Genomic DNA, 288358 nt, shown 5'->3' with positions numbered 1-288358 from the left:
ATTTGTGTATTGGTGATGGTGTGAATACATATGCACTCACACGAAACACTCATTGAACTTTTAAATGTCAACATCGAAGAATTCCAAAGGGAGCAAAGGACAAAATTAATTTTCAGGACAGATTTGAAGTCCAAGGTCTGATCTACAGTTGCTTCTGTTTGGGGGTCTGTATTATGTCATTTAAAACAAGAAGAGTTAAGGAAGCAGGGATGGGTGAAGTGGAAAAGGATGGGGGTGGGTGGTCAGGGAGTGAGCAGCAGATTAGTTGTTGGCTCACTGAAGTTGTAGTCAGCAGCAGAATCGTGGCAGGTAAGAGACTGCAGCCAGAGTAGGTGCTTGGCATTTGCTGAATGCTTTTATGAATGCCGTCCCTCAGTTTCTTCTGAAGGGGCTACTGTCATAATTTCAGAGCTTAGAGAGGGCAGGCGGACCTACAATCCTGCCCCTGGGGCCCACAGTTTGGTCTCTCCTTTGGTTCCAGCTACTCACAGCCACCGGGAACCACTTTCACTTATGCAGAACAGAGAGTGAATGGAGTCCCCCGCATTGGGCCCCTAGCAGCTCTGACTGTGCCCTGGGTGCCTTCTGGGAGGATGCTGTGGCTGCTATGGGCACAGCCCTCTGGGGTTGGCAGATTTTATTTGTGTGTTGGCAGTCCCTCCTATTATTCACTCACTCACCAGTGCTACTTGTCTACTGTTTGGTGTTGCTTTCTCAGGGAATCCTAGGGACAAGTTCCCTTTAGGAAAGTGACTGCCCTCTTTCCCCACAATACTTTTTATCCTCAGCATTCCAACCCTGTTCTATAAGTATCATAAACGCTGCGAGTATCCGGGACTCTTAAAGCTGAAGACATTCACTTTATTGAGGTTCTAACAGAAGGCCTTAGAGTTATGGCTCTTGGAGAAATGAAGGATAAATATGATATTTTGGGCACACACTTTTTCAATTATGGGCAGCTCAAACCCAGTATTGCTCCTCATCCATCTCAATCTGAAGGCTGTGGGGAGGCTGCTCCTAAACATCTTTGCACACTTAATCTCAAACCCCACTCATGCAGCTTCTAAATTTTTTAAGATTAATCAAATCTAAGTCTTGCAAAGCGTGCACCCTGATTTATATGAGTTTTGGCAAACAGGCACACCGAATAAAATCTTTCCTAGTTGGAAATGACAGCATTAGGGGGAACAAGGGCTGGAGAACCATACCAGGGCACCCTGTTTTGATGAGCCGGTGGCAGCTCCTGGAACTCCCTTAAAGGACTCAGCTTGGTGTGGTGCTAAGGCTGGGGCCTCCAGGTAACATATAAGGATTGGTGTGTTCTCTCACCCTTAGATTTATTTTTTATCTCTAGTTCCCATGAAGGAAAACCTTAGAAAGACTCATGTCAGAGGAATTGCTGTGTAGGAATATTACACAGACTCAGTTGTGTCTACCTCTTTGAGACCCCATGGACTGTAGGTCCACCAGATTTCTATGTCCATGGGATTTTCAGGCAAGATACTGGAGTGGGTTGTCATTTCCTTCTCCAAGGGATATTCCTGACCCAGGGATAGAACCCATGTCTCTGGCATCTCTTGCATTGGCAGGTGGATTTTTTTTCTTTTTTTTTTTACCGCTGAGCAACCTTAGAAGCCCTCTATTGTAGGGGCTGGAGACAATGATGAGAAGCTGGAATCAGCTCTGGCTCAGGGGCTTATCAGAAAGATGCCCAACTACCCCCTGTAGGAGTCAGTGAATTCACTCTTGACTCAAGCCATAGGTTTCTGAGAAAGTCCAGTAGAATGAATCAATATGGCAGCAAGCAGTAGAGCGTAGTGACATACAGTTAAGCTTGGTTCTGGGTTCCTGGTCCTGGGTTACTATTCCATCATTAAGCATTTCCTGGCAGTGAATTAACCTTGCTCTTGGCCTTCATCTTTGGCAAACTTAGCTCGTTCCATAAGAGCACTGAACGTTGAAGCCGTTTGGCTGGCAGTGCCTTGCTCCCCTGCCACGGGAGGGTTGTGAACAGAGTCAGACTGGCTGACTAAGTGGAGCTGGAGGTCTAGGCAGGCTGCCAGCCCACAAGGAAAGTATTCAGCAGGAAAGAGAGGGAGAAGCCCAGTCACTTGAGTTGGGCCTTCTGATGGGAGAAAGGCATAGCTATGGCTTGTCAGCCTCAACATCAGGCATCAACATCCTGTACAAGATAGGATGCAGATGAGTAGCAATAAGACCAGTTCCAGACCTACTGGGTGATGGTCTGAGCCCCCTGGAGAAGCATGGGGTTTTGTCAGACTGACTTCAAAACTGGGTGGGACTGGACTTGGCACCTACTTGGACAGGAAGAACTCTTCCTTTCTAGACAAATGTCAAAGGAGCAGCACCCTCCATGAAAATAGAAGAGGGTTTAAAATGAACACCTAGGAAAAACATTTAAAATAAACATCTGGACAATACCTGGTATGTGTTACTCTGCATTTTCTTTTAAGATCTTTTGCAATACATGACTAGATTCTCTCAACCTATTTTTGTTGTTCAGTCACTCAGTCATGTTCGAGTCTTTTTGACCCAGTGGACTGCAGCATGCCAGGCTTCCCTGTCCTTCACCATCTCCCAGAGCTTGCTCAAACTCACGTCCATTGAGTCAATGATTCCCTCCAACCATCTCATCCTCTGTCGTCCCCTTCTCCTCATGCCCTCAATCTTTCCCAGCATCTGGGTTTTCTCCAATGAGTCAGCTCAGGTGGCCAAAGTATTGGAGCTTCAGCATCAGTCCTTCCAATGAATGTTCAGGGTTGATTTCCTTTAGGATTGACTGGTTTGATCTCCTTGCTGTCTATCACAAGCACTAAAAAAAAAATTTTTCTGTAGAGGCAACAAACTACAAGGGTAAAGTCACACACCGCCTTACAGAGCAGGCAGCAGGAATTCAGACCACGACTAATCTGAGGCACCAGGTGCTGCCCTGCCTTTGACGAGTTCTCTGCTGTCTGAGAAGTAAGATTTAACCCGTTGGAAAGTACAGGGACCCACATCAGCCAGATGATGAGTGCCATACAAACGCAGACAAATGGCCACAGGAAAAGGGCTACAGGACAAAAGGACACGGTGAACAGTTGACAGGGGAAGAATGAGGCACAGAGTGAACGGGTCTAGCAGAAGGAGGGCAGCATGGGGATGGGCAGGGAAGAGAGGGCAGATGGCTTAATTTTTAATCTTTCATTTTATCCAGCCCAGGGGACCTACTAGAGATTTGGAAAGATCACCAACCACTACTCAGGCTTCACAAGCACTCAAGGGCAAAGTCAAGGATGCCTAATGATTTCCTTTAGCGTTCAGGTCTAGTCATGAAATCTAGGTCAGTAAAGCAAAGTGACTTGGGCCTAGAATTTGGTGCTTGTATGCATGTGTGCTAAGTCACTCAGTCATGTCCAACTCTTTGTGATCCCATGGACTGTAGCCCACCAGGCTCCTATGTCCATGGGATTTCCCAGGCAAGAATACTGGAGTAGGTTGTCACGCCCTCCTCCAGGGGATTTTCCCGACCTAGGGATTGAACCTGCATCTCTTATGTCTCCTGCATTGGCAGGTAGGTTGTTTACCACTAGCACCACCAGGGAAGCTTTGGTGAAGGTTGGCAGACTTCTTGCATTTTCCCTCTGAAATCGCCCTGTTGTTCTGTCATTAATAACAGTGGTAGCAGTAGCAGCAACGATAATCATGAAAAGCAAACTCGTGCTCCATGTGGCAAACACTGTTTTAAACTCTGTGTATTAACTCATTTAATTTTCACATCCCCCTGATGAAGTCATTACAAATATTATTCTCCTTTTTTAGGTGAGGAACCTGGAGCAGAGATGGTTCCTGCTTTAACCACTGATTTCCCTGAGTCTTATAAATTACAAGTAGGATGACCACAGTGTAATATGATGACAGGGCCCAGCTCACAGGCGTTTTGTTTTGCTTTTAAATATTATTATCACTTGTTCTTAGGTACCTTGAGCCATCTTGGAGGAAATATTTGAAACCGGTGCCTGATCCGAGCATGGCTTCTTTCCTGGCATTGTGAGCAGTTTGAGATGGTGTAGTCCACTGAATTTTGCATTCCACAATGGAATTGGCTCAAGCCAGGTGCCATTTACCTGGCACACTCTACGAGGTAAAACTTCAGAGTACCTATGCCCTTTGAGTAGAAGACGTGAAATTTAACTCGCATATTTCACAATTCTCTTCAGGTAGTCATGTCAGATCTTTAAGGAATTCCCATTTCTTGAATATTATTGTGTAATTATTAAGAACAAAGCGTGGTTGCACCTCTCTGGTGGTCCAGTGTTTAAGAATCTGCCTTGCAATGCAGGGAACCTGGGTTCAACCCCTGGTGAGGAAACTAAGATCCTACATGCCACAGGGCAACTAGAGAGCCCGTGTGTTGCAGCCGCTGAGTGCACGTGCTGGAAAATCCGACATGATGCAAGGAAGATCCCACGTGCCACAACTAAGACCTGACGCAGCCAAATAAATAAAAATTTTTAAGTAAATATTTTAGAAAAAGAATAAAGCATGGGGAGTGTTGTCAGGGATACAGTGATGAATCAGAAAAGGGCTCTGATCTCATTTGCAGTGCTCTGGGGTAGGCTGAGTATATGCAGATCATTGTAATGAGCAAAAGACATTCTTCCAGAACCAGTTCTGTTGTGGTTATACAACTTTTGGTACTTTTCAATCGATTCAACTCAGACTTTTATTGAGTATCTACTGTGTGAGGTGCTGTGGTAGATTCTGAGAACACAAAGGTGAAGAATCTTCTGTTCCTGTCACTGTCTGTAGCTGCTGTAATTCTAGGCTGTGTGAAAACACTGCAGGGAAGCCAGAGGAGGGAAGAAATAATGCTGCCTGGTATCGGGCTGTGAGGAAGGCTTTCCAGGGGGGCAACAGTTGAACTGGACCTTGAAAGTTTTATGGGACATCACTAGACTAGAAGAGAGGGAGAAGATACTTTTAGGACAGGAAGAAGTAAGCAGACCCACAGAGGCACAGAAGAGTATGGTGTATTTGGTCAATGTACTCTATGAGGCTGGAAAGAGAGTCTGGAACCCAACCGTGGAAGGCTTTTAATAGTCACAATACAGTGTTTAGACTTTACCCAGTGCAGTGGTAGAAAGGAGGTGGGGAACCAGATAATAAATTGGGCAGTCTGTTACTGAAATGTGCCAAGTCACTTCAGCCCTGTCCAACTCTGTAGCCCACCAGACTCCTCTGTCCAAGGGATTCTCCAGGCAAGAATACTGGAGTGGGTTGCCATGCCCTCCTCCAGAGGATCTTCCAGACCCAGGGATCGAAACTGCCTCTCCTGCATCTCCTGCATTGCAGGCAGATTCTTTACCCAGAGTCACCTGGGAGCCTGTTCCTGAAATAGTCAACACTGAGCTTAATTCGATTCTGGTGAATGAACTGAAAAGCATAACAGATTTTAGAGTCAAAGGATCAGGCTTAAATCCCAATCTGTCGATTATAAGCCATGTGACCTTGACTAGCTTATTTAACCTCAGCTGTAGAAGGAGGCTAATAAGTTTATCAGCCTTACAAGGTCATTATAACAAGAGGAGACAGGAGAGAAAAATGGTTTTTATACTGTCAAGCACTGTGTAAACTTTAATTGTTAATGTTATTTGGCACCAAAAAAAGAGATGCTGGGGAAGTGTCTGTTTAATATTTTCTCTATATATTGTAGAGAATTCTTGGTTTTTCAGCAGTGTAAATACTAGTGGTTTGCTTTCCACTTGCCATGAGAACACTTATGAGAGGTGATGCTTCTAAACTTGGCGTACAGCCTAGCATAAACAAGGGCAAAAGGAAACTAAGATTTTCTGAGTACTGTCCTGTGCCAAACACTTGGCAAACATCCTCTCATTTCACCTCCACTTTAACACTTAGAGGTAGTTATTGTCCCCATTCTACAGACAAGGAAATCAACGTTGAGAGTTATTTAACTTGTCCAGACGAATTAGGACGTGGCAGAAGGTGGATTTGTCTATGCTGCCATGTTTGTTCTGCCTCACTGGGCTGTATAGAGCATAGAGTTAGTGTTTAAAATCAATCAGCCCACATCTCTTTTCTCTGGTAAGTCCCCCAACCTCTCACCCCTGATGAGGGGTCTCCTGAGATGGCCATGCTTATAAGACATGATTCTGTGGTCACGGCTGATTGGACCACTTCTGATGCAAGCTGGACCCATTACATTCCTCTTTCTGAAATTTGGAGTTATAATATTTGGCACCAGAGACAATCACTGTGGGAACCAGGTGGGAAAGACAAGCCAAGCCAAGGCTTGAGTCTCTCCACAGTCTGGAGAGAGAAACTGAGAGGCAGGCTTGAGAAAGAGGAGTGGTCTCCACGAATCAGAAGAATATGATGTCCTGGGAGGAAGACGGAACTGCACAAACAGGCTCAGAGCCTGCACACCCTTTGTCCACAGAGAGCAAGGTGGGCGGAGGGCTAACTTAACAGCTCTCAGTGGCTTTCAGTTTTCAGGTCCAATTCGTTTGATATCTTGATATTCTTACAATCTCCTTGTCTATTTAAACTAGATGGTCCTGCAGTCAGACAGCACCAATCAAGCAAGCACACAATAAATTCTTGCAGAACGACTGGCTAATTGGTGTATCTTCTATCACTTGTCTAGATGTTTTCACCCTGAGCATCACCTACTCTATTTTTATTGATTTCACTGTATTTCTTTGGTCCGCCATTTGGCCCTGGGGCCATTGTTCTGGAAGAATGAATAAATGATGCCTTAGAAATTATTCACCAAATGAAGGCGGCAAGATATTGGAGCAGAGGTACTGATAAGACCTTCATGGGAGTGTTAGGTTATTTTAGATGGTCTGAATACCTGTGAATAAATTATACAATGTCTCTAAAATCCATATGGTGCTCTATTTCAATGCATTACAAAATTTAATTTTTGTTATAGGCTAGGGGTTTTGGTTCCACTTTTAATAATAACAGCAAAAAATTTAAATGGATGACCAACAAGGACCTACTATAGAGCAGAGGGAACTCTACTCAGCATTCTATAACTACCTAATTGGGAGAAGAATTTGAGAAAGAATAGATACATGTACATGTAAAACTGAATCATTTTGTTGTACACCTGAAACAAACATGGCATTGTCAATCAACAATAAAAAAGACAACTCCAATAAATTGGAGTTAAAATTAAATAAAAAAAGACAACTCCAATAAAAACAACAACTCCAGCAAGAAAGTTAAAAGGAAAAAAATAAAACACTAAAAGCCCTTTACATAAAGTAGAAAGGGCACACACAAAAGCAAAGAGCAGCCTTTCTTGAGACCAACAAAAAAGCAGTGATATTTGCTTAGAGGAAAAGTCCTGTAACAGATTTTGAGTGTCAGGAAGAGGAATACCTTATGACCTTAAATACTATAGCTGAAAAGAACTGTTAATCCCATTCCGTTTTGAAGCAGAGCATTTGGAAATTCAAATTCCATTTGCAGCATTCTTTGGAAAGAGGGAAAGGCTTAAGCTTATGAGATTAATTTGTCTCTGTTTTCAACTTTTATTTTTAATCTTGCTCCAAATTTTATTAGCCTTTTAAATGTGAACTTATGCTAATATAAGTAAATGTGTGGTTTTGCTGCTTAATGAGCATTCTATTTTGTGAAGGGAAGGCCTATCATTATGAAAGTGGGCTAAGGGGTTCCAGAGGGTTTGCATATCGAAGCTGCAACCCGGGCAGCAGCTTTCATAGTCAGTACCTTGCCTGAAAAGAAGCGTCTCCTTTGGAATTGTTGGCTTTTAGTAATAAAATGACAGTGTGTCTGCGTGCTAAGTCAATTCAGTCATGTCTGACTCTTTATGACCCTATGAACTATAGCTCTCCAGGCTCCTCTGTCCATGGGATTCTCCAGGTAAGAATACTGGAGTGGGTTGTGATGCCCTCCTCCAGGGGATCTTCCCCACCCAGGGATTGAACCAGTATCTCTTATGTCCCCAGCATTGGCAGGTGGGTTGCTTACCTCTAGCACCACCTGGGAAGCCCAAAATAACAGCAGATGTCACAATACCAAATGGACAATCCAAAACACTTACTTTATTCCCAGTGTGAATTTTGAGTATGTGGAATCCTTGCTGGTGGTGGAGAAATGGAAGGTGCACTGAACCGGGAGGCAGAGCACCAAGTTGCCTCCGTCACTGCCACTATTTAACTTCTCTGAGTTCAGTTTATTTCATTGATAAATTAGTGATGATAGGAGAAAGGCCCTTGGAAAGTCTTCATTTTCTAGGAACATGGGGTTGAATCTTCTAGAAAGGTTGTGGACAGGATTGATAAAATCCCTTATTTGACAGTGACTAGCATATTTCCTGGAGCAAAGTGAGTGCTCCAACTCTGCTTGCTATTGTCTCCATCCCTTCACTCACTGATGAGGCTGCAGTAGGGCCCTGTTAACCAAGAATAACATCAGCAGCAGCCTCTGCTGCTCTGCCTTAGCCTCACCACTGGTTTTCTGTTGCTTGGTGGGTAGCAGAGGGGATGAGCCATTCATGCTACCTGAGCAGGAGAAATCTGTTTCTCCTGGAACTTAAACACTTGGGAAGCAATTGATTCCTTTCCATATTTGAGTTTCAAAATAAAGTCTCTAATCTAGCATGCATGTGTGCTCAGTAACTTCTGTCATGTCCAGCTCTTTCTGACGCTATGGACTGTCGGCTGTCAGGTTCCTCTGTGCATGGGATTCTCAAGGCAAGAATACTGGAGTGGGTTGCCATTCCTATTTCCCAGGGCTCAAACCTGCATCTCCTGCATTGCAGATGGATTCTTTACCACTGAGCCACCATGGAAGCTCCTCTAATCTAGCTAGAGATCTAATTTAAAACTGGAATGATCAAGTGGTTCAAATGACCAATGTCTTCTATTTACAACAGCCAAGACATAGAAACAACTCAAGTGCCCATCAACGGACAATTGGCTTAAGAAGATATGGTATCCACCCACACCACATACACAAACTATGAAGTATTACTCACCCATAAAAAGAATGAAATATTGCAACTTACAGCAACATAGGTGGACCTAGAGAATATTAATGAAGTCAGAGAAAGATAAAGCCTGTATGAGATCACTTATATGCAGAACCTAAAAATAGTACAAATGACTCTGATACAAGACAGGGCAGATTCACAGACACAGAGAACAAACCTGTGGTTACAAAAGGGGGAGAGAGGGACAAATTAGGAGGATGTAATTAATGCATACAGACTATCATACATAATATAGATAATCAACAAGGACTTTCTGTATAGCACAGGGGATTAAGTCAATATCTCGTAATAGCCTATGTGCTGTCTTTAGTCACTCAGTCATATCCGACTCTTTGTGACCCATGAACTGTAGCCTGCCATGCCCTCCTCCGAGGGATCTTCCCAACCTAGGTATCGAACCCAGGTCTTCCATATTGCAGGTGGATTCTTTACCATCTGAGCCACCAGGTAAGCCCAATAACCTATAGTGGAATGTAATCAGAAAATAACTGAATGACTTTGCTACACAACTAAAACTAACACAACATTTTAAATCAACTATACTTTGATCAGGAAAAAAGTCAGCATCTGAGAAACAGAAAAGTCAGCTTCCCTAGGAATATTAATACTTAGAAAAGGAGGCACTAGCAAGGGTGTGCTCTGGTTTGGAGGGTATCAACCTGCAGATGGGATGTGGGAGTGGGGGCAGGAAGCAGAAAGGACGCCTCCACATTCCTTCATCAACTGCAAATTGCTTTGTCAGGGAGGATTCCCCACTCGGGATCAATAAGCAGTTCTCAGCTGATACTCTTTAAAGCCTAGAAAAGTGTGGAAGCAATCATACGGTGGGGGAGTTTCCATGTGGCCCCAGGCGTGCCGAGGTGGAAGAATGAAAGCTGCCCTAGAGAGCTTGAGAGGGAGGAAGGGAAACAGCTGTGAGCGTCTCTGGACGGAAGAAACTGGTAATAGATGCAGACGGGGTGAGAAAGAGAAAAGGAGCAGGAGACAGGGCAGCAGGAAACAGCGTATTTCTAATTTCATCTGAAAACACAATGGTCTTCTTTAAAAAAAATTCAGGAACAAGTTCGCACTATGAAAACTTGTTTTTAGCAAGTGAGTAAACAGGTTGGGTTTTAATTTTACAAATATAATTCTCCACCTTTACTGCCCACTGTTTCATCAGTGTAGGCTTGATAGTACATAGTAAAGCTACAGAGTTGAATACTGTAGTAGATAGAGTTTAACACTGCACAGTGGTGGCAAAGAATCTGCTTGCCAATGCAGGAGATGTAAGAGATCTGGGTTCAATCCCTGGGTCAAGAAGATCCCCTGGAGGAGGAAATGGCAACCCACTCCAGTATTCTTGCCTGGAAAATCCCATGGACAGAGGAGCCTGGCAGGCTGCAAAGACCATGGGGCCACAAAGAGTCAGACACGACTGAGCATGTACACAAACCACTGAAGTTAACTGGTGACTAGTTTAGGATGAAGCAAGCATTGGATGAAACTGAACAAAGATGGAAATATGGTCTTTATTGCTTCCTCTCTATAGTGGGCTAGAAGACACTGTGCTTCTCCAAAGCAACCAAGATGATAGGAGTACATGTTGGGAGACTAAAGAAATGTGAAAAGAGGGAAGTAGCTACCTCTTGCTGCTGCTGCTGCTGCTGCTAAGTCGCTTCAGTCGTGTCCGACTCTGTGTGACCCCATAGACGGCAGCCCACCAAGCTCCCCCGTCCCTGGGATTCTCCAGGCAAGAACACTGGAGTGGGTTGCCATTTCCTTCTCCAATGCATGAAAGTGAAAACTGAAAGTGAAGCTGCTCAGTCATGTCCGACTCTTAGCGACCCCATGGACTGCAGCCTACCAGGCTCCTCCATCCATGGGATTTTCTTGGCAAGAGTACTGGAGTGGGGTGCCACTGCTTTCTCCAAGCTACCTCTTACTGTGTTGTATACCTCCTTAAGCTTTCTGAGTCTTTGTCTCCTCATCTGATAAATCAGGATAATAATACCCATGGGCTCATGAAAATAAGATTATACCAGGTATGTAAGAGGGCTTGACTCAAAGTAGTGAAAGGGTTAGTTGCTCAGTCATATCTGAATCTTTATGATCACCCCCCACCCCCACCCCATGGACTGCAGCCCGCCAGGCTCCTCTGGACTATGGAGTTCTCAAGGCAAGAATACTGAAGTGGGTTGCCATTCTCTTTTCCAGAGATCTTCTTGAGTCAGGGATCAAACCCAGGTCTCCTGCATTGCAGGCAGGTTCATTACCATATGAACCACTAGGGAAGCCCTTATAGTAGTAGATATTGGACAAATCAATCTTGGTTCACTTTATCTGGCAGATCACCCTGTTCTCTGGTGAAGCATCTGTTAACTACAGAAGTGCAATTCGTGTTACCTAAGGCAAACGGGGTGTTGGTGATAGAGTTGAAGTTTTCTTTTCCTGACTTTCCTCAAGTTATAAGATTCAATTTGGTGCTTTTCAGTCACTCAGTTGTGTCCAACTCTTTGTGACCCCTTGGACTGCAGCACACCAGGCTTCCCTGTCCTTTACCACCTCCAAGAGCTTGCTCAAACTCAAGTCCACTGAGTCAGGGATGCCATCCAACCATCTTATCCTTTGTCGTCCCCCTCTCCTCCCGCCTTCAACCTTTCGCAGCATCGGGGTCTTTTTCTAATGAGTCAGCTCTTCGCAGCAAGTGATCAAAGTATTGGAGTTTCAGCTTCAGCATCAGTCCTTCCAATGAATATTCAGGATTGATTTTCTTTAGGATTGACTGGTTTCGTCTCCTTGCTGTCCAAGGGACTCTCAAGAGTCTTCTCCAACCACACAGTTCAAAAGCATCAATTCTTCAGCACTCAGCTTTCTTTATAGTCTGATTCTCACATCCATACATGACTACTGGAAAAACCATAGCTTTGACTAGATGGACCTTTGTTGGCAAAGTAATGTCTCTGCTTTTTAATATGCTGTCTAGGTTGATCATAGCTTTTCTTCCATGGAGCAAAGAACTTGTTCATGGCTGCAGTCACCACCTGCAGTGATTTTGGAGCCCAAGAAAATAAAGTCTGTCACTGTTTCTGCTGTTTCCCTATCTATTTGCTATGAAGTAATGAGATCCGATGCCATGATCTTAGTTTTCTGAATGTTGAGTTTTAAACCAGATTTTTCACTTGCCTCTTTCACCTTCATCAAGAGGTTCTTTAGTTCTTCTTCGCTTTATGCCATAAGGGTGGTATCATCTGCATATCTGAGGTTATTGATATTTCTCCCGGCAATCTTGATCCCAGGTTGTACTTAATCCAGCCCAGCGTTTCGCATGATATACTCCGCATATAAGTTAAATAAGCAGGGTGACAATATACAGCCTTGATGTACTCCTTTCCCAACTTGGAACCAGTCAGTTGTTCCATGTTCAGCTCTAACTGTTGCTTCTTGACCTGCACAATTCAGGCTAAAGTTGAAGAAAGTAGAGAAAACCACTAGATCATTCATGTATGACCTAAATCAAATCCCTTACAGTTATACAGTGGAATTGACAAATAGATTCAAGGCATTAGATCTGATAGACAGAATGCTTGAAGAAGTACAGACAGAGGTTGATGACATTGTACAGGAGGCAGTGATCAAGACCATCCCCAAGAAAAAGAAATGCAAAAAGGCAAAATGGCTGTCTGAAGAGGCCTTACAAATAGCTGAGAAAAGAAGAGATGTGAAAAGCAAAGGAGAAAAGGAAAGATATACCCATCTGAATGCAGAGTTCCAAAGAATAGCAAGCAGAGTAAGACAGCCTTCCTCAGCAATCAATGCAAAGAAATAGAGGAAAACAATAGAATGGGAAAGACTAGAGATCTCTTTCATGCAAAGATGGGCACAATGCAGAACAGAAATGGTATGGACCTAACAGAAGCAGAAAATATTAAGAAGAAGTGGCAAGAATACACAGAAGAACTATACAGAGAAGATCTTCATGACCCAGATAACCACAATGGTGTGATCACCCTTATAGAGCTAGACATCCTGGAGTGTGAAGACAAGTGGCCCTTAGGAAGCATCAATACGAACAAAGCTAGTGGAGGTGATGGAATTTCAGCTGAGCTATTTAAAATCCTAAAAGATGATGCTGTGAAAGTGCTGCACTCAATATGCCAGCAAATTTGGAAAACTCACCAGTGGCCACAGGACTGGAAAAGGCGTTTTCATTCCAATCCCAAAGAAAGGCAATGCTAAAGAATGTTCAAACTACTGCACAATTGTACTCATTTCATATGCTAGCAAAGTAATGTTCAGTGTTCTCCAAGCTAGGCTTCAATGGTACATGAACTGAGAACTTCCAGATGTTCAAGCTGGATTTAGAAAAGGCAGAGGAGCCAGAGACCAAATTGTCAACATCTGTTGGATCATAGAAAAAGCAAGGAAATTCCTGAAAAACACCTACTTCTGCTTCATTGACTATACTAAAGCCTTTGATTGTGTGGATCACAAGAAACTGTGGAAAATTCTTAAAGAGGTGGCAATAGCAGACCACCTTACCTGTTTCCTTAGATTTAAATTAAGAGGGTAGATATTTTGTGTTTCTTGCTATGTCAGAGAGTTATTGGTTGTTGGGGGCTGACTGGAATAGGGCGAAAGCTATTCTGATGTCTCTTTTAATCATACACTAGATGGTTGCCAGGCAGTTGAAACAACTACCTTTTCTGGCATGGTTTAATTCTGCTGGCCTATAGACAGCCTTAGAGAGATTCTCAAAAGAACTCAACAGTGTTGAGTGTCCACTCCTCTTGGATACATTCTAGGCACTTTCAAATGCAGTACCCCCTTTGCTCCTCAGACTAACTCTAGGAAGTAACATTTCCACTTTAAGAAAGGAAGACTGCAACTGAGAGACATTGATTTGCCTCCAGATATATTAAAATCAGCACCTGTACCCTGAAATTAGCTAAATACCAAGCCTGAGTTCCTTCTGCACTGGTGGAAGGGAAAGGAAAGAAAAAAGAGTAAGAACCAGTTCTGCGGTGTTGATTTCAACTGCTCATTGCTTCCACTGTGCACATCTCTTCAGTGTTCTCAGGAAACCTCTGGAGGAATCCTGCACACATGGAATGATTCCAGCCACCACCCGCACATCCCTGGAGCTTCAGCTCAGGAAGTAAGTCACATCCCACTCTGCATGCCACGGCAGAGGGCCACTCACAAAAAGGACTGTTTCCGAATTAACTTTATTTCATTGGTGAGTTTCATTTCATGGTCGAACAGATATGCCTTAAGTTATATGACCACTCCTTTAAGGAGGAGCAAAGTTGTGTGGTGTATTATAGGGATGCTATTACTTTATATTATTGCTATTCTTAGAGTGATTAAAAAAACCCACCACTTCTTAAATAATTGCTGGCTGTTGACCAGCATTTTACACACATTGTCTCATTTAATGTCACAACAACTCTATGAGATAAATATCATCATTCTCATTTTATAGACAAAAAAAGTCAAGGAAGTTCAGAACCTTGACAAACGTCACAATAAGTGACAAAGCAGCATGCACACTGCTATCTTTTTAATATGCAAGCTTGCAGTCTTTCCACCTTATCGTGTATGCTTGCACGCGTGCTAAGTTGCGTCAGTCATGTCTGACTCTTTGCAACCCCATGGACTGTAACCCACCAGGCTCCTCTGTCCATGGGATTCTCCCAGCAAGAATACTGGAGTGGGTTGCCATGGCTGTCTCCAGAGGATTTTCCCACCCAGGAATCGAACCCAGGTCTCTTGCATCTCTTGCTTTGGCAGGTGGGCTCTTTACCACTAAAACCACTTGGGAAGCCTTTCCACTTCATCATGGTCTCTCAGATAATTAATCTCTACATTGAAATGAGGCATGAAGCCTGGGCTTTGGAATTTCAAGACTGCTATGCTTCTAAATGAAGCCCTTCCTCTTTAAAGTTCACTTCCAAACCCTAAACATCTTTGTTATTGTTGTTGTTTACTCACTAAGTCATGTCCAACTCTTTTGTGACTCCATGGACTGTAGCCAGCCAGAGTCCTCTGTCAATGGGATTTCCCAGGCAAGAATACTGGAGTGGGTTGCCATTTTCTTCTCTAAAAGATCTTCCTGACCCTGGGATTGAACCCATGTCTCATGCCTTGGCAGGAAGTTTCTTAACCACTGAGCCACTAAGATAGAAAAGATGACCTCTGTCCCTTTTCAAGGCATCTCCCAAATTTATGATCCCCAAACCAGGGCACTCCTGCTGGATTTTGCTTAGAATTTTTCCTCACCCTCCATCATGGATGCTAACAAGATCATTGATTCTTTCTTCCTAATGTTTTCTGTATTCACGCCTTGTCATCTAATTCCACTGTCACCACTCTTCTGTATTATTTCAGTAGTTTCCTGACTTCTTGCTTCCAGGCTTTTCCTATCCTAAATCTTGCTCCTAAATCAGTTCTCTGAAAAAGTCATCTTGTAAATGTCAATGCTCATTCAGAAACATTCCATTGATATGATGCAGCCATTTAAGCTGATGTTGGAGAACAGTTAATGACATGATATGGAAAAAATGTTCACAGTATGTTACTAAGTGAAAAAAAGTTATGAAATACTCCCAATGTTAGTTTGGGTGATCTTATGGTGGAATCATGGATGATTTTACTTAGTTTTTGCTTCTCTAGAGCTCTTAAATTTTGCAATGAACATTATTCTTAAGATGAAAAAAACTAGGATTTAGAGTAAAAATAATGAAAAGGTACTCAGGGTAGTGTAAAAGAGAATAATAATGAGATTCTATTCCATTTTTTAATTGGATATATTTGACATAACCATGTACAACATGTTACTTTGATATGTGTATGTACATGTTACATGTTACTTTGTACACGTACGGATGTACAACATGTTACTTTGATATGTGTATGTATTGTGATATGATTGCCTTTGTAGATTTAGTTATCACATTACATAATTATAGTACAGTATTATTGTCTATATTCATTTTACCTATATTTGATCACTGTGGCTTATTTGTTATTCATTACAAGTTTCTACCCTAAAATAACATCAGCTTTATCTCCTGATTCCTTTTTTTTTTACATAATTCAATTAGCAAAAAATGTATAAGAGTTAAAATAGCATGTGTTTCAGGGAAGGGGCATCTTCACGCACTGCAGTTGGGGGTACAAACTAATACAACTTTTGTGGAAGATACTGTGCAGGATTCATCAAAGTGAAAAATTTGCATAAACTTTTACCCAGCAAGTTTAATTTTAGCAATCCAGTGTTGGGAGAGAGCAAATTAGCCAAGATGGCGTGTTCAGACTCTCTCGCCCCAGGTTTGTAAATAATGCCTATGTCACAGCTAAGATCATTTATAGCACTCTTTATGTGCATCACAAGGTACTTGCTTGGTCATGGGCTACTTTGCGTGATCCGGATGTATGAGCTCCACCTAAAAAGCAGTGGGATTACTGCTGCATCATGGCTGTGTCCATTGGGTCAGCCAGGAGAGATCTGATGTGGCATCCAGGATCTGTGGTTTAACAGTCACTGGAAAGGCCATTCTGATGCACGCTGAAGTTTTAGAGCCGCGACAAGAAACAGCCTTCCTAAGTAAGTACCTTTGTGAACAAATGCACAAGTGTTACTGTAGAATGATTTACATTACAATCTTACTTATAATGTTGTAAAATTAAAAACAACCTATGGGGCTTCCCCGATGGCGCAGAGGGTCAAGAATCCACCTACAATGCAGGAGATGCAGGAGACTCGGGTTCGATCCCTGGGTTGGGAAGACCCCCTGAAGGAGGGTATGGCAATCCACTCCAGTATTCTTGCCTGGAGAATCCCATGGACAGAGAAGCCTGACGGGCTGCAGTCCAAAGAGTCAAAAAGAGTCAGACATGACTGAATGAATAAGCACACATGTACTCAGTAGGAAAATTGCTAAATAAGTTCTATTAATTTATCCCGTGAAATACTATGCATTGGTTAAAGAGAAAAGCTATTAGCATAGAAAGCCCATTAGTACATATGGCTTAGCAAGGAAAGTAATTTGCATACATAAATATGTCACATTCTTTTTTAAAATTAATTGTTTTTTTGTGGCACTGGGTCTTTGCTGCTGCACGCAGGCTTTCTCTAGTTGAGGTAAGCGGGGGCTACCCTCTAGTTGCGCACACGGTTTCTCACTGCGTTGGCTTCTCTTGTTGCGGAGCATGCGCTCTAGGGCTTGTCTGCTTCATAGCTGTGGTCCACAGGCCTACTTACTTGCTCCACTGCATGTGGGATCTTCCTGGGCGAGGGATCAAATCCATGTCCCTTGCATTGCAGATAGATTCTCAACCGCTGGACCACCAGGGTAATCCTATATATCACATTATTAACCACAATTTATATTGTTTAAAAACAATAAAATCATGTATTATTTATGCAAAATAAAACCTCTCCTTGGCTCCTATAAGATAGGTTTCAAACTTCTTAGCCAGGTAATGAAGGTCCCTCATTATTTGCTTCAGACTGATTCTTTGAACCTAAGCCCCTGGCATATTCATTAAAAAAAAAATCCAAATATCCATTCCAGGTCTGTTACTATCAAATTATTCTATAAATGGCTTAATATTTATTTCCTTAGACTTATTTTCATTTTTAGTCAAGGAAATTGAGAAGTGTAAAAGTTGAGTGATGACTTGCGTGTGGTCACAAGACAGCATTTGAACCTGGGTCTGTTTTACTGAGTTCCATCTCAAGTGTTTGTTCCACTCCTCCAAGCTGGTTGACTACTTGTTCTCCAGTCTGAAATACACCTCCTCTGTGACTTTGCTCGTATCATTTTCCTTTCTTAAAGTGCTCTGAATCGTCTTGTATCCTTCCTGAAGTCTTTCTCCAGAACCCTAAGCAACGGCCTTAAACCATGTATTAACAGTTAAATCTTTCATCAAGTACTGAGCCTCCCTCCTCATCTGTTCTGTTCTGTAGCATTCCAAGTCTATTTCTCCAAGGATTCTGTTGTACCTTGGGACAGGGGCTGTTCTGTTCTTTTTTCTTCTTAGTAATTGATCTGCAATAAATGGTTGTAGTTTATGAAAATGATGATGGATATGTGCTAACACGTATTTGCTCTAAATATGTCAAAGATCTGACTTACACAGAAGCAGTGACAGAAATCAGAGCAGGTTCTTGGCACACCAGTCCTTGGAATTTAGAAGTTGGATTAAGAATGCAAATAAGACTTCTCTAGGTATATCTTTTCATATAGTTTTGACTTGTAAGTTGTATCAGGGCTTCCCCGGTGGCTCAGTTGGTGAAGAATCACATGCAGTGCAGGAGACCCAAGTTTGATCCTGACTCAGGAAGATTCCCTGGAGAAGGGAATAGCTACCCGCTCCAGTATTCTTGCCTGGAGAATCCCATGGCCAGAGGAACCTGGCAGGCTACAGTCCATGAAGTTGCAAAGAGTCAGACATAAGTGTTTTACTTATTCACAAAATAAAGTGTGAAAAGATGAAAAATAAATAAACCTTCACATTTAATATAAACAGAAACAAACAAATCAAGTTGTTAGGAAACTGATCATCTAACCACACAGTGTAAAGAATTTAAGTATAATTCTGAACATAGTACTCTATGTGCAATTTCTCAGTGTAGGGACAGAAAGAACTTTAAGAAATTTTAATTTTACTTAGTTGGTCATTTTTAAATAATTATAATGTTATTGGGGTCCTGAAACTATCCTGTACATATTTGTTTGACAAAACAAATAACTGAATATATTGATGTCATCATGTAGTCAGAAAAATAACGCTCCCCTTCCCAAGATATCTACATCCGGACCTGTGTTTGCATAGCAAAAGAAACTGCAGATAGAATTAAGGTTAATTCTTTAATTCAGAGAGATTAGTCCAAATTATCTGAGTGGGCTCGGTAAAACCATATGGGCCCTTAAAAATGAGAGAGGAAGACAGAAGAGAAGGTAAGGGAAGGCGAAACAGGAGAGAGTCAGTCATGAGAAGGACTCAGCTTGCCATTGCTGGTCTTGAAAGTGGAGTAAGGCAGTCATGAGTGAAAGCACGCAGGTGAACCTCAAAGGCTGGGAACAGCCCTCAACTGACAATAAGGAAATGGGGACCTTAGCCCTGCAGCCACAAGGAACTGAATACTGCCAACAACCCGAATGAGTAAGAGAACAGATTCTTCCCCAGAGACTCCAGAAAGAAGTTCAATGCAGTTCAGTTGCTCAGTTGTGTCCGACTCTTTGTGACCCATGGATTGAAGCACACCAGGCTTCCCTGTCCATCACCAGCTCCCAGAGTTTGCTCAAGCTCATGGCCATCGAGTTGGTGATACCATCCAGCCATCTTATCCTCTGTCATCCCCTTCTTCTCCTGCCCTCAATCTTTCCCAGCATTAGGGTCTTTTCTAATGAGTTGGCTCTTCACATCAGGTGACCAAAGTATTGGAGCTTCAGCTTCAGCATCAGTGCTTCCAATAAATATTCAGGATTGTTTTCCTTTAGGATTGACTAGTTGGATCTCCTTGCAGTCCAAGGGACTCTCAAAAGTGTTCTCCAACACCACAGTTCAAAAGCATCAATTCTTCACCTCTCAGCCTTCTTTATGGTCTGACTCTCACATCCATACACGACTACTGGAAAAACCATAGCTTTGACTATTTGGACCTTTGTCAGCAAAGTAATGTCTCTGCTTTTTAGTTTGCTGTCTAGCTTTTCTTCCAAGGAGCAAGCGTCTTTTAATTTCAATGCTGCAGTCACTATTTGCAGTGATTTTGGAACCCAAGAAAATAAATTCAGCCACTGTTTCCACTGTTTCCCTATCTATTTGCCATGAAATGATGGGACTGGATGCCATGATCTTAGTTTTTTGAATGTTGAGTTTCAAGCCAGCTTTTTCACTCTCCTCTTTCACTTTCATCAAGAGGCTCTGCAGTTCCTCTTTGCTTTCTGCCATAAGGATGGTTGAAACCTCATATCTGAGGTTACTAATATTTCTCCTGGCAATCTTTATTCCAGCTTGTGCTCCATCCAGCTCAGCATTTTACATGATATACTCTGGATATAAGTTAAATAAGCAGGGTGACAATATACAGCCTTGATGTACTCCGTTCGCAATTTGGAACCAATCTGTTGTTCCATGTCCAATTCTAACTGTTACTTCTTGACCTGCATACAAATTTCTCAGGAGGCGGGTCAGGTGGTCTGGTATTCCCATATCTTTAAGAATTTTGCACAGTTTGTTGAGATCCACAGTCAAAGGCTTTGGCATAATCAATAAAGCAGAAGTAGATGTTTTTCTGGAACTCTCCTGCTTTTTCAGTGATCCAATGGATATTGGCAATTTGATCTCTGGTTCCTCTGCCTTTTCTAAATCCAGTTTGAACATCTGGAAGTTCACAGTTCACGTACTGTTTAAGTCTGACTTGGAGAATTTTGAGCATTACTTTGCTAGCGTTTGAGATGAGTTGCAATTGTGCAGTAGTTTGAACATTCTTTGTTACTGCCTTTCTTTGGGATCAGAATGAAAACTGACCTTTCCCAGTCCTGTGGCCACAGTTGAGTTTTCCAAATTTGCTGGCATATTGAGTGCAGCACTTTCACAACATCATCTTTTAGGATTTGAAATAGCTCAACTGAAATTCCATCACCTCCACTAGCTTTGTTTGTAGTGATGCTTCCTAAGGCCCACCTGACTTCAGACTCCAGGATGTCGGGCTCTAGGTGAGTAATCACACCATCATGGTTATCTGGGTCATGAAGATCTTTTGTGTACAGTTCTGTGTATTCTTGTCACCTCTTCTTAATATCTTCTGCTTCTATTAGGTCTATAATGTTTCTGTCCTTTATTGTTCCCATCTTTGCATGAAATATTCCCTTGGTATCTCTAATTTTCTTGAAGAGATCTCTAGTCTTTCCCATTCTATTGTTTTCCTCTATTTCTTTGCATTGATCACTGAAAACTTTCTTATCTCTCCTTGCTATTCTTTGGAACTCTGCATTCAGATGGGTATATCTTTACTTTTCTCCTTTGCCTTTAGCTTCTTTTCTTTTCTCAACTATTTGTAAGGCCTCTTCAGACAGCCATTTTGCCTTTTTGCATTTCTTTTTCTTGGGGATGGTCTTGATCACTGTCTCCTGTACAATGTCATGTACCTCTGCCCATAGTTCTTCAGGCACTCTGTCTATCAGATCTAATCCCTTGAATCTATTTGTCACTTCCACTGTGTAATCGTAAGGGATTTGATTTAGGTCATACCCAAAGGGTCTAGTGGTTTTCCCTACTTTCTTCAAATTAAGTCTGAATTTGACAATAAGGAGTTCATGATCCTTTTATTGCAAAGTTCAGAAAGCAGTGCAGCCCTGCCCATAGCTTGATTTCACCCTGGTAAGATTGACAACTAGCCTTCAACAGAAATGTGAGAGAACCAACGTGCTGTTTTAGGTTGCTCAGTTTGCGGTAGTTTGCTGTGGTAGTGTATTTATCTCTTGGGCTGCCATCACAAAGTACCGCAGACTGGGCGACTTGAATAACAGAAATGTGTTATCTCGCAGCCTCACCCAAAGTCAAGGTGTTGCAGCCTTGATGCCTTCCTTAGTGCTGGGAGAGAAAGACCTGCTCCAGGTCTCTCTGTTTGGCCTGAAGGTGACCGTCTTCTCCCTGTGTTTCCACATTGTTTTCCCTCTGTGTACGCCTTTCTATCCAAGTTTCATCTTTTCATAAGTATGCCAGTCATATTGCATTAGAGCTTACCCTCTAATGACTTCATTTCAGTTTCATTACCTCTGTAAAGACCCTATCCCCAAATAAGATCACATTCTGAGATACTAGAGGTTGGGGAACTCAATATATGTGTGTGTGTGTATATATATGTATATATATATATATATATATATATATATGTATGTATATATTTATAAATTGTGTGTGTGCGTTCAGTTGTGTCCAACTCTTTGCAACCCCAAGGACTATAACCTACCAGGCTCCTCTGTCAGTGGAATTTTCCAGACAAGAAATACTGGAGTGAGTTGCCATTTCCTTCTCCAGGGGATTTATAAATTATGTACATATAAATTATATTCTGTTTATGAATTACACATACACACACACATTTCCCTCTAACCATGTCAAACAAAAGGGCCTTTGGCAACAACATCAACACCACTGTAGCAATGAGCACACCTTGCACCCAGATCTTAATTTCTAAATATCACTTCTCACTAAAGAAATGAAGAAATAAGTGCTTCTGATCTGGTACAGGGCAAACACAAGTGAACCTGGAGAAATCTTGGTGTGCCAGAAAGAAAGGAAATACTTAAAGATTAATGAGGTCATGTCAAAAGGACACAGGATCTTGCTTGAAGGAGTTCCCACTGGCCAACTTTGGAATAATTTGAACATCAAAAAGAAAATGACAGTAATGGATTAAAATCCACTGAAGTTTTCTGGGAAGAAAAAAAAAGCCCATGAGTCCACAGTCATTCTGAAAAAAGAAAGAACTAAAAAAAGGGGGGGGGGGGAGGGGTTCTATCTTCCACCTAATAAATGCAGAAAAAGTGATAGAATTAGGGAATCATTGTGTTTCAGTCCCTACTGTAATAACAGATTCAGGCAAGGATCATCACCAGATGTTAACCACTCAGTAAAAGTAACAAGATGTTTACACAACATCAGTATATTTCCTCATAAATTGTTAATTCCAAAAAGGAAAATGTTTGGTTTGGAGAGATTTGATGGTTATTACTTTAAGTGATCAAACTGAGTATCACCAATAGTGAAACAATCTGATATTATTTAAGCCTTTTGATATGAAGCTCACTTCTGGATTATTTTTGCCAAAAAACATTTAAGTTATTAATGACTCTAACCATACGAAATAATGTCATAAACCCAGAATGTGGCACATTCTATAGATGGTTGGTCTGCATTCCTGAAAAAAGTCAGTGTCATAAAAAAAACCTATAAAAAAGCAGTTGGGGGGTGACCATCCTAGATTCAAACAAACAAACACCATATGCAATATGCAGACTTCATTGGATTCTTAATTTTTTAAAAAATGTTATGAAAGACATTTGGGGGACAATTTGGAAATTTTTAGTGGGAACTGTCTATTAGATAATACAATGAAGCATGCTGCTAATGTTTCCCTTAAGTGTGATAATGATGTTGTGAATATGTTTGAGAATGTCCTTATTCTTAGGAGACACATAGTGAAGTTATTTGTTTCAGGGCCATTGTATCTGCAAGTTATTTAAAATAGTTCAGGAAAAATATGGTATACTGGAACTGGCTCTTACCAGCTCCTGAGAGCAAATAAATATCAGGAATTTTGCAAACCATTGTTAAACTAATGGTTTAAAATTAGTCTGAAATCAGTCGTGGTGGGAGTCCTTGCACCACAGAAATTGACACATGCTACACCTAGGGCTTCCTCCCCTGCCCCCAGAGACTGGGCTTATCAGCACACCATGAACATAGAATTAAATTTTAATAATCGGTGAAATGATTCAAGTGCCCCTTGTGTTCAGTATGGTATTCTTTCAAGCTTTGTGAAGATTTTAGATTTTTCATAAAAAGTTGGGAAAAACAGAACAGAAAAAGAGCTTTCTTCCTGGAAATGTGAAAACCACAGAGTGAAGGATATGGCGTAGAGAGGGGACACTTGGGAATCTGCCAGGTGAGAGTCTAAGATGAGTCTGTGGCCTCAGGTGGGATGACTGGGAACCTCTGAAGCCACCCAGGTGCCTGCAGGATGAAAGAGTTACTGCTTTAGCCCAGGGTACATGAGACACTTCCCTTCCCTCCCCCAGGCCTGGAGCTGAGCTGCTGGGCTTGCGGCTTACCTGAGATTACTGAGTCCTCTAGGACTTTTCTAATTTCTTTGAATAAAAGGGGTAAGGTATTATAGTTGTGGCTTGTGTGCTAACTAAGGCAACTGTCAGTGGCAGGCTTCAACTTTTCGTCTTTCCTTTACTCCTGTTCCCTTCCTCCTCTCTCTACTACCAGGAATGCCCACCCCACACCTCTGCCCACCTAGCTCACCAACCTTCTAAAAGATTCTCAAGACCCACCTCCTCTACCAAGTCTTCCTACGATCACCTCTGCCCTTCTTTCGCATGTTCCATGGCACTGACATCTGCTTTATAGTCTGTCATCTTTTGTTCTAGGATGAGCTGTGTGGCTGAGTATTTTAACTAATCTGTAAGCTCTTGGAGGCAGGAAGCAGATTTGATGGATACTTATTACATAAAAAAACTTCTTTCTCCCACAGAATATTTATTGGATTCAACTGAATTGCTTTCCTCTCCTTCTCTCCTCGATTCTCTTTTACTGTTGTCCTCCCCTTCCCTTCCTCCTGTTTTGTCCCCTGCCTGTCCGTGCTCTGTTTAGCTTATTTCTCTCCCCTTCTTTTATCCCTCTGCGTGGCCCACAAGGTTGCAGTTGTGGCTGCCTCCTGACTCTGGACCTCTTCTCAGGGCTTCCCCTGATGCATGAAAGTTTTGCACACCTAATTGCACTGCAAGAAGAAAAGCTGCCAGTTCAGTGATTAAGACTCCACACTCCCAGTGCAGGGAGCCCAGGTTTGATCCCTGGTCAGGGAACTAAGATCCCACATGCTACATAGAGCAGCCTTTTTAAAAGAAAAGAAAGAAAGAAAGAAAAGCTGCCTCTGAGAAATGCACACTGTCCTCATTCAGGATGTCCATCCCCCACGACTCTCAGCTTCACAAGGGAAGCGGCACTGAGGCAGCACATAACTCTCAGACATCTGCATCCCACATTTTTTCTCTCCCATCCCCTCTCCACCCACCTACCACCGCCCACCCCCCAGATTCTCTGGACCAGTTCTTGTGGTAAAATCTCACACATTTTCTCAATCTATATGCAAACCAGGTAGGATTGACAGCTGAAGAAAGCTGCACATTGCCTGGGCTTAAAGTTATCTCTTCTCCCTCTGAGGGAAAATCTTTGAGCTCCGTGACAGTGCCTCGAAGCCATGGCCCCTGTCCTAGACTCTGCCCCGGCCCAGGCGAGCGCCTGACCCCTGCTAATGTGTGGGATCTTTAGCAGCAGAGAGTGGGGGGAGGTAACCAGAGTCCCCCGCATGCCAGTGATTCATGTTCTCTGAAGGGATCAGAGTGTTATTAGAAACCTTGCCTGCCAAATGTGGGGCAAATGTAACCAATTTATTAATGCTGAAAAACCAATGTGTGAAATTGGACCAAGAGGGGCTGGCGCCCCACTCCCTGCTTCCTGCTCTCTGGCGGTGACGGAGGGAGGGTGGTGCACAAAGAGTTCTGTCTTCTTCAGGAGGATGTTGCTGTCCTAATCACACGTGATAGTGACAACAAATATTCCTGGCTGAAACTTCAAAGGGCTGGGAGATAATTGCATCCACCATCCTCGGCCTGGCTGGTGATGCCTCAGCCTGCAGCTCACGGGTTGTAAAGCGAGTTGGCTGGAAGGTGGGGAGCTTGGTCTTGGTTTCCCACGCCCAGCTCTGCTCCTCAGTAGTGGGACCAGGTGAGAAGGGGGAGGTAGGAATGCTCCGTCATTTGTGTTCACAATGTCTCTCCATTTCGAAATTGATGTTGTACACTGGTCACTTGTTGTTGTTAATGAGTCACTAAGTCGTGTCTGATTCTTCACAACTACCCCATGGACTGTAGCCTGCCAGGCTCCTCTGTCCATGGGATTGCCTAGGCAAGAGTACTGGAGTGGGTTGCCATTTCCTTCTCCAGGGGGTCTTTCTGACCTGGGAACTGAACCCGTGTCTCCTGCATTGGCCCACAGACTCTTTATCACTGAGCCACCAGGGAAGCCTATGCTGGTCACTTAGCCCTTTTCTATAAAAGGCCTTAAATTGATCTCTCAAGGTTTCCTGGGTGGTTGTAGTTTTGCTCCACCAGAGATGGTCACTTCAAGAGAAGGGTGCATTTTTGTATGACTTATTGTCATTTAGCCCCTAAACAGGTGGTTGAGTTGAGATGAAGACATTAGCAGCCTCCACTTATTAAAGAATTACTGTATGGTATGTTATTATTATAAATTATCTCATTCAATCCCCATGCAAATGTCCTTGTGATGTAAATACTACTATTCTTGATTTTCATTTGAGGAAACTGAGATGTGTTAATGAACTTGCCCAAGATTATATTAGGTTTAACTGGATGGGATTCAAGCCCATATCTGTTTTAACTATACTCTTCACCACCCAAATTTAAGAAGTGGCAATCCCACAAGATTCTTGTGTAATCTGGTGGGATAGTCAGAAAACAAATATGGGAGATCTTCTTGCTAAAGCTGTCTTAAAAGTTTCATATTTCACATTATCAATTTTCAAAGAATCACCTTACCATAAAAGTAATGAGCATACGTTTTACAAGAGAATAAATAAAATCTTTATGGTGAATTGGGAGAAACTTTAGAAACTTAGAAGATGTCAGGCTTTTTTGGGTTGGCATCATTATCATTGTGTGTGGGGGTGGGAGATGAAATCTGGTTATTTTAAATTTCTAGCCATTTAGATTCTGGCTGAATGTCATTATTTTGTAATGTGTCACCGCATGTCATGTCTCAACATAATATCTAGTGCGGAAGTCCGATAGTAAATCTTGAATTAGTGCCTTGCTTAATAGTCCTGTTATGAAGGAAAGATGCTGATAGAATCCCTGTGCCTGAGTGCCATTAAATTCACCCATTCCTTTCTGCTGAAAACATGCTTGACATATTGCCGTGTTGCTCTGACTGGCATGATGTGCCTAAAGGGCAGTGATGCCTTCCATTCCTGGGAGTTTTTTCTCCTCTTCCACTTTCCAGAAATAGTTCAACTGATCTTAAAGTTTCTGTATGTCATGAGGCAGGAGTAGTTGTTCCTTCCTCTGGAGGGCAGGAGGGTCAGTTCTAGAATCACTGAGATCTAGAAGCAAAGGTCAGTCTTCATTTTGGATTAAAATCTGGCTCAATTCCTCCTGCTTACTTTGGTGTCTAGAAGAGTGTCCCTCTGGGACTTCCAGTGGTTAAGACTCCATGCCACCAGTGCAATGGGCTGGGGTTCCATCCCTGGTCAGGGAACTAGATCCTCCATGCCGCCAAATAAATATTTTTTTAAATATAGAAGAGTGTCCCTATTTCTTCCTTTCTTTTCTAGAAGCTGCAACTCTCCCAAACCCTTCTTAGAAGAATAAATCACTCACTAAAAAAAAATTCTATAAGCCAATGAAGTTATATTTATGTACTTAAAAACAATTTTTAATATCTGAAAAAGGTGAAAAGGGCTTTTTCGTCCCTATAATTTGGTAACAGTAAAGGACTCTTTGAGGATTTGAAAACTGGGTTGTCCTCTAAGAGTTGAAAAACCCACACTCAAAGACAGTGATTGGCTGTGTGGCTTAAGAATAATGATAACTCCCCAAATAATAATGGCAATTACATAAGTGTCAATCCAACCAAAAGTTGAGCTAAGAATCCTCCCAAGGAGACGTGGCTGAAATGTAGATGTAATTTAGTAAGAGGAAAGGGAATAGACTATAATTCTATTCTGTCTGGAGATTGACTATAAGCAGAGATTGGCCCCAAAAGATAAAAAGGAAAATCTAAAGCGTGCCGATTTTAGTCTTTTAGAGGTGAAGAAGGCTTTCTAAAGGGCTCTGAGCTTTGTGATTTTCATGGTATATGTTTTCCTATCATAAAAACTCATACACTGGCACCTGATAAGCCAAGTCTGGCCCACAGACAAGTTTTGCTTGGTCTACACTGTATTGATTTAAAAGTATTTTTTAAAGTTGTCCACTAATTTCATATAGAAAACATCTAAGATTCTAGCTTTTGTTGAAAAATTGGAAAGACCTGGCTTGGCTGAACTGGCAACGATGGGCTGGAGCTATAAGGCAGCAGTGACTCCCTTTAGAAAGGGGTTCACTCTCCAGTTTGCCACAGTCTCTACTATTCCTTACACACCTGCTCCCTGATTCATCTATGATGCACTCTTCTGTACCTCTTGGTTTTTGACTATGTGACCCCCTAATGGTAAGGTGGCCTTCAGCTACTTGAGCTGAAATTAGCTTTTAAAGACCCTGAACTCTCCTTTTTCTTATTCTGTGCTCAGCATGCAACTTGGTGAGAATCTGGATTGCCGTGTAATTTGCCTATAAAGAAAGAATGCACTGATCTTCTGCCCTGAGCATCTTGCTTTATACGAGGAGGTACATAGAATAAAGTTTAAAAGATTCCGGCTTTGGAGTCAGACAGGTCTGGTTCCAATTCTGGCACTGACACTTACTAGATAAGGTCACCATGAGGCCTCTGGGCACCCCGCCAGTTACTTTCTCCTGGAGATATGGCCCTGGCTCACCTCGGACCACATACCAGAATATTCAAATTTTAAAAACACTTTGTGAGCAAAATACCCCTAAGTCACAAATTACAGCAAACCTAGCCAACCAACCAACTTTACAGCAGCCCTGAATCCAACCAACCAACCAACCAACAAATGTAACTTTCTCTAGAGATAGTAGACGTATCTCTATGTAGATATCTCTATGTAGAGAAAGCTATTGGTCAGAAACACAAAATCTGATGAACTCTGTTCTAGTGAGTCAGAGAGGGAAATGGTGGCTAGAATGTGGATTTTGAACTTAAGAGAATTGTATTCAAGTCCTAGGGCTTTCCTTTATGTGAACTTAAGAAAGTCATTAATTGCTCTGAGTCTCCAAAATAAAAGTTTCCTTCCCACATACCCAATGGAAACTTTGTGAAGATTAAATAAAATAAAGTGGGGAAGACATTAGGCAAACTCTAAAATGCATGGAATTATTAATATAAAAAAATTTTAAGGAATCTCTACTGTTCTCCATTGTGGCTGTATTAATTTGCATTCCCACCAACAGCATAAGAGGTTTCCCTTTTCTCCACACCCTCTCTAGCATTTATCATTTGTAGACTTTTTGATGATGGCCATTCTGATCTGTGTGAAGTGATGCCTCATTGTATTTTTGATTTGCATTGGAATGATTTGAGAGAATGGCATTGAAACATATACATTACCACGTGTAAAATAGATAGCCAATGGGAGTTTGCTGTATGAAGCAGGGAACCCAAAGCTTGGTGTTCTCCGTGACAACCTAGAGGGCTGGGATAGGGAGGAGTTGGGAGGGAGGTTTAAGAGGGAAGGGACATAGGTATACATATGGCTGATTTGTGCTGATGAATAGCGAAAACCACCTCAGTACTGAAAAGTAATTATCCTCTAATAAAACAAAAATTTTTAAAGTAGGAATAACAACAGAAAAGAATAAAGCAATGTACCCTGGTCAATGAAGGATATGAAAATGTAGATGACTGCTGTTGTTTGAATATGATATATGACAATTTATTACAATAAATGATTTCAACAATAAAGCAAACAAAAAAATGCATACACTTCAGTGATCATGAGAGTAGAAATAGTAGAAGAACCCAAGAGGCCCCAACCAAGAGTTTCTAGGCTGCCAGAGCAGTATTCACAACCTAATGATCAGTGCCAGGTTTGGAACACCCATAGCCTGGAATGTACATTGAAGCCTGCAGTGTACATCAGATTAGACTCTGATTTGTGAAATAAAGCAATACTATCCAGTGGTGATTAGGGTGGGGGAAAGGGCCTCACACACACTGCTGGTAAAAGTATAAACTAGAACAAAGAAGGAAAGTTGACAGTATCTATTAAAATGTTAAATATGCTCTCAGCAGTTCCCTCCTAGAAATTTATCCTACAGAAGCAATCTATAGTGGGCAAGAATATCTGTACAAGAATATTCAAGGCAACGTTGTTTATAATGTAAAATATAGGACTTCCCTGGTGGTCCAGTGGGTAAGACTTCATGCTCCAAATGCAGGAGGCCGGGGTTTGATCCCTGGTCAGGGCACTAGATCATACGTGCTGCAACTAAGAGCCTGCATGCAGCAACAAAGATACTGTGTGCTGTAACTAAGAACTAGCACAACCAAATATGTGTGTGTGTGTGTGTGTACTTATAATATAAAATTAATGCATATTTTTGCTATGACTACTATGTAGTCATTAACAAGAATGAAATAGAAACATATATACTGAAATGGAATGGGTGTCTGTACTGTATGACTGAGTTACAAAAAGCAAGCTGCAGGACAAGCTCTAAACATATATAAATCTAACTTTTAAAATTTCTAATGAGGTTATTTGTCTTTTATTGTTTAATTGTAAAAATTATGATCTGTGTACCACTTGTTGAAAGACTTTTCTTTTCCTTATTGAATGGTCTTGGTACCCTTTTCTAAATCAACTGATCATAGATGTATAGGTTTATTTTTGGATTTTCAATTCCATATGGTTGATCTACATGTCTGTCTTTATGCAAGCACTACAAAGTCTTAATTACTGTGGCTTTAAAATAAATTTGAATTTGGGAATCATTTAAAAAATAAATAAAAATAAATAAATAAAATGAATTAAATAAATAAAATAAAACTGATTTCCACTGGGGAGGGTGAGTAGAATGTAAGGAAGAGACACCATTTCTTACTTTATATGCTTTTATGTGGTTGATTTTGCTTTTAGTTGCTAAGTCAGGTCCGGCACTTTTTGCGACCCCATGGACTGTAACCTTCCAGGCTTCTCTGTCCATGGGATTTCCTAGGAAAGAATACTGGAGTGGGTCGCCATTCCCTTCTCCAGGGGATCATCCCAACCCAGGGACTGAGCCTGTATCTCCTGCATTGACAGGTGGATTCTTCACCACTGAACCACCGGAGAAGCCTATACTTTTATGTTACTTGACTATTTTATAATGATCATGCATTACTTTTGTAATTTTTTAAATACAACTAGAAGTCAAAAAAGAGAAGTTAAACCAATATTTAAGCTAGGGAAAATAAAACATAATTAAAGAGCCAAGGAATAGAAGCTGGAGCATCGAGCCCAGAAAACCATGTGCCGGGGGTCTCCCCAATAACTGTTCCCACACACCTGACCATTGATGGTTCAGGACCACACTTGTCCTCCTGGACCTGGGCCGCTCTTTCGTGGAGTCAGTGTCTGCATAGTTGCAGCTGCTACTACAGCACTGCTGACTGCTGTCCTGTCTCTGGAGTTGAGGGCTGCAACACATGCCTTCAAGATTAAGAGTCGTGCCCATGCCGCGAAGCACTGGGGCTGCTAAGAGGGACGGTTCTACTGCTCCTGAGGATTTAACTGGACTGACTATCCCGCCCCCTTGACTTCTGCATTTTGCTCTGTATTAACTCCTCTGGCTTTGGCCTTGGATTTGACCAGAGATTCTAATTCTGCCTCTGTTCCAGCCATGTGTCTTCTCTTATGGTAACCTACTGTCTGACTCTGGCCAGTTCCATGACTTGGGTTTTCTTCAGGGGCTGGATTTGGGCATTTTCTTCACATTTCCTTCTAGCACCTAATCCTCTTCCAAACTTACTTTTAACTCTGTTGTCCTATTTCAACACTGATATTGCCAGCAAAGAGGCCAGCATGGGCCCAGACATAACTACGGCCATGATGTCTAAAAGACATGATGACTCATGATAACTACACACATGGGGCAACTGGGAAGCTTGCTGTCTGGGAAGAAGCTGTCCTTAACTTCACATGTAGTTCTTAATGAGATGACAGGAAGCCAGTGCGCAGGGTCATGCTGGAATCACAGTGCCATTGTTCCTAACAGCTCCCAACACTTTGGGAGCAGCGTGCCTAAGTTAGTGTGTGTTTTGTGAGTTATGACTGTATGGAGGGAGATGGGATGCCAGAGCTTCAGCCAGTCTGTCCCTCTTATCTTGCCTGAACACTGTCCTCTCCAAATGACGATTTTTTTCTTTTTCATCTCATGACACAGAAAGAACTTGTGGGAAGATTCCAGGAGTGAGTCTAACTTTCTTTTGAACCATTGAGTATGAGTCAGAATTGTGGCTCCCTCTAGTTAGGGATCTTTCTTCTTAAACTTTTCACCAAGCAGCCTGGGTGAGGTTTGTTCATTGACAAGGAGATGGTTAGAGAGATACAGCTTCTCCCAAGGCTGGAGTTGAAACCCAACCTCAATTAGGTTAAGAAATCCTCAATTGAGAATGTCTGGCCCTCTTCACCTTGTCAGGTTTTAGGAGTTGAGACAGGATCTCCCTAGGACCCAAAACAGAAGCATTTTGTAATAAAATTCCTTATACATTTTCACTTCTCCATGGCTATTAAAATAATCCTTTAGCATGAAGGCTGATTTTCCCTTTCGAATCCCAGATCTGGATTTCCTGCCAAAAAATAGGCATTCAACACACAGTGTACCCAGAAGTCATAAAGGAAACTAGTATATTACATTTGAGAACTTTAAAACATTTATATAAAATCTATAACCAAAGTCTAAGGACAAATAGTACTTTGGTAAAAAAATGTTCAAAACAAACATGACAGATAAAAGGTTAATTTTCTTACTTTAAAGAGACAAAAAGTAAATAAATTTATAAACAAGGAGTTATCAGAAAAAGATAAATACATGTATGTATGTATATATGTGTGTGTATATATATATAATATTTTTGTGAGAACTCCCTGTATATGTATGTATGGCCCTGGTGGCTCAGTGGGTAAAGAATCTGCCTGCCAAGCAGGAGATGCAGGTTTGATCCCTGGATCTTGAAGATCCCCTGGAGGAGGTCATGGCAACCCATTTCAGTATTGTTGCCTGGGAAATCTATGGACAGAGAAGCCTGGTCATCTACGGTCCATGAGATCACAAAAGAGTCAGATGAAGCTGAGTGACTAAACAACAACAGCAATGTGTTGTTTATATATATATATATATATACACACACACATATACACACACACACTATATATATGTGTGTACATATGTACACACATATATACATATAAGGGAATTCTCAGAAAAAGATAAAATACAAATGAGATCTAAGAAACGATGCCCAGCCTCACTGAGGATTTTAAAAGTGCCAATCAAAACAACAATAAAAAAATAATTTCATCAGATAAATAGGCACATATTAGAAGTTTTACAAATTTGATATTGGAAAGAAAATATTGAAATAAGAAAACTTATATATTGTTGGTCAAAATTTAAATTAGTGTACACTTTTGGAATGCAATTTGGCAATGTTTCAACATGTTCAAATGTCCTTTGAACCAGTCCTAAAATTTATCTTAGAAATATACTTATAAAAGCAACCTGATATAGATAAATAATATGAAAACCTGAACATAACCCAATATTCATCAATATGAGATTCATTAAATAAATATTTTTTTGTCACTAAAATGGAATACTATTTAGCCACTACACATATTAAATGTCTATGTGTTGGAATGAAAATATTTTCTCATAGAAGTGAAGAAAGCAAGAGACAGAATAGCATGCTTGGCATCACCTCATTTATAAATAAATAGGGTATTATATGTACATGTAGAATGATACATGCATAAACAACTTTTCTAAAAGTTTAACAAGGAAGTGTTAACAGTTTGGCAGAAAGATCTGTTAGGAGGTGGGAGCAGATGTTTCTCTTTTCACACCTCTGTAGATCACTTTTTTCTAGGTGGCTACCTTCTCCTTATTAAAAAAAATAGTTAAAAGTGCTATTGCATGCAATCTGTTGTATATGATAAATGGAGGTGGTGGTGCCATGGAGCATAGGATGGGCAGTATGAGGAAGGCAAGAAGAAGGTCAAGCCTTTCTGCATCAAAGGAGGACTGGGCTTCATTTTTAAGGGTAAGAAGTCCTGAGATAAAGATCAGGGTCAGGGAACTCCAGATAAATGAGAAGCAAAGTCAAGCTTAGGGAATTAAAGCGGAGGGGAAGGTGTGTAGAGTGATTAGAAGCAAAAAAAATGGTCAAGTAGAGGCTAAGACTAACTGTCTTAAGGACTCTGGATTTTCTCTTAAAGCAAGGAGAAGCCACTAAAGAATTCAAAGTGAAGGAGTGACCTAGTTAAGACCTATAAACCCTAACTTTGGTCATCATGAGTTGGATTAATAGCAGGGACAGTCAAGTAACTTCAAAGAGAATAACAGGAATTGAGACTCCAAGAAGTAGAAGTTGAAGACAAAATTATTAGTCAGGAATCCAGCAGGACCGAGGGTCTCTGGAGAGTGACACTCATCAGATACTCGGCATGTGACCGGAGCCAACCAGATGACCCCTGAGCACAGCAGCAGTCTCAGACCTGAAAGGAAACTGAGGTAGATGGACTCTGCCGTGTGCAGTGGGCAGATTGATGTGTCAGTTTGGCTAGGCTACAGTCTGCAGGTGTTCAGCTAAACACTAATCTAGGCATTGTTTTGAATATACTTTGTAATATAATTTAAGTCCACAATTTAAGGCTGACTTTAAGTAAGGGATCACACCCTAGATAATCTATGTGAGCCTGACTCAATCAGCCGAAAGGCTTCAGAGCAAAGCTGAGGCTTCTCTCAAGAGGAAATTCTGCCAGTGGAAGCATCTTCTGCCTGTGTTCTTGATGGCCTGCACCATGGATTTCAGATTTGCCTAGCCAGTCTCCACAATCACAGATGCCAATAAGTCTCTTAACGGGGTTCCCGACCTCTGGGATCTAATGCCTAATGATCTGAAGTGGAGCTTAATAATAATAATAGAAATAAAGTGCACAATAAATGTACAGTGCTTGAATCATCCCCAAACCATCCTCTACCCCCAGTCCGTGGGAAAATTTTCTTCCACAAAACTGGTCTCTGGTGCCAAAAAGTTTGGGGACTGCTGCCTTAATATGTATTGCCTACTGATTCTGTTTCTCTGGTTGGACCCTGACTAATAAGATGTCAGAGGATGGGGTAAATAAAGTTACAGGGAAAAGGAAATAATGCATATGTGATCTTACCCAGTGAAATCTTCATTGAATATAGGTTTTTTTTTTGCCTCTCTTTTCTTGGGCAGCATGAATCTGCCTCAAACGTTCCTCACTCAAATACTCAGGAGTTTGACTGCTATGCACTCATATCCTATGCCAAGTAAACTCCACAGGTTACTTCCCTGGGCTCTCACAGTTGGATTTATTACAATAAAACATTTAGATCACTCAGGACTTTTAGTCTCAAGTGATAGGTGTGTGCATGTGTGTTAGTTGCCCAGTTGTGTCTGACTCTTTTGCACCCATGGACAGTAGCCCACCACATTCCTCTGTTCATGGAATTCTCCAGGCAAGAATACTGGAGTAGGTTGCCATTTCCTTCTCCAGGGGATCTTCCTGACCCAGGGATTGAACCCAGGTCTCCTATATCATAGGCAGATTCTTTGACCTCTGAGGCACCAGGAAGCCAAGTCAAACTACATCAACCCCCAAAAAGGGGATCAATAGAAGGCATGAACCACAGAAACTCCAAAAATCTCAAGGGCCAAAACTATGACACTTGAGGCTATCGGGACCCTGTCTTACTTCTTTGCTTCTTTCTGTGTGTTCCCCACCAATTTCTTTGAGATGGCAGATTTTATGGCTCCTGGAAATCCCATCACGTGTTTATTCATTTAACATATACTTGTCAAGATCTTCTGTATCTTGCACAGTTCTCAATGCTGGGGATACAGCTCTAAATAAACATAGAAACTCTACTTTATGGCAGAAGAATCAGATAATGAGCCATACATAATATGATGTCATCATTACAATATTATCATGGTTTTTGGAGGGGGCCACAATGCAGAGAAAGTTCTGACTGTATAGCTTTGAGTCTTTTTTTTTTTTTAATGATTTGATATTTTTATTTTTTTTTACATATAAATATTTGATCCACTTGAAATTTAACCTGGTGTGTAGTGGGAGCTTTTTTCTTTTTAATTTTTCATACTTTATTCCTAATACTGATTTAGTTTTCTTTTTTTTTTTTCCATTTATTTTTATTAGTTGGAGGCTAATTACTTTACATCATTGCAGTGGTTTTTGTCATACATTGAAATGAATTAGCCATGGATTTACATGTATTCCCCATCCCGGTCCCCCCTCCCACCTCCCTCTCCACCCGATCCCTCTGGGTCTTCCCAGTGCACCAGGCCCAAGCACTTGTCTCATGCACCCAACCTGGGCTGGTGATCTGTTTCACCCTAGATAATATACATGTTTCGATGCTGTTCTCTTGAAACATCCCACCCTCGCCTTCTCCCAGAATCCACAAGTCTGTTCTATACATCTGAGTCTCTTTTTCTGTTTTGCATATAGGGTTATCATTACCATCTTTCTAAATTCCATATATATGTGTTAGTATACTGTAATGGTCTTTATCTTTCTGGCTTACTTCACTCTGTATAATGGGCTCCAGTTTCATCCATCTCATTAGAACTGATTCAAATGAATTCTTTTTAATGGTTGAGTAATATTCCATGGTGTATATGTACCACAGCTTCCTCATCCATTCGTCTGCTGATGGGCATCTAGGTTGCTTCCATGTCCTGGCTATTATAAACAGTGCTGCGATGAACATTGGGGTGCACATGTCTCTTTCAGATCTGGTTTCCTCGGTGTGTATGCCCAGAAGTGGGATTGCTGGGTCATATGGCAGTTCTATTTCCAGCTTTTTAAGAAATCTCCACACTGTTTTCCATAGTGGCTGTACTAATTTGCATTCCCACCAACAGTGTAAGAGGGTTCCCTTTTCTGCACACCCTCTCCAGCATTTATTGCTTGTAGACTTTTGGATAGCAGCCATCCTGACTGGCGTATAATGGTACCTCATTGTGGTTTTGATTTGCATTTCTCTGATAATGAGTGATGTTGAGCATCTTTTCATGTGTTTGTTAGCCATCTGTATGTCTTCCTTGGAGAAATGTCTGTTTAGTTCTTTGGCCCATTTTTGGATTGGGTCATCTAATTTTCTGGAGTTGAGCTGGAGGAGTTGCTTGTATATTTTTGAGATTAATCCTTTGTCTGTTGCTTCGTTTGCTATTATTTTCTCCCCATCTGAGGGCTGTCTTTTCACCTTGCTTATAGTTTCCTTTGTTGTGCAAAAGCTTTTAAGTTCCATTAGGTCCCATTTGTTTATTTTTGCTTTTGTTTCTAAAATTCTGGGATGTGGGTCATAGAGGATCCTGCTGTGATTTATGTCGGAGAGTGTTTTGCCTATGTTCTCCTCTAGGAGTTTTATAGTTTCTGGTCTTACATTTAGATCTTTAATCCATTTTGAGTTTGTTTTTGAGTCTTGTCCCTTCTTCTCTGTGACAGGCAGTCCTTACTCAAATTCCATGGTCATAACTGATGTGAGGGGGCAGGGGAAGCAACTCCTAAGAGCAAGAATGTACATTTCCCAGAAAAGAGGGAGTTGGCCAGGTAGACAATAATATTTCATATCTTTTCCCAACCATTATATTGGAATTACTGACTTATTGGTTTGTTGGCACTCAAAACATATTTCCTGTGAATTTAAGGTTAACATTCTTTGGGGAACCAAAGTAAAAGAAGAATAGAACAAATGCTAAGTTGTTCAGTAATCTGATTATTTTAGAAGACTTAATGTGCGTGCAGCATCATAGAAAGCCCCTCCTGGGGACATTGAGCCTGGGATGTGAAAGGTAAAATTGAGTTCCATGACAATGACTTTAAAGATGTGGATTGTTCACACAATTTTTCATCCATTCATTCATTCATACTCATAAAAACAAATACTGAGTATATTTTATATTGAATATATATTATATGCAAAACAAATACTCTAAACTCTGAGAGCAAAGGTGCCAAATGCACTGTCTTTGTCATCAAAGATGGAGGGGGGAGGCAAATGTATTCAACAATCAAAATGTGCTCTGATTACAATCAAAATGTGCTCTGATTAAGTTCTGTAGTGTACTTAGCATGACAGAAACAGTGGAGGCAGTGCTAAATTCATAGAAGAATCAGAAAAGGCTTTGCAAAAGTGGCAACATTTGAACCGGACCTCAAAAGATAAAAAGGAGCTCTCTCGGTGTGCAAAGAGTCAGACATGACCGAGCAGGCATGCAACAACAGCAGGTGAAAGAGAGGGGGCTGGTATTCCACAGATGGAAAACAGAAACTAAGGCGCAATGGTACAAAATGAGTAAAAAGCATAATGAGGAGGGAAGTTAGGCTAGAGAGCTCTCATACAGAAGGGAGTGGAGATGAAATTGTGAAGAATGCACACAAGCCATTCCAATGACTTCAGACTTTGCAACCCATAGGCTACAGGGAGCTACTGAAGAATTGGCAGCAGGAGAGGTATCATGTTCTAGAAATTCTATCTTCTAGAAAAAACTTCTGGAGGGCTGTCGAGGAGGAGTGAAGTCTGTGATTAGCCCTTTGGGAGCTGTTGATACAATCCCTGTAAGAAATAATAAGAAACTAAACGCCGTCTAGTTCCCTGGTGGCTCAGATGCTATAGAATCTGCCTGCAATGCAGGAAACCTGGGTTCGACCCCTGGGTTGTGAAGATCCCCCGGAGAAGCGCATAACAACCCACTCTAGTATTCTTGCCTGGAGAATCCCTTGGACAGAGAAGCTGGGTGGGTTACAGTCCACATGGTCTCAAAGAGTCAGACACGACTGAGCGACCAACACTTTCCACACAATGCCACCTAGAACCACAGGATTAGAGAGGATAGGAGATATCTGAGAAATAATAACAAAGCAGATAGAAGAGGACATGATTCGTTGAATTTCTACCTTCTCCCAGGCCCCGAGATACTTTGCACACTTTATTTCATGTACTCTTTGCAGCAACCATGTGAAGGTGTAACATCCCCCTCAAGAAGCGGAACAGCAGAGAGGCTGACTCACACAGTGAAGATCACAGAAGCATGAAACTGCAGAGCCAGGACCAAGGTCTGCTGAATCCCAAAGTCCCTGCTCATCCTCCCTACTAACGAAGAATCAGAAGGACCTGGTGATAAGGGCTCCATCATCCCTCGCTTTCCAAAACTTTGTAGGAAGCAGCATGTGGTGTGCACACCAGCCTCTATCATAACTGGGGAAGAATGTATTCTGTTAGGTTACGTTGTGCTGAAGGGGGAAGGACTTTGCATATCAGGAAGAGTTTGGAGGTGAAGCCCATGTTCACCCCATCTGACTCTGTATTAGTTTCTATTATTGTTGCTGTAACAAATTGTCATAAACTTAATGGCTTAAAACAATATAAATGTATTATCTTACAGTTCTGTAGTTTAGAAGTTCAATAAGTGTCTTGCTGGGCTAAGATCAAGTTGTCAGCAGGGCTGAATATATTTTTTTCTAGAAGCTTTAGGATTAATTCTTTTCTTGCTTTTTCCAGCTTCTTAGAAGCCACCAGTTTTGGGGTTTTTTTTTTTTTTTTTTTGCTTTTTTTTCATGGCCTTCTTCCTCCAGCAGTGACCAGTCCAGTCCTTACATCACATGTCAAGATCTTTCCTGATCTTTCCTTCTGCATCTCTCTCCACTTTCAAGAAGCCTTCTGATTACACTGGACCCACCTGGATAATCTGGGATAGTCTCCCCATTTTAAGGTCAAGCAATTAGCAATCTTAATTCACTCTACAACTTTAATTCCCCTTGGCCACGGAACAGAACATATCCATAGGTTCTGGGGATTAGAACATAGACATCGTCAAAGGAGCATTATTCTGCCAACCACGAGTTTCTTTATACAATTTGAGATTTGACTCTTGCCACGCTGGTTCTGGAAATTTATAAGCAGAGGCTCAGAGAAGCAGCGGTAAGTGAAGAGTTAACCAGTCATTCAAGAAACACAATGACCTCTTGACTGCGTTGAGCGTGGTGGAGACCTATGGGCCAGGAGCTGGGCTGTTGGGGTAAGCAGCTCACATCTTCAAGAAAAGCTCATCAAGGCATGACCAGCAGAAACCAGGACACCAGTCACCTGGGAAGCCAAGTAAACACAAACATACAGCCATCCATCATTATCCTCTGGAAACAACTGGGCAGTGAGGCTCTTCCTGTTAGGCCCTGCTCCAGTGTTTATTTGTGTAGCTGGAGACCCCGGACCAGCCTTTCTGTCAGCAGTGCTTCAGTGAGGTATTCAGGGCTGAACCCTAGGCTGGAATTAAAACACATCACCTTTCTGTGTGAATGTGAACATAAATATTACCAGCAGGTCACTCGAGAGATAGTTGTCCTTATTTCCAAATATAAACAGTCTCTGTCAGTCAGACACGAAGACCCCATGCGCTCACTGGCAGCATCATCTTTAGAAAAAAATAAAAATCTGAATTCCCAGTGAAGGCTACATGTGTCCTGTCCAGGAGCTATGGTGTCCAGGAGCCTTGTCCTACCAGCTCCACCCTGGTCAGTGATTTCACATAGAGGGGTGCCAGGGGGAAATGGTTTTAATTGGGTCCACTGTGCAAAGGAATACATTAAGTTACACAGGCCTTCCCAGGAGTCCTCACTTTTGGTCAAGAATGTTTTCAGTTGTCGCCCCAACCGTGGTGAGAGATTTGCCCTGCTCCCCTCACACGCTCTCACCCTGTCGCCCAAGTATTCAAAGATATTTACAAGGCAGCTGGCTGGAGTTTGCAGGGGCAAGTCTGAGGCATGGATCAGAGCAAAGTGAAATGACCCATACAGGGAACAAACCTATGACCTTGGCCTCTTAGGCACTTACAGACTTAGCTGACAGAGCTTTCTGAAAACCCACCCTTCACTGAGGTCCATATGCAACATTGAAACAGGCTGTGGGCCGCAGCAAGAAGAAGAACGTTCAGACCAAGATGGATTTCCTAGAGTCACGTGTCCTCTGACCTTGAGGATATATCAGGGTGATATGGAGTCAGAACCAAGCCCATTTTTAAAAAATTTTTAATTTTTATACAAATTTTAAAGGCTACTTTCCATTTATAATTATTACAAAATACTGGCTACATTCCCCATGTTATACAGTACATCCTTGAGCCTACCTTCCACCCAGTAGTTTGTACCTCTAACTCCTACAACCCTATTTCCTCTCCCCATGGATAACAACTAGTTTGTTCTCCATATCTATTGTCAGCTTCTTTTTGCTTTATTTACTGCATGCGTGCTAAGTCTCTTCAGCTGTGTCCAACTCTTTGCGACCCCATCTGTAGCCCACCAGGCTCCTCTGTCCATGGGATTCTCCAGGCAAGAATACTGGAGTGGGTTGCCATGCCCTTTCTCCAGGGGGTCTTCCCCCGACCCAGAGATGGAGCCCAGGTCTCCTGCATTGCAGGCAGATTCTCTACTGTCTGAGCCACCTAGTTTGTTGTATTTTTTTAGATTCCATGTATAAGTGACATCATACAGTGCTTGTCTCTGACATATTTCACTTAGCATAATGTCCTCCAAGTCCATCCATATTGCTGCAAATAGCAAAATTTCATTCTTCTAAAAATAGTACTGTTCCTTGCTGAGTACTATTCCACTGTGTGTGTGTGTGTGTGTGTGTGTGTGTGTGTGTGTGTACATATACCCCACATTTTCTTTATCCATTCATCTGTTGATAGACACAGATTGTTTCCATATCTTGGCTATTATAAATAATGCTGTTGTGAAACTTCAGGTGTTTATATCTTTTCAAATTAATGTTTTTGGTTTTTTAGATATATATACACTGTAATGGAATTGCTGGGTTATATTGTAGCTCTATGTTTAGTTTTTTGAGAAACCTCCATACTGTTTTCCACAGTGGCTACACTAATTTGTAGTCCCGCCAATAGTGTAGGAGGGGAGCCAAACACATTCCTGATGACTGTGAACTGCTGTAGGTTGTCTAGGAATTCCCCATCCTCATTCATGATCTTGTGTGAGCTCCCACAGGGCACAACAGTGCTGTATCCAGTCCTTGGCATAAGGTGGATGCTCAAAGCTTGTCAGTGAAATGAATTGTAAAAGTGGATGAATTTGTGAAATGGATAAATTTGTCATATATATGTATCCTGGCTTTACTTTGAAAAGTGGTTCTCAAAATCCTCATATTCCATATCACTTGTTTCACAAACAGAAAACACCCTAGTTCAATACTACCTATTGGAAATAGAATGCAAATCCCCAGTGCAAGTCACACTCATATTTTAAAATTTTCTAGTAGCTACATTAAAATAAATAAAGACAAGGAAATTAGTTTTAATTATATTTTATGTAACCCTATATATCTAAAATATTATGATTTTGTGTGCAAGTTATGTAAAAATTATTGAGATGTTTTTCTTTTTTTTGGTGCCAACTCTAGCAAGATATCTCAATTCAGACAAACCACATTTCAAATAGCTACATATGGTCTGTGACCACTGTATTCAATAGTTTAGCTCTAGATACTATCAGCGTTCACTGGTCAATATTATTGTTAATTAATATCTGAGTAACCCTTAACAAGAGAATTCTTACTTTTATTAACTCATTAGTAATGACCATGTTGATAAGTTCCATTATTTCCACTTTATAGTTGAATAAGCAGGCTTAATTTCAAGCTAGTAAGTAGTTGAGCTAAGACTTGAAGCCAGGTGCTTAAGTCTACGTTTTCTAGTGCATCAGGTACTACCATTCCTGCAGGGAACCTCAGTACAATGCGGAGCAGTGAGGTTTCTTTGGAAGACTCCAGGGAGCTGCCTTTTAATTTTAATTCACTATCATGTTATAGGTGGCTTCCCAGGTGGCGCAGTGGTAAAGAATCCACCTGCTAATGCAGGCGACACGGGTTCCATCCCTGGGTCAGGAAGATGCCCTGGAGAAGGAAATGGCAACTCATTCCAGTGTTCTTGCCTGGGAAATCCCATGGACAGAGGAGCCTGGTGGGCTACAGTCCATGGGGTCGTAAGAGTCAGAGATGACTGAGCAGGCATGTTATAGTTAATGTAGGTCAGATGGTTTAGACAGACACTGCCACATTATAAATGTCATGCCGTGTGCACCTGTGGCTGATTCATGTGGATGTATGGCAAAAACCACCACAATATTGTAAAGTAATTAGCCTCCAATTAAAATAAATAATTTTTTTAAAAAAGAAAAAATAAATAAATGTCATGTCAGCTGCCCCAGCTCTGACTGCACACCTTCTGATTCTGGGAAGAAAAGCAAAGCTTGTGGAGAGACACATATTTCCTGTGCCATTACATGCAGCTCCCTAGTTTTCATTATTTTGTTCATTTAAGAGCTCCAAAGAACTTGCCTGAACCTCTTAGTCCTGCTTTCAGAGAGAAAAATGAACTCAATTTTCATTCTTTTCTTTCTAATTTCCCAACAGTAATAGTATCTGATAACAATTTCCGATTTTATTCCCAGTGACCAGTGGCCTCAACTTCCTTCCCAGTTATACTGTCAGAAAGACTTAATTATGATTCTTTTGCAGCATTAATTTTTGTGCAGTCTGACTGGCCTATAATACCCCTTTGCTTGGGCCTCTGATGCTGTGATTTTCCTCTTAAAGTCCAAATTGTCTTTGGAAAAGCCAACCAGTTTCTCACCCAAGCCACGTCCAAACAGGTCTGGTCTCCAGACCATATCTGGCATGAAAAGAGGCTCAGTGCAGTGCACAATAGATGACTGTAGTCTAATTTTAGCCCAGATGGTTCTCAAGACCATGTTTCTTCTCTGCTGACCGCGCTTCTTATCCCCTTCGGACCCCTTCCTCAGGGAGGGACCCTGACAGGCATCAAGAGCACACAGGAATGAACATAGGATTTTCCTAAAACACACATGTGATCCTGTTATCCTCCTAATGAAGACACTTCAATGGCTTAGCACACTCTACGAGATGAAGTACAAACTCTTTCATCATGCAACAGGGCCCTCCTTGTTGGGGGTCTTTCCTACCTCCCCAGCCTCCTTCCCTATCATATCTCATATTCATGCTTCAGTGGCACCAACATCTCTAATTTTTTTCCAAAAATACCAGGTGGCTTCAGGCCTATGATCTCCGCACCTGAATGGCCAGTTCTCGCTTGCTTGTCTCTGTACACTTGGCCAACACTCACTCAAACTGATTTTCACCTGAACCCCTCAGATGGAATTGTCCACTCTTTCCTTTGTGACTCCCAACACTGCCCACCCCTCCAGGACAAAGCTTGTAACATGCGGCTGTACTTTTTGCTTACATGGCTAAACAAAATGTAACCTGGGGGCAAGGACTATGTCTTGGTTATCATTGACCCTCCTTTGCCTATCAAGATGTCTGGTGCGTGGATAAGTATTTTATTTATTGATGAAGTTAGGAAGAATAGATGGGTATTACAGAGGTAGGGTGAAGTCCCAGTCTTAATCATTTTGCCCTTCTCTTATCTTATTTGGAGATATTTAGAAATCTAAACATGAGGGACATTCTGGGACTTTTTGGTGGCTGGAAAGGCAGAACAAACCAGATGGACCTGGAGTGAAAAAACAAGTTGTTGATTGTGCAGCATTTCTTCTTGGCTTAAGGAAAAGTGAACAAAGGGATTTTCAGGTATTCCTTTAGGTTTCCCAGCAGGGAGGCACAGGAAAGGAGACAGGATTCAGGGCAAAAGATTTTCTCTTAAATAAGTTTCCATGTGACTGAAAAATTTATCATACTATATCTTGTGAAAGAAATTAAGTGAGAACTCAAATTGTATTCCCTTTAAATCTAGGAAGGGAGGTTCCTAGATCATTACTTGATGCTTGCAATTTTTTAATGACTCAAGAAAATGCTGCAGGATCTGAAATTACTGGGATGATTTATCTTTGATTTATAGAGTCTAAGGAAGACTTCTCTCACAGTCTTGATCCTTTAGAAAGGGATTATACATCATATGGTACAGACTTAATAATTGGAGTTATAGTACCAGTGACTTAAAAAAAGAGTAGATTCCACCTCCAATAATACCTGAGTATTTATTATCAGACCACATATGTGCCCATGTGTGCACACACACTTGTCAAAATATGTTTTTTTAAAAAGTATTGTTATAGAAGAGAGTTAATACATGAAGAAGAAAATACCATAGAGTTTTCAGATTTTAATCTGTACCAGGCAGATGGCTAAAGCTCCGGTATGAAACCCAGTCTTACTGGAGAAGAACCAGAATATGGTCCAGCTGCAGCAGTAGAAAGTTAAGTGGGAATCCCCAAAAGGACAGATACCAAGAGAGGAAACACATCTGCCTACAACCCTGACTGAACTTTGAAATACACTTATATAGGGCAAGCACCAGACACCTAGTAAAGCTAGAAGAGCTGAACTGAGATTTGAGCTGTTACTCTCAATATGGGAAACATTAAAAGGATAAGGGAATATAATACATACTAAATTTGACAAATTAAATAAATGAACAAATTCCTTGAAAGATGCAAACCAGCAAAACTTACTCAAGATAAACTGCACAACCCTATATTAAAACTTTTGGATCCATAGTTTAAAACATTCCCAAAATACAACTCCTGGTCCAGATGCCTCACTGGTGAATTCTGCATTTTATCAAGATGTCAATATCAGTTCTATAAGAGAAAAAAAAAACATAACAAGAAGAAAAACTTTCCAACTCACTTCATGAATAACTAACTTTAATTACTGTGATATAAAAATCAGACAAAAACATTGTAAGAAAACAAAATTACAAACGAATATTCCTTGTGACTACAGATATAAAAAACTTCTACAAAATATTAGAAAATAAAATCCAGCAATCTAGGGACTTCCTTGGTGGTGCAGTGGATAGAAATCCACCTGCCAATGCAGGGGACATGGGTTCAATCCCTGGTCCAGGAAGATTCCACATGCTGTGGAGCAGCTAAGCCCGGGCACCACAACCAGTAAGCCCATGCTCTGGAGCCTGCAAGCCACAACTACTGAGCCTGTGTGCCACAACTGCTGACATCGTGTGCCCACGAGCCTAGAGCCTTTGCTCCCACAAGAAGAGAAGCCACTGCAATGAGGACCCTGAGCACCACAACAAAGAGTAGCCTCGGGGCACTGCTACTGGAGAAAGTCCGCGTGTGCGCATGCACGCGAGTGCGCGTGCACACACACACACACACACACACACACACACACACACAAGCAATGAAGACCTAGCACAGGCAAAAAAAAAAAAAAAAAAAGCTCCATATTAAAATGATAATACACCAGGGCCAAGTGGAGTTTGTCACCAAAATGCAAAATTGTTCAATATTTGAAAATCACACAATATAAGTTACCATATCAGCAGATTGAAGGGAGAAACCATGTGATCATTCACTAGTTGAAGAAATAGCATTTGACAAAACCACCATTCATGATGAAGACTCTAAGCAAAGCAGGAATTAGAGGTAATTTACTTTCAAGTTGCTTCAGTCACGCCCAACTCTAGGGGACCCTGTGGACTGTAGCCTGCCAGGCTCCTCTGTCCATAGGTTTCTCCGGGCATGAATACTGGAGTGGGTTGCCATGGTCTTATCCAGGGGATCTTCCTGACCCAGGGATGAACCTGAGTCTCTTGTGTCTCCTGCATTGGCAGTTGGGTTCTTTACTACGAGGGCCACCTGGAAAGCCTGATAAAGGGCATCCATGGAAAAACTACAGCTAAAATCATACTTAATGGTGAAAGACTGAATGCTGATACTAATATCAGAAACACAATAAACATGCTCCCTCTCATCACTTTGATGCAACATCATACCGAAAGTCCTTATCAATACATTAATTCAAGAAAAAGAAATAAAAGGTATACGAGTTAGAAAAAAAGTAAAAGGGTCCCTAACCACAGATGATATGATTGCCTATATAGAGTCTGTGTAGAAACTTGAAATACTAAGGGAAAAATCTAATAAAATATGTGTAGGATTTGTGTGCTGAAGGCCTAAAACTATTATGAGAGAAACAAAATACTTAAAATAATGGAAAGATATAGTGCGTTCACTAACTGGAAGACTCAGCCTTGTTAAGAGGTCAGTTTTTCTCCAAATTCATCTCTAGAGTTAATGTAATTCCAATCAAAACCAATCAAAATAAGCAGGTTTTTCTTTCTTTTTACTTTTTTTTAGAACTCTATAAACTGACTCTAAAATTTATGAGAAAAATAAAAGGAACTAAATCATCAAAGCAACTTTGGAAAATTAAAAGGGGACTCACATTACGTGTTTTCAAGACTTACTAGGAAACGACATTAATCAAGACAGTGAGATATTGGTGAAATGAAATACTTAAAAATCAGTGAAGAATTCAGAAATCAGCCAATGCAATTCAGTGGTGAAAGAACTGTCTTTTCAGCAAAGGATGCTGAAACAGTGATATATCCATATGAAACAAAATGTATCTTGACCCATACACTAAACTATGTATAAAACATATCTGGAAAATGGATCACAGTCCATTTTCAAACCAGCAAACCAGAAATTAGAGGTAATTCACTTTCAAGTCATGCCCAACTCTCTGGGACCTGTAGCCTGCCAGGCTCCTCTGTCCATGGGTTTCAGTCAAAATGTAAAGCCTAAAAGTTTAAAAACTCGAGAAGAAAATATAGGAGAAAATCTCTATGACCCTGGGTCAGGTAATACTGATTAGATAGAATACAAAAAGCACAACCCATAAATGAAAAAATTGATGAAATGACTATCAAAAATTTAACATGTTTGATACTTTAAGAATATGTAAACACAAGATATAGACTCGGAGAAAATACTTTCAAACACATATTTAAAATATACTGAGGACTCTTACAACTCAATAAGAAGAAAACCAACAACTCAGTTTAAAACTGAGTCAAACAGTTGAACAAACACTCCACTAAAGATAATACATGGATGGCAAAGTGAAGTGAAGTGAAGTCACTCAGTCATGTCGGACTCTTTGCAACCCCATGGACTGTAGCCCACCAGGCTCCTCCATCCATGGGATTTTCCAGGCAAGAATACTGGAGTGGGTTGCCATTTCCTTCTCCAGGAGATCTTCCCAACCCAGGGATTGAACCCAGGTCTCCCGCATTGTAGGCAGACGCTTTACCATCTGAGCCATCAGGGAAGTCATGGATGGCAAAAGGGGACTCAAAAAGATACTCAGCCACATTAGTAATTGTGGAAATGCAAACTTAAACAGCAGTCAGATACCACCTATAGAAAAGGGGTGCCAACAAGAATGCAGAACAATGAAACTCTAATACATTGCTAATGGGGATGCAAATTATACAGCTACTTTGGAAGACAACCTGGCAGTTTTCATAAAACAAAATATGCAATTGCCATATGACTCAGAAATCCCAATCATAGATAGTTACCCTAGAGAAATGAAGCTATGTCTACACACAAACATATACACAGGTGTTTATAGTGACTTTATCCAGCATTGCCAAACAGTGGAAATTATTCAAATGTTCATTAACTCAGTGAGTCAGTTCAGTCACTCAGTCATGCAACCCCATGGACTGTGGCGTGCCAGGCTTCCCTGTCCATCACCAACTCCCGGAGCTTACCCAAACTCATGTCCATTGAATCGAAGATGCCATCCAACCATCTCATCTTCTGTTGTCCCCTTCTCCTCCTGCCTTCAATCTTTCCCAGCATCAAGGTCTTTTCAATGAGTCAGTTCTTCCCAACAGGGAGCCAAAGTATTGGTGTTTCACCTTCAGCATCAGTCCTTCTAATGAATATTCAGGACTGATTTCCTTTAGGATGGACTGGGTGGATCTCTTTGCAGTCCAAGGGACTCTCGAGAATCTTCTCCAACACCACAGTTCAAAAGCATCAATTCTTTACCTCTCAGCTTTCTTTGTAGTCCAATTCTTAATCCATACATGACTACTGGAAAAACCATAGCCTTGACTAGGCTGATCTTTGTTAGCAAAGTAATGTCTCTGCTTTTTAATATGTGGCCTAGGTTGGTCATAGCTTTTCTTCCAAGGAGCAAGAATCTTTTAATTTCATGGCTGCAGTCACCATCTGCAGTGATTTTGGAGTCCAAGAAAATAAAGCCTGTCACTGTTTCCGTTGTTTCCCCATCTATTTGCCACAAAGTGATGGGGCCAGATGCCATGATCTTAGTTTTCTGAATGTTGAGCTTTAAGCTTACTTTTTCACTCTCCTCTTTCACCTTCATCAAGAGTCTCTTTAGTTCTTCTTTGCTTTCTGCCATAAGGGTGGTGTCATCTGCGTATCTGAGGTTATTGATATTTCTCCCAGAAATATTGATTCCAGTTTGTGCTTCATCCAGTCTAGCATTTTGCATGATGTACTCTGCATATAAGTTAAATTGGCCTTGGTATTTCCTGATTCAGACCAGTCTATTGTTCCATGTCCAGTTCTAACTGTTGCTTCTTGACCTGCATGCAGATTTCTCAGGAGATGGGTCAGGTGGTCTGGTATTCCCCTATCTTTAAGAATTTTCCACAGTTTGTTGAAATGCACACAGTCAAAGGCTTTGGCATAATCAACAAAGCAGAAATAAATGTTTTTCTGAAACTCTCTTGCTTTTTCAATAATCCAACAGATGTTGGCACTTTGATCTCTAGTTCCTCTGCCTTTTCTAAATCCAACTTGAACATCTGAAAGTTCACGGTTCATGTACTGTTGAAGCATGGCTTGGAGAATTTTGAGCATTACTTTGCTAGCATGTGAGATGAGTGTAATTGTGCAATGGTTTGAACATTCTTTGGCATTGCCTTTCTTTGGGATTGGAATGAAAACTGACCTTTTCCAGTCCTGTGGCCACTGGTGAGTTTTCCAAATTTGCTAGAATATTGAGTGCAGCACTTTCATGGCATCATCTTTTAGGATTTGAAATACCTCAACTGGAATTCCATCACCTCCACTAGCTTTGCTCGTAGTGATGCTTACTAAGGCCCACTTGACTTCAGACTCCAGGATGTCTGGCTCTAGGTGAGTGATCACACCATCGTGGTTTTCTGGGTCATGAAGATTTTTTTTGTATAGTTCTCTGTGTATTCTATCCACCTTTTCTCAATATCTGCTTCTGTTAGGTCCATACCATTTATGTTTTTTATTGTGCCCATCTTTGCATGAAATGTTTCCTTGGTATCACTAATTTTCTTGAAGAGATTTCTAGTCTTTCCCATTCTTTTGTTTTCCTCTATTTCTTTGCATTGATCACTGAAGAAGACTTCCTTATCTCTCCTTGCTATTCTTTGGAACTCTGCATTCAGATGGGTATATCTTTCCTTTTCTCCTTTGCCTTTCACTTCTCTTCTTTTCTCAGCTATTTGTAAGGCCCCTCAGACAATCATTTTGCCTGTTTGCATTTCTTTTTCTTGGGGATGGTCTTGATCACTGCCTCCTATACAATGTCACAAACCACTGTCCATAGTTCTTCAGGCACTCTATCAGATCTAACCCCTTGAATCTATTTGTCACATCCACTGTATAATCATAAGGGATTTTATTTAGGTCATATCTGAATGGCCTAGTGGTTTTCCCTACTTTCTTCAATTTAAGTCTGAATTTAGCAATACAAAGTTTGTGATCTGAGCAACAGTCAGCTCCCAGTCTTATTTTTGCTGACTGTATAGAGCTTCTCCATCTTTGGCTGCAAAGGATATAATCAATCTGATTTTGGACTGAGCATCTGGTGATGTCCATTTGTAGAGTCTTCTCTTGTGTTGTTGGAAGAGGGTGTTTGCTATGGCCAGCGCATTCTTTTGGCATAACTGTTAGCCTTTGACCTTTGACAAGACTATAAGATGGCAAAGTAGAAGGATGTGTGCTCATCTTCTCCTGCAAGAACTCCAAAATTACAACTTGCTGCTGAACAACTGTTGACAAGAGAATGTTTATTAACTAGTGAATGAATAAACAAAATGTGGTACATCTACACAGTGGAATATTACTCAGTAATGAAACAGAATGAACTACTGATACATGTAACAACATGAATCAATCTCAAATGCATTATGACAAGTAAAAGCATCTGGGCTCAGAATGCTAAGTACTGCATGATTGTATTTACATGACATTCTGAAAGAGGCAAACTTATAGGGATAAAAAAACAGATTAGTGGTTATTTGTGGACTGGAAATGTAGGGAGGGATTTGACAACAAAGAAGCATAAGAGAATTTTTAGGTTGAGAAAAATGTTTTGTATCTTAATTGTGGTAGTGGCTACTGTACTGTATGAGTTTCTTAAAATTTATTGCACCCAAAAAGGGTGGATTTTACTATGCACAAATTACTCTTCAATAATCCTGACTTATGAAAAAGAAAATAGAGTAATGTCCTTTGCGACAGAGTGAAGCAGTCTTTTCATTAGACTGAAGAAGACACAGATCTAACCTCATTCTTCCTATTTGACCTCACCCCTTGATAGAAAACAGGAATGGTGAAATTGATATTTGCTGAATGGAAAAGAAAACATGAGGTTATTCTAAGTGTAGAAAACCAAGTATAAGTTTCAAATAATGAATTAAGGATCCATTGTGATAACTGAATTATGGGTAATGACAAGGGAATGAACAAAAAGATACTTGAGAAGTATATGAAAACTTTCTCTTATTGAGTATCAAGTGAAGTTTACTTCCCAGATGAGGTTACCCTGGGTTGTAACTTGAGAATTAAAATTCACAGAGCTAGCCTTTTAAATTTGTATTTGATTTTAAATCAACATCTTTTTGCTATTTTTCCTTTTGGCTGGAAAAACTGGAATCTAGATTTTACAAGAAAACCACTTTTCAGGTAATATATTCTAGTTCATATGTAATTGAACTACAGTACCATTTTCAAAGGACTTTTTTACTACTAAAGAGAAAAGTATAAGGTTTAGGTAATTTTCAGGATATATAATTTTGAAGGGGGAAGTTCAACCATATTTTAACTTATAGATAATAATATTTTGAAACATTAGAAATTTTATATAGCTAAAACCTTTATAGTTTGAAAAAAATAATTAAAAATTTTGTCATTTGAATTTTATAAAGTTGAAGTGAAATGGATAGAGTAAAAATCTAAATAAATGTCACAGATACTATTTTTAAAAGAACTTTTAGATTTAGATTTGGGCAGTATTCTGAAATTTTATCTAGTTTCCTACTCAGTTATATATAAATTCAAAATATTTACTGTAAAAGAGTATATAATAAGAAATATTTCAAACAACTTTATGCCAGTAAATTTGAAATTTTCAATTTAAATTCCTTGAGTACACAATTTATCAGATGTGGGACAAGAGAAAATAAGAAATCTAAATAGATCTGTTATTGTTGTTTAGTCAATAAGTCACGTCTCACTCTTTTGTGACCCCATGGACTATATCCTGCCAGGCTCCTCAGTCCATGGGACTTTCCAGGCAAGAATACTGGAGTGGGTTGCCGTTTTTTTCTCCAGGAGGTCTTCCTGAGGGATTGAACCCAAGTCTCCTGCATCTCGGATTTCACTGCTGACCAGCAATCTTACCAGTTTGAAGAGTCACTAAATGGAGCTCAGGACTACCAGTATTCTTGCCTGGGGAATCCCATGGGTGGAGGAGCCTGGTGGGCTGCAGTCCATGGGGTCATGGAGAGTTGGACACGACTGAGCGACTTCACGTTCACTTTTCACTTTCATGCATTGGAGAAGGAAATGGCACCCCACTCCAGTGTTCTTGCCTGGAGAATCCCAGGGACGGCGGAGCCTGGTGGGCTGCCGTCTATGGGGTCGCACAGAGTCGGACACGACTGAAGAGACTTAGCAGCAGCAGCAGCAGCAATGCTTCCCTGCTGGCTCAGACAGTAAAGAATCTGCCTGCAATGCAGGAGACCTGGATTCAATTCCTAGGTTGGGAAGATCCCCTGGGGAAGGGAATGGCAACCCTCTCCTGTAGTCTTGCCTGGAGAATCCCACTGACAGAGGAGCCTGGTAGGCTTCAGCCTGGGGTTGCACCAAGTCAGACACGACTGAGCAACTAACACACTTTCAAAGCAGCTGGAGAGAAAAGACATATCATAAAAGTGTGAGCAAAGAGAGGAGCCCCAAAATGTGCATATAAACTCTGCTCAACCCCTGAATAACCCCTGAATTATACATGTGTGGGGTAGACCCCAAACAGTCCAGTGATAAGCAACAACAGAAGTCTGAAAGAAAAAAAAAAAAGAAATCTGAAGGAATTTAGCAGAGACACTACTGCACATCATAAGGGAGAGATCCTTCAGTGTGAATTCAGCCAAGCTAATTCCTTGATAGGAAGGGGAAAAAAAAACTCTTCAGAGGAAGATCATGATATCCAGCCTCTACAGTGTGATGAAAGATTTTTAGACACACAAAAAAACAGGAAACTATGATTAACAGGAATAGTAATCAATAGAAACTTACTTTAAGGTGATCCAGATATTGGCATTTTTATACTTTAAAGTAGCCATATAAATATTTTCAAAGACTTTCAAAGGAAAGCATGATTATAATTAATGAAGCTATGTGGAATTTCAGCAGAGATGTGGTAACTATTCTTGCATGCATGGAAAGTCACTTCAGTCATGTCCAACTCTTTGTGATCCCATGGATTATAGCCTACCAGGCTCCTCTACCCAACTCAGGGATTGAACTTGCATTTTCTGCACCTCCTGCATCGTAGGCAGGTTCTTTACAGCTGTGCCATCAGGAAAGCCCTATTAAAAACAGCCAAATGGAAATTCTAGACCTGAAAGGAAAAACATCAGAAATGAATATAACTGACTGGGGTTAACAGCAGATGTGAAAAGGCCAAAGAAAGTATCAATTTAAAAAAATCAATAGAAAGTGTTCAATCTAAAGAACCAAGAAAAAAAGATTAGGAAAAAAGAATCACCAGAACTTCAGTGTCATGGAGGACGATGTCAAGTGGTTTAATTTAAGGGTGATTGGAGTCTCAGAAAGAAAAGAGATAAAATGGGGCAGAAAAAAGATATTAGAAAAATTGGCAGAAAAATTCCTGAATTTCATGAGAAAATAGATCCAAGAAGTTGAATAAATGTCAGCCATGATAAATACAATGAGAATCACAACTAGGTATATTATAGCTAAACTACTGAAAAGCAAGCATAAGGACAAAATCCAGAAGGAACCAGAGAAAAGTAAAACATTGTGTATATTGTTGTTCAGTCACTCAGCCATGTCTGTTTGTGACTCCATGGCCTCAGCATACCAGGCTTTCCTGCCCTTCACCATCTCCCTGAACTTGCTCAAACTCATGTCCACGGAGTCGATGAGGCCATCCAACCATCCCATTCTCTGTTGCCCCCTTCTCCTCATGCCCTGAATCTTTCCCAGCATCAGGGTCTTTTCCAATAAGTTACATTAGGTGGCCAAAGTATTGGAGCTACAGCTTCAGCCTCACTCCTTCCAATGAGCAGTCAGGGTTGATTTCCTTTCGGATTGACTGGTTTGATCTCTTTGCTGCTCAAGGGACTCCAAGAGTCTTCTCTAGCACCAGAGTTCAAAAGCATCAAGTCTTCAGTGTTCAGCCTTCTCTGTTGTCCAACTCACATCTGTACCTGACTACTGGAAAAGCCATAGCTTTTTCTCTTGGTTCTTTATATTGAATACTTTCTATTGGCCTTTTGCCTTTTTTTTTTTAGTTTATTGACACTTTCTTTGGCCTTTTCATATCTGCTCTTAACCCCAGTCAGTTATATTAATTTCTGATGTTTTTGCGAAGTAACGTCTGTGCTTTTTAATGTTGTCTAGCTTCGTCATAGCTTTCTTCCCAAGGAGCAAGTGCCTTTCAATTTCATGGCTGCAGTCACCATCTGCAGTGATTTTGGAGCCTCAGAAAATAAAGCCTTTCACTGTTCCACTTTTGCCCGTTCTATTTGCCATGAGGTGATGGGACTGAATGCCATGGTCTTAGTTTTTTGAATGTTGAGTTTTAAGCCAGCTTTTTCACTCTCCTCTTTCATCTTTATCAAGAGGCTCTTTAGTTCCTCTTGATCATGTATGAGAGCAATTCAAATGATGCCTGGGATTTTATCAGAAACAATGAAGCAAAAAGACAATAGGACAGTATCTTTAAAAGTGCTGAAAGGTAGCAAAGAAAACTATAGACACAGAATCTATATCCAATGAAAAAACCCTTCCTATGAGGACAAAATTAAAACATTTAAATAGACAAAGCTAAGAAAACTCATTACCACCTATGTTCTTACACCAATTCCCTGACATGATCTGGGTGTTCTGCAATTAAATTCAGTTCTACACTACCTGGAGTTTGTGCAGAACCCACAAGTTAAAGGCAAAGTTATTCATGAGACTACCTCAACTTCAGACTCCGGTCAAAAGTCTTGGAGGCTATCCACACTTCTAACCTACCAGCTATAAATTTAGGAGTTCCCATCACCCTTTTGGGCTTCCCAGGTGGCACTAGTGATAAAGAACCTACCCGCCAATGTAGGATATGTAAGAGATATGGGTTCAACTCCTGGATGGGGAAGATCTCCTGAAGCATGTAGTGTCAACCTGCTCTATTATTCTTGTCTGGAAAGTTCATGGATAGAGGAGCCTGGCAGGCTAAAGTCCATGGGGTTGCACAGAGTAGGACACTACTGAGTGACCAAGCACCCAGTACATCAATATGTTCATCAACAAGGAAGTTCCACTGAGCCAGAGATTTAGGGAAAGGAGTAAGGGATAGCTGCATAGACAGGATTGATGAAATCATTGGTCACCTGACTGAGCTCAGTGTCCCCTCCCTTGTCCAGAGATTGGGCTGGCCCAAAGTTCCTCTAATTATGTGGTTGGTTTTTCTAGTGACCAGTCCTCATTCTGATGCTATCTAGAGATCTACCAAGAATCACCTCCTTAGCATAACAAAGACACTCCTATCACTACAGAAATTCCAAAGGGAGAGAGATCAGACATAATTTTTTTTAATACAACACCAGCAGAACTAAACTATAAGACATGCTAAAGAAGCTTCATCAGGCTGAAATGAAATGACATTAGATGAAAACATGAGGCAATAGGAAGGAATGAAGGTGACTAGAAATGGTAAACATATAGATAAATAGAAGCATTCTTTTTATCCTTTTGATTTCTTTATAAGAAATGACTATTTCATATGAAACTATAAAATTGTAGTATGTAGTTTATAATACAGGTGAATGTAATATATGTGCAAAATGGTGTAAAAGATGCAGCTGTAAATGGAAACGCACTGTTGCAAAATTCTTACATTGTGCATGAAACTACACACTATTAGCTTCAGAAAATCTATGGTAAGTCAAAAAGGAATACAGTAATTTCTAAAGCAGGCAATAGAAACAATGTAGACAACAAAGGAAACCACAAACAAAAGACAGCCTATGAACGGGGAAAAATGTTTGCAAATGATGCAACTGACAAGGGCTTACTTTCCAAACATACAAACAGCTCATACAACTCACTATCAAGAAAACAAACAACCCAATCAAAACATGGGTAGAATACCTAAATAGACATTTCTTCAAAGATGGCATGCAAATGATCAATAGGCACATGAAAAGATGTTCAACATTGCTTATTATTAGAAAAATACAAATCAAAACTACAATGAAGTATCACCTCACACTGGTCAGAATGGCCATCATCAAAAAGTCTACAAATAATAAATGCTGGAAGGGGTGTGGAGAAAAGGGACCCCTCCTACACTCTTATAGTAATGTAAATTCGCATAGCCATTATGGAAAAAAGTATGGTGGTGCCTTAAAAAACTAAAAATAGAGTTACCATATGATCCAGCAACCCCACTCCTGGGCATGTATCTGGAAAAAATGAAAATTCTCATTCAAAAAAATACATGCACCCCAACATTCATAGCAGCACTATTTACAATAGCCAAGACGTGGAAGCAACCTAAGTGTCCATCAATAAATGAATGGATAAAGAAGATGTGATATACATTTGAATGATAATAAAATGGAAAAAAATACAATGTCAAAATTGAAGAGATGTAAATGAACTTAGCAGAATGTAGAGGGAAATCTATGGGCTTCCCAGGTGGTTTAGTGGTAAAGAATTCACCTGCCAATACAGGAGACACCAGAGACATGGGTTTGATCCCTGGGTTGAGAAGATCCTCTGAAGTAGGAAGTGGCAATTCGCTCCAGTCTTCTTGCTGGGAAAATTCCATGAACAGAAGATCTGGCAGGCTACAGTCCATAGGGAAGATTAGGACACAACTTAGTGACTAAACAACCTCAAAGAGGTTTAGGGTTTGGAAGTTAAAATGACAATGAAATATATGGTATATCAACACATTGGCTGACTATTTAAAAGACTGATAGGTAATACCAGTTAGTGAGATTGTAGAGAAATGGAACACATGTTGTTGATATTGGAAGTACAAATTGGTGCATCCACATTGAGAAACTGTTAATATGTACTGACATTGAGCATATGCATATCCTAAAGCCTAGTCATCTCATTACTAGTTATACTCCAAACAAATGCATGCAAATGTCTACAAAAAGCCAAATATTAGAAATGAAAATTCACAGCAGCATTTTTTCAAATAGCCAAATTAGGAAGCAACTCAAATGTCCTCAAATAGTATAATAAAGAAATAAATTATAGTTATATCCATGTAATGAGAAATATACGTCAATGAAAATGTCAAAACCACTGCCCCATACAACAGCAGGGATAATTATCAAAACATAACACTGAGCAAAAGAAGCCAGACATCAAAGAACACATACTAAATAGAAAATTCAAAAATAGGTGAAACTAAGCTATGGCATTAGAAGTCAGGAGAATGTTTATGTTCTGGGAGAAGAACAGGGGAAGTGTCTACAAGGCTGCCCAAAGCAGACGTCCGCTGAGGTTCTATTTATGAGTCTTTGTTATGGTTTAGTATTCTTGCCTGGAGAATCCCAGGGACAGAGGCGCCTGGTGGGCTGCTGTCTGTGGGGTCGCACAGAGTTGGACACGACTGACGTGACCTAGCAGCAGCAGCAGCAGCATGAGTGATTTGGGTGATGGTTGTATGGATTACTTTGTGCTACATGGGCACTTTTCTGTATGTATGCTTTATATCTATAAAAATGGGTTTTTTAGAAAATAGTTTTAAATTGAGTTAAAAGACAGGATGGAAAGACATGAAAGAATAGGAGGCAAGTCAAATTATCTGAATCGATATCTTCCTTGGTATTAATGACAAGTGCTAGAGAAACATAGAAAAGAGAGAAATCACTGACAGATTGAAAGTGTTTTCTTGGACTAGGTAGAAATTGATTTGGGTGCTGAATAATGGTAGAATTTGGACAGGAAGACAGGAGGGGCAAGGCATGCAGGCAGAAGGGTAGTCTGAGTAAGGTGGGGATGAGCATGCTCTGTTGACAAAGAGGGGTCCTGCTTGGGGTGAATTTTCTTCTTGGAGAGTGAGGAACAGTTCTCATAATACTGCCTCACCTTATACTTTACAAAGCTCTTTCTCATACTCTGTCTTATTTGATGATCAAGGTTGATTAACGAATGTTCAGAAAGAGTAAGTCACTTGCTCAGAGCCATTTAACAGGTCGGATTGTATTCCCAGTTTAAGGAACCACTGAACTGGATTCAGTCCTAGGTCCAATGAACTCAAGATTCTAAGGGTCACAAAAGTCTGAAGGAATGTGTCAGGATGTGGTATATCAATTAATGTAGGTTGTAATTTAAGGGCACAGAAATGTTTGGTAGATAGGTTTGTCAATACAAGATTTTCTTCCACTGAATGAAACTCTGTGTTTCCACATACTATAACATTCCTAAACCTTAAACTTGAACATTTCATGAAAAAAGCCCTTAATGAAATTCTCAGGAAGTTTCTAAGAACAGGACAACTTGCATTCATCTTCTTGGCTCATCTCAGCATGGCTTGCTGCTGTGGCCAAGACCCATGTTCTTATTGAAATTGTGGAAAGCTATCTTGTCATGCCAGGGTGCAAAAACCCTGATTCCTTTCTCTATAAAGAATATAAAGTTCACCTGTGGTGGATTTAGTTTTTTGAGACAAAAAAATACAGGTCTAAAGCAACAGATGAGGCCATAATCACTACTTTTTAGGCCTAATTTTTAAACAAAAAATGTGCAGCAAATTAGTGACCATCATCTTAGTACCAAACAATGTGACTATTCTACTGTTCCTTTCCTTCTATGAATCAATGTGTTCTAAGATGTCTGTCTATTCACCAAATTTTAGCTCTGTTTTGTTACTTTAAGGAACAGTTTTCATCCCGGGTGCAGTGATGGAGAGGCCTGCTCTGAGTATGCAGCATTCTTCTAGCACAATAAGTAATTAATAACTAAAAGAAGACACAGTCATGCATGGCGCAGAGATAAAGCAAGGGTTGGAAAATAGAAGTGAATATATTTAGTAGAGACAGTCTAGTATACATCATTTAGTAGAGACATCTACTTCCTTTCTCCCCGAGCTATTCCATCTCTTTTCTTTAATTTGCCTGTATTTTAGTAACAGGGTGATTGGTTTATATTCTTTTTTTTAATAGAACTCTTTTTTTTCTGATTATAAGGTAATAATGATCCTTTTAGTAAATAAGTAATATGGACAAATACAAAAACACAGAGTTTATTCATAATCTAACTTTGGTGAATTTCATTATCTTTTTCATATATTTATATATAAATTTTGTCTTAGATAGCTAAATTCTTATTATGTTTATAATTTCAGTCTCCTGGAAGTAGCTTTGGGAAATGGCAGTGTGGCTGAAAAGAATGGATTCTGGGGTGAGGAGGGTGGACAAACATGTAGGACATAAACTCTTCCATGTCTTTCTCTTACACCTTTAGGTAGGTGGTTTTCAGCCTTGAATATACATGAACATTAACTGGGGAACTTTGAAACAAAAGCCTGTGCCTCAACCCAGAAGTTTTAATGTGCAGCCAGAGAAACTCTGGTCTGGGTCGTGGCCCTCACCCCGGTCACCATGAGGTCCCTTGAAAAAAGCCTCAGCACTGGGGACAGTGAGCAGCTCCTGCAGCTCTCCCAGTGTGGGTCCTTTGGCCTCTTAAAGGGCCCCCAAAGCTCTTATTACTTAGTGATCAATATGGACCTTACCATAAATGCTTCAACACTCAGAGCAAGCAGGTATTTCCAGTGTTTGTGAAATCATGACAAAAGTTCCCCTTCCCATGAACTGTCACAGGAATGCAGTTGAACAACACTTCAAGAGTCCAGATTTTTCAGTAATGTGTACATATCACAGGACTACACAGTCCATGGTTAGCTGACTTCATGGATGCAGAACCGAAGATATGGAGGGCTCACTGTGAAGTTACACATGAGTTTTTGACGGCAAGGGAAGTGGTCAGCACCCCTAATCCTGCATTGTTGAAGGGTCAGCTACAATGTTTATAAGAACAAAGCCAATAATCATATGGTTTTTATCTTTCAATTTATTAATGTGGTGTGTCACATTGATAGATTTGCAAATATTGAAGAATCCTTGCATCCCTGGGATAAAGCCCACTTGGTCATGATGTATGATCTTTTTAATATGTTGTTGGATTCTGTTTGCTAGAATTTTGTTAAGGATTTTGCATCTATGTTCATCAGTGATATTGGCCTATAGTTTTCTTTTTTTGTGGCATCTTTGTCTAGTTTTGGTATTAGGGTGATGGTGGCCTTGTAGGATGAGTTTGGAAGTTTACCTCTGCAATTTTCTGGAAGAGTTTGAGTAGGATAGGTGTTAGCTTTTCTCTAAATTTTGGGTAGAATTCAGCTGTGAAGACATCAGGTCCTGGGCTTTTGTTTGTTGGAAGATTCCTGATTTCAGTTTCTATTTCTGTGTTTGTGATGGATCTGTTAACATTTTCTATTTCTTCCTGGTTCAGTTTTGGAAAGTTTTACTTTTCTAAGAATTTGTCCATTTCTTCCAAGTTGTCCATTTTATTGGCATATAGTTGCTGATAGTAGTCTCTTATGATCCTTTGTATTTCTGTGTTGTCTGTTGTGGTCTCTCCGTTTTCACTTCTAATTTTGTTGATTTGATTCTTCTCCATTTTTTTCTTGATGAGTCTGGCTAATGGTTTGTCTATTTGATTTATCTTCTCAAAGAACCAACTTTTAGCTTTGTTGATTTTTGCTATGGTCTCCTTTGTTTCTTTTTCATTTATTTCTGCCCTAATTTTTATGATTTCTTTCCTTCTACTAACCCTGGGGTTCTTCATTTCTTCTTTTCCTAGTTGCTTTAGGTGTAGAGTTAGGTTATTTATTTGACTGTTCTCCTGTTTCTTGAGGTAAGCCTGTATTGTTATGAACTTCCCCTTAGCACTGCTTTTACTGAATCCCATAGGTTTTGGGTTGTTGTGTTTTCATTTTCATTCATTTCTATGCATATTTTGATTTCTTTTTTTATTTCTTCTGTGGTTTATTGGTTATTCAGAAGTGTGTTGTTTAGCCTCCATATGTTTGTATTTTTAACAGTTTTTTTTTTCCTGTAGTTGACATCCAATCTTACCCCATTGTGATCAGAAAAGATATTTGAGATGATTTCAATTTTTTTGAATTTACCAAAGCTAGATCTATCCTGGAGAAGATTCCGTGTGCATTTGAGAAAAAGGTGAAATTCATTGTTTTGGGGTGAAATGTCCTATAGGTATCAATTAGGTCTAACTGGTCCATTATATAATTTAAAGTTTGTGTTTCCTTGCTAATTTTCTGTTCAGTTGATCTACCCATAGGTGTGAGTGGAGTATTAAAGTCTCCCAATATTATTGTGTTATTGTTAATTTCCCCTTTCATACTTGTTAGCATTTGCCTTACATATTGCAGTGCTCCTATGTTGGGTGCATATATATGTATAATTGTTATATCTTTTTCTTGGATTGATCCTTTGATCATTATGTAGTGTCCTTCTTGTCTCTTTTCATGGCCTTTATTTCAAAGTCTATTTTATCTGATATGAGTATTGCTACTCCTGCTTTCTTTTGGTCTCCATTTGCATGAAATATATTTTTCCAGCCCTTTACTTTCAGTCTGTATGTGTCCCTTGTTTTGAGGTGGGTGTCTTGAGACAGCATATATAGGGGTCTTGTTTTTGTATCCATTCAGCCAGTCTTTGTCTTTTGGTTGGTGCATTCAATCCATTTACATTTAAGGTAATTATTGATAAGTATGATCCCATTGCTATTTACTTTGTTGTTTTGGGTTCGAGTTAATAAACCTTTTCTGTGTTTCCTGTCTAAAGAAAGCCTTTGACAAAATTCAACATCCATTTATGATAAAAAAAAAAACCCTCCAGAAAGCAGTCATAGAAGGAACATACCTCAACATAATAAAAACCATATATGATAAACCCACAGCAAACATTATCCTCAATGGTGAAAAATTGAAAGCATTTCCCCTAAAGTCAGGAACAAGACAAGGGTGCCCACTCTCACCACTACTATTCAATATAGTTTTGGAAGTTTTAGCCACAGTGATCAGAGAAGAAAAAGAAATAAAAGGAATACATATTGTAAAAGAAGAAATAAAACTCTCACTGTTTGCAGATGACATGATCCTCTACATAGAAAATCTTAAAGACTCCACCAGAAAATTACTAGAGCTAATCAAAGAATATAGTAAAGTTGCAGAAAATTAACACACAGAAATCCCTTGCATGCCTATACACTAACAATGAGAAAACAGAAAGAGAAATTAAGGAAACAATTCCATTCACCATGTAATGAAAAGAATAAAATACTCAGGAATAAATTTACCTAAAGAAACAAAAGACCTATATATAGAAAACTATAAAACACTGATGAAAGAAATCAAAGATGACACATATAGATGGAGAAATATACCATGTTCATGATTGGGAGAATCAATATAGTGAAAATGAGTATACTACCCAAAGCAATCTATAGATCCAATGCAATCCCTATCAAGCTACCAACAGTATTTTTCAGAGAACTAGAATAAATAATTTCATAATTTGTATGGAAATACAAAAAAAAAAAACCTCAAATAGCCAAAGCAATCTTGAGAAAGAAGATTGGAACTGGAGGAATCAACTTGCCTGACTTCAGGCTATACTATGAAGCTACAGTCATCAAGACAGTATGGTACTGGCACAAAGACAGAAATATAGATCAATGGAACAAAATAGCAAGCCCAGAGATAGATCCACGCACCTATGGACACCTTATCTTTGACAAATGAGGCAAGAATATGCAATGGAGAAAAGACAATCTCTTTAACAAGTGGTGCTGGGAAAACTGGTCAACCACTTGTAAAAGAATGAAACTAGAGTACTTTCTAACACTATACACAAAAATAAACTCAAAATGGATTAAAGATCTAAATGTAAGACCAGAAACTATAAAACTCCTAGAGGAAAACATAGGCAAAACACTCTCTGACATAAAACATAGCAGGATCCTCTATGACACCTTCCCAAAGTAATGGAAATAAAAGCAAAAATAAACAAAAGGGACCTAATTAAACTTAAAAGCTTTTGCACAATGAAAGAAACTATAAGCAAGGTGAAAAGACAGCCCTCAGAATGGGAGAAAATAATAGCAAATGAAGCAATGGACAAAGAATTAATCTCAAAAATATACAAGCAGCTCCTGCAGCTCAATGCCAGGAAAGTAAATGAAGCAATTAAAAAATGGGCCAAAGAACTAAACAGACGTTTCTCCAAAGAAGACATACAGGTGGCTAACAAACACATGAAAAGATGCTCAACATCATTCATTATCAGAGAAATGCAAATCAAAACCACAATGAAGTACCATCTCACACCAATCAGAATGGCTTCTATCAAAAAGTCTACAAATAATAAATGCTGGAGAGGGTGTGGAGAAAAAGGAACCCTCTTACACTGTTGGTGGAATGCAAACTAGTACAGTCACTATGGAGAACAGTGTGGAAATTCCTTAAAAAACTGGAAATAGAATTGCCATACGACCCAGAAATCCCACTGCTGGGCATACACACTGAGGAAACCAGAATTGAAAGAGACACATGTACCCCAATGTTCATCACAGCACTGTTTATAATAGCTAGGACATGGAAGCAGCCTAGATGTCCATCAGCAGACAAATGGATAAGGAAGTTGTGGTGCATATGCACAATGGAATATTACTCAGCTATTTAAAAGAATGCATTTGAATCAGTCCTAATAAGGTGGATGAAACTGAAGCCTATTATACAGAGTGAAGTCAGAAAGAAAAACACCAATGTAGTATATTAACACATATATATGGAATTTAGAAAGATGGTAATGATGACCCTATATGCAAGACAGCAAAAGAGACACAGATGTAACGAATAGACTTTTGGACTCGGTGGGAGAAGGCGAGGGTGGGATGATTTGAGAGAATAGCATTGAAACATATATATCATCGTATGTGAAACAGATCGCCAGTCCAGGTTCGATGCATGAGACAGAGCGCTCAGGGATGATGCACTGGGGTGACCCTGAGGGATGGGATGGGGAGGGAGGTGGGAGTGGGGTTCAGAATGGGGAGCACATGTACACCCATGGCTGATTCATGTGAATGTATGGCAAAAACCACCACAATGTTGTAAAGTAATTAGCCTTCAATTAAAAAAAAAAAAAAAAGAACTAAGCCAAACAGAAGCCAACTCTACCCAGGACCAAGAGATGGCGCTATTGGCCAATACCCTACCTTTTAGGTCTCTGCCAAACATTTATTCTTTAATCCTTAGTAGAGTTGCTGCATTTTGGCATAATTTTGAGATGTTTTATAAACATTTTTGACTCCATATACCTTAGAAGTGCTAAAATAGTGAGAATATTAAAACGTCTACTGAGAAAAGAAGTATAAATATCACAAAAGGAAAGTAGATATAATTTTTAAAAATAGAAAGTGGTGAGAAAATAAATGGAAGGTTGTACATACATATGGAGTTAATTTTTAGATAGTAGAAACAATCCCAAAGGGCAGAGTGAATCATAAAGCTTGAGAAAGGAGTTATGCCTACACAATTGACAATAATAAGCAAGAGATGCTGGGACTGATGAAACGGATTACAGTACTCGGTGCATGCTTTATCTTTACCACCAACCATCCAAGTTCTTTATTTTCTTTCACTATTATCCAGCCGGCCAAAACCAAGCAGTCTCATTTAGGTTGTTTTTAATTCTGGGGAAGGCTGGGGGTTGTTTTTCCAGAACTTGGAACTAAGCATGACAAAAGTTCTGCTACTTAAGTTTCTGGAGTAAGTCGTTGTGATATTGTGATTTATAGGGAAAACAGATATTGGGTCATTCAGATGTTCCTGGCTTACAGCTCCTAAAACTCTTGCTATTTCCTGAGTGATAAGAACAATGGCATAATATTTGGTCTCTTGTCCTCAGTTTCTGAAAATGCCTTGGGATAGGGTATTTTGGGGTCTGACCCAAGGGGAGGGGCCAGTTGCCAAGAGAACCAGCCGTGTCATTAGAGGGTTAGAACTTTCAATCCCATCCCTCTGACCTCAGGAAGGGAAGAGGGGCTGTAGACGGAATCAGTTGCCAATGGCCAGTGGTTTAATCCGTCATGCCTATGTAGTGAAACCTTCGCTAAAAATCCAAAAGGACAGGGTTCAGGGAGCTTCTGGGTCAGTGAACACATGGTGTTTTGGGGACAGTAGCCCTTGGAGGTGGCATGGAAATTCCACACCTTTTCTCTTTGCCTTGACTATCTAGTCTTCTATATGGATGTTTATCTGTATCTATTATCATATCCTTTTATATTAAACCAGTACTCCAGTAAATTAAATGTGTCTCCGAGTTCTGTGAGCCGCTCTAGCAAATTAACCAAACCTGAGGAGGAGATCGTGAGAACTTCTGATTTATAGCTAGTTGGTCAGAAGTACAGGTAAAAACCTGGGCTTGTGACTGGTGTCTGAAAAGGAGGGTGGTCTTGTGGGATTAAGCGCACACCTGTGGATTTTGATTCTATCTCTGGATAGATGGTGTCGGGATTGAGTTGAATTCTTGAACACTCTGCTGCTTTCCCAGAATTGCATGTTGGCACAGGGAACCCTCTGCATACGGACGTTGGAATTGGGTCTGAAAACTCAAGAGTCATGGACAGTTCTGTAGTCTTAAAGCCAGTTCCAATCTGTACTAATTCAAGGTGGCAGAGCAGCCCAGTCTGATGTTAAGATCAGTTTCTTACCACCCCTGCAGAAATGATTGAGAAAGATGGGTTAGATCCATAGATTTAATATAAATCAAACAGATCCATGTTAGGAAAAGATACTTGATAGATAGGCGCGAAGGAGAGTGCCAATGAATTCTTGTATCAGCAAGAATGATTTAAAACTGTGAAAGCCTGACATCATCTTAGTTACTGGAAATGCCTGAGGGAACTCTGAGCTCAAACTCTTTCAGACCTTTTGAGTTTATAGTGTATCAGTCAGGACTCAATCAGAGAAGCAGAAGAAGTAGGACATGTGTATTATGAGATTTATTGCAAGGAATTGGCTTACTTGACTGAGGGGACTGGCTAGGGAGGTCCCACATCCATAGGGCAGGCTGTCAGAAAGGCAGCTGCCAAGCTGCTGTCCACAGAGGGAATTTTTTCTTCTTTGGAAAGGCCTCAGCTGTGCTTTTAAGGTCTTTTAACTGAATGGATCACTGAGATTATCTAAAACAATCTCCCCTATTTAAAAACCCACCCCTTATGAACATTAATTATATTTACAAAATACCTTCACAAAAACACCTATATTGTGGAAAAAAAAGAGTGAAAGTATTCATTGCTCAGTTATATCCAACTCTTTGCAGCCTCAGGGACTGTAGCCCACCAGGCTCCTCTGTCCATGGAATTCTCCAGGCAAAAATACTAGAGTGGGTAGCCATGCCCTTCTCCAGGGGATCTTTCTTACTGAGGGATTGAACCCTAGTCTCCTGCATTACAGATGGATTCTTTACCATCTAAGCCACCATTGCTTTGTTAAATCACTAGGTACTGTTGTGGGGCCAAGCTGACATACCCAAAAGACAAATTGTGTTTTAAAACCTAGCCTGTTTCTAAAGAGAAGAGCTTTTAGATTTTAAAAAAATAAATAAAAGATATTCTGTAGATTCCAGGAAGTAGATGATTTATGTAGAAGGCACATTGTCATTGTCTGGAGGATCTGGTGGTATTCTTCTTATGTACACTAACTCATTCATTCATTTAGTTATTCAACAGATGTCGAGTACCCCTCCTTTGCCAGTCAATGTAGAAAGTACTGGGACTATAGAAGCATGGTCCTTGCCCTCAGGAGGCCCACAGTCTAGAGGGAGAGACAGAGACACTGAGAGCCTCAGGACCCCCTGGTGACTGTCAGATGGGCCTCTGACCCAGCTGGGGAAATCATGGAAGGCTTGCCAGAGGAGGAGCATGAAGTAGGGTCTAGACTTAAACCTCGTGGGACTTGGCATGGAGGGGTGCAGAGAGGAGATGGCAGGAAAGTCACTGCAGTGATGTCCTGGCCCCTGGCCCATGCTGACCCCACTCCAAGCAGCTTCTAACCTTGTTAGTTGCTGTGTAAAGCGCAGGCTCAGGGTAGCCTCCCCACAGATCATTTCTATTTACAGTGCTTCCACCTCTGTGTCCCTCAACATGGCTATCAATGATGTGTCCCTGACCCCTTACCCAGGCCTCTAAGCCTTCACAGAGGTGGTGCCTCAGCCAGATGTGAGAGTTTACTCTGAGACTGATAGCTGCACATGGCCCAGGTGTTCAGAACGACTGCTTTCTTTTCCCACCTCAGCTTGGCCAGTTCATCTTCTTTCTCTGGAAACATTACTCTCCTGGCCCATTTCTCCATCACTTTATCCACATTTATCCTCCCTTTCTCTCTTCCTTCAAGTAATCAGTCTTATGCACTCATTGTCCACAGTATTCATTACCATAATAAGTCTCTTCAGTCTCTAAATGGAAGAAGTAATATTTTTCTTATCTCCCTCTCAAGAAAGTGAGGGTAGGAACTTTCCTGCCAGTCCAGTGGTCAAGACTCAACATCTCTAATGCAGGGGGCCCAGGTTTGATCCCTGGTCAGGGAACTAGATCCCACATGCTGCAAATAAGAGTTCTGATGCCACAACTAAAGATCCCATGTGCTGCAACAAAGACTCAGTGCAGCAAAAGTACAGACTAGGTATTGCCATCATCTGTCTCTATCCATCCGTCCGTCCATCCATGCATCACTCTCTAAGTTGTGTCACTTAGGAACAGAGGTCATCTTTGAATCTAGGGTACCTAGTATGGTGTTCTTCAAATACTAATTACTCATTAATTGTCTGGTAAAGACAAGGATAATGAAATGTTCTGTGACAGATCACTGCAAACAGCCACACCATTGGTACTAGAATGTTCCAATTCCCTGCCACAGGTGAATTGGTTCTTTAAGACTCAGCTTAAGCATCATCTTTGCTAAGAAGGACTTTCCTGCTCACACATGTCTGAGTTGAGCACCTTCTCCTGTTAACATAGAATCTTCTTAATATGTGTGTCATTAGGCTTTGTCTCACCACAGCCAGGGGATTCTCTGAGGTGAGGGACTATGTCCTAATTATCTTTGCCAGCATGGCATGCCATAAGCAATAAAAATAATAGCATGACATTCGTCCCTATTGATATTTGTTTCAGTATTAACCTCATGCCTGACAGACTCCTCTGTCGAGGGAATAATGCTTAAGCATGTGCTTGAAATTTCTTTTGTGACCTTGTCAAGTGAGTAGAAAATGAAATGGAATGAGGAGCTGTGGGCTGAGTTCCTGACCCTGTGTTTTCTTAGAGAAGACCTGGTTCTCAGAGTTACCTCTTTGAAGTTTCTCTTGAGCAGATGCTGTGTGTTACTCAGACTGTGTCCCTTGCAGGGCTGAGCACATAGGAGTCTCGGTGGCGTGAAGCAGTGACAGCAAAACACACCCAACACCTAAGGAACTTCTAAGGCAGCTGGTAGAGGAAATGTCATCCTCCCATTTTTAAAAAAAGAAAAAACAGAAAATGTTTATGTCTCTGTAATGTTTCTGTAATGCTGTGGACTCTTTAAGGGAGTTAAAATGTCTGAAATCAATTTTGTATGGCTCAGCTCTAACTCAGTTAGGCACTCAATAAATATTTATTGATTTAAGTGTCTGTTGAGCTTGTACCCTAAAGGTTGGGGCAGGGACCTAATTGTATTGCCCCTAGTTATGAATCTGTCTCTCAACTTGACCATTTCCCGTTGCAGTGAGGTGCCTGGCAACGTGACTTCACGGCACATACATACAAGAGCCCAGCCAAGGTATCTCTTTTAGACAGTGAGTCAGAAATACAAAGACAAAGGAATACTGAATTGCACATTCTAGGGAGGACATACACAGCAAGATAGTCTCGTTCTTGATAGTGGGCTCAGAATTATGCATTAAAGCATTAACTCTGCTGTGTTCTGGAATGTGTCTGCCCAAAAGCCATCACCGTGGGGTTGGTCTGGGTTGGTTCAGCAACTTGCAGATGCCGGCTGGACTACAGGAAGAGTTTGTTGCATTAAGTAATTTATGGGGTGTTAAGAAGTTCCTTAAGCTATTATTAAAAACATGCAAACCTCTCCCTGGTTAGACCTCTAGTAAGTCAGACTTCTAACTAAGCAGAACTGATAGACCATCTTTTGATGTTTAATGAGTTCTGCAGCAGATGGGCAATGTGATAGACAGGGCCATGGTGGTGATTTACTGGTCATGAAACAGAATGATGAGAGCTCTCTCCTGAAAAAAAGAAAATGTAGCCGAAAGGACAGGTTTTCCCCCTTCGCCTTCCTCTCCCACCAGCCCCTTCCCCTCTCTTTCTTGGTGCATGTGGTTTTGATTTCCTCACCCCCGTGCCTCTGAGTACTGGGATCGTTTCCATTCAGGCACACACAGAACACTGCAAACTAATTAGCCTTGGATACAGTCACAGGAAGTCAGGCTGCCAAATCCTCTTTCCCCCACAATTCCTCAACTTTCCCAGCCCGCCTCAGGCCCATGGCCTTGCACTGGGCCTCTCTATATAAGTTGCCAGTTCTAATTTTGCAATTTCCCTTCACCTTATCTAATATGCCCCAAGCCTGCCAGGGGCTGGAGAAGGAAAGGCTTTGGAGTCAGTCTTGTCCACTGGTCTCTTTCCTCTGGCCCCTTCTCTGATTTTCTCCCCACAATTAGGGAGACTTGTTTGGCTACAGTTTCAGTGTTGACTTGTTAATCTGACCTTGGTTAATGCTCTTTAAAGGAAAGCCTTGCCCATCATGTAAAACTCAAGAGACTTCCCTACTGGTCTCTTCCACTCCGCTTACATCCCCACCTCCTGGCCAGGGGCCCTGTACCTCTGACTTTTCTCAAAGGTTAATCCATTTTACCATGAGCTATAGGTGTCAACTCTTCCCCAAGAAGTTTTGATTGAAAGCCTTTGATGCTTACTGGACTAGGATGTGAAAAAGAAATGCAGAGAGGGGAGTGGGCTGAGAGAAGGAGAGATGGTGGCCTAGGCTCTGGGATTCAAGCACAGTACACAGGGCACACAGGGTCCTCCTACGAAGCATACTTTCCCCTGTTGTTGTTCAGTCACCAAGTCACATCTGACTCTTTGTGACCCCATGGACTGCAGCATGTCAGGCTTCCTTGTCCTTATCGATATCCCAGAGTTTGCTCAAACTCATGTCCACTGAGTCGATGATGCCATCCAACCATCTCATTCTCTGTTGCCTCCTTCTCCTCCTGCCCTCAATCTTTCCCAGCATCAGGGTCTTTTCCAATGAGTCACATTAGGTGGCCAAAGTATTGGAGCTACAGCTTCAGCATCAGTCCTTCCAGTGAATATCAACAGTTGATTTCCTTTGGGATTGGTTGGTTTGATCTCCTTGCTGTCCAAGGGACTCTCAAGAGTCTTCTCCAGCACCACAGTTCAAAAGCATTCTTCAGCACTCAGCCTTCTTTAGAGTTCAACTCTCACACCCGTGCATGACTACTAGAAAAACCATAGCTTTGACTAGACGGACCTATGTTGGCAAAGTAGTGTCTCTGCTTTTTAATATGCTGTCTAGGTTGGTCATAGCTTTTCTTCCAAGGAGTAAGTGTCTTTTAATTTCATGGATGAAGTCACCATCTGCAGTGATTTTGGAGGCCAAGAAAATAAAGTCTGTCACTGTTTCCATTGTTTCCCCATCTATTTGCAATAAAGTGAAGGGACCAAATACCATGATCTTAGTTTTTTGAATGTTGAGTTTTAAGTCAGCTTTTTCACTCTCCTCTTTCAACTTCATCAAGAGGCTCTTAATTTCCTCTTTGCTTTCTGCCATTAGGATGGTATCATCTGCATACCTGAGGTTGTTGATATTTCTCCCAGCAATATTGATTCCAGCTTTTGATATTGATTCCAATATTGATTCATCCAGCCAAGCATTTCACATGATGTGCTCTGTGCATGCCTTCAATGGAAGCCCCAAATCAGAGGTACAAACTGGTAGCTCTAAAGCTGGATCTGAGCCATCAAAATGGAAAATTAGTGATCAACATTTAAAAATCAGGAGATTTCACATAAAAATCCAACTGCTTGTTTCCTAGAAAAGAAATAGGTATGGTGACACTGGGCCAGTGTTCAGGTCTGTATGACTATGGTTGACTGGAGCTGAGTAGCTCTCAGGCTGGAGATCAAATGTTGACTCTTCAGGTCAATACACTCCATGCTCCCCTCTGTTGATTATTAATGTTACCCACCTGGCCCTGTTGACATTTGAATTTGTCATTCTTGCTTTAAATGGAGGAAGGGAAATTTCATACTGAATCCCAAGGGACTTGACAGGGCTTTGTGCATGACTTTTCTTCTGCTCCACAATCATTTCATCAGATCAGAGTGCATACCACGTTACAGCAGTTGCCTGCTGAGTTCTTGGGCTTCCTTCCCCATCAGACCGTGAGCTCCCTGAAGGCAGGATCTCAGATGCCTTGTTAATTGTTATACTCTCAGTGCTTTGCACAGTGCCTGGATGCTCAACACATTTTTCTGGGCAGATTATGATCTGTTTTCTCATTTGGCAGGCGTTGATTGACTGCTCCATGCATTGTGCTAGGTGCTCACTGTGATTCTGGGTTGTGAACATGACCCTTAATGAGCCTAACGAGCTCAGAGAGTAAGAAATATGGAAACAGTAAATAAGATATGCATGAAAGGCAGAGATGTCAGGGGGTTTAAAAAAATCTCGTTTTCACGGAGCAAGTTCTAAGGCAAGGTGGCTACACTGGCACCGGGCTTTGTAAGTTGGGTAGGATTTGGGCACAGTACTCATTTTTTAATCACACCCTTGGTATCACCTTTGCATTAGAGGACTCATCCTCTGGACACCAATTTTTATCTACCCAAATTTGCCAGTGACTGAACTATATTAATTTCTAATAGCTGACTAATGGCTTTGTTGCTGTGCGGTGGGAGGCCAGATAGTATGAAAAGTCATGAGCCCCAGCTCACTCTGTGGTAAGCCTGTGTGTGTGCTAAGTTGCTCAGTCATGTCCAACTCTTTGAGACCCCGTGGACTGTAGCCAGCCAGGCTCCTCTATCCATAGGCTTCTCCAGGCAAGAATACTGGAGTGGGTTGCCATGCCCTCCTCCACGGGATCTTCCCAACCCAGGGACTGAACCCAGGCAGGCAGATTCTTTGTCACTACCACCATCTGGGAAGCCCTGTAGTAAGCATAGCAGAAAAAAAATAGCAGGGGAAGGGGAGAGTGGGACAAACTGAGAGAGCAGCACTGAAACATATACAGTGCTACATATAAAATAGACAGCGACTGGGAAATTGCTGCATAACACACGGACCTCAACCCTGTGCTCTGTAACAATTTAGAGGGATGGCATGGGGTAGGTGTGGGAGGGGGCTTCAGGAGGGAGAGGATGTAAGTATACCTGTGTGTGATTCATATTGTCGTATGGGAGAAACCAACACAATATTTTAAAATTCAATTTAAAAAAATAGATGCATAATAGATACGATGATAAAGGGGGAAGGATTATCAAGTCTTAATAATGATGATAATGAAATAGTGTAGGCTAGAAAAATGGTATAGATGAACCTATTTGTAAAGCAGAAATAAAGACATATACATAGAGATTAAATGGATAGATATCCAGGAGGGATGGGGGAAAGTGGGTTGGATTGGGAGATTGGGATTGACACAAATATACTACTGATACTATGTATTTGTTGTTCGGTCACTCAGTCATGTTTGACTCTTTTCGACCCCATGCAGCATGCCAGTCTTTCCTGCCCTTCACCATCTCCCGGAGCCTGCTCAAACTCATGTCCATAGAGTCGGCGATGCCGTGCAACCATCTCATCCTCTGCCATCCCCTTCTCCTCCTGCTTTCAATCTTTCCCAGCATCAGGGTCTTTTCCAATGAATTGGCTAAAGTACTGGAGCTTCAACTTCAACATCAATCCTTCCAGTGAATATTCAGGACTGATTTCCTTTAGGATTAACTGGTTTGATTTCCTTGCAGTCCAAAGGACTCTCAAGGGTCTTCTCCAACACCACAGTTTGAAAGCATCAATTCTTCACCTCTCAGCCTTCTTAATGGTCCAATTCTCACATCCATACATGACTACTAGAAAAACCATAGCTTTGACTAGACAGACCTTTGGTGGTAAATTAATGTATAAAATAGCTAACTAATGAGAACTGACTGTAAAAAAAATAAATAAAATAAATAGCATGAGCAGAAGGCTGAAACATTAAATGTATAAAATGTGAAATGCAAAGCAGAAAAAATATCTTGTCTTCATGAGCAGCAATGAAAGGGATGTGCAGTGTAATTTAATAGTGGAATTTTTTCCTGACCCTGTTGCCACTGACGAGGGACTCTATGTTGGGTCGCATAACCCACCCAATCCTTATGAATCAAGGAAATTCCTCTCTCATGGGTGGTCTGTGTTCAGGGCTTGGAATTCCCTTTCTGAAAAGCCTTTTTGATGTAACCACCATTTGTCATTCTGATGGGAATAACGTGGGGAACCTTTTCTCACAAGACCTTGCCATAGAGAGGCAGAGAAATTGTGATTATGAGCATTGTTGAGAGGGGAAGGTAGTTGACCACAATTATTTCATAGGGCTAAAACATGAAAAGAAGTCAATCTATGCCTAAAAAATTTTCTTTCATAAACATTGGCTAGTATTTGAATTAAGTTAACAAGGAAAAGGAGATGACAGAGGATGAGGTGGCTAGATGGCATCACCAACTCGATGGACATGAGTTTGAGTAAACTCCAGGAGTTGGTGATGGACAGGGAGGCCTGGTGTGCTGCGATTCATGGGGTCGAAAAGAGTCGGACATGACTGAGCAACTGAACTGAGAACTGAGAACACTGAAATAGATTCATCAAAGATATCCCTGAACTATGATTAAATCATGGTAGGTATCATCAGAAAAAACACTGGAAGGAAGGGATTAGCAACTTATTACATACAATTTATATAGAAAGGCTTATTTTAGGAGCACTATAGAAAGATATCAGAAATAGTCTAAGATCTTGGATATGTTGGAAAAAAATTGAAATTGTATATGTGTATAATCAGGGCTTCTCAGGTGACACAAGTGGTTAAGAACCCACATGCCAATGCAGGAGATGTAAGAGAAGCAGGTTTGATCCCTGGGTTGGGAAGATTCCCTGGAGGAGGTCGTGGCAACCCATTTCAGTATTCCTGCCTGGAGAATCCCATGGACAGAGGAGCCTAGCATAGGGTCACAAAGAGTTGGACACAACTGAAGCAACTTAGCATGCATGCATGTATATAATTATACTAAATAGTTTATAGGGATCAATATCATCCCCATGGAAAAGAAATGCAAAAAGGCAAAATGGTTGTCTGAGGAGGCCTTACAAATAGCTGTGAAAAGAAGAGAAGCGAAAAGCGAAGGAGAAAAGGAAGGATATTCCCATTTGAATGCAGAGTTCGAAAGAATAGCCAGGAGAGATAAGAAAGCCTTCCTCAGCAATCAATGCAAGAAATAGAGGAAAACAACAAAATGGGAAAGACTAGAGATCTCTTCAAGAAAATTAGAGATACCAAGGGCACATTTCATGCAAAGATGGGTTCGATAAAGGACAGAAATGGTATGGACCTAACAGAAGCAGAAGATATTAAGAAGAAGTGGCAAGAATACACAGAAGAACTGTACAAAAAAGACCTTTGCGACCCAGATAATCATGATGGTGTGATCACTCACCTAGAGCCAGACATCCTGGAATGTGAAGTCAAGTGGGCCTTAGAAAGCATCACTATGAACAAAGCTAGTGGAGGTGATGGAATTCCCATTGACCTATTTCAAAGCCTAAAAGATGATGCTGTGAAAGTGCTGCACTCAATATGCCAGCAAATTTGGAAAGCTCAGCAGTGGCCACAGGACTGGAAAAGGTCAGTTTTCATTCCAATCCCAAAGAAAGGCAATTCCAAAGAATGCTCAAACTACCGCACAATTGCACTCATCTCACACGCTAGTAAAGTAATGCTCAAAATTCTCCAAGCCAGGCTTCACCAATACATGAACCGTGAAATTCCAGATGTTCAAGCTGGTTTTAGGAAAGGCAGAGGAATCAGAGATCAAAATGCCAACATCCGCTGGATCATCATAAAAGCAAAAGAGTTCCAGAAAAACATCTATTTCTGCTTTATTGACTATGCCAAAGCCTTCGACTGTGTGGATCACAATGAACTGTGGAAAATTCTGAAAGAGATGGGAATATCAGACCACCTGACCTGCCTCTTGAGAAACCCATATGCAGGTCAGGAAGCAACAGTTAGAAGTGGACATGGAACAACAGACTAGTTCCAAATAGGAACAGGAGTACATCAAGGCTGTATATTGTCACCCTGCTTATTTAACTTATATACAGAGTACATCATGAGAAACGCTGGGCTGGAAGAAGCACAAGCTGGAATCAAAATTGCCGGGAGAAATATCAATAACCTCAGATATCCAGATGACACCAACCTTATGGCAGAAAGTGAAGAAAACTAAAGAGCCTCTTGATGAAAGTGAAAGAGGAGAGTGAAAAAGTTGGCTTAAAACTCAACATTCAGAAAACTAAGATCATGGCATCTGGTCCCATCACCTCATGGCAAATAGATGGGGAGACAGTGGAAACAGTATCAGACTTTATTTTTTGGGGCTCCAAAATCACTGCAGATTGTGATTGCAGCCATGAAATTAAAAGACGCTTACTCCTTGGAAGGAAAGTTATGACCAACCTAGGCAGCATATTAAAAAGCAGAGACATTACTTTGTCAACACAGGTCCATCTGGTCAAGGCTATGGTTTTTCCAGTGGTCATGTATGGATGTAAGAGTTGGACTGTGAAGAAAGCTGAGTGCTGAAGCATTGATGCTTTTGAGCTGTGGTCGAAGAATTGATGCTTTTGAACTGTGGTGTTGGAGAAGACTCTTGAGAGTCCCTTGGACTGCAAGGAGATCTAACCGGTCTATCCTAGAGGAGATCAGTACTGGGTGTTCATTGGAAGGACTGATGCTGAAGCTGAAACTCCAAAACTTTGGCCACCTCATGCAAAGGGTTGACTCATTGGAAAAGACCCTGATGCTGGGAGGGATTGGGGGCAAGAGGAGAAGGGGATGACAGAGGATGAGATGGTTGGATGGCATCACCGACTCAATGGACATGAGTTTGAGTAGACTCCAGGAGTGCTGCGATTCATGGGGTCGCAAGAGTCGGACACGACTGAGCGACTGAACGGAACTGAACTGAATACAATTGAATATTATAATTAGGCTGTATAATTCATATATATTAGACATATTCACTATAAATTGAAATTTTTAATTCTAAATGCATTTGAATTTTCACGTTAGACATTTTGTCATCTATATGAAATACACATGTTGCCTCCCCTCCCATGATCATTGCATCATAATCTAGATCTTAACAAAACAGTACTTTTTTTATTTTATTATTATTTTTTTAAATTTTTTATTAGTTGGAGGCTAATTGCTTTACAATATTGTATTGGTTTTTGTCATACATTGACATGAATCAGCCATGGCTATACATGTATTCCCCATCCTGATCCCCCCTCCCACCTCCCTCTCCACCCGATCCCTCTGGGTCTTCCCAGTGCACCAGGCCCGAGCACTTGTCTCATGCACCCAGCCTGGGCTGGTGATCTGTTTCACCCTAGATAATATACATGTTTCGATGCTGTTCTCTTGAAACATCCCACCCTCACCTTCTCGGAGATTTCTTAAAAAACTGGAAATAGAACTGCCATATGACCCAGCAATCCCATTTCTGGGCATACACACCGAGGAAACCAGATCTGAAAGAGACACGTGCACCCCAATGTTCATCGCAGCACTGTTTATAATAGCCAGGACAAGGAAGCAACCTAGATGCCCATCAGCAGATGAATGGATAAGGAAGCTGTGGTACATATACACCATGGAATATTACTCAGCCATTAAAAAGAATTCATTTGAATCAGTTCTAATGAGATGGATGAAACTGGAGCCCATTATACAGAGTGAAGTAAGTCAGAAAGATAAAGACCATTACAGTATACTAACACATATATATGGAATTTAGAAAGATGGTAATGATAACCCTATATGCAATATTTTTGATGACAGGTTTTAGATCACATAATACTCACAAAGTAGCTATAGATTATTTCACAATTCACATGCATTATACAGTTCAATCCACCTAACATCCCAGCAAGGTAGATATTATAACTCTTAGAATAAGAATACTGAGATTTGGCTACTATGAATAATAATATTTAAAAAATAGATATTTTCAGTTCAGTTCAGTTCAGTTCAGTCACTCAATCATGTCCGACTCTTTGAGACTCCATGGATTGCAGCACACCAAGCTTCCCTGTCCATCCCCAACTCCTCGAGCTTGCTCAAACTCATGTCCACTGAATCAGTGATGCCATCCAACCATTTCATCCCCTGTCATCCCCTTTTCCTCCTGCCTTCAATCTTTTCCAGCATCAGAGTCTTTTCCAATAAGCTATTTGCATTAGGTGGCGAAAGTATTGGAGTTTCAGCTTCAGCATCAGTCCTTCCAATGAATATTCAGGACTGATTTCATTTAGGATTGACTGGTTGGATCTCCTTGCAGACCAAGGGACTCTCTAGAGTCTTCTCCAACACCACAGTTCAAAAGCAATGATTCTTTGGCAGTCAGCTTTCTTTATAGTCCAACTCTCACATCCATACATAACTACTGGAAAAACCATAGCTTTGAGTAGATGGACGTTTGTTGGAAAAGCAATGTCTCTGCTTTTTAATATGCTGTCTAGGTTAGTCATAGCCTTTCTTCCAAGAAGCAAGTATCTTTTGATTTCTTGGCTGAAGTCACCATCTACAGTGATTTTGGAGCCCCCCCCCCCCCAAGATAGTCTCTCACTGTTTTCTTTGTTTCCCCATCTATTTGCCATGAAGTGATGGGATCAGATGCAATGATCTTAGTTTTCTGAATGTTGAATTTTAAGCCTACTTTTTCACTCTCGTCTTTCACTTTCATCAATAGGCTCTTTAGTTCTTTGCTTTCTACCATAAGGGTTGGTGTCATCTACGTATCTGAGGTTATTGATATTTCTCCCAGTAATCTTGATTCCTGCCCTTTTGGCTCAGCTGCTAAAGAAACCACCTGCAATGAGGGGGACCTGAATTCAATCCCTGGGTTGGGAAGATCCCCTGAAGAAGGGAACAGCTACCCACTCCAGTATTCTGGCCTGGAGAATTCCATGGACTGTAATTCACGGGGTCGTAAAAAGTCAGGCACAACTGAGTGACTTTCACTTCACTTACTTCAGTCTTGATTCCAGCTTGTGCTTCATCCAGCCCAGCATTTCACATGGTGTACTCTGCTTATGTTAAATAAGCAGGGTGACAATATACAGCCTTGACGTACTCCTTTCTCTATCTGGAACCAGTCTGTTGTTCCATGTCTAGCTCTAACTGCTTCTTGACCTGCATACAGATTTCTCAGGAGGCAGGTAAGGTGGTCTGGTATTCCCATCTCTCTAAGAATGTTCCACAGTTTGTTGTGATCAGTTTGTTGTTTGCTAAGCTATACTAAGATTAACACAGCCTCGATAAAACTGACCTGTCACTCTCTTTCCAATCTCTCTGATTTTTGGAAACTAAGTCTCTCTTTTTCTTTCACTTAACCATTATGCCTCTTTTAAAATTCCTCTTCTTTCCATAAAACTCTATATCTGTACAGATTTAAAGGACAAGAATTTCCAACATGAGTGTAAAAGGAGAGCCCTTGCCCAGCCCAAACTACCAGCATTCAGCACCCTCTGGGGAGGACAGTTCATCCCTCCTTGGTTAAAGTTGTTCAAGCCAACAATCCTTATTCAGAGAGGTCTGATTTCATGGCTGAAGTCACCATCTGCAGCGATTGTGCCTTTGGAAAAGTGCCTTTGGAACTTTTAGTCAGAAGGATCCAGATTAACTGTAAGCAACTGGGTAAATTTGTCTTCTGGTTTCCAAGGAAGAATCAGATAGAATGACCAGCTTGAAATTAGCCACAAGGTTCATTTTCAATCGTGGGACCAACTTGACAGGTAGATATTTCCTAGCCATATGTGACCCTGCCTCTCTGTGCACTGCAGAATAAGATAAGATTTAAGTAGCCCAGAGTCCACAGTATCCACAAGAAAGTGCCTAAGACAAGTTGCTAAGAAGGTCACAAAATCTACACACATGTTACTTTGAAATATATCACTCTAAGAACTGACATTAGATGATATCTGTCTCTATCTCTCTCTCCATCTCTTCCCATCTCTCTCTTTTTCTCTCTCCAGTATAACTAATTTTGGAAAGGCATCAACCCTTAAAGAGACTATCCAGTTTTGCTTAGGTATTTGAGATGGGGTAAGTCCACAGCTTATCAGTACAGTTTTCCTGAGGTTTCAGTTATATTCCATCACCAGACCAAATAACAATCCAGGTGAATACAGTTATCAAGACTTCATAGTCCTTAGAAAAACACACATTAAAAGTACATAACTGAATAGAATTTGTGCCCTGCTTTTGTGTGAAAATTGTATAGATCTTAATTATGTTGAATTGGTTCATAGTGCTTTTCAGGTCAACTATATCCTTTTATTTTTACATCTACTCATTCTATTAATTTTTTGAGGATTTGATACTGGACTGCCAACTTAAAATATTAATTTATCTACTTGAAAAATAATTGTAATATATAGTGAAACTATGTGTAACTTTGTTCTGTATTTTCCAAGTCTCCTGTAAAAGTATTATCGTACTAATTTAAAAATAAAAAAAAAAGAACAGGATTTTTAAAAACAGTACATAACTGGACTTTTTCATCAGGAGCATGAACTTTGAAGTAGGCTAGCTCAACATGGATTGAGCTGAGTCACAGCCCAATGGTATTTGACCTATATGTAACCTATATATGAATGATTAAAGTTCTAAATTTTTATAGGTAATTTGGGGGTGGCATTTATCCAGTTATCATGGAAATGACTTGAGAATCTACTTGTCTGAAATCCTCCTTCAGACCCTAGGAATGGCTTTCTGAGGTGTATCTAATTCCTAACTTCATATGGTCATGGCACAGGAATAAAATATCTCCATTTAAGGAGCTTTGTTGATAACCAGAAGATGTTTCTGTGTGATGTCGTTAAACTGTGTTCTCCCAGTCTCCTCAGGGAACCATGAAATCTGCTGATTTCCTATGTCATCAGAGAATTATCACACATTAGGCAAGGACTTTGTGTTCTGTACCTTCTTGCAGTTACTAATTTACTACTGTTGTTGTTCAGCCGCCAAGTCATGTTGGACTCTTTTCAAGCCCATGGACTGCAGCACACCAGGCTTCCCTGCCCCTCACTATCTCCCAGAGTTTGCCTAAGTTCATGTCCATTGTATCAGTGATGCCAATTTACTACTAACTGTCAATAAATTAGGAACTGGAGCGCACATTTCCACTACACTGTTTTTTTCAGTAACTATTATCACCTTCTACACACTTGTTTTTCTGTTACAAATGGCAGATTGAGCTGCAGGTTTGGACACTAGTTCAGGAAATCTGGGTTACATTTGATGAAATATACTTAGGCGAGGAGCCTCCTGGGTAGCAGGTCAGAAGCTCAAAGAGAATTGTTAACAGCTTATTATTAAATAGAAAAAGTATTTCATTACTGGAGTTAACAATCATCAATGAAGCAATGTAGAGTGAGTACTGGCCTAGAACAATTCCTTCCTTTCTGCTGTTGTCTATTTTTATCTTTGTTATGAGCTTATGCATTGACAATAATAGTGCCCTCAGTTGTTAAGAAGGAAAACCTGACACAGTAGATGTGATACGCTTACTTCAAAATTTCCTAAATCCTTCACTCTAATACAAGTTTTTTAAATTAGATCAGTAATGTTTTAGCTCAATTTGTTTTGCAGTAGAGCCAGAAAACCATCTATATGCATGTTATATCATCCTTATCATCATCACCATCATTATCCTCGAAAGGTCATCTTTAAGCTTTTAAAACCTTGGCTATAGCTGGTCTAGTTGGCTGCTGAGAGTAACAGTGGTTATAAGTAATTAATTGATATAATTAGACACTTTTAGGAGTCAAGGCTCCTGGTAGAGAAATATATTTTTATTCTTCTAGCAATTAATACTTACTGAGTATGTGCTTTGTGCAAGCAATGAGCAAGGTGTTGGAATACAGTAATAAACAAATCAGACATAGTCACTGTCTTTGAAGCACTTACATTCTAGTAAAAAGACAAAAAGATTGTCATCTTTGAGCATCATACTGCAGACATCACTCAGTCGTCAAGGGTATACATCTCTTCAAGTGTCTACTTGTCATATATTCCTATAACATTCATGTCTTAAGCACAGAACCCTAAATTTAAGACGGGAAGAGAGTGACTGGTGCTTCTTTTTGCTGGTCACCAATGGACGAATCATGTACTTTTAACAAATCGTTTGCTTTCTCCAGGATTCAGTTGTCCTATTTATAAAACTATTAATAACTGTTTCATGAGAATGAAGCAACCATGCACAATATGATTTCTGGAATCACTGCAGTCCTCCTTTTTCATATGTAAAAATGAAATGGGGTGGGGAGCTCCGGCCTGACCACTAAAGTACACATGGGTGAAGACTACACTCCTTTGGGATGACAGAGCCGCAGTCTGGCCATCAGGAGGTATGGGTTGTGGTTCTAACAGAGTCTACTCTGTAAACTTGGACAGTTGATTAATTATCCAGTTTTGATTTGCTCTAAAATGAGGGGAAATTGAGGATATTTCATATTACTTTAAATAACATAAATTTTTGTTTTGTAAACTTTACACAAAATTTATAAAAAAGAAAAGGTAATACGAACACAGCATTGAAACATTTATAGGAAAGGGGGATAAGAGAGTGGCAGAAGGAGGCAGATTCTTGACAATTCAGCCTGTATTTTCTACTCCCTGTAGTGACTCCCAAATCTCCTCTGTGGAACCCCTTGGGTTCCATGGTGCACAGCTTGAGAAGCAGTAAGTCCTTTCCTTGCTAATAACATGTGGCTTGGTATAGGCAGACTTCTCTTAAAGGTGCAAAGTAGAATGATGCCATCACCAATTCAAGTCAACTAAATTCCAGTCGACAAAACAAGACTAGAAAGAGACATCAAGTCAGAGAGCAAGGAAACCCATTCAAGTGACGGGAGCCTCCCCATCAGTCACTATTTCAGCCCCAACCTTGCACCCATTGTGTACAAAACATCAAGTCATACCACTAGGTGGAGCCAGGATCTAAGCAGAAGGAAGAGTGTTGTGGGCTCCAGAAGGCAGTGCACACCTTGCATGAGAACTGGGTTCCTTCGAGATGAAAAAGGGAAAAGTGATGGAGTGGCATTGTGGGAGATTACATGTCTATATCGGTCTCTGCCTGCAGAGAGATCACTTGAATTGAATTGAGAAGCCATTTCTCCACGCCGCCTCAGCCCTTTGTCAAAATTTAAAATAAAAGGCTTAAGTATTTAAGTCACGGATTGGTATCCATTAAACCCATAGAGTTCTTGGAAGTCCCATTCAGAGACTGGTTTAATAGGAACATTACTCCACAGGAAGAGGAATAGCAGCCTTCAGTCAGTTCAGTTCAGTTCAGTCACTCAGTCGTGTCCGACTCTTTGCAACCATGAATTGCAACACGCCAGGCCTCCCTGTCCATCGCCAACTCCTGGAGTTTACTCAAACTCATGTCCATCAAGTCAGTGATGCCATCCAGCCATCTCATCCTCTATCGTCCCCTTCTCCTCCTGCCCCCAATCTCTCCCAGCATCAGGGTGTTTTCCAATGAGTCAACTCTTCGCATGAGGTGGCCAAAGTACTGGAGTTTCAGCTTCAGCGTCAGTCCAGTAGCAGCCTTGGAGGTCTTCAAATCCAACCATCTCAAAGTGGTCTTCTAACCTTGGCTCATACACTTCTAGTGATAAAGAACTCATGGACACTTGAACATGTTTCCTTTCTGCCACATATATTTATCATAAAATTCTTTCTTTACATTGAGCCAGAATTTGTTCCCCTATGGATTTCACCTTTCATTTCTGATTCTTGTCTCTAAAGTTGTGGGGGAATGAGCCTAAGTCATCATGAGAGTCTTTCATGTATTTGTAAAGAACTAACATGCTTTCTTGAGTGTCTTCACTTTTCCCAACCAAAACCTCTTCCTTACTGCTCATTATCTGAGACAGACTGTAGTCTTTTCATTATAATATTAGAATCCTCTTTCTAGCAACCAATTGATGCAACATAGAAAGGATTTTGATCTTAAACAGCTGTAGAGTTCATAAACACAGCATCATCTTATAATAATGAGTAGTTTTAAGTGACTGGAATGTAAAAGACGTGAGAAATGGAGGTGGGAAAGGTGAACCAGGCCAGGCTGGGAAAAGTCAAATATTCCTCCTCATAGGTCAGTCATCCATCTTTACTTTATTCAACCAACAAATATCTCCTGAGCAACTGGGAAGAATATAGTGAGCAAAACAGAAATAGTCCTTGCCCTGAAGCAACATGCATTCTAGACATTAATGAATAAAATCATATAAATGGCAGTGAGTTATATGCAGTAAGCATAGGCACCTATGCAGAAATGTAAGTAACTGGAGATCTGATCTGGAGACGGGATGGTCAGGGAAGACTTCCCTGGAGAAAGGACCATTTCAGATGATATCTTCAGGAAAAGAAGTTAAAGACTAGGTAAAGAGAAAATGGGTGGGGTCAAGTGGAGGAGAGCTCTACAGACAGAGGGAATAGCATGTACAAAGGTCCTGAAGTAGAGAAACTGAAAGAATGCTGAGGGGCCTGGAGGTCAGAGGTGAGGGTAAGAGTGAAGATTAGGGGAACTAGAAAGCCAAACTAGCAGTTTAATGTTTATTCTATGATCAGCTAGAAAATGTTGAAGGAATATTATCATAAGGTCTTTGCAGTAAGAGACATGATTAGATCTATGGTTAGAAGGATACAGTGGCAGCAGGTGGAGGAGGTTGGACCAGGGACATACTTGGTGCAGGGAGAGACTGGCGGTGGGAGAGTAGAATTAACTAAACATGAGGTGCGTGCATGCTCAGTTGCTTCAGTCATATCAGACTCTTTGTGATCCCATGGACCACAGCCCACCAGGCTTCTCCTCTCCCAGGGTATCTTCCCAACCCAGAGATCAAACCCACAAGTCTCCTGTGTCTCCTGCAATGCAGGTAGAAGTGTGAGATGATGAGGGCCAAATCCAAGACCATGATAGTGATGAATCATAGCCTCAGAATGGACCAGAGAGGGAGCTGGAGCAGCTACTGTATCTGTCTCATTGTATGACTGATAGCCTGAAGGGGAAGGAATCTGAACGACTTGCTCAAAATCATGATCAGTTGGTGGCAGAGGGAGTATGGAAAGCAGGATCAAAACTAAATTATAGTCTAGTAGTCATCCCATTTTCTTTCCTGAAAAAAACAACTTGGGCATGTCAAGAATGGGTAATGTCAACAGATGTGTTTCTTAGACAAGGATATGTAGCAAATGAACCCAACTGTTCACTGAAACATGAGACAGGAGACAGGGTTTCCACAAGATTAAGTCATGATAGGAGGCCTCTGGATTTAGGGTTGCTCTTCATGAGCTTCCTTAATCATACTCTCTGCTATTGCAATTGTAAAAATAGATGTTAGAAGATAGTTGGTCTCCTGTTTAGTCTGGTATTTTTTCAACCATGTGTCATAGTTCAACAAGGACATGCACACCCTTTGAAGAGGAGCTGTCAGTGTTCACTGAGGTGTGAATTCTATTTTCTGTATTTGAGTGGCTTTTATGGCAATGGTGTCCAACAGAATACTGAATTGAGCAGGGCATGTAGTCTAGTAAGAAGGGGTCATTGGACCAAGAGCTAAGACTATGACCTTCAGAAAACACAGAGTGTTGGTGGTAGATAGGAGAAGTCAAGACCAGGATACTAATTGCTTCTGTTAGCAGCCACCCAAGAATTAAAGGGGAACTGTGTGCTGAGAGCCCTCACAGGGCAGTGTTACAGGCATTCTGAGACACTTGTGATGACATGGTGATTATGGTGTCATTAGTGGGATTTGGAGGCTTTTCATCCCTTCAGGTGTGCTACCAGAACTCCTACTGTGCCTAAAATCCCCCCAAATTAAGAACGACTCTTCTAACCCAAGAGAAAGGCAAGGTGACATTGACCTTGACCCAAGCAGGATCAGGACCCAGTTCTCTGATAAAGCTTCTGCTAAAACCAACCACACAGAGGCTCTCTCAGTTAGATATACAGTAGCAAAAAATATGAAACTAAAAATACATAAGATAATTCTTAAAACTTAAAAAAATAATCTTAAAAAGAAACTGATCATAATAGTAGAGTTCCAATGAAGGATTTATTTCCAGAAATCTTTTACATGATACCACAAATAAACCATTAAGAGGATGGTAGGTAAGACTATGCTCAAGGTTGTTCATTTATCAGTGACAAAGAGGTTTTTTAACATCAAAATCTCCAGAAGCAAGAGAAATACATTCAGTGTTAATGAATGATTGCTTAGGATGAACCAACTCCCATCTTAAACAATTAACTTTCTGTATCGCCTCCCAAGCCTCTCTTAGCCTCATCTGTCTCCCAGGCCCTCATCTGCTTTCTCCGCTCTTAGAGTTGCCAGCTCTGTACTGGCCAGAGTCTCTAAACCCTCCCAGCTGTTCCAAATTCAGATGAAATACCACACCACAGCATTTGGAATACCCAAAGTATCAGGTCACACAACCCAAAAGTGCTGAGGAATCACTTTCACAGGCAAGACATTAACCAACTAGAGACAGGAGAGAGAGAGGCCAGCAGATAAATTTCCTCTCCATCTCCATCTCTGATGGTCTGTTCTGAGGCACAGTCTATGGTGTAGCCATGTGTAACCGACTCTGACTATTCAGAAAAGAGTGATTCATTGAATAATAAAGCACTTTGAATTTCCATGCCAACTTTTCCAGCCTGGCATCACTTTTCCCTCAGTCTTGTTGCCCTGGGACTTGGGGTTATGCCTTAGGCCCTATCTTCTAAAAAAAAATTCTTTCTCTGTCTCTCTCTTTTCTGCCGATGACCTAGCCCCCTTCCTAGAGATTTGACTTTAAAGAGCAAATAAATATGTATTTTATTTAACTAATTAATTAATCAATTTTGGCCAGACTCAGTCTTCCTTCCAGCACGTGGGCTTCTCTCTAGTTGCAGTGCAGTCTTATTTGCCCCAAGGCATGTGGAATCTTCGTTCCCTGACCAGGGATCAGACCCATGTCCCCTGCATTGGAAGGCAGATTCTCAACTGCTAGACCACCAGAAAAGTCCCACAGAAACATTTCAAATGGTATTACCACATTCTTGTCTCAGAAGGGAGAATGTTACCTCTGAAGGATTCTTACTATATAGACTTCAGGAGCATGATTAAGACTTCAACAAGATAAAAATCATAGTTCTGATCCTCTTTTTCATGGAAGCCGCAATGCCGAACTAAGAAAAGCCCAAAGACAGACAGATATATGGGATACTTTTATTTTTTCATAAACTTTTAGTAATTTTGAAATATTTCTCTGCACTTTTTTATGGTGAAAACAGGCATTCAGTCTTTATTACTATGGGCAAGCCAAAATCCAAGGTGTCCAAACAAAACTTCTCCACCTTCAACCAGAATCGAACCTTCCACCTCCTCTTGTTTCATAGTTTTAGCAAATCTGTTGTTGTCATTGTTTAGTCACTAAGTTGTGAGATCACTTTCTCCCATTTCATGTAGACTCTAATTACTGAAGGGAAACTCACTCAACAGCTTAGATTCTAGTAAGGTCACAGGCATCTGTCCTCTGCCTTTGGTACCACTGCAGGTAGGCAATGCCCTTCCACCCCTTCTCACCCATCCTCGGCCCAGGCTTCCTAAGCTGTGCTCCGCCTCCTAGGCCTTAACTCCCTCTTCTGGCCCCTGCGATCCCTTTCTCTCCTCCCCACCTCAACTAAATGTGCCAGTCTTGTCCCTCAGAATGTTAGGACATCAGCCCTGAGTCATCCCCACCACCTTGCAGAGCTGGTATCATCCTGAGTGAGCCCAGCACCAGCCAATGTGCCTGAAAAATACCATGACTCACCTCTTTCTGCTGCCTTTCCCCTCTGGGAGGCCCTCACCCCTCTCTTCTCTTTTCTTCACGTTCCCCCTTCACTGAAAATGCAGAACAAGAAGAAAGCAGATACATAATGATGTAAATTTTAAGAATTCATTCAGTTATACAGTTGACACTTGAACAACACAGATTTAAACTACAAAGGGTCTTCTTCCACCACCACCACCCCACCCCTTCACCTGCCCCTGAAGTTCAAAGACACATTGTTCAAGGGCCAACTGTATACTGTCCGTGACTGGTTGAACCCATGGGGATGTAGAATGGCCCATCCTAAGTCAGGGGCCAAAAGTCACACAGATGTGGGTGAAATGCCACAAGGCAGTTCGAGACTGCTGAAGATTAATGTGTTGGGCACAGAGAGGCAGACATCGAGACCAGGGGCTGGACAGGGGCCAGGTCAGGGAGGGAACATGTGCCCCGCCGTCAGGCATTCAGACTTCCCCCTGTGATCACCAGGAGTCAGAACAGTTGTAACTAGTACAGTGACCAGATCTGAAATGCCTTATAAAAATGACACTTTTTACAAGGATAACATGGCTCATATTATTGCCTTTCCCAGGAGAGGTTTATATTCTATTGGAAGTTAAGACTCAAGCTACATCAATGAAACTCATTAATATTAGAACTCAGGAGTCACAGTACAGGAAGGGGAGGGATTTGGAGAAGATAGATTGAGACCTCTGTTCATAGAAATCAGGGCTTCCCTGGTGGCTCAGTGGTAAAGAATTCACCTGCCAAATCAAGAGACTCGGGTTCGATCCCTGGGTTGGGAAGATCCTCTGGAGAAGGAAATGGCAACCCCCTCCAGCATTCTTGCCTGGGAAATCCCATAGACAGAGGAGACTGGCAGGGTACAATCCATGGGGTCGCAAAAGAGTCGGACATAACTTAGCAACTAAACAACAATAACCACAGAAATCACACTTGGAGAATCCTTCAAAGCTTGATTTCCACATTCTCTTCACCCTGCCTGCCCAGTTCTTCGTAAGTGGAAGAACTTTAACAGCAGAAAGAAAACACAGAGTCCCTGAGCCCCATTCCCACTCACAGACCCCTCCTCCTTTTGTTAGAAGGCTCTGTAGAGAGCACTGTGTGAGAAGATCAAAGCATTCATTTCCTCCCCTTTGATGTGCAGTCAGACAGGCTCTGATGTCAGAGGCGTGTTGCATTTCATTAGACCTGATATTAAGCTTCCTAGAGGTCAGGGTGATGGAGCCATTTTAACCTGGCTAAAAACAGCTTCATTTGTCTGGAAATAGCTGTGATCGTCAGCTCTCTTAAGGTCCCATTAGGAAATGATACAGGTAAAGAAGTTGCCATGTAAATATTTTGTCTTGTTCTAAACTGCTTTGCATTATGAGGCTCCTCTTCAAGCTCAATTTTCTGCCCAAACAGGCCTGATTCTGCATTCTAACTTCATATGCCTTCCTCATGTCAAGTTTTGGAGTTTCAAGCAGGTATGAAAAGGGGTATGTTTTGGTTTGAAACATACCGTTTTCAGCTGAAAGATTCCCCTTTCTCTCTAAAATGACTTCTGCAACCTCAGCTGATTGCAAGTCCTGGGTTTGGCTCAGGCCAAGTCAGGTGAGCTCTGACTAATGGCACTGGATTTGCTACTAGTATCAGAAGAACCAGAGTACAAATTCATTAACTTCTCTCCAGAGAAGAAAACTTAACCATGTTTTTTCCTATTTTTAAGACAAATGGTTTAAGCTGCACAAGCTGTACTTATAACCCCAAAGGAGCAGGTCTTTTAATGTTACCAGAAGGGGGACACCTTCCAGAGCCCAAAAGTGGGCTCTTGTTTAACACTCAGAAATGAATTGTCCTGATCCTCTACATAGAAAACCCTAAAGACTCTACCAGAAAATTACTAGAGCTAATCAACGAATATAGTAAAGTTGAGGATATAAAATTAACACACAGAAATCCCTTGCATTCCTATGCACTAACAATGAGAAAACAGAAAGAGAAATTAAGGAAACAATACCATTCACCATTGCAACAAAAAGAATAAAATACTTAGGAGTATATCTACCTAAAGAAACAAAAGACCTATACATAGAAAATTATAAAACACTGATAAAAGAAATAAAAGAGGACACAAACAGATGGAGAAACATACCGTGTTCATGGATTGGAAGAATCAATATTGTCAAAATGGCTATACTACCCAAAGCAATCTATAGATTCAATGCAATCCCTATTAAGCTACCAACGGTATTTTTCACAGAACTAGAACAAATAATTTCACAATTTGTATGGAAATACAAAGAACCTTGAATAGCCAAAGTAATCTTGAGAAAGAAGAATGGAACTGGAGGAATCAACCTGCCTGACCTCAGACTATATTACAAAGCCACAGTCATCAAAACAGTATGGTACTGGCACAAAGACAGAAATATAGATCAATGGAACACAATAGAAAGCCCAGAGATAAATCCACGAACCTATGGACACCTTATCTTCAACAAAGGAGGCAAGGATATACAATGGAAAAAAGACAACCTCTTTAACAAGTGGTGCTGGGAAAACTGGTCAACCACTTGTAAAAGAATGAAACTAGAACACTTTCTAACACCATACACAAAAATAAACTCAAAATGGATTAAAGATCTAAATGTAAGACCAGAAACTATAAAACTCCTAGAGGAGAACATAGGCAAAACACTCTCCGACATAAATCACAGCAGGATCCTCTATGACCCACATCCCAGAATATTGGAAATAAAAGCAAAAATAAACAAGTTGGACCTAATGAAACTTAAAAGCTTTTGCACAACAAAGGAAACTATAAGCAAGGTGAAAAGACAGCCCTCAGATGGGGAGAAAATAATAGCAAATGAAGCAACAGACAAAGGACTAATCTCAAAAATATACAAGCAACTCCTGCAGCTCAATTCCAGGAAAATAAATGAAGCAATTAAAAAATGGGCCAAAGAACTAAACAGACATTTCTCCAAAGAAGACATACAGGTGGCTAACAAACGCATGAAAAGATGCTCAACATCACTCATTATCAGAGAAATGCAAATCAAAACCACAATGAGGTACCATTACACGCCAGTGAGGGTGGCTGCTATCCAAAACTCTACAAGCAATAAATGCTGGACAGGGTGTGCAGAAAAGGGAACCCTCTTACACTGTTGGTGGGAATGCAAAGTAGTACAGCCACTATGGAGAACAGTGTGGAGATTTCTTTAAAAACTGGAAATAGAACTGCCATATGACCCAGCAATCCCACTTCTGGGCATACACACCGAGGAAACCAGATCTGAAAGAGACACGTGCACCCCAATGTTCATCACAGCACTGTTTATAATAGCCAGGACATGGAAGCAACCTAGATGCCCATCAGCAGACGAATGGATGAGGAAGCTGTGGTACATATACACCATGGAATATTACTCAGCCATTAAAAAGAATTCACTTGAATCAGTTCTAATGAGATGGATGAAACTGGAGCCCTTTATACAGAGTGAAGTAAGCCAGAAAGATAAAGAACATTACAGCATACTAACACACATATATGGAATTTAGAAAGATGGTAATGATAATCCTATATGCAAAACAGAAAAAGAGACACAGATGTACAGAACAGACTTTTGGACTCTGTCTGTGGGAGAAGGTGAGGGTGGGATGTTTCGAGAGAAAAGCATCGAAACATGTATATTATCTATGGTGAAACAGATCACCAGCCCAGGTTGGATGCATGAGACAAGTGCTCGGGCCTGGTGCACTGGGAAGACCCAGAGGGATTGGGTAGAGAGGGAGGTAGGAGGGAGGATCGGTATGGGGAATACATGTAAATCCATGGCTGATTCATGTCAGTGTATGACAAAAACAGCTACAATATTGTAAAGTAATTAGCCTCCAACTAATAAAAATAAATGAAAAAATTAATTAATTAATTAAGATTGATAATTTGGAAAAAAAAAGAAATGAATTGTCCAAGAAGACACACATGATGACAAAGCAAAAGATTTTTACTGGGACAGGTCACCTGGGTGGCTTCCCAGATGGCACTAAGTAGCAAAGAAAGACATAAGTTAAATCCCTGGGTCAGGAAGATACCCTGGAGAAGGAAATGGAAACACACTCCAATATTCTTGCCTGGAGAACCCCATCAACAGAGGAGCCTGGCGGGCTGCAGTCCATAGAATCTCAAAGAGTCAGACACAACCGAAGTGCCTTAGCACACAGCACGTATCTGGGCAGAGAGCAACAGGGTAAGGGAACCCAGGAGAACTGCTCTGCCACGTGGCTTGAAGTCTCAGGTTTTATGGTAAGAGGGTTAGTTTCCAGGTTGTCTTTGCCTTGCCATCTCCTGGGCTGGCATCTCTTCCGACCATCTGGCTCCTCCCAAATCCTCTCCACTTAGTTTTCAGCAGCAGCACCATGCTTCTTATCAGAACCTCCTGTTGTGAGACAACTCATGCAACCAGTTGTTATAGCACCTGGCCAGGGCGGGCAGTTTTGGTTGACGGTTTCTTAACATTAGCACACCTTGATTTCAGGCTGCATTCAGAATTTGCCACGGGCAAGCCCTTTTAATGGAAAAACCAAGAATTTTCATGAGTTAGATCTGTTCACTTCCCAGGTCAGATTGAGGACTTGGGCAAACCTGTATGTGGACTAAGAATGCAGACTGGCACATCAGGAAACGAAAGGTGCTGCACCATTAAGCCAGCACATTACAGCCACTCCGACGGTGAGCCCCGAGGGAACTCAGAAGGGAAACAGAACGCCTGCCATCAAGCAGCCACCGCCCCCACCCCCACCCCATGGTGCACCCTGAGGAGACTCAGGGTAAGAAAACATGGTATACTGGCCCCAGATAGCTGAAAAGTGAGTGTGAGTGGCTTAGTCATGTCTGACTTTTCGCAACCCCATGCACTGTAACCCTCCAGGCTCCTCTGTATATGGGATTCTCAAGACCAAAATACTGGAGTGGGTTGCCATTTCCCTCTCCAGGGGCTCTTCCTGACCCAATGATCAAACCCAGGTCTCTTGCATTGCAGGCACATTCTTTTACCATCTGAGCCACCAGGGGAAGCCCCCAGATAGCTGAGGTGCCTATCAAAGGAGTCATTTCAGTGAGCCTTGATTCTTACATCTTCCCATGGGGGCCTCGCAGGTGGCACTAGTGGTCAAGTACCTGCCTGCCAATGCAGGAGACATAAGAGATGCGGGTTCAATCCCTGGGTCAAGAAAATCCCCTAGAGGAGGGCATGGCAACCCACTTCAGTATTCTTGCCTGGAGAAGGTCACGGACAGAGGAGCCTGGTGGGTTAGCATCCATAGGATCGTAAAGAGTCAGACACAACTGAAGCAACTTAGCACACATGCAAGATATCTGGTTTTCTTTAACTAACAATAATCTTTTGATGTCCCAACTACCTGGTCTTTGTTGCAAAAACTCTTGTGTATCTTGGCTCCCTACTTTGCCTCTTTAGAGCAGTTTCTCAGCATTATTTGAGATATTGTCTCCTGGTCTAGAAGTTCTCAGTATGTCCACCAAATAAAACATAACTCAAGTTTTACATTGTGCTTTTTTTTTTTTCAGTCCACACCCAGATTTGTCTTCCCCATGACTAAACTCACCCTCTCTGCAAAATGAGGAAGTTGTCATTAACACCATTCAGTTGGGTGTTAGGCTCATCCCCTGGCTTTCACATGCAGGTGACTTCAGCAGCTCTCCAAACCATTTTTAGCCCAGACCTCTCACCTATAAAATCTACACAGAGCACTGTGTGGGGATTCTGAGAGCCAAAGCAGCCTCACTTCCCTTCTGAAGATAACCTCTCCCTCCTCTTCCTGTTTTTCCTCTCTCCCTCTAACCTCCTTTCTGCTCACAACAAACTGAAGATGATATACCCTATTCAGGCCTTGGATTAAGCTTTTCTCTTTGGCTGGAATACACTTTCCTCCCTCCCTCTCTATCCTATTCTATCCTCAAAACTCAGCTCTATTTTCTCTTGGAGGACTTTCCTGAGAGTTAGTGGCACTCTCTTCTGTGATGTTCTAGAATTTCAAGAATATATTATGATATCATACAAACTGCACGTGTATCTACCTGTTTCAACGAGGCTAAGCACTCCCCAAGGCAGAGGCCAAGTCGTTTGTGTCTTTCTTTCCTTATGTAGCACTGCTGTTAATAATAACAGCTACACTGAATTTATTGTGTGCTAGGCAATGTGCTCCTCATTCATTCATTCCATGACTTACTCGCAAATGTTTATTGAGTACCTGTATTAGTCTGTAGAGTCTGTTTTTAAAAAATGCTTATCATATGTATGTATTCTGAATAATTTAGCATTTGCAATTTTGAATACACAGGATATTATGATATTATGTCCATCTGCCCTCTGTACCAGTTAGTGAGTCTTTGTGAATTGGTAAATGCCTTGAACTCTGAACAGAATTAGCAAGGGGAAACACATCATAATATAAATTAACAATACCCAAACCACCTTCTAGGGAAAAAAGGAAGATTGTCAATGAAAGAACAAGTTTCTAGTTGGTATCAGACTTTTCAACACTGAAAACAAGAAACCAAAAGGGTAATTAACATCTTCAAAACGTGAAAGGATGAAAAGAACTTAGACCTGAAATGTTATGGTCTGTCCTGCCCTGAGGAGGGTGTCCTGAAGGTATATGTCCTGAGATATATGTTCACCTCATTTGTGTGTCTTTAGTTGGGTGAAAAGTGTAAGCCCGAGCCTGTAGGACAGTAGAAGGTATGAGGAAGAGTGAAGTCTTATCCCCCCAGACACTCTGTTCCTAGGATGACATAAGTGACCAATATGACACATGTGAACTGGCAGCAGTTCCTTGCTGCTCCTGCGCCAGCTGTGGGACCAGTTACGTTTGTGATGGTGGCAGCCAGCCCTATACTTAATGTGCTGCCTGTGGTTCCACCAATACCTGACTTCACTACTCACCACTACTCCTTTCTCGTGACTGGAGGAGTAACGGCATCGTGTCCTTTACAACCAATGAGAGGACAGGAGACATTTCTGATCACATGTACCGAGTTCTTAGAAACCATGAAGTTGGTCCAGAGAAACCAGCTGTGGCCAGGTTGCAGGTATATGTCACCTGGCTGCAGAACCTCAGTTTCTGGTTCCTCATTCTTGGCTATACTCTGGTAGTCAGATATAACAGGAAGAGAAATGGGTGGGGGAGGACTTCCCTGGTGGCCCAATAGTCAAGAATCTTCCTGACAATGCAGGGGACATGGGTTCGATTCCTGGTCCAAGAACATCCTACATGCTTTGGGGCAACTAAGCCCCCACACCACAACTACTGAGACTGTGCTCTGGAGCCCATGCTCTGCAACAAAAGAAGCCACTGCAATGAGAAACCTGGGCTCAGCAACTGGAGAGTAGCACCCATTCATCACAACTAGAGAAAGTCCATGCACAGCAATGAAGACCCAGCATAAGCAAAAATAAATAAATAAAAATTTTTAAAAAAAGAAATAGGGGTGATGGTGGAAGGAGATTTGTTCCTGGGGCCATAATAATCTGCTAAACAGAAATCAGAACCTTTTACTCTCAGTTAATGCATATGGTGTTCCTGTTGCATCAAGTGCCCTTTTGGTTATGAGTAATAAAATCTCTTATTTAACCAATAGATCATTGAGGTTGTTGCTTTGACTTTTGATAAACCATGAAGTGGAAAAGTCAACCCACATGGTCTGGAGAGTAGGGCGTATATCAAAAGCAAAGACTAAATGTAAGCATTAGCAAAGAAGAGAGGCTTAGACCAAATGGACAAAATGCTGCTTCTCAGTGGTTAGACTCTGGGCCAGGTGCTGGAGACCAAGAAAGACCTAGTCACTGCTCTCAGAGTGTAGCAGAGAATTCCCAAAAATGGCTCCTGCTGATTTTTCCTGCCTTCTATATATGCGTGCATGTGTGCTAAGTCGCTTCAGTCGTGTCCAACTCTTTGCAACCCTATGAACTATAGTCTGCCAGGCTTCTCTGTCCATGGGATTCTCCAAATAAGAATACTGGAATGGGTCACCCTGCCCTCTCCAGGGATCTTCCCAACTCAGGGATTGAACCCACATCTCTTATGTGTCCTGCATTGACAGATAGGTTCTTTACCACAAGCACCACCTGAGAAACCCTTCTATATGTGCGTACCACTCCTTTATTGATGAGCGCTTATTTTCACTCCTCTTGAATTTTTGTCTACATAGACCAATAAAATGTTGCAGAAGCAGTATTCTGGGGCTTTGGAGCTCAGACTTGGAGAAGGTTTGCCATTTTTCCTTTCTCATAGAATCCATAACTATGCTGGGAGAAGTCCAAGTCCCGTAGAGAGGCCATATGTGGGCACTCTCACCAACACCTCCAGCTGAGTTTCAGCCGATAGCCTGCACCAACTACTATAGCCATGTAGATAAGCTCCCTTAGACGCAACTGCCTAGTCCAGACCCCAGGTGACTGAAGCTCAGTTGACACCATCTAGAGCAAAAGCATCACCTAGCTGACATCAGTCATCCTGTGGCACCATGAGAGTTAATTAAAATCACTGCAGTTTTAAGCCACTGAATTTTGGGTGACTTGTTATACTGGAGAAGGTAGTGGAAACATAAAACTTCTAGTTGAGTGGAGAAGACAGGTATTATTAAATAGGAGATATTAGTAAAATGTGATGAGTACGCAGGGAACTATGGGAGTGTAGAGTGTGTCCCCAGGTTGAGAGCTTAGGATGAGTAAGAGTTAACTAATTGAAAAGGAGAGATGAATGTTCCAGAGAGAGACAACGTCATGTGTGAAGGTGAGAAAAGAAAGAGTTCAAGGCACATCTAAGAAACTGACATAATTTTCGTGCAACCTGATCTTGAGGCATGAGGAGGGATAAGACGAGAGGAAGGCAGTAGTGTTTAGAATTTGGAAATCTATCAGAAGGGAGGCCTTTGAAGGATTGTAAACCCGAAGCTCTTGTTCAGTCATGTCCAACTCTTTGTGACCCCACAGACTGCAGCATGCCAGGCTTCCCTGTCCTTCACCATCTCCCAGAGTTTGCTCAAACGCATGTCCATTGAGTCGATGATGCCATCCAGTCATCTCATCCTCTGTCGACCCCTTCTCTTCCTGCCCTCAATCTTTCCCAGCATCAAGGTCTTTTCCAATGAGTTGGGTCTTTGCATCAGGTGGCTAAATTATTGGAGCTTCAGCACCAGTCCTTCCAATGAATATTCAAGGAAACCTGAAGTAGTGTAAACTGATTTGTGATTAAATTCCATCTTGACTGCAGTGTCATGTGTGTGAGTGTTAACCAATGCAGCCACTTTTATTATACCCATTTTTGGCTAACTGGATGGGAGAATAGAGAATCTTTGGGGGTGTGAAACTCCCATCAGTACTCTCAGGGCATGGGGTAATTTTGTTCTTGGCCATGGCAGCTCTGGTCCTCTGGCTTGGCCACCTTTAAATTAGCTAATGGATGGGAACTGATGGCTTCCATATGAGCTGAAAGCTTCTTGGCATGGACTGGTACAGCTCCATCTCCAGTGTTCAACATTGTTGATCAGTCTGTCCCAGCAACCCACCAGAGACGCCTGCCGTCTTTCAGGAAATTCCATGCTCTGGGGCCAAGCTCATTGTTTGAATGCCCCTGAAAGTCTCCCAAGGAGCTGCTCTCAAGCCCAGCCAGAAGAAGAAATAGATACGAACCCAAGGAGACTGGAAAATTGGGGCAGGAAGCTATAAAATGAGATTCAGCTTGAAAAAATACAGATTGTTACATCAGGGAGAGAAAATAATACATCACCAACAATCCTGTACTGCCACCACCTCCCCACCCCGGTCCCAGAAAATATATAAATATATTCAAGCCTGGGAGCAGAGGTAGATTATTGTCAAACAAGCAAGGCTTAAACATCAGCCCCTCAATTACACAGACCCCTTCCAAAGCCTGGAGAGAGCCTATCAGTACACATCTTCATAAGTTTTTGTAAGGTTGCAAAGGTAAGCTGCTTTTGTATTCTGTTTCTTAATTTAAATAGGTCCCCTCTCCCCCAAATTGTACAAGCTTCATGCCACACAGAACCTGGGTCTACCCTAGGGCTGTCTGAAATGTTTGGTGGCAAATCAGTGACAGTGTTGGTGGTCACTCTGCTAAGTAAGAATCTCTCTCCCTACCTCGTACAGCTCTGTTGGAATAGTCTTTTCAAGCCTTATGTAAGGAAGCTAGGCTCAGACCCTTTCGGTGCACACCTCTAGGCAAATGCTGGGTTGAGCGTGTGCTGGCAGAACTAGTGCATCACACTACTCTAAGATGGGTCTTCAGCAAAGTCATGATATTAAGGAAGTACACTCTAACACCACCAACCTTTCTGACGATGAGCCTCTCATGTGGTATCTTCTCACCCCCTTCACTAAATCTTGCCTTTGGTTTTAGAGCATGGATTATGTTCACACCGAAATAGATCTGGCTGATTATTGACCCAAGGTATTTGGGGATGGAGGTCACTGTCCTCATGTTACTGCAATTCAAAGCCTTAAAGAATTCTCTTCTACCAGTAGAGTTCATTTCAGAAATGGCAAGTAGGGATTCCTAGGGATGGATTCCATATGAGCTGATGGCTTTCATGGGAAATCTGGGAAGCCCCCTAAATCCATGGAGGGCTTGAGGGTTAGGCTGTCTCTCTGTGCATGCTGACCCCTAGGAGTCTGAGAGGCACCACTTTAAACAGCAAGAAGAAACCTTGCAGTTACTTTTCTGAAATCTCATAGACAGTGTTGATTATATTCCACACAGAAGAATGTTTTCAACTATGTCCTATTGAGTAAAATTGTCCCCGTAGGAGGACACAGTTGATTATCTCATGGTTCCCACACCACTCAGCCATCTGTCACATAGGCCACATAACCCAGCTGAAAAAGCCCCCTTTCACTCATTTATCGTGGAGTTTGCAGGAGCACTTTTGGCTCAAAAGAAGGCCTCCTTGCAGCACAGGACAAAAAAGAGTCTTCAGTATCTGGACGGCCTCATGCTTTCTGGGTTTCCAGCTGCAGTCCTCCAGGGCTGGGCTTCTTAGCCAGCCCCCTTAACTGTGCACACACCTTTGGAAGAAGCAGCATCCTCGCTACAGGGTGGCTGTGTGCCTGGCTCCTTGGAAACCCTGGGAAGGGTGTTTGTTGACAGCAGAGGTGTCCCTGGCGTGCCTGAGCTGGGCTTGCTGTTTGGGGGCGCTGTAGGTGCTGTCTTAGCCAGGGGAGTGCTCCTCATTGCCAAAGCCTGGAATCTGTGCCTTTAACAGTCATCACAGAAGGAGCCTCCCATCTAGTCAAGTGTATCCTTCTCTGCTCCTTTGTCTGAAGCTTAATAATATCACATTTACCAAACAATAACAACTTCCGATTAATGAAGACAGACAATGGACTCCTGACACTGAGCAAAAAGGTACCTCAATGGGCTTGGCCTTTAACCCTTTCTTGACTCCTTCCCTGTGCCCTCTACCATTTATGTTCTTGTCTCCCATAGGAGTTTCCTCTCCTCTGACAGTCACCCCTCCAACCATAATGAATGTATACTGAGGGTCTCAGACGTGGTGGCTTAGTCCTCTCACAAGTACTCCAGGGCTTCCCCGGTGGCTCCGTGGTACAGAATCCACCTGCCAGTGCAGGAGCCGTGGGTTCCATCCCTCGTCCAGGAAGATCCCACATGCCGCAGAGCAACTAAGCCCCGAGCAGCACAACTACTGAGCCTGTGCCCTGGAGCTCAGGAACCGCAACTGCCGAGCCCGCATGCCACAAGTACCGAAGCCCTCGCACTCCAGAGCCCCTGCTCCACAACAAGCGAAGCCAACACAAGGAGAAGTCCACGCACCACAACCATAGAGGAGCCCCTGCTCGCCGCAACTAGAGAAAGACTGCAGAGCAACAAAGACCCAGCACAGCCAAAAATTGGTAAATAAATACGATTACTTAAAAAATAAAAAGAGAAATATTCTAGAAGAAGACTTCAGAAAGATGGCAAACTTAACACTAATAAAGAAGTCTTTAATGATGAACACTGAAGGACCTACAGAGGAGTTTTGTTTTGTTTTACAGTGGGCCTTCTCGGGGAAAAGGCAAGTCCTACCAGAAACCCCTTCAGTAGACTTTAGGACTTCCTGAGAGCAAAATGTGCTCAGGCATTCTGAACTAGCAGTGTTGCTCTATTGAATCAGGCTTAATAGTTCAGGAGATGGAGAACTGTGTTTCCAAATTGCAGAAGGAACCCCTTGGGCCAAGTTCTACTCCTTCCAGATACAATCTTTGCTGCAATGACAAGAGCTTGTGAAGATACCCATGAATTTTCATATGCTGCTGCCCGCGCATCCCAGTCTCAGTGCTGGGTGAGGTGATCCCCAGCCACGGGGGCCTCTGCTGCAGGACCTCTGGGGTCCTCGGTGATGGATGCACTTGGTCTCCTAGGAAACCAGCCCCAGACAGTGAGATGTGTGGAGTCCCACACACAAAACAAGACTGGGCCAATCTGAGATATTTGTTGGGTAAGGTGCCTCATACAAATGTTCCTTGACTTATTACTGGCCACCCACTTTTTGAGGCCACTTACTTCTCTAACTTCTTCCCACTTTTTTCTCTAATTCTGTTCTTGTCCCCTCTACATACACCATCCTCCACCTTGCCATCTTTCCTCCCATCTGAGTCATGTCTCAGACTTCCTGATTTATTTCCCAGGGGCTCCCTTCAGGCATAGCTCACACAGGAAATGCTCACCCTGCTTTTGTGCAGGATCCTATGCAGTCCTGCTCAGGAGTAGTCTTCAGTCAGCAGTGGGAAGCTGGATCTGGCATGTTCACGGTCCCTGGAGAGGATTAGGAAGATATTTTCAGTAATTGCAAATGAATTCAAATTACTTGGAATGTACCAGCTTGATTTCAGATCGGATAAATGGCAACGCCAAGTGGGAGAAAAGGAGGGTGACACTGAGGATATTTACCCGCTTCTGTAGTCATCTTGTGTGTGTGTGTGTGTGTGTGTGTGTGTGTGTGTGTGTTAGTTGCTATGTCATGTCTGACTCTTGCAACCCTCTGGACTATAGCCCACCAGGCTCCTCTGTCCATGGGATTTCCCAGGCAAGAAATGTGGAGCGGGTTGCCATGCTCTTCTCCAGGGGATCTTCCTGACCCAGGGATCAAACCTGGGTCTCCCACATTGCAGACAGATTTTTTACCGTCTGAGCCACCAGGGAAGTGCATTGATTACTATGAGGGACCAAGAAAAAGCAGTTAATTTCCATGCAAACTTCGCTCAATATGTATAGAGCCTCTTAGCACATCAGGGTCAGCCATGTTACAGGGTCACTGCTCCCAGTAACAACCTCTGGAAGGAAACAGAAAAAGCTGGCAGGCTGGCTGTATTCCTTTGCCCTGGACTCCATCCCGTTTGGGTGGGTCTCCCTTGCCTGTCATATGTGTGAAAGCATCTGTTTCCCCCATCCTAGTTTAGACTGAAACTGCTTTTTTCCAAAATCTGTTGTGTATTTAGGGTGTGACATGCACTGAATACTGGGTTTCAGTGCTATTCCAGGAACTTGTACAATTAATTGCACTTTCTATACAGGCAATTAGGGTTTGAGCTGGCATGAAGCGTATATATTGGGCAATAGCATGCAGATGCTACCTAATAATGAAACCAATAGCTAAAATTTGTGTCGTGTGCTGTCATTCACAAAGCACTTTCACATGCATTATCGCTTTTGGCCCTCACAGTGACCCCCATGAGGTAGGTAGCAGAATAAAAAACCTTATTACTCCACTTTACAAATGATGGATATGGGACTCAGAGGAGTTAAAAGTGGCACCATCAGCATTTGAGGTCACAGGTTCCAGTCAAGAACTTGCAGGCTGCAAAATATGCGACTTTAGCTCCAAGCGTTCTTTAGTTACTTTGTTTAAAATTCTCTGTCCTTAGACTGCACTGACTTTTTATTTAACGTCTTTATTGAGGTATAATCGACACACAATAAACTGCACATATTTAAAGTGTATGACTTGATAAGTTTTGACATGTGTGTATACCCATGAAATCAGCACTGTAATTAAGATAACGAACTTATCCATCACCCCCCTTACCCAGACAAAAGTTTCTTTGAGTTTCATCATAACTATTCCTCCTCACTCCTCCCTGCCACTCCCAAGCAACCACTGATCTGTTTTCTCTCACAATCTGTTAGTTTGCATTTGTTAGGAATTTTATATAAATAGAATTATACAGAATGAGCTCTTTTTAAATTTTACATAAGATTCATTCATGTTGTGGCATCTATCAGGTGTTTTTTTTTCTTCAATAGAAGTCTATTCTATGGTTACATCACAGTTTGTTTACCCATTCACTGTACTAAATGAATATTTGAGTTGTTTCAACAGTATTTGGCTACTACAAATAAAGCTCCTATGAATGTTCATGACAACTCTTTGTTTAGACAAATGTCTTCACTTCTTCCTAGCCAGTAGGTAAGAGTAGAATGTTTACGTTATATGCTAGGTGTGTCTTTAACAATCTATGAAACTCCTAAGTTTGTTTCCCCAGATGATGGGGTCATATTAACATCCCAGCAGCAGTGTAGGAGTGTTCCAGTTCCTCTTCATCCTTTCTAACACTGGTATGATCAGTCCTTTTATTTTCTCAATCTGAGAGGTAGGTAGTAATATCTCATTATGGGATTAATTTGCATTTCCTTAAGGACTAACAACATTGAATGTCTTTTCACTTGCTTATTTGCCATCTAATTGTCTTCTTTGGCAAAGTATCAGTTAACACCTTTTGCCTATGTTCTAATTGTATCGGTTGTTTTCTTATTGTTAAATTTGAGAATTCTTTCTAAGTACTTGTTGTTTTTCAGTCACTAAATCATGTCCGGCTCTTTGCAACCCCATGGACTGTAGCCCACCAGGCTCCTCTGTCCTCCACAATCTCCCAGTTTGCTCAAATTCACGGCCATTGAGTCAGTGATACTAACAATCTCCTCTTCTGCTTGCTTCTCATTTTGCTTTCAATCTTTCCCGGCATCAGTCTTTTTTTTCAATGAGTGGTGGTAATGGATTAGTCGCTAAGTCGTGTCTAACTCTTGTGACCCCATGGACTATCACCCACCAAGCTCCTCTGACCATGGGATTTCCCAGGCAAGAATCCTGGAGTGGTTTGCCATTCCCTTCTCCGGAGATCTTCCCAACCCAGGGATCAAACCCACGTTTCCTGCATTGCAGGCGGATTCTTACTGCTAAGCCACTAGGGAATCCCTGATGAGTACTAGACCCAAGTTACTTTCAGATTTGCACTCTACAAATAGTTACACTCTGTGACTTAGCTTTTCATTCTCCTAACAGGGTCTTTTAAATTTTTTTAATTAAATCTAATTTATCTATTTATTCTTTTATAGATTGCTCTTTTGGTATTATATCTGAGAAATCTTTACCTAACTCAAGGTAACAAAGGTTTTCTCTTACGGTTTTATAGTTTTAGAATTTACATTTAGGTCCATGATCTATTTTGAGTTAAATTTTTATATGGTAAAAGATAAGGATAAAGGCTCATTTTTTGCATATCAATATTCAGTTGGTCTACTGTGTAAAAAACTATTTTTCACCATTGTCTGCCATTGTACCTCAGTTGAAATCACTTATCCATTTGTGTATATGTCTATTTCAAGACTCTTTTTTATTCCATGAATTTGTTTGTCTTCATGTCAATACCACATTGTCTTGATTACTGTGATGGTTACTTTTACATGCCAATTTGGCTATATACCAAGTTATATAAGCAAGCCCTAATCTAGATGTTACTGTGAAGATTTTTTGTTTGTTTGTTTGTTTGTTTTTTATACTTCTGTGTGTGTGAAGGTATTTTGTAGATGTGGTTAACATCTACAATCAGTTGACTTTAAGTAAAGGAGATTACCCTTAATCATGTGGGTGGATCTCATCCAATCATTCGAAAGGCCTGAAGAGCAAAAACTGAGGTTTCCTGAGTAAGAAATTTGACCTCAAGACCTAATAGTAACTCTTGCCCGAATTGCCAGGCTGCCCTATAAAATTTCATACTTGCAGGCCCCTCAATTATGTGAGCCAATTGCTTAACACACACATACACACACAAGTCACTCAGTCGTGTTTGACTTTTTGCAGCCCCAGGGACTGTAGCCTACCATGCACCTCCATCCCTGGAATTCTCCAGGCAAAAATATTGGAGTGGGTTGCCATTCCAGGGGATCTTCCTGACCCAGGGATAGAACATGGATCTCCTGCATTGCAGACAGATTCTTTATTGTCTGAGCCACCAGTGAAGCCCCCTATAACATATATGTGTACACACACACACACACACACACACACACACATCAGTCAGGGTTCTGTCTTATATAAATCTATTCATTGATATCTATGTTTATCTCTCTATCTCTCCCTATGGGTTTTGTTTCCTTAGAGAACCCTGACACAATTACTATAGCTTTATAGTAAGTCTTCCAATCAAATGATTTAAATTCTCCAACTTTGACCTTCTTTTTCAAAATCTTAGTCTGTTCATATAGTAAAGCGAAGAAAGGAAAGTTTGACATTCTGCTGAGTGTTCAAGAAGGCTGTACAGAAAGATAGGGTCTAAGTTGGACCATGAAGTTTTTACACATAAACCTAGTAGGATGGATGTTATTCCATTTCAAGAGAAGGAAACTGTTTGAACAAGCCCTCAAAAGAATAATTTTCCCAAAATACTCTGGAAATTGGAGTTGTCCAGTATGGCTAGAGAATAAAGGACATAAAGAAAGAGCAGCATGTTAGAAAACATAACTGGGGTTAGTACCCTTTCATTTGCAAATGCAGAAATGAATTGAAACTGACTTCTGGTTTCTGTACAGAAAGGAATTTGTTAATACAAACTACTGAACAATTCAAAGGTTTACAGCTTCAGGCACGGCTGGTTCCAGAAAGCTCATTTGCTTTCTTCCCCACTCCCTGCCCATTGTCAGCCCTGCTTTTTACTATGTGGTTTCAGTCACAACCAGGGCTTCTCCATTAGGTATACCCTGACAGCTACAGGCTTATGTTGCTTGCCATCTTTGTAGAATGAAATCTTCTTATTTTCACTTTAGTTTCAGTGAAACAAAAATTATCCCAGAAATGAGTCTCATTGGACTAAGTGATGTTACGTATCTACACCAGAACCAGAAGCTATGTTCTAGGATACACTGACTTGCTAGACCTCAGTCATGTGAGCATCAGTGAAGTGGGGGAAGTGGAGGTGGAGGGCAGAGATGGAGATCAATGGAATCAGCGCAATCTTCTCAACTTCCTCTCTCAGTGACAAGTTTGGCAACTCTGTCTGCATTTGTTTCTTCATTTTATCCTTAACACCTTCTGTTGACTGCTGTTTTCTACATTGCTTCTTCCCGTTACAAAAGAAGTGCCTAAGCTCCCGTCTCTTTCACCTGAAGTGTCAGTATCACACGTGCTGATTTCCCCACACGTGCTGATTTCCCCACGCTGTGTTGTCCCTGGTTGTTGGTTCCCTCCAGTTTATTGCTGTCACCACTGGAGTTTGCAACAGCTTTCAATCTGGCTCCTTTGTGAATCTCATTAATATGCAGTTATCACCTCTCTCCAGATCATTAACAGACATTAACCAAAACCAAACCTAATAATGAAGTCTGAAGAGTCTGTGGCAATAACTCTTTGACAGGAAACTAGGGAACGGAATGTGACAGAGGAGGAATTTGGGTGAGAAAATGGAAAGGGCCTCCTTTCCCAGCACTCGGAGTTTTCATCAATCCCAAAAGGAGACCTTGAGAGGAGAATGAAAGAACCACCGTGTAAGGATAGAGAGATAGAGAAATATACCCAGCATCTGTCCCTGGAAATCCAGGGTAAAAATTATAGCCCTGAGTAGATGCAAGGTTCAGAGGTCTGAGGTTACAAACAATGGTTTAAATGGGAACTCAGTGAGCAAGGCTAAATGGAGAAGCAGTTGACAAAAAAAAATTGAGCTGTTCTTCTCCACATTCTGAAATATTCACTCTTTGGTTTTAGAGGTGTGTCAAACTGCTTTTTTCTGGGCTGGTGGTTCAGTTTTAACTTGAGTGTCAGAGTATGATATCTTTACCATTGCTGAAAAATATAAGCTTCTTCTGTTGACCTACAGTTGGAATTGTTTTATGACTTGGAGCTTATCCTGTTCTGTGCGCTGTTGATCTTGACTGATCTTCATAACCATCAAATCCATTGATCCACGTGTATAATCCTCGCTCAGATGGACTACTGCACCAGCTTCCTAGCTAACTGGCCTTCTTATATCCATCCTGTGCTCCACTTCCCAGTATGAAGACACCCAACCCCTTCTCCTTACTATAGTTAGCGGGCATCTCTCTAAAACACAAATAGATACCAGACAAATAGAAAGGCAGGCATTATCAGCAGTGCCCTGCTTTGTGTATATGGTAAGAAAGTAAAAACCACTGAATGGATTAACAACATGAGCCTTTGAATGGAGCTTGGCCATGTGCCTATTTCTGTCCAATGAGTTGCAGGAAGGGAGTCAGGTTAGTTAGTTCTAGACTGGAGCATTTATGACCCAGGGTTGGGGCTTCCCATGTTTAGGGTGTGGTGACAGAGCCTCCATCAGCTGGTTTTCTGTGGGATTGCAAAGAGCAGAGCTTTCCTGCCAATCTGCATTGAACGGATAGGAGTAACCACAACCTTGTTTCAAACCACTAAATTTCTAGGGTTATTGTTTACCAAACTTAGCCTAGCCTATTCTGACTGATACAGATGTCAGAGCTCGAAGAAAGATGATGTTGTAACAACAAAGAAACCCCAATGTGACCCCCAAAATAAATGACATTGGCTAATAGGCCAGGTGGTAGGTGGTAAGAAAACTGATATTGGAGGCTGGAAAGTTGACAATCCATGATATAGATAAAGCATTTGATAAAACTGTCACCACCAGTCATTTGGGGGGTATATCATGCAACTAATTAACAAATGGATCTATGAGAAGAGTTTGGGAAGCAGAATATCATAGTGTGCACTGGTTTGAGTTGGTCATATGTAGCAAGGTGTGATTAGGAGATGCAATCAGAAAAGAATGTGCTTCTTTACAAACAGGAATGAAAGAAAATAAGAAGATTTAAAAATTCAGGAACTAGAAGAGTTGCAAAGTCAACTGCTTCTCAATTCTAAACTATAAAAAAAAAACAGGAATAAGAAAGGCTGTGAGCAACAACGGCTAATTAAAATTCAGCCCTGGGGGGCAGATCAAATTGAGGGTATACCATTATACAGAGTGTTAAAACCTCTGAATGAAGTAACATGTCTTAAAGATCCAGTGAAGGGTGGGGTATCCAGTAAATAAAAATAAAGATGTGACACTTGAATTAAGAGAGAGAGAGAAAGCAGAGGAGGTGAGAAATAGCAAATATGGAAGTCACACTTCAGAAAGGACTGAGGGTACGATTAGCAGTATATTAGGCTAACTGAAATCCAATATACGAGGACTTTCATTTTTTTAATTGAAGTATAGCTGATTTACAAGGTTGTGTTAATTACTTCTGTATAGCAAAGTGATATGCCCCTGGTGGCTCAGACAGTAAACAATCTGCCTGCAATGCAGGAGACTCGGGTTTGACCCCTGGATTGGGAAGAAACCCTGGAGAAGGAAATGGCAACCCACTCCAGTATTCTTGCCTGGGTAACCCCATGGACAGAGGAGCCTGGCAGACTACAGTCCAAGGAGTCAGAAAGCATTAGACATGACTGAAGCAACTGTACAACAACAACAACAAAAAAATACACACACACACACACACACACACACACACACACACATATATATATTCTTTAAAATCTATTCTTCTCCATTATGGTTTATCACAGGATATTGAATACAGCTCTGTATGCACTATAGCAGGACCTTGTTGTTTATCTCTTCTGTAGGTAAAAGCTTACATCTGCTAACCCCCGCCTCCCACTCCATCCCTCCCACAACACCTTCCCTCTGGTTCCTGAGTGTTTGAGATTTATACACCAAGGAATCATGGGCTTTGACTAAAAAGATGGTGACTGTTATGACCTGAGCTTCTAATCATCTGGGGCAAGAAGTAGACTGGGATAAATTCTCAGTGCCCTGGGAAATCATATTCCCTAATGCCTATTTTAGAGGTAGCCAGAGGGATAAAGAACAGGAAAAACATCCCATAGGGTGGATAGAGCAGTGAAAGAGAAGAATGGATGGATGAGCTCTTTCAACCTGATGAATCAGAGATTAATTAAATTACGTTTCCACCCCAAGCAGGGGGCCTCAAGAAGTTAACCCAGTAGGGTTCAGAACTTTAGCAGGCCAGTATTTGCTCCATGTCTTCATTCTTCCTCTTTACTGAACAGGTGTGTTTATTGTGGTTACTATGTGGGGTTACCATCCCCACTGTGAATTGGGGAGTGGGAACAGACCAATTGGATTTTTGGTTCATAGCTCTTGAGATAAAAAGATGCTACATCCAGACCTGATATACAAATTACAACCTAAGTTATCATGAGGAAGGAATGTCTATGCTTCGTTTAGATATCCTAGACTTTGAATTTAATACCTGAGTTGGGATATTTAAGTTGTCTCCTTGGGGGTGGGGATGAGCATGTTCCACATGTGTTACGAACACAGCACTAAATTTTGGAGACTGAAGCCAAGCGATAGCAGGTATTTCTACTATTGGCCAATACTCAGCTCACCTCTCCTATGAAGAACATAGAAAAGTGTACTTACTCACACTCTTGAAGCTAGATGGGGCCATATGATCCACCCTGGTCAATGAATTGTGACCAAAAGAGAGGTGAGCTAGAGTATTTAAATGACAGTACACGACTCTCTGACTCAGTTTCTTGCCAACTGAGATGACTCTGGATGACTCTGAGACATCTTACTCCACGTAGCAGAAGGAGGCTGCTAACCCCGTGCCCTGAGTGACTGGAAAGAGCAGAGGTTTTCTGCCAGCCTGATCTGGACATGCAGTGTGAGTGAAAAGTACACTTTTGTTTCAAGCCACTGAAGTTTTACAGCTGCTTATTCTGCAACATAGCCTTTCATATTCTGAGGGATACACTTACTTTTAGCAAGATGTAAATTCACTTCTCTCTGGTTCAGAGGTCAAGGATTGGCCACTACCTCACTGTCAGCCAATCCTTGAATTAGGGCTGATGAGTAAAACTCAGCACAGCTTCCAAAAACATAATGGGGAACCTACCTGATAGTTTGGTGGTTAAGAATCCACCTGCCAATGCAGAGGACAGAGGTTCGATCCCTGGCCAGGAGCATTGCGCATGCCATGGGGCACCTAAACCCATGCACCACAATTTCGGGAGCCCGTGTGCTGCAGCTACTGAAGCCCACATGCCCTAGAGCCCATGCTCTGCAACAAGAGAAATCACCACAGTGAGAAGCCCATGCGCTGCAACCAGAGAAAGCCTGTGCACATCAGTGAAGACCCAGTGCAGCCAAAAATAAATAAATAAAATGACAGAAGTTTAAAAAATATAAGGGAAATGGGGGAGGACAGAGAGGGATCCTAATATGATTGCTCAAAGAACTGGGGAATGAAATTATAGCACTTTACCTGGATTAGTTTATGTTCCTCATGTGAAGAAGATGAAAGTTAGAGATACTTAAAAGAAATTCACTCAGGGAATTGTATGAGAATTAGCTATGGAAGTAAGCATTAATTTATTATGTTCTACTGAGAAGATTCTGCAGCAAACACTGAAAGACAGGTGGCTGTGTGTGTGTAGTGAGGGATAAGATGAGGTTGGGGATAAGGGGCCTGGATGATAATTCGGAAGGAAGGAATTGATAATAGTTTGACTAGGTAAATAGCGCATTTACTCTTACACAGAAATTGTTAGAAGGACTATAACAGTTGAAGTTCAAGCTAGGAATTTTAGCTATTATACAGTAATCAAGAAATACATTTAGGTATTTATAGACTTTGGGTAGAGGTTTCCCTGGTGGCCCAGTCAGTAAGGAATCCACATGCAATACAGGAGACTCAGGTTTGATCCTGGGTCAGGAAGATCTCCTGGAGAAGGAAATGGCAACCTGTTCCAATATTCTTGCCTGGGAAAATTCCATGGACAGAGGAGTCTGGCAGACTTTTATATTTTTCATAAAAAGTATGTGTTTCATTCTTACTTTGTTTACTTAATGTCACCTGTTTTAATAAACTTTTTTCCCACCACTATAACAATAGAACTTCATAATTATAAATCTCTCTATGAGGTTGAGCGAAACGTTGTAGTCCATAGGTTGATAAATCTCAATGGAACCTGTTGTTACTTTACTGACATCTGGTGGCCATGTAGCTTAATTGCAGGAATATTTTTTAGTATGGCAAGTGAAATGTGAAGATTGACCTTCACATCATGGAGTAATATTTGCAAGTAATATCTGTAGTAATATTGGCCTTTTAATTTTCTCAGTCTTCTATTTGTTACTCACTTTTTCATATTTAATATCATTTTCTGGACCCCATCTTTCTCATTTCCCCTTTTTCTCAGACACATTTATTTGTGGTTTATTTATTTATTTATATCCAATGTACCCAGTACATTTCTGAAGGGAAAAGTCAAGGAAAACACTAGGCCTGCCAGAGTCCTGTATCCAGGATTTCAGAGCTTCCCAAACTCATGTAGGAAGAGATCTACCAGGACTTCCACTCATTCATTTATCTAGCATCTACACAGGTCCCACCGTGTCCAAGGATGATATCAGGTGCTGAGAATTTTGAAACAGAAACTGCCATACTTTCCTTCATGGACTTTACTACCTTAGAGGAAATAAAGTTAATAACTGCTGTATAGTAAGATAGGGTATAATAGGTCACCCTGGAGCATTCCAAATGCTCAAATCCTATAGACATTTCAGAATCACTTTCAACTGAGAATGAAGCTCTTAGGAACAACCTGTGGTGTGTTACATAGAGGAACCCATTCTATACTTGCCTATTTTATCTTAGTTTTACATACATTCAGTATAGGGATTGTTGTGTTGTGTGTTAGTCGCTCAGTCATGTCTGACTCTTTGCGACCCCATGGACTGTAGCCTACCATGCTCCTCAGTCTACAGAATTCTCCAGACAAGAATATTGGAGTGGATTGCTATTCCCTTCTCCAGGGAATCTTCCTGACCCAGGGATCAAACCAAAGTCTCCTGCATTAAAGGCAAATTCTTTACGATCTGAGCCACCAGGGAAGTCCTAATATGGTGATTGAAAAATAATATATGCAAAGTGCTTAGGTCATTGCCTGAAAATCAGGAAGCACTTGAAATGTTAGCTAATGCCATTCCTTCACTTGTGTATTCCACTAGACTCTCTATGGCCAGGCACCATAATGACAGTTGGGGATACTTAAATTAAAAGACAGCTCCTGGCTTTAAGGAGTTTGTGAGACTAGTGGAGGGAATAAATATGAAATGAAATAAATAATTTCAATGCATGTGGTCATTGTCAGATTAGCAGATAGAAGTAGGAGAGGGAGAATTAAGTTATTCTGGGTAACCATGCATAGCTAACCTTTGAACTGAACTACCAAATATAAACCAGATTTGCCCAGGATACCAAGAAGAAGGACATTCTATTAGAAGGTTCATTATGAGCAAAACCATGAGGTGCAAGAGCACATGACCTATTCAGTAGTTCAGGATTACGCAAGCATAAAGTGCTAGGAAAGAGAAGTTGGGATGAGACTAGAAAGGTAATGAGATCCATCAGGAAAGGCCTTATAGAACATACCAAAGAAATTAGAATTTTTATGGTAGCCCCGGAGTGGCTCAGACTGGTGGCCTGGGGGCTTCATGGCCAAGAGATGTTGTGTTTGGTTTGTATAGAGTTTTGAAAGACCCCATACCTAGACAGGTCACAGGGCCAACAGCTGAATGCATATGGTTGTACTAATGGTCCATACCCCGAGTCTGTGTTGCCTGTGGGTGTCTGTGTTGAAAGCCCAGTTCTACCTGATGGATGATAGAAAACCATCCATCCATGATAGAAAACCATGGAGAGTTTTGAGCAGGGGCACAGCATGATTACCTTTGTGTCTCTCTAATGGTAATCTGGTTCATGAGATAGGAGAACTAAGACTTAGTGATGAAGACCAGTAAGAGACAGTTGGAATAGTGCAGATGGGAGAGCCTGAAAAAGGGCAGCAGCAGAGGGCATGCAAGTAAGATTAAGAAAGAGAAGAAGAATTTAAGAAAGAGAAGAATTAATTTATTAATTCTTTATAATAAGAAAGAGAAGAGCAGGACCCAATAAGCAATTGTTTATGGGTTTGTTTTGTTTGATTGGTTGGTGTTTTGGTAGTGGGTGGGGGTGGTGAACAAGAGGAAGGAGTCTAGAATCACTCCCAGGTTTTTAGCTTGGGCGGTTCAGTAGGTGGTGGATGGAGGTACCATTCCTAGAGGTCCCACAGCATGTGAGGGCAGGTCAGGGAGCCAGGTCAAGTGTTAGGTCTGGACAGGTAACATTTAAGGATTATTGTGGACATTCTGACAAGGATGGTAGTTGGGATGGATCACAGACCAGTAACAAGTTACGGAGGTAAAATAGGATGTGGAAAGGTTCTCAGGCACCAAAGATATATCTATCTCTTATGACTCACAGAAGAGAGATCCTCAAGCTTGAAGTCAGAATAAGAATCCACTAGCTCTCCCACTGCTGATCCAAAGAGTTCTAAAAAGAACAATAGTGATAAGAATAGTAAAAGTAATACAGTGAAAGTGTTAGTCATTCAGTCATGTCCGAGTCTTTGCAACTCCATGGACTATAGCCCACCAGGCTCCTCTATCCCTGGGATTTTCCAGGCAAGAATACTGGCATGGGTTGCCATTCCCTTCTCCAGGGCATCGAACCCAGGTCTCCTGCATTGCAGGCAGATTCGTTAGCATCTGAGCCACAAGGGACGCTCAACAGTAATATAGTAGTTGTTTTTAATGAAATTCTAGTTATGTGTGACGGCCTGAATTGTTTCATATATTCCTCATAACAACCTTATATAATAGTGTGCTTATTTTCTCCATCTCACAGATGTGAAAACTGAGATGTAGAGAAGTTAAATAGCTGGCCCAGATCACACAGTGAGTGAAGGGGTAGAGCTGGAACCTGTCTTCGTGCTGGCTACCACTCATGATTCTGACAACTTAAGCAGGCAGTGAAATAGAAGGCTAACAGGGAGGCTGGTTTCTTTCTATAAATGTCTACCCTTTCTGCCAGTCTGCACAAGTGCCTGAAGTTTTAATTTCAGAAATATATTTCTTAGGGTCTAACTGGTTCATGAGGAAAATTTTCTCAAATCTTTTTTTCAACTCTGAGAGTTGAAGACCTGGTCTGAATTTACAAAGTTGTTCAGTCTAATTGCACATTAGAATCACCCCAGGTTGGGGGAGGGTGTTAATTGATCTCTGAAAACACCCACAACACACAGATATGTACCATATATATATATATATGTATATATATATACATGGCATTTAGTCCCATCACTTCAAATAAATGGAGAAACAATGGAAATAGTGACAGACTTTATTTTCTTGGGCTGCAAAATCACTGCATATGGTGACTGCAGCCATGAAATTAAAAGACGTTTTCTCCTTAGAAGAAAAGCTATGACCAACCTAGATAGCATATTAAAAAGCAGAGACATTACTTTGTCAAGAAAGGTCTGTCTAGTCAAAGCTATGGTTTTTCCAGTAGTCATGTATTGATGTAAGAGTTGGACCATAAAGAAAGCTGAGCACCGAAGAATTGATCCCTTTGAATTGTGGTATTGGAGAAGACTCTTGAGAGCCCTTTGGACTACAAGGAGATCAAATCAGTCAATCCTAAAGGAAATCAGTACTGAATATTCATTGGAAGGGCTGATGTTGAAGATGAAACTCCAATACTTTGGCCACCTGATGCAAAAGACTGACTCATTGGAAAAGACCTTGATGCTAGGATATACTGAAGGCAGAAGGATAAGGGGATGACAGAGGATAAGATGGTTAAATGGCATCATCGACTTGATGGACATGAGTTCGAGCAAGCTCTGGGAGTTGGTGATGGACAGGGAAGCCTGGCATGCTGCAGTCCATGGGGTCATAAAGAGCCAGACACAACTGAGTGACTGAACTGAGATATATATACACCACATATATACGTGTGTTTTAAAATAGTGATTCAGATTTGCAATAAGGGTTAAGAGCCAATGAAAATTCAGTAAGGTGTAAATTCTTGTTGTTCAGTCACTCAGTCGTGTCTGACTCTTTGCAACCCCATGGACTGTAGCACGCCAGGATTTCCTGTCCTTCACCATCTCTCAGAGCTTGCTCAAACTCATGCCCATTGAGTCGGTGATGCCATCCAACCATCTCATCCTCTGTTGTCCCCTTCTCCTCCTGCCTTCAATCTTTCCTAGCATCAGGGTCTTTTCTAATGAGCTGGCTCTTTGCATCAGGTGGCCAAAGGATTGGAGCTTCTTGGTGAAAATGCAAATCAGAGACCCTGGGCCGGGGCCCCAGCAATCCGTGCCTTCTCAAGGCTCCCAGCTGACTCTCGCCTGCGCTTTGGTGGAGTCTGCAGAAGAGTAAAACAGGTACAATGAGAGATCCTGCCTTGGGCACTAGAGGGAGAAGGGAAGATGCCAAAAGGGGAACCTGCCAGAAGACAAACTTCTCTTCTGTACAGTTTGAAAAGTCTGACCTTTCCTCCCCAGGTGTGGACTTAATGATGTGTTCGTTCACCCCAGAGGGTCTTGAGCAGAGTTAATTCCGCTTCTCTCAGAAGTATTTGTGGGGAGATGGCAGCCGGTTGGAGAGAAAGGCCAGAGCCCCTCACCTTCCTGAAGCAGCTACAAAAAAAGATGTAGTTCAATGCATGGCCAGAAGGTGGCTCCACACTCAGTCCCTCCCGTCAGACTTTCTGGGAGTCAGGAGTCTCAGAATCCAGAGAGATGCAGAGACTGTGGGGAGTGGGACTCCTGAGATCTGTGAGTTGGAAGACTAAGTTAACCAGAACTTTTTTTTTTTCATAGTTTTGAGGGAAAGGAAACACATACCACTTGCTGGGAGAGTTATGTGAGCGGAGGATGCCTCCGCATCCCCAGAGAGCTAAATGGAACCATATTGGGCCCTCCCCATGCCACTCAGCGGAGATGCTTTTCAAGGGAGTGAAATGTTTTATTGAAGAAACTCCAAGGAGGGAGGAAAGAAGCTCGGGAGAGGGGGAGCCTGACAGGTCAGCAAATGGAAACAGCCCCTTTCATACATGTGGCTAAAAGCTGGAAGTCCATCCCTCAGAAGGCACAGCAGCAGTCCACAGGTCCAGGACGCCTTTCATCTGCCTCTTTTCAGCTTTGGGCCGATAGGAACTGAGAAATTCACAGCCATCCTGTGAGAAATAGAAATGGAGGCCCACTTTTAGTCTCTACTCAGCTGATAGCAAGTGGGACAGAGCCCCTGGAGTCTGCAAACTTGGGCCTTCTATTTAATTTTGCCATGTCTGTAAAATAAGGATAGAAGAAACTTTTTTCCTGAGTGGTTGTGAAGATTGAAGGAAATTATATATGGGAACTGTCTGGCATGTAACAGGTACTCAACAAATGCCTCTTCCATGCTCCTTTCTCCCAGGAGTGCTCAACACCTGTGTGGTCCAAATATCATGGACTAGTCATTTATTCCTTAGGTCAATTTTCTCAAGAGAAAAAAACAAAAAAGGAAGTAATGAGACCCTCTTCTCCTGGGATGATAGGAAACCACAAATGTGAGCTCCCAATTAAATCAATGGATTATTAGTTAGCAATAATATTTGCTAACTAATATTATAGTTATAATAGCAAATATTATATGACATATTTGCTCCTCTACACTTTCCAACCCCTGCAGTTATGTGGGACCATGAGACCAACTCTAGCAGTGATATGTGAACAGATATGATATATGTCAATCCCAGCTCAGGGGGCAAAAGGCCATGTGTGGTTCTTTAGCCTCTCTCTTCTCTTGCCAAGGTGCAGAGGAGGACTCATGTGCTAAATGCTGAAGTTACAAGACGATGCAACCTCATCAGTTTGGGTCTCTGGGTGACAAAGTAGAACACAGCCCCTGAACAACACTTAAATTTGACATGTAGTATAAATGAGAAATAAACTTTTGCTTTGGTCTTAAGTCACTGAGATCTGGAAATTGTTACTGTGACATAACCAGTTCTAGCCTGATTTCCAAGTCTCACACCTAGCCTAATGTCAACACACCACAGTTAATAAATTATTTTTTAACAAATCAAATAAACATCCCTATCCCGGACTGCTTCCCAGTGTTTTTCATGTTTATTCTTTCCAGTCTGAGGCTGGACAAATCCATCTCTCTGTATTGACCTCTCCTCTAGCACTCTAAAGGGACTTCCCTGGTGGCTCAGGCAGTAAAGCGTCTGCCTACAATTCAGGAGACCCGGGTTCAATCCCTGGGTTGGGAAGATCTCCTAGAAAAGGCAATGGCAACCCACTCCAGTATTCTTGCCTGGAAAATCCCACGGACGGAGGAGCCTGGTAAACTATAGTCCATGGGGTCACAAAGAGTTCGACACGACTGAGCGACTTCCCTTTCACTTTCACTTTCTAGTACTCTAAACCTCTGCTGGATAGCACCCTAGCTTTCCAGTCATTAAATCAAGAAATATAGGTATCAACCAAGATATCTCCAGTACCAGCCATTCCACTTCAATCCAATCACGAAATGCCTCTAAAAATATCTCCTAAGTATCCCTTCAGTCTCTTTATCAGCTCTAGGGCGAGTTCCCTAGTTATGGAGCTCATAATCTCTTGTCAGAACTTTGAATACTCTTTCGATTTCTTGCCATGCCCTCTACCCATCAAATTCAGCTTCCCTACTCTAGCCAGAATGAATAGCTACATCATAAACCTAACTCTGCGGAAGACCATTGATGGCCCTCTGTCATTTACAGGATGGAGCCTAAGCTCCTTGGCTTGTCTGAGAGACTTCCTGGCACAAATGAGCTGGATCTTATTGCACTTTCACCCTCATGTCTTGTCTCTTCCACAGTCTTTGCATGGTAATATGACAAGATTACTTGTAGCTTCACCCACTTTATGTTGTTTCCTGCCTCCTCCCCCAACTCTGCCTGGCTGGATCCTATGAATTCCCAAAGATTCACCCAGACATCACCTCTACCAACTCTCACCTGACCCTCCTTATGTGTTTCCACATATTCAGGTTAGAGTTTCATCACAGTGGTAGTGGCTCCGTTATAGTCCATAGATGTGAAGATGAACACACTCTACCTTATGGGAAAGACAGACCCAAAGATCTTTCATTGACTCCTTCAGGACATGTTTCATTTGGACATCATTGGGTTCTATCTAGATCTCTGTCTTGTAGAGTCTCAGAATAATATATCTGAGCAGTGTTCAGTACATAAATGTCCTTCTTTACAGCCTACCTTTCTTCCTAGTTTCCTTTTTTCCTTCCTTCTGTCCACCTCTTCTTTGTTTCTTTTGGCTTAGGGGTCAGAAAAACTGGGTTCAAACCCAAGCCCCATCACTTATTAGCTGTATGACCCTAGAAAAAGCCTCATAACTTCTCTGAGCCTTATTTTCCTCATTTGGAAAATGAGGCTAGTCATATTCCCCATAGAGATAGTCATTTCACTGGATTCTTTTAAGAATGAAATACATGGAGATACAAAATGGTTTCCCAAGAGGCTCAGTGGCAAAGAATCCTATTAGCAGTATAGGAGATGCAGGTTCGATCCCCGGGTTGGGAAGATCCACTGGAGGAGGAAATGGCAACCCACTCCAGCGTTCTTGCCTGGGAAATCCCATGGACAGAGGAGCCTGGTGGGCTACAGTCCATGGGGTCACAAAGAGTCAGACACGACTGAGGACAAGCACAAACACAGATACAAACTATTTAGAATAATCCCTGATATAAAGTAAGCTCTCAAATTAATATTTGCTAATATTATTACTAACTTTCTTTGACTTGTTCAATGAACAAATAATAATCAACATTTAATAGCTGTTCCTAACCTAAGTTAAGCCGACTGGTGTTTTGGACTTGGGCCCAAACCCCCCATTCACTTGCCTGAATCCCTTGGTCTAGATGCTGCAACCAACATTCCAAACCAGAGTTTCAGTCCTTTGACTTAAGACTTGTTCCCCCTTAAAGCACAAATACCACATAAAGTCTTATCAATCATTTATAATGCCCTTATTGAAGTAGTCCTTAGACAACCGCAGCTGGAAATAATAATAAGTCATATTTGTACGGCACTTTACAATTTACAAAGCAATCTCACATACTCTTGTTCTTTTGATCCTCAGAATAGTGCTGTGGGGCAGGAGATGCGGGAGTGCTTAGGACTATTACCATTTTAGAGAGGAGAATACTGAGACTATCTGAGTCTGGGGGCCCAGGTTCCCACAGCTGGATGTGTGGGATAATATGAAAGATTATACAGAAGAAAGTGACCTTAAGGAAGCTTCATTTCCACAGAGGAGGCAAGGAAAATGGAGAGTCATACTAAGCGAGGCTGGAAGGCAGAGTGACTAATAAGACAGATCTTCTTAAGATCACTGGCCCTTTTTTCTTTTTTTTCCCCCACATGCTTTCCTTTTATTATTTTTTAATTTTAATTTTATTTTTCTTGGCTGAGCCACATGCATGGCATGAAGGATTTTAGTTCCCTGACCAGAGATCAGACCCATGCCTCATGCAGAACAAGAAGAAGAGGACATTATTTAGTACATGAGTTCAGACAGTCCGTGTTCTGGCTTCAAATTCTAACTACATGGTCTTGGGCAAATCACTTACTCTTTTCACTTACTCTTTTAATCCGTTTTCTTTATATGTAAAATGAAAATAGTAAAACCTGCCTGAGAGACTCCTTTTAGAATTAAATAGATGCCCATGCAGTGCCTAAAACCTGATAATAAGGTACTATTATCATTATTTTATCATACTAATAGTAGTACCTTACCGTCAGAGAGTTTTCACATCCTTTAAAAAAATGTATATATCCTCACCAAAGCTCTGTGATGTATAGAAACTACAGGGTGAGTTTGATTATTCCTATAATACTGATTTCTTTAAAAAACATTGACCAGTTTGGCCAAAGTCACAGTGAGAATAATTGGTTACTGTCTGAAGCAGGACTCCTAAACTGACACAATATTAGCACTAGAGGGGAGATGGGATCAACCAGTGATCCTCAATGAAAAGCATTTGGAAACATGAGGACATTTTGATTGTCCCAATGCCAGGAGGTCCAGCTGGCATCTAATGCCTGGCCCAGAGTGTTAAATATACCCTAAGTGCAGGATAGGCCTGGCCCCAGATGCCAAAAGCTTCCCATTGAAAAACACTGGTATTTCTGCCTCAAAATCTAAGACCTAGAATGGTTAGATGACAAGTTTTCCTTGGCTTTCCCATGGGATATGATCAAAAACTGCTTTTACCCCTCTGCCTGGTGAATGTGGTCCCTGAACCCGTTGCCATGACTGCGGGAGGAAAAGGACCATCGGATTCCCCCAGCCTGTGATGCACAGTTGACCGTGTCTCCAAGAGCAGTTCCTGTTAACATAGGTCTCCCACCCAGAACCAGGTGGTGCCCCTAGCCCAGATGTGATGAGGACATAGAAGGAGCCTTCCAAATGCTTCCCAAGTAAGGAGGCATTTATCAAACCTAGTCAGACTTCCCAGGCCTAAGGCTCTGAAATCCTAAAGCTAAAGCGAGCTGAGAACTGGGAGTCCCAGGGCCTGAGCAGGGCTCCTGGCTGGCTGGGAGTGGTCAGCAGCTCCACCCCAGCCCGCTCTTGCTTGAGCAACACCAGGTGTGCAACTGGTGTTAAAGGCCAGCTAGAAGTGGCCTTTAAAAGTGTTTGTAGTCCAAAACCAACATCTTATAGGTAAAGAAAATAATAAAAAGGCAGCTATCATCTTTTATGATTCTATTACCTGTGGTCACAGATAAGCAGTTGGCACCTACAGCCCCATTTAACTGCCACGGCAACTCTGTGAGGTGGGCGTTTGTACCCACTCACACACAGGAAGGTGGAAGTACTGCACATCAGTGTTAAGTGTTAGTCTCTCTGCCCTGTCAGACTCTTTGTGACCCCCATGGTCAGTAGCCCACCAGACTTCTCTGTCCAGCGAATTCTCCAGGCAAGTACACTGGAGTGGGCAACCATTCCCTTCTCCAGGAGATCTTCCGGACCAGAGGGAGGGATCCAACCCGGATCTCTGGCATTACAGGCGGATTCTTTGCCTTCCGAGCCACAGGGAAGCCCATCAGTAAATCTACTCAAATCCCAAAGAGAGTGAAAGTCTCTAGTCCTCAGTCGTGTCGGACTCTTTGCAACCCCATGGACTATAGCCCACCAGGCTCCTCTATCCAGGGGGATTTTCCAGGCAAGAATACTGGAGTGGGTTGCCATTCCCTTCTCCAGGGAATCTTCCCGACCCAGGGATTGAATGTAGGTCTCCTGCATTGGCTGGCAAATTCTTAACGGTCTGAGCCACTAGGGAAATCCCAAAGAAGCAAGCGGCAAAGGTGGGATTTGAATCAAGATCTCTTCAGATTCCGCAGCCACTTTATGGTATTTGAAAGACCCCAAACACGGGAAACAGTTTCCTAAGCGGAGGGGTGGGGCGGGGGCTAGTGCCCCAACTTCTCACTCCGGTTTCAGTGTGTTTTCGGCCAAGCTGAGCTGAGTCCGGCCGGGGATGTCCAGGCAGGACAGATGGGCGTGAGACGCCTCCCTGCCTCCCGCGGCCTTGCGAGGATGTCGCCCGGAACTTTCCCCCACGGCTTCCATCCCTCCCAGCCGTAGCTGCACTGAGGACGTGACAGGAATATTAAAACCCCGGACAACGGGCAGGGGGAAACCGACCTCCTCTGCCCCAACCCGGAGCCGCGGAACTTCAAAGCCAAGGGCGGCGCGTGCGGAGGGGGAGGAGGTGTAAATCTCCGCGCCCCTCGGAGCTGCGAACATTCGCTGGCCCCGCCCGCCCCCGCCAGGTGTCCGCGCCGGCTGGCCCCGCCCCCGCCGCCCAGGCCCCGCCCCGCCCGCGGGCGGCTTTCATGTGAATCGAGGCCGGGAAGATGACAAGCCTCCTGACTGATAGATACGCGGAGACCTCGCTGGTGATTTATTGGCTTTCTGCACCTGACGAGAACCACTAGGCCTATCTGAGGAGGGAAATATATGGGCTCTCCTGACTCCAAGTGGCAGCCGCGGGCGGAGCATGTGATCTCAAGCTGGGCAGGGAGAGAGGAGCCGTGCACCGGCCTGTGTTTTGTAAGCGGGCCCGGGTCATAAAAATGTCAGCACGCGATATATTTCTCGCGGGGGATCCTCTCTGGGCTCTTGCCAGCGCCTTCTCTCCCGTGGCTGGCAGCCTGAGCCGGGTGAGGGTGTCGCCAGCCGCCTTAGCCCGGGCTTTATTCCTCCGGGTGCCCAGCGATCCTGAAGGCTGGGGGGGCGTCCGTTTGCAGCATACCCCACCGTCCGCTTCTCCCAGTTCGAGGCTGGGATGGGGTCTGGCAGCGGCCGCTGGGCGCTCTGGTTCTCACGCCGGCCTGAAATCTCTCATCATTAAGTCTGGCGCTTGGGACGTAAGACCTCAGAGATGCGTGGGCGTTCTGGCCCTATGACACTGTTAGATGAAGGAGCAAAAGTGACTAATTCCCCTGGATCTGCTCCCTCGTCTCTAAAATGGGAATGATGAAAACACGCGCTGAGTATGGTGGGGCAATGATTTATTTAGGAGGTCAAGTTTCCGACCCAGCTCTGAAGGATGATATTACTAGGAAGACGCCAGGAAAGGGGGCAAGACGACAGTGTGGGTAAGACTGGACCACAGAAAGTGAAGTTGCGACTGGGAGCCCAGGGTGTGGATTTGACTGTCACCCAATCACCCGTCTCCCCATTTGCCACAGTGTTCTATTAGTGAGTGTAGCAGGGCTTCTCTAAGGCAGAGATAAAAATCTACTTTCTCATTTCTGAAAGTAAAGACTCCAGGTCATCTAGGGCATTTAGTTTTTCTGGGGGGAGGGGGAAGCTGAAGGTCTTCCTTGGTTATGTAAACCTGGAGGCCCACCACGTTCTGGCCTTGAGAGATCAGAGAACTTCCTGTTACTGTGGTGAGGCTGCAAGTCCTTTCACCCACTGGCATACCAATCCAATCTCTGAAGTGGTGTGGTATCCACTTGTAAAAGGAGCTTGAGAACCTTCTGGGAGAGAAGATGCTAAGGCTGCTAACTCCTGCTTCCCAAGATTTGAAAACAGGAAGACCTGGGGGCACCGGGCTGCCCCCAACTAAAGTCCCGGGAAAGAGAGACGCACTTGGGCTGCAGAAATAACTTAAGGAAAAGGGAAGCCTGCTCGATGCAATAGCTAAAAGAATTGCAGAGGAGGTCTGGTGCTGACACAGCATGGTGTGGCTGATGCTAGAAGCTCCTCTAGAATCAACTGTTTGTCACGGCAACTGCATGTGTGGGGAAGATATCTGAACACTAGGATGTGAACCCCAAGTCTCTATAATCAGGAAATACACATGGGGGAATACCACTAGCCTAACCCAAGTTAACTTCTAAGCTTGGAGAATCGTCCTAAGCAACAAGGTGAACAGCAGTAGTCAAGTAATCAGACTCTAGGTCTTCTGTCTTTAAACTGTAAGTCCTCAGCATTCTCAGACAACTCGGGCCGAGGAGGGGAGCAAAGAAAAGGACCTTGGATTTTACTGTTCACAGAGCAGGTGGGAGGGGCTGGTAAAACAAAAGATATTAAACTTCATTTGGACCCCAAGTTGGTGAAAAACTTTTTATGATTTTGATGAATTCCAGTATTTTTTTTAAATATTAATTTATTTGACTGCATCAAGCCTTAGCTGTGGTGTCCAGGGTCTTCGATCTTTGTTATGGCATGCCAAATCTTAGGTGTGGCATGTGGGATCTAGTTCCCTGACCAAGGATCAAACCTGGGCCCTCTGCATTGAGAGCATGGGGTCTTAGCCACTGGACCACCAATGGCTGGACCACCAATGGCTACATTATGGGCGGGAAGTCCTGCCAATGCTTTTATCACTAATTGTTGTGTCTTCAATTAGGAAACAGGCTTCATGAATTCTCAGTCCACGATACTCAAGGAATACTTGTCTTAGCTTTTTTCCTAGACCTCCATTTTGCCCTCAATTATAGAGAAGGGATAACTCTAAATTGTGTTTGGAACAATTTTTTTGAATGTATCAATTGACAACATGCTTTGTTCTTATCACTCATCTTCTCTTTTTTTATCTCCTGTCTTGGTCTTGGGAAAAGTACTTTATCGGTAAATGTTCTGCTGAATGACCTCCCATAGGTATTTGATGAAGAAAGGAAGTGACTGAAGCAGATGAAGCCACAACAGTGAAAGTTCTGAAATGAAATAGGTGTGCACAAAATCAGCCCACAGCGCTCCCCACATGACCCCCCTGGGGTGGATCTGCCGTCCCTCCCCACACCCAACCTCACTACCTGTCCACTCACAAGCAGGGACCAGCACCATCCCCCAGGGTCCCCTCTTGTGGATATTAGAGAAGAGGCCCTTCCCCAGAGGGCCCAGGTCACTGAGACTCATTATTTAGAACGCAGGCTGAATTTCAGCCCACAGCTTCCCTCTGCTGAGGGCTCCTTTCTACAGGGATCAACCTGCACAACTGCGAGGGAGACCCAGCCCTCAAGTTGCTCTTCTGTGACTGGCCTGCCCCTTCCTGGCCTCCCTTAGGGCTCCTGGTGGACATCTGAAGTCCAGGCTCGTGGGAGTCCCAGCTCCTCCGTTTTTTAATCTCTGATATGGGGCACTGAGCGTACCTGAGGTACTCTCCCCTTTCATAAAACAGGCATAGGGTGGCCTCTCTCTCTGGTTCCTGTGAGGGAAATATAGTTCCCACTGAGAGATAATCTAGATGTTCTAGGCCCACCCCCTCATGTTTCAATCTCATTTTACAAAATTGATGGTAAGGAGATAATTCCAAACCTTTGAGCTGGAAGGGGCTTTAAGCGCAAGAGAGGGATGGCTGGATGCCGGGTAGTCAGGCCTTGCCAATGGCAGGGCTTCTCTGCAAGTGCCCCCCAGAGCCCTGGTGCCGCCTCGCATACCCCTGTCCCGGGTTTCACCGCAGCATCCGCCCCTCCACTGCAGGGCCGGGCCAGCAGTCCCCACGGAGAGCCTCTGAAGCAAGGCGTGGACCTTGTTCCTCCCCAGTGCCCCAGGAGCCAGCACTCAGATAGGTTCTGTCACCAAGCAGGCCCTCATTAATGTGTGCTGGGCTGGGCTGAGCAGATCTGGAGGCCGGGGGACTATCAGTGTCCCCTCACAGCCCTCCATTCCACTGCAGATCCCACTGGCAGCCTGAAAATCTTCCCAGAAGGTTTAGATGTTGTCTCTTCTTTGACATTCATGAATTGTGTGAACACTGCCACCCTCCTCCCCTTTGTCCATCCCACCCTTCCTGGACCACGGCCTGTACAGTCCAAGAGAAGGTGCCAAGGCACACACGGTTCTAGCAAGTTCTTGGACACTCTGAAACTCTGACTGAGCATCTCAAAAAGAATGGAAAAAGATCTAGGGGCCAGAGAGGTGTCTGGGAATGGCCTCATGTGTCATCTGAGGACACAGGTGTCTGGAAGCATGGCCTGGGAGAGCCTTCACAAGCCTGGCTGTGAGGATCATCCCATGGCTGCCTTGTGAGCCCAACTTTCCAGGGCACCGAGCTTCCCCACAAAAAGCAAAGTTGAGAGTAGGCCTTTTGACATGTGAGCCTTTAAGTAAGGCTGACTTGGGTTAGCCAGACTGACAGTGTTGTGACCCTGTAGAAGAACCTGAACAACTGTGACCTTTGTTCCTCATCTATTCACCTGCCCCAAAGGCCCAAAAGGACCACATATGCCTGTTATTTACCCAGAGGCTAATAAAACTGAGTATTTGACTTTACTGCAAGGATAGTTTTGTTGTTGTTGTTTAGTTGCTAAATCACATCTCCCTCTTTCGTGACCCTGTGGCCTATAGCCCACCAGGCTCCTCTGTCCATGGGATTTTCCCAGCAGGAACACGGGAGTGGGTTGCCATTTCCTCCTCCAGGGGATTTTCCCAATCCAGAGATCAAACTCACATGTCTTATGTCTGCTGCGTTGGCAGGCAGATTCTCTACTGAGCCGCCAAGGACGCCCTAAGGATAGTTCTAGATGATCACAATACCTGAACAAAAGGACTTCCTAATGAGGAGGCCAGTTTGTGGTTTGGGTCTTGGGGAAGAAACCAGGAAAGCTGACCATACTTCCTCTTTGACAACTGATTCTCTACATGGAAACAGCAGATATTTTTCTATAAAGAGCCAGATCGTAAATATTTTAGAGCCTGTAGGTCACACAGTCTCTGTCTCAACTACTCAACTCAGTTGGGATAGTGTAAAAGCAGCCGTCAATGGTACAACAGTAAATGGATGCGGCCTGTTCCAATAAGGCTAATTACCAGAATAGGCAGCAGGCCTGATTTGGCCCAAGGGCAATAGTTTACAGACCTCTGCTTTGTACCATCCGTGTCTCTGAGTATAAAAACAGACATCCTGAAATATTTCCTTTGGCTGAGTCTGGCTGCAACTCCACACCCACCCTTGTCCCTGTCCAACCCCAAGGTTATGCCTTAGGAAACAGCTGGGGGATAGACAGGACCAGTGCGGTCCACCTCTAGCACAGTACCTGGCGCATACTTGACACCTAATTTATTTTCTTAATAAGTAGTCATTTAATTAGTTGGTTGATTTCTGGGAATGTGAGTTTGCTGTTTGGTTATCCCAGACTACTCTTGGTCTCCAGGTCAGTCACCAGCTTCAACGTCCAAGCCCACAATCAACACTTTTTTTAGCCAAAATCAGTAGTGAGAACAGTTATCTGGGGCCACTATCTGATATATATCCTAAAGGAAATTAACTCTGAATATTCACTGAACGGACTGAGGCTAAAGCTGAAGCTCCAATACTTTGGCTACCTGATGCAAAGAGCCAACTCATTGGAAAGGACCCTGATGCTGGGAAGGATTGAAGGCAAAAGGAGAAGAGGGGTGACAGAGGATGAGATGGTTAGATAGCATCACCAACTCCATGGACATGATTCTGAACAAACTCCACGAAATAGTGAAGGACAGGGAAGCCTGGCGTGCTGCAGTCCATGGGGTCGCAGAGTCAGACACGACTTCGTGACTGAACAACAATGACAACATATTATCTGATCAATTCAAATGGTTAACCCCAACTGCTTTGGGGACCATGTGCTTCAGCTGGGTTCCCTGAGTTTCCTGTCATGAACCTCTCCTGTAACAAGCCCTCTCCCATTCCCAGGAGTCAGTGGTGTTTGGGGAATCCGTGACCTTGTGACGCTGATGGTTTCTAAAACAGACAGAGTGTCTGCCTGCACCTGAGCATCTTAGGACATCTTATTTCTTTTTTTTTGCCTCCTATGGTCAGTCCTGTCACAGCTATATTCTTGGTGCCTGAGCCAGATTTGGAACTGAGCAGAAAAATCCACTGAACTGAAAGAAGAGGTACCTCACTGTCCCCCATGACTGCTGCATCACCTTTGCACGAAAAGCATGTCAAGCTTGAGGGCTGGTGGGGCAGGCAGATTTCTGGTTCTGCCAGAAATTTCCAACGTTACTTGCCATCATGACTTATCATCTGCGACTGGACATGTTCTACACACATGGGTGTGCAGTACACATTAATACATGCTTCCTGCATTAGGAGATTTCCCCAGATTGAGGACATTTTCCTGGTGCAGAAGTGAAGACTGGATTGAGGTATTCAGACGGACCCCAGCATCTTTGAATCTAGAGTAAATTTGGGATGCCATCTCCCCTTTAGGGGGTCCATCTCTGTTCTGAAGAGTAGCAGCATTTATCACGAGGCCTCAGTCTGGTCCCCAAAAGACTAGAAGGAGAGCTTACTGTCCCAGCCAATCTTGTCCCTGAGCAACCCTGCCTTTCTCCTCCCCCTTCCACATGGGGGGAGGCTGTGGGCTGTAGCTCACAGCTCACCTGGAACGCCTCCGGTTGCTGAAGGGCTGGATGGAGACTCAGACAACCTGATGGATCATCTCATAAACAGAGCCTGCAGGAAGGAAAAGAAAATTATGCCAGCAGAATGCACTTATGAGAAATAGATATGTGCGGTGCAGGGAGAAATGCTTTGATATTAAAATTTTTTGTAACTTAAAAAGGCATGAAAAATGATACCGACCACTAACTAATCAACATTCCTTTGCGAATGCAGCTTCAGTTCCTAACCAAAAACACATCCCTGCTATTGTCTTGTCTGGATCCAGATGCAAACATGATTAATTAAGTTTTGGGTGAGGAGCGGGCGGGAGGGGGATGGTCAGGACGGATGGCCTTTGCTGAGAATCACTTTTACACACAGGAGAAAATCTCTGAGGATGAGTGCTTTGCTCCATGAGGCAGGGTTTCCATTCTGTGCAAGGTGTGGTAAGGGTTTGCGCCCAGGCCAGAGAGGCACTCCAGGCAGTAAGGAGAGACTCTTGGTCGAGTGCATTGCTACCTCTAAGCACAGCATAAAATGAAAGTGAAAGTGTTAGCCGCTCAGTAGCGTCCGACTCCTTGGGACCCCTGGATTGTGGCCCATCAGCTCCTCTGTCCATGGGATTCTCCAGGCAAGATTCCTGGAGTGGGTAGCCACTTTCTTCTCCGGGGGATCTTCCTGACCCAGGGATCGAACCAGGGTCTCCTGCATTGCGGGCAGATTCTTTACCATCTGAGCCACCAGGGGAGCCCCAGCACAATATAGTAGAGTGGTAAACACAGGAGGCATCTTGGGAGACCTGCTCCCCACACCGCTAGCAGGTAGTTTGGGACCTTAAGCAAGCTGCTTCTGTTTTTGCAGGGTTTTTTTTTTGTTGTTGTTTTTGCTTTTTCGTAAAATGAAGGGTTGGATTCAACATTCCTTAAAGTCTCTTCCATGTCTGGCTCTTTATTCTAGTGCCTGAGGTCCTTCCCTCATAGCAGGTGATTATCGATTGACTCCCAAGTGTGGCAGCGACTGTCACCTTTGGGCCGAGCTGCCTGCTGATAGCGGGACTCGGCGGTGCACCAGGTGGGCGTCTCTGATGCCCGGGGCCAGACTGCAGAGATCTGAGCTGCACATCAGAGGACAGGAGACTCGTTTTCTGATCACAGCTCTCCCGCATGGCGCCCAGTGACTGAGCAAGATACCTGATTGCTCTGCGGCCTCGGGTCTCCGTTTGAAAACAGAAACACCAAGTCCAACTTACCCTGGGGTGTCTTGAAGCCGAGCAGTGGTAGCCCGCAGTTCTGGGCTTATGCTAGCTGGTCGGAGAGGACAGTGACCTGAACGAGAGCCGTGTGTGCTCAGCAGTCTGCTCCCTGGGTGGAGCTGTGGGTCATGTTCACATTAACTGAGTGGGTAAGAGGGCAGGTTCTGGATTGAGGCTGTCTACAGTCGGGTAAGGAAATGACAACCCACTGCAGTATTCTTGCCTAGAGAATTCTGTGGACAGAGGAGCCTGGTAGGCTACAAAGTGTCGGACACAGCTGAGAGACCAACACTCACAATCAGGTAAGCTCCTCCAGCAACTGAACCATCAGGCAAGATACACACCTCCTTTGGGCCTCATTGACCTCATCCATAAAGTGGGAGTCATAATCACAGAACCTACCTCATAGGATTGTTGTGAAAACTTTTTTAAAAATGCTTATAATCATGGTACTTTTGGCATTGCTAACTGTGTTAGTATTATCATCAAGGGCCCCTTTTCACCCAGGTGTCCCTTTAGCATGACCTCAGTTGTGTCTTTTCTCAGGGAAGAGTAAGTGAAGCTGCCCTGACCTTCAGCTACACAAAGCAGGGATATTCATTCATTCATTCAACAGCTATCACTGTGTACCCGCAATGTGCCAGGCCTCCAGCTAGGCTGAGTCCTGGGCTCACCAGAAGAGCATATGGTGGATGCCTCCCCTTCTTGGTGAGCAGAAGCAGGTTCGTGCACAGGTAAGAGTCTTATAAGGTCTGCTGGACCCCAGGGTGATACTGTGCTGTACCAAGTCACTAAACCATGTCTGACTCTTTGTGACCCCATGGACTATTGCCCACCGGGCTTCTCTGTCCATGACATTCTCTAGGCAGGAATACTGGAGTGGGTTGCCATGCCCTTCTCCAAGGGATCTTCCCAACACAGGAATCGAACCCATGTCTCTTACGTCTCCTGCATTGGCAGGTGGGTTCTTTACCACTAGCACCACGTATTGGTGCCTGGCAAAATAAAAAAGCCTCACATCAGACTTTAAACCCTACTGGGAGGATTCAAACCAGAGCCAAGGCTAGAGTTGAGTGAACTAGTTTCGATTTACTGCTTCCTTATAAAGCCACTACTATTCATCCCCTCTGGAAGTTAGCTGGGAATGACGAACTGTTTAGTCAGCCACACCCTCTCAAACCTTGTAGTGATAAATTGCCCAGTTCCAATTCTATAATTTTTCTCAATTCCAGAGGAAAGAAGATGGGTTTTACATGTGTTTGAGCTTGTCCCTGGGAGTATCTATGAAATATGCAGTATTCTTTTACCTAGTTGGGAAATCTCTAATCCATTTTCATGTTTTCAGAGGGAGTTTATTATTCCCATTTCCCAGATGGAGTAACTGAGAGCAGAGTTAGGAGATCGCTTGCTCAGGGACTCAGAACAACAGAAAGAGTCCATGGTAGGGCTGAAAATGAGTTCTTATTTCCTACCTCACAATCCACTGCAACCCAGGAATGACCTTTCTGAGCCACGCTAGAAACATGAACATATGAAATGGAGAATTTAGACTACAATCCCTTGGACCTTGTCCAGGACACTAAAATGAGTGTCCTGCTCCTGTGAAACACATTCTAAGGATTATTTACTGTTCTGAATGTAATTTAAGATAAAGCGGATCTTCCAAAGAGGCCCCAGGTGAATCCCAGCCCCGTGGACAATGACTTTCAGTTCATGTCAGCAAAGGTTTAATCCCTGTGATGTGCAGGGCACTGCTCTACTGGAAATTTTAGAAAGGAATCAAAACGAGAAGGAACAGCATGAGGATAGCCCAAGAGATGAAATTTTGGCCCCGGCCTGTGCCTGAACTAGCATTGCACATGTGTGTCCTGTGCGGCAGCTGACCTCTTGGGAAGCCTGAGGGGCTGTTGTGCTACCTTCAGCAGCTGGTAGGAACTTTCTATCCTCATTTGAGAACAGTTCCTACTTCCCTCCAGTTTCAAGCCTCTCCTTATTTCAGGCTGCTTCTGCCCTTGGCCTTGGTGTTGATGTTCGTCCTGGCTTTCCCTGCTTTTTGTTCTCAAGGTCTTGGGTTTGGACTCACTCCTACCACCAACACACGCATACACACACACACACATCACACACACACAGTCCTTCCTAGAAATCTGTGCCTTCATTTTCCTCCCTCACGGTCATGCCCTAGCATTGACCCTTTGTCTGGGTGCCCAGAACTGGGGACAGGAGGGGAAACCCTAAGCTCTGAAGTCATAGTCTTGATATGAGGGCACATCCATTATTACTAACGAGGTCTTAGAGGAGAACTGATTCACGGCTTCAAGGCAACTTCCTGCTTATCTCCCTGACTCAAGGTCCCACTGGTCTTTGAGCATCTCTGAGCTCCTCTGTGCTCCCCTGGGAGAGGTTGTGTTCCTAGAAGACTTAGGCCTGTGTCTGTATAGCTTCTGAACCTTCCAGACCCTGGGAAAGCCCAACTTCCTCTCATCAGCTAGAGATGATCAACTTCTCTGGACTCCATTTTCTTTTGACTAAATTAGCAATACTTTCTGCTTATGCATGTGCTGAGAATCAAGCAGTATGGAAAAGATGTTCCCACATTCACTTGGATACTCATAGCAACTCTGTGTGGCAAGCACATTCCCTGCTTTACGGATGAGAAAACTGGGTGATTCAGGGAGGTTAGGTGAAAACTCAAGTCACACAGCTACTGAGTGACACAATGACAGCTGAACAGAAGCCTAAGTAGGTCTCATCTAGGATTTGCATATCATTCAAAAGCAAGCATGACACTGTTGCTGTTTTCAATGAATTTATGACTTACTAGAGAGGACAAGAGAAGAACTGGTTGAGTTTCTCACAAAAAAAAAAAAAACAGAAATGAAGAAAAATAATATTTGAAAACTGGCAGAAACTTTCCTATATTCTTTCTAGAAATAACTGTATAATAACTGTATTGGCTTTCTGATATCTCTTCTCGTAAGGGCACTAATACCCACCCTCATGACCTTATCTAAAGCTGACTATCTCCCAAGGGCCCCATCTCCAAAGGTTACCACATGAAGGCTAGGGTTTCAACACATGGGTTTCAGGAGGATGCAATTAAGTTCATAGCAGATATATAAAATTATTTTGTCAAATATCAGATCACAGATAAGTGTCTCTAAATTTCTTTAAGAGATTGCTATTATTATTGAAACCCTATTTGATTTAAACACCAGAAATTCATAAACTCTTTTTGTAAATTACCTATTTGTGTTGGCTTCATTACACACCAGCTTTTGTTTCAGCATCTTTAGTCACGAGTAATCTTATCAGGCTATCTGGTAACTTTTCTCTTCCCATTTTCCTTGTATGACTTTCAATAGTAAGATAATTTAGTTGTATGGAAGACTGGGGAAAATCATAGTCAACTTTATAGATGTTAAACCACTTTCAAAACATAACCTGACAATTTTTGCAGCAAACTTGAGAGAAGGTATTGTGATTCTTGTTCCTAATTTGAAATGAGAAAACCCTGACTGAAGAAGATTTAGTGCTCAAGGTGACCAAGCAATGAAGAGGCAGTGTCTGGATTTCACCCAGGTCCTCTCGTATCAAGGCCAATGCTCTTCTCTTTGCCTGCTCCATCTTGTCCAACTCTTGGTGACCCCATGGACTGTAGCCCACCAGGCTCCTCTGTCCATGGGATTCTCCAGGCAAGAATACTGGAGTGGGTTGCCATTTCTTCCTCTGGGGGATCTTCCTGACTCAGGGATCGAACCCATATCTCCTGCATTGGCAGGTAGATTCTTTACCACTGAGCCACCTGGGAAGCCCCTCTCCTTAATCCATAGACGCCTCTTTAGCACCAAAAAAAAAAAAAAAAAAAACTTCTTCTCACCAGGATTCCCTGATAGCTCAGTTGGTAAAGAATCTGCCTGCAGTGCAGGAGATCCTGGTTCGATTCCTGGGTCGGGAAGATCCCTGGAGGAGGGATAGGCTACCCACTCCAGTATTCTTGGCTTCCCTTTTGGCTCAGCTGGTAAAGAATCCACCTACAATTCGGGAGACCTGGATTCAATCCCTGGGTTGGGAAAATCCCCTGGGAAAGGGAAAAGCTACCCACTCCAGTATTCTGGCCTGGAGAACTCCATGGACTCTATAGTCCATGGGGTCGAAAAGAGTTGGACACGACTGAGTGACTTTCACTTTCACCAGGATTGCTAGACAGCATTTCTACTGGGGGTCTGAAAATGGAGAGGATCTGGCTCTTACTTCCTGCATGAAGTCTAGAAAGACTGCAGGCATGACACATTGCTGTGCATTAACAATGGAGTAAAACTGTGGCAAACCATAATGGAGCCAGAGGCTACCTTGAGTTTTCTGCATCCCTGAAGGGGTATGCATGACCATCTGAAAATCCCCAAGGCTCTTGAGTGAGATACAGAAGATAGCTTGGAGAGAGGAAGCCCATGGGGCCTTGGGACCAGCACTAGGGAATGCCACATCAGAAGCCTGCCGCCCCTGAACGGGACTGCTGAAGTCCTGAAGAACTGCAGTTCCCTCTCAGAGGGTGGTTGTTGGGTGGGTGGGTATCTCAGATGGATGTGGGACAGGGTCCCTCTCATCAGAGCACTGAGAGAAACCAATACTGAGAAGTAGGTGCCCAGACCCCACCCCAGCCCTCAACACCACGTTGGCAAGTATGACAGCAGCCAGAGAGGGGGTGGATAGACCTTTCCCTTGTGGATCAAAGACCAAGCTGGGAGAAGATAAAAGAGAAGAAGGAAATCTCAACCATGACCCAGTTGTAACCCAGGATGGCTCAGAAATCACAAATATTTACATTAACTTTTCTCTAACAGTTTGATTGAGACACAAGAAAGAAAGTAAGGCTATAAATAGGAAAGATAGAAGTCGGGGTTTTGGGGGTTTTTTTTGCCCACCTGAGTCTGTTTTGTGAAGTGAATAGTTGTTAACATTAGCTATTGTCTATCATTATCTAGTGTCAATGTTATGCCAAGTACTTTATACATATCATCTCATTTAATCATAGCAACTTTATGATGCAAGTATTACCATTCCCACTACATAAAACCAGAGAGATTAAGTTACCTACCCAGCTCACCCTGCTAATCATCAGTTAGACCAGGATTTGTATCTGTATTGATGACTTGAAAACATACATTTTTGGGATTAGAGGGAAGAATTTATCAAGGGTAACATTTGTACCTTTGAATTTTAAATCATGTAACCATATTGTTAACCTTTATAATAGTGTTGCTGCTGCTAAGTCACTTCGTCATGTCTGACTCTTTGCAACCCCATGGACGGTAGCCCACCAGGCTCCTCAGTCCATGGGATTCTCCAGGCAAGAATACTGGAGTGGGTTGCCATGCCTTCCTCCAGAATTTGTAACAGTAAATATAATTAAAAAAACAAAAGCTATTGTCTTTCAATGATTTTTTAATTGAAGTATATAGTTGATTTACAAAATGTTGTGTTAATTTCTGGTGTACAGCTAAGTGATTTAGTTATTCACATGTACATTCTTTTTTTATATTCTTTTCCATTATGGTTTATCACAGGATATTGAATATAGTCCTCTGTGCTATACAGTAGGACCTGGTTGCATGCCTATTCTATATGTATAATAACTTACATCTGCTAACCCCAACCCTCCCCCAACCCCTCCCCCACTGGCAACCACAAGTCTTTTCTCTGTGTCCATGTAAAGCTAATGTTTTTACAATACCTTATCCCAGTCTTCATATCCTCCCCATACAAAAGTACTTTGATATTCACAAACCATTTAATTCTTTTCCCATCTCTTCTTTGTAAGTGTCCGTGAAGCACTGACCGCAGAGAACCAGACTTTAACTGAGCGGCAGACCTGTCGTTAGCTTTAAAAGCTATGAATGGGCAGTGTAGACTGAGATGGCCTCATGCCCTGGTCAGCAGACAAGATCTGCAATTTTTCTTTGTTCATTTAAAATGTTTGCTCATTATTCTACGTGACTCCCTGTTTTGGACAGTGTGGTACCACGAGAGAGGTATGCTGGAAGATCCCACAGACCGAGGGAGTAGGGGCCAGTGAAGGCAGAAGTGTATCCTCTGATCTCAAACCTCTGCTCTTTTCTAAACACATAGCCAGCCAGCACCAGTGGTCTCTTGTCAGAGGACCCATGGTCTTGTAGGAAGAAAGGATTCTTCCTCTGAACAAGAGACAGGAAATGTGAAATGAATGCCCTGGCTGAGTGAAGCCTTGGAGACTAGATTTTCATCACACACTCAGTTGTTGGAAGTGGGTGTGAAAGGATTATTCCAAAACTGATTTTAGGAAGAGAAGAAACAGAATGATACTTATTCCTCTGATCCACAACTCTGACCATTTCCCAAATAGGAATCAAGATTTTCCCTTCCTCAGTGCCTGTAACTATAAACTTGGGAAAACTAAGAATAAACAGGAAAATGAAGGGAAGAAGAGGAGAGTGTCAGACAGAGAGATCCCCATGGGAATGGTTTTCATTTGTATGTGAGACTATTGTGTCATCAATTCAGGGTACATTTACAGCTGTATTTCCATTACTTTGCCAACAGCCTGTATGTGTTCTGTGGTTGTTTGTTACGCAGTGATAGTATGCTCACTGTTAACTGACCCGTGTGCCATCAGCTCTGTGTTGAGCTCCAGCTATCAACTTCAATCCTCCCCCCTTTCTCAGGATAATTTCATTTTCAGGGACTTCATCGATCTTCTACATCCTTGGTCTTGGTTAGGGTTAGCCTCATCCACCTCCAGGGCATCATCATAACTTTGATTCTTGGGACACAAGGTTGAGATCTCAGACCCTGTTTTCCCAGAAGACACTGGGGATCCTTTTGCAAATAATTCTTAACTTCTTGCAAGACTTCCCCTTCTCAAGGAGGTAGTCAGTTTTACGAAGGCTCAAAACCTAGAAGGTCCAATTATATTCTTCTCTGGAAAATTACAACTTGATCAGCAAACTCTTATGTAAATAACAGAGACTCCTCGGGCTCTGTCTTTACAAAGCCCTGAAACCTTCTCTGGCTGGGAAAAGGTCTGTAACAGTACACATTATTATATAAACATAAGTCTTGGGGTGACATTCTACTACACATATAAGATAATGATCTTAGGAGCTACTTTTACATTCAAGAAAACTGAAATATTGAGACATTGTATGCGTGTGTTTCGTCGCTCAGTCATGTCTGACTCTTGCGACCCCATAGACTGTAGCCCGCCAGGTTCCTCTGTCCATGGGATTCTCCAGGCAAGAATACTGGAGTGGGTTGCCATTTCCTTCTCCAGGGGATCTTCCCAACCCAGAAATCAAAGCCAGGTCTCCTGCATTGCAGATAGACTCTTTACCAACTGAGCTATGAGGGAAATCCCTTGAGAAGTTGTTTCCCCCCTAATTTTAAACACCTAAAGTAAGACAGAGCCAGGATCAGAACTAACATTTTCAAGTTCTCTATTCAGATTTCTTTATATTTAAACCATGTTGGGGTGTCTGAAGGAGCCCAATATATAACACTCCTCTTTTGTGCCCATGTTCTATACAAACTGAGCATAAAACAAAAGCCTGGTCCAAAAAGCCAAGGCAAAAATCTCCCTCGTTTCTAACAGAGAGCAGGTTGGAGGATACGGTTGTCTGTTAGCCAAGTAGATCTGCCCACACTGGACCCCAGTGAGGAGAAAGATCCCTCCCCCAGAAGAGCAGGATAGAATCCTTCCTCTCTCTGAGCAGCTCACTCCCAAAAGGAAGGAAGATGGAGCAGAGCTGAGCACACCCAGATGTTTCAGTCAGTTAAGATACTCCATCCTCCCCTAGGGAAATGAGAGTAATAGAGAGAATGGAGGCCAGGAGTTACACTACATGAGCTCCCTTTAACAAACAGAAACATCATGAGTCGGGTAAAAATGTTCCTACAATAAGCTAGATTTATTTAATATCATTTTAAGTTAGGCTTCATTAGAAAAGCCCATATCTCATTTAACCCACTTCCATAAAGCAAGATAGATATGTCTTCTGTCTCAATGTTAACAAAAACAGTAATTTTTCAAGCCTTAAGCAAACTCTCAGGTACGGTGGGGTGGAGTGAAACGGACTGTAAACTGAAGCATCTTGAAATCACACCACCATATTCAGCCACCAGGTCTGCCTCTGTGTGAAGCTGACGTGGCTAATCCAGACACAGGGAAAACCCTCTGTGTGTCCACAGTTTATTAGCTAATAAGAGGCTATTTTAATTCTCATAAAATTGTCATTTCCCCTCCCACCCCATCCCCACCTTTAGATGTAGTAATGTTCTTTTAGGCCAAACTGATTCATCTTCTTCTAGAAAAAAAATCATCTGTTAGAAGAATCTGAATCTTAAACAGGTTGCCATCTGAGCATATTCACAATCCATTGCCTATTCCAACTGCTTGTTTGCTCCTTGCATCTAATGCACAACGCACAGTGAACATTTAAAGAATAGGAATTGATAGATGGATTCCCCAGACCATGGCAGCAAAGATTACCTACTGCCAAAGCCTTTTATAAAGTCAGTGGAGAGCAGGAATGGTTCTGATCATATCCTGTCTCCACCATCTTGATTCATCTACAGTGAAAAAGGAGGAGGGCATGGTGTGGAAATGTGTGTGTGTGCAGTGTGTGTGTGTGCGTGTGTGTATGTGTGTGTTTCAAATTGCATTTTTTGGCTACATCTCCAGTGAGATGATTAAAGAACTTTAGCTCTTTGCAACCAGCTCAGCCAAGAGTTAGACTATGCTTTGCTTTCCAAATATGGTTCTCATTTGTTTTCAGCCTCATTCATTTCTTATGATTTGTCTCTCAGAGAAAAAGGCAGCAAGAAAAATCAACCTTGGGCTTTCTTAATTAAGGCTTGCATTCTTGCTGGTATATTTTAGGAAGACAATCGATTCCTTTTGCCCCACTCTCTGGAGAACCTTATAATGTGGTTCTATTCATTCACTGGGCTCTGTGCGGGTTTGGGACCTGTCCTGGTTGGTCCTTAAATTCATTTTCATATAGAATAGTGGGGATCGTATCAGTTTATAAAACTTATTTCTCTCTGCAGAGCTCAAGCAAGCAGCCGCTAGGATAATCTCATAAATCCTCGTTGGGAAAACAGAAGCCAGGATTTTTATCTGACTTTGTGATTTTCATAATGAAAAAGAAAAACAAGGTAAACATTAGAGCTCTCACTCTACGTCTCCACCACCCTGTCCCCCCCAGATACCAAGCATTTCTGATTCTCCATTTACTTGGTATGTGAGGTCCTGACCCACTTAAACTCAGTCTCATTTTTCATGATAAACAAAAATAAAGGTGGGGAACTTCGGGGTTATTTTCCAGAATGTGGAACCTGAGAGAGTCAGGAAGAGAAGCCATATGTCTGCCTTCTCAAATCTCCTTTCCCATGTATGCCTTCTTTAAAAAAAGAAATTATTTATTATTTTATTTTTGGCTGTGCTGGGTCTTTGTTGCTATCCAAGATTTTTTTTTCTCTAGTTGCAGCAAGCAGGGGCTACTCTCTGGTTTTGGTGCACAGATTTCTCTTGTTATGGAGCACAGGCTCTAGAACGTGTGGACTCGGGGGGTTGCTGCTCCCGGGCTCTAGAGCACAGCCTCAGTAGTTCTGGCACAAGAGCTTAGCTGCTCCGTGGCATGTGGGATCTTCCCAGACCAGAGATTGAACCCATGTCATCTGCACTGGCAGACGGATTCTTTACCACCAAGCCACCATGCATGCCTTCTTGAAAGAAGACCAATGTGGTTTAGTCATTCCACCCAAACCTCTTTTTTTATGCACACCAAGATAAAACTTTCAGGCTGAACTCCCTAGGTAAGAATGGATCCTTGAAGAAAATTCTCCACCTATTTATTCAGCAGACACTGTTCTGCTCAAGGCAGTGTGTGAGAGTGTTATAGGGATTCAGAGATGAGCTCACAGTGCATATGTAAGGTGTCCATCCACAGGACAGAAAAGGACAGATTGTTGTTGTTCAGTCACTAAGTCATGTCCAACTCTTTGTGACCCCATGGACTTCAGCATGCAGGCTCCTCTGTCCTCCACTTGTTTGCTCAAACTCATGTCCATTGAGTCAGTGATGCAATCTGACCATCTCATCCTCTGTCATCCTCTTCTCTTCTCACCCACAGTCTTTCCCAGCATCAGGATCTTTTTCAGTGAGTCAGCTCTTCACATCAGGTGGCCAAAGTATTGGAACTTCAGCTTTAGCATCAGTCCTTCCAATGAATATTAAGGGTTTATTTCCTTTAGGATTGACTTGTTTGATCTCCTTGTTGTCCAATGGGCTCTCAAGAGTCTTCTCCAGCATCACAATTCGAAAGCATCAATTCTTTGGTGCTCAGCTTTCTTTATGGTCCTCTCACATCCCTACATGACTACTGGAAAAACCATAGCTTTGACTATACAGACAGATATGAAACAGAAAAAGAAGTAGAAAAGGCAGGAGAAGAAGGGAGATTAAACATGCCTTTTTGTGATGTTACTTTGTCCACAAAGATCTGTCTAGTCAAGGCTATGGTTTTTCCAGTAGTCATGTATCGATGTGAGAGTTGGACTATAAAGAAAGCTGAGCACCAAAGAATTGATGCTTTTGAACTGTGGTGTTGGAGAAGACTCTTGAGAGTCCTTTAGACTGCAAGAAGATTCAACCAGTCCATCCTAAAGCAGATCAGTACTGGGTGTTCATTGGAAGATCTGATGCTGAAGCTGAAACTCCAATACCTTGGCTACCTGATGCAAAGAGATGACTCATTTGAAAAGACCCTGATGCTGGGAAAGATTGAGGGCAGGAGGAGAAGGGGATGACAGAGGATGAGATGGTTGGATGGCATCACCGACTCAATGGACATGGGTTTGGGTGGACTCCAGGAGTTGGTGATGGACAGGTAGGCCTGGTGTGCTGCGGTTCATGGGGTCACAAAGAGTTGGACATGACTGAGTGATTGAACTGAACTGAACTGAACTTTGTGATGTTGATCTCATTGTCTTTGGTTTAGTTGACTCTTTCTTCACGCATTGTCATAATTCCTAACTATTTCTCCTTTAGCACTGTAGCCAGATGAAGCACTATCAGAATGAACAGCCACAAAAAGTCCCCATGGATCTGGAGGGTATGTGGACATGGGTCAGTGGTCATTCCTCTTGTTTGGACTGAGTGTTGGAAGAGGCCTGATGAAAGTGGCCTGAGAAAGTGGAAACATGGAGTTTCCATCTCTGGGATGAAGAAATTTGTGAGGTTGAGTCCTGATGCTTCAACATGAAAAAATCAGGAAAATGGGGATGAACCAGCAAGAGGTAAAAGGAAATATGTGATAGAATTATGTCCTAAAGGCGAAAGGAAGAAAGAGTTAAAAGGAATAGTGACCTCTTAGCTTAATGCTGGCTTCCCTGGTGGCTCAGTCAGTAAAGAATCTACCCACAATGCAGGAGGCAACCTGCAATGCAGGAAATACAGGTTCAATCCCCGGGTCGGGAAGATCTCCTGAGGAAGGAAACAGCAGACCACTCCAGTGTTTTTACCTGGGAAATCCCATGGACAGAGGAGCCTGGTGGGTTACAGTCCTCAGGGTCACAAAAGTCAGACAGGGCTGAACGACGAAACCACCACCACCTTAATGGTGCTGACAGCTCAAGAGGAGACCTGAGAATTCAAGCTTGGATTCAAATGTTAAGGCAAGAAACCAAAACCTGACTGGAAAAGAGAAGAAAGTAGAGACAATGATTATAGACATCCCTTTTGAAAAGAAATCTTTCAGATCTGGTTTCCTCGGTGTGTATGCCCAGAAGTGGTGCACCCCAATGTTCATCGCAGCACTGTTTATAATAGCCAGGACATGGAAGCAACCTAGATGCCCATCAGCAGACGAATGGATGAGGAAGCTGTGGTACATATACACCATGGAATATTACTCAGCCATTAAAAAGAATTCATTTGAATCAGTTCTAATGAGATGGATGAAACTGGAGCCCATTATACAGAGTGAAGTAAGCCAGAAAGATAAAGACCATTACAGTATACTAACACATATATATGGAATTTAGAAAGATGGTAACGATAACCCTATATGCAAAACAGAAAAAGAGACTCAGATGTATAGAACAGACTTGTGGACTCTGGGAGAAGGCAAGGGTGGAATGTTTCAAGAGAACAGCATTGAAACATGTATATTATCTAGGGTGAAACAGATCACCAGCCCAGGTTGGGTACATGAGACAAGTGCTCGGGCCTGGTGCACTGGGAAGACCCAGAGGGATGGGGTGGAGAGGGAGGTGGGAGGGGGGACCGGGATGGGGAATACATGTAAATCCATGGCTAATTCATTTCAATGTATGACAAAAACTACTGTAATGATGTAAAGTAATTAGCCTCCAACTAATAAAAATAAATGGGAAAAAAAAAACTATATCACAAGCTCAAAAAAAAAAAAAGAAAAGAAATCTTTGAACATAAAGAAGACAGTCATTGTTTGAAAGGTTGATTTCTCAATTACCTGATCATTTTAATGCCACAGAATAATCACCTCCCTCCAGGCCTATAGGTTTGCAGTTTTCTAGAACAACAGTGGTTAACATTGGTTGCACTTCAACTCAGGGCCTGGCACCCTTATAACCTTGTATACACATTTTTTTCATTTATTGAATCCTTCTAGCCCTTGTCAACTACAAATTGGCACTCACCGAGGGCATCTGCCATCCACCTCTGTGGAGATTGAACCCTGTGCTTCCGCAGCTGTTGACCTTCAACCCACCCTGAAGAGAGTTCAGGTGGAGAGTGAGGCAGTCTGTGCTCCAGGGAAACCGGTGGAACAGGTCTTTACATAGTTAAATGTTCTCAGACACTGATTTCATGACCCCAATCCCTGCATCTCTTCATATCTTAAAAAGTAGCAAATCCTTGCATGGTGACATCACTTCTCATGACTAGCAGAAAACCTTTCATAAAATAAGTGCTTGATTGCACCGAACTCCCCTTTCACCAGATTTTATATATTGACCTCCCACCACCACCTCTTTGGAGACATCTCTCAGAGCTATCTGAGATGCTGTCTCCCGGCTGCAGTCCTCATTTTGCTCCAAATAGAACTTAACTCTCTTAACTCTTTTTTCAGTTGACACCCTTTAAGTAACTGCTAATCAATAAAGCCTCACACAGATGAGGAAATGAGAGCACAGAGAGTTTCAGTAGGTCAGCAAAAACAGTATAGCTGGGAAGAGGTGGACATAGAACTCAATAGAGCTGAACCGGCTCTGGAGCGCAAGTTGTAGCCCATGTGTTACCCTGTTGCCAGACTCGGTCCTTGGGTAGCACCAGAATTCGAAACCCTGGACTCTCTCTTCCAGTGTCTGTTTTGCTGGCCACCCTCAATTCCAGTACTCTGCACTCCAGGACAGAGGGAGCAGGAAGCTGGCCAGAGTTCCACTTTGCCGTGCCCTCAGCACTCAGGAATTTCACACCTTGGTCTCCTGCTGTCTGTCTCTTCTACTGAACTTCCTAGATCACAGCCACCACTGCCTGTGATGGGTGAAAAGCTGGGGTGATGGTAGTGGGCAAGGTAAGAGGAGCCGGGGAAGGCCTGAGCCGGAGTCAGGCTGCTGGAGGAAAACGGGCAACGTCCCTTGAGCCTCATGTTTCCAGCAACAAAGCCCTTTGTCGGAACTGGGCCTAGGCTCCAAGGCCACTATTCCTCCTGCTCTTCCTGCTTTACCTGCACCAGGATAAAACTGAACCAGGAAGAGAAGACCTAGGTCTTGGGGTCGGGGAAGGTCTTTGAGAGCATGGAGTGGGTTCTGCCTAGCATGAACTGGCTAGAAAAACCCCTCTAGAAAAGTTTGTCTTACCTTCATCCTGCTCCACCTGCCCCACTGCTAACCACCTGCCTGTTTAAGAGCTTAAAGACCAGGACTTCCCTGGTGGTCTAGTGGTTAGGAATCTGCCTGCCAATCCAGAGGACACAGGTTCAATGCCTGGTCTGAGAACTAGGATCCCACAGGTTGCAGAGCAACTAAGCCCACACACCACAGCTCCTGAAGCCCACGCACCCTAGAGCCTGTGCTCCACAACAGGAGAAGCCACCGCAATGAGAAGCCCGCACCCTGCAACTAGAGAGTAGCCCCGCTCACCACAACGAGAGGAAGCCCTCACACAGCAACAAAGACCCAGCACAGCAAACAAACAAACAAACAAACAAAAACACTTAAAGATTCATGTTATCATGCCATTGCTTAGCCAGTCAGAAAAACAAGCCAAGCTGTCTCACTTCGAGAAAGAGGACTGTGGATCCACAGATTGTTCTTGTGATTGAATTGCAACCAGCCCTCCTCTCTCCTCCCACTCTATGTTTTCCGAGCCTTAACTTAAGCCCTTCTCAGAAACTTTTGTGTCCTCCTCTGCCTTCCCTGGGACTTCCCTGATAGCTCAGCTGGTAAAGAATCCACCTGAAATGCAGGAGACCTTGGTTCGGCTCCTGGGTTGGGAAGATCCCCTGGAGAAGGGATAGGCTACCCACTCCAGTGTTCATGGGCTTCCCTGGTAGCTCAGACAGTAAAGAATCTGCCTGCAATGCGGGAGACCTGGCTTCAGTCCCTGGGTTGGGAAGATGCCCTGGAGGAGGGCATGACAATCCGCTCCAGTATTTTTGCCTGGAGAACCCCCATAATCAGAGGAGCCTAGCCGACTACAGTCCATGGGGTCAGAGTAGGAGACCACTGAACAACTAAGCGCCCGCATGTGCGCACACACACACACACACACACACACACACACACACACACTGTCTTTCCCAGTAGATTTTATAGTCCCTCGGAATTAACATTCTGCCATGTTCCTCTCTCCATCTTCCACATCCATACCTGGTATCTCACTGTATCATTCAGAATATCCCAGCTAAACTACCAGAAAAACACTCAAATAGATTTAAACTAATGGACAGTTTGTTATCTTCCAGAACAAGAAGTCCCAGTTGGAATGTCCCAGGATTGATGAATGACACAGCTCGAGGACATCAGCAATGTCGCAAGCTCTCTCTGTCTTTGTCCTCTGCCAGCCTCAGCATGTTGGCTCACAACCTGGGTTGACCCTCCTCAAGGTGACAGGCATGCTATTACTCACAGACACATGACCCTCCTCAAGGTGACAAGCACATACAGTTTCTGTGCGTGACGCTCACAGACATGACAGCGTCCAGCGGCCACTCTGAAAAACTGAGGAAACCTTTATTGAAAGCTCCCAGAGCAAACATTCCCTCCCCATCCTTGACAGAAACAGGGTTATATGCCCACTTCCAAACTAAGTACTAGCTTACAGAATGGACTTCCCATGATTAGACTCATCAGCTTTTACCCTTGAGTTGGGAATTGGATGGAGTTTTCTGGGGACACTGCTACATGGAAGAGTGTGCACAGCTGGGAAAAAAAATCAGATTCTACAAGCAAGAAAGTAGGGAAATGTGGGAAAGAAAGTAGGGGGAGGTGTGAGGATCAATTTGGTGTGTGCAGCCTACAGTGTCTGATAAAATAACACATGACAGTGATGTCTATTGAGTTTCATCTCACCCTAGCTTGACTTATTTCATCAGTTCTGGGAACAGAGCAGTGAGGGGATAGGACTCAGGTCAGATAGACTCTGATGATGAAAGGGAAGGGAACATGTAGGAGAAGTTGGGAGCATGAGGCATCGCCCTGCTGCCTACAACGCGCAGTATGATGTCTAACAAGGGATGAACAAGAAGCCAATCCAGAAGACCCACCACATAGCAAGCACCATATTAGGCTCCCACACACATCATCCTATTTAACTCTCCTAAAAGTCCTTCATAAAATACAAACTATAGCTCTCCTTTTACAGATAAATAAATCAAGGCTCAGAGAACTTGGGTAACTTGTCATGGGTTCCTTGGCTTGTGACTAGCAGAGAGGGCATTCTGTTGGCTGCTGGTTATGGCTGTAACCTTCCCACAAGGCTCAAGTCTCCAAGGGATTTATAGGAACAGAGCCCCCAGGTGAACAAATACCTTGTTATGATCTGAGGCTTTGGAACCCACATCTCTGTGAAGTTTCCTGGTGAGGTAGACCATTTGTGAGCACCAAAGTCGTGTTCATGCTTCTAGCCTAAGGCTTAGGAGAAAAGCAGCCCAGGTGAGCCCCTTTGGCCAGAGCCAGCGCTTCTCAATTGTTTCTACTGAGGTGTGTCCAATGGCAGAGAAGGGAGACAGAGGTTAGGGCTGTAATCGCAAGTGATCTGTGCTGATACAGAGCAGACTTCTGCAAGTCAGTGAGGCTGGGGAAGATCCTGAAAAGCTCCCCTCCAACTCACTGCTAACTGGCCTATGACTTCATGGGGCAAAGAGCAAGAGTAGTCTTCTCAGCCAGACCCAACTTCAGAAAAGGAGAAAATGCAGAACAGAAGTGATACTAGAAAGAGGAAAAGATTCTCATGAACAAGCTAAAAGAGTCAGCCATGGTACAAGTGATCACCTTGGAAAACTGGGCCTACTGGAGCAAGATCTGGTGGGACGTGGGCTTCTGGAAGTGGTTCAGTCTTCCCCAGAGACTAGAAGAAAGGAGAAGGGTCAGAATGAGATTGAGTGGAGACCAGAGGAGCCAGTGAAGACTGGACAGCCAGTGACCTGCAGGGCTCAGCCTCCAGAGACTGAGATTTGGGGGGCCTGGTAGGTTTCCTCAATGTTGTCTTCCCTCTTCTCCTCAAAGTCTTTCTGATCTGGCATCTATGCAGGTTGCTCAGCTCTGGTCGGGAGGACCCTCAGTCTGCATGTGACCACCCAGATAGGCCCACCCACCACCCAGCCTCACTACCTAGGACAGGTAATTGGGTGCTATTGACCTGCTGTAAAAATTTCAGTAAAATGACCCACTTCAGAAAAGGCTAAGTATGGTTGAATTCTTGTGGAAATATGGATCTGATATGAGGTTCTTGGAGGAGAATCAAGAGGGTCGGGAAAAGAAAACAGTAAGAACATAAGGGTAAGAAGCAAGGATTTCTATGGAGAAGTCAGGCTCACTCAGTCCTGGAATTGAGGCGTGAGTACATTTTACTTAAATCTCCAAAGGGCCTGTGTGTGCTAAGTTGCTTCAGTCTTGTCTGACTTTTTGTGACTCTATGGACTGTAACCTGCCAGGCTCCTCTGTCCATGGAATTTTCCAGGCAAGAATACTGGAGTGGGTTGCCATGCCCTTCTCCAGGAGATCTTCCCAACCTAGGTATCGAACCCTCGTCTCTTACATCTCCTGCATTGGCAAATGGGTTCTTTACCACTAATGCCTCCCCAAAGGGCATAGAGGCCCAAGGGACATGTGGGTTATCTGCATATAATAATGCCAAACTGGCAGGATTGCTGTGAGGATCAAACCAGCTCTCTCTCATATATTCACTCACTCATTCATCAGTGATCCTTAGCACTTCCTTGGTGTTCACTATGTGTCACACTCTGTTCAAAGTCCTTGAAACTCCTTCCTCTCTGTATCCTGATGAGACAGATGGCTGTTGTCATTTTCCCAAGTGGACAGACACCTCCAAGAGGTGGAAGGACTCACCAATGTCACGTATCTAGCAGGCTCTGAATCCAGACCTGTCCTTGTTCACTTTTAACCACCAGGCCTCTTTGTGTCTGACACAGGTCAGTCATTAGAGATGCAAACAAGAAAAATACAGACATGAGGTTTGCCCTAAGACTCTCATAGGCTGATGAGAGCAAAATGTAGGAAGCTTCTGGACACAGTATCCCTTTGCCAACATCAGGGATTATCTCTCTTTAGAATGGATATGCTATCCACACAATGGTTGCCAGAGATGATACTCAAAATATTTGATAGATATTATGATACAAGCCCCAGCCAATCAGAACTGAAGCCAAATCTTTGGTCCAGGCTCACCAGGATGACACCAATAACAGCCCACCACTGTCAGTTCCAGACAGCTGGTCTGACAATGAAATGCTTCCTCCTCAGGCTGGAAGGGGCTTCCCTGGAGAAGAACAAGGGTTGCATACTTCCAGATACAGCTCAAGTCTGGTGGTGGCATAAAGGGTTGGGGATGGTTAGGTTGAGGGGAAGCAAGGAGATTTTTAAGGGAATAGGAAAACTGTTAGGAACCTGGAAGCAAAACCAGCTTGCCAAAAGGAAATTCACAAAAACCTATTGGCTGAAAGCAAATTAACCAAAAATTCAGCTTTATAAAATCGTCCAGAGAAAACATAGTTTTCCTTTGAGAGGGCTCACATTCATTTTCAATTCTGTTCAGCAAAATCTAAGAGCTAGATAGTTCTCAGCACAGCCAGAGCCTTATCCTAGGCTCCTGGGCCAGGGCAGAATGCAGAGCACTGTTTTCCAGGGGTTGGAAAATCAGAAGTTCACTCTTGGCCGCCTTGAGCTCCAGCTCCCCGGCTTCTGTGCTGGTGCTCCTGAGACTCTGGGTGAACGGCAGTGATGACATATTTAATGAAAGATAAATATTTATGGTCAGTCTCCAGCAGATGTACTCTGTGGGTGGGTGGGTCAGTGGGTGAGTGAGTGGGTCAGCGAGGGCATCAGCACAGGAGCTGGGATCTCATCCATGGTTATGCCATGGATCTCACCCAATATGTTGCTGTGTGCCTAAACTTGACCCTTTTGTTCTGACACCAGAGCAGGTAGGAAACCACACACTCAAGATACCATCAACAACCTTCCAACTCCAGGAGGACTGCTATATGCTTGGAGCTGGAGCAACTTCCCTTGTGTTGTTTTGAAAATTCCCAGGTCTTCCCTGATGGCTTAGTGGGTAAAGAATCCACCTGCAATGCAGGAGACACAGGAGACATGGGTTCAATCCCTGGGTCAGGAAGATCTTCTCCTGGAGAAGGAAACGGCAACCCACTCCAGTATTCTTGCCTGGGAAATCCCAAGGACAGAGGAGTCTGGCGGGCTACAGTCCACATGACTTAGCTACTAAACCATAACGTTACCATCAGGGAGACCCAGTACAGCCAGGCAGACTCCTGGGACGGTGCTGGCATCTAGTGGAAAGACAGGGGAGCAGATGGCACACATACAGCACTCACAGACAAAGAGGGGCCCAGGGAGACCCCATCCTCTACTGCAGGGTTTACATTCAACAGCCCATGCTCTAACAAGAGTGGTACTAGCAAAAAGAGGAGCCAAAGGAATGGAAAGATGCCGCTCCAATTCACCCACAAGAATCGTTCTCAACACCAGCGGGCCCAACACCCTCTTTGTACTATGTATACGTAGCTTTTGTCCCCTTTGTGTCATGCTGTGCTAAGATGCTTCAGTCATGTCCAACTCTTTATGACCCTATGGACTGTAGCCCACCACGCTCCTACATCCATGGGATTCTCCAGACAAGAATACTGGAGTGGGTTGTCATGCCCTCTTCCAGGGTATCTTCCCAGCCTAGGGACTGAGCCTGCATCTCCTACATCTCTTGCATTGGCATGCAGGTTCTTTACCACTAGCACCATCTGGGAAGCCTTTGTCCCCTCTACCACTCTCAAATTAAATTCATTGACAATAAAATCAGTTATGCACATTACTATGAAAATTAATATAATGTCATAACTATTAATATAATACAAAGGTGAAAATATAGTAGCATATGGTTTTTTTTAAATATGTTTCAATATGTAGATATTCGCACATGAACAAATTAGGACAGATAATTGGGTCACATGTTTGCACTTACACACCATGATTAAGTGTGAATTTAAGAAAAGTATAACTGTCAAAAGCCATTCTATACACAAAGTGCAGGAAAATAAAAGAGGAGAAATATGGGTAGGGGCTGGAATAAATCCTTTTGTTTGAATAAATAATAACAGACCACCCTAATTATTAGTACATGGTATGAGAAAAGAGGAACTGTCCTTACTGAAAGAGGAAAGATGTGTTTTACATTTGGGTCAATGAAGAATAAAAACAAGAAAAACCATTGAAATTTGGGTTGCAAAACAGCACCCAGGTAGTGTTGCTCTCACTGCATGAGCTTTATCAGCAGGACATGCTGCCTGGTTCAACAAAGGGTGGTTGGCAAGTGATTAAAGCTGCCATTTGATTGAGAAAACTACCATCTGGTTGGAGTGTAACTCAAGTAGTCTGCTTAATATTGAGGCTCTCATTACCCATAGGTGCTTTATGTACTTTACTTAATTCTTATAACTGTGCAAGGAATTCATTTGGGCTTCCCTGGCGGTTCAGACAGTAAAGAATCTACGTGCAATCCAGGAGACCCAGGTTCAGTCCCTAGGTCAGGAAGATCTCCTGGAGGAGGGAATAGCACTCCAGTATTCTCGCCTGGAGAATCCCGTGGACAGAGGAGCCTGATGGGCTATAGTCCATGGGGTCACAAAGAGTTGAACACAACTAGCTACTAACACACACACAAAGCATTCATGTATGATCTTCACTTAACAAGGGTGAAACCCCAGGTTTGGGGAATTAAAGAAGTAACACAGTCAAGCTTTTGGTAGAATGTGGCAGAGCCAGGATTTGAAGGCAGCTGCATCTGATTTGAATCTCATACCCACCCTAGCAGTTCTGGATAGAAATAGGAACTGTCTCCACTTTGCTTTTGAGGGACCTGAAGCAGAGAGAAGTGACATGACTTGCTAAATGTCCTGCTGCTGGAGTGCAGTGTCCTTGTCCTGGCTGCAAATCTGTCTTCTCTGACTTTTCCATCATATCCTGGGATATTTATCCTATCTTGTTTAGGAATCTCAGAAATCAACTGTGATCTTAAGCAAATTAAACTCTACTGGCAGGATATAAGCATGGTAATTTATCAGCTGTTTCATAATGGAGACCAGAAATGTAAATGTCACTTTGGCATTTAGTTAAGATCTGTGCTCAGTATGGGAACAATTAGCTAACAGACTGCAAATAAATTCTCTGATTACTTAGGCCTGGGATAGTGACTTGTTACAAAGCTACTCTTGGAGATGAGGGCGATCTGGCTTGAACATCTGTCATCAAATTGATAGCTGGGTTTGATCCTGCATGGTGGGCTGAGTTATAGTGCTGTCCCCCTTCACCAGTCCTCAAGCATCCTTCCTAAGTTTGCACACTGGCTCTAAGGTCCCAAGGAATGGAAAATCTTTTTCCTATCAAGGATGAGGCATTTCTTGGGGACAGACCACTCTCCAAAATCTATAAGAACCAATGTTAAGGTTCTTTGAGCTGTTTCTCTAAGTAGCGACTACGAGATAATAGAATGAAGACTAGGTGGTAACCAAATTCTCTTACTCTGAGAACGGTGGGAGTGCTCTGATGGTTGGGAGTATGAGATGGCACAGTCATTTCAAAGTCCTGGAGAACTTTTCTTACAAAGTTAAAAAAGCACTCACTCTGTTACTCAGCAACTTTACTCCTGGGCATCTATTCAAGAGAAAAGAAAACACATTCACAAAAAGAATTGTAAAAGAAATTTCACAGAAATTATGAAATGCTTCCCCAAGCTTCATAATAAACTTCCATAACAACCCCCCAAACCTGGAGCAACTTGAATGCCTACCACCAGGTGAATGGAGAAACATATTTGCATTATATTAATACAATAGAGCAATGATGTTGTTGTTGTTGTTCAGTCACTAAGCCATGTCCAACTCTCTGCGACCCCATGGACTGCAGCACGCCAGGCCTCCCTGTCCCTCACTACATCCCAGAGTTTGCCCAAGTTCATGTCCATTGAATCGGTGATGCTATCCAACCATCTCACCCTCTTCCATAGAGCAATCAGTTCAGTTCAGTTCAGTTCAGTTCAGTCGCTCAGTCGTGTCCGACTCTTTGCAACCCCATGAATCACGGCATGCCAGGCCTCCCTGTCCATCACCAACTCCCGGAGTTTACTCAAACTCATGCCCATTGAGTCGGTGATGCCATCCAGCCATCTCATTCTGTCATCCCCTTCTCCTCCTGCCCCCAATCCCTCCCAGCATCAGGGTCTTTTCCAATGAGTCAGCTCTTCGCATGAGGTGGCCAAAGTACTGGAGTTTCAGCTTCAGCATCAGTCCTTTTAATGAACACCCAGGACTGGTCTCCTTTAGGATGGACAGGTTGGATCTCCTTGCAGTCCAAGGGACTCTCAAGAGTCTTCTCCAACACCATAGTTTAAAAGCATCAATTTTTTGGTGCTCAGCTTTCCTCACAGTCCAACTCTCACATCCATATATGACCACTGGAAAAACCATAGCCTTGATCAGATGGACTTTGTTGGAAAATTAATGTCTCTGCTTTTTAATATGCTATCTAGGTTGGTCATAACTTTCCTTCCAAAGAGTAACCATCTTTTAATTTCATGGCTGCAATCACCATCTGCAGTGATTTTGGAGTTCAAAAAAATAAAGTCTGACACTGTTTCCACTGTCTCCCCATCTATTTCCCATGAGGTGATGGGACCAGATGCCATGATCTTAGTTTTCTGAATGTTAAGGTTTAAGCCAACGTTTTCACTTTCCTCTTTCACTTGCATGAAGAGGCTTTTCAGTTCCTCTTCACTCTCTGCCATAAGGGTGGTGTCATCTGCATATCTGAGGTTATTGATATTTCTCCCGGCAATCTTGATTCCAGCTTGTGCTTCTTCCAGCCCAGCGTTTCTCATGATGTACTCTGCATATAAGTTAAATAAGCAGGGTGACAATATACAGCCTTGACATAGTCCTTTTCCTATTTGGAACCAGTCTGTTGGTCCATGTCCAGTTCTAACTGTTGCTTCCTGACCTGCATACAGGTTTCTCAAGAGGCAGGTCAGGTGGTCTGGTATTCCCATCTCTTTCAGAATTTTCCACAGTTTATTGTGATCCACAGTCGAAGGCTCTGGCATAGTCAATAAAACAGAAATAGATGTTTTTCTGGAACTTTTTTACTTTTTTGATGATCCAGCGGATGTTGGCATTTTGATGTCAGGTTCCTCTGCCTTTTCTAAATCCAGCTTGAACATCTGGAAGTTCATGGTTCATGTATTGCTGAAGCCTGGCTTGAAGAATTTTGAGCATTACTTTATTAATGTGTGAGATGAGTGCAATTGTGTGGTAGTTTGAGCATTCTTTGGGATTGTCTCTCTTAGGGATTGGAGTGAAAACTGACCTTTTCCAGTCCTGTGAGCCACTGCTGAGTTTTCCAAATTTGCTGGCATATTGAGTGCAACACAACATCACAACATCATCTTTCAGGATTTGAAATAGCTCAACTGGAATTCCATCACCTACACTAGCTTTGTTAGTAGTAATGTTTTCTAAGGCCCACTTGACTTCACATTCCAGGATGTCTGGCTCTAGGTGAGTGATCACACATTTGTGATTATCTGAGTCATGAAGATCTTTTTTGTACAGTTCTTCTGTGTATTCTTGCCACTTCTTCTTAATATCTTCTGCTTCTGTTAGGTCCATACCATTTCTGTCCTTTATCGAACCCATCTTTGCATGAAATGTTCCCTTGGTATCTCTAATTTTCTTGAAGAGATCCCTAGTCTTTCCCATTCTGTTGTTTTCCTCTATTTCTTTGCATTGATCACTGAGGAAGGCTTTCTTATCTCTCCTGGCTATTCTTTGGAACTCTGCATTCAAATGGGAATATCTTTCCTTTTCTCCCTTGCTTTTCACTTCTCTTCTTTTCACAGGTATTTTTAAGGCCTTCTCAGACAGCCATTTTGCCCTTTTGCATTTCTCTTCCATGGGGATGGTCTTGATCCCTGTCTCCTCTACATTGTCATGAACCTCCGTCCATAGTTCTTCAGGCTCTCTATCAGATCTAATCCCTTAAATCTATTTCTCACTTTCATTGTATAGTCATAATGGATTTGATTTAGGTCATACCTGAATGGTCTAGTGGTTTTCCCTACTTTCTTCAGTTTAAGTCTGAATTTGGCAATAAGGAGTTCATGATCTGAGCCATAGTCAGCTGTACTCAACAGTTCAAAAAAGAAATAAACTACTCATACAAGTAACAACAGAAATGTATCTCGACAGCATTTGTTGAGTAAAAGGACCTATCCATACATAAATAACCATCTAAATGACTCCAATAATGTTAAGTTCTAGGACAGGCAGAACTAAGTTATAGTGATAGGGATCAAAACAGTGGTCTCTGCTGTGGGTGGGAAGCCACTGACTGGAAAGAAACAAGGATATTGTCTGTGATAATGAAACTGTTCAGTATCTTGACACTGGCAGTGGTTATATCAGTTATGCCAAAATTTATCAGACTGTACACTTAAAATGAGTTGGTTTTATTGTGTAAAAATTACATTCTAATTTTTAAAATGAAACCTAAGATTGTTTCAGCTACTGGGGGAACATAACTGTGTTCTGTTTCTATTTCTGCCTTCTCTTCCACTTTGTTTTCCATGCCTTAGGCCTTAAACTGTCAAGAATTATACAGTCAATCCTTCATGGAAATAACTGAGAGTGGGGGCTAGAACAGTGGGGGTCAATTGTAGTCTAGTAGTTAAATGATAGTCAACCCACGGTTCTAGAAATTAGATACAGCAGTTTGTGGACCTTTTTTTTTTTTTTTGACTCAGTTGGGTCTTGGTTATGGTACGCAGGATCTAGCTCCCTGACCAGGGATCCAACCTGGGTTTCTTGCATTGGGAGTCCAGAGTCTTAATCATTGCACCACCATCTGGGAAGATTTTTTTTTATTAGAGTATAGTTGATTTATAATATTGTTAGTTTCAGGGGTTAGTTTCAACAGAGTGATTCAGATATATATCATACCTGAATATATATATTTCAATATATATATTGGAAAATGGTTTCCATATATATATATATATGGCTTCCCTGGTAGCTCAGTGGTAAAAAATTTGCCTACAATCCAGGAGACCTGAGTTTGATCCCTGAGTTGGGAAGATCCCCTGGGGGAGAGCATGGCAACTCACTCCAGTACTTTTGCCTGGAGAATCCCATGGACAGAGGAGCCTGATGGGCTCCAGTCTGTAGGGTTGCAGAGTCTGACACGACTGAAGTGACTTAAGAAGCAGCAACAGCAGCACATATACACATGTATAGTATCCTTTTATATTATGTATAATATTCTTTTTCAGATTCTTATCCCTTATAGGTTATTACAAAATATTGAGTATAGTGCTATACAGTAGGTCTTTATTGGTTATCTATTTTATACACGTTAGTCGCTTAGTCATGTCCGACTCTTCGTGACTCTGGACTATAGCCCACCAGGCTCCTCTGTCTATGGAATTCTCCAGGCAAGAATACTGGAGTAGGTTGCCCTGCCCTCCTCCAGGGGATCTTCCTGACCCAGGGATCGAACCTGGGTCTCCCACATTGCAGGCAGATTCATTATCATCTAAGCCGCCAGTGAAGCCCATTTTATATATAGCAGTGTGTCTATGTTAATCCCAAAGTCCTAATTTATCCCTTCCCCAACTTTCCCCTTTGGTAATCAATCACAAGTTTGTTTTTCATGTCTGGGAGTCTTTTTCTCTTTTGTAAATAAGTTTGTTTGTATCATTTTTTTAGATTCCACATTTAAGTGATATCATATGATATTTGTCTTTTTCTTATTTACTTCACTTAGTATGATAATCTTTAGTAACATCCATGTTGCTGCAAATGGCATTATTTCAGTCTTTTTATGGCTAATATTCCATTGTATGTATGTACCCCATCTTCTTTATCAATTCAAAGATCAAATATTTTTGAAGCACACTAAATGCTTGCTGTCACCTCCTTGCAAAACATTAAGAATAGCCAGGAAGCCTGTTCATGCAACTTGAATATACCTGTCCTGAATACGCCTTGTTCAAGGAATGAGACCTGAGCACACACAGGAAACTTTCAGGGTAGGAGACCATGCAAATTCAGTGTATGAAGAGGGAAGGAGAAGGCAGCTTCTAGCATCTGCTTTCAGAGATTCTGGGTTCTCCTCTTATCCGTAGTGACATAGCAGGCTAGTTAGTCCGCTGGGACCTGGTGTAGCTCATTCACCAACCACAAGGTTGGGCTCTAATGGGAGTCAGCGGTGTCGTTTGTGGGCAAGGGGCTGGGGCTGATAAGAATCTAAGGACTTTAATAAAGCTACCACCTCGTGAAGCTGATTGTCCCTACATAACCCGGTGTGTTTACATGGAGTTTGGCCCTTGATCTTCTGAGGTCATTGCACATCAAAAATGTAAACATCAGTCAACAGTTCACGAACCAAAGTTATCCTGACCTTTGCATTTAACTGGCTGTGCTGTTCCAGTAAGACAGATGATCGATAGGAGAGAGGAGGGAGAGGCTGGGGAGAGACGTCAAGGAGAGATGCTGACAGCATCTCTGCTTGCTTCTTCATCTATTCTCTAATTCTACAACAAATACTTGTCACATGTCAGGCTCTGGTGGTCTGTGAGTTTCAAGAATGAATACAACAGTATTCCTGGCCTCAAGGAACTCCAAATCCTACAAAGCCATAATGGACCAATTGGAATACAGTGTGACATGTTTCACACACACTCACTCACTCACACACAGTGCCAGCTCTGCCTGACAGCACTGGAGAGGGCTTCATGGTTGGGAAGACACATCTACTGGATCATAAGGACAAGTAGGAGTGATAAGAATGTTCCAGGAACCACACATGTGAATCTACAATTATCTCAAAAAAAATGTTTTTAAGTTTAATTTTAAAAACTAAAAAAAAAAAAGGAATATTTGAGGAAGAAGGAATAGCAAGTACAGGCAGAGACATAGAAACATTGTGTTTTGGTTGCAAGCGGGGACAAAAGTCAGCCAGCGAGCTGCGAAGTCCCTTGCTGAGTCTTCCGGAGTCCCTGCTCTCTAGGAGTCCTTCATTAACTGGCCCACTGGCTCTGGGTTCAGCAGGTCTGGGGCCTCAGCTGAACACCCTAGCTCCGTCCACATAGGAGCAGGACTTGTAGGCTCAAGTTCAGACCCACGGACTGGGATTAAGAGCAGGAAATAGAATCAAATTTATGTGGAAGCGCCAGATGAACATGTTAGTTCAGGTCCCCCACTTCCTTGGTCACCCCAGCCAGAAGCAACCTCTTTCTCCTCTGGTCTCCCACAAGCTACTCTGAAAGATGAATCAATAGCATAATAGTTAACAGTGTGGGGCTTCCCTGCTGGCTCAGACAGTAAAGAATCTGCCTGCAATGTGGGCAACCAGGGTTCAATCCCTGGGTCGGGAAGATCCCCTGGAGGAGGGCATGGCAACCTACTCCAGCTTTCTTACCTGGAGAATCCCATGGACAGAGGAGCCTGGCAGGCTACAGTCCATGGGGTCACAGAGTTGGACGAGACTAAGTGACTAACACTTTGTCATTTTGTCTAACAGCCTAGACTTTGGAGCCAGATTTTCTGACTTTGAATCCCAGCTCTGTGCTTGCCAGCTGTGTGATCTTGAACGAGTTACTTTTCTGCTGTGTGCTTCAGTTTCCTTATCTGTGAAATGGGGATAAAGTTGATCCCTATGAATTAATACATGCAAAGCCCTTAGAACACTGTCTGGCACATTGTAAATGCCTTTTAAGTGTTACTGATTATTGTTAAGGGTAACACTACCATCTATTGAGCACTTACTACTGTGAGCACAGTGTGAGGACTTTTACACACCTCATCATGGGGCGGCTGTGAGACACCCTGGTGTCTGAGCAAGACCAAGTCACAAATGAGGTGTCTTCAGGGAGGAAACCACTGCTTCCCCTCCTGTTCCAACTGTCCCTCCCTGTCACCTAACTCATATATAAGCTGTGTTTGATCCTGGATCAGCATAAACCTTCTGAAGAACACAAGTCATCTCCAAGATGCCAGTGGCTCTCATATCAATGGACTGTTGATGGCGGCTCCCTCATTGTCTCCCATGGAGACAGCCATGCCTGTGACCCCAGATACCCAGCAGGATCTGAGATCCTGAACTCTTGTCTGCACCCAACACCCAAATTTCTCCATGATCTTGAGAAGCTTTATAATCCCAGCTCTTGCTACCTAGCTCACCTCCATATTCAGAAGCTCTCTCTACTTCCTATCAGACCTGATCTATGTAGCAAACTCGGCAAATGGAGAAAGAATTTTCCTTCCTCCTTCAGGCCCTGTAAAATAAGGACAGAAAATGCAGCCCTATGACAAAAGTCAATGGCATATAACCACATTCCCAAAAAAGCCCTTCTTCAGGCCGTGTCCCCATCCTTCCCTGTGACTCACTGCACAATTGCCCCCACCCAGGGGAATAACCACACTGCTGGCCTCTTAGCCTCTGAGAGTTTCAGTAGCTGCAGAAAGATCAAACTGCTGCTCAGTTTGACCCCATCCACAACTGGCTGGCTTCAGGCTTCAATAATTCAAGGTTAATAATAACTTGCCTGCAGCTCCAAAGGGTCTGACATGTGGTGGCTTGAGCCCAGACCTCAAAGTTCCAGGTTCATCTGGTTTCTGGAATCAGCTTAAGCAAGACAGATGGCTGCATGGCACTGCTGGGACCAGGAGGGCCTAGTTACCCCCCATCATAGGGGATTGGGGGGGTGCCTTTATGCTGGCAGAACTATGTTTGTTCTCTAAGAGCTGGGCCATGACTGCTCAAGAATAATGTATCATTTCTCTTCACCCAAATTAAGCAGGCACATTCAAGGTGGTGCTAGTGGTAAAGAACCCACCTGCCAATGCAGGAGACATAAAAGACATGGGTTCGATTCCTGGGTTGGGAAGATCCTCTGGAGAAGGAAATGGCAACCCACTCCACTATTCTTGCCTGGAGAATCCCATGGACAGATGAACCTGGGGGGCTACAGCCCATAGGGTCGCACAGAGTCGGACATGACTGAAGTGACTTATCACATACACATACTGTTTAATATCTACCCTGTGCATGCATGCATGCTAGGTGGCTTTTTAGCCATGTCCCACTCTTAGTGACCCTATGGACTGTAGCCCGCCAGGCTCCTCTGTCCATAAGATTCTCCAGACAAGAATACTGGAGTGGGCTGCCATGCCCTCCTCCAGGGGATCTTCCCCATCCAGGGATCAAATTCACTTCTTTCTCTCCTGCATTGGCAGACAGGTTCTTTACCACCAGCGCCACCTGGGAAGGCCCTGGGCCACCTGAAAAGCAAACAGCATCCTGTTACAGCCTTTTCCTGAAGCACGCTCCAAACCCACTGGTGCTGTCCTGGCCAACCCAGTGTCAAATCCAGCGTTGAAGCCATCATGAATTCACGAGATGTTACAAACCACCTCAAACAGCTCTGCTTGTGTCCCTCTGTCCCTTGTGGGGATTAATTCACTTAGGCTACAGCAGTGACCAGATTTGAAAGATCCCCGGGACTTCATATCAGATTCAAACTTGAGAACCTAGTTTGAAGTTGATTCAAACTATGAACCTAGCGATGAGAGCTATAGAACCTCCACTGGTCTACCGACTACCTGAACGTTGTAAGTATTAACTCTTTTACTTCTCATTAAAGTGTAGGAGACATTGTGAGGATACTGCAGCAGCACTCAGAAGTTAGAAGTGGCAACAGACTGGCACTCAGGCGCTCACAGGGCTCCAGGGTCTGTGATCCTCACCATGACATAATGTCTCCTGGATAGCGAGGAGGCCCGGTGGTGTGAGAGCTGACTGTGGGCACGGCCTGGAGGCTGATTATGGAGGGGAGAAAATCACTGTGGAAAAACGATTTTCAGATCCCGCCGGCTGGGCACTTGGAAAGTATTTCTGAGGTAAGCCTGCCATCTAGTGGTAATATAGCAGGTAGCAATTACCCTCAAGTAAATTTATCAGCAGCCAAGTTGCTTTTCAGTTCAGCTGCAGGTTCTAAAAGATAGGGAAATCCCACTGCCGTGGTCCTTGAAACAGCCTAGAATTTTCACCTGCTATTGAATGGTGGCTACAGGCTAGATGCAAATCCCAACTCCTCTCATTACTGATTTAAAGCTTGGGCCAGTTAACTTCATTTTCTCTTCTGAAAAATGGGAAAATAATATTGACCCATACGGTTGCTGTGAAGATCAAGTGAAGGAATGTGTGTGACGTGTCAGGCCTATTGTCAGCACTTCATAACTGGTGGTTGGTGCAGAATGAATGGCTGGCTCAGGGGCACAGCAGGAAAGGCCTGGCAAATTGGACATTAATTAGTGACATTAGTGAGCCCCACAGGACTGCTCTTGGGGCATTCTTTTTTTTTTTAACATGTACTATTGTGAAATACTTTGGCTACCTGATTCGAAGAGCCAACTCATTGGAAAAGCCCCTGATGCTGGGAAAGATTGAGGGTAGGAAGAGAAGCAGGCGACAGAGGATGAGACGGTTGGATGGCATCATCGACTCAGTGGACATGAGTTTGAGGAAGCTCTGGGAGATGGTGAAGGACAGGGAAGCCTGGTGTGCAGCAGTCCATGGGGTTGCAAAGAGTCTGAGCGGCTGAACAGCAATGCTTGAGTTGGCTTCCTCAGACTTCCGCCTGATCACTGAGTCATCTCTCCACTCTGAAGGGTCAGTGGCTCCCCCTGCTTCCCTGGAGGGCTCGACCCAGCACAGGCCTCAGTCCATCCTGGCGGGGTCCCCACTGCTGCCTATACACGGGTTCCCAGGTGTGACTGCTCCTTACCCATCCCCTCACACTTCTCCAGACAAGCCTTTCCTTTACAGCATGGGGGGGTTTGTAATTCTCCACTGAAATCACCGATTCTCTTCCTCTAACCACCTTAGAAGCACTGGGAAAATGAATTGTTGTTCAGTCACTAAGTCGTGTCCAACTCTTTGCAGCCCCATGGACTGCAGCACGCCAAGCTCCCCTGTCCTTCACCAGCCCCAGGAGTTTGCTCAAACTCACGTCCATGGCATCCATGATGCCGTCCAACCATCTCATCCTCTGTCGCCCCTTCTCCTGCCCTCAATCTTTCCCAGCCAACTATCTTCCAATGAGTTAGCTCTTCACATCAGGTGGCCTAAGTATTGGAGCTTCAGCTTCAGCCCCAGTCCTTCCAATGAATATTCAGGGTTGATTTCCTCTAGGATTGACTGGTTTGATCTCCTTGCTGCCCAAGGGGAGAAATATATAGCTTGAGCGAATTAGCAACTATTTTATTTTGAGGTTGAATTTGGTATTGAGTGTCACTTTAATGTGAGGTAACTTGGCAAAGTTCATTTCACGGTTAACATGCTTTGGCCCACTTGCTCCCTGGCTTCCAAGCTGGATGTTGTTCCTGTTAAAGATTAACTTGTAACTTTGAACCTCTTCTGTCTTCAGGGGGCTGTGGATGGAGACCTGCTATTCCCACCACAGCCAGCTGTGAGCCAAGATCGGGGTGGCTGCCGCCGGACACCACTATCCCCAGGTACTGGAAGAGGCTAATACCAGGTGTGTTGTTGGTTGTCTCCCGTGTACTTGGAACTGGGGTGGGAGAGCGGGTGGCAGGTGGGATCAGAAGAGGGGCTAGAGACTTTAGGAGGCACCAGAGGTGCTCAAATGTGAGTCTTCAAAGGAAGAGTCTTGGCAGAAAGATGCCATGTGGAGGCAGGGAGTAAGACCCTGAGGGGCCTGGCAAAGGGAGGCTTTGCTGCAGTCACTCCAGTCAGTTCCCATGAGTTATCTTTTATATATAAGAAAGTAAAAAATGTGATTCAGTCATGTCCAACTCTTTGCGACCCCATGGACTTTATAGCTCACCAGGCTCCTCTATCCATGGAATTCTCCAGACAAGAATACTGGAGAAGGTAGCCATTCACTTCTGCAGGGGATCTTCCCGACCCTGGGATCAAACCCATATCTCCTGCATTGCAGGCAGATTCTTTACCATCTGAGCCACCAGGGAAGTCCCATTTTATAGGTAGTAGTGCATATAAACTAGGTAACTCATGAGAACCTACTGTATAACAAGGGAATTCTACCCAATGCTGTGTGGTAACCTAAGTGGGAGGAAAATAAAAAAAGAGGGGATATGCGTACACGAATAGCTGATTCACCATGTGGTACAACAGAAACTGACACAACATTGAAATACAATTATACTAAAAAAAAAAAAAAATCTATAGATAGAGAGGCTCTGTCCAGGGAAGTTAAGTTTTAGAACCACCTGAAGGAGTAATTATTTTTTTTGGCCATACCAAGCAACTTGCAGGATCTCAGTTCTCAGGCCTGGGATTGAACCCTGGCCCTAGCAATGAAGCCTGAAATCCTAGCTGCTAGGCCACCAAGAAACAGCCCCAAGGGAGTACTTATGGATGTCTTTAGGGGGGAAGATAGCTTAATAGATGTCCACTTAAAAGGGTTCTGGGAAATATAAAAGTCACAGTTCCTGCCCTCGGGGATCTACTTTGTCACTTGACCACTGCTTCGTGGCCACAGACAGAGGATAACAGTGATGCAGGGACTGCTTCTAAAAAGCAAAAAAGTTAATGTTTGTCAGACAATCAGGCTGGTGTAGTTTCTTTGGGGAATAAGTTTGCTTGGAATTGGGTAACAATTCCCTCCAGTGTATAGCCTCCTGTAATTATGATTGGGTCAAGCTGAACCTGGCTTCCCCAGTGACTCAGCAGTAAAAAATCTGCCTGCAATGCAGGGGACGAAGGTTCCATCCCTGGATCAAGAAGACCCCCTGGAGGAGAGCATGGCAACCCACTCCAGTATTCTTGCTTAGAGAATCCCATGGACAGAAGAGCCTAGTGGGCTATAATTCATAAGTTTCCAAAGACTGAGCATGCATGCACGCAAGCTGAATCTATAGATCAGTCTGGGAAGAACTGCCCCAAACAGTGATCAAGTCAGGGTGGTATTTATAGAAAGACACCCAGATCAGTGAATTGTAATAGAGTCTGGAAACAGGATCAAGGGAGAAATTGCTTTTTGTGATATCCTACCTCCTAACAGGAAGCAAAACTCCAAAGTCTTTACTATTGAAGTAATAGTAATAATTTACTATGATAATTTACTATTATCATTACTATTATTTAAATAACTTAGTATTATCATTAGGCTCTTCTGCATTTGACAAGATCCTTTGATTCTCACAAGAGCTCTGTGGGATAGACAGCCATAACCTAACTTTATAGATAGATGAGAATTGGAGCTCCTCTAGATTAGATGGAGTGGAACATCACTTATGGGCTACCCATTTGAGAAGCAATGGGAATATTCCCACATTCCTGGGCAACCCTTCCTAGAAAAGGATTTCTGTTACAGGCAACATCATATCGACTAAAGGAGAATCAGCTGTTGAAATCCATCTTCTCTCTAGACTGTAAACTTCTTGAGAATAGAGACTAACATCACGTAGCTCTTTTTTTAACCTGTGGTGTTTGGCATGATGCCTTGATATAATAAGTTGGGTTTGGATATGCTGTGGTAAGGAGTAAACCCTGAATTCTTCATGGTTTACCATTCAAACATCTATTTCTAACTCACAAAAAATCAGCAGATCTCCAGGGCTCCTTCTTTTCAGGTAATGATTCAGGGATCCAAGCTACCTTTATCCTACAGTGATGCCTGCTGATGGACATGGCCCCTGGAATGTTGTAACAGGAGACAGAAAAAGATAGTGAGTCACATAGAAGCTCTTAAATTCTTGGCCCCAAATGAACACATGTCACTTGCACTCCCCAGAACTAGTCATATAAAGCCTGCCTACCTATAAGCAGCTGGAAACCATTGAGAAGCACATGCAGAACAGTGGCTGCCTCTGCTCGTCCTGGCTGAGAGTGTGCACTAGATAAGCCCTGTGGGATTAACCAACGAGTAAATCCAACACAGTTTGAATTATACCATCACATAGACCTAGAGTCTGTCATACAGAGCAAAGTAAGTCAGAAAGAGAAAAACAAGTATTGTATGTTAATGCATATATATGGAATCTAGAAAAATGGTACAGATGAACCTATTTCCAAGGCAGGAATAGAAAGGCAGACTTAGAGAATGGACATGTGGACCCAGGAGGGGAAGGGGAGGGTGGGACAAATCAGGAAATTAGGACTGACAAATATAAACTACCATCTGTAAAATAGCTAGCTGGTGGGAACCTGCTGCATAGCACGGGCAGCTCAGCTCGGTGCTGTGATGACCTAGCGGGGTGGGATGGTGAGGGGGTCGGGGGAGAGGTCCACGGGGGAGGGGGTGTATGTGTGCATACAGCTGATTCACTTTATTGTACAGCAGAAACTAATACAACACTGTAGGGCAATTATATTCCAATAAAAAAGGAAAGAAATCTCAGAATTACTCAAAGGTTAAAGCCACTTTCAACCTCCAGAGCCTCAGAGGAGAATGTCCAACAAGGGAAAGAAGGCCAATGGTTCTACCATTTAAGGATAGTCTAGTCTATACAAGAGCTTCCCTGGAGGCTCAGACAGTAAAAAATCTGCCTGCAATGCAGATGCCCGGGTTCAATCCCTGGGTCAGGAAGATCCCCTGGAGAAGAGCATGGCAACCCACTCCAGTATTCTTGCCTGGAGAATTCCATGGACAGAGGAGCCTGGTCCTCTGAAGGATGGGCTACAGTCCATGAAGTCACAAAGAGTCAGACATGGCTGAGCGACTAACACTAACACTTTCGCCTATACAAGGCACTGCTCTAGGAACATCATGTGGACTATAGTGTTTAGTCCTCATGAGTCCCTGTGGGACAGGCATTAATAATTTTCTTTTACAAATAACCTGTTCATGGAACCTGGTGAACCAGCAGCAGAACTGAGTTTGAGCCCATGTTTCCCAAGGCTTAACACTTATGAGATCCTGTCCTCCTGACTCCATGGACTCCCTCAGCTACTAATGTCTCGTGGAGCATCATGAGCAGCTTCTCTGTCTTCTCACTCCTCTCCTGCTGCCTCTCAGGAGCTGCCACTCCTGCGTAGAGCTATGCCTATGAGACTTCAAGTCAGGAGTGAAAACAGCAGAGTTCAGAGCTTGTTCTGAGCCTTTGTGTAGTTTCTGACATCTGTTCAGTGCACTTCACCCTTTCTGAGCAAATGAAGATGCAGGGCAGTGATCTCCACACAGGACACCTTTCCCAGTGGCCTAGCTTTAGGGGGAACTGATCAAGCTCACTTTGTGCAGCTCTTCTATTTTCTGCCATGCCACAAGGCATGCGGGATCTTAATTCCCTGACCAGGGATTGAACCCACAGCCCGTGTGTTGGAAGCTCAGAGTCTGAAGCATTGGATCACCAGGGAAGACCCTGTGCCACTCTTCTGACCCTACAGAGCAGAGACCTGAACTGATCTTGCACGTGTGTACGCTAATTCACTTCAGTCATGTCCAACTCTTTTACCAACCCATGGACTGTAGCCCGTCAGGCTCCTCTATCCATGGGATTCTCCAGGCAAGAATACTGGAGTGGGTTTGCCGTTCCCTCCACCAGGGGATCTTCCTGATTGAATCCGTGTCTCTTATGTCTCCTGCATTGGCAGACGGGTTCTTTACCACTAGCGCCATCTGGGAAGCCTAGCAAATCACTAACACCATGTACTGGCCAACTAAAGAATATTCAGAGCAAACCAGAGGAATTCCGAGTCAGGCCCTGCCATCCTCATCGTGCGAATAGAGACAATTCATTTGAATTTTCTGAGTTTTAATTTTTTCATCTATAAAATGGGACTCTCACCATTTTCGATGCCAGCTCTCACCCTACAAACCACACTTGGCTGCAGATATTTGCTTCTTTTCGTGATGCTTAAGAGTCAAGCCACAGGAGTCAGAGTATATGACTAGATATGTGATGCTGGGCAAAATATTTTAATCTCTCTGAACCTCCGGTTTCTCACCTGCAAAATGGGGATAATAATATTTGTGTTTGGAGATTACACATTAATGCACCTAGAATAAGCTACACAGCACATGACACATCATGAAGCCGTCCATAAATGGTTGCGAATTTGTCGTCACTATTCTTGTTATTAAGGAGCCACCACGCTGTCTCCAAGGGTCTTTGTGTAATCAAATGATTCCATTGCTCAAGAAAAGAAAGTTCCCAATCTCTGCAAACACCCTGTGAACCCTTGGATCAAGGTCTCCCAGTATGTCCTAAATGATAGCCAATACCCCATAGAAAGCACACTATTCACAAAGAGGCTTGTGCTCCAAAGCTCTACTAGGAGGTCATTTGTTTGGAACTCAGCGCATATTTTCCCATAGAAAGAAAGCTATTAAGATAGTGGCTGGATTCCTAGGTTACTGAAAATACCCACTTGATTTCCAGAGTAGCAGAAAACTAGCATATTTGCAATGCAAATGAGTATAGAGTCCTGTATGGCTAGTAATAGGCTAAAACTGAAAGCTAAGAAGATTGTGTACTAAATAGTTTCTTTTGTTTTTATAAATGCTGATGAAGAGGACAAGCAGGCTTAATTAGACAAAGAAAGAGCTCTGTGGTGACAGAGGCTAGAAATCTTGTGCCTCTGAGGATATTTTCAAAGGCTTTGGAGGTTTTCTTTAACCAAGTCTAATGCGACTTCAAAACTTTTTCACTTTGTTCATAAACCAAGGAACTCCACAACACCAGTCTCATCCACCACGAGGGGGATATTTTTGGTTTGCAGATGGAAAAGGGAAGGAGACGGGAGAAACTAGGGAAAGGGAAAAAGTGAGAAAGATTTCCTGAAAGAAAAATCAACCAATAGTTTGGAGAAATCAGGGAAAGAAGAGGATACGCGTGTAGGAAGATGGATTAGCTGGTGGGCCATCTGGGAACCCAGGTGGGGTGAGAACCCGCCTGGAAAAGGGAAACGGTGCCCTGAGTGGTGAAAGTGTTCCTCACTGAAGCCTCTGGTTGCACCACAGGGTCAGAGGAGCTTGTAAAAACCCACCTCAAGGTTGGTGAAGAAGAGCAAAGGATGTCTGTGAGCTTCAAGCTGGTTAGTGTCAGGAACCAGCCCAGATAAGGGGCTGGTTCCCTGTTCTGCACTTTATCACCATGAAGTAAGGGCTGAACAAGAATGCTAACGTGATCCATCTAAACAGAGGTCTTTGCATTTTTATGGGCAAAGCAAGCATAGAATGAGGACCTCATGAACATCAGCCCAACCTTTAATTTCTGGTGGCTTCGAATCTGGCATTGTTGTTGTTCAGTCGCCCAGTTGTGTCCGACTCTTTGCGACCCCATGGAGCCCGCCAGGCTCCTCGGTCCATGGGATTGTCCAGGCAAGAATATAGGAGTGGGTTGCCATTTCCTACTCCAGGGAATCGCCCAAACCAGGGATGGAACCTGCGTCTCTTATATCACCTGTATTGGCAGGGTTCTTTACCACTAGCACCACCTGGGGAGCCCCAGTGCCATCTGGGAACCCCCCACCCCAAATCTGGTACAGATTATACCTAAATATATAAAACCCATAGTTTCTCCAGTGAGGAACTGAGGTCCAAAGAGAACAAGTAGCTTGCCTCTGCTCATAGAGTTAAGTGTCAGTAACCTCCTCTGAAGCAGACTGCTTCTCCATCCCCCACAAGTGTGGGGCCACTGACTACACAAGCAAGAGTCTATTCTGTTCTTCCAGCTTCAGCCCCTTTTTGCTGATACTGGCTAACCAAGCAGGCTCAGAAGGAGTTGGAGTGATAAAATCCAGTGTACATAAGTTCGGTCTCTAGAAACCTCAGGTCTATGCTAGAAACTAGTGCCCAGGTAAGGAGAAGCCAACTCCAGGTAATTTTGCCAGCCTCTTCAGAGAAATTCTGAGTCACATACTATGTCAGAAAGAGCTCTGAACATGGAGACCGGAGACCCAGGTTCATTTTTTAATTCTGTTTTGCGGTGAACTGTGGACGTCTGTCCATCTCTCTAAAGCCCCTCTCACCTCCATCAAGCACAGCCGCTCTGTCTTCTCATTCACACCAGGCAGGATTTTCAATCATTACCATCAGCAGAGGTGGGACACTGGGTCACTAATGACCGAGTTAGGTCACAACAGCTCCAGAAGGAGCATTAATAGAAATGCACCTCCCCTCACAACTTCACAATCTCCTTAAACGGAGCTCCTAGAGTAAAACAAAGACAGTCTCCATAGTAAACTGCAGAATAGGTTCTGAAGAGCCCACGTGTACTACTCTTGATAGGAGGATGTGCCCACAGGTCCAGAGGGGAGTTTTAATGACTGGGAAGAAAAACCGGCTAATGAGAGAGGATGGTGGGGCGGTGGCTGGAGAGGACGGATTATTATTGCACAAACAGAATAAAACAAAACCACGGCCCTCTTGTCCTGGAAGGGGTCCTGAGTCCTCGGTCCAGTGTGGGAAGCCTCAGGGAAAAGGCCAGAACTGACCCTGGGCTGATAGACCCCTGGGTACACTCTTGCAGCTTTAGAATACTGGCACCTGTCAGACCCACTCCAGGCCCCCATGTTAACGCCATCCTTGGTTCCTCAGGGCACTCCGACATTAGGGACACTCCCACCCCATCTTTACTCTGATATCTGACCTTATGTTCCCGAGAGTCCAAGTCCTGTTTGTTTTTACATTTTATTGGAGTTTAGCTGCTTTAGAGTATCATGTTGGTTTCTGCTGTACAGTGAAGTGAATCTGCTATTCGCATACGTATATCCTCTCCTTTTTGGATTTCTTTTCCATTTAGGTTACCACAGAGCACTGGATAGGGTTCCCTGAGCTATACTGTAGGTTCTCTTCAGTTATCTATTTTATACATAGTATTAATAGAGTATATATGTTAATTAATCCCAATCTCCCAATTCATCCCACCCCCGCTTTCCCCCTTGGCATCCATATGTTTGCTCTCTATGTCTGTGTCTCTATTTCTGCTTTGCAAATAATATCATCTATACCATATTTCTAGATTCCACATGCATGTGTTAATATCTGGTATTTGTTTTTCTCTTCCTGACTTACTTCACTGTATGATAATCTCAAGGTCCACCCACATCTCTGCAAATGACCCAGTTTCGTTCCTTTTTTTTATGACAAGTAATATTCCATTGTGTTATATGGACCACAACTTACGTATCCATTCATCTGATGTCCATCAACAGAGGAATCCAAGTCCCTGACCTTGGCCTCTTCTCCTCATTTCAGGGTTCCCTGGGGGCTCGCCTGCCTCAGTCATGGGTGTTGTTGATTCCCATCTCCTGGTCCTGACATGTCTGTGGCTCCAGCAACACCAGGACCCCTCCTTCCCCTGCCCCCACACCTTGCACCACCAGGGCCTCCTCCTGCTACAGCTTCTCTGGTTCCAATGCCACCGTTGCTATGGCAATGGCTCCAGGCTTTGCAGCCGCTGTCCTTGAGACAGTTGCCCACAAAGAGATTAAAGCACTGTCAGCCAACCTTGAACAGAGTAATGTCTCAAACAAGGCTCCCAACATGTAGCCTTGATGTTATCTCTACCACTCCATTGGGAAACTTAGCATAATCTCCCAGGGGACAAGGCCAAATGGTCTTAAAGGACACCAAGCATTTGCTTCTGGAGGCAGGTCATCTGAGATAGCCCTGAGATTCTCCCTTGAATCTCAGCCACCTGCACCGTGATGTCCCCCCCACCCCAAGGTTTCTTACAGGGTGCATACAAGTCAAAGCACCTAAAGAGACATCAACATCTGAGCCAAATGAAACTCCAGAGGAAGACAGGTTGTTATCTAGCCTAACTTGGTAGGCACTTAGCAATTTTGAAGAAAGCAAAATCTGCCTTGAAATGCCAACCAGCCCCAATCTATGACCTTCCCCTTTCCTTCACTCGGGAAGATTTGAACTTCAGGTCGTTAGCAACAGGTACCACTGAGTGTCCTTGCTCTTAGGTTTTAGTTTCCTTATTACTGGTATGTAAGTTGCACCTCATCTTTTTTTACCCCAGACAAAAAAAGCTAAACAGATGAAATGAGCTAAAATGAGCTAAGTTGTTGATTAGTGAGCAAAAGACTTTCATCCTTTTCTCCGTTTTCTCCTCCTCTTGCATAATTGGGGTAGAGGAGAAAAGAAGAAAAAAATGCTGGAATAAAGATCAAATGAAATGGGAATACAAAACACACCCGTTAGACAACTTGGATCCTCCCTTTAATTTCTGGTGGCTTTAAAGCCAGTATGGGTCAAATTGAAATACACAAAAACATATAGTGCTTAGTTTCCTTCCCAAATAGGGAAAACTTGAAACAACACAGTTGTCCTTCTCTTCAGTTATACACCTTATGTTGGACCTCTAATAAAAATTACGGGCTCACGACTCTACTAAACTTTACATATGCTGTGAAAAGAAAATAAAGAAGCACCATCATTACACTTTGACTCTATAAAGTTCTTTTAAATTCAGTATAACAAGTAATTTAGGTAAGCCAACTACTTTGCTCTGTACCATGAAATTGAAAATAGAGACTGTCTACCTTTAGAAACTACCAAGATATGATTCTGAGCCTTCCCCTGTAATAATTTACTGTCTGACCCTTCACAAGGTATTTTGTTTCCCAGGCTCCATTCTCTTCAGAGGAAACTAATACCTTCTCCATCTACTTCACTGGGAAGCAAAAAGGAAATAGTAGGTGAAAAAGGAAATAGTAGATAGACATTCGATAAAATTGTGCTTGCTATATGTAAAGATGCTGCGTTATTTATTTCCAAGCAGCTTTATTCACATTATTCTAGGTGAGTAATTCTGAGTGAGGCTGTGCCATTTCCTTTGGAATAGAAGCAAATGCTGTTAAGTTTTTATGCTAAAAGTCTGCAGAAGAACAATTCTGTGAGTGGGTAATGTTTAGGATATGGGGATTTCTTGAGACACTGGGAGTTGAAACTTGATTATGAATTCTCAGCCCACAAAGCAGAGAGATGATTCACAGGGGAATAGTAAATTCAAGTACCGAACACTTATGAACAGCAACTCAGCGTCACATACTGTTCCACTGCTTGGGGAGGCAAAACGTATTGGGGGGTCTCAGGTTCAGTGATTCACGAGGAAGACCTACAAGACAGAGTAGACAGTTGAGGCTATGATTCATTACAGTGAAAGAATGCAAAACAAAATCAGCAAGGGACAAGGGGCAAAATCTAGAGGAAAACAGGCATAAGCTCCCAAGAATCCTCTCCCAGTAGACTCACAGACAATGCAGTTAGTTCCTCCCAAAATGAGCTGTGACGGCACTTTGTTGTCTACCCAGAAAGCTTGTTTTAGAAAGTTGGTGCCCAAAGTTTTTTGCTGGGAGCTGGTCACAGGGACACTGTCTGCCTAACCCATACCAAAGTTCTGGACTCTCAGAGGGAAAGCAGATGTTCAGCATAGAGCACATTGTTTGCACAAATAGTTTAGACCAGAGAGACATTCTTATCAGGAAATTGTGGGAACCCGCTTGAAATCCAAGTTCCCAGACTTCAGCCAAGGTCCAAACTTTATGCAAGCTTTTCGAGGTCTAGTATTCTCAGGTCTGCTTTATTAACCCTTTTACGCACAGAGAGGTTTAAATAATTGATTGCAATACAGTTGCATAAATACAATGATGAATTCATTCAATGAAAGTCACTGAGCCTTTAAGGGTCAGATAGGAATGAGATAAATTAGACATTGTTGCTGCACTTTGCCAAACTCAACTCAGCACCCCAATTGCTCTCTGCCCACTGGCAGGTTGTGCTGTCCATAAAAAGCTCTGTGATTGTGCTCCAAAGTCCACCTCCAGGCCTCCTTGCAGAACTCACGGCACATCCCAGGGGTGTTTCCTGTCTGTTGTATAACTTCTTCTGCTTAGCTCTTCAGGCGGGTGTTTAGGCTACCTTCCTCTTCAACTTAACTGGATTCTGGCACAGCCCCACCTCCACCAAGATTCCCAACACCCCACATTTCATCTGGCCTCTCTGGTCCCATCATTCATTAAGGGAGTTGCCTCATTAGTGTTGGAAGCGCTAGTCCCTGGGTCTTATCCACATCCTTCAGATGATAACTTGGTAGGCACTTAGTTTCTACCCACAGCCTTTGGGTAACTCTCACCCCATGGCCAACTGCTAGGGAGATATGCTGAGCTATGTACTACAGATTTCATTACCCTTCATAGTGGAATCCTCTTATGTGGAAGCTCTACATGCTGAGACTGACCATAACCAGTGCCTTCAGCAGCTCTGTAGATACTTATTCCTACTAGAGAGATTTGCCCCCCAATCCTGCCCTCTTTCCTCTTTCAGGGATGGTCATAGCAGAAGTACCAAGCTTCAGGTATTCGTGAGGTTCAAATAAGGGGATAGGAATGAATGGAGAGAGCATGTATCATTTTCTTGGGCTCAAAATTAGCATCATGTTCAAGGATCCAGCCAGAGTTGCAAAAATTCAGCTTCCTACCAAATAATGAACTAACTGCCCCATGTGTTCATTTTTTTTTTTATGGTTTGAGCCTTGATTTCTTTTTCATTTATTTTTATTAGTTGGAGGCTAATTACTTTATGATATTGTAGTGGTTTTTGCCATACATTGACATGAATCAGCCATGGATTTACATGTGTTCCCCATCCTGATACCTCCTCCCACCTCCCTCCCCATCCCATCCCTCTGGGTCTTCCCAGTGCACCAGCCCTGAGCACTTGTCTCATGCATCCAACCTGGGCTGGCGATCTGTTTCACACTTGATAATATACATGTTTCAATGCTATTCTCTCAGCTCATCCCACCCTTGCCTTCTCCCACAGAGTTCAAAAGTCTGTTCTATACATCTGTGTCTCTTTTTCTGTCCTGCATATAGGGTTATTGTTACCATCTTTTAAAATTCCATATATATGTGTTACTATACTGTATTGGTGTTTATCTTTCTGGGTTACTTCCCTCTGTATAATGGGCTCCAGTTTCATCCATCTCATTAGAACTGATCCAAATGAATTCTTTTTAATGGCTTGCCCCATGTATTCATATACCCAGAGATTTCTGGGAACTCCCAGATACTGATTTCTGCTCAGATTCAGTTTTCTTGCCCTGGTGGATCTCCTTCCCAAAAGGCAGAGATACGAAATAGCCTTCCAGAATGTTCAGAAATTGTTTATAGTGACTCAGCTGACAAGAAAAAGCCACCAAGAAATTAAGCTGGTGTGTCAGGAGCCAGGTCCTAGAAAGGTGCAAATGCCACGCCATGGGCACTTGAGAGCCAACAGCCATGACCAGACTTGCATTTTAGAAAGGCCCCAGGCAGCTGGAGGGAGACGAGATGGAGACTGAGAGATAAGATGAGAAATTTTCATAATAATCTTATAAGAGGTGGTGGGGCCTCAATAAGACCTGAGACAGCAGGCCTAGAAACAAGGGGACAGCCCTGAGGGACAGTTAGGAGATCCAATAACCAGGAGTGGGAGCCGGAGTTGGGAGGACAGAAGAGGGGAACATGACTCCCTGCTCTCAGTCTGGGAATCAGCAGACTGAGCAGCCCCTCCTTTGAGATGAAGATTACATGGGGGTTCATGTTGAATCCAAACAGCTTTGAGCTATAGTCCACCCCTATCCCTTCACCCTCCTCAAATATCTGAAGACTTCTCACTGGGTTTTGTTTGATTGGTTTTGGTTTTTCCTTTAAAGGTCCAGAAATGCCCTTGGTGTGTTTGACAGACTTTCAGGCGCATGCTTGGGAGCACCTCTCTAAATCAACTTGGGATTTTATCGAAGGAGGAGCTGATGACTGCTGCACGCGGGATGAGAACATGGCAGCGTTTAAAAAGTCTGGTCTTCCGTATCCTTTCTATTGCTAAGCTAAGGTGCACGGGTTGAAAGCTCCTTGGAAGGTAGCAGTCCTGGTTTCTGCCTCCAAAGAACAGAGTATTCAAAACATCATAATAGGCTTTTGTTGGTGGTGGGGATTTGGGGGTTTTCCTCCGCAGGTGAGTGGGTAACTGGGGACAAGATGGTTGGAGAGAAGTTTCATCTTAGTGCCTCTGCACAGCTAGCACACGTGAGTCACCCTCTGCTGATCATGGTGACTCTGCCACTCGAAAAGATAGCACAACAGTCTCAGGGTCTCCAGCCTCCTGGGCAGGGAGGAGAAGCCAGCTGGGTAAGCCTAAATCTCCTGAATGCCCGAACTTTCGGCTTGGAGGTATAACAGGAGAGAGGGCTCAACGCTGGAGGAAATATGGAGACCCAAGGAGTCTTGGGGAGAACAGGAGATTGATTCAAAAGAGAAGAGCTGGGCTGGCACAACAGTGGTAAAGTAGGGGTCAGTAAACAGGTCAGGTCAGGTCAGGCCCGCTGCCTATTTCTGGATGGTCAGGTCAGGCCCATTGTTTCTGGATGGTCCACAAGCTAAGGCTGGGCTTTTTTTCATTTTTAAATCATTGACAAAAATAAAAAAACGAATTACAATATGTCAAAATTATATGAAATTTCAGTTTCAATGTCCATAAATAAAATTGTATTAAAACAGAGCCATGCTCACTCATCTACATCTTATCAGTGGTTGCTGTGATGTTACAACAGCAGAGCCAAGTGATTGTGACAAAGACCTCATGGCACGCAGCCTAAAATATATACCATCTAATCCTTTACGGAAAATGTTTGCTGACCTCTGTGATACTGAGGCCAGAAAACACTGGGAAATGGGATGCAAGCTGAACACTACCTTCTGTGTTTTCATACGTGTTGAGCACTATATTAAGCTCTTTAATTGCTTCTTCTCATGTGTCTTCACAAGGCTATTAGGAAAGTCGAATTATTACTCCCATTTCACAGATCAAGTAACTGAGGCTCTCTGACCCAAGTTTGCACAATCAGCATTTCCAGAAAAATTTTTCTCAGTTTATGTACAGGAATAATAGTATTTTGTGGAAAACAAGCACTTTGGACCCCGAAGCTAACTAAGTCTCTGTTGGGACTTACAAATGTGTTTCATATAATCAATACTTGTTAATTTCCCTACTTTCTTCTAAAGTAGTGTTTAAGTCAGATCTTCAATGAATTAGCCTCTAACCAAAAAAAAAAAAAAAAAAATGTGATCATTCTCTGGGATCTGTCCTCTTGCAATGACTTTTTCTTGCCTTATAGAGACTTCTGTCTGGGCTTCTGTAGTGCCTCAGATAGTAAAGAATCTGCCTATAATGCAGGAGACCTGGGTTTGTTTCCTGGGTCATGATGATCCCTGGAGGAGGAAATGGCAACCCCCTCCAGTATTCTTGCCTGGGAAATCTTGGCAAGATTTCCAGAGGAGCTTGGCATGCTACATCCATGGGGTCACACAGAGTCGGACATTACTGAGCAATACACACACATACACACACACAGAGACTTGTGTTTAACCTAAGAGAGAAGAGCCTAGAACTATGCCCTGCTCATTTATATCCATTCTAGTTCTTGTTATGATGTATCAGTCAAGGCCTCCACAAGCTGAGAGTCTGGTCATGGAGGCATGGCTCCAAGACACAGACCTCTGATTGAGCAGGCAGGGAACAGAAAGACTATGTGCAGTGGGAGTTCAGGGAAGGCCAGGGTAATGGGAATAGGGGGTTGGGAGAGGCTTCCCAGGAGAAAGGAGCCTCCTGCTTGTCTATACTGCCTCATCAGCCAACTGACCCTGCAAGTGATTTCTTGGGACCCAGCGAGGTCCTAGACCTGTGCCAGGAATCCAGAGGTCCCAGCAGCACCGTCATGCTGGAGAATGATCCCACCAACAGAACATCTCTTTGTTGTCCAGCACAGAATCCGCCTCCGTCCCCGGTATCTGAGAGATGTGTCTAAGGTGGACACGCGGACCACCATCCAAGGAGCAGAGATCAGCGCTCCCATTTGCATCGCACCCACAGGTTTCCACCGCCTCGCCTGGCCTGATGGAGAAATGAGCACAGCCAGAGGTGTGAGCTGCCCCCACCTTGAGGCTCCCCTCCCAAGGCCCTTTAGGTGTGCAGAGGCACCCTTCAGGGCAGGGGCAACCAGCTTCTCCATGGAAGGGGCTTAGGGACATGAACCTGCTTGGAATCAAGGGTAGGAAAAGGAATGGTTAAAGCTACATTTGCATAACCTTTCACCTAAGATTGAGGAAATACCAGTTTTCCATTATTAAGAATGGTTAGGGTGGGAGGGAGCTACAGATGAATAGGAGAGTATGAAAGCCCCACCAAGCCATCCCAAGAAAGGGGCACTGGCCCTGTCGGGGAAGGGCTGCTTAGTGTGGCCACAAGGGGGAGGCCTTTCTTTGAACCCTAGTGGGCCAGGGCTGGGGCTGAATGCCGACTCTCTGAATCCAGGACGAGGAGACAGTCATGACCTTACTCCTAACACAAGATCCTGGCAGGTGCTCTTGTTCAAATGTTCCATTTCTCTTCTCCTCTGGGAAAGGTTGAGGGCAGGAGGAGAAGGGGATGACAGAGGATGAGATGGTTGGATGGCATCACTGACTCAGGGGACATGAGTTCGAGCAAACTCAGGGTGATAATGAAGAATAGGGAAACCTGGCATGCTGCAGTCCATGGGTTGCAAAGAACTGGACACAACTTAACGACCAAAAAACCACAGTTGATTTGATCATCTTATTTGACAAAAAGTTTTTCATTGGGTTTTGTCTTCTCCCTAGTCCCCTCTTAGCCTCTTCCCTCATTCACCACCACCAAAAAATAAGAAGAGAGGGACGGGCAGGGGCAAAAACATTCCTGGGATTCATTTGTCATCTTCAACTGAAACCAAATCTTTTTTTTCTCAAGTTGCCCAAGGCTTCCCTGTGGTCTTTTCCTTTGACTCTGTGATATAGGAAGTGATGAATCCAAGGATTCTAGAGTTAAAGTGACACCCATCTGGTTAGGAACAAATTTGGCTGAGTTGAAATATGAATACCCTGTATGAATATGACTGCTTTACTAAATCTTCATGGTTGAGGGTGTTGGGTTGTTTGGGGCAGGAGAAAGCAATATCTCCTGTTGATGTTAGGAACTGAAAATATTAATTGTGATGAGGTCAAATTCTCTACCCGTGAGTTGTAGAATGGTAGTGACATTAACCTCTTGGGGTTTATAAGAGTTTATAAGACAAGCTATACAGTGGAGGACCCAGACAGTCTGATCAAACAGCTCTGATGCCTGCCCGATAGGGAAGAAGAATGAAGTCAAGCTCTATCTTCACTCACAGGCAAGCTGGCCAGAGGGAACCCAGACTTACAGGGCATTTCACCCCAGTTCAGAATGCCGCTGCCCTCCAACCTGAGCTGTATCACTTGCTTTGCAGCTGCACAAGCAGCCAGTGTCTGCTACATCACCAGCACGTATGCCAGCTGCAGCCTTGAAGACATCGTTGCTGCCGCCCCCAGGGGCCTGCGCTGGTTCCAACTCTATGTGCACCCGAACCGGCAGATAAACAAACAGCTAATCCAGAAGGTGGAATCCCTGGGTTTCAAAGCTCTGGTCATTACTGTGGATGTACCCAAAGTTGGCAACAGACGGCATGACATTACAAACCAAGTCAACTTGATGCAGAATTTATGGTTGAAAGATCTCGGATCACCTGAGACGGTAGGAAAGATACCAGAGCCGGGAGGGCAGGTGTAACAGGAGGCAGATTTCCATCCCTTTTTCCTCTCTTCTTTCTTTCCTCAAGAAATCATTGTTCTGTGCCTGTTCTGTGCCAGGCACTAGGGATGCAGCAGTTCAAAAAGCAGATGGAGTTCCTGCTGCTCAGAACTTTCAGACAAGCAGAATATAAGACATTGTTCTCACCTCTGGAGCTGGCCAGCCTGTCCCCAGAAGTATTCTGGGCCGGGCTGGGTATTAGGAAATAAGAAAGCTAGGGAAAGGAGTTTTTTTTTTTTTCCATGAAACAGGAGAGTAAAAGTTTCTTCCAACATTTTCTACTTTATGGCACACTTAGAAAACGATCACACATAGATAAACAGACCAATCTGAAGAAGACGCTCCTATTCAAGGTGCATGCCTATGGGGTAGGACTGCCTTGAACACTGGGCAGCAATATCTCTGCATGCCTGGAACTCATCCATGGGGCACCAGAGAGCTACAGCGTAGTTTTTTGGACAAGGTGACTACAAAGGCACTTCCTCCATTAAAATCCTTTAGTCCAATGGGATGAAGTGTCCCAGAGAGAAAAGACTGTGGTAAAGTTGGAATCCCTTAACTGCATTAGAGATAATGGTACCAGCCTTCTCAGCCAATGAGCAACTGCAATACCCAGACAAGTGACTCAATAGTTCTACCCTTTAGCCACAAATTGGCCTTGAGGGTTTCTAGAATCTTAGCTCAGATTCCAGGGACACCTTGGGGCCTATAGATATTTGATTCACATGGTGAGCCAAGATAAATATTGGGTAATATTTGACTTGGGCTTCCCAAATGACTCAGTGGTAAAGAATCTGCCTGCCAATGCAGGAGACACAGGAGATGTGAGTTTGATACTTGGATGGGGAAGAGCCACTGGAAAAGGGAATGACAACCCACTGCAGTATTCTTGCCTGGGCAATTCCATGGAAAGAGGAGCCTGGCAGGCTACAGTTCAGAGGGTCACAAAGAGTCAGACATGACTGAGCAGACACGCAATATCTGACTTAAGATTATTGAAGTATTGCTTAGTTATTGTTACCTGGTACATATCTCAGTAACAACAATCACATTGGCCTACAAATGCTTTTGCTTATCTATCTCACTTAATAAACTCTGAGTTTGGGGGGGGGTTGAAATTAAGGACTGTGTCTCATTTGTCTTTGTGTTCCCAGGTCTTAGCAAAATTATTGAGCAGGGACGCAAGTAATGGTTAAAAAATAAGCAATGGGAGTAGAAATTCTTCAACAAAAGTTTTGTTTGGAACGGAGCTAGGAGTAGCATTGGGTTTTATGGTTCCTCTTTTCAAGCTTACAAATGGCGGCTTTTCAAATGTGCCTCGTGTTTGGATTGAGAGTCTCAAAGGAATTCAAGACTAAGGTTCTTTTTTATTCCCCGCAGGGAAATTCAATGCCTTATTTCCAAATGTCCCCAATTGACCCATCCATCTGCTGGGAAGATCTCTCTTGGTTTCAGAGCATGACTCGATTGCCCATCATCCTCAAGGGAATCCTGACAAAAGAGGACGCAGAGTTAGCTGTGAAGCACAACGTCCATGGCATCATTGTTTCCAACCATGGTGGGAGGCAGCTTGATGAGGTTCCTGCCTCTGTGAGTAGAATGACTTCAGAGTGGGTGTCTTTGTAAGTGCTGTGTGTGTGCACGTGCGTTTGTATGTATGTGTCCACAGCAAGGCACTCTGTGAAACTTGGTGCTCGTTCCCCTCTCCCTAACCAACTGTATTGGTAATATGTATATATTGGAAGGACTTTTAATCATTAATAATAGTCTAGTGTGTGCCGGGTTATTTTTACAAACTCAACATATGTCATCTCTAAAGTGCACAACAGCCCTGCATTACTATCCCTACTTAACAGATGAGGACACTGTAAGCTGTAGAGATGTTAAGTAGCTTGTGAGTTCACACAGTTAATAAGTGGTTAAGGTGAAATTTGATAGAAGAGCTGTTCCCAAGGCATAGAGGTCATCTGCCTTCTGAAAGAAGCATTCAGCTGGAAGTTTGCCTGTCCGAATGAATTGGAACCTCATATTTTCTCATATGACATATCTCAGGAAGAAATGGTGCCTCACTTAAGCTAACAAATAACTTTCATGGTAAAACTTTAAAATTCCCTCTGAATCCTTTGCTAAAAATCCAAGACAGTCTAAATTTTTCCCTAACTTATGAATTTGTCCATTAGAGATGGAGTCTGGGGAAAGAAAATGAAAAGCAGGGAGGCAGGGAAAGAATTTTTAAAGGAAGTTCATTGATGTTCATGGAGATTGATACCTTGTATTTTTTCAAGGGATTCTTCTATGCTGCTTGACTCATTCTGAGAAATGGAAATGAGTTTTTTTCCTCTTTTTTTTTTTTTTTGGTCTTTTAAGTATGACATATTCACTGCAAGTAAATTGTAAAATATACATAAACAAAAAGAATTAAGATAAAAATCATTACTATTAATGACAATAGTTTGATAATCAATTTAGTGTAAATGTAACATTTTAGGTTTGAAAACTATATATGATATTGTGCAATTTTCTTCTCTTCATTTATCAATATATCAAGAGCATCATTTTACTTCAATAAATTTGCTTTTTTTGTTTTTAATGGTGTATAGTATGAAAGGACAATTTATACGACCAACTTCCTACTGTTGAACATCTGGATTGCTTCCAAGGATTCGGTCTTTTAAACAATACATCAGTGACCATCCTGAAATCTTCAGCACATTCTCAATTTCTCCTTTAAAAAGAATTACAGGAAATAGAAAAAGCTACATCAGCCAGTTTATACATTTCAAGGCTTATGAAACTTGGAGGTTTCAAATGTCAATCACTGGACTCCTCCTCTCTGCCAGGTTCTACCTCATAGCAAACAAACACGGATTGAACTACAGGGAATGGTCAAGCCTCCTACTTCCCATCCCAACTCCTGACTTTAGGAGAATGTAGGTCTTCAGAACATGTGCTGAGCTTTCTCATCCAACTCCTGCAAGGATACCATAAAGCCATCTCTCACGCATCCAGTAATTGACGGGAAGAGGGTGCAGAGCATAGCAGGTCCTGAGCTGACCCAACTGTGCTGACAATAGGAACAGAAAGCAAAGAGCCCCTCACCAACCAGCAGCAAACAGGGTAGAATGCTGACTTTTAAAATAACACTAATAGAACATTATACAATCAGCTGTCTCTCATTAATCAGTTTAGCTAGTCTTGCTCCCTCAGGGAGTTCTGAGAGAGGAGTGGGGGTAAGTGGCCCACTAATTTTCCCACTGCACTTCCTCAATAAAGAATGAGCAGTGATGAAGGCAGGTGCCAGAACAAGAAGAGTTTCTTCTGCTCCATCACACTGATCAACACCCTGTTCTCCCAAGCCATCTGACCTAACAGCCAAACCCAAGATCATCCAGGGACATTACCAAGATTAGTGGGAGGCTAGTGAGAGACCCACCCTTGGCTCAAAATTCAAGAACATGCCAGAAAAACTGAATTAGAAATAATAGTTTCATGCACTATTTGAAAAATGAAAATTAATGCAGAAAAATCCACAGTGAATAGCAACAGTTTTAATAAAGATAGGATCTGATCCTACACTTGCATAACATTGCCTCACTCATTTCACTGTAACCCTGGACCTGGTTCCAATAAAGCTTTATTTATAAAAGCAAGCCCCCAGCTTGCAGGTCAGAGTTTGCCATTTGATTTTTGTAAACGTTATACTCAAATATTATTTATATTTTTGACACCCTTTAAATTTTGTGCCTGGGGTAAGTCGCTCAGCCTTCTCAACCCAGTCCCTCCTTGTGAGGGGTGTGACTATCTCAGTGATAATCCATCTCTGTAATGTTCCATATCTAACACTCCTGTGCTTCCTTCCAGAACCAGGGGAAAGCTAGCTTTTGTCCCCAGAAGGCTGTAATGAATGCCCTACTGTAGCTTATCAAAAGCTAACTCTCAAGCCATACTGAATGAACCCTAGGCTGAAATTTACCCCCTATTGTGTTTCTTAAACTACTGCCAGTTCCATTGTCCAATATGGCTCACTAGAAGGGCTTCCCTGGTAGCTCAGACAGTAAAGAATCCCCCTGCAATGAGGGAGACCTGGGTTGACTCCCTGGGTTTGGAAGATCCCCTGGAGGAGGGCATGGCTACCCATTCCAGTATACTTGCCTGGAGAATCCCCATGGACAGAGGAGGCTGGCAGGGTGCAGTTTATGGGTTCGCAAAGAGTCAGACACGACTGAGCAACTAAGGGCACAGCGCAGAAGAGTTTGCACAAGTACATTTCTTTCTTTCTCACAGCATGCCAGTACAGGAGACATGGGTTCGATCCCTGCATCAGGAAGATCCCACAGGCCGCAGAGCAACTAAGCCCAAGTGCCACAGCTATTGAGCCTTTTGTAGAAACGTTCCAAATAACACCATGGTGGGACTGTAAAAATACCCTGATTTAGATGCACATTCTCTCCAGTCTTTACATGTACGTTAACAAAATGTTCAATTCACCCACCCACTTGGAAAATACAAAGCTCTTTCCTCCCTGATTTCATACTCTGCTCAGTCTCACCAAAGGATCTCATCCGGGCAGAATTCAATCCACTCCTTCCGCTGAAGATTCTGCTCCTCTTCAGTCATTCCTCAAAGAGACAGAACAGGAGCCCTGAGGCAGTTCCAGAAACTTTTCCTGCAGGACCCTCCCCCCAGACTCTGCCCTCACTTCTTACAGACTTGGAGGTACCCAGGAACATAGCTCAATCTGGGGCACCTTAGGTCCACAGGGCTGTTGACCACACAGCTGGGAATGAAAGAGAAAAGCTAGGAGAAAAGATCCAATGGAGAGAGGCGGCCAGAGTGATCAGGCATTTTTTGCTTTGTCTTTCTAACACTTCAACCCTGCCCTTACAATGTCACTGCTGCCTTTCTATCCCCGTCTCAGATAACCCGTAAGGGAGTTAGGAACAAGTAGCTCAAATGTGTTGTGTCAGGAATAAGTTACAGCCCAGTTACATGGAACAGGCTGTGGTTCAGACACTAGGGTCACTGTTGATCACACTTGTTTTGCCAAAAAGACTTAGGGCCTTAGCAATGGGGAACATTTCTAATCATTCCACCTTAGAAGCAGAGAAGGTAGAAGAGAATCAAAAGCCAAAATTTTCTTTAAAATGAAGAACATTAAAATGTGTGCAGCCTGGATGGGAGGGGAGTTTGGGGGGTGAACAGATACATGTATAGCTGAATCCTTTTGCTGTCTACTTGAAACTATCACAACATTGCTAATTGGCTATACCCCAATATAAAATGCTTGTAAAAAATAAAATGAAATAAAAAGAACAGGTGGCACCAGTGCTAAAGAATCTCCCTGCCAATACAGGAAAAACAAGAAACCTGGGTTCAATACCTGGGTTGGGAAGATCCCCTGGAGGAGGGCATGGCAACCTGCTCCAGTATTCTTGCCTGGAGAATCCCATGGACAGAGGAGCCTGGCGGGCTACAGTCATGGGGCAGTAAAGAGTCAGACGCAACTGAGTGACTCAGCACACAAAAGCCAACACTACAAGTGGGAAATGCTCCCTTGGGGATGTTAAGAGATACCAAGAGCTTCTTCCAAGCTCTAAACACCTGAACTCTGTCAGAGCAGGAAATGGCAGGAGCGGGTGGCCTGAAAAGAGTCCCTGGGCCTTGGGAATGTAGCTACTCTGCTTTGACAGCACCTGCAGCCTCATGCATGGAACCATGAAGCATTGCCCCAGCTTAGACCTCCTGGAGCCAGCCAGACCCAGGGGGCAGTGCTGTCCCCTGAGACAGGACTCTCCCCGAGAGTCCAAAGGGAAGTCCCTCGAGCCACACTTGTCTCTTGTTTTCAGATCGATGCCCTGACAGAAGTGGTGGCCGCTGTGAAAGGGAAGGTTGAAGTGTACCTGGATGGTGGGATCCGGACTGGCAACGATGTGCTGAAGGCTCTAGCCCTCGGGGCTAAGTGCGTTTTTGTGGGGAGACCCATCCTGTGGGGTCTTGCTTGCAAGGTGAGAGTGGTAAAATGAAAACCAACCGGAAGGCACCCCACTTCTCGTTTGTTTCCATGTGCTTCTGTGGTTTAACCCCCAAGTTTAACCAGTTTTTGGGGGTGCCGCAGATCCTGAAGGACGGTGTCACCTCGCCTGCCCCTCCACACTTCTTCCACAGCATGTCGTAAATTTTCAAGAGCTCTCACCCCCACAATTTTCCTCTTTGCTTTCCTTTATTCCCAACATAGTTCAAATTTCACAGATAGCCCCCATCCTCCCCACCACAGCTCTGAGCTCACTTAGAAATACTTTTTAATGTTTATTTACTTTGCTGCACCAGGTCTTAGTTGCAGCACGCAGGATCTTCAGTTCTGTTGTGGCATATGGGTTCTTTAGCGGAGGCACACGAACTCAAGGTGTATGGGATGTAGTTTCCTGACCAAGGATGAAACCCAGGCCCCCTGCATTGACAGCATGGAGTCTTCCAGAGACCACCAGGGAAGTCCCCTCACTTAGTATTGAAACTCAGCCTGTGGTCAGGATGTTCCTTCACGCCTCTCCGTGTCTCCTCTTTTCTCTGTCTTGTGAGCAGGGTGAACATGGTGTTAAGGAAGTTTTGGATATTTTAAAAAATGAATTCCACACTTCCATGACCCTGACAGGTAAGTTTTTACCATTCTTTTACTAACTCAGAACTGAAAGCAGGCTGTATAAAGAACAGAAGCTCGGGTCCTTCCTTCTCACTTGCCTCCCGCAAACCCAGAGAGGGCGCAGAGGAAATGCCCGAGACAAAAGTGGAATGAAAATGTTAGTCGCTCAGTCAGGTCTGACTCTTTGTGACCCCGTGGACTGTAGGCCCACCAGGCTCCTCTGTCCGTGGGATTTCCCAGGCAAGAGCACTGGAGTGGGCAGCCATTTCCTCCCCCAGGGGATCTTCCCGACCCAGGGATCGAACCTGAGTCTCTTGCATTACAGACGGATTCTCTACCATCTGAGCCAGTCAAGTACAAACTCAGAATGTGATACATCTGCTACAAAAGCAAATGCAATTTCAGATTGTGGTAAAGAGGGTCCCATTTCACTCTGGCCTGCTCAGATCCCATCAAACTTGTCAGATGTAGTTCTGGGGGTGAACTTTAAGTAAGATTCATGGATTGTGAAGAGTAGAGAAATTAAGTCACGGGGAAAGCATGGAGGAGCTGGGGAGGTGGAAGCAAGCAGGATGACAGAACAGAGAGAAGGAGAAACATCATCCAGGTAACCAGTCAGCAAGACAAACTCAAATGTCTCAAATTTACACACAGGCAGGTATCAGGCAAAACTGAGATGACTGTAAAGCAGTGCTCATAAAAACTTACATGTGTTCAGCAAGTCCATGTGATCACTGGAATCCAGTGATCCTGTGAAATAGTGATTCTCGGCTAATGATGGTAACTTCCCTCTTCAGAATCATTTGGTTTGGGGGTGGGGGGTGGCTTATCTTTTTTTCTCATTGGCACAATGATGCAAGGTTGGTGTTGGAGGTATTCAGTACTCAGGGGTCAAGGATGCTGAATGTCCTAAAATGCTTGGAGCTGCCTCAAACAAAATTGGCCTGCCCAAATGCCAGTCATCAGTAGCTCTGTCTCTGATTGTCTTTGTCTGCTGTAGATGGTAATAGATTATAATGTGAGAGGCAGATAAGATAAACCCAAATAAGACCTCCATTCATGCCTCAATTCTAAAATTTGGTAATAACAGAAACTTCCTCCAGAAGTAACAAAATAATGAATCAAGAGCTCTGAAGAGGAGTCAAGACCATTTTTGTGCCATTGACTTATTTCCACAGATGAAGCTACCAAGTGTCTGCCATCTGCCAGGCTTAAGGAAAGGTGTCCAGGTCTTTTCTAGTCTGGTTTTCATCAGCTATTTAGACAAGTATCTTGTACTCAGCATCCAAGCTACATAGTGTTCCTTGGGGCTGTGACCTCAGCCTTTTGAGCTTAAATAGTATAAGCTAGAAAACTCAGACCAGCATTAATGCCAGTCCCTTTCAACTGAGTAGATTAATAGGAAAAATGGGGGGAAGTGGATTAAGGCATCAAGGACCAGGACTGTCCATTTGGGGCCAATGTCTATGAAGATAAGCCAATAAATAACCCAAGGTTGCCAAGTCTCTCCCGTGAGGGTGAGGAGGGCACAAGTGTGAACAGATACTGTGTTGATGTCTTTTGCCCTTGGGGGGGAGAGAGAGATGGGAAGATCTAGGAGTTTCTGCAGGTTCCAAGAGGTTGAGGTGACTTCTCCTGCTCCCCCAATATTTTCTCCTGTCTTCGTGATACTATGTCTGAACTTTTAAAACAGAAGCCTGGCGGGGGAATTCACAATAACAAAGCTTTTTTATTCCACCAAAAGTTTATACTTAACAACCAATGGGATGGAAATAGAGGCTGGAAAATCTTTTTCTAAAACAGAGGGTAGAGAGCACTCTTTTTAAATGGGGTCAGGAAAAAAAGAAAGAATAAATAGGATGATGAATACTTTTATGCCTAAATTTTTATATCCCTTTCCTTCTAATTTTTCTCCAATGAGAATGTATTGTTTAAATGCAGAGAAAGAATGACTAATCAACAACCAAATATGGGATGGGCAGGAGGGTTTGGGGAAGAAGGGAAAGAAGAAAAAACTTAAGCTGAAGGGCATCCCTCAGCATTCTCTGTGAGTATTGGTCCCGCAGGAAAGACTCCTCAAGCTGGTCCCTGGGGAGAAGGGGGTCTCAGGTGAGGAAGGCTGTGTTTTTGGTGGAACTCACTCAAATAGAAAATCATAATGTGAAACTCCACAGAATTTCACATTCAGTTCAGTTCAGTTCAGTTCAGTCATTCAGTTGTGTCTGACTCTTTGCGATCCCTTGAACCGCAACACACCAGGCCTCCCTGTCCATCACCAACTCCCCGAGTCCACCCAAACCCCCATGTCCATTGAGTCGGTGATGCCATCCAACCATCTTATCCTCTGTCATCCCCTTCTCCTCCTGCCCTCAATCTTTCCCAGCATCAGGGTCTTTTCAAATGACTCAGCTCTTCCCATCAGGTGGCCAAAGTATTGGAGTTTCAGCTTCAACATCAGTCCTTCCAATGAACACCCAGGACTGATCTCCTTTAGGATGGACTGGTTGGATCTCCTTGCAGTCCAAGATTAGCTCTTCCGCACACAATGCATGTAAGATGCTTGACACAAAACCAGCACCCAGGAGGTGATCAGTCAATATGACTTCTCTATCCTAATTCTCCTGGAGATGTGTGACATTTTTCCTCAGTGATCTTGTGACATCGCAGCCCTGAGAAGAGAATCCTATTTGCACTATTGTGAAATCAAAATAAGCTTAGAAATCATCTTTTCCTAATTGTGAGACCATATGCCAAAACTGTGTATATATGAATGTTACAATCCCAGTTTGCCTTGGAAAACAAAACTGTGCACATATAAATCATGTGTGCACAGACCTCACTTAGGTCTCATCTCTTGTAAGGGGCAGGGGCTGAAACAGAAGAGTATATGAATCTTCTTGAGTTTTATTGCTCAAAATTACCTGCTTTGTTTTAATTTAGCCAAAGTGTTTTAGTGTGAATATCCTCCTAATTTACAGTAATGAAAAAACAAGAATACATTGTAATAGTGAATTCACTCTTAAACCTTTAGTGAACCTCTACCAAGAACAAGGCAATGTCCCTAGTATTATGTGGACCAAGACTCCATCTGATGAGCTTATACTGATAAATAGAACAAGTACACAAATAGCACCAGGGCTTAAATGGGAACAGATGCTTCAGTGTCTCAAAATGGTATCACACACTTTGATGCAACTACTGAGACATTTTTACATAGCTTAAATATTTATTTCTACTATAATGTATCAGCAGTTTCTATTTTGGCATTTCTGTGCTCCTTGAGGAAATCTACCCTCTCCAAAGCTCTCTGCCCTGTGGAAACCCAGAGCTGTCAAAATCATTGTCACTTCTGATGAGAGCACCTCTGGCTCCAAATTCCCGCTTCTGCTGACTTAGTTCATTTTATGAGTTATTTATGCATCCTTCACCTGCCATTCCTGTCACCTATCATCAACACCAGGGGCTTCCCTTGTGGCTCAGTAGTAAAGAATCTGCCTGCCAATTCAGGAGACGCAAGTTTGATCCCTTTGTTGAGAAGATCCCCTGGAGAAGGAAAATGGCAACCCACTCCAGTATTCTTGCCTGGGATAATCCCATGGGACAGAGGAGCCTGGCGGGCTACAGTCCACAGCGTTGCAAGATTCAGACATGACTTGGTGAATAAACAAACACAAATAATCAACACAGACATAAAACTCAACTCTTTCCTCTGCTTACATTTTCGGAAAAAGGGCCTCTCATTAATATGCCTCTGCAAATAATACAGTTTTCTAGTTGGGTTTTTGGAGATAACCATACACACATCACAGATGGGGAAGAACTTATGAAATATTACACGCTGTCTTACTCAACTTCTTATCACCGGTGAATTTTCCTGAGTCCACAATTCTGCAGCTGACATTATCTCTTTCTCCCTTCTCTTTTGTCATCTTATCTGGAGTCACTCTCTTCAATTCCTGTGTCTCATCTCTATGACAGTCCAGTTTTGCACTTTAATTAAGATCCTCCACTAAAGAAAGATATTCTGCTTTAAAACTTTTTTTTAGAAGACAGTTGTATGAAACATTCACCGCATCTTGTCTGCTTTCCTTGAGCCCTCATCCTTCCTGACTGATACTTCCTGCCTCCTGAAGGCTTATCCAAAGTGTATGCAGTTGCTTCCGTCATGTCTGACTCTTTTGTGACCCATGGACTATAACCACCAGGCTCCTCTGACCATGGGATTCTGCAGGCAAGAATGCTGGAATGGGTTGTCATTTCCTCCTCCAGGGGATCTTCCTGACCCAGGGATCGAACCGACATTCCCTGCATTGCAGGCGGATTCTTTGCCGCTCGGAAAGCCCCAGGGTTTATCTGGATGGCAATACAAGTCAGGTGTTTTCACTGCACACAAACTGACTTTTCAAAAGGCTGAAATACTGCTTTTACATTTTTACCATGCCATTTTGCCATGGCTGTTTTAAAAGAGAACACAGGCACAGATAGGCTCACAGAACAATCCCCAGTGTAATCAGAATTATGGGATATGTTCTGTACGTATAACATCTTAGTAGGGTGAGGACAAGGCTCAAGGCTTTCTACCCCCATGGTGGGGTGGTGACTGAGGTTTCAGAGAAATGAGCTTTTAAACTACATTTTTTTCTTTTCTTAGGTTGCCGATCAGTTGCTGAGATCAATCAGGACCTGATCCAGTTCTCCAGATTGTAAAGAGAGCCGATGGCCTGACTGCAGAGTTTGCCCACAGGAGGAAGACAAAATCACAGTAGGGTGTGTGATGCCCTCTTGCCTCAGTCCCATCCTGGCCAGCAACTTACCCCTGCACCCTCAACCACTCCACTCCAAATCCCTGATCTCCCTCAAATACGCCAATGCTCTTCTTTGCCTCACTGCCTTGTATATGTTGCTCTCTTGCCCAAAATCCTCCTCTGAAAGCAGAGATCTTAAAAGAGCAGATCAGCAATGGCTGAAATAGCTAGTGATTAAAACTATTTGAATATACTATGTTTCTATGAAATAACTATGGAAATCTGTACCCGAGAACAGAAGAGCTATACATATAAAATATTCCCCAACAAAAATCATACTCCTATCTGTAGACAACAGAGAAATAATATAGTTAAAAACATAAGCTTTGGAGTCATACAGACATAAGATTACCAGGACTGTGACTGACAAACTGTGAGACTTGGGAATGTTTTTTGATCTCTGTTCTTCCAAGTCTTTGTGTATAAAATGAGGTTTATAATACCTAGCCTATTAGGTTGGGAGAAAGATTAAGAGAGATAACATACATAAAGTTCAGAGCACAATGCTTAGCCCCTAAGTTTAAGAGAGTAGCTTTTGGACTTCCCTGGTGGCCCAGTGGTTAAGACTTCACCTTCTAATGTAGGGGGTGTGGGTTCAAGCTATGGTGGGGGAGTTAAGTTCCCACATGCTGCAGGATGTGGCCCAAAATTAAAATACATAAATAAAACTTGAAAAATTCCTCTTAAAAAAGAAAGAGCTAGTAGCTTTTATGATTATTATTTGGCAAATTCCTATTTATCTTTTAAGATCTTATTCAAATATCACCTATTCTTACCTGGCTACTTGCTAAAGGTTTCCTATTGTGCTTTGCACATTATACTATTACAATCCTTATTATAATGTGTTATGTTTATTGGTCTCTCTCCATAAATATAATTTACATGTCTCTGAGCAAGAAACTATATGCTTGGTACTGGGTTTGGCATATAGCAGCATCTCAATAAACATTTGTAGGATGGATAGATGGGTGGATGGACTGAAAGGGGTGAAAGGAGAGATGGGAAAATGAATAAATGCCGTATCAGAGTAAACCCCCCCCCGCAGAACAGCAGTCAGCAAGAATAGACGTCTAGAGCAGGGGCACTTGGCTGAATAAGATCTAGCACTTGAAGACATCAAGGAAGTTAAGGATAAATTCCCAGTATCCTAAATAAATATTGATAATTTCATAACTGGCATTCATGTTCTATCTTGGTCCTTGTTATAGTCTGTTTTCTATACAACAATCATTGACTTTTTTAAGTACAAGCAAATCCTACTAGTTTAGTGCTTAATTCAGTCATTCAGTCATGTCCAACTCTTTGCAAGCCCGTGGACTGCAGAATGCCAGCCTTCTTTGTCCATCACCAACTCCCGGAGCTTGCTTAAACTCATGTCCATCAAGCTGGTGATGCCATCCAACCATCTCATTCTCTGTTATCCCCTTCTCATGCCTTCAATCTTTCCTAGCATCAGGGTCCTTTGTAATGAGTGGGCTCTTTGTATCAGGCGGCCAAAGTATTGGAGCTTCAGCCTCAGCATCAGTCCCTCCAATGATTATTCAGTACTGATTTCCTTTAGGATTGACTGGTTTGATTTCCTTGCAGTCCAAGGGACACTCAAGAGTCTTCTCCAACACCACAGTTCAAAAGAATCAATTCTTGGGTGCTCAGCTTTCTTTATGGTCCAACTCTCACATTCATACGTGACTACTGGAAAATCCACAGCTTTGACTAGACAAACGTTTGTTGGCAAAGTAATGTCTCTGCTTTTTAATATGCTGTCTAGGTTTGTCATAGGTTTTCTTTCAAGGAGCAAGTGTTTCAATTTCATGGCTGCAGTCACCATCTGCAGTGATTTTGGAGCCCAAGAAAATAAAGTCAGCCACTGTTTCCATCGTTTCCCCATCTATTTGCCATGAAGTGATGGGACCAGATGCAATGATCTTCGATAGGCAAATCCTATACCTCACCTGTTTCAGGCTTCTATGGCTTCCTATTCCGTTCAGTATCAATTCTACACCGAGCACCAGCTCTCCAGGAGATTGCATGATCTGGTTCTTCCTGATTCTTCCCTCAGCCTCCACTCTCCCCTTCCACCATTATGCCTTAGCCAAAAGGCATCCTTTCTATTCCTTTTTTAAAATAAAATTTATTTTTATTTCTAATTGGAGGATAATCACTTTACAATGGTTGGTCTCTGCTGTACCACAAAGTGAATCAGCTATAAGTATACTCATATCCCCTCCCCCTTGAACCTCCCTCCCACCCACTCCCACCCCATCCCACCCCATCCCACCCCATCCCACCCCATCCCATCCCTCTAGGTCGTCACTGTTGAGCTCCCTGTGCTATATAGCAGCTTCCCACCAGCTATCTACTTTGCACATGGTAATGTATATATTTCAACGCTACTCTCTCAGTTCATCCCACCTTCTCCTTCCCCCTCGGTGTCCACAAGTCCATTCTCTACATCTGCATCTCTGTTTCTTAAACAAGTAAAACTCTTTCCTCTGGACTTTCATCCTTATTATTCCCTCTACATAAAATGTCCTTCCCCATCCTCTTCCCATGACTGGCTCTTTCCCTATAGTTAGATCTCAGCTTAGCTCAGACGGTAAAGAATCTGCCTTCAGTGCAGAAGACCTGAGTGCAATCCTTGGATTGGGAAGATCCCCTGCAGAAGGGAATGGCAACCCACTCCAGTATTCTTGCCTGGAGAATCCCATGGACAGAGGAGTCTGGCAGGCTACAGTCCATGGGGTTGTAAAGAGTCAGACAAGACTGAGCGACTAACTACACTTAAATGTCACCACCCCAATCAGATGAGAGTTCCCTGACCATCCCATCTAGAATAGTCTCTCCTTTACTCATCACATCACCCTGTGTTTTCCCCTCCCAGCACTTAATACAACTGGCAATTAACTTATCCTTTGTTTATTGTTCATTTGCACCAGGACAGCACCCTTTATCAGCTGTGGTCACCTCTTCATTTCCAGAGCATGAACCAGGCCCAGCTCCATGGAAGGCTTTCAATAAATATGTGTTAAATGAATTAATCCAGAAAGACAAAGCTGAATCAAACTGCATTGCCATATATGGAGAAATATAGTGGTCCCAGAGGGAACACAGTTAGTTAGCAACAGAAAGAAGCTGGATCAGACAGTATCTAAGCCAACAGACATGGAAAGTCTCCTATCATTCCTAGGCCAACACTTTTCTGCATGAACTCCTGCCATAACAAAGGTCCCCTGTTGCCCAGATTATCCTATATAACCAAGGTCAAGGGAACATTAGATAGCATGGGAAACATGGAAAGAGAAGTCAGTCCTGTGGTAGCCTCCCTGATCATAACTGTTAATGCTCTAACCATCTGCCTAACCCAAAGGTATGGCGTATATGCCACCTATATATTTGTAAAGAGAACGTAAACTGTGGTGGCATTAGAGAATCTTGTTTGCCTATACTGGGGTATATTTAAGAGATGTGAACACCCAGACTCCCAAATCATCAATTCCTTTGATCCTTCTCTGAATAAAAGATCTTTAAAGGGCAGATCAGCAATGACTGAAACAGCTCTGTTTTTTTGTACTATATCTTTATGATATAACTGTGGAAATTTGGACTCTGGACAGAGAGCTATCCACATAAAATATTCCCCAACAAAAATCATACTCCCTATCTATCAGACAGGGCAGAACAGATGAATCAGATGAAAGAAGGAAAGTAAAGTTACTATAGTTAGAATACTTAAAGAGCAGTAGCCTCTTTATAAAATTGTGGTCTTTGAAAAAAGGCCCAGGAGAGTGAGTTAGATGGCATTGTTAATGGGTTTTAAAAGGAAAAAGGTAATTGACCATGACCCTTGTGCTAGACCCTATCTTTTTATTCAATTAAAAGTTAAAATTGGCTCCTTCATTGTCAGGCTCATGGTCAGTTTAAGGCAAGGAGGGTCTTAACTTGGCAGCAAGAATAGGTGCTTGTGCTCAAAGTTTAGGGACATAGTAAGTAAGTGCCATGTCCAAGGGCACCTGCCTGGCTGACACAGAGATCACAGTTGCACAGCTGTGGGATAGGAGGCCTAAATGACCATGGGTTTGAAGAAGGCCCTCAACACGCAGACTGGAGAAGAAACATGGGGAACGCTCACAGGATCTAAAAGGGTTATGGCGCAGGGGTGGTCATAGTGTAGACTAATTCACACACTGCTGCAGGAATCTTCGGGAATTTTTTTTACTTTAGTTCACAGAGCCAAGACCAAAGACATGAGAAAACAGAAAAGCAAGAGAAAGCCTAAAACATTTGTGCTTGTGACCTAGGATGCTACAGAACCTAAGGGCCCATTAAGGATGCCTATTCTGTGTAGCACGCTGACCTCCAGGAGAGGTAGTAAAAAGAGAGTTTTCAGACAAGAGCTTCGGGTACTCTGGAAACAAATTAAAATAGATTGTATCGGTCCTTGAGGGGCTTCCGGGGTGTAAAGAATCCACCTGCCAATGCAGGAGATGAGGGTTCGATCCCTGGGTTGGGACTATCCCCAGGAGGAGGAAATGGCAACCCACTCCAGTATTCTTGATGGGACAATCCCATGGACAGAGGAGCCTGGGGTTGCCAAGTGTCGGACATGCCTGAGAGACAAGCATGCACACAGGCATCAGTTCTTGCCCAATAAGTGAGAAAGGAGTTGCAGGCTTTCTCAATAGAGTGCTCAACCAACTAAAGAGATTAAAGTCTTAAAAATAATCTCTTACACAAGGATCCCCAAGAACATGGTCTCTGCCAGTAGAAAGGCTTTGGGCAGACTCCTGAGAGAACTGGACAGCCCAGCCACATCATGTCTAGATGGACTTTGCTCTTCTCTGCCCTGCTCCTCAGCTCCCATATCCCTGTCGCCCATTACGAGTCAGCATCGCATCCCCTGGGACTTACTGCACTTTCTAGAAATTCACTCTCTAGAATTCCACTTCTAGATCACAGAACTATGCCTCAGATACCACTTGTTGAAGTCTCTTCCAATTTGTGTTAAGTCTGTGACTCTGGTCTCATGATTCTCTTATGTCAGAAACCAGATGAGAATATCGCAGTACCACATTGCCCTTCGTGGTCCAAAAGAATAAATAGGCAGCGTTGACAGTAAGGTTTGAAACCAGAGAAATCACTGGTAGAACATCCACTCCCCTAGCCGCCTCACCACAATCTCATAAATCAGATTTTATTTTCATGCTAAGATTATCCTGCTGGCTGATGAACATGCAGTAAAACTGGCCAAGTTTCTCTGTAATAACTGTACTTATTACAGGGTACACTGCCGACTACCCCTTCTAAGTAGGCACGATGGCCAGGAAGCCTCTTCAGTCCTGAAATCACCAGCTGGGATCTTGACTGAGTTGTCCAGACTGGTCTGGGGTAAGAGAGAAACAAGTCGTAATAGCATATGGCTTGAAGGTAATTTGGTGTGCAGATAATGGAGTTTGCTTACTTTACAAGAGAATCTGGTGTAAGTTCTCCCTGGGCACATCTACTTGGGTGATAACTGTACTCTTTTTTCAGTCCTGGACACATGTCTGTGTTATTTTCTGAGTTGCTTTTCCTTCTGGACTCAGACGGATGGACCTAAGATTCAAAGTGATATGGGCAAAGATGTTATAAAGATAGTGTCCAATGAATCAGAAGTGTGGACAACAGAATGTCCTCAGTTACATGGAGGGATACATATGAAACATCAGAAGAGACTTCTTGGCCTCTAGAGATGTCCTACGTGCCTACGTATTCACTCTCTTCAGTTGTGTCCAACTCTTTGCAGACCTACAGACGTAGACCACCAGACTCCTCTGTGCATGGGATTCTCCAGGCAAGAATATTGGAGTGGGATGCCATGCCCTCCTTCAGGGGATCTTCCCAACCCAGGGATTGAACCTGTGTCTCTTGTGTCTCAAGCATTGCAGGTGGGTTCTTTACCACTAGTGCTACTTGGGAAGCCCAAAGATGTCATACACTAGAATGCATTTGTAAAGAAGGCAGAGAAGTCCTCCCCACTAGAAAGTTTCAACAATTGAACAGAACACTGAGTATGTAAAAGAAAAGCAATGTGTTCTGATAAAGAGGATCAGCTTTGGAGTCACTCCAGGGTCAGGCTATCTGTATTCAGATTCTGACCCCACTGTCTTCAAGACACTTAGCAAGACCCAAAACATCTTTTGCTTCTTCTACTAAATAATAATACCAATCTCCTTGGATTCTCACTGTGAAAATTAAACACTACAGGGGACTTCTGATTCCCAATATAGGATATAGGGAGCTTGGAAGTTGCCAGTCCACCCCCAAAACAAGCAAAATGTTGAACAAACTGAAAAATCGACAGCTCCTCTAGTCCCTTCAGAAGAGAGAGGTCACAGGGCTCACCACTGCCCCTCAGATTGGAAGAACTAGCAGATACAGAGAACTGTAATTTGTCTGAGCAGAAATCCATGAGCAGAAGCGTCCATGAAAACCAGCCCTGACATTAGAAAACCTGAACTGTAACTGATGAATAGCTGGAGGCTCAGTGTGGACAAATCTGAGAATTAAAAATTCCAGGAGGAAACAGTCAGGGGAGCCCCTGCCCCATGCTTTCGTTTTACCAACAGGAGCTCGACTAGGCTCTCACAGTGAATATCAGAGAAAAATCCCACAGAGCTTCCACTGGGAGGGGAAAGTAACCATTTTGAAGCACTCCAGTGAATTCTGTTCTTTTCTTTTTAATATTTATTATTTATTTACTTGGCTGCAGTGGGTTGTAGTTGCAGCAGGCAGGATCTAGTTCCCTGACCAGGGATCAAACCGGGGCCCCTTTCACTGGGAGCCTGGAGTCTCAGCCACTGGACCACCAGGGAAATCCCAATAGTACGCTCTGTTCTGAACTAGGCCTGCCCTCGAGAGGGACTTCCCAGATGGCTCAGTGGTAAAGAGCCTGCCAATGCAGGAGCCCAGGAGATGCGGGTTGGATCCCTAGGTCAGGAAGATATCCTGGAGGAGGAAATGGCAAGACACTCCAGTATTCTTGCTGATTTAATCCCATGGACAGAGGAGCCTGGCAGACTACAGTCCATGGGGGTCGCAAAGAGTTGGACATGACTGAGTGATTGAACAGGAGCATGCCCTCAAGAGAAACCACTTTAGCAGACCCTCACGTACTAGGATTTTATCACAACCTAACCAACTTGTCATTGTTCAGTCTCTCAGTCATGTCGGACTCTTTGTGACCCCATGGACTGCAGTACACCAGACTTTCCTGTCCATCACCATCTCTCAGAGCTTGCTCAAACTCATGTCCATTGAGTCAATGATGCCAAACCATCTCATCCTCTGTTGTCTCTTTCTCCTCCTGCCTTCAACCTTTCCCAGCATCAGGGTCTCTTCTAATAAGTCAGCTCTTCGCATCAGGTGGCCAAATCATTGGAGCTTCAGCTTCAGCATCAGTCCTTCCAATGAATATTAGGGATGATTTCCTTCAGGATTAACTGGTTGGACCTCCTTGCAGTCCAAGGGACTCTCAAGAGTCTTCTCCAACACCACAGCTCAAAAGCATCAATTCTTTGGTGCCCAGTCTTCTTTATAGTCCAACTCTCATACCCTCTAGCCATCCGGTCCCACTTAAGGGGGCAAGGAGGGACCAAGAAACACTGGTAAACTTCACAGTCCATGGTTACAGGCTCACCAAAAGACCAAGACTAACCACAGGACTAGAAAACACTTTCCCTAACACAGACCTTACCACCACATCACTACAGGCCTATTGACCAGAGTTCCTCTTACCCCGTACATCATGTCTGGCTTTACACTTCAATAACAATGAATAGTTCCATTTCCACTTGTCACTAATGCCAAAAAGAATTTCTATTCAAAGGTTTCTGTAAACAGTAGTAATTACATATATGCATGGACATCAAGAACTTGCAGGGCTTCCCTGGTGGTCCAATGGATAAGAATCTTCCTTGCAGCGCAAGGGATGCCAGTTTGATGCCTGGTTTGGGAAGGTTCCACATGCCTCGGAGCAACTAAGCCCATACACCACAACTACCAAGCCTGTACTCTGGAGCATGAGAGCCTAAACTACTTAGCCCACGTGCTTACAACTACAGAAGCCCACGTGCCCTAGAGCCTGTGTTCAACAACAAGAGAAGCCACTGCAATGAGAAACCCGCACAGCAACGAAGACCCAGCACAGCCAAAAATAAATAAACCAATAAGAAAAAAGAAGCCTACTACTCTCTTAAACAGGTTCTGTTTAGAGACAGACCACTTTTCTCTCTAAAGGGCCAGACGGTAAAATTTTAGGCACTGCAGACCACACAGTCTGTTGCATCTACTTAAGTCTGATGTCATAGCATGAAAGCTACGAGTATCAAATATTAAGTAGAGCAGACAAACTCCTTCTCCTTTTACCTATCTGGTACCCCTCCTTGTTATCATATACTTGGGGTATCTTTACACTGGGTTCTGTGTTGAGCTATTGGTACTGAATTTAAAAGGGTTAATGTATTCTTTCAAGAACGTGGTACATTTGATGGGACTGTTTAGAGGAAAGTTTTCAGTAATTGAATATGTTAAATGATTGTTAACAGTCCTTCTGTCAAGTGAGTAGAAAGACTAGCTAGACTAGAAAGACTCAGCTAGACTAGATAAGGCTACAGGTTTGGCAAACATCTAACTTTTTAAACCAATGGGCCCACAGGGAGTGGGTGAGCCTTTCCCCTGCACTCTTGACCTGCTTACACCCCTTACATTGCCTATCATCTGCTGGCTCCCCGGAGGCAAAACATATACCTTGTGACATTATTACAAACTGTCTGTCTCCTGCCTCTTACAAAATCAACTGACACAGCATAGAACATGGGGTATGAATCTGAACTAGCACATTCTACTTAAAGCTAGTCATCATGGATTTCCAGGGAGTATCACATACCAGCCAGTGGCTATACTCAGACAGACTATAACACGTGTACCTGGCATGTGGTTTAGAAGGAGTGCAATGTTTCCTTCTATTTCTAACAAACCTGTCACCTTTTCTCTGTCTCCATATCACTACTTGAGAGTGAGTTACCGTCCTCTGTCTTACACTTCCAAACTCCTTTCCCAGTGGATTTCTCTGAGTCTTCTTAGCTCATACTAATCTGTTCTACACACAGTAGCCAACGTGATCTTTTAAAAATGTAATTCTCATCATGCCACTGCATGACTCAAATTTCTTTTTTGATTTCACATTGCTCTTAGGAGAAAACCAAAATCATCATCACGACTTCCTTTCAAGATTATGCATGTCAAGGCCCAGCTCACCTTGACAACCTCATTTAATCCCACCCTCTCCCAGATTCTTCTGTTTCAGACATTTGTATTGTTCAGTTCCTTAAACTAACTCTCCAAATATACCACAATTTCTTTCTCTATTTACGCACTGATGGACATTTAGATTATTTGCATATCTTGTTTATTGTATATAAATATATATATATAATGCTGCAATGAACATGGGGGATGCATAAACCTTTTCAAGTTAGTGTTTTCATTTTCTTTGGATAAACATCCAAAAGTGGAACTGATGGATCATATGGTAGTTCTATTTTTATTTTTTCTAGGAGCCTCCATACTATTTTCTGTAGTGGGTGCAATTTACATTCCCACAAATAATACACAGTGGAGGGTTCCCTGTTCTCCACATCCTTACCAACACTTGTTATTTCTTATGATATGATAGATATTAACCCAGCTATATAAATACTTCCTTTAAGCATCAATGGTTTAAATACACCAAATAAGATTTAAAAAACAGAGACTGTCAGAGTGGATCAAAAAACAAGACCCAATTTTTTTTTGTAGTCACTCTATATACTTTTCATCTGTACCTCAACACACTCCAATTAGAATTTCAAAATCCATGGAAATTGCTCTTACCAAGTTACTTATGAACTCTGTGTTGTCAAAACCACTGGTCAATTGTTTTCTTCATTGCACTTGATGCTTCAGCAACATCCAACACAGTTGACCACATTTTCCTTCTTACGTACTTCCCTCGTGTGATTTTCCTAACGCCGTACTCTCCTGATCTTCCCCCTGCCTTACACCACTCTGGCTCAGTCACCTTAGCTGGCTCTTCCTCCTCTCTTCAACCTCTATATGTTGTTACGTTTTTTCTGGGTTTCAGTTCTGAGGCTTTTCCTTTCATCTACAAGCCTTCTCTCCGTGTAGCATCTCACCTAATCCTGTGGTTTAAAAAATTATCTTATGCTTTCTCTTCCCAAATTTGCCTCTCTAGAACTGTGGCACAAGGAACTTAAGTGGCCCAGGACTTTAACAACTTATCCAAGTAAAGGAATTCTCTCTTCCCAGCATGAGAGACATGAGTAGATCCCATGGAAACAGTGGCTTCTTTCCAAAGAGAGAGAAACACTTCCTATGAGCCCCATGGACTCCAGGTGCTGGGCAGTTGACTTTCCCATACAATTCTTTTTCAAAATTTATTATTTTTAATTACGATTTTTTTATTGTTAAAATATTTATTTATTTATTTTATTTGTCTATACCATATCTTAGCTGCGGTATGGGGGATCTTCTGTCTTCCTTGTGGCATGCAGGATCTTTAGTTGCAGCATGTGGGATCTAGTTTTCTGATCAGGGACCGAACCCAGGCCCCCTGTATTGGGAGCACAGAATCTTAGCCACTGGACCATCAGGGAAGTCCCCTCATATAACTTATAAACAGCTGGCACTCCAAATCCAGACTGCTTGGCACCAACAGTATATATGTTCCTCTATTGATTAGCCTGCTTTCTTGCGCTAACAGGATACAAAAAAAATAAAATAAAATAAAATAGAGTAAAGGAAGTTTGTGTCCCTGCACTAGAATGCAGACACATACTGTAGGCCCAACAGTTTCCTGAACATTTATGCATCAATCAGTGTAGGATAGAAGGATGGGGGAATCATGCCCTCTATTCCTTTGCTGACCTTTGGCCTTTGTGAGTGTCCCTGATGCAGCATATTTTTCAACCCATGCTGTGTCATACTGAGGAGTTCTTCCCAAACTCCAGTGCCAACTGGGGGTAACCCAGATGGGCCCAGCCTTACTTAGCATGCTCTGACTTTCCCTGAACAGGTACAAATCTCAGTCTTGAAGGGGATGGAGGACAATCCAGTTGTCCCAGGGTCATTTGTTTAAAGGCTATCGTTTCCCCCCCCTGAAGTTACTTGACATCTTTTCAGTTGACCATCTGAGCTAGACCATTAACTCACACCACATGCAAAAATCCCCTCAAAATCTATCATAGACATAAATGTAAAGGCTAAAACCATACACTTCTTAGAAGAAAAAATAGATTAAAAATCTTCCTGACATTGAGTGAGACAAAAACAAGAGTGGTAAAAGAAAAAAAATTGAAAAATGGGACTTAATCAAAATTAAAAATACTTATTCTTCAAAAGACATTATCAATATCATTTTTCTAGATTCCATACATATGCACTAATATACTGTATTTGCTTTTCTCTTTCTGACTTACTTCACTCTGTATTATAGGCTCTACATTCACCTACCTCACTAGGACTGACTCAAATTCATTCTCTTTTTGGCTGAGTAATATTCCATTGCATATATGTACCACATCTTCCTTATCCATTCATCAGTTAATGGACATCTAGGTTGCTTCTGTGTCCTGGCTATTGTAAACAGTGCTGCTATGAACACTGGGGCACATGTGTCTTTTTGGATTATGGTTTTCTCAGAGTATATGCCCAGTAGTGGATTTGCTGGGTCATATGGTAGATTTTATTCCTAGTTTTTTAAGGAATCTCCATACATTTCTCCATAATGGCTGTATCAGTTTACACTCCCACCAACAATGTGGAAGGGTCCCTTTTCCCCCGTATTCTCTCCAGCATTTGCAGGGAAGGAAAGGAGACACAGATGTAGAGAAGAGACTTGTGGACACAGTCGGGGAGGGAGACAGCGAGAAGAGTGGAGAAAGTAGCATCGACATACATACACTACCGGGTATAAGATGGATAACTGGTGAGAAGTCTCTGTATAGCACAGGGAGCCCAGGCTGACACTCTGTGATGACCTGGGGGGAGGGGAGGGAGGCTAGTGGGGGAAGGGGTGTATGTGTCATTATGGATGATTTGCATTGTTGTATGGCAGAAAACAACGCAACATTGTAAAAACAATGTTTTAAATATTAAAACAAAAGACATTATCAATAAAATGGTAAGATAAGTTATAGACTTGGAAAGATATTTTCAAATCATGTATCTATGAAAGAACTTGACATAGAATATAAAATACTTTACAAATCAAAACAAAAAGATAAATAACCCAATTTTAAAATGGTCAAAGAATCACATAGATTTTTCACCGAGAAGCTATAGGAATGTTTAATAAGCATATGAAAACATGCTTAGCATCATTCATTATTAGTGAAATCCAAATCAAAACCAAGGTGAGATACCACTTCTGACCCACAAGCATGGCTATGATTTTAAAAATAGATAACGTCAGACTTCCTTGGTGGCACAGCGGATAAAAGCCCATCTGCCAATGCAGGGAACCTGGGTTCAATCCCTGGTCTAGGAAGATTCCACATCTGCTTATCTGCAGAGTAACTAAGCACATGTCTGCAACTACCAAGCCCGTGCTCTAGAACCCATGAGGCGCAACTTTGGAGCCCACACGCTGCAACTACTGAAGCCTGTGCGCCTAGAGCTCATGGTCTCCAACAAGAGAAGTCACCGCAATGAGAAGCCTGTGCACCACAACAAGGAGTAGCCCCTACTCACCACCGCTAGAGAAAGCCTGTGCAAAACAATGAAGACCCAGCGCAACCAGAAGTAAATAATTTTTTTAAAAAAATAGAGAACGTCAATTGAAGAATAAGAAGAAACAATAATGTGGAAAAAACAAAATATTCACTCAGTACAGGTAGAGAGCACAGCCACTTTGGAAAACAGTTAGGCAATTTCTTAAGTTAGAGATAAATTTACCATATGACCCAACAACTTCACTCCTAGCTCTCCACCCAAAAGAAATGAAAACATACATCCACACAAACACATGTATGTGAATGTTCCTAACAGCTTTATCCATAATAGTACAAAAAGTGGAAACATCCCAACTATCAAGTGGTGAAAGAATAAACAGAATATGGGATATCAATACAATGAAATAGTATTCAACACCTAAAAGGAATGAAATACTGATACATGCTACAACATAGATGAATCTCAAAAGTATGTTATGGTAAGTAAAAGAAGCCAGACACAAAAGACCACGCACTGTATGACTCTATCTATAGGGTGTTCAGAAAAGGCAAATCTATAGAGTCAGAAAGTTAATTAAAGGTTGTCTATAGCTGGGGTAAAGAATTCACCTGCAATGTGAGAGACCTGGGTTCAATCCCTGGGTTGGGAAGACCCCCTGGAGAAGGGAAAGGCTACCTACTCCGCTATTCTGGCCTGGAGAATTCCACGGACCATATAGTCCATGGGGTCACAAAGAGTTGGACATGACTGAGCGACTTTCACAGAGCTGGGGAGCGTGAATGAGGAGTTGCTTCTAATGGGTACAGGAGATCTTTTAGTGGGGATAGAAATGTTCCAGGGCTTCCCAGGTGACACTAGTGGCAAAGAACCCACCTGCCAATGCAGGAGACTCAAGTTCCATCCCTGGGTCAGGAAGGTCCCCTGGAAGAGGGCATGACAACCCACTCCAGTATTCTGGCCTGGGAAATCCCACGGACAGAGGAGCCTGGCAGGTTACAGTTCACAGGGTTGCAAAAAGTTGGACACAACTGAAGCAACTTAGCACACACACACACGCACATACACAACCGCAGAAATGTTCCATAATAGGATTATGGTGATGGTTATACAGTTCACAATTTTACTTAAAATAGTTGAATTGTATATTTAAAATTAGTTAATTTTATGACACGTAAATTTGTTTTACAGCAAAGATGTTTGAAAATAAAACAAAGGTAATAATGTTCTGACCCCCATCTGCCTTCCCCTTTATCTCTCACTGTCTACCTGGTTTCTTCAGTTCCACTCATTGACTCTGAACTCTTGTTCTACTGGTTCTTTGGCTGAAGGCAATTCTCAGAGAGATACTAGCCAAAATCTACCAGCCTCCAACATTTCCAAGAGCTGGGGGAATTAGCTCTTCAACCCCAACCTTGGAGGGGATAGGAGGTATAAATGCCCACTTGCAGCATCACTACAGCACGCAAAACTGTACAATGCACTTTGAAGACCTCAGATAGGCTCCGTGGGTCTCAGTAAGACCAAGGACCTTTAGCTAGTGCTGATAGAACGAGATGCTGTAACCCAGCACCTTTCCTAAGCAAGGGTGTTGGAGGCATTGGGAGTCAAGTCCCAAGTGACAAGAGGAGAATGTCTACAACACAGGAAGAGGGAGAGACCTGAAGGAGGGTGTCAAACCCACTCTTATAAAGCATCACTCTCAACAACTGTTGGCAATTAAAAAAAATCTTTTCAAGCACTTGTGGCATTTCACTAAGACAGACCATTTGCACTGAGCCACCAAACAACTTTCAATAAATATCTGAAAATCAAAATCATACAGACTATATACTCTGACCACTATAGTATTAAATTAGAAATTGATAACATTATCTAGAAAATCTCTGGTTTTAGACATTTAACAACATGCTTATGAATAACTCATGCATTAAGGAAGAAATCACAGGTAAGCCAGATAATATTTTTACCTGAAAGGTAACAAAACTGTTAAGTGACTTCCCTGGTGATCCAGTGGTTAAGACCCTGTGCTTCCACTGTAGGTTCGGGCTCTGGTCGGGGAACTAAGATCCCACATGCCTTCAATGTGGCCAAAAAAAAAAAAAAAAACACTGTTGGTTGCAGGTAGTATGGTACTTAGACAGAAATTTGTAACTTTAAATGCAAATGCCCATTGTCAAAAAGAAGAAATCAAGTATCTAAACTTTGACCATAAGAAACTTGAAAAAATATAAATTAAGCACAAAAGCAAGCAAATAATTAAAACAAGAGAAATTAATGAGAGAAAATGGATAGGCAATAGTGGAATACAATAGTAACATTTTCTGTACACAGTGTACAAAACTTGATTTTAGATGAATTCTATATTTAAATATACATCCAGAATGATGAAGACTTTACAAGAAAAGTTAGGAGAGTATCTATCCACTAAATATCAGAGTGTAGCTGTTTCAGGGTAGGTTGGAAGGATGGGAATTGACTGAAAATGGGCAGGAAAGAATTTTCTGCAGGGAAAAAAACATTCTAGATCTTGTTTTGGGTGGTTTCTTACATAGCTGTACATAATTGCAATGGTTCGTTGAACTAACATTTCAAATCTGGACATTTTAATGCACGTAAATTACACCTCAATCTTTTGACAATATCTTGAGATGCTGATGGCAGTGGTATTTGGACATCTCTGGGGTATAAGCTTCTGAAGCATATAAGCATCATCTGTTCAAGAATCTACTGAGAGTGTTTTTGCAAACAAAATGTGGGTTGAGTGCAAACATTCATAATAAAAGCTACTATGGCCCACAGCTACAGACCCCTACTGTTGGAGGCATGCCCATCAAACTGAGAAGGCATCTTGGGAAGGACAAATGAAGCAGGCAGCTCCATGTAATCATTGGATCAGTTTATCAGAATGTAACTTACAGAGTAGGGTTTGGTGGACAATGATCCAGAAGCATTCACACATGTACTCAGCACTGCTGAGGGGCCATGGGGACAATTTTATCACTAACCCAGGGTATATGGGTAGGTGCTGGGAACACCTGCATACAAGACATACATTCCTAAGTTAGTATTTATGAAGGAGTAACTAGTTTCATGGATGCCAAGAATACAAATAGTTTCACTGTTGTTTGGGACTAACAGAGCATAGAGCCCATTTGACCCTAACAGTTATTATACAATATCTATTGCACTTCCCAGGTGACTCAGTGGTAAAGAACCCTCCTGCCAAAGCAGGAGACACAGGAAACCCAGGTTCTATCCCTGGGTCAGGAAGATCACCTGGAGAAGGAAATGGCAACCCAGTCCAGCATTCTTGCTTGGAGAATCTCATTGACTGAGGAGCCTGTTGGGCTACAGTCCATGGGTTCACAAAGAGTCGGACACCACTTAGTGACCAAACAGCAACAACAACTAATATCTTTTTAAAAAAAGAAACCCTTGATGACAGAGAAGTGATTCACTGTATAGTCCTGGGTAAGGTTAGTGAAAGGACAGGAGAAACTATAAGGGACCAATAGTTATGCTAACAGCATACACCTACTCAAGTTGTGCAGGTCATAGAACTAGACAATTATCACCAGATAGCTTCCCTTCAATGGTGCTCTTCCTCCAGAAACCCAGAGCTCTGCAGGGGGGAAGAAACTAAGGTTCCAGATATACTGAGTGGGAAAGAAAATTGCCTTCCACAGAATTGAGTGATTGGAGCTCCCATCACTGCAAATTTCTCAACTCTAAACTCTGCAAAACAGCAACATTTCAAAGAATACTCTGACAGAGGAGACAGTGGGCTACAGTGGATCCACCTCACCCCACGCCCTCCAGATGTATTTGCTGCCCAAGGCAACAGTTCATATTGCTGGAGATTTCTCCCCGTCCAGTTTAAGGTCACAGATTGTGGGTCCCAGGCAACAGACACTGCCCGGAGTCCCGCTGAGGGTAGAACCAAGCATCTTTATCGCGCTGTGGCCTCGAAGCTTGCTGTCTCTTCCTATGTCTTGGGGGAATGAGAGATACAAGGCAAAGGTCACTACTTCTTGGACAGGAAGTGAGGAGAGGTGAGCAATGAGTACACCATAAGAGTTCAAGGCTGAGTGGGCTGAGTCAGAGGCAGCAGCATATAAAGCTCTCTCCAGTCCCGTCTTTGGGCGATCTGGAGATCAGAACCCGGGTGCTTTCATCTGGCTTGCCACAATCTGACAGGTTAGAGCTTTTTCACTTTCTTTCTGCTACTCCTGGGAGGGAGGCACAAGGGACTTTTACAAAAATGGAAAAGGAACACCGTGTGTCTTTATGAGCGTGGAATCACTTGAACTCTCTTTTGGGCTCTCTTCAGCATCGTCCTCTCGCCCAATCTGCCCCCCCCCCACCCCCAGTGCTTTCGGGTTCCTGGTGAGCGTTTCTCAGTGCCCAGGTTTGGCCATGGAAGGGTGGAGCTGCCTCGTGACCGGAGGAGGAGGATTTCTGGGCCAGAGGGTCGTCTGCTTATTGGTGGAGGAGAAGGATCTGAAGGAAATCCGGGTGCTAGACAAAGTCTTCAGACCAGAAGTTCGGGAGGAATTTTCTAGTAAGTAAGCTCGAGTCACGGGAGTGTAGCTCCCTTTGAAGACCTACGTGGGTGTGGGGGAGGGGTTCTTTCTAGCAGTTTAAGGAAAGTTGTAGCCAAATCAAGGCTAATCCTGTTATCAGAAAGGAAGATCACAGATGGGGTAATACTATGGTATAATCACAGGTATTGTCAGAAGATGGGGTAGGGTAATACATGGTGCAGTCCCAGATGGGTCCAAGGTCCCAGCCCAGGGTGAGAGGGTGGGCCATGGACCAGACACTTACAGTCTGTTCTTCTTATCTAGAAAATCATGTTTCCGTTTTCTCCCTTGTCCACGAGGCTTGCTACTTGTTGTGCACTGTCTGCAAAGGGTGAGCCAGTGCTGTTAACCTGGAGATGCCACCACTGGGATCCAGAGCTTCTTGATTGCCCTTGTCTTTCTGTGGCTTCACTGAGCATCTCTGTTGAAGGTGAAATAGAAGGAAGAGAGGGTGAAGTGTGCGAGTGTGTGTGTGTGTGTGTGTGTGTCTGTGTGTCTGTGTGTCTGTGAGTGTGTGAATGAGAGAGAGAGGGAATTAGAGAAGGAGCCAGAAAGAGCGGGGAGGAGAGGATGCACAGGCATGCAACAAGGGAGCCAGAAAAAGAACTAGAGGCAGCGTGAATGCAGACACGCCTCGCGTGGATTCCCTGTGCGTCTCTTTGTACTATTCACCTCTCTCCTCATTATCACAAGGACGTGACTACAGAATCCACTAAAGCAGCTCATCGCTCTCTTTCCTGACTGCTGCCCATGATGCCAAGGCAAACGTTTGATTTATAGTGTATTTTCCAACCTGCTTTGCTCCTAGATCCTCAAAATAACCTTGTGAGGAAGGTAGGAGAGGGTAACACCCACCAGGACAATGAGGAATTGAGGTCAACAAAGGTAAAGCGACTTGTCGAGGTCTCTGGGATTGATGGGGAGCAGAGCTCAGATGAGCCCAGTCAATGCCCCGAGGGCCAATTCTTGACAAAGTGAGGCTTTAGTCTCTCCCATTTCCTGCCTGTGTGCCCCCAAACCAACTCCTTGTCTCCCCTCCTCAGCCCTGGTGGATTGGCCATCTCTACACAGGCCCTGGCTGCCCAGGACCCCCCTCCCCACTTAAAGTCTCCCTCCCCAGCTCACTCTCCTGGACCCTGCCCATCACTCTGTTCTCCTTTCCCCTCCCCGACCTCTGCAAACATCCTGTTTCCTCCGCCCTCTGCTCCAACTGTGTCTTTGATTTTTTTTAAAAAATTCTCAGATGATGAACACCAACCTTTTGTAATCCCTGCTTCCCAGCAATATATGCAGGCTGATGACTTATGCCCAGAGAGAGTGATGCTCAACCTAGCGGAACAGCTCCCAAGGTGAATGAGTCAGGTGCAGTTGTGGGTGGGCAGGGGCCTCTGTCAAGATAACGATAGAGAAAACTTACGGGGTTCCTTTTGTGCCAGGCGCTGTGCCCAGCGTTTTATGTGTATCAACTCATTTGCTCCTCATCACAACCCTCTCTCTGGGATGGGTAACAGGGTCTTCGGTTTATTTTTTTCTTTTTTTTAAATGAGAATACAGGCACAGAAGAATCCAGTTGATTCGGGCTGCTATAACAAAATACTGCAGGCTGGGTATCTCATAATCTGAAATGTGTTGGTCACAGTTCTGAAGTCTGTGTGTGTGCGCGTGCTTAGTTGCTCAGTCATGCCCAACTCTTTGTGACCCCATGGACTTTGCCTGCCAGGCTTCTCTGTCCCATGGGATTTTCCAGGCAAGAATACTGTAGTGGGTTGCCATTTCCTCCTCCAGGGGATCTTTCCAACCCAGGGATTGAACCTGCACTCTCTGTGTCTCCTGCATTGCAGGTGAATTATTTATCCACTGAGCCATCTGAAGTCTGGAAGTCCAAAATCAAGGCAGGGTCAAGTTCTGGTCAGAGGTCTCTTCCTGGTTCATAGCTGCACCATCTTGCTGTGCCCTCTCTCGGCGGAAGGCATGAGGGATCTCTCTGGGGTCTTTTCTGTAAGAACATTAATCCTATCCATGCTCTACCTTCCTGATCTAATAACCTCCCAAATGCCCCTAACTCTTAACACCATCACATTAGGATTTCAATGTGGCTCTGAGGGGACAGAAAATAGCAGAGGTTAACTAACTTGTTCAAGGTCCCATCTCAGGAGACACCGGTTCAATCCCTGGGTCGGGGAGGTCCCCTGGAGGAGGTCATGGCAATCCAATCCAGTATTCTTGCCTGGAGAATCCCATGGACATTGGAACCTGGGGGCAACAGTCCATAGGGTCGCAAAGAGTCACGCACAGTCTGGCTGCAGTATCTGGCCTCTCAACCGCTAGTCTGTCCAGTAGCTTCTCTCTGGGCCTCCCTCCAACCCCGCTCACAACAGGTAAACTTCCATCGCATATTCAGTCTATGCAAAACACTGGCCAAGCCCACAGAGGCTTGGAGGAGGGAGCTAGGGGTTCCAGCTGAGGCATCTACAGCGCCCTCTTCTGGTCACTCTGCATCCCTGCAGACTAACGGGTGAGCTGTCGTTCCTCACTTGGCCTTTGAGCCAGTCTGCTGAAGTCAGCCTTGAAAGAGAGGAAGAGGAAGGGACAGGCAGGGAAGAAGTGGGGACACAATCAGAAAACTCTGCTCTCCAGCTAACTCCTCTGCCTTTCTCCCACTCTGTGGCCTTTTTGGAGGGGAAGGGGCTGGGGCGGAGCTAATCTCAAAGAGGCTTAAAGGAGAGCAGATGGTTTTATGAAGTTGTAACCTAAGAAGGAAATTCAGTGTATGAGGTCTCTACCTTCACGATCTAATAACCTCCCAAAGGCCCCTAACTCCTAACACCATCACATTAGGATTTCAACAATGGATCTGAGGGGACACATACAGAGCGGATGTAGCAGAGGTTAATTAACTTGTTCAAGGTCCCACACCTGGAAAATGGCAAAACTGGATTTGAACCAGGCTGTCTGGCTGGCTCCCCTGGTGGCTCAGTGGTGATGAATCTACCTGCAACGCAGGAGACTTTTCACTCTGGATTTCTCTCTCACTGTTCTCTGGCCAGTGGAGAGACTGGCCATTTCATCTAAATTGACTGATCCTGAACTGCTCTGCAGTCCTGCAAGTGGGTAATGGGACAGCAAGCAAGGCTTGAAGGCAGGTGGGCAGGCTGGAGCCTTCATTAGAAGTGTGACTTAAGACTATGCCTCTGAGCCTGGATGTCCTTGCCTGTAAAGTGGAAATCGGAATCCCTGTCTCATGAGATGGCTGGGAAAGGGAATTAGAAAGCTGAAAGCCATGTGTGAAATAAACAGCACAAAATAAGTGCAGGATACTTATCCAAGCTCTATGTGCAGCATTTATTTCATGGGCAAATCTAAGGTGGGGCTTCCCTGTAGTTCAGACAGTAAAGAGCCTGGCTGCAATGCAGGAGACCCGGGTTCGACCCCCGGGTTGGGAAGATTCCTTGGAGAAAGGAAAGGCTACCCACTCCAGTACTCTTGCCTGAGGAATCCCATGAACAGAGGAGCCTGGCGGGCTGCAGCCTGTGGGGTCGCACAGAGTAGGACACAGCTGCAAGACAACACTGACCTGAGGAGATGAAGTTGTGCCGCCTCCAGTGGGCTTCAGAGGAGCCGGAGACCCTATGACATCTCTGTGCCCCTTGCCTAAGATGGCCAGAATGTTAGTCCCTTGGTGGTTGGCTCATTTTCAGCACTGATATCTTCTTTTGATGATATCTAATAAGAGCTCTTGCAGTTAAATTCACCATTGGGGCCCATTCTAAATTCCTGTTAAAAAGCACCACCATCCTCTTAATCACTCAAGTGGAAAAAACTCAGGCTGCCTTTAACTCTTCCTCTCAGCCCATCTCCAGTAAGAACGAGGATCAGGTCTGAAAGTCAAACTTTGGGCACTTCTCTTCTCAGCTCCCTCTGCTGGATCCCTGGTTCCCTGGTTCTCCTCATGTGAATTGTGCTGCCATAGCCTGATTAATCCCTCAATCACCTTGCTTTCTCTTAGCCACCCCCCACCTTGATCCACTTCATAATACTGCAGCCGGGCTTTGCTTTCTACACCACAACTCTTGCTTACATTTCTCCTTTAATTCCAAATCCATACCCGATTTCCCATTGCATTTAATTTAAATTAAATGCAAATTCTTTCCTTAATGAATTTTATACATGCCCCATGAGTCTCTTTCACAATTTCGTGTTCCAGGCACTCTTGACTCCTCATAGCTCAAACTCTCTTTTTTATCTTTTTTTGGAAGGAGATGGTATGGAAAGAGATGTTTGCTCCTTCTCAAGAAATGCTGTGCATTCTGATTGCTATGCCCTTGTTGACTTGCTCCTTCCATGGGCTGTTCACTTCTCCTCCCTATCCCTCCTTCCCCTCATTCTACCTGTCCTTGAAGACCTAGGTAAAATGCCACCTTGATCAGGAAACTTGCAGATTCAGAGAGCCTTCCAGTGACCTGCCTCCTGTTCACACAGAGCTCCAGAGCAAGATCAAGCTGACCCTGCTGGAAGGAGACATTCTGGATGAGCAGTGCCTGAAAGGGGCCTGCCAGGGCATCTCGGCGGTCATCCACACTGCCTCTGTCATCGATGTCAGGGATGCTGTCCCGCGAGAGACCATCATGAATGTCAATGTGAAAGGTACAGGGTCCTGGGGAGGAGCTGGAGGGAGATGGGCCAGTGAGGATCAGAAGCCAGGATAAGAGAAGGGGAGCCTGGTGAACACCTGCTGGGTGGACACCAAGCGTTTTCGCTCATCACCACCAACAGAGATTCCTGGTGGCTCAGAGAGTAAAGAATCTGCCTGCAACTTGGGAAACCCGGGTTCAATCCCTGGGTCGGGAAGATCCCCTGGAGGAAGAAATGGCAACCCACTCCAGTATTCTTGCCTGGAGAATTCCATGGACAGAGGAGCCTGGTGGGCTACAGTCTGTGGAGTCGCAGTCAGATACAACTGAGCAACTAACATTTTCACACACTTTCTTACAATCACCAGAGACTCACAGCCATCATCCTCAGTTTTTTAGATGAGGAGACTGGGGCTGAGACGGGCTAAATAACTTGTATAAGGCACTATGGAGGGAAGTGAAAGGGCTAGAACTTAAACCCATGCCTCTGTAAGTCCAAAGGCCACAAAAACCTTTCTGCTGGTCCAATCAAGTGTTGACTCAACTCCAACCTCAAACTCTTGTTCTCCGACCACCTCCTGCCTCCACTGTGTTGAAGCCAGGACTTACAAGTGTTTCCTTGATCATCACATTAGCCCTTCTGTGTGGCTACAAGGCAGGGGTCACAGTACGGCCAAGAACTAACTAACAGCTTTGTGATACGAGGCGCCCCCAGGTCAGGAGTGATGGGCCACAGCTCTGGGCTGGTTCCCTTCAGGCAAGACTTCCTGAAAAGGAAGAATCATAAGCGTAGTGAGAATGTTGAGAGGACTTCTGCTCACCCCCGAAAAGAATTCCTCACAAGAAAACTGCCAAAGCTGGTTCACAGTGGTCTGGCAGTACAGAATTAGCCAGCTCTGATCTTCCTGTAATATCTGCTTAATAAGACTAGTTTTACTCTATCCATAAACCATCTCTTCAGCTCACTTGTGCAGTTGCTCAGTTGTGTCTGACTCTGCAACCCCATGGACTGCAGCATGCCAGGTCTCCCTGTCCTGCACTATTTCCCAGAGTTTGCTCAAACTCATGTCCACTGAGTCAGTGATGCTATCCAACCATCTCATCCTCTGTCACCCCCTTCTCCTCCTGCCCTCTATCTTTCTAGCATAAGGGTCTTTTCCAATGAGTCACCTCTTAACATCAGGTCACCAGAGTATTGGAGCTTCAGCTTCAGCTCACTACCAGGTCTTTTTTTTTTTCCGTTCATTTTTTTGGCGGTGCCACATGGTACATGGAATCTTAGTTCTCTGTCCAGGGATCAAACCCATGCCCTCCTGCTTTAGAAGTGGACCACCAGGGAAGTCCCACCAGGTCTATTATTGAAGAGTAGCTCAGGTGTCTAAAGAATAGCATCTTAAGCATCCCTTAAATGCTTCCTGGCTCTCTCTGAACTGTGGATTTCCAATCTACTTTAAATCTAGACACTTTACTCAAGGGGTTAGCTTAAATCCCTTATTAGTTTGCTGTGTAGTATCCTCCTCTGATCCCTGGAGGCCAGTCTCTCTAGGACCACAGCATCCCAACCCCCAGCACATCTGCCTTCCACCTGCCCACCAGAATTAGTCTACTCAGAGACTATTTTTCTAAAGCAACTCTTTGCTTTTGCATCTCTGGCCTAAAATCACAGTCTCAAAAAAGACCCTTTCTAGTTTTTCCTTAGCCATACCCCTAGTTACCCCCACACTGCCAGGAGAGTGCTAACGGGTCTTGAGTTTTCAGCTCCCCTAATCCATAATTGCCTACTCTCCACAGCTCCCAACCAAAGGGGATTTGAAATCCCTGGGAAGAGTTAGAGGCCTCCATTGACTAAAACTAGTATCACTGTATCACTCTCTGGTTTAGAAAATGCTTCACAATCGTGGTATTTTCTTCTTGTGCAATTTACGTGAGTGCATGCTCAGTGGCTCAGTCGTGTCCTATTCTTTGCCCCCATGGACCACAGCCCACCAGGCTCCTCTGTCCATAGGGTTCTCCAGGCAAGAACACGGGAGTGGGTTGCCATTTCCTTCTCCAGGGGATCTTCCCGACCCAGGGATCAAATCTGTGTCTCCTGTACATCCTGCATTGGCAGGAGATTTTTTACCATTAGCTCTGAATTATCTCTGCTTTTAGATTTAAGTTTTTTTAATGAGGCTGTCTTTCCTGAAAATCAAATTGCACAAAGACATTAAAAGGTTTTTTAAAAAAAATACCACTCCAAAATGATCTTTTTTCCAGGAAATCATTTCTTTCCTGTGGGGAAGACTCTGGGTTACCTCTAGGAGCTGAAATTCTCCCCAGGTTAAGGAATTCTACAAGATCCTCCCATGACACATATTACCAGCAGAGGGCGCACTCCTTTCTGGTTCTTCACCAGGCTCAACACATAAGGCCATTGACAGGCTCCAGAAGACTAGTATTGATAAAAGGTTTACCACCCCAGCTTTTCATACCTCGGTAAAAGGAGTCATAGCCAAAATTAGGAATGGCCTTTGCAAGAAGCAAAATCAGAAACACAGTCCAGATCTCCAGCTTCTCCCCAGAACCCACCATTCATTTGCTCAGTGACAAAATGTCCTTGTGACAATTTTTTATTGGTCTTCAAAAAAAGATAAGAAAATACCAACAATTCAATGTATTATAAGAGTATATATTACTTGCATCTTGCCTGGACAATCCCCTGGACAGGGAGGCTGGTGAGCTACAGTCCATAGGATGACAAAGAGTTGGACACAACTGAAGCAACTTAGCATGCACGCTCGCATTACTTACATACAACTCTGTGTGTGTGTGTGTGTGTGTGTGTGTGTGTGTGTGATATGAGTCCTTCAGCTGTCCTCCTATGGACCAGAGTTGTCCCTGTTCTAAGAGTATGGCCCCCTAATCTTTTAAGTTTACAACAGCTGTCTTTAGGACTTTCCTGGTGACTCAGATGGTAAAGAAGCCATCTGCAATGCAGCAAACCCAGGTTCAATCCCTAAGTCGGGACAATCCCCTGGAGAAGGAAATGGCACCCACTCCAGTATTCTTGTCTGGAGAATTCCATGGACAGAGGAGCCCGGCAGGCTACAATCCATGGGGTCACAGAGTCGGACATGACTGAGTAACTAACACTTTCACTTTTTCATTTCAGCCCACCTTTAATGAGGTGCTGGAGATGACAAATGATCATTTTTAAATCTCTTTACTCTGCAAAATATAAAGTGACAACTCGTTCTTTTCCAACATTAAGAGTACAAACATGTTCCATGTAAATCCCCAAAGTCCATGAAATCCAAATGCTTGCAGTCCAGAACCCAAGTCTTGTTCTCCTTTCATTTTTTCATTTCTGCTTTTGTCCTATGGCTTTAGCATGGTTGGATCTTAGCCAGAGACAACGCACTGCTCAGATGTAATAGCCACTGCACTTCCGGATGAGGGGCAGACACAGTGCATGGCAGGGCTGGGCCTGGGCTGTGTCCGGACACTGACGCTGTGCTTCCTTCGGGCAGGTACCCAGCTGCTGTTGGAGGCCTGTGTCCAGGCCAGCGTGCCGGTCTTTATCCACACCAGCACCATAGAGGTGGCTGGGCCCAACTCCTACAGGGAGATCATCCAAGATGGCCACGAAGAAGAGCATCATGAATCGGTATGGTCCTCCTCATACCCATACAGCAAGAAGCTTGCCGAGAAGGCAGTGCTGGGAGCTAATGGGTGGGCTCTGAAAAATGGTGGCACCTTGTACACGTGTGCCTTGAGGCCCATGTACATCTACGGGGAGGGGAGCGCATTCCTTTCTGCCTTCATGCACGGAGCCTTGAAGAACAACGGCATCCTGACCAATCACTGCAGGTTCTCCAGAGTCAACCCAGTCTATGTTGGCAATGTGGCCTGGGCCCACATTCTGGCCTTGAGGGCCCTGCGGGACCCCCAAAAGGTCCCGAACATCCAAGGACAGTTCTACTACATCTCAGATGACACGCCTCACCAAAGCTACGATGACCTCAATTACACTTTGAGCAGAGAATGGGGCTTCTGCCTGGATTCGCGGATGAGCCTTCCTATTTCTCTGCAGTACTGGCTTGCCTTCCTGCTGGAAATAGTGAGCTTCCTGCTCAGTCCAATTTACAAATATAACCCCTGCTTCAACCGCCACCTAGTGACTCTTTCAAACAGCGTGTTCATCTTCTCCTATAAGAAAGCTCAGCGAGATCTGGGATATGAGCCCCTCTACACTTGGGAGGAAGCCAAACAGAAAACCAAGGAGTGGATTGGCTCCCTGGTGAGACAGTACAAGGAGACCCTGAAAACAAAGATTCACTGACTTAGGAGTGACAACGATGGGAATGTGGACATGTGGGTATGGTTAGCAGATGTCTATCGAGCGCTCCCCTTGAGACTTCATACAGAAAGTAACACAGACACAAGCCTGCGTCCTCCTGCCTCCCTTTTAGAAGATGCTAATCTGCCTTCTGCCTCCAGAAACTGTGTCTTTCGCTGGCCCAAGTGGAAGCTTTCTTCCCTACCCGCCTCCAGGGGACAGACAAGGTGATTTGCTGCAGCTGCTGATACCAAAATCTCAGTGACAGATTCTGAGTTATTTGGGCTTCTTTTAACTTCGAATTTTGCCTCTTAGCTCCACTTTCTTTGTTAAATGTGAAAGCATTTCTTTTAAAAGTTCATATTCCTTCATGCAGCTCAATAAACATGATCAACGTTTTCATGACTCATCGGGAGGAAGTTGTGGTTTACGTAAATACATTCTCTTTTGTTCTCCCCTCCATTTCCAGATATCAGCCTTTTCTATTCAGAGAAGCAGCGTGGGACCGGGTTGGGCAGAGTGTTGGGAGGTGGACAGCAGGGTTGACGAGGACTTACTATGTTTCAGGCACCTACTGAATGACTCACATATATCACTTATTTAACCCTCACCAGAAACCTACGAGGTAGGGATGACTGACTATTCCCTTTTATGAATAAAGAAACATGCTCACAATCACACTAACTAGTGAGAGACTGGGACATTTAACCCAGATAAACTTGAGAACCTTATCTGCCACTGAAGTGTGTCTGCTGCTGGCGAATGAGCTGCTAGGGTGCAGCGGGAACACTGGACATGGGGTATGGATTCTTGGGAGTGCCCAGATCTCTTGGGTCACCTCCTTCTTGCCTGGTCCTGTGCAGGAGACACCCTAGGGCCAAGGAGAGCCCCTCACGGAATCTGGGAGGTTTCCCTACCCTTGGCAGCTGGAAGGAGAGAGAGACACAGAGGTGTAGCCAGCTCCACGGCTAGTGCCAGCGTCCTTGAAGGTCCCTAGAACACACTTGGATGTATGTGTGTCTTGGCCACTCCAGTAACTCAGAAGCCGATAATCCAACGTTCTTTCAAATCACCCAATGAAGCCACATGACGGGGTCCCAGGCAAGTAAAGGGAACAGATGTGAATGTCCCTGAAAATGTCTCTCCCACTCGGTGCCAAAGTCAAGATTTAGCTCCTCCAGATTTAGCTCCTGCTCCTCCTCCTCTTCCCTCCTCCTCCCCATCTCTCCCTCACCCTGACTCCTCTCTTCCCTCCCCTCTCTCAGCCTCTGTCCCTTTCCTCCATCTCTCCCGAGCCTCTAGCCCTCTCATCCTTCTCAGTTTCCCCAAGGAAGGGAGGCCAATCGAGACATGTTTGGGGACTTAAATGATGACACGTTCATTAACTGATTGGAGGACAAGCAGTCAAAAGAGACACTGTCAGACCATCAAGGACCATGTGACCCAAAGCAGGAGAGGAGGTGGCCCCGGGGGTCCGGGGCGGGGAGGTGGGGCTGTCTCTTCTAGCCCAGGGGGTCGCCTGTCTTTGTGAGCCACGGCCACAACAAGAGTCACGCCCAACACCAAGATGGCCTCTCTCTTACCCAGGGAATTTGCAGATTATGAATTGAGTTGAATTTGATGACCCCGAAGATGGTTTAAGTATTCACTCTTAAGGAGAAAAGGGAAAAAGCACTCTGGCTGGGAGAAACGGGTTTCTATCAACCTTAAAAACCCCAAAGGGGGGGGGGGGGCACAAAAACCAAGGGACAGAGGATCAGCCCTGGAAGATCAGTAAATGGTCCCAGGGGTGAGACAAAGTGAGAGATGGAACACCCGCTTCCTGCCTTCCTCCAGGACACAAAACACAAGAGGCAGCCTCTGTCCAGCCGGGTAAGATGTGCAAACCCTCATATGTTTATGCCGATCAGGAAGGAAGGAAAGGAGGGTGGTGGAGTCTGAAACAAAAGTTCCCTCCGGCCGTTTTCAGTCTCGTGAAATCCCACAAACATAAACCCGCCAGAGCTGTCCTCCCAGGGGAGGGAGGTGGCATTGTTACCAAAGGGCAGGCGGGGTTTGGTGTGAGAGAAGAAAGAGGAGAGCGGATCTGGCCGGCTGTTGGTCTCCACTGAATAAGCTAGAGAGACCTGGGAGTGCTTTGCGGACACTGGGCTCCCTGACACCCGCGCGGGGCGGTCCGAGCTCGCGCACAGGAGCCCTCGGTGCACTACAGGGAAGCACCGCACGGGGGCAGCAGAGACCCGGAGGGAAGAAGGAAGCCGCCCCGCCGCCCCGCTCCCCGCCCCGCCCGCCCCGCTCACCTGGGTGACTGCGAGGGGTACGGCTGAATGAGTGGACGCAAGCCAGCCACGTGCTCAGCCACCAGGTGACTGCTCTGGATACTGGGTCTGCAGAACGGAGCGGAACAGAAGTTATTGGGAAAAAGCCTCAAGGACGAGGTGGGACCGCAGCTAGGTCTTGGAGGAGAGAGCTGGGACTTAGGCAGGAACTGAGTGAGGTGGTCCAGGCAGCGGGAAGCAGCTGGGCAGCGGTGGGGGCAGGCGGGGGCGCCGCTGGGAGAGGGGAGGGGGCGGAAGGAGGGGAGAGAGGACCCAGGTCCGCCGGGTGAGAAGGGTTTGCCAGGGGATTTTAGGTAGTCTAGACTGCCCCCCAGGTTTGAGGAGGCAAGCCTCAGAGGGCCGAGGTGGAGCTGGCCGGAGGGAGACTGGCCTGGGGGAGGAGGGGCAGAAAAGCGACAAAGGACCTGGAGGGGCTGGAGGAAGGCAGACCACACAGCTGTGGTGGAAACTGCAGGACAACTACAATATTCCCAATTACTTTATTAACAAACAGATGAGGACAATGACAAAACCCAACCTCACAGTTTCTCCTCTCACAAGAAATCCCAAATAGCCCCAAAAGCGGCAAAATCTGAGAGCTCTGGGATTGCGACCTGCCTTCTCCCTGAAGGCCTGAATGTTTGTAGGCAGCCTGGCCCACCCCAGAATGGATGGAGCAATTTAAGTCTGCATCACACTTCACGTGTACTCTAGATTTTTTTCTGCAGAAATTTCAGTGTGTTTAATGACAAGGTGCTAACCTGGATCTTGCTGGGGTGTACTGTAATATATGATACATACTCTTATTACCTTGTTAAAATCCAAAAGAAATCTGAATTCAAAAATATATCTAGCCCTGAGGGTTTTGGATAAAAGAATGGGAACCTCAACCAGCAAAATTACGAACCAAGTATGTTCTAACACACTTTATCTGAGTGTGTGTGCGCTCAGTCGTTCAGTCCTGACTCTTTGCAGACCCATGGACTGTAGCCTGCCAGGTTCTGCAGCCCGTCTGTGGGGTCTCCCAGGCAAGAATACTGGGGTGGGTTGCCACTTCCTCCTCCAAGGGATCTTCCCGACCCAGGGATCAAACTTACATCTCTTATGTCTCCTGCATTGGCAGGCAGGTCCTGTAGCGCTAGCACCACCTGTACCGCTAAGCCGCTTCAGTCATGTTGAACTCTTTGTGAACCTATGAACCGTAGCACATCAGGCTTCTCAGTCCATAGGATTCTCTAGGCAAAAATACTGAGGTGGGTTGCCATTCCCTCCTCCAGTGACTCTTCCCAACTCAGGGATCGAACCTGCATCTCTTTCATCTCCTGCATTGTCAGGCAGGTTCTTTACCCCTAGTGCCATCTGGGAAATCCCATATATATAATCAAAAGTAGGTACGCTTATTATCCTAGCCTGATATATGAGGAGATGGAGACAGAGAGGTCAAGAACTTGCTCAAGGTCATTCAGCAAGTTGTGGTTCAGTTCCAGTAATAAAAAGCTTTTGACTTCAAAGCTCTTAATATAAAGATGGCAAACTCACATGCCTGCAGGAGCCAGGTACCATGTGTAAGTGAGGCAGGCAAGAGCTAAGAGGCCTCAGGGAGTGGTGGGGAGTGTGGTGTGCAGGGCAGCACATACTTCATCTCAGGGGGGTAGCAGTCACAGACCCCCCTCCCATGACTCAAGTGGGAATATACCCCAGATCACCAGATCTTCTGACTCTTCAAGGAAAGCAAAGCTTCCTAATTTTTTTTGTGAAATCTTTTGATTTCTAAATACTGTCAACTAATTCTAAATTTTAAAAACAGTGTGAAGACCAGTTCTGGGAATGGGACCAGTGTGGGTTCATGTGAGCATTTTATGTGTAATAGCTTATTTCTTTAAAAATGGGCAGTGAGGTGTTGAAGGCAATCTGTTCATTTTTGGCGCAGGCCTCGAGTATACATAACATTATCTTTTGTACTTTTCTGTATGTTTGATATAGGTTATAATTTTTAATACATTTAATTTTTATTTTTAAAAAGTTCAAAATAACAAAACACATCTGTGGGCTGGACTGACACCTAAGGCTTCTGGTTTTGCATCTCTGCTCTCAGTCTACTGGAAGCAATAAAATAGGAGGCATGGTCAGTTCCGTGCACAGTAAAATGTACCAAGTGCCCTTAGAAAGGTAAAATGGTTTTGGAGGGTCCTTTCTGGGTAGGGTACTCCACAGAGCCTTTGCACTGGGGCTTGATGTTGACAGATGGGTAGGCCTTCAACAGGCAGAAATGTAGGGGGATGTATGCCAGCCAGAGGCGATAGAGACAGGAAAGATACAGAGGTGAGAGAGGGAAGTCATTTTCAGGCAGCAAAGAGACCAGTGTGTAAAGACCAGATGCAGGAGAGAATGGAGGACACACCTGGAAAAACTTGATGGGTTACCTTGGGTCACCTATAGGAGACTGCCTTCTTTCCCCTTCCAGGGACCATTTGACATTTAACTACATGTCACGTGCCTCACCTTCTCTGGAAAATTAGACTCTTTAAGAACAAGGAGCATGTCTCCATACCTGCCACCTCTCCCCACGCCCCTCAACAACAAATATCAGCAGTCAGACTATGGAGTGTGGAGATTATTCAATATGCAATGGGAAACCACTGAAGATTCTTGTTCAGCTGTCCCTGGACGATTACTTTGGCAGCGATGTGTAGGATGATTGGAAGAGATTAAAAGGCTACTTCAAGAATGTAGGCAAGAAATAAAGGCTTGATTTATGTAGTGTTAACAAAGGGAACACACAGGGCAGCTGAGGCCAGCCTGAGGCAGAACAGACACTACTTTGGGCAAGGCCTGAGTGAGCACCCCGTGTACCCACTTTCTGAAGCCAGAGACCTCAGTGGCCTTCCCTTACTCTCCCTCCAGCCTATCATTCAGTCTTATCGGCTTCACCTCCCGAAGCTGTTGCCTGCCTCCCTGGTAACCCAGCCTGGGTCAGGCCTCCCTGCCTCAGAGTCATTAGCCGTGAAATTCATTCTCGGTAGTTTTGCCAGAGTTATCCATCCAACATAAAAACTGACCATGTCACTCTTCCGTGAAACCATCCAGTGAAGGAGCCTCAGGACTCCTAGGATAATCCTGAGTGTCTTAGGACAACATAGAAAGCTTCTCAACAGACTGGTGGTTGCCAAGATGGGAGGAGGAGGGGGAGGATAACTGGTTAGCAGATGTAAGCCTTTATATATAGAAAGGATAAACAACACGGTCCTATTGTAGAGCCCAGAGAACTGTATTCAATATCCTGTTGCTACCAAACAGGGTTCTTGGCCTGTCCCAATCAATAGAAGTTGACTAGAGGCCGGATGAGAAATTCAGGCAAGGCTTCATTGGGGTCCCTGCTGCGGCAAAGGGAAACGAGGACAAACAACACGTCCCCTTGCTTGCTTACTCCCCTGCTGAGGGGGCAAGCTTGTTCCTTCTATGGGGTGAGGGTAGGGGTGTGTCCAGGGGTCGGGTTTAAGAGGTGGCTTAGGCGTTTTGCCCACCCTTTTGGTGGTATTGTGTGCAGGGGGCATGTTCCTCACCCCCAACTTTTCCTCCAGTTTCTTAAAAAAGTGGCAGTTTTTTTTTTATTTCTTCGTATCTTTTGGATCCTAATTTACCCCAACCAAACCACAGTTATTTTTAGTCCCTAGTCCTGTATAGTTCCTTTGTATTTTATTTCTTGAGGAGAGGTGTGTCCGAGTGCAAGCATTGCCACAGTGCAGCAAAGTGTCCCAGGTCCCAGGCCTGTCTCACTATTATGAACCATAATGGAAGAATTTTTAAAAATGACTGTGTGTATATATACACACATATATTAACACAATGTTGTGTTAATTGCTGCTGTATAGAAGTGGTTCAGTTATGCACACATACATATATACATTTTTATGTAGGTGTATATATATACACAAATGTACATGTGTATGTAGTAGTAGTGGTGTTAAGTCGCTCAATTGTGTTCAGCTGTTTGCAACCTCATGGACTGTAGCCTTCAAAGGACTGTAGGCTCCTTTGTCCATGGAATTTTCTAGGCAAGAGTACTGGAGTGGGTTGCCATTTCCTCCTTCATGGATATATGTATGTATGTATATTTATATGTATACATATATATACATACACAGATACATATATATATGTGTGTGTGTGTGTGTGTGCATAACTGAATCACTTCTCTATGGCAGTAATTAACACAGCATTATAAATCAACTACACTTCAATTTTAAAAGAAAAAAATCTTAAGAGCTAGCCCCTGCCTACCTCTCCAGACTAAATTCCCACCAATCTCTGCCCTGTCTCCAGATTCTCCAACTTTATGCTCCAGTAACAGGTCAAAATTGGGAGCTGCTGGCATGTATCATCTTTTACATATTCCTGTACCAACGCATGGTTCTCCTTCTGCTTTGAGCTCGCCCACCTCTCCTGCCACATCCTTCTCAACTCCTTATTTAACATTCAGTGCTTCCCATTTTATCACCTCTGCACCATGTGGATATCTAATTGCTATTCATATATTCTGCCTCCCTCACTACACAGTTATATTCTTGAGGGTGAGAACTCACCATTTCATCTCTATGTCCCCTATGCCTGGCCCTCTGTCTGTCACAAAATGGTCACACGATGGACAGATGACAGGTGGATGAATAGACAGACAGATAAACACACACAAACAACTGAATTGCTGAGGTGGGGAGTGAAGGGAGGCAGAAGAAATGACAATTCTAGAAAGAATTCAGTGATAATGTCAGGGTATTAATGAACCTGAAGAAGTTGGACCTTCATTATGAGAATCAGGAAAAAGAGAAGAAACCACACTTCTTCTTAGGGGGTTAGGGGTAGAAATATGAAGAGTGAGTGAGTGATGAGTAAGTGAAGAGAATATGAGAGGAAAGAGGCTTTTGTGAAGGCAAAACTTAGCTGCTAAGATTTTAAGGGTTTTAGAAATTAGATACACAACCTGAAACAACCTCATGCCCAGAGTTTTTGTACTACAGAAATAAGGGGATCCTACTTTTACTGAAAAGCTGAACTCATAAGAAAATCTCCCACTCCCTTAAGTGATTTGGGATGCGTGCATGCTCAGTCATGTCTCTTCTCAACCCCAAGGACCATAGCCCACCAGCCTCCTCTGTCTATAGGATTTCCCAGGCAAGAATACTGCATTGGGTTGCTATGCTCTCTGCCACGGGATCTTCCTGACCCAGGGATCAAACCTGCGTGTCTCCTGCATTGCAGGTGGATTCTTTACAACAGAGCCACGGGGAAGCCCAAGTGACTCAGGGTAAGGACAGCTCAATCCCTCAAGCTATAGCGCTTCTTAAAGCATCAAGGGAGGGGACTTCCCTGGTGGCCCAAGTGGTTAAGAATCCTCCTGCCAAGGCAGGAAACATGGGTTCAGTCCCTGGTTTGGAAAGATCCCACATGTCAAGGGACAGCTAAACCAGTGCACCACGGCTACTAAAGCCCACGTCCCTGGAGCTGATGCTCCACGAGAAAAACCACCACAATGAGAAGCCCTCGCACTCCAACTAGAGAAAGGCCGCATGTAGCAACGAAGACCCAGTGCAGCCATAAATAAATAATTTTATTATGTTTTTTAATGTATTTTTTTATAAACAATTTTAAAAAGCACTGGGGGCATCTGAGAGAAGTTCATGGGGGAGTCCTTTTCCTCTGTCATGGCCCAAGATCCCAGAGGTCTTGAGCAGGGAGGGGACCTGGTATTTCACGGCGTGAAAGAGGTTCATTATGACAGAAAGGAACCTCTGTTGGGATGGAATCCAAGAAAAAGTGGATTGACCACTCTGTTCCCAAGGGCAGTGGGCCCTGATAAGTTAAGTTGCTCAGTCATGTCTGACTCTGCGATTCCATGAACTATATAGCCTACCAGGCTCCTCTGTCCATGGAATTTTCCAGGCAAGAGTACTGGAGTGGGTTGCCATTTCCTTTTCCAGGGGATCTTCCCAACCCAGGGATCGAACCCAGGACTCCTGCATTGCAGGCAGACGCTTTACCATCTGAGCCACAAGGGAAGCCCAGGGTGCCCTGAGGTCAGTCGCAAACTCTGGTACAGTCACCAGTCTGTCCTGGAGAACTGAAGCTTCTCATATGCAGCCTTTCCATCATAAACTAAAGAAACTGCACCAGCAAAGTCAGCCCTTCTTCCAAAATAGGTGCTGGAGACAGAGGGTGGGCATGAGGTGGGCTACTGGCCCTCCTGGCACAGACCCTGGCCATTAAGGTAGGGAGAGCCAACTCACGGCTGGAGATCTAGAATCCTCCCCCCAACAGCTGGAGTGTGAAGTCCCTGGCCGTTATGAGCAGGGCATCTTCACTGGCATGTGGATTGAGAGGTGACCCATGCTTGACTTCATGCTCTGCCGGGAGGGCCCCCCTTTGATTTTGCAGAGCCCTTAAAATTACACAGCCAGCCCTGATTAGGAACATGTTTTTCAGCAGTGGGCAAAACAGCTCTTGCTTAATCATAGGTATACAGGGAAGGCTGTCTCCTGCAGGGGAAATCAAAGGAGCACCTTCTGCAGATAAATGTCTGCTCTGAATGCTTCCATTGACTCCCTAGTCTCCAGCAACTTGGGGGGCCTGGAACCTTTCAGTTCTTTCAGTCAGGATGAAATCCCTCCAAATACATACGTGGGAATGCCAACCTGAGCACTGTGCACACACACTGATACCTTTTTTTCAACCTTCCTAAGCATAGGACAACTTGGTACTTGGGACACTTTGCCAACCCACCTCTTTGGTTTCCAAAGCTGAGCATCTTGGTCACTGTGATGAGGTGAGTCACCTCATCATAGATGGATACAGAGGGCTGTGAACAGTGTGACTTGGATCCCATCGGGGCAGCTGGAAATTGAAAACCAATGGAATGTGTCTGGGACTAGCAGAAGTGACCTTGAAACACAGGCAGGCAGCACCGAACTGCAGACACTTGAGCTCTGGCCGGGAAAGACAAGAGCATGACACTCGTCTGCTCAAGCTGGGACCTCCTCCTCTTTCCCTCCGGCAGCAAAATTTAGGAAACAATTTGACTGCCAAGTGCAGCTGAGAAAAAAGAGAAATGTGTGGAATTTTGCTTTGTTAAGTGAGCTGAGACAAGGGATGAAGGTCAGAAAGAAGGGAAGGCAGGCTTTCTGCAGTTGGCAAATACAGAGAAGGGCCGGTGGCAGCCAGCGATGCCCCTGGGGCATTATCTGAGGAACAGCAGACAGGCATTTTTCCTGACTCTTTCTTATTATCTTTAACTATTTGGGGAAGGCATGTGTGAAACAGAGGCCTACACAGAGTAGACAGGCAGCAGAGCTTGCTGTATCTGACAACACCCTTTGCATCTGACCCTCGGTACCCCAAGGCAGACAAAAGGATTTGCGGCTTAGGAGTCTTACCTAACCATAATCCCCAAGGAAGAAAGGAGGTGCTTAATTCATACTACAGACCTCTCAATCTTGGCTGAGTTTCCATGAAATATCCATTAAAATCACCTGGGAAGCCTTTATAAAATCATAATGTACTTGGGCATCACCCCAGACCAGTTAACCAGTGCCTTGAACAGTTTTGTTTGTTTGGGATAGGGTTGTTTTTAAAACTCTCCAGATCCAACCTGTCAATCCTAAAGGAAATCAACCCTGAATATTCATTGGAAGGACTGATGCTGAAGCTGAAGCTCCAATACTTTGGCCACCTGATGGAAGAGCCAACTCACTAGAAAAGACCCTAAAGCTGGGAAAGATTGAAGGTGGGAGGAGAAGGGGGTGACAGAGGATGAGATGGTTGGGTGGCACCACCAATTCAATGAATATGAGTTTGAGTAAACTCCAGGAGATACTGAAGGGCAGGGAAGCCTGGCATGCTGTAGTCCATGGGGTCACAAAGAGTCAAACATGACTTAGCAACTAACAAGGTAATCCTACTGTGCAGTTAATGTTATATTAAGCAAATCTGTCTGAAATGAATCAAACCTGGAGAATTCCAAGTTGATTAGACATACTTTCTCTAACTGAAACATGGATAGAGGCTGCCCTAATTGAAGTCCAGGTTGAGCATCCCCTCACCATGCATCACCTAAGACCATGCATCACCTAAGGCCAGGTTTACTGCTGTGTTCCCATAAGGCACTGAACGCGTACTTCCAATGCTTGGCTTAACATAGTTTCCTGGGGACTAGGAATTAGACTGGTGGTTGCTTCGACCCAGAAGAGTCAGGCTCAGGGAGAAATGCTGCAATCACAGAACTGACTGCCTCCTTACAGGACTAGAACCCAGTCACTGGCCCTGCTCAGCAGCGCAAGGGCTGTGGATATTCACTTGAGCAGATAGTTGCGATCACGAAAAGAAATTAAGCTGCCTTTCATGCTCTTCTCTATTACTTGAGAACCGCTTCTTTTCAAACTACTGTGTCATTGTTTTCAGGGGCAGAGACTAGCTAGAAAATACTTTGAGCAAGTTTAGTCTAGCTGATAAGTTGCATTCCACATTATCTGGAGTCATTAAGCTATATTTTTGAAAACTGGGTGAAATACTTTGTTGTGTGATTCAGGAATACATTTTTTACAGATCAGAAATGGGACCTGAAACTGCTTCCCTCCTCTGTCACTGTGGTCCTGCCTACTGCCAAAGTTCCCCATAGATTGCTTCTTACAAGGAATGAAGACAGATCTTTGGAAATCGCTACAACAGTATAACAGTAACACAATCCCATCAGCCCAAAGCCACATTAGTGCAGAAATGTTGCTCTGAACTATTGGTGAGAATGGGCAGAGTACTTAAGACATCAGCCAATTCCAGAATGGTCTAGGATTCACCTAGACATTCTAAATCAGGAGTGAGCAAACCTTTTCTGTAAAGATTCAGGTGGTAAATATCTTGAGATCGTGGGTCACATAGCCTCTGTCACAACTACTCAACCTTGCCATTTAGTGCGCAAGCAGCCATAGACACTATGTAAGGAAGGCTAAGTAGAATTGCATCCCAATAATTTTTTTAAAAATATTTGTCTTTGTTGGGTCTTAGTTTCAGCACACAGGATCTTTTGCTGCAGTTTTTGTTTATTTTTTGTTTGTTTGTTTGTTTTGCTACTTGGGCTCTCCAGTTGTGGTGGGATCTTAGTTCCCTGACCAGGGATCACACCGAGTCCTCTGTATTGAAAGGTGGATTCTTAACCACGGGACCACTAGGGAAGTCTCCCAACAAAATTTTATTCACACAAAGGGAGGGGCTGGATTTGGCTTCTTGCTGACCCTTGTTCTACCAGAGCATAACTTCCATAGACTGAACTGAGTGCTATTTAATGGGTGGCAAGTGTTATTTAATGAGTAAAGAAGAAAGACTGACATGGTAAAAGACTGATCTGGATTTAATGACAAATATTCCATATTGGTTGCTGAACACCAGAATGCTGTCCAAGGAACCATCATTTAAATAAAACAACCTGAAAATAAGGCAATTCTCACATACACAAGCACACACTCACACAAAACCTGTTACTTTTAGGATCATTAAATTATTCACTATTATAACAAACAGTTGTAAAATAACATTACAGTGAAGGAAAATGTGCACAAACTTCAGAAACACAGTTCCGATTGTCTATGAACACAGGTTCTTAATTTGTACTTTTTCACATATGTATAGCCTCGGGATCTTAAAGAGGCCACATGGCTCAAGGGGTTAACTTATCTTCTCCTTCCAACTCAGAGCTCAATATTTAATCAAGCCATTTAACCTATTTAAACCTGCTCTCTGTTCTCAGAAAAGTGCAGCCTGCACTTGATCCAGCTCCCCAGGAGACAAATGATACATTTGCCTCCACCATCATGAATGAGTTGGTAGAAGGAGTCTTCAGATGAACATTTTTAAGGGTGAACCACAGTTACCAGGGTTTGCTTTAGAAAGACTAATTTTCTAGGACTAAATACAAGAAACAACTTCCTGAATGCATTTAACCTCACTTAATGCAGCTATGTTCCCTGAAGAATTGTAAGGAAAATGGAATCACATCTTAAGATGCACCATGAGTAAGGAGTTGGTGGCTGGACTGTTTTCCTTTGCTAAGGGATGCACTCATAGAAGGAATCCTGAAGTAGTAGCTGGCTTTCTTATCTATGGTAACTGAAAGAACAGAGGAGGTCAGTGACATCCAAAGACTTCCGCTGCCAGTAAATTACTGAACATTAGTTTCAGCCTCCTCTTCCCATTGAACCCATGCTCGAGAGCTGCTGCAGATGAGACTGCAATAGTATGAAAATGTCAGCAAAAGACCAAGTGACCCAGAATGTGGATCATAAACCCATGAATAACCCAAAGTTGGATGAGATTTCACAGGCACAGACTTGAAAGAACTTAAAACAGCTGGAAGAGGTAGATGTGCATTTAAAAAAAAAAAGGAATAAGATTACCTACAAATTGGCTATATTATTTTCATGTGAGTCTTATACACTTAATATTCAGACTTCAAGAGTCAGAATAAATTATGGACACTTGCTTTGCTCAGATTACTCTCAACCAAAATAAAAAGGAATTAGTATCTTCCAAAACTATCTATAGTTTAAAAATCTATTTGCATTTGTGAATAACAATAAACCAATTTAGAGAGCAAGATCAACAGGCATTATACAAACCCAGATTTCTCAGGACTTTTTTTTTTTGTGTGTTATGATGGCAAAAACATGCTTTCCTACAGTCCCCAAAGAAGTTCTTTGCTAAAATACAACTGACCAAGTATAACCTACCAGCATCCATAGAAAGTTTGCTAAAAGACAAAAACGATCTTGTGGATTTTTTTTTCCTTGTCAAGTGTGTCCAACAGTTTGTGAAGATGCTTTCATGAAAAGTAGAGGGTAACAACCACTAATAAAGAAAACAAAACCGCTTTCCACAACTCTACCTTCTAAAGGCTAACCTAAGGGAGGGATTTTCAGCATAGGTAACTGAAGTCTATACAAGAGTCATCTATAGCCCCGACTAGAAATGGAACATATCTAGGACACTCTAATTACATGACAAAGACCAGCTTTGTCAACAAGGACATCTTTGGCCCTTCTAGACTAGCCTTAAGTTTTTCCATCAAGCATAAGAATTTTCAGTGTCCTTATTATATAAATCACGACAGGTGAGTTTTCCTAGCAGCTGAACTAGAGAGCACAATAGGTCAGACCCGCCCATCCTCACTGCTGTCTGCCTCTCTTCAGAAGCGCCTGTCGCACTCCTGTCCCCTGGCCTCCCTAAGACAGGGGTCATAATACTGTCCTGCCTCACAAAGATGTGAGAAACAACTAACAATCTTTCAAAAGCATGAAGCACTTTACAAATACAAAAGTGCTATTTTGGCATTTACAGAACCACCAGACAACATTCACTGCTTGTGCTATTTGGCAATTTTGCATCCATACCTACCCCTGCTTGTGCCCTCCTGTAAAGTCTTGAGTTTTCTACTGTGCCTCCCTGTGTAGGAAAGAGAAATTTCTGCTCAGACCAGAGCCCATAACCATATGGGTGGAGGTGGGAGTTGGGATAGCTCCCCAGTCACTGCAGAGGGGGAGAGGTACACAGATACCAATGAGACAAAGGAGCCTTGTGCTCCAGCACGGGAACATCTTGCTTTCCTGGATTTCTCCCAGAAGGTCAGCAAAACTCTGAGCAAACTGACTTTTGCAGCAGGTCACTAGGGCCACCATTGATGGCCCAAGTTTCACTTGAAACAAGCATCAAGCTGACCTGGGAAAGGAAAAGAAACACATGACTGGGATTGTTCCATTTCCCAGCACTTAAAGACCACAGAGGAGACCTGAAAGAACACTGGGCCTGGATTACACCTGCCACAGGGGCGGGGGTATTCATCCACATAGACCGCCCTAACCCTGCATGAAGCTAGATTACTTTAAAGTAGCAAAGAACCAGGAGCAGTACCAAGTGCTCCCTGATCTGAAAACCAGTTACAAATGAATTTCTAAACCTCAGAGATTCTGCCCTGGAAATGAGGGTGTGTAGCTGAAAATTCTGCCCAGTTTCCCCTGCACGTCTCAAAATAGCAGCTAGCTGTGGCTCAGAGAAAGGAAGGGAAGAGTACACAAAATATCCACTCCTGTAGGACAGACAAAGTTCCTCTACTTTTTGTGGGACTGCAGCTGATGTGAGGAGAAACAGGGCAAACAGTGGCTTAAAACCTGGTAAAGCCAGGATAGAATTACTCATACCTGCCTTTGATTTTATCCCATAACTCACTCCATCCACACCCACTCCCTGCTTCCCAGAGGCCATCACGGCCCAACCTACTGTGTTGCCTGCCATCCTGTAGCCTCCCCCACCCCATATCTCCTCTTCCTGTAAGTCCTCAAAAATGCCTGCTCCTCCACACTCTTGACTCCCTACAGCGTGCATTTGATGGAATCACCACGCTCAAGCACATCTCCCAAACATTTCACCGTTAGGGAGGAGGCAGGCAAAATACAGCACCTCCCAAAGAACAACGCTTATTCAAACCACCCCTTCGGGACTCCTAACACCTAACAGACTCCCCAGTCGTTCCCAGATTGTGCCTCCCGCCCCCTTCCCCGTTTCTTTCTATGGGGTCTGTCCCCAGGACACCTAGTCCCCACGTGATCGCCCACCCCCCGCCCCGCCCCGGGCAGCCTCCGTTGGGCCCAGCCCTAACACAGGTGCAGCTTCTGATGCTGCGCCAGGTGCGTCTTGTAGCGGAAGCCCTTGCCACAGCCCGCGCACTTGTGCGGCTTGTTGCCCGTGTGGATGCGGCGGTGGCGGATCAGGTGCGAGCTCTGGATGAAGCTCTTGCCGCACTCGATGCACGTGTAGGGCTTCTCGCCCGTGTGCGTGCGCTGGTGCTGCGTGAGCGTGGAGAAGTCGCTGAAGCGCTTCTCGCACTGGCCGCAGCGGAAGGGCTTCTCGCCCGTGTGCACGCGCAGGTGGTTCACCAGGTGCGAGTTGCGCCCGAAGCCTTTGCCGCACTCGCGGCACACGTAGGGCCGCTCGCCCGAGTGCGTGCGCTTGTGCGTGAAGAGGTGCGAGCTGACGCTGAAGGCCTCCCCACACTCGGAGCACATGTAGGGCTTCTCGCCCGTGTGCACGCGCTGGTGCTTCACCAGGTCCGAGCGCCAGCTGAAGCGCTTGCCGCACTCGCCGCAGCCGTGGGGCTTCTCGCCCGTGTGGATGCGCTGGTGGTTGGCCAGGTGCGAGCGGCGCACGAAGCCCTTGCCGCACTCCCCGCAGGCGAAGGGCCGCAGCGCCGCCGGCCCCGCGCCGCTGGCCGCCGCGTGCGCGCGCCGGTGGCTCAGCAGGTGCGAGCTGAGGCTGAAGGCCTCGCCGCACTCGGGGCACGGGTAGGGCTTCTCGCCCGTGTGCAGCCGCCGGTGCTTGAGCAGGTCGGCGCGCCAGCTGAAGCTCTTGCCGCAGTCGGCGCACAGGTTGGGCCGCTCGCCCGTGTGTAGCCGCAGGTGGTTGGTCAGGTAGGTGTTGCGGCTGAAGCCTTTGCCGCACTCCCCGCAGCGGAAGGGCTTCTCACGCGGGGGCCGGGCTAGCGCTGGCCCTGCCGCGAAGCCCCCGCCCACACCCATCATCCCCACCACCGCCTCGCACTCGCCCGCGAAGCCGAAGGGCTCCAGGCTGGCGGCCGCGGCAGCCTCGGCCAGGCGGTGGATGCGCTGGTGCTGCAGGAAGGCGGCGCCGGGGCTGAAGCTCTCCCCGCAGTCGGGACAGATGGTGGGCGCGTCCATGATGCTGGCCATCAGGCTGTCGAGCTCGCCGAGGTCCATGGACATGGGGTGGTGGAGGCGGCGGAAGCGGCGGTGGGCAGGCTTGTCGCCCCGGTGCCGACTCCCCAGCGAGAGATGCCGCCTCCAGGGAAGTACGGCGGGGGGCGGCTGCTCCTCTTCCTCCTCTAGCCGGTTCTCGCCTGCGCTCTCCTCTTCCTCCTCTTCCTGGGGGCTCCGGGAAATGCTGTCGGACTCAGGCAGCCCTGGGAACATGGCCATCTCAGCTACGCCAGATTGGTCATCCTCTTCCTCACGGCCTGCAACCCCCTCTTCCTCGCTCAGCAGCCCCTCTGCAACAGAAAAGGCGGCTATGGGGGTGACTGCGCTTGGCGCTCAAGAGGTAAACCCAGAAGAAGCCTGTCTCAGTAACAGTGTGGGCCACAGGGTAATCTCCCCCGGGACCTCTTAACATGTCTCTCCAAGGTCCCTGCCCACTCAACCCCCTATTCCAGCCTCCTTCCCACCTGGAGACTCAGCGATGGCCTAAAGCGAGAGCGCTCATCTGACCCTTGCCCCTCCAGTTCTTCAAGCAGCTGTCTCTGGGCCTAGGCCCCACCACTGGACCTGCGGCTCTGCTCAGCATGGCCGCCTGAAGCCCTGGCGGCGCACTTGAGATGGTCAACTCTGGGCCAGACGGGACTTTCTGTGATCTCAGAAGAGATCTGCTCCACTCTATGAGCCACCAATACCTTTCAAGGCCCTAGCCTCAAAAGACAAGACCACTCTGGTCAACCACAAGAACCACCTGGCCTAACTCACTGGTCTGTTTTTTCGTATGATTGGTCAGTCTGCAACAGCTTAAGGTGGAACAACAAACCAAACACATCTCAACTTAAGGGCTTTACTCGTGTGTGTGTTTGGGGGGCGGGGAGTAGGGAAAAGGGGAGGTGAATGCAGGATCTGGAGCTAGCTGGTGAGTCCAGCCTAGAGGCTGACCCGGAACACACGTCTATCTGCCTCTGGCTGCTTATCCCCAGGCATATGAAAGACCATTCTGTGCACTGCAGGGGAGGGCGAAGGGGGTCTGGGAGGTGTCCTGGGGAAGAACTGTAACCTCAGGATCCTGATCGTAAGGTATTTCAGCTCATTTCAGTCCCCAGGGCATGAGCAGGATCAAGCAACAAAAGCCCAAAGATGGAACCAAGGAAGTGGATGGAGGCCCATTATTCTCTTTCCAGATGAAGAACAGCAAAGATTTAAGAGAGCCCTTGGGCACTTTGGGTATTAGCCATGTGAACCCAGGCAAGTCTCTTACCATTGGGTTTATTTATCTGCAAGCAGGGATGATAACTGTAACTGTAAACATCTGGATCTGTGCTAAGCAACTCCTATAACTCTCCAGCAACCCCAGGATGGTAGGACCCAGTATTACCTGCGTTCCTTCTTGTGCTGTTAACAAGTGTCATTTTATAGCAATATTTTGTATTATAAAGTACACACCAGTGAGTTACCCTCTTCACCCTTGTTTACCAGTTACAGTTCCTCCCCAGACCAGACTAAAGAAAAGAGATGTTCCTCAGACTTAAGACGGTGTGTGTGCCATCACTCAGTCATGCCCGACTCTTTGTGACTCCATGTACTTTAGTCCGCCAGGTTCCTCTGTCCATGGGATTTCCCAGGCAAGAATACTGGAGCGGGTTGCCATTTTCCTGCTCCAGGGCATCTTCCCGACCCAGGGATCTAACCTGTGTCTGTTTGCATTTCCCGCACTGGCAGGCAGATTCTTTACTACTGCACCACCTGGAAAGATGCTGTGAGGCGGTACAGAATCTGCTTAATGGTCTCCGATGGAGGAGCCTGGTGGGCTGCAGCCCATGGGGTCGCTAGGAGTCGGACACGACTGAGCGACTTCACTTTCACTTTTCACTTTCATGCATTGAAGAAGGAAATGGCAACCCACTCCAATGTTCTTGCCTGGAGAATCCCAGGGACAGGGGAGCCTGGTGGGCTGCTGTCTATGGGGTCGCACAGAGTCGGACACGACTGAAGCGACTTAGCAGCAGCAGCAGCTAGAAAGCTGCCTCCTAAGAATGCTGCCCCTGATTATCACTCTGAAGGAGCTAGAAAACAATGTGAATGGGGCAACTTCCACGAAAATTCCCCAGCTCTTTCCTCACCTGTGCAGACGTTAGACATCAGTTCCCTGTCCTCTGAGCGTCCTCTCAGAGCTTCATCCTGTGGGTTGGAGCCCATCTCCCGCTCCAGGTGGCCTTCTCTCTTGTCTGCATCCTGTGGGTTAGAGCCCATTCCTCTCTCGTCTGGGTCCCCTTCCCTGTCTTCACAGTTCTCAAAATCAGAGCCCATGCCCTTGTCTTGCGAGTCCTGGGCTTTACACACACCCTGTTTGTCTTCTTGTTCCATCCAGGAAGAACAGGATGAGGGAGGTGACCAGGGATACCTGCTCCAGACAAAACAAACACAGATCAAGATCACGTGGGTCTGGCCTCATCCCCTCACCGGGTCTGGCTTTGATTGCCATGAAAATTGATGGCACAGTCCAATAAAATGTATAGAATTCCAAGCCCTAGATGGCAGATCCTAGAGGCTCCATTTCATGATGTAAAGTAAATAGAATCAGCTGAAAAGGAAGCTGGTCTGGATGGCAGAGGAACAGTGGTAACTCATGGGGCCACATGCCAAATGTCACCGGATTACAGTCGACCCGCTTCCATCTATGAAATGGATGGGTTTCTCTGGTGGTTCAGATGGTTAAGAATCTGCCTGCAATTCAGGAGACCCAAATTCAATCTCTGGGTTGGAAAGATACCCTGACCAGAGAAGGGAATGGCTATCCACACTCCAGTATTCCTTAGAGAATTCCATGAACAAAGGAGCCTGGCGGGCTACAGTCCATGGAGTCACAGAGAGTCAGACAGGACTGAGTGACTAACACTTTCATGAAGTGGATTATTCTATTAGCATGGCTCTATAGCTTTAACAGTGGGATAACAGTGGTATTCCCATTTTACAGATGAGGAAACTTGAAGCTCAAAGAGGACCCCACAAGCCCAAGGCCAACTTGTAAGCAGTGCTATTCTGGGTACCATACCCTGCCATCTTAGTTTTATGAGTTTCTGGTGATACTGATTACTTTACTGATATAAAATTTTTCTTGCTGGTGTTAGTCACTCAGTGTTCTCCATGGGATCTTCCTGACCCAGGGATCAAACCCAGGTCTCCTGCACGGCAAGCAGATTCTTTGCCGTCTCAGCCAGATTGGCAGAAACTGGGGATTAAACTAATCATGCTGCCTCAAAGTTCTATGAGTTCTTTACTCTTGTTAAAGCTTGCCCTTCTCTAAACATACACCATTTTTATTTGTCAATTATACCTCAGTAAAACTGGGTGTGTGGCGGGGCAGGCATCTTGACCTCCTGAAACCCACATCAGTCTTTGTGAGGATTTTAGCTAATTAGGAGGGGGTCTGGAAGGAACCAGAGGAAAAGTAAAGTCAAGACAGGAGAATAACAAGCATCAGTATACTGACTTCTCATCTAAGACTATGTCACTACCAGCAGCAGCACCTGGCTCTGCAGTGAGGACCTGCTGCTTCCTGTAGTGAGCCAAGAAGTTCAAGCTTTAGTAGGTCTCTTAGGGACAGGTGGAGGGGACGCAGGGACCCTCTGTATCAGAAGCCATCTCTAGAACCTGATTACATATTTTGCCTTATTTATGCACTTTAATTGTAGATTGACCTTAATAGGAACATCCCTTGGCACAATTGGCAAAACTAAAACAGAAAGGTATGGTACCCAGAATGGTACTATTTACAAGTTGGCCTTAGGCTTGTACAGTCTGCTTTTTGACCTTCAGGTTTCTCATCTGTAAAATAGGAATACCACTGTTACCCCATCATTAAAGCTATAGAGCCATTTTAATAGAATAATCCACTTCATGTAAGTGTTAGTCACTCAGTTGTTTGACTCTCTGTGACCCAATGGGACTGTAGACTGCCAGGCTCCTATGTTCGTGGAATTCTCCAGGCAAGAATACTGGAGTGGGTAGCCATTCCCTTCTCCAGGGAATCTTCCTGACCCAGGGATCAAACTCAGGTCTCCTGAATTACAGGCAGATTCTTTACTGTCTGAGCCACCAGGGAAACCCATCCACTTCATGGATGGAAGCGGACCGAACTGTAGTCCAGTGAGAGTTGGCATGTGGCCTCATGAGTTGACACTGTTCCTCTGCCACCCAGACAAGCCTCCTTTCAATTAATTCTCTTTACTTTAAAGCATGAGGTGGATCTTCTAGGATCTGCCATCTACAGAGCCCCTCTACAGAACAGGCCATCATGTGAGCTGTAGAGAGAAGATGACATCAGATTCCTAAATCTTTTGTAGATGTCAGGTTTATATATCAAATGTATAGGGCGCCCTGCCAAGTCTGAGCACTTGAGCCAAAAATAATTGACCCCTGCCATCTATCACTCTTACAGCTTAGCTCAAGGCAGCAAAACAGTTTATAGGTCAAAGATCTTGGACTGACTTTGAAGTGTCCAGCTCTTTCTCTGCCTCGGCAGTCCCCAAACAGGACTTGCAAGAATATGGCTGAACAGTGGGACTTCCTGGTGGCTCAGTGGTTAAGACTTTGCCTTCCACTGTGGGGTGGGGGCGTGGGTTCAATCCCTGGTCAGGGAGCTAGGATCCCACCTGCCTCGCAGGCAAAAAAACAAAACATAAAGCAGAAGCAATATTGTGACAAATTCAAGAAAAGTATTTAAAAATGGTCCACATCAAAAAAATGTTTGGAAAAAAATTATGGTTGAATAAGATGCCTCTACTTCAGCTTTTCCTGCCTGCTTTTGCTGAAAGGGCTTCCCAGAGGCAGCCCGGGCTCTACAACCAGACTCTTGGGCATGGAAAGCAGGAGTTATGGGCAGCTGCCATTCCAGCGGGGCCAGCCTTCCCCCAGAGCCCAAGGCAAGTCAGTAAACCTCTTATTGTTTCAGTGTCCTCATCAGTGCAAGGAGGATAATGCTACTTAACCTTTCTCTCAGGGAGAGTGTCAGCAGGAAACATTAAAAAAGCACTTTGGAAAATACTTGAACTTGATATTCTGAGTAGTCCAGATGTGGAATTCACAGTCTTCTAAGTCCTGATGCCATTTCAACAGACCTCAGAGACACCGCAGCCCCTCCTTAATTTTGACGGGCTCATGGCCCTAAAGAACACATTATATCTATCCTCAGAGTTGATGATGTGTGTGTCAAGTCGCTTCAGTCTGTCCGACTCTTTGTGACACTATGAACTGTAGCCCATTAGGCTCCTCTGTCCCTGGGAATCTCCAGGAAAAAATTCTGGAGTGGGTTGCCATGCCCTCCTCCCGGGGATCTTCCTGACCCAGGGATGGAACCCACATCTCTTATGGCTCCTGTATTGGCAGGTGGGTTCTTTACCACCAGCGCCATCTAGAGTTGATGATATACTCCCTCAATTAAAGGGAAAAACCAAGCCTTTCTCTTAAACATCACAGGAAAACGGCTGGGACCGAGGGATGGTCACTCAGCACTATCCTGAAACACAGCGGAGTCCCTTTAGAATGTCTTAAGTGGTTACAATGCCAGGTCCCAAACTAGGATTAGGCCATAGGAGAAAATCCCTTTAAAGCCATAAACCGTTTAAGAGGTCTATCCCTCAAGGGACTGTTGACCCTAAATCACTTCTACCCATCACTCTCTCGTCTCCTGGAGCTCAATCTCTATAATAGACAGCTACACTTCTTGAGTCAGCTTGTGTAATACACCCTGAAGGTGGGGGATGGAGAGGTAAGAGGAAGGTTTGTGACCTACTGGTTTGCTAGTGACTAAAAGCAAAAGCAGCACAGAGGTGAGGGGAACTTAAAGGGAACCTAATTAATGATTTCTGCCAACCTATGACCAGCAAGAAGAATTTTATATCCATAAAGCAAAGGAATCAAATAAGAATGAGCATCACCAGAAACTCATAAAACTACAATGGCAAGGTATGGTACCCAGAATGGTACAGAAATGACTGCTGCTCTCCACCATGAAGGGCAGGGCTTAAGGGTCTACCTTGGGAAGCAGGAAATCTTAGTGTTTTTACCTCTAAGCCTTTTAAGAAGGACAGAGCGCCTTCTGAGAGAACACACCAGACAGCAAAACTGGAACAGTGGACTTTCTGATTGTGATTTCTTGGGAACCAAGAGACAGTTCATACCAGAGACACTAAATAAATAAACTTTTTTTTTTTTTTAGATTTAAGTGGGGAGACAGGAGGAGAGGCAGAGTGTGAGTTCCCCATTTAGGTCCGGTGTATGAAATTCATAATGCTGCCCTATTCAGAGTTAAGGAGGCTCTGAGCTCCCAAAGGGAGGATGTCCAGATCCTTATTCACACCAGGGGAGGGAGGATTAGCTTATCTTCTGAGAAGAGTGGGAAGCTTCTGTCACCTCGAGAGATACATTCATGGTACAACATCTGCTCCAATTTGTTTTAAAATGCTTTATGTTAGTGCAAAACCAGAATATGGATTCAGCTCCATCCATCATATCACAGGGTTCTAGGCAGCTATCAAGTAACAGAGAAGGCTATTTAGAGGTAAGGAAAGGCAGTCACAATGTATTATTAGATGAAAACTAGCTGGTTTAAAAATAATCCAGTTTATTAGGATATGCACACTAGCATACATATCGTTATACACGTTTACACAGGTTCAGAGAGGAAAATCAGAAGATTACTTATTAAAATGTTAAACCATCTCTTGGTCATTTCTAGGGACTTAACATCATTTAATCTTAACAATAACCTAATGAAGCAGGGTATGCATTTCATCTTCAGAGAGGAGGAAAATGAAAAAATGAATATGTTAGTCACTCAGTCGTGTCCAACTCTTTGCGACCCCGTGGACTGTTGCCCATCAGGCTCCTCTGTCCAAGCGGTTCTCCAGGCAAGAATACTGGAGTGGGTTGCCATGCCCTCCTCCAGGGGATCTTCCTGAACCAAGGATCGAACCTACGTCTCTTACACCTCCTGCATTGGCAGGCAGGTTCTTTACCACTAGTGCCATCTGGTTCTAATCACTGAACCGGCAGGGTAAGCCTTGGTTTTGGCCACCACAGACACTGTGCTATGTGACTCTAAGCATTTGCCCCTCTTAACTTCTCTTCGATGAGGAGACTGGGTTTGAATGTGCCTGAATCCTCTTCTCGAAGTCATGTGACAAGGAAGGAGTGTGAATCCAGGGAGGCACCACTATCAGTTTCCTTAGACATTTCCAGCCCCAGCTTGTTTACCTGACTCCCACTGCAAGCTGTTAGCTCCCTCAACACCCACCAGCGCCACCACAGAAAACTTCTCCAGGGTCCAATCACTTCAGGGTGGGATTAGCCAACTTTGCCAAGACTGCTCGGATCCTCATTTTCAGAATTTGCAATATGTTCATCTTCCTTTCTTCTCAACCCACACCCTCCCCACATCTCAAAATAGAGTAATGTTTCCAACTCTGTAAAGTCACTAGGCTCAAGTGCCTTCCAGACAAACTCAACCCCATCTGAAAGATCAGTCTGAAGATACTGCTACAGAGTGGAAGTAAATGTGACCAAGTATGGTGGAGGAGGGAGGGTGGGAGAGAATAAAGTGGAAGGAGGGGAAGTGAAGCCAGCAGCTGGGCCAGAATTAGAATTTAACCTGCACGAGTTTATTGACACCTTCTCCCAGTAGCCCCTCTCTGGACCTCTAGAAAGGCAAAGGCCATTCCTTTCCAAGAGCAGAAGCCTCACCACTTTATGGATTCATCCTCCCTTCCTGCCAACAGGTGGAAGCCGACCAGCACACACCTCTCCCGCACCTTCTTATGGATGAGCCACTGACTCTCCTTTTCTGGGGCCTTGTGCACGGCCTTGGAGAGTCCCGCCACCTGCTGGTGGGGATGGGAGTGGCAGAGGGCGGTGCTCACAGCTCCCCGTCGCCAGATGGCTTCCACTGGAACCACCAATGGAGCTGACCCTGCACTTGAGGGCATCCCTCTCACCTGAGTAATTCTGTGGGGTGCACACCGAGGGTCACCCAGTTTTCCATGTGACAAGAACTTAGGCTTGCTAGCTGAGCTCCAGGTGACAGGGCTCCGAGGTACTGTCAGGCCTCTCCAGTCTCCTTGCCATGGTATTTCTCCTCCCAGGGAAGAGGACAGACGCCCCTCACCCCAGCAGCGGGTCCGCCTGCAGCTCCGCACCCCCCTAACCCCCCCCCCCCCCCCCGCCGCCGCCCCCGCAACCCCCAGGCAGGGCAGGCGGGACCAAGCTGGGGGAGCCGCCGCCTGAGCACAGACCTCTCCCGGCCCGTTCTCAGGCAGGATGGGGAGTCATGTGCCAAGGCCGCTGCAAGGCCACGGCCGGGAGCCAGGCCGGCGGGGCTGTCATGTCAGGGGAAGGAAGCAGCCAAGAGGCCGGCCAGGAGCAGCTCCTTTCCTGTCCCCTCTGCTGTGGCGGGTCCCTTCCTTACCTCGGGGCGGCTCGGTCTCCCGCCTCCCCCACAGCCCGGGTGCCTCCTCCCTTCACTTCCCACGCCCCCTGCGCACCAAGCTCTCCCCCGGGAGAGTTTCCAGCACAGAGTCCAGCAGGGACGCCTGGCTGGGTAAAATGCTGGAAAAACAATTTAAGTCTATGGCTCCCAAGGCTGAACTCATGACTGTAACTGGGGTCTGACCGGGAATTCCAGGGGGTTAATCATTTGTCAGCCTTCAAGCATCAACTGGGTAAACAGTCAACCAGGGGGTTATGGCCATAGGAGTCCTGCCTCCTCCTGAGCGAGCCTGTGGTCAGAAAGGATGCAAAGGGCAAAGAACTCCACCCCCCGTACAGGGAGGAGAAGCCTCCAGTGAACCCCGGGAATGGGTCCACATCCCAAGGGGCAGCTGACTTCCCAGGCACACACCCAGACTGCCCAGTCCCACATGCCAACCTCCCAAGTGGCAGACTGCTGCGGTGAGGTGCATGGTAATTCCAGACAGAGCCAAAAGATTACTGCAGCTAAGTACTGACCACTCTCCAGACAGGAGAAGCTAAAATAATATGGTTTCCTCCTTGTGGTTACTGTTTTTTGTGTTTTTTTTTTAACCTGGAGAGGGAAGCCCAAGTAGAAAAAAAGAAAGGCTCAAAACCAAGGCAACAGAGAAATCCATTTACAACCCTGTTGGCCAGAGCTAGTCTGAGATTCTTTCCAATCTTTATGGTCAAGAATAGCACATATGTCCTTGGGGTCAGGCATTTCCTGTCTGTTGGCTGGGCCAGAGCCCCTCAGTTTGGCCAAAGGGCCTCAGCTTGTCACAGCTGCCAAGCCTGCACCATCATCCCACGCCTTCTGCACAAAATAAAAATTACTGCAATGCAGAGACAGATCCTAAGCGCCTTCAAAGTTAGACCATCCGCCCTAAGATGGGAAGGCACAGAAGCTAAAGGGTTTCACACAGGTGTTTACCATCCATATTTTACATTGAACTGAAATAGAATATTCTACCTGATGCACAGAAAATCTTTCTGTTCAAGATTTTTTTCTCCGCTCTGCCTGGCATCATCTACCACCACTACCTGTGTTACAGCCTCGGCAGTTTCTTCTTATCTAGCACCGGGGCAGTCTTCTTATCTAGCACCGGGGCAGTCTTCTTATCTAGCACCGGGGCAGTCCTCAGAAGAATTCAGACAACTTCTCAGCGGGCTTCCCAAGCAGCACCAGTGGTGAAGAATCTGCCTGCCATTGCAAGAGGACCCAGGAGACACAGGTTCGATTCCTGGATCAGGAAGATCCCTTGGAGAGGGAAATGGCTAACTCACTCCAGTACTCTTGCCTGGGAAATCCCATGGACAGAGGTGCCTGATGGGCTGCAGTCCATGAGGTCGCAGAGTCAGACATAACTGAGCGCGCACACACACACACAACTCCTCAATAGCTGGCTCAAATGTTCAGTGTTCGTACTTCATGGAATCACACACTCGGGAATCCCTCTGCTGAAACTCCTTCCACAGACAGGAAACAGAGGCTCAGAGAGGGAAAGTGACCAGATCAGAGACTGAAAGATGGTTTGCTAGAAAAGTTACAGCCAGAATCTCACTTTTCTAATGGCTTTTCCAGTGATCTCTCCATCTCTTTAATATAAAACATCACTTCAAGAACAGCCAGATGCATTTGGGGCATATACTTACTTGTCTTTTTTCCCCTACACTATTTGTCAGAACCAATTTGACAGAACCAATAGGATGTGTATAGAGAAAGAGAAGGAATTGGCTTGTGTGCCTATGGAGACTGGCAAGCCCCAAACTCTGCAGGCTGGGCCAGCAGACGAGACTCGGAAGAACTGATGCTGCAGTTCCAGTCTGACGGCGGTTTACTGGAGAGCCCCTCCTTGCTCAGGGAAATCAGATTTTTCCTCTATTCAACTGACTGGATGAGTCCCACCCACATTACGGCGGTCAGTCTGCGTTCCTCAAAGTTTGTTGCTGCTATAGTTGTTTAGTCACTAAGTCACGTCTGACTCTTGTGAGCCCATGGACTATAGCCCACCAGGTTCCTCTATCCACAGGATTATTCCAAGCAAGAATACTGGAGTGGATTGCCATTTTCTTCTCCAGGGGATCATCTCAACCCAGGGATCAAACCCATGTCTCCTGCATTGCAGGCAAATTTTCTACCACTGAGAAACCAGGGAAGCCCAGTTATGTGACTCCTCAAAGTTTACCAACTTAAAGGTTAACCTCATCCAAACACTGTCACAGAAACACCCAGAATAATGTTTGACCAAATATCTGTGTACCTACTGGCCCAGTCAAGTTGATGCATAAAATTAACCATCACACCATGGCTAAAAATACAGTCTGCAATAATCCCGTCCCATGTGGACATTTACTCATGAAAACATCTTATTTTTCATAAAAACTATTATTATAAACAGAGAGTGGAATGGAGTCTCAGGGTATATGCACTGTAGAAGGCAAGGCGGGGCGGGGCGGGGGGAATCAAAATCAATCTTAATTAAAGATCTACAGACACATGTGTGTGTGTAGGCATTCCTCCCCCATAGCAGAAAGAGAAATTTAATAATCTGTTTCACTAAAGGACAAAAGAGAACACAGACTTAGAATGCACAGCAGTGAGGTTGGGGAATATGGGAGTTGTTAACAAACAGCTTTGTTCTGGGAGAGTTGAGGCTGGAATTCCTTGTTAAGGTTATTTGATGGGGTCAGGTGACCTCAGGAAGTCTTTTCCAACCCAATTTATTCTGTGATCATATTCCACTGGAAAGAACAGCCATCAAGAGAATGTTCTTCACAGTGAATAGGGAGAGAAGAATGTTGGGACCAAAAGGTTTGAGGCACACGTTCAACCACCTGAGTTTCCCACGGCAAATTCAACAGGAAAAACAGCCCTTCCAATTATCTGCCTAAAATAACCATTTGGCGTCACTGATGAAGAATGGCTGGCATGTTTCAGTCCAGTTCATTTCAGCAGTGGCTGACACCTCTCCATATAACCTACCAAGGTGTCTTCCAATGAAGAGAAAGCAAGAATAAAAATGGTAGTGATGCCATCTAATCCTTCAGTGTTTCTGCCTAATAAAATTTTAAACTCCATAGCTATTCTGTTTTCAGCATAAAATGAAACATGTACATACACTTAACTACACCTTTTAAAAATTCACTTACTTGTGTTACTCTTATTTCCTCAAAAATAGCAGTATCAGCAAAACCAAGATCATAGAAAAATTTAAGACACAATCCAGTTTCTTCAAAAGTGGTAACAACAAGAAAAAAATGGTGACAAAAATAGCAAAATACAAAACGAGAAAAACATACAAGCTAAAACACTTGAAATGCATCACCCAACCTCAATGTATAGACCTTATTTGTATCCCAAATAAACAAACTAAAAAACAAAGTATAAAACAACTGTGGACTTGTGAATGAGGGTTAGTTATTTGATATTGAAGAATTACTCTTAGAAAATATTTACAGGTGAAATGCTATGTCTGGAATTTGCTTTATTTGAAGAGATATGTCTGGAATTCCAGGACAGAGGGGAGTATATACAGATGAAATAAGACTGGCATACACTGATCTCTATTGAAGCTAGGTGGTGGTAGATCTGATTTTATTTCTGCATTCACTAGAAAACTTACTAATAAAGTTTAAAAACAGAAAACATAAATCATTTTTTCCTGAAATTTAAGGTGGCTTATATTCATTGAGGGCTTCCCAGGTGACACTAGTGGTAAAGAACCTGCCTGCCACTGCAGGAGACACAAGAGATGCAGGTTCAATCCCTGAGTCAGGAATATCCCCTGGAGGAAGGCATGGCAACCCACTCCAGTATTCTTGCCTGGAGAATCCCACGGACAGAGGAGCCTGGGGTCAGACACGACTGAAGGGACAGCACACACGCATATATCTACTTACACTCTGAGCAGACCATAATAAAATATCAGTAATTTCCACAAAAGGATTAGTCTGTGTTTTACAAGTGTGCCAAATCAGGAGTGATTATAATACTTAATACTGAATAGAGCTCATGGGTATTGAGGGGAGAGTCAGTAGGGGAAAAGATGAAAGAAATTTAAGTTTCATGCTTTGGAATCTTTTTTTTTTTTCCTCTTTATGAAATAGAGGAACAGCTGTTATATATACAAAATAGAATCAGAAAACTGTATCTGCTTTCATCTACTTGCGTTTTTCCTAAGACCTCAAAGAAGGAGTTCTGAACACCACAGTCAGTGCTTGTTTATTTCCACCATTAGTTCAGCCACTCTACACTCAGGAGAGAAGAGGAGGGAAATCTCTGGCAGTCCAGTGGGTAGGACTCTGCAGTCTTACTGCCAAGGTCCTGAGTTCCATCCCCAGTCGGGGAACTAAAATCCCACAAACCAAGTAGCGAGGCCAAAAATGGGGGTGGGGTGGTGGTGCATGGGAATAGAGAAAATAAACCTGGCTGGGAGCCCTGGCTGTGACAGCTCTGGTAGAGGAATGCTTTATCCCCAGTAAAGTCAAGCCCACAAACCGATGCAGGGGTCCAACAGATGAAGTACATCAATAACTGGTTATCTGCAGAATGATCTCCTAAGGCAGGTGTCTCCAACTTCTGGGATCTAATACCTGATGATCTGAGGTGGAGTAGATGTAATAATAGTAGAAATAAAATGCATAATAAATGTAATATGCTTGAATCATCCTAAAACCATCCCCCACTCCCCCGCAACCCCACATTGCCTGGGTCCATGGAAAAATTGTCTCCCACAAAGCTGGTCCCTGGTGCCAAAAAGGTTGGGGACCACTGTTCTAAGGGGATAAAAAAATATGTGTAGATGAAAAGGAAGCTAATACACTAGTGATTTATGAAAATGTTATCTCCATGAGATGCACCCTGGCAGGAACAGAATTACTTTATTAGCCCAAACTGAGGACTTTTAAGTTAGTGTCCTTCTCAGGCAAACACTAAGGATGCCATTCAAATATACTCGAGATACCACATTACAAAGAGAACACCCAGAAGAGATCATGTTCCCACTTCATGTTGGAAACTAAAGGCTTGCAGATAGTTTCCACCTTAACCAAGAGCACATGGTAAGTCTGTGGTGCATGGAAGCAATGACAGGACACAACTTTCATCCAAGCAGTGGAAAGGAGGTCAGAGTGTCCAGGGCCCCCCTTATAGCTTGAAGGTCACAGTTCCGAAGTCAGTCATCAGTCTCAGGCTGTTTGGGTTCCTTGTGTCCTTTTACCTCCAGCTCCTGGCACTTCCTGGAGAGAGCAGTAGTCCTAAACAAGCTTGTAAACAGAATAATGGTATTTTTCTTAGGCCTGGGTTCTTAGCCTGAGGGCCCTGAGAGTCCATGAACTCTGGATACCTTACACGAATGTGTCTGCAGAACCTTTCTTCTGATGAGAAAGCCGATAGCTTTCCCTCGGGCTCTGAAAGGATACAGGACACAAAAGCAAAGCAAAATCCCTGATATAAACCTCTACTAAGAGGACTCATGATGCATTCCTATCATTTCAGAAAACATCCAGAGAAGTTTTGGGTAAGGGGAATAACAGCAGTTTCACTACTATATGCCACAAGATCTTCTGGTGGGCAGGTGGAGAAGAGATGATAGTGACAGTAAATCAGGCATTAGCACCAACAAAAACATCAGTAAGTTTCAAAAAGGATGGAGCAGAATAAGGGACATGGCAAATTCAACCTGCTTGACCCAATTTGCTGGTTTAGTCTGTGTGTGGTTAGTCACTCAGTCGTGTCTGACTCTTTGCGACCCCATGGACTGTAGCCCGCCAGGCTCCTCTGTCCATGGGAATCTCCAGGCAAGAATACTGGAGTGGGTTGCCATGCCCTCCTCCAGGGGATCTTTCCAACCCAGAGATCAAACCCAGGTCTCCCACATTGAGGGTGGATTCTTTACCAGCTGAGCTACCAGGGAAACCCTGGTTTAGGGTAGCATCCTATATGACAGATGAGTCAGGCAACAGGGACCCAGAAAGGGTAAGTGAATTACCCATGAATGCACCGGTTGAGCACAGACAGGAGCCTAAATCCCTGGCATCTCAACTTGTGTTCTAATCCCCTTTTTACTCAACCTAGCATAGCCTATGGTGCTTGGCTGAAATACTCAGGCTGGCGACTTGGCATCAGTAGTTCATCTGCTTTTCATGTCCTGATCACTCGTGTTAGGTGGCAGGTGCACTGAGAGGATGTTAAATTGCTCTTCCAGCCTCTAACACACTGCCTCTCTGGGATGTGGCTAATTTATACAAGTTTGACCCTGGGTTTATGGCTCCCATCAGCAGCTTATTTGGGCAGTGAGTCAGAGCACATTAATCAAGCCATAACCTACCCAGGACACAAAATGCTTTGTTCGTTAATCCTTCTCTTCTCAAAAGAAAAAGAATTAAAATCTGGCCAGAGTCACCAACTCATTCCTAACAAATCATCAGAGTGTTCACGAAGTCATCCTGCCTGAAAATACATAGCAATATGGAAACAGCCATGTGAAGAAGGGAGTTCTGGGATAAACTCAAACTCCTCAGCACAAAGAGCCCGGCTCACACCAAAGGGCCATTAAGGAAGGGTACCACCCTCCCATACTCATCCAACATGGCCCAGGACCACAAATCCAGTTTCTCAGACTCACCCTCTTTCCTACCATTACCTTTTTGCTTGTTTTAATAGCTCTGCATTCTCTGTGTGGAAGGTGGTGCTGAAGTGGGCCAGGTGGCAGGAGCAAGCCAACCAGAAGCTAAGGGAAGAGACTCCATCCACAGAGGAGAGATCTCACCTCTTTTTGTTGAACATTTCTTTAAGGATCCACCATTTTACAGATAAGGAAAATGAGGACCAGAGAAGATAAATGCCTTTTCTGAATTCACTAACACAGGGAGTTGGTGGCAGAATTGGGACTACCTCTCAGGTTACCCGATTCCTTTTAAGTACCAGCTCCCCTACACCAGACTCTCCCAACCAACTCTGTCACATTCATGGGTTTAGTGCTCTGGCTTTGCTGACAGCATTCATGGACACTAGCTTCTTTCTTCCTATTTTTCTTGTTCTCTTCTGGACTCCTGCTTCCCCCGCCCCTCTCAAATTGATTTTAAACAGTTTTCCTCTAAAAAACATAAGAGATATCCTTCAAACTTTTAAATTCATGTGATCCTCAGAAAAGATCTCTGAATTAACAGATTTTGGATTACCTACCGTCTTTCTTAGAGAAAAAAGACATCTTGTTGCCCAGAAAAAAGCAGTCGTGAATTAACGTTGATTCAATGGGAGTGTTACGGTAGACAATGAATACTTCTATGTCTTTGGTACAGCATTTGAAAAAGAAGTCATCATAAAAGACAGAGAGACAGCTGGAGAGAAGAGAACACCTATGGAGCATCAGCCTGAACAACTAGTACTGACTGTCATTTTCAAAGAATTTTAGGGAGTTCCCTGGTGTCCTTGTGGCTAGGATCCAGCACTTCCACTGCAGAGGCCAGAGGTCAATTCCTGGTCTGGAGACCATCCCACATGCCATACAGTGTGGCCAAAAGGCAAAAAAATTAAAATTTTAAAAGAGAACCTTAATAGAGTATTTTCCATCATGCAATTAAAAATATTTTTAAAAGACTTAAAAATTCAAACTATGAAACCCTTTCATGGAAAGGAGAGACTTTTTCTTTTGCAGAGACTCTCCTTCCTTTTCATTTTTTAAATGCCTAAAGCCAGTTATCAAACAATATTACATTTCCTTCTGCAGAGCCAACAGGTCTTACCAGCTACTGGGAAAAGCAGAGCTGGTGTCAGTGAGCCCTCATCAGTTCTAACCGCGTCACCACACACAACTGTTTCCTAGTGAACCGTGGTCTTCCCAGGTGTGTACCATCTCAGCAGATCACAGTCATTTCTAACACTGAGTCTAGCTCACATCAGTATCAGCTGTAATTTTCCATCTTCCAATCCAATATTCAGTCTCTTTTATGATCTCACCATCAACACTGGAACGTGCTGGACATACATAATCAAGATGCAATAAACGACTACAGAAATCCTGTTGAGATGCTGTCCTTGAAATTCTCTCATTCCTTAGCATCCACTGTTCTAGGCTTCACCACTTCCCTCAGCATCCTGCTTCTCTTATCTCCCAACAAGTCGACCTCCTATGGTGCTGTCTACATTTTTTTCTCCCTCTTCTCTCAGTCACATTGCCCCTTCCCCTAGTTTTCAGTAAATACCTCCTCTGTCCAGAGACCCCACCAATACAAAACTCTCCCCCCAACCCCTGACCTGTGTTCTGGGTCCGTATTTCAAATGGTGCATCAAGCATCACAGCTGAGGAGCTTCAATGTCCCTTCCGTACTGAAGTGCTGCTCTGTATGTTACATGGGACTCAGGACACAGGGCGGGGAGGGATGGGCAGGAAGGAAAGCACAGGTAACGGCATCAACATATCTGGCTGCAAACAGAAGTTTGTCACTTATACACTCTATGCTCCTAGGACGGCTATTCACCAAATCGAGTCTTACTTTTCTCATCTATACAATGAGAGCAACAAGTTACCTTGAAAGATTGCTGAAAACTCAAAGGGAATTTCCATTTGGAAATGATCTGGCCCTAGTTATATTGAAAAACATTAGTTCTCCTTCCAAATCTCTATTACAAATCAGCTGCCCATTTCTGTTAAAAGCCTCTTTGTTCTTACTCAGGTTTAAAACCCTGGAGTCCACTTTGGCCCCTCCCCTCACCCCTTTCAATCCAATCAGCTGCCAAGTCCTTTTCAGTTCTCTCCTCTATTTTCCCTTATTACTGTAGTAGATGCTTCTAGATGCATCTTAAAACATAGTTGCCACTCCATTTACCATTCGCCATTCTCCTGCTCAGAAACCTCTAACTGACTTTGCCATTCTGTCCAGAGAAGCAGAGAAGTGCAAACTCCAAGCCCTCGACAATGTAGCGGAAAGCTCTAACCTCTCCCTGACTTCTGCCAGCTAACCTCAGCCAAAAAGGCATGATTCAAGCCTCCCAAAAGGCACCTTGTGTTTCTCCTCTCTCACTGTGCTGTTCTCTCTCGAGAAACAAGTCTCTCCTTTTCTAGTGGGAAGCAATACCAGTAGTGGTTAAAAGCTCAGCTGGTGCTGGGAAGGGGTTATGGGGAGGGAGGTCCAAGGGAGAAGAGATACTATGTACACATAGAGCTGATTCACGTCATTGTACAGCAGAAACCAACGCAGCACTGAAAAGCAATTATCCTCCAATAAACAGATGAAAGCTCAGAGTCTGGAGCTGGAACACCTGTGTGAATCCAGTCTCTAGCTAAATCTCTTTGAGCCTGGGCTTTTTCATTTACAAAATGAGAGAAACAACTGGGTCTACCTTATCAGATTAGTGTTAAATGCTCAAGGGGAATTATTATTATCTCACTTTGTATATGATTCTTTAGGGTACTCTTCCTTATTTCATTCTGCCTAACTCTTGAGAGTCCCTTGGACAGCAAGGATATCAAACCAGTCAATCCTAAAGGAAATCAGTCCTGAATATTCATTGGAAGGACTGATGCTGAAGCTGATGCGAAGAAATGACTCATCAGAAAAAGACTCTGATGCTGGGAAAGATTGAAGGTAGGAGGAGAAGGGGATGACAGAGGATGAGATGGTTGGATGGCGTCATGAGTTTAAGCAAGTTCCGGGAGTTGGTGATGGACAGGGAAGCCTGGCATGCTGCAGTCCATAGAGTCGCAAAGAGTTGGACATGACTGAGTGACTGAACTGAATGTCAGTTTTAAAAATATAATCATAGTTATAAGTCGTAACTTATCATTTGCCCTCTCTCCTTCCCTCCCACCTCCCAACTGTAAGTCCTGGTGGGAACATATTGCTTTATGCAATTTCATGATTCCCCACAAAATGAGCCTTCAAATAGTTCTTCAATACAAAAATTTATTGTATTGAGGTATAGTTGATTTACAATATTGTATTAATTCCTGTTGTATAGCATAGTGACTCACTTTATATATATATGTAAGGCTTCCCATATATAGTGGGAATAGTGGTAAAGTAGTAAAGAATAGTGGTAAAGAATCTGCCTGCCAGTGCAGGAGAGACATAAGAAATCCAGGTTTGATTCCTGGGTTGGGAAGATCCCTGGAGGAGATTCATTCCAGTATTCTTGCTTAGAGAATCCCATAGACAGATGAGCCTGGGGGGCTACAATCCATAGGGTTGCAAAGAATCAGACTCAAATGAAGCAAATTAGCATGCATGCATATATATATACATATATGCATGCACATATATATCTATAATACACATGTATATATATGTATATGTGTGTGTATATATATGTACATACATTATTTTTCAAATTCTTTTCCATTATGGTTTACTACAGGATACTGTATATAGTTCTCTGTGCTATACAGTAGGATCTTTTTGTTTGTTCATTCTATATATATTAGAATACATATATTCATTCTGCATATATTACATCTGTCATTCCCAAACTGTCAAATAGTTCTTTAAATGGATAAAGTTAGGGCTAATTGTTTCCTTCCTCAGTCTCAAAAGGAAGGACTAATAGGACCAGGAAATCTAGCAATCTGGCCAAGATCATGTCAGGCAGAGAGCCCTGGAAACAAGCTAGCTCTCCTAACTGGATCCAATAAACTGTCAGCACCAGGAGCCAAGCATGCTTAATTATCCTGCTACACAGGTAGATATGATAGTGGTGATTAGCTTCAAAAGTTAGAACCTCCTCAAAAGAGAATCCCGAGTCCCATGGCCAAATGACAGCAGCCCTGTTGGCATCAAATAGTCTTGTGCGTGTCCTGCCTCCCCTCCAAGGCTTTAATACGCAACTCGGTGGTGCAAAGAAGAGGTGGCCCAGAGCTGTGTCTGGATCCACGGTGGAAATGTTCCTGGGCCCTCCTAGTCGGACAGGACAACAGCTTCTCTCCCATCCCTGCAGGAAAGACAGGACTAGAACCAACAGCAATTAAATGAGGATGAACAAAGATCAACATTCAACTTTTACAAAGTAGTCAGGAGACTAAATAAAAAGTTGCTTGGGAGGAGAGGGCAACAGGAAGCACAATCAAATACAGGAGAAATCTGTATTCAATATTTATTATTAGAGTGTCTACTCAGACCAAAGTTTATTCTCCAGCAGTTTTCATGGGCTTTGGGATTCTGTTTTGTTTGCTGGCTCTGACAAGAAGGATCTGCACATCTTGATTTCTCTTCTCCCTTAGTCATCAGCCTACAGAAACCCTTTCCTAAGGGTCCATACTTAAGCTATGAGACAAACATAGGCTCTTAAAGAAGTTTTTTAAATGGCTATGTGCCACTTAGGAAGTAGGTGACCAGAAATATTTACTAAGCCACTAATTCAATTAACAAACACAAGTACCTATGAGGGAATGGGGAAACAGAAATAAAAGGAGTTCCTATAGTAACTGCCCCCAAGCTAATTAAAGGCTGTGGCCACGGCCTGGTTAACTTTAATTGGCATTTACCTTATTTTTAAAAAAAAACAGTAGGGGACTTCCCTGGTGGTCCAGTGGCTAAGAATTCACTCGCCAATGCAGGAGACACAGATTGAATCCCTGGTCCGATTTCCCATGCCTCAAGGCAACTAAGCTGGTGGGCCACAACTACTGCGCCTGTGGTCTAGAGCCTGGAAGCCACAACTACCGAAGCCCAGGCACCTGGAGCCTGTGCGTCGCAACAAGAAAAGCCAGCGCAATGAGAAGCCTGGTCCCCTCAGCTGGAGAGCAGGCCCTACTAGCTGCAACTGAGAAAGCCCATATGCAGCAAAGAAGACTTGGCACAGCCAAAAATAAACGAAATAAATAATTTTTTTTAAGTAGGGGAGCATTTCTTCATTTCACACTATCTGTCTTCATTTCTGCGCTAAACCTGTTTTATATTAAAATAGATCCAGTATGCTTTTCAAAAAGAAAAAGATAAGAGAAGTTCATACATATGAAAATATATCAAGAGAATGAGAACCTAAGCTGGGAGAAAATATTTGCACAACACGTATCTGATAAAGGACTGTTATCCAAAATATACAGAGAATTCTCAAAACTTAACAGAAAGAAAATGAGTGACTTAATTTTAAAATAGGCAGGGATTTTCCTGGAGGTCCAGTGGTTAAAACTCCACACTTCCAATGCAGGGGGCACGGGTTCATGTGTCACTATGGAACTGTAAATTAATGATATACCACTACGTACCTATTAGAATAACAATGGTATCTCATTGTTTACTTTTGAACTGTGGTGCTTTTGGACTGTGCTTTGGAATTGATGCTTTTGAACTGTGGTGTTGGAGAAGATTCTTGAGAGTCCCTTGGACTACAAGGAGATCAAACCAGTCCATCCTAAAGGAATGCAACCCTGAATATCACTGGAAGGACTGATGCTGAAGCTGAAGCTCTAATACTTTGGCCACATGATGCAAAGAAATGACTCATTGGAAAAGACCTTGATGCTGGGAAAGATTGAAGGCAGGAAAAAAGGGGGATGACAGAGGACAAGATGGTTGGATCGCATCACTGACTCAATGGACTTGAGTTTGAGCAAGCTCTGGGAGATGGTGAGATACAGGGAGACCTGGCCTGCTGCGGTCCATGAGGTTGTAAAGAGTCAGACATGACTGAGCGACTGAACAACAGTAACCTATTAGAATAGCCAAACAGCCAAAACATTGACAACACTGCATACTGGTGAGGATGTATAAGAACAGGAACTCTTGTTCACTGCTGACAAAAAAGGCAAAATGACACAATCACTCTGAAAGAGAATTGTCAGTTTCTTAGAAAACTAAGCATGTTTTTGTTCAGTCGCCAGTCCTGTCCAACTCTTTGTGACCCCATGGACTGCAGAAGGACAGGCCTCTCTGTCCCTCACCATCTCCCAAAGTTTGCTCAAGTTCATGTCCATTGCATCGGTGAAATCCGGCAATTGTACGCCTGGCTATTTATGCAAATAAGTTGAAAACTTACGTCTCCACGAATGGAAGTTTATGGGAGCTTTATTCATAATTGCCAAAACTCAGAAGCAACAGAGATGTCCATAGTTGGTGAATGGATAAGCTGTGGTACCTTCAGATGATATTATTCAGAGTTAAAAAGAAATGAGCTATCAAATCATGAAAAGACACAGAAAGCATATGGGAACTCTCTGTACTTTCTGCTCAATATGGTTGAGAGGGCTCTCCTGGTGGCTCAGTGTTAACGAATCCGCCTGCCGACGCAGGACCGCCTGTTCAATCTCTGGTCCGGGAAGATCCCACATGCCACAGAGCAATTAAGCTGGTGTGCACAACAATTGAGACTGCGCTCTAGGACCCAGGAACTGCGGCTGCGGAAGGCCACGCCCCCTAGAGCCCGCGCTCCACAATAGGAGGAGCCACGGCAGTAAGTCCAGGCACTGCAACGAAGATCAGCCCCCCACTCACAACTAGAGAAAACCCACGCAGCAACGAAGACCCAGCACAGGCAAAAATAAATAAATAAAATTTAAAAAAATTCTGCTGTGCGCCTAAAGGTGCTCTAAAAAATAAAGTGTAAGGGCCTTCCCTGGTGGTCCAGTGACTAAGAATCCCCCTTGTCATACGGGGGACACAGCTTCAGCCCGTGGTCCGGGGTGGGGGGGCGCTAAGATCCCACAAGCCATGGAGCAACTAAGCCTGGGTGCTACAACTACTGAAGCTCAAGCGCTCTGGATCCCACAAGACACAACTAGAGCAACAACTTGCACCACAAGGAAAGATCCCATCTGACACATCAAAGATTCTGCTTGCTGTAGCTAAGATCCAATGCAGCCAAATAAATAAAAAAATATTTTAAAAATAATTTAAAATATTAAAAAAATAAAATCTATTTTTTAAAAAAATTTGTACTTATAAAAGGTCCTTTCCCCATCTAATATCACACACAAGCTACACCCTTTGCCATATCTCATTATAAAACATTGGTAGTGCCATCATATTAGGAAAGCATCAAAGTGAAATGTTTTAAAGTATAATACATCCATTCATTGAGCAATTTTTTTTTAAACATGTACCATGTGCTACCTATTATACTAAATTCTGCCTTGTAGAGATTATATTCATTTGAAATAATTTCTAAAACCCACTACTTTCAAAACTCCTTACTGCTACCAGAAATCATTGTCAATACCTGCATGAGGGATTTTTTTTTTCTTTTTGTCCCTAAGAGATTCTATGAAATTCACCAAGGTTCTTACGCGTGGGAAAAAAAGCTGAATAACTGGAAAGGTGTTCTTCCCAGGTGCCCTGTTTAAGCATGATCAAGTATCAGAGATGAGCTAACCTCCTGAATAGGCAAGGACACTGAGACCGAAGTGATACGTTTCTTATTAATAAAACCCAGGAAGAATGCTTCTTGTTTTGTAAGTCTGGGTAATATGCTGACGAAGTTCTCGGGAGAAAATATATCTCAAATGCCTCTCTGAAAGAATGTAGGCTCTTTTCCCCTTTACACACATTTTAGAAAATTAGAGCTGTGTGCACATGACCCAGACTTGACCCTCTGCAGGCAGGGGAAACTAAAGAATTGCAGGTGGTGCTCCACACATCCGACTGGAACACTGTTGCCAGCCTCTGGATGTATTGTGCATGACTTGCTGAACAAGTGCAGGGACCCCAAGAACTGTGAACATGCAAAGTTGCTTCAGCTGTGCCCGACTCCTTGTGACCCTTTGGACTGTAGCCGGCCAGACTCCTCTGTCCATGGGATTCTCCAGCCAAGACTACTGGAGTGGGTTGCCATGCCCTCCTCCAGGGGATCTCCCTGATTCAGGGACTGAACCCAAGTCTCTGGTCTCCTGCATTGGGAGGTGAGTTCTTTACCACCAGTGCCACCTGGGAAGCCCAAGAACTGCCCTATCCTCATGTAAAATGACTGATGTGCTTTTAAGAACCCACACACACTGTATTTATACCAAGGCATCCACAGCACTGTTGGGGCCTTGAGGTCAGGAAAAAGAAGGCTCAGTCAGCCTCAGGAGATGGCAAAGCCATCCTGTGGCAAAGCCTCTTCACCCACAGAGGAGCAGCGGCTGATCTTTTTAACATCCCCATTAATACAAGATGCAATAAAACCCAATTCCATACCCCATACAAATCATGCTACTCTTCTCAGAGGTAAAAACAGAAGGAACTATCTTCCTTCCTCATTCCAGCCTCTTCTTCCCCCGTATCTGCAGCAGCAGGGAAACCTCTCCAGTTTCCTCTGAGGTGCGCCATAAAGGCCTCTCCTAGGAGACATGGCAGAAGGTGTGCATGACAGCAAGGAGGAAGGTACCGAAGCTGTGACCCCACCCCTGCTGCGGAGTGCAAGTCGCTCAGTCAGGCTTGACTCTTTGCGACCTCATGGACTGCAGTCCATGGAATTCTCCAGGCCAGAATATTGGAGTGGGTAGCCATTCCCTTCTCCAGGGGATCTTCCCAACCCAGGGACCAAAGCCAGGTCTCCCGCACTGTGGACAGATTCTTTACCAGCTGAGCCACCAGGGAAGCCTATCTACCCAACATCAATAAAACACCATCATCGTTTGGCACCGATCAAGCTCGTACAACGGAGCAATACCCAAGTCTGCTCTCACTTATTTCCAGAGGGTGCTTAATTTTTCGGGCAGTCTGGTGAAAAGGATGAAAATTATAATAACTAAGAAAATGACCCTCTGACCTCTCTCTTACAAAGTGGCAACATGCAAATAATGTTTCATGCCTACACTTTTGCATTTTGAATCATTACCAACTCACAATTCCTGAAAGTCCACCATATGCCGGGCTGTGTTCTGGACTTACAGTCCCTGCCTTGCAGAGAATATGCAAATGTTCCAGCATTTGCTGAACAAGTGCAAATGATGGCGCTCATTCAAGTCTACATTCTTGGAGAAGACACTGAGCCTCAGGCATTTCAGGCAATGCCAAAGGTGAGAGGAGAGCCAGAAAGCGGCCAGGAGTGGTCAAGAAAGGCTACAGAAGGGGGAAAGGGTAAGACTTGGCCTGGAGGGAAGACTGAAAGAATTCAGATAATAGGCTGGGAGAAAGGGGGAAAGAATTTCAGGGAAACAGTTCTATGCCCAAAGGTCTCATTATGGATTCTGAACCTGGTCTTTCCAAATGAAGGTCATGGGATTATAAAGGCATAAAAATAATGAATGTATGAAAAACCCAGGTCTCTCATAGGAGATCCATTAGGATGCATTTAGAAGTCCAACAATATTCCAGGAAGAAAATCTGTAAAGTAAAGAACCTCAGAGGAAGAACATAGATCCAGCAGTTTTCTCCCAGGGAAAACAAAGACACACCTGTTTTGAAAACAGACCTAAATTCCAGTCTATCTCCAGCATCTGAGACTCCAAGCAAGATCCCTAATTTCTCTCTGAGACCCAGTTTCCTCCTTTTTAAAACAGAGATGATTGCAATATGTAAATCATCAGATTAAGACAGATTAAGACAAAGACTAGAAATTCTCTAGTTTAATAGCTGATACATAGATGTCCGAAATACAGTAACTCCTTCATCACGTTAAAAAAAAAAAAGCATAAAAAACAGGTGGCTCAGTGGTAAAGAATCTGCCTGCCAAGCAGGAGATGTGGGTTCAATCCCTGGGTCAGAAAGATCCCTTAGAAAAATAAATGCCCACTCCAGGATTCTTGCCTAGGAAATCCCATGGACAGAGGAGCCTGGCAGACTGTAGTCCATGGGGTCGCAAAGAGTAAGACATGACTTAGCAACTAAACAACAATAGTTGATACATAAATGTTCAATACACAGTAACTCTTGTCATCACATTAAAAAAAAAAAAAAGCACAAAAAGCTTTCCAGTTAGAGATAAATGAGCAACTACAAAACTGCAATGTCTTTAAGGAATGTTTGAAAGTCTGATTTGTCTTGAACTTCTATAAGCCACATTTTAATCCTAGGAGACTGCTTGAGCTATAAAAGTCAAAGCGACATGATGGGAGTCATTGGCTTAGTTGCAAATAGCAGGATGATCTTTGTAGTGCTACTTTCTAGAAAGCACACTGAACTTTCACAACTGAGAAGAAAAAATCACCTCCAAGAACATGGCCAAAGTCATTGGTTATCCCCTTGGGATTAATCCATTTTGTATCCTGCCTACAGAGTTTAAAAATTTAGGCTAGCAAAGACCCTATTCAACAACTTTTAATGAATGTCTTTGTACTAGACACTCTAACAGATCCATTTAGGGTTTCCTAAGACAGGAACAAAATGAAAAAGTCTAGATCCTTTAGAGTCACATCTGCAGTGAATCCTCACAAGTCTGTACAAAGGCTTCATCCTCCTTTTCACAGAAAGAGATAAATTAAGACATATGTATTCTTTCAGTTCTTTCACTCATTCCTTCATTTAGTCATGTTTTTCAAATAGCATCCTCTGTGCACTTGTTAGGTTTAAAATATAGGGTACAGAGCCACTGCCCTCAGGGATTTACTTTTTGAAGGGGAGAAGGAGAACATCTAGCTATCACAAGGCAGACCAGAGATAGGTATCCTTCAGAGGATGCAGAGTACAATGGGGATACGATCTAACAGATCCATTTAGGGTCTCCTAAGACAGGAACAAAATGAAAAAGTCTAGATGCTTTAGAGTCACATCTGCAGTGAATCCTCACAAGTATGTACAAAGGCTTCATCCTCCTTTTCACAGAAAGAGATAAATTAAGACATGTATTCTTTCAGTTCTTTCACTCATTCCTTCATTTCGTCATGTTTTTCAAATAGCATCCTCTGTGCACTTGTTAGGTTTAAAGTATAGGGTACAGAGCCATTGCCCTCAGGGATTTACTTTTTGAAGGGGAGAAGGAGAACATCTAACTATCACAAGGCAGACCAGAGATAGGTATCCTTCAGAGGATGCAGAATACAACGGGGATATGATGGATTCTGACTGGGAGGTCTAGGAAAAATTCTATAAGACTTCTGCACCAGCTGGGCTAGAATTTGGAGACAATAATCAAGGCAGGGCAGGGATGCCCAACAGGCATGGAGTTTCAAGTTGATGGAGACACACAGGTGGAAGAATGCTGCATCTCAGACTAGGGAGCTGTTTGCTGCAAGAATGGATAGGTAATATGAGGTGGCCCAGGTCCAGTGGAGAACAGAGATAGATAAGCACTGAATTGTTGAGGGTTTTGAATGCCAAACTCTGCAGTTACCTTTCTGATTACATTAACACTGCATCCTATGTACTAAGAAAGCTGTTAGGAAAGGGGCGGGGCGGGAGGGAAGGGGGTGCTGCGCAGAATGAAGGAAAAGAAAAAGAAGTCAGAGCACAGATCAAAGGAAAAGCCCAAATGGCATTAACATGGGATCAGGCTCCAGACCTCTTAATGACATTGCAGGGTTTTTTTTTTCCTCACTCTACATGAACTGGCAAGATCTTTCTTGCTTTAAGTTATCATCTTTAACCAGCTTTTACTCTTTCTCCTTGCCTTAACTAGACATGAGAAATTGGGCAAATGTGTAGCTTCAGAGGAAATCCAAAGAGCTTTGAGGGGAAGGAGAGGAAACGTGATGCAACCCCATCATCCTTAGTCATCCAACTTTTGGCGAGGTCACTGTCCCAGGCCAATTCAGTTCCATCACCAGTGCTTCTCAACCTGATTTCTTTCCATTCATTCCCTTAATCTCAGTCATTTTTGAAGGCCATCTATATTCTTCTTTCTGTAAAAAATAGCCTGACTTTCCATTTATGACCTTTGTTCACTATGGTGTCATCATATTCTTCTTGGGGCCCAGCTAAACTTTGAATATCAAATTTCCCCCAACGATAACCTCCAGGTCCAACACACACACACACAGCCAATATGCTCCAATTGGAAATCTTCTGAATTCACAGAGCATGTTCTCTTTATTTCGCCATCCTCTTGTCCTCAGCCTCAACAGCTGGGTTTTTCCCCACTCCATTCTTAAGTCACTCCAGATGCCTCATCTCAGAGAAGCCAGTGGAAAAGATTTTGTTTTTCCCCACAAGCTATTTATATAGGAGACAGGGCTTTGTGCCTACCATATCATCACGAGCCTTGGATACTCCTGCCTCACCACCCAAATGCCATCTTTCAAGATTCATTTGGCTCTTAAAACATATGCCACATTAAATAATATCCCTATGTTGGCTTAAGAGAAGAAGGCTTCCCTGGTAGCTGAGCAGGTAAAGCCGCCGGAAATGAAGGAGACCCCGGTTCGATTCCTGGGTCGGGAAGATCTGCTGGAGAAGGATAGGCTACCCACTCCAGTACTCTTGGGCTTTCCTGGTGGCTCAGAGGGTAAAAATACTTGTAGAGCAGTAAACTACACATAAGTAGGGGGCGAGGGTGGGGGTAGAAAGGAGAAACGGGCTGCTTAGGAGAGGGAGTTCAGGTACAGAGCAGTAACACCTGGGCTGTGTTCAAAGTTGCCCACTCATCCATCACAGTGGCCATTATACACCCTGAGTCCCAGGAGAGGAGGATAACGCCATCGGGGATGCAGAGTATTCAAGTCAACCTACAGGTAAAGGACAACTAGGCCAGCTATCAGGGCAAAGATAAACACCACCAGATTGAATCCTGCTCACGTAGGAAAGGGTGGGTGATTCATTATTTGGGGTAATGTCGGGGCGGTTAGGAAAAAGGAAAATCGGAAAGTCCCAGAGGAAGTGGCCATCTGATTCTCGAAACGTGGCCATCAGGTACACTCAGCTGACTCCCTGTTGCTCTGACTCTCCCCGTCAACCGCTTACTCGTCCTCTCCTCCCATCACGCTTCACCCGGTGCCTCCACTGACAGTCCTTCGTCTCGGCATTCCCCCTGGGTGACGGTACCAGTCTGGCCACACCGGCGACATGGGCGTTTCGGGGTGCGAAGCCTACCGGAGCTAAACGGCGGAGACCACTCCCAGGACGGCGAGCTGCTGCCGCCCCATCTACCCTCTCATCCCCATTGTGCCATTTGTCCAGTCTGATGGCAGCCCAAGCCGCTGCTCCGAGTCAGGCTAGAATGCAGCCGAGAGGGAAACGGAGCACACGTTTCACAAGGACCCGAGATGGCCCGCTGGCCCTCCTCGGAGTCTCCCATCCCCACTGTCCAAAGCCCAAGTGGGGCTGGGGGCGCGGGGAGACAGGGCGAGGGGGTGCAGTCGGTCCCCGTCCGCGGCTGCACACAAAGCCCTTCACCTTCTCCTTGCCTCCCAAGCTCCTCCCTGGGCTTCGTTTTTTTTCCGAGGGTCTCGGATGCCCCCTTCGGTGGTCGGCGGGACGGTCTGACTGCTTCTCCATACGCTGCTTCCTCCCTCGCTACTCAGCCTCATTCTCCCCGCCCCTCGCCACAGACCCCGAAAGGAGCTTGGTCCCGGCTTGGGGGGATCGTAAGTACACCCCCACCCCGCGCCCACAGCCCCGGGGCCCCTGCGCCCCGGGGGAACACAACGGTACAAGTTCGCCCAGCGGCACGGCCACCCGCTCCGGGGCGCACGCCCCATCCCCGCAGCAGTCCGGTCGGGTCCCTATCAGCCCCATCCCCGGGCGGCGTGGGAGTCCAGCCGCAGCCACGCTCCTACCTGCGCGGCGGTGGGCGCGGCAAGGGGCGAGGGCACCGCGCGCCCGGGCCCAAGCCCCGCGCCGCGGCGCGACTGCCCTTGTGCTGCGGCGGCGGTGGCGGCGGCGGCGGCGGCTGCAGCGGCCGCGGGCTGGCTGGCAGACTGGCTGGTTGCCCGGCTGACTCCTCACTGGGGCTTCCTGTAGGGCTGGACAAAGGACATTTCCTGGGAGGAGCAGGGGAATGTTCCCAGCATGCCTCGATTTGTAGTTCCCGGGGACTTCCTGCCACCACGCAGCGGGCGCCCGGGAGGCAGCCCCGGCCAGGCTAGGACCCCGGGCCTGGAGGAGAGGCGCTAACGCCGTCCCCGAAGCGCTCCCGGGAAGGGAGCGGCGGGCGGGTGGGACCCTGGGCCCCGCCCTGCGACTAGCGCCTAGCTCGGATGGGCGCCGGGCGCCCGAGTCCCTCCTAAGTAGAGTCCTGCCGCTGATCTGTCGCTGTGTGCGGAGGGACTGCGATGGGAGAGGCTTTTTTTTTTTTCTTTTTCTAGAAATGAAGAAGTTGGGGGTGGGTTCGCTTTAGGTCAACTCGGTTTTTTTAAATAGATTTTCTTTTTTCTGTTTTAAGTCACCGGAATGCTGCTGGGGGCGAATGAACGAAGTTGACTACTCACCAGGAATTTAGATTCCTTAAGATCTTGGAGCTTCATCCTTAAAACCAGAAGAGCTGATTGTTCCCAGATCCTGACCCAGTGGCATTCCTCCCTGCGATGTTGGTCTTGTCCCAGGCATCTTTTCAAGAAAAGTAATTCAACTAAGAGATTGAAAGCAAACTACATGAATTAACTATAAGACACGTAAAAACCCATGTGCTCTTGAATGAGGAACTTGCTGGACTCTCTGCCTATCTTTTCCTTTCACCTTTTACGATTCAGTATCCTGGGTTCTACAAAACGGACATCGTGGCCCCTGTAGAGCCTGTGAAGGGGTTAGGGAAGGAGGAGGTTGGCTACAACAGAGGAACTCTGCTTTCAGACTATCAGGAGTCTGTAACATCCTCCACAAATTCCTGTGTAGTTTCCCAGACCCTCATGGGAAGGAAAGGCCACTTAGAGACTACATGACTAACCACAGGCATGGAACAGGCTGGGTTAATTTAAGGTGTAGAATTGATGAGAAGCACAAAGGTATGCTTGCTTCCCTTCCAGGAGTTCCTGTTGTATGGCCCTGTCTCATTGTCCACCTAAATGAACGGTGCTGTGATCCTCGAATTTTCCATTCCCTACAAATTACTACTTCTTAATGGTTTGCAGTCTGGTAACATTCCAGTGAAAGCGTGCCCCTCTCCCAAAAGATAACTTGGTGATGATGGTTTGGCAAATCTGTTGACTTTTTCCAGGGTTCAGCTTGGAGAAAAAAATGATATACTTGCTTGCAGCATTTAACCTTATCTACCAGGCCTTGGTTGAGGCTGTTTTCTGCTATGCTTCTAATATGGTACCCTCTCCTCCTTCTATATCCCTAACTTCAGCTCATGATACCTGAAACTTCACTATATCCCATATCAAACCTGCTCCTCATTTTATTTTGCCAACCCAAGTTAATTCATTACTTTAACAAAGATCAGTTTAACTCTTATTAGTCACTAAGCCTAGAGTAGACAAATGATAACATTCAACAGTAAGATATCTACTGAGTAACTTAACTACAAGCTATATCTTACCCTCTGGCTTCGCAGGTGGGCAGTGTTAAAGAATACGTGTGCCAATGCAGAAGACGCAGATTAGATTCCTGGATCGATCGGGAAGATCCCCTGGAGTTGGAAATGACATCCAACTCCAGTACTCTTGCCTGGAATATTCCATGGACAGAGGAGCCTGGTGGGCTGCAGTCCATAGCGTCGAAAAGGGTTGGACACAACTGATCCACTGAGCATGCATGCACTCGAGTCTTACCCTCAAGAAGCTCACTCTAATTAACATCACACAGACAATTACCACAGTATTTAACAAAGATGTCTGTGTTCCCAAAAAGTGGTGCTCTTTCCATAAACTCTTCTGTTCCAGTGAGTACAGGAGTAGGACAGGAGTGACCAGAAGAGGGAATGGGAGATAAGAAAATGCAGAGAGTACATCGGGATGCTTAGTGTGTGAAATTTGGTTGTGTAGGGGGTAGGGGCAGCTGGGAAGGAAGTAGGAGCTAAGGAGGATTCTCTGTTTGTAGGAGTTTTATTTGGCTTTTAAGATGAGAGATCCTCGGGGATGTTTAAATGCTGATGGGAAAGGACTAGGAGACAGAGGGTGAAGACAGAAAAGAGAGAGAGGGCAAGGGATTAGGCATTCAACAAATACTTGTTGAATTAACTAATTCCTGTTACGGATCACTGCTGAAGATATTGAGGTTGCAATTAATAAACTGCACATTCCCAGGAAAAATATGCAGAGTCTGAGACCAGACAGAAATGACATTCCTTTCTCCCTCGTCATTGGCCCTCCCCCACACTCCTGGTCCTCAGGGGAAGGCAATAGATAATCGGATAAAGCGGGGAAGAAGGGCTTCCCAGATGTTAGAGGATGGATGTCAAGTTCTCCAATTCGATGACAAGTTCCAAAAGCACTCAGCAACTTCAGAAAAATCTAAGCTTTTAAGACTGTGGGTTTGGGTATTATTTTAGTAGTAAAGTAAGCAAATATTTTACCCTTGCTTTTTTTTTTCTTTTTGACTTTACTTTGACATAGACTAGATAACTGTTCTCATCCTCACCTCAAAATGGGAAATTGCACCTACATTTTTTAAGCTTTCAAGTATAAGGTGGACCACTATTGTTTTTCTTACCCTTGAAAACATCCATCTCCCTTTTTTGATAACAGCAACTTTGGGAAAGTAATTCCCTTCCCAACCCTTAGTCATTGTGGTTTAGAGAGTGGCAGATCATGGTGGATACAAGATCAACAGGTGCCAATGAATCTATTCTGTTGCTGTGGAAGGGATAAACTAACGGAAGAAGCAGAGCTGAGAAAAGATGTGTGGGGGGTGGGGAATACTATCACAAGCAAAACCTTATGCTATTGGTGATTATGCCTGAAGCCAAAATATTCCTAGACTTTTTAGTTACGTGAGCCAAAACATTCTCTGTGGGCTTACGTTATTTTGAGTTAAGTCCTGTCTCTTACGGCCAAGAGAGTTCTATAGAGCTAGCTGGTCATGAGGTATTGTGATGCAGATTCTTAAATGTGCAGTTGGCTAAGTTGAGGAAGGGTGGCAGTAGAAAGGACACCCCCCCCCCCTCCCGGTCCCAGGCTGGAGAATTGGAAGTACTTGTGATATGGTAATCAAAACACTGAGTGAAAGGTCTCAGACCCCAGCATTGCAAGGGAGGAGTTTTAGAGGTCTTGATTGACGTATGTCCGGATTTTCAAAGATTTGGGCTCCCTGTAGTTTTTATAAATGTTCTAAAGAAACAGACATGCTGATATTGAACCTGGGCTTATGTAGAAGCAATGAGGAAGAAATTACAGTCTGGCTAAAAGATGCTTTTTCTGCCTCTAGCCAGGAAACTTAAATGGTCAAGAATCAGATGTATTGAGCCATGCCAGGTTGGGCAAATGAAATTCTCTGCTCCTTCCAAAGTGACAGCAAAGGCTTGAAGGTTAAAAAGCAAAAACAAAACCCTGATAATGGAAAGACTGTTTGCAGAGTCTATATCAGGCTCCTCCTACTGTGCCATTCCTGTCTGAGAAAGGGAAGAAATAACCCCATTTTAAGTAGGGTGACCGTATAATTTGTCATCCAAATGGAACAATTTTGAGTGTGAGTAGGGGTGCTATTAATAATTACACTGGAGTGACAACTCTAAAACAGGTCACCCTAATTAAAGGAGCTATATACTAGAACACAGCCTCGCTTCGAGAGGCCAATCTTTAGTCTTCTTCACCCCGACTTCATTGCTTCAAATTGACCCTAGGCAGAGGTCAAGATGGCAGTCATTAGGCTGAAGACTGAAAGGTGAGTCAGCTCTAAAATCTTTCCTTAAAGACTGAGCCCCCCAGGTCAATATTTAGAGTGCAGCAGAACTCCACACCACTGAACTACATTGGCAAGTGGGAGCTTAAAGTAGAGTAGTCCCAAAATGGGGAACTCTCCTCAATTCCCACTGCAGTTGTGGTCACTGTGGGAGAAGGCGAGGGTGGGATGTTTCGAGAGAACAGCATGTATATTATCTATGGTGAAACAGATCACCAGCCCAGGTGGGATGCATGAGACAAGTGCTCGGGCCTGGTGCACTGGGAAGACCCAGAGGGATCGGGTGGAGAGGGAGGTGGGAGGGGGGATCGGGATGGGGAATACATGTAAATCCATGGCTGATTCATGTCAATGGATGACAAAACCCACTGCAATGTTGTGAAGTAATTAGCCGCCAACTAATAAAAATAAATGAAAAAAAAAAGAATCTTTCTTGAGCTTTAAAGTGAAAAATAGCTAAACTGATCAAAGAACTGTAGGTTTGTCTGTAAGAGACTGTCACCCTTCCCCCACCCTGTCTCTTCATCCTCAGTTCCAGGTCTGGGTCTGTAACCCAGGCCTGCCAGTCAGCATCTCCTGCATCCCAGACCAGCAATGGGGTCAGACATGGGCATGTGACCCTGGAGCTAAGGTTAAAGAAGCCCTCATTCCCTGTTGGAATTGCTAATTGAAAAGAAGACACCAACTGGAGATGCTGGAGTGGAGTGAAAGTGAAGTCAAAACAAAGAAAAGTGGGAAAAGGGAGGAAACAGTGTTTATTTGAGGTCTTCTATTCAGTCTTTCTTAATCTCTCCCTGTTCTTCTCAGTTACAAGAATGACTAAATCCACCCCCCCACACACACGCACACAACATAATGTGATTATTTATCTAATCAAATTGGATTTCTGCCGGTTTCAAGAGAAATAATTCTGACTAAACGCGGAGATTCTGACTGCTTCTCAGTGTTTCTCATGGTGGAAGTTCTCAGGAAAGAGGAGAGAATAGGACAGGGGTAGACTCACAGAGCCACACTATCAATGAAGTGCTCTCGGCAGACCCCCTGATGTTGACGGTGCCAGCTCTCTAATCCCATCATCCAGGCCGTATGATAAGCAGGCCTCCTTCTAGGATTGAAATGACACAGACACATGGATCAGTCAATGTGTGACTGTTGGGAGAGCTCGGTCATGTTTTCCTCATTCTACTGGTTCTTTTGCTAAAAAAGAAAAAAGATTTTCAACTCTTACAGTTATTCTTTAGCCTGATTTGCTTGTTAGTAGGTTTTTGCCTAAAGTCAGCCCCAACTCCTGTCGCAACCTTTCTGAGGGGAGCTCTCCCTCATCCTAAACCTAAATGTCGCTTCATTATAGACACCTTCTGTGACCACTCTATCTAAAACACTCTCCCCATCCTCTCTGTTAGTCTTTTATTCTCTTCATATTTGAAACATTTTATCCTTTGTTTTCCCTGTTTCCTTTCTCTCCTGCAAATAGCCTACTCACTCCATGACAGTAAGTTCTATATCTGTCTTATTCATAGTTTTGTCCCAAGAATCTAGTGCAGTACTCAGCTTTTGGAGCAGAAGAGATATCTGTGGAGCACATTTAATAAAGGAATATTTTCTAAGCAACTGAGAGGAGTATCAGTGTTCACTTGTGGGCAACCTCTCTTGGATATACCTTTTTAAAATGGAAATATAGTTGCTGTTCAATGTTACATGACTTATAGGTATACAACGTAGTGATTTTCAAAGGTTATATTCCATTATAGTTATCATAAAATATTGGTTATATTCCCTGTGTTGTACAATATATCCTTGTAGGCTTATTTTAGACGTAATAGTTTGTATTTCTTAATCCCTGTCTCTCTCTATCTTGCCCCTCCCTCCTTTCCTCGCCCTACTGGTAACCACCAGTTCTCTATATCTGTCAGTCAGCCTCTTTGTTCTATTCACTGCTGTGCTACTAAGTCACTTCAGTCGTGTCCGACTCTGTGCCACCCCATAGACGGCAGCCCACCAGTTTCCCCAGTCCCTGGGATTCACTAGTTTGCTCTATTTTTGTTTGTTCTTGTTTAATTGAAATATAGTTAATTTACAATCTTGTGCTAATTTCAAGTACACAGCAAAGTGATTCAGTCATATATTTACATGACTATATCTATATATTCTTTTTCAGATTCTTTTCTAAGTTAATACAAGATGCTGAGTATAATTTCCTGTGCTTTATAGTAGGTCTTTATCGTTTGCCTATTCGATACGTAGTAGTGTGTAAGTGTTGAATTTTAAAATTCCACCTATAAGTGATACCATACAGCTTTTGTATTTTTCTGACTTATTTCACTAGTATAATACCTTAGAAGTCCATTGGATGCACTTTTTTCTCTTTTTCTGAAATTTATTTTTGGCTGCAAAGATGCCTAGTTGTGACACTCAGGCTTAGTTGCTCTGTGGCGTGTGGGATATAGTGGCATGTGGGATTAGTTTCTCCATAGCATGCGGGATATAGTTCCACAACCAGGGATGGAACCTGTGTCTCCTGCATTGGAAGGTGAATTCTTAACAACTGGACCACCCGGGAAGTCCCCGTTGCATATACTTTTTTAAAGTAAACTTTTTAGTAAAATATTTTGTATAAAAATGAATCTTTTGTCAGAGTCTGATGTGTTCAGATATTGACTATCTTCATCACTAGAGGAGAATTTGGGGGAGGGGAAAGTGAGAATATTTCCCATCTGATCGAAAGCAGTGGAGGGAAGAGCATATTTTACCAGGATTAGCTGGGCCAGCAGCTGGCTTTCAAATAGTCTGCCTCCTGCACATGACTCCCCTATTCCCCAGAGCATGAGCAGAAGACTGCGTTTGTTGTCATTGTTTTGCTGAGCTCCATATAGCCCGGAACCCCTTATCCCTGAAGGATGGGGAGAGTAGTAAAATAAATTTTGAGCCACAGGAAAATAAATAGTAACACAGACTAAGGTATAGATTTCCATCACCTATGTATGCCAAAGATTAGAAAGATATTTGGCCCACTAATCTTCTAAAATAAGTCTGTATTTGACTGAATGGAGAAAGATGCCCTCTCTCTGAGAAGCAGAATAAGGACACCCAATATCACTACTACTCTTCCACTTGGTACTGGAAATCTATGGCAACCCAACAAGAGAAGAAAAATCAAAGGTATGAATATTTAAAACACAGAAGCAAAGCTGTTATTTACAGATATGTGATCATCTATGGGTAAACAATGAATCATCTATTTGCTTAGATTCACAAATTGTCTGTTTCACAAATAAGGAAAATGAGTCTCTGAGAGGCTACATTTACCCAAGTTTGCTCAGAAGTACACCTCAGAGACTGAATTTAAGGCCTCATGAGGCAAGAAGAAAGAATAAGAACATTGACAGTGAGACTGTGAGGGGGAGAGCAGTGCTGTTCCATCCATCTGTCCGTCCGTTCTTTCGCTGGTTGGACACTTCTTGTCTTAGTGTATGTTTTTTCCCTTCCGTGCACAGTGCTTGGTCCTGGTGATGCCAGAATGAGAGCTGCGTGTCCTGGTAGCAATCTGGTGGGAAAATGACCCCACGTGAGAGGATGGTTGTGACTGAGCTCACGTAGCAAACTTGGGCACAGGAGAAACGGGTTGTCAGAGATTGCTTTCTGGTGCTGACACCAGAGCGGTCTTAAAGAAGAGAGGTAGGTGTTCTTTTTTGATTGGAGTATGTATATATATCCCTCTTTTTTGGACTTCCTCCCCACTTAGGTCACCACAGAGCACTGGGCAGAGTTCCCTGTGCTCTTCCGTAGGTTATACATCAGTATACAGCAGGCTATACATCAGTACACAGCAGGTTATACATCAGTACACAGCAGGTTATACATCAGTATACAGCAGGTTATACATTAGTACACAGCAGGTTACATGTTAGTACACAGCAGGTTATACATTCGTGTACACTAGGTTATACATTAGTGTACACTAGGTTATACATCAGTATACAGCAGGTTATACATTAGTACACAGCAGGTTATACGTTAGTACACAGCAGGTTATACATTCGTGTACACTAGGTTATACATTAGTGTACACTAGGTTATACATTAGTACACAGTAGGTTCTCATTGTGGTGATTTAGTCACCAAGTTGTGTCCGACTCTTGTACCCTATGGATTTCCCAGACAAGAATACTGGAATGGGTTGCCATTTCCTTCTCAAGGGGATCTTCCTGACCCAGGGATGGAACCTGGGTCTCCTGTATTGCAGGCAGATTCTTTACTGACTTATCCACCAGAGAGACTCTCATTAGTTATCTATTTTATACATAGTATCAATAGTGTGTGTATAGCAATCCCAGTCTCCCAATCTACTCTACCTTCCCTCCTCACTTGGTATCCACACGCTTGTCCTCTATGCCTTTTTCTCTATTTCTGCTTTTCAGATAAGTTCTCTATGCCATTATTCCAGGTTACACATATATGTGTTAGTATACAATACTTATTTTCCTCTGACTTATTTCACTCTGTGTGACAGTCTCTGGGCCCATCCATGTCACTGTAAATGGCACAATTTCTTTCTTTTTATGGCCAAGTATCATTCCATTGGATCTTTCACTGGAGATCAAACCAGTCAATCCTAAAGGAAATCAACCCTGAATATTCATTGGAAGGATGGATGCTGAAGCTGAAGCTCTAATCCTTTGGCCACCTGATGCGAAGAGCCATCTCATTGGAAAAGACCCTGATGCTGGGAGAGACTGAAGGCAGGAGGAGAAGGGGGCTGCAGAGGATGAGGTGCTTAGGTAGTATCACCAACTCAATGGACATGAACTTGAGCAAACTCTGGGAGACAGTGGAAGACAGGCAAGTCAGGCATGCTGCAACTCATGGGATCACAAAAAGTTGGACACCACTTAGCGACTGAACAACAACTATTCCCCTGATGTATGTACACATCTTCAAGAGAGGAACAGATATAGAAGTAGGTTTTCTGAATGAGGAGCTGGACATCAGGTGAGCGAGATGCTGTAGAGTAGGGGATGGGGCAGACAGTCCTGCAGGATGGTGATGATTGAGGCTAGAGAAGTAGGCATAAGCCAGGACCTGCAGACACTGTGTGTATGTTAGTTGCTCAGTCATGTCCAACTCTTCGCGACCCCTTGGACTGTAGCCCACAAGGCTCCTCTGTCCATGGATTCTTTGGGCACGAATACTGGAGTAGGATGCCATTTCCTTCTCCAGGGGATCTTCCCAACCCAGGGATCAAACCCAGGTCTCCCACATTGCGGGTGGATTCTTTACTATCTGAGTCAGCAGGGAAGCCCAAACAGGAGCATGATGCATTGGCTGGGAATCAAACCAGGGCTCCTGCATGGCAGGCAAGAATTCTACCACTGAATGACTCTGTAAACCTTGCTAACTAAAGAATGTGGGCTGTGGATGCAGCACTGGGGTAGTGAGACAGATTGAAAAGAAAATGGCTCAGTCCTTATAGGTTAAAGGAGGAAGTGGAGTTACACAGCTTTGTTTTCTTTTACTGTGTCTACACGCAACAGCATCAATGATCACTTTCATTAGCATGACAACTTTCCTATAGTTTACCATTAGTCACAGCTTTTTAAATGATGCGACCAAAAACTTTATCCTATTTTGAATAGCATTGCTTTAGCATTAGCAGACTTGAAAGGTACTTTCCACCCATTGGGCCTCTCTTTTCTTTGAAGCATTGCGGCTTCATCACTAGGTTTATCAAGTAAGAGGGTCCCCCAGTATGGTTCCAGTGAAGCAGAAAAGATAATTCCATTTATTCAAAAATTATTTATGAAACGTTTGCAGTGCGAGGGTACAGCAGTGAATAAAACATGCTTCCTACTCTTGAGGAGTCTTGTAGGATCAAGTTGACCAAGCAGATAATAACATTTAACACCAGAATCAGCAAACATTATATGATACTATGCACCAAATCTTGTTCTATATTCTTCCATACACGATTCCTTCAGTCATTTAATATGCTCAACAACGCTATGACAGAGGCTGTTTAAGAGGCAATCCCTGCCCAGCTCAGCTGCTAGTGGGCTAGGAACCCCAGCAGTAAAGCTCTAGTGTCTGTGTTCTGATCCCCTTTACCTTAATGGCCTGATGACAATCTAATGTGATAAATAGCCTGATGCTGACAGTAGCATCCAAGGTGCTACCAACCCAGTCTTAGGGGCAGAAAACATTTTCTGGTAAAATTTCAAGCTGAGCCTGAAAGGAGTAGGAGTTAGATAAGGTGACAGAGGAAGGGAGAGTTGAAGAAATCTTATATGCAGAGATTCTGAGCTTAGAAATGACTTGGCATTTACTGCAGAACATCCTGGAAAGTAAAAATGAGGATGAGGGGGTGGGCATGAGGGTAGGGAGGCATAGAAGTAAAATTGGCATTACCTCACACATTAGGGCTAGAAGAAATCACATAGACAAATTCCAGAAAATCCTGAAATTGAATATTATATCCTGGTTAAGGCAGGATGACCACTGTTTATTCAAACCGAAATCAGAGTCATTTTTTGGATTCATGGATTCACTTAAGTAATGCCTTAGAAAAGTATTTATTAATTACCGTATTAATTATATGGAGTTTTATATCTAAAATATTCATCTTTGTTGAATAAAGTTACAATAAAATAAGTATAAAATCAGTTACTACTGTGATTGAATGGTCATTCTTATATTCAAGATTTACTTATTGAGCATCTACTATGTGTCAGGCCTAGTGTATGACACCAGAGGAACCCACAGTGAGGATGACAGGCCCTTGACCTTTCAGTATGCATGTTTCAGCAAATCCTAACAGAGAAGCCTGGTGGGCTACAGTCCATGGAGTCACAAAAGAGTCGGACACGGCTCAGTGACACAACAAATACCTTAGAAAGTCTGAAAGCATGGTTTTCATATTTATAGAATGTATAAGGCTTTTTTGGTCCAAACATTTACTTTTACAGATAAAGAAACAAGGAAGATTAAGTGATTTACCCAAAGTCATATATCTCAGTGTAGTGAGGTGATGAAACTTGACCTAGAGTCGTACTTCCAAGCCATTACTCTTTTCAGTGATACCTCACTACCTTATATATTCTGAGCCATGCATTCAAGAGAAGTGTTGCCAAGAAGTTGAGGGGTGCTGTAAGTCAGGATTCCCACTGGAGCCCTTCTTTGCCAATCTAACATTTTCCCCCTCTCACAACCTAACAGCCTACCTATAGCCAACTTTGTCCAGTTTACAAAAACGTTTTCACATTTTTTATCTCAGTTGAGCTTCAGGGGACCCAATGAAGTAGATTCTGTAGATACTAATATCCCCATAGAGATAAGGAAAATGAGTTTTAGAGTTTCAGTGGCATGAGCACAATCACAAATGAAGAGCCAGAAAGGCAGGGTCAGCTGTCCCAGGCCTCAATCCACAAAGGCACTCAAATATCCTGGGAATAAACCTGAGATTCTGTACCATTTCACTCACGTTTCTACCAACACTCTCAACACTAGTGATGAAATGTAAACTGGTTCTATTCCCACTCAAGAAGGAAGCTTCCTTGGATAGAAATGTAAAAACATTCCCAGGGCTGCAGATTTATCTTAGCTGAGATTTTCTCTGATCTACACATGCCCGTTTCTTGGTGTAATCAGAGTCCTGCCCTAGTTCCAAAAGGACCTGAAATTGGCAGCTGAATTCTGAAACCGAAAGTATGTGACACTGTGCAGGGAAACAGATTTAAATATATGTATATTTATGTTTTAATTCCTTTAATATACTTCACATAAAAGTCATCTGGTTGGAAAGGAAAAAATGAAAAGAAAACAGAAGCTGTAGAAATGTGGTAAATGTTTTATTGGTGTGAAGCCAATAAATAAGTATTAGAAAGAAAACTTTAAAGTACTTATATATGTATATATATTCACATTATAGATTATACAAGTGATGCATGAGTACATTCTTTGCTAAAGTCTGGAATGCTAATGGAGTTAATTAAATATTTAGATTAAAAATAACAGTCACTTTTCACATGCTATGCGGCCCTTCCAGTGATTTAAGAAAAATATTTTCTTAGAACCATATCTTGAACAAGTCTGTGTAACTATATCCAAGTAAGTTTTCTCTGCTCATGGCTAAGTGTGAGTGACTAATGCTTTCCAGTTCTGAATGCTGGAAAAACTGTGAAACAAAAGACAATTCCAAATAAGTGAAATATTATGCTATACTTGGTGCAAATAACAAATCCTTTATTTGAGCCTAAAGAGAGAGTTCATTTTCACTGATGGAAATGGGCATCATCTTTTGTCACCCCTCTATTAAACAATATTGATTTAAAGGGACACCATGTTATCCAGGCTCTGGATCTGCCCCTTGAGGCCTCGATTCATTGGCTGAGGCTCCGTTCTTTTATTCTGCAGATGTTTCTTTTTTTTTACTCTAAATTCTTTGCTCCTTCCATTATCATATTTCCAGCCTTGTGAATGCCTGTTCTGGTAGACTGTACCACAAAAGACTTGTGCTTTATTTTATACTATTTTCATTGGTTCATGAGCTGTTTTGCGCAAATCATTGGTCTGTCTTTGTAGCTAAACTCAAAGCTTCTTGCGGGAGGAACCTCGCCCCACATTTTTCTTCTCCCTGCCTTTCCCACTGAGTGTCCTTGCAGCAGTGTGTACCGGGTGGGTTCACAATCTCCGGAGGGGTGTAGAACCTACCTACCTGCCTCTTTCTCTTCGACATGACGGAGTGAGACAGGCTTGGGCCTGGAATACTTTGCTGCAGTGCTTACACCTGGACAAATGTCTCCTTGGAAAACAAAATGCAAGGAAACTTTAAGGAGCTAAAGATAAGTGCATGCATGTATAACCGGGGCAAATTATCCCAGGTGGATCAGCAGTAAAGAACCCATCTGCCAATGCAGGAGATGCAAGAGTTGCAGGTTCGATCCCTGGGTGGGGAAGATCCCCTGGAGGAGGGCATGGAAACCCACTCCAGTATTCTTGCCTGGAGAATTTCATGGACTGAGGAGCCTGGTGGTCTACAGTCCACAGGGTCGCAAAGAGTCGGACACGACTGATCGACTAACACTTCACACTTCCATGCTTTCCCAGTGCAGAGCTACATGTTGGCTGGCCTTGGGTGCCTGGGCGCTGAGGGCAGTCCCCCTCCACAAACTCACTAAGCCTCTTCCTGGACCTGATCCCCCAAGTCAACTCTTTTTGGATCCATAGTCAGCACTCCAGCTGCACCAAGTTCCTGGCTTAATTCCTGGCTACTCTCAGCCAGAAATCCTTTCTGGTCCAGGACTTCACCTACACTCTCTTCTTTTGCTAACTTTGTTCCCTTCTCCTGCACTGTATAAGCTTGTTTCTTCTGGCTGCTTCCAGAAACACTTCATCCATTGCCAAAGGGCTTGGTAGTAGTTCCTTTAATCATTAACACCGATAGTTATTTATAGAGATTACTGACACCAGTCCATGAACTGTTTGACTCCAGTCAGGTCCACGCAAATGGAAATTCTGTCCAGGATGGTTGTGTCTTGTGTGTCTGGATGATACCAGCATGTTCTTCTGCCTATGACATGGTCTGTCCAAAGTTTAAGTGATTTAACTTTGAAGAGAAAATAATGCACATTTTTTTTCCCTGTGAGATTTTATTCATGATCATTTGTTTTGGCCATTGATATAAAGAAAACCAGTTTAACGGCTTCAAAACGTCAACTGAAAAAGGACCTAGTCAACCTGTGTACTCATTAAAAAATAAAAGGAAGAGTTATGGAGAGTTATTATTACATCTTATATCAAGATTGTTTGGTGGAGGCCGTGGGGGGTGGGTACTTCCTTGGTGGTCTACTGGTTGAGATTCTGCCTTGCAGTGCAGGGGGCGTGGGTTTGATCCCTGTTCAGGGAACTAAGATCCCACATGCTGTGGAGCAAGTAAGCCTGCACGTTGTAACTACTGAGTCTGTGAGCCACACCAGAGAGGCCATGCTGTGTACCACAGCGAAAGAGCCCAGATGATGTAGGCAAGATTCCATGTGCCACAATAAGACCTGGCACAGCTAAATAAATAACTGAATGTTTTTTAAAAGACTGCTAATTTTTTTTTCTTTGGAGGGGGAGTGGAATGCTGACCAGGTGGTAAGTTGGGATTATGCCCTTAGCTACATCTCTGTGATATTTGGGTTTACACATGTGAAAACCAGAATAAGCATTTATCCCAGGCTGGGGTCTCTGGAGATAAATATTATGTGAAGGACTTTAAAAACAAAGAATCCAGGGGAATAACTATTATAAGAGTTCAGATAGTTCCAAAGAATGCAGTTTTAACTAGAAGCAGAAATAAAACCCCAGGCTCACCAGAAAACACCAGGTGTTTTCAAGGACCTTATTGAAAAGTTGGCTGACCAAGTAGAAAAGGGAAGAGCCTGGAGCTGTAAAGCCCAAGTTCACTGACTCAGACCGGATTCAGTGCCATGGTTAATACCAGGAACTTCTCTGTCTGTTCACTGCTTACATCAACCCCAAATCCTCATCCTGCAGGAGAGTCCGTTTTTAAATCTGAAAACTCAAGTGTGTCCTGGAACTGATAACAGCTGAGAAAGTGTAGAGAAGAAAGGAATAGGTGGGCAGGGCTAAGCCAGAGCCCCAGGTTAATAGCAGAGTAAAAATGAGCAAGTGGATTCTCCTGGAGGTGGTGGATGAAGGAAACCTGTTGTTAACAGAGAGTTCCCTACATGAGAGACCCGGAGGCATTATATTAGCTGACTAGCACAGGCGGCTCTTTCCCAGCTGTCTCCAGTTTGGAACCACATGCCGCTATAAATGGTGTTTGGAGAGTGGGGAGGAGATGATGGGTCTGCGTTTCTGCTTCCTATGGCTCTATTAAAATGTAGCTGCTGTGGGTAGGGCATTCATCATCTCCTTTCTTGGCGACCCTGCAAACTGCAGAGGGCTAAAGTGACAAATAGCTTCAAGGGATTAGATCTGATAGACAGAGTGCCTGAAGAACTATGGACAGAGGTTTGTAAGATTGTACAGGAGGCAGGGATCGAGACCATCCCCAAGAAAAAGAAATGCAAAAAGGAAAAATGGTTGTCTGAGGAGGACTTACAAATAGCTGTGAATAGAAGAGAAGTGAAAGGCAGAGGAGAAAAGAAAAGATAAACCCATTTGAATGCAGAGTTTCAAAGAATAGCAAGGAGAGATAAGAAAGTCTTCCTCAGTGATCAATGCAAAAAATAGAGGAAAACAATAGAATAGGAAAGACTAGAGATCTCTTCAAGAAAATTAGAGATACCAAGGGAATACTTCATGCAAAGATGGGCACAATAAAGGACAGAAATGGTATGGACCTAACAGAAGCAGAAGATATTAAGAAGAGGTGGCAAGAATACACAGAACTAACTGTACAAAAAAGATCTTCACAACCCAGATAATCACAACGGTATGATCACTCACCTAGAGCCAGACATCCTGGAATGTGAAGTCAAATGGGCCTTAGGAGGCATCACTATGAACAAAGCTGGTGGGGGTGATGGAATTCCAGTTGAGCTATTTCAAATCCTAACAAATGATGCTGTGAAAGTGCTGCACTCAATATGCCAGCAAATTTGGAAAACTGAGCAGAGGCCACAGGACTGGAAAAGGTCAGTTTTCATTCTAATCCCAAAGAAAGGCAATGCCAAAGAATGCTCAAACTACTACACAATTCTACTCATCTCACACGCTAGCAAAGTAATGCTCAAAATTCTCAAAGCCAGACCTCAACAGAACGTGACCTGTGAACTTCCAGATGTTCAAGCTGGATTTAGAAAAGGCAGAGGAACCAGAGATCAAATTGCAAACATCTGTTGGATCATCAAAAAAGAAAGCTGCTGCTGCTGCTAAGTTGCTTCAGTCGTGTCCAACTCTGTGCGACCCCATAGATGGCAGGCCACCAGGCTCCCCCATTCCTGGGATTCTCCAGGCAAGAACACTGGAGTGGGTTGCCATTTCCTCCTCCAATGCATGAAAGTGACAAGTGAAAGTGAAGTCGCTCAGTTGTGCCCAACTCTCAGCAACCCCATGAACTGCAGCCTCCTCCTTCCGTGGGAGTTTCCAGGCAAGAGTACTGGAGTGGGGTGCCACTGCCTCCTCCAGAAAAAGCAAGAGAGTTCCAGAAAAACATCTGCTTTATTGACTATGCCAAAGCCTTTGACTGTGTGGATTACAACAAACTCTCGAAAATTCTTCAAGAGATGAGAATACCAGACCACCTGACCTGCCTCTTGAGAAACCTGTATGCAGGTCAGGAAGCAACAGTTAGAACTGGACATGGAACAACAGACTGGTTCCAAATCGGGAAAGGGGTACATCAAGGTTGTATATTGTCACCCTGCTTATTTAACTTACATGCCCAGTACATCATGAGAAACGCTGGGCTAGAGGAAGCACAAGCTGGAATCAAGATTGCCGGGAGAAATATCAATAACCTCAGATATGCAGATAACACCCCCCTTATGGCAGAAAGCGAAGAACTGAAGAGCCTCTTGATGAAAGTGAAAGAGTAAAAAAGTTGGCTTAAAACTCAACATCCAGAAAACCTAAGATCATGGCATCTGGTCCCATCACTTCATGGCAAACAGTGGAAACCATGGCAGACTTTATTTTTTGAAGCTCCAAAATCAGTGCAGATGGTGACTGCAGCCATGAAATTAAAAGACACTTGTTCCTTGGAAGAAAAGTTCTGACCAACCTAGACAGCATATTAAAAAGCAGAGACATTACTTTGCCAACAAAGGTCCATCTGGTCAAAGCTATGGTTTTTCCAGTAGTCATGTATGGATGTGAGAGTTGGACTATCAAGAACGCTGAGCACTAAAGAATTGATTTTGAACTGTGGTGTTGGAGAAGACTCCTGAGAGTCCCTTGGACTGCAAGGAGATCCAACCAGTCCATCCTAAAGGAAATCAGTCCTGAATATTCATTAGAAGGACAGATGCTGGAGCTGAAACTCCAATACTTTGGCCATACGATACACAAGAACTGACTCATTGGAAAAGACCCTGATGCTGGGAAAGAGTGAAGGCAGGAGGAGAAAGGGACGACAGAGGATGAGATGGTTGGATAGCATCACCGACTCAATGAACATGAGTTTGAGTATACTCCGGGAGTTGGTGATGGACAGTGAAGCCTGGCGTGCTGCTGTCTATGGGGTCGCAAAGAGTTGGACACAACTCAGTGACTGAACTGAACTGAGCTGAAGTCTGTAGTGTTGTTTGTTGACCTGGTCAGGATGATGGCTAATGCACAGAAGTAGGGTGAACAGGACCCGGTCAGTCCTAAATGCCGAGATCTGGTGCCCATTTAAGGACAGAGCTTTGGAAAAACAATGGCTGGGAATAATTTAAGAGCTTCATACATGCAGACACTGTGCAAAGAGCTTTAAGTGTATCTCGCTTTTCAGCATACAGACTGTCACCTGCCAGCAGTCTCCTGCATTGGCAGGCAGACACTCCCACTAGCACCACCTAGGAAGCCCCCCTTCACTCCTCACAGCAAACCAGTTAGTCGTTACTGCTTTCCCTATTGTAAATGTGAGGACATTGAAGCTCAGAGGGCTCAGTAATTTGCCCAAGGTCACACAGCCAACAACAAGTAACAGGGTCAGATTTCAAATCCACGGTCTGACTCCAGACCTCATGCTGCTATTTTCCATGTTGTCTTAGGAAAGGTACCAGAAGGGACACCTCATCCTGTGATCCTAGATTAAAAAGTAAGGGTTAGCTGCTTATTTCCTTTCCCTAGTTTTCTTCACTTTATCACATTCACACCTCATATTCAGATGCCAATACTGCACTTTTAGTGACATGCTGAGTTGAGTGGAAGAGTGAACAGAATTTATGTCTGTGAAAGAATGTTCATGGATCAATGAGCCTGCCATTACATGGTCCCTATGTGAATGATACAGTCTCCCAGGGAGTGGGGTGCATACAGTTCTCACTCTTAGGAGATTTATAACCTCCTTTAGAAAATAAGACAGGCCTATCAAAGCGTATCCAAGGCAGCAGATCATAAGGGCTAAATCAACAGGACAGAGAACTGCTGCTCATGTTGGAAGAGAGATCACTTCCGAATAGACAGTCAAGGCAGGATTCCTGAAGGATGAGGCAGGATCTCAAGAGGCAGAGAGGGTATTCATTTGGAGGTAGTGAAATCATGAAATGGAAATATGGAACGAAGAAGCAAAAGATGTGTTTGGAAAACAGTGAAGGTGCCAGGTCACTTGAGCGAGGCTCATTGGGGGAGAGGTAGGAGATGAAGCAGGAAAGGCAAGCTGAAATCAGATGGTGCAGATCCTGGAAAACAATACAAAGCAGTTTGAAATCATGATAATAAATGAGATCCACGGTGGGAAACACCAGGCCTGTGTAGGCACTTGATCACCCACGGGTGTTGTTGTGCAGAAAGAGCAAGTGCATTGGACAGAAGGTCAACTTTGAGTCAAAGTCTAACTCGGTAATTTTCTAACTGTGAATTTGGCTAGGGACTGAATTTTTCTGAGTTGCTGTTTATTCATCAGAAATTCTCATCTCACCTGGTTATAAAGCAGGAGTCAGCAAACCTTTTCTATAATGAACCAGATTGTAAATATTTCAGACTCGGTGGGCCATATGGTCACTGCCATTCTGCGGTGAAGGCACACAGATAACTGGTAAACAAATGAGCACGGCCATGTTCCAGAAACATTTCACTTACAAAACCAGTCATCCAGATGAATATGACCTTGGGGTCATAGTTTTCTCACCCGTGTTATAGAGGATTAAGTGAAATAATATCTGATGTCTATTATTCTAGAAAGGTCAACTTTAAACAACTACTCCTGTCTCTGCCCAAGTGGATTTGCCGCCCACCCCCCCGCAAGTGGCTTGCACCCCATTACCACACTCTACTGTAGTTGATACATATGAATATGTTGTTTATCATTTATTTTTCTGCAGTGTTGGCAATAATATTATCCCATTAAAAATAGGCTTCAAAATCAATAGATTTCCTAAGGTATTGTTTGCTAAAGAAAAATGACTCTTTCTGGTCATAAAATTAAAAGAGAACTGTGTCCAATTTTTAGACTGAGGAGGCAGGAGATGTACCCTCCATTTCTTTGCCACTTAAAACTAAGAAAAAAGCGTTGACATTCAACCTGCTGAATTTAGAACAGCTGAGGAAATTTGGAATGAAAGGGCGCCCCCTAATGGAGATTTACAGAACTCAGTTCAATTCTCTGTTTCATCCTCCAGGAAGAATTGACCAAGATGAACATACTTTAGAGCAATACACTTTTTTACAAGCCACCTGCATGTGGCCTCTTCTGATCAACACCTGTGTGGTGGGATGATGTTGCTTCCACAGAAATTGAATAAGTGGTTAAGGACTTCGCCAAGGTCACCCTTCGTGTTGTAAACCAATAGAGAAAGAGAACGGGCTGGATATTGGGGGTGGACAAAGTGGATATGGCTTAACCAGGGCAAATAGTGGGACATTTTGCCCACCCTCTGAGTTTTGCCTGTGGCCAACACCAGAACAAACGGGTCTACAGTAGGAAACCCTCAACCCATTTCCCTGAAACCTTTCCTGCTGCAAAAGGGTTGTGACTGAGCTTGATAGGATCTAGGCAAAGCAGTTTTCCAGATGGTAAGCCAAGCCACCCAGCGGGGAAGAACTGATGGTTCTTTCCAAAGCCACCATTCGGAGTCATAGGACGCTTATTTGCAACAGCCTTGCTATCCCCCTCCCCCATCACCGATAATTCACTTCCCTAGTTGCTGAGTGAGGTTTGTTGACCATGGGACTAAGTCCATGCATTGCAGAGAATATACACAACCACCCTGGATCCCTCTGGTAGCCACCTGGGGGGAAAAAATGGAAGCCTAGGGTAATAAGTAAACAGGATCATGCTAAAGAAGGAGAAACTAGCTCTCATTCCATACAGTAAATGCTCAATAAATTGGACATCTTTGAGCTGTTCGAATAACAGGATTTGCAAGGTAAATGAAGAGCAAAGCAAAGATCATGGTGGTAGGAAATGTTTAACTTAAGAAACCAGATCTAAAACAAGCCAAAGCACAAATCCTAATGAATTTTACTTGTTCCTTAGAACAGTGGTTCTCAAGTTCACCTCCTACTTATTCCATAAACAAGAAGGCTTCCTAAACTGACTTTGAGCCAAATCGTGAAATTTTCCCAGAAAAAAAGGAAGTCATGGGAAAAAATGTTCTCGATTCCATTCAAAATTATTTCTCTCAATTATTCTAAAATCTAGTATCCGAAGAGACGTATTCGTTTAGTAAACATTTAGTATAGTAGTATTTTGGGAGGGGGTGGGGGGGGGCTTTGTTTTCTTGTTTTGGGAGTTCTTTGCTTGCTTGTTTTTGCAGCAATACCTTGACTTCAGACCATTTTTCATCTTACTGTGTTTAAGGACCACCACCTAAAATCAATTCTGTTCTCAGTGTATCATCTGAGAATAATGGGCTAGTTAGTATTTTATTATTTGACAGCTTTCATTCTAATGCTAATGAACCTCCCAATTGAATGCACTTTAGCCAATCCAACCTGTTTACTTCAAGCTTCAGGGCATTAGAGTGAAAATTTTCTCTCCTTGGTTGACACTCATTCTAAAGAATTGAGCCTTCCAGGATCTCTTGTGATGGGTCACCAGGATGTTCAGGCTATCTGTTGCCAATGTCTTTGGTAATGATCTGTGATTGTTCTCCTCACCTGGCTCACTTCCCTGGGAGTCTTGCTTTTATGCAAATGATTGGTCTGGAAATGGAAGCTTCTTCAGGTCCTGGCTAAGAACTGGATAGATGTGTTTCATGTTGGCCAAGAAGAATTGTTTTTTTCAGATTTAGGTCAGACTCTTCAATGGACTGTGGGTCCAAAGTTTTCGTGTTTTGTAATTCTCAATTTCTTGATTTTATTCTCAAGGTCTAGCCAGTAGACGGCATGTAAACATAAGCAATGGGCTGGCTCAGTGGTATAGAATCTGCCTGCCAATGAAGGAGACGTGAGTTTGATCCCTGGGGTGGGAAGATCTCCTGGAGAATGAAATGGCAACCCGCTGCAGTATTCTTGCCTGGGAAATCCCATGGACAGAGGAGCCCGGTGGGCTGTAGTTCATAGGGTCCGCAAAGAGTCGGACATGACTAAATAATAATAACAATAAAGATAAGCAATACTGTCCCGTTAAGGGTCCCGTTAAGGCTCCCGCGTGTGCACTGAGTGCATTAGCTTCTCAGCTGCCATAGAAGATTTGAGGGCAATTAACTGATGTTCAGCTACTCTAGTGGGGTCATTCTGGGGTCCAGGAGCCAGGTTGGTGGGGTCACCAATCACCCTGGTTTGCCTGGGACTGACTGGGGAGGCCTTGGGAACATGAGATTTTCAGTGCTAACACTGGGAAAATCCTAAGCAAACTGGAATCAATTGGTCACCCTACTAGTTAGAAAGAACTTCAACCTTGTTTGTAATTGGAGTTCAGAAATATATAGGATATCTTGTGAACTAGAGAACCCTGACGGAGGCAGGACAGTAAGGACTTCCAGACTGCCCCCTAGAGAGCACATGACCAGGAATAAAGAAGTGTGTCCAGACTGGGACCACCTGAGTTAGAAGGAGCAGCTGTTGTAGGTATCATGTAGAGTAGTTATCTCTACTCTTCCAACCAGTCCTCATCATTCCTAGAGTATCTGTGAGCCCTGAATATGGTAGGACTGTGGTAGAAATGCTAGAATCATATCTCTGCTGCTAAGCCATTTCAGTCATATCCAACTCTGTGAGACCCCATCCCTGGGATTCTCCAGGCAAGAACACTGGAGTGGGTTGCCATTTCCTTCTCCAAGGGTTCATAAAGCACAGATGAACTGGACACGTTGATATACTGGCCAGAGAAAAGAGAGCACAGGAGACTGGGAGAGACTCAAATGTCCAGAGAAGGGCAGCAGCGGCAAGACCAGGTCTCAGAGATGATCAAAGTGATGGTGGACAACAGAGGGGAGGGTCAGAAGGGGCTCTGGTTATATGTGAGGTGGTGGTCTATTTCCGTAATGACTAATGATGTTGAGCATATTTTTATGCACTTATTGACCACTTGTATATCTTCCTTGGAAGAATGTCTGTTCAAATCCTTTGCTCTTTTAAGAAAATTGGGTTGTTTTCATTATTGAGTTCTAAGAGTTTCTTTTTTTATATTCTGGATAAATCTCTAATAAGCTTTATAATTTGCAAATATTATCTTACATTATGTGAACTATCTTTCCATTTTCTTTATGGTATTCTCTGAAGTACATAAGTGTTTAATTTGAAGAAATATAATTTATCTATGATATTATATTATTATACTATATTAACCATAGTCAAAGCTATGGTTTTGCCTGTAATCATGTATGGATGTGACAGTTGGACTATAAAGAAAGCTGAGCGCTAAAGAATTGATGCTTTTGAACTGTGGTGTTGGAGAAGACTCTTGAGAGTCCATTGGACTGCAAGTAGATCCAACCAGTCTAATCTAAAGGAGATCAGTCCTGAGTGTTATTGGAAGGACTAATGTTGAAGCTGAAACTCCAATACTTTGGCCACCGGATACAAAGAACTGACTCATTGGAAAAGACCCTGATGTTGGGAAAGATTGAAGGCAGGAGGAGAAAGAGACGACAGAGAATGAGATAGTTAGATGGCATCACCAACCTGATGGACATGAGCTTGAGCGAGCTCCGGGAGTTGGTGATAGACAGGGAAGCCTGGTGTGCTGCCGTCCATGGGGTTGCAAAGACTCGAATATGACTGAGTGACTGAACTGACTGAACTGAATTTATCTATTTTTCTTTCATTGCTTGTGTTTGAGTATTGCATTTAAGCAGGTTTTGCCTAAACCAAGGTTACAAAAATTTATCCCCATGTTTTTTTCCCTAAGAGTTTTATAGACTTTATCCTTAAATTTAGATCCATGGCCCATTTTTTAGTTCATTTTATGAATGAATTGAGGAAGGGTCCAAGTTTATTCTTTTACATGTGGATATCTAGTTGCCCCAAGGCTTCCCTGATGGCTCAGTGGTAAAGAATCTGTCTGCAACGCAGGAGATGTGGGTTCAATCCTTGGGTCGGGAAGATCCCCTGAAGAAAGAAATGGCAGCCCACTCCAGTATTCTTGGCTGGGAAATCCCATGGACAGAGGAGCCTGGGGAGCTGCAGTCCATGGGGTCACAAGAGTCAAACATGACTGACTAAACAACAACAATCTAGTTGCCCTAGCATCACTTTCTTGAAAAGACTATTCTTTCCCCCATTGAATTGTCTTGGTTACAGTGGCTTCTACTAAGTTTTGAAATCAGGAAGTATAAATCTTTCAAATTTTTCTTCTCCCTTTTCAAGGTTGTTTGGGCTATTTTGGGTGCCTTGAATGTATGTATGAATTCTGGAATTCATTTGTCAATTTCTGTTCAATTTTTAGGTGTATTGACTGTATCAATGTATGGAGTATTGACATCTTAACAATAACAAGTTCTCTTATCCATGAACATGGGAAAGCTTTCCATTTATTAGGTCTTAAGTTCAAACAACAATATTCTGCAGTTTTCAGAGAACTAAATTTATATGTCTTTTGCTAAATTCATTCCTAGTATTAATTTATAATCTTGCTTTATTAATCTTGGTGCTGTTTTAAATAAACTGTTTTCTTATTTTTTTAGATTTTTCATAAAGTGTATTGAAGGGCAATTTTTGTATCATTCTTAAATCCTGCAACTTGGCATTAATTCCAATAGTTTTTTTTTTTTTAAGTAAAGCCCTACTATTTCCTTTATGTAATATCATATCATCTGCAGATAGAAATAGTTTTACTTCCTCCTTTTAATTTTGGGTGCATTTCATTTCATTTCTGCCAGATTTCCCTAGCTAGCCCCTGAAGTACTTACGATCTTAGGAAGATCTCAGTCAGTCTTCACCATTAAGTGAATGTTAACATTAATGATGTTACCTGTGGGTCTTTCATAGATTCCTTTGTCAGGCTGAGGAAATGCCCTACTATTCCTAGTTGTTGAGCCTTTCCATCATGAAAGGGTACTGGATTCTATGAAATCTTCTTTCTGCATCTATTAAAATGATCATATGGATTTTGTACTTTATTGATTGTAGTGTAATATATTAATTTTTACATGCTAAATCAATCATGTATTCCAAGGATAAAAGTCACTTGGTCAAGGCATATAGTTCTTTTTACATGTTGCTGGATTCAACTTGCTAGTATTTTGTTGAGGAATTTGGTGTCAGTATTCATAAAGGATGCCATCACTTCATGGCAAATGGGGAAAAAAATGGAAAGTGACAGATTTTATTTTCTTGGGCTCCAAAATCACTGAAGACTGCCATGAAATTAAAACATGCTTGCTCCTTGGAAAGAAAGCTATGACAAAGCATATTAAAAAGCAGAGACATCACTTCACAGAGAAAGCCCATGTGGTCAAAGTTATGGTTCTTCCAGTAGTCATGTATGGATATGAAAGTTGGGCCATAAAGAAGGCTGAACACTGAAGAGTTGATGTTTTCAACTGTCGTGCTGGAGAAGATGCTTGAGAGTCCCTTGGACTGCAAGGAGCTCAAACCAGTCAATCCTAAAGGAAATCAACCCTGAATATTCATTGGAAGGAATGATGTTGAAGCTGCAGCTCTAGTACTTTTGCCACCTGTTGCAAAGAGCCAACTCATTGGAAAAGACCCTGATGCTGAGAAAGTGTGAAGGCAAAAGGAGAAGGGGACGACAGAGGATGAGATGGTTAGATATCATCACCGGCTAAATGGACATGAATTTGAGCAAACTCCAGGAGGTAGGGGAGGATAGAGGAGCCTGGCATGCTGCAGTCTGTGGGGTTGCAAGGAGTCAGACATGACTGAGTAACTGAACAACAACAACTCATAAAGGATATTGGTCTGTAATTTTACTGTGATGTCTTTGCTTTGGGGACCAGGGTAATACTAACCTCAGGGAATGAATTGGAAAGTATTCCCTCCTTTTTGTTTTTTGGAAGAATTTGGAAGCAATTGGTATCAATTCTTAGAAAGTATATTATTTGCAAACTGAAAGGGGCAAAATGATTGTAAAAAACAGATTTTTTTTAAATAGAAAGAAGATTAAATTGAGGGGAGAATGGCTAAGAGGGTTTGGAAAGACTTTGCTAGGTCTGACAAAGATCACACTAGAAATCACAGTTCAACCCATTTATGAACATGCATATGATAATCTTGACCAAAAACACCAGTGAGTCAAATGTGACAGTACCAGTAATCAAGAAATCATGATGAAAGTGCAGTTTTATATCAAGGATCCAAGGACAAAGCACTATTTAAAAGTCTATTAATATCAGCAGTAGCTCAAAAAAGAAAACCATACCAATTCAGTTGATGGTAAAATGTCCTTTGCTAAAATATCTATTCCTGATAAAGGCTTTTAAAAACTAGTCATTCCACATGTACCTCAATGTTCATAGCAGCACTGTTTACCATAACCAAGGCATAGAAGCATCCTAGATGTTCACTGACAGATGAACAGATAAAGAAGTTGTAGTGCATATATACAACGGAATATTACTCAGCCATAAAATGGAATGAATTTGAGTCAGTTCTAGTGAAGTGAATGAACCTAGCGCCTGTTATACAGAGTGAAATAAGTCAGAAAGAGAAAAACGAATATCATATGTTAGCCCATATATATGGAATCTAGAAAAAAAAATGGTACTGCCGAACCTATTTGCAGAGCAGGAAAAGAGGCACAGATGTGAAGAAAGGACTTGTGGACACAGTGGGGGAAGGAGAGGGGGACAAACTGAGACAGTAGCGCTGACACATATACACTACGGCATGTAAAACAGTGAGCAAGAAGCTGCCGTATAGCACAGGACACGCAGCGTGGTGCTTGTGACGACCTAGGTGGGTGGCATGGGGGGGCGTGTGAGGAAGGCTGAACAAGGAGGGGATATGAGTATACTTATAGCTGATTCACATTACTGTACAACAGAAACCAGTGTAACATTGTATAGCAATTATCCTCCAATTAAAAATAAAAACAAAACAAAAACCCTAGTCATTCATAGTCGGTACAACACCAAGAATGAACCTAATGTCAACTATGGACTCTGGATGATAATGACGTATCAGTGTTGGCCTATCCATTGGAATAAACATAACACACTGGTGTGGGGTGTCGACATGGGGGTGGGGAGGTGAGCGGGGGAGGCTGTGCGTGGGTGGGGGTAGGGAGTGTGTGGGAACTCTGTACTTTCTGCTCAATGTTGCTATGAACCTAACACTTCTTGTAAAAAATTAAGTCTATTTTTAAAAAAACTGCTCATATAAGAATGCTTCCTTAAAAATGATAAAGAATATATGCTTCAGAGCAAGAGAAACAGTATTTAATATGAATCATTGAAAGTCATCTCACCTAATACCTATCATCTCTAATATTGTTATCATTTGAAAGGTCCTGGTTAATACATTGATGTCACAAAAATAAGACTATCTGTTAGAAAAGAGAACATGAATAATTATGATTTTAAAAATGATAACATCCACTAGAACACTCAAAGAAATAAACTGAAAAAATAGTTAAAATGAATAAGAACAGAAAGTACAATGACCAAACCCAAGGTCCATATAATTCAATATCTTCTTTTGATAACAGTAAAGATAATATTCATACTAAATGAGCACATGTTGCATGGTAGACATCGTACTGAGTGCTTTTCATTCACAATGTAATTTAACCTTTTAAAAGTCCTTTAGTCATTAATTAATAAAGCTTCATAGCAACATTTATGAGCTATGAACTATCATTATCTCCATTCTATAGAAGAGGGAACTGGGGTTTAGGGAAACAGATTAACTTACCCAAGGTCACAAGGCTAGTATGAAATGGAACTAGAATTAACTAAGCCTCATTCTTATTGTCACTATCATTATTACAGTTATTCTTATCATCATTGAATGATCATAGGCTGAAAGAGTTGGGAAACAGTTTTTCAGTCTCTCCCATTTCTGCACATCTCGTGGGCAGTAAAACTGGAAGTCTTTGTTTCTGTCTTTCCCAGGCTGTTTGCATAGTGAATGGCCTTGAAAGCTAGACATAGCCTCCTTCCAGAGCAAAGGACAGATTTGCTTACTGTCCAGTATAATAAAGAGAATATCTCCCTTCAGGAAAAATGTGCTTTGTTAAAATCTGATTTCCCTAAGCTCCAGTTTCTTCTGTGATGCAACTCTCTGCAGATGCAGGTGGTCCCTGGCCTTCCTTATATCGCCCAATGGGAATCAGGCCCAGGTAACTGATAACAAATGCTGATACTCCGATGACTGCTAATGCTGTGAGAAATAAAGTCCTTTGTCTCTGACCTGGGTACCTCATGTGTTCTGCCAACATCCATAAAACTGTGCAGATTAGCTTGTTAGTTTGCAAGTGGAGTACAACTGTAGACCCTTCCTGCATCTCAAGAGACATGCCAGAATGGGCAGACTGACTACTGTAAAGATTTTAAACTTCCCCAATTCCTAGCTTCAAATGAAAGGATAAATAGCTAAGAATCACTAAGAATTTTCAAAACAAAAAAAGAGAGTAAAGAGGTAGTAGTTGCCTCCCCAGAGATTAAGTTATTCATAAAGCTACAACAATGAAAACAACAATTGTGGTTCTGACATAAGATAGGCAAATCAGTGAAACAGAAGGAACAGTTCAGAAACAGACTCTATAATGAGGGAGGGACTTCCCTGATGGTCCTGTGGCTATGCTTCCAATACAGGGCTCTGGGGTTCAACCCCTTGTCAGAGAACTAAAGCCCACATGCTGCAACCAAGGCCTAGGGCAGCGAAATAAATAAATGAATGAAAACCAACAATAAAAAAATTACCACAAGGGAAACACCACAAATCAATCGTGGAAGTTTGAACTACTGAAAAAATTACGGCTCCAAAAAACCAGTTGGACGTTTAGGGGGAAAATCAATTTAGAGATTCACATGAGCCATTGGTGTACACTTTTGACAGACAAGATTTAAGAATGAGGAAACATAATAAACCATTAGCAAATATAAACGAAGCCTAGAGGAATCTCATTTCCTGATGGGAAATAACATTTTGAAATATCTTTCAGAATGTTGAAATTGTCATGTCCTTTGACACAGCGATTTAACTAAGAGAATGCAAACTTCATCATTAGGAATCTAAAACCGTTGACTATTGCTTATTGCTCTGTCCAGAGAAGAGAAGGAATTCAATAAATGTTTGTGGAACAAGCAAAAGAAAAAATGTTGCAAAAAACTTAAAGGTGTATAAACAAGGATGTCATTGCAGTCCTGGTTGTATAAGTCAGTTGCCAGCAGGTTATTTATACCTTGAGGTTTAAGTGAAATTGACATGAGAAACTAATCAAACTGTTCACTTCCCACCTCATGATTTCTGTGAGTTTTGGCTGTTTTGTTTTCTCATAGTTACTTCTGTCTTGCTCAAAGATCTGGTTCTGTCTGAATCCTTGGTTCCACCTGGGTCTTACCTCTCACAGCTAGTCTCATCTTTTTTATCTGAACAGACTTACACATGGCCCTTTCCCTGATTTTCTGTCTTCTTAATACAAGATGAAGTACAACAACAAAAACGCCTCCTAAGGCGTTTGAATGTGTAGCAACTTTTACAGGTTGAGATGACCAAAGGGATTTTTATAGCCACACAAATGGACTCATTCAAAACTTCATGTTAGACACCCTTGTACATGAAAGTCCTTTGGCTACTCTCTCATGAGGAATTTCTCCCTGGCTACATTTCCCCATGGACTCCTGTCCCGATGGTCACTTGGCCTCTTCTCTTCACCTTTGGACTTCGCTCACATCTTATCAGGCCATGTTTCCAGGGCTTGCCTCCCACTTGGGCTGCTCAGGGGCAGGGAAAATGCCTCCTTCTGTTTTTCAGAGCAGCTCTTCTTTCTACACCTTCCCCCGCCCCAGCCTACTTAAAGCTTGAGTAATCATCCAGACTACTCGAAGGCTCATTAATTTGGCCTCAAGCTCTAGTAACAGAAAGGTATAGAGATTCTCATATTTCAGACTTTTTCTCTCTCTTATAAAGAAAAGGGAAGCAGTATAGATTGTTGTGGCAGTCGGAGCATGGGTTGGAAAAGAATTTCCAGACACAAAGCATTTCAGAAGGAAGTGAGTTTATTAATAAGAACAAAGAGCAGGGATAAAGTGGGCACTGCAAGCCCAATGGGCCGATCTGACAGAACAGGGAAAGCCGACAGGTTTCATGAGTTAAGAGCCAATTTTTTAGCCTCAAGAGAAAGAAAATTCCTGCTGGACAGTTGGCATGAGGTGATTGGTTGGGGTGCTATAGGGTGTTTACTGGAGTGGGCATCGTTGCTTAGTTGGGAGTCAGGAAGCCTGTTACCAACTATCAGAGGGCTTTTGGCAAGGTCCCAAAGGGGCTCAGTCAGCTTTGGAGGTGACCTTGATTCTGGGCTCCACTTCCGTGGCCTTGGTGCAAGGCCTCACACCTGTGGCCTTGGGGGCAGGACTCAACAGAGATGTTTGCTTTCCTTTTGATATGAAATATAACTCTCCTCTTCCCTTAAAAGGCACAAGTGGGGAATAGCCTGGTGGCCCAGTGGTTAGGATCTTGCACTTCCACTGCAGGGGGCACGGGTTTAATCCCCGGGGGAGTAACCAAGATCCCACAAACTGTGAAGCCCTGCAGAGGAAAAATAAGTGGCTACAGACAGTTTTGGTTTCAAATAACATTTTTTTAAAAATCCAGCTACATTTTTAATAGCAGGGAAAGTAAAGATGATTCAAATGGTCATTAATAGAAGATACCAGAATATAATAGAAGGTATCATGATACAATAAAGAAAGTAATGGATCTAGATGTTCTGGTTCTGAAACGGAAAAGATGGCCAAGAGGGGTTGTTAAGTGAGAGGAGAAAAAACAAGTTGCCAGAAAGCATGAATAGCGTGAAACTGCTCAGCGTTGAGTACATTTTTGGTTGGGACAACTGGGTGGTGGGAGCGAGGTTATGACTGATGCCAAACACCTGACACTGCCCAGGGCAGCTTTCCGAAGAATTTTCTGGCCCCAAATACCAGCAATGCCGAGGTTAAGAAATTCTC

General features: G+C 43.5%; 3 protein-coding genes and 3 long non-coding RNA genes across 13 annotated transcripts; 4 read left to right on the top strand and 2 right to left on the bottom strand.

Annotated features, from left to right (window-relative positions):
* Nucleotides 1-86857: 86857 nt before the first annotated feature.
* Nucleotides 86858-201541, bottom strand: LOC110141724 (uncharacterized). Of its 3 annotated transcripts, XR_011487625.1 has the most exons (4): nucleotides 201446-201541; nucleotides 126591-126663; nucleotides 100213-100300; nucleotides 86858-87504 (listed from the first exon to the last, which is right to left on the bottom strand). It is a non-coding gene; the product is annotated as an uncharacterized lncRNA (long non-coding RNA). The 3 variants fall into 3 exon arrangements; XR_011487624.1 differs by lacking the exons at nucleotides 86858-87504; nucleotides 100213-100300 and adding an exon at nucleotides 114664-114895 and having other exon boundaries at nucleotides 201446-201534; XR_002315120.2 differs by lacking the exons at nucleotides 86858-87504; nucleotides 100213-100300; nucleotides 126591-126663; nucleotides 201446-201541 and adding exons at nucleotides 114664-114895; nucleotides 120196-120634.
* LOC110141730 (uncharacterized) lies at nucleotides 127707-140095 on the top strand. The gene is made up of 3 exons (XR_002315121.2): nucleotides 127707-128145; nucleotides 128460-128577; nucleotides 138930-140095. It is a non-coding gene; the product is annotated as an uncharacterized lncRNA (long non-coding RNA).
* On the top strand, nucleotides 159093-187889 carry HAO2 (hydroxyacid oxidase 2). Of its 3 annotated transcripts, none has more exons than XM_020900700.2 (8): nucleotides 159093-159180; nucleotides 171304-171442; nucleotides 173413-173564; nucleotides 174928-175211; nucleotides 176649-176858; nucleotides 181115-181273; nucleotides 181848-181917; nucleotides 186557-187889. In XM_020900700.2, the coding sequence occupies exons 2-8, from the start codon at nucleotides 171312-171314 to the stop codon at nucleotides 186610-186612; spliced, it is 1062 nt and encodes a 353-aa protein (XP_020756359.2). In that variant the 5' UTR covers nucleotides 159093-159180; nucleotides 171304-171311; the 3' UTR covers nucleotides 186613-187889. The 3 variants fall into 3 exon arrangements, with proteins under 3 accessions (XP_020756359.2, XP_020756356.2, XP_020756358.2); XM_020900699.2 differs by having other exon boundaries at nucleotides 159096-159203; XM_020900697.2 differs by lacking the exon at nucleotides 181848-181917 and having other exon boundaries at nucleotides 159093-159203.
* On the top strand, nucleotides 201542-213415 carry LOC110141729 (3 beta-hydroxysteroid dehydrogenase/Delta 5-->4-isomerase). 4 transcript variants are annotated; one of them, XM_020900703.2, is made up of 4 exons: nucleotides 201542-203675; nucleotides 203887-204039; nucleotides 208541-208705; nucleotides 212202-213415. In XM_020900703.2, exons 2-4 carry the CDS (start codon nucleotides 203895-203897, stop codon nucleotides 213011-213013), a joined length of 1122 nt encoding a protein of 373 aa, XP_020756362.2. In that variant the 5' UTR covers nucleotides 201542-203675; nucleotides 203887-203894; the 3' UTR covers nucleotides 213014-213415. The 4 variants fall into 4 exon arrangements, with proteins under 4 accessions (XP_020756362.2, XP_020756361.2, XP_020756360.2 ...); XM_020900702.2 differs by having other exon boundaries at nucleotides 203880-204039; XM_020900701.2 differs by having other exon boundaries at nucleotides 203849-204039.
* Nucleotides 213416-224698: 11283 nt separating this feature from the next.
* Nucleotides 224699-258643, bottom strand: ZNF697 (zinc finger protein 697). The gene is made up of 3 exons (XM_070467226.1): nucleotides 258197-258643; nucleotides 231248-231528; nucleotides 224699-229420 (listed from the first exon to the last, which is right to left on the bottom strand). The coding sequence occupies exons 2-3, from the start codon at nucleotides 231489-231491 to the stop codon at nucleotides 228012-228014; spliced, it is 1653 nt and encodes a 550-aa protein (XP_070323327.1). The 5' UTR covers nucleotides 231492-231528; nucleotides 258197-258643; the 3' UTR covers nucleotides 224699-228011.
* LOC139035113 (uncharacterized) lies at nucleotides 257795-262458 on the top strand. Its single transcript, XR_011487626.1, has 3 exons — nucleotides 257795-258004; nucleotides 258802-259360; nucleotides 259912-262458. It is a non-coding gene; the product is annotated as an uncharacterized lncRNA (long non-coding RNA).
* Nucleotides 262459-288358: the final 25900 nt, after the last annotated feature.

Source organism: Odocoileus virginianus, chromosome 5 (genome assembly GCF_023699985.2).
Source record: "Odocoileus virginianus isolate 20LAN1187 ecotype Illinois chromosome 5, Ovbor_1.2, whole genome shotgun sequence".
Lineage (NCBI taxonomy): Eukaryota > Metazoa > Chordata > Mammalia > Artiodactyla > Cervidae > Odocoileus > Odocoileus virginianus.
The sequence above is the reverse complement of the archived record's forward strand: the minus strand, read 5'-3'. Positions and strand labels throughout refer to the sequence as shown.

What these genes read in the sequence shown, in the direction of transcription:
- ZNF697 (XM_070467226.1), bottom strand. Translation starts at nt 231,491, where the DNA reads ATGGAACAAGAAGACAAACAGGGTGTGTGTAAAGCCCAGGACTCGCAA. An exon ending in GATGTCTAACGTCTGCACAG is followed by an intron (nt 229,421 to 231,247) that starts GTGAGGAAAGAG and finishes TTTCTGTTGCAG; the next exon opens with AGGGGCTGCTGAGCGAGGAA.
- LOC110141729 (XM_070467227.1), top strand. Translation starts at nt 204,332, where the DNA reads ATGTTTCCGTTTTCTCCCTTGTCCACGAGGCTTGCTACTTGTTGTGCA. An exon ending in ACTGAGCATCTCTGTTGAAG is followed by an intron (nt 204,492 to 208,540) that starts GTGAAATAGAAG and finishes CTGTTCACACAG; the next exon opens with AGCTCCAGAGCAAGATCAAG. An exon ending in CATGAATGTCAATGTGAAAG is followed by an intron (nt 208,706 to 212,201) that starts GTACAGGGTCCT and finishes TCCTTCGGGCAG; the next exon opens with GTACCCAGCTGCTGTTGGAG.
- HAO2 (XM_020900700.2), top strand. Translation starts at nt 171,312, where the DNA reads ATGCCCTTGGTGTGTTTGACAGACTTTCAGGCGCATGCTTGGGAGCAC. An exon ending in AACATGGCAGCGTTTAAAAA is followed by an intron (nt 171,443 to 173,412) that starts GTCTGGTCTTCC and finishes TGTCCAGCACAG; the next exon opens with AATCCGCCTCCGTCCCCGGT. An exon ending in TTGATGAGGTTCCTGCCTCT is followed by an intron (nt 176,859 to 181,114) that starts GTGAGTAGAATG and finishes TCTTGTTTTCAG; the next exon opens with ATCGATGCCCTGACAGAAGT.